Source organism: Seriola dumerili, unplaced genomic scaffold (genome assembly GCF_002260705.1).
Source record: "Seriola dumerili isolate Sdu_G_001 unplaced genomic scaffold, Sdu_1.0 BDQW01001051.1, whole genome shotgun sequence".
Lineage (NCBI taxonomy): Eukaryota > Metazoa > Chordata > Actinopteri > Carangiformes > Carangidae > Seriola > Seriola dumerili.
In genome coordinates, this window is record NW_019175306.1 from 163,280 (window position 1) to 451,637 (window position 288,358).

The 288,358-nt window shown below is 40.0% G+C and overlaps 14 protein-coding genes across 19 annotated transcripts in view; 6 read left to right on the forward strand and 8 right to left on the reverse strand.

Annotated features, from left to right (window-relative positions):
* Positions 1-12,230: 12,230 nt before the first annotated feature.
* mrgbp (MRG domain binding protein) lies at positions 12,231-17,936 on the reverse strand. Its single transcript, XM_022766814.1, has 5 exons — positions 17,717-17,936; positions 16,341-16,462; positions 16,116-16,197; positions 15,186-15,260; positions 12,231-14,058 (listed from the first exon to the last, which is right to left on the reverse strand). Exons 1-5 carry the CDS (start codon positions 17,856-17,858, stop codon positions 13,850-13,852), a joined length of 630 nt encoding a protein of 209 aa, XP_022622535.1. The 5' UTR covers positions 17,859-17,936; the 3' UTR covers positions 12,231-13,849.
* An 891-nt stretch (positions 17,937-18,827) lies between these two features.
* Positions 18,828-34,933, reverse strand: hm13 (histocompatibility minor 13). 2 transcript variants are annotated; one of them, XM_022766805.1, is made up of 12 exons: positions 34,533-34,933; positions 32,204-32,239; positions 28,412-28,510; positions 28,199-28,281; positions 28,002-28,090; positions 27,606-27,691; positions 27,369-27,494; positions 27,178-27,235; positions 26,817-26,937; positions 26,527-26,629; positions 26,099-26,184; positions 18,828-23,112 (listed from the first exon to the last, which is right to left on the reverse strand). In XM_022766805.1, exons 1-12 carry the CDS (start codon positions 34,758-34,760, stop codon positions 23,040-23,042), a joined length of 1,188 nt encoding a protein of 395 aa, XP_022622526.1. In that variant the 5' UTR covers positions 34,761-34,933; the 3' UTR covers positions 18,828-23,039. The 2 variants fall into 2 exon arrangements, with proteins under 2 accessions (XP_022622526.1, XP_022622527.1); XM_022766806.1 differs by lacking the exon at positions 32,204-32,239.
* Positions 34,934-36,847: 1,914 nt separating this feature from the next.
* Positions 36,848-53,606, reverse strand: LOC111237655 (deoxyribonuclease gamma-like). 3 transcript variants are annotated; one of them, XM_022766829.1, is made up of 11 exons: positions 53,519-53,561; positions 50,361-50,407; positions 46,975-47,134; positions 46,094-46,182; positions 44,675-44,686; positions 41,736-41,825; positions 40,892-40,989; positions 40,577-40,689; positions 39,397-39,554; positions 39,123-39,219; positions 36,848-38,361 (listed from the first exon to the last, which is right to left on the reverse strand). In XM_022766829.1, exons 3-11 carry the CDS (start codon positions 47,125-47,127, stop codon positions 38,245-38,247), a joined length of 927 nt encoding a protein of 308 aa, XP_022622550.1. In that variant the 5' UTR covers positions 47,128-47,134; positions 50,361-50,407; positions 53,519-53,561; the 3' UTR covers positions 36,848-38,244. The 3 variants fall into 3 exon arrangements, with proteins under 3 accessions (XP_022622550.1, XP_022622549.1, XP_022622551.1); XM_022766828.1 differs by lacking the exon at positions 50,361-50,407 and having other exon boundaries at positions 53,519-53,606; XM_022766830.1 differs by lacking the exons at positions 44,675-44,686; positions 50,361-50,407 and having other exon boundaries at positions 53,519-53,606.
* A 1,518-nt stretch (positions 53,607-55,124) lies between these two features.
* On the forward strand, positions 55,125-63,156 carry snx21 (sorting nexin family member 21). The gene is made up of 6 exons (XM_022766790.1): positions 55,125-55,263; positions 57,854-58,181; positions 59,432-59,628; positions 59,939-60,080; positions 60,195-60,360; positions 62,298-63,156. Exons 2-6 carry the CDS (start codon positions 57,887-57,889, stop codon positions 62,815-62,817), a joined length of 1,320 nt encoding a protein of 439 aa, XP_022622511.1. The 5' UTR covers positions 55,125-55,263; positions 57,854-57,886; the 3' UTR covers positions 62,818-63,156.
* A 38,795-nt stretch (positions 63,157-101,951) lies between these two features.
* On the reverse strand, positions 101,952-120,672 carry LOC111237632 (peptidase inhibitor 16-like). Its single transcript, XM_022766791.1, has 6 exons — positions 120,255-120,672; positions 107,744-107,894; positions 106,760-106,827; positions 106,524-106,633; positions 105,211-105,302; positions 101,952-103,035 (listed from the first exon to the last, which is right to left on the reverse strand). The coding sequence occupies exons 1-6, from the start codon at positions 120,549-120,551 to the stop codon at positions 102,566-102,568; spliced, it is 1,188 nt and encodes a 395-aa protein (XP_022622512.1). The 5' UTR covers positions 120,552-120,672; the 3' UTR covers positions 101,952-102,565.
* A 14,073-nt stretch (positions 120,673-134,745) lies between these two features.
* edem2 (ER degradation enhancing alpha-mannosidase like protein 2) lies at positions 134,746-142,266 on the reverse strand. The gene is made up of 11 exons (XM_022766813.1): positions 142,046-142,266; positions 140,970-141,080; positions 140,736-140,775; positions 140,431-140,536; positions 140,130-140,255; positions 139,017-139,228; positions 137,952-138,093; positions 137,719-137,843; positions 137,459-137,603; positions 136,283-136,404; positions 134,746-135,773 (listed from the first exon to the last, which is right to left on the reverse strand). Exons 1-11 carry the CDS (start codon positions 142,135-142,137, stop codon positions 135,291-135,293), a joined length of 1,704 nt encoding a protein of 567 aa, XP_022622534.1. The 5' UTR covers positions 142,138-142,266; the 3' UTR covers positions 134,746-135,290.
* Positions 142,267-142,983: 717 nt separating this feature from the next.
* On the forward strand, positions 142,984-149,345 carry LOC111237651 (macrophage mannose receptor 1-like). Its single transcript, XM_022766824.1, has 6 exons — positions 142,984-143,020; positions 143,352-143,536; positions 144,645-144,852; positions 146,513-146,851; positions 147,525-147,625; positions 149,144-149,345. Exons 1-6 carry the CDS (start codon positions 142,984-142,986, stop codon positions 149,276-149,278), a joined length of 1,005 nt encoding a protein of 334 aa, XP_022622545.1. The 3' UTR covers positions 149,279-149,345.
* Positions 149,346-152,152: 2,807 nt separating this feature from the next.
* On the forward strand, positions 152,153-162,317 carry drc7 (dynein regulatory complex subunit 7). Its single transcript, XM_022766825.1, has 17 exons — positions 152,153-152,289; positions 152,729-152,888; positions 153,006-153,131; positions 153,951-154,145; positions 154,804-154,947; positions 155,408-155,626; positions 155,791-155,889; positions 156,874-156,943; positions 157,171-157,299; positions 157,540-157,668; positions 158,083-158,303; positions 158,907-159,119; positions 159,248-159,358; positions 159,858-159,968; positions 161,189-161,383; positions 161,790-161,929; positions 162,125-162,317. Exons 1-17 carry the CDS (start codon positions 152,153-152,155, stop codon positions 162,210-162,212), a joined length of 2,487 nt encoding a protein of 828 aa, XP_022622546.1. The 3' UTR covers positions 162,213-162,317.
* A 1,484-nt stretch (positions 162,318-163,801) lies between these two features.
* Positions 163,802-176,614, forward strand: LOC111237653 (PHD finger protein 20-like). The gene is made up of 19 exons (XM_022766826.1): positions 163,802-163,810; positions 165,810-165,889; positions 166,091-166,262; positions 166,400-166,484; positions 166,876-166,949; positions 167,054-167,131; positions 167,162-167,279; positions 167,570-167,653; positions 167,765-167,824; positions 168,676-168,862; positions 168,938-169,047; positions 169,364-169,486; positions 169,618-169,704; positions 169,835-169,977; positions 170,123-170,222; positions 171,534-171,729; positions 171,817-172,033; positions 173,673-173,949; positions 174,411-176,614. Exons 2-19 carry the CDS (start codon positions 165,810-165,812, stop codon positions 174,545-174,547), a joined length of 2,328 nt encoding a protein of 775 aa, XP_022622547.1. The 5' UTR covers positions 163,802-163,810; the 3' UTR covers positions 174,548-176,614.
* A 4,176-nt stretch (positions 176,615-180,790) lies between these two features.
* LOC111237637 (protein NDRG3-like) lies at positions 180,791-198,696 on the forward strand. Of its 2 annotated transcripts, XM_022766798.1 has the most exons (17): positions 180,791-180,966; positions 184,252-184,348; positions 184,776-184,808; positions 187,730-187,835; positions 188,057-188,177; positions 188,713-188,775; positions 188,881-188,941; positions 189,166-189,252; positions 189,864-189,920; positions 190,013-190,116; positions 190,728-190,793; positions 190,893-190,944; positions 191,029-191,076; positions 191,360-191,395; positions 192,933-192,984; positions 194,157-194,195; positions 195,909-198,696. In XM_022766798.1, the coding sequence occupies exons 2-17, from the start codon at positions 184,289-184,291 to the stop codon at positions 196,076-196,078; spliced, it is 1,155 nt and encodes a 384-aa protein (XP_022622519.1). In that variant the 5' UTR covers positions 180,791-180,966; positions 184,252-184,288; the 3' UTR covers positions 196,079-198,696. The 2 variants fall into 2 exon arrangements, with proteins under 2 accessions (XP_022622519.1, XP_022622520.1); XM_022766799.1 differs by lacking the exon at positions 194,157-194,195 and having other exon boundaries at positions 195,909-198,694.
* Positions 198,697-199,604: 908 nt separating this feature from the next.
* Positions 199,605-203,503, reverse strand: rfc2 (replication factor C subunit 2). The gene is made up of 6 exons (XM_022766800.1): positions 203,229-203,503; positions 202,152-202,257; positions 201,865-201,966; positions 200,479-200,737; positions 200,137-200,397; positions 199,605-200,016 (listed from the first exon to the last, which is right to left on the reverse strand). The coding sequence occupies exons 1-6, from the start codon at positions 203,461-203,463 to the stop codon at positions 199,906-199,908; spliced, it is 1,074 nt and encodes a 357-aa protein (XP_022622521.1). The 5' UTR covers positions 203,464-203,503; the 3' UTR covers positions 199,605-199,905.
* An 840-nt stretch (positions 203,504-204,343) lies between these two features.
* LOC111237640 (ubiquitin carboxyl-terminal hydrolase 11-like) lies at positions 204,344-234,066 on the forward strand. Its single transcript, XM_022766801.1, has 21 exons — positions 204,344-204,553; positions 208,009-208,118; positions 208,502-208,632; positions 208,753-208,870; positions 209,147-209,292; positions 209,531-209,592; positions 210,488-210,587; positions 211,442-211,615; positions 212,606-212,764; positions 212,957-213,181; positions 213,363-213,446; positions 213,864-213,958; positions 214,150-214,353; positions 214,480-214,586; positions 215,336-215,842; positions 217,543-217,613; positions 217,848-217,960; positions 218,054-218,203; positions 218,432-218,547; positions 218,891-218,979; positions 231,910-234,066. Exons 1-21 carry the CDS (start codon positions 204,444-204,446, stop codon positions 232,084-232,086), a joined length of 3,048 nt encoding a protein of 1,015 aa, XP_022622522.1. The 5' UTR covers positions 204,344-204,443; the 3' UTR covers positions 232,087-234,066.
* Positions 234,067-235,139: 1,073 nt separating this feature from the next.
* Positions 235,140-242,759, reverse strand: LOC111237641 (ER membrane protein complex subunit 3-like). Of its 2 annotated transcripts, none has more exons than XM_022766802.1 (9): positions 242,686-242,759; positions 240,705-240,903; positions 240,413-240,470; positions 238,990-239,083; positions 238,796-238,900; positions 237,889-237,970; positions 237,110-237,189; positions 236,214-236,296; positions 235,140-235,838 (listed from the first exon to the last, which is right to left on the reverse strand). In XM_022766802.1, exons 2-9 carry the CDS (start codon positions 240,857-240,859, stop codon positions 235,710-235,712), a joined length of 786 nt encoding a protein of 261 aa, XP_022622523.1. In that variant the 5' UTR covers positions 240,860-240,903; positions 242,686-242,759; the 3' UTR covers positions 235,140-235,709. The 2 variants fall into 2 exon arrangements, with proteins under 2 accessions (XP_022622523.1, XP_022622524.1); XM_022766803.1 differs by lacking the exon at positions 242,686-242,759 and adding an exon at positions 242,348-242,368.
* Positions 242,760-248,593: 5,834 nt separating this feature from the next.
* Positions 248,594-288,358, reverse strand: part of LOC111237630 (IQ motif and SEC7 domain-containing protein 2-like) — a 138,768-nt gene continuing 99,003 nt past the window's right edge. Inside the window, exons 2-17 of the mRNA XM_022766788.1 lie at positions 273,165-273,333; positions 270,909-271,076; positions 269,507-269,680; positions 269,244-269,339; positions 267,937-268,568; positions 266,236-267,183; positions 265,880-266,038; positions 265,301-265,423; positions 265,032-265,198; positions 264,413-264,552; positions 263,509-263,634; positions 260,380-260,479; positions 253,939-254,100; positions 253,064-253,291; positions 251,529-251,578; positions 248,594-249,866 (exon numbers count right to left, since the gene is read on the reverse strand). Of these exons, the coding sequence (XP_022622509.1) occupies positions 248,628-249,866; positions 251,529-251,578; positions 253,064-253,291; positions 253,939-254,100; positions 260,380-260,479; positions 263,509-263,634; positions 264,413-264,552; positions 265,032-265,198; positions 265,301-265,423; positions 265,880-266,038; positions 266,236-267,183; positions 267,937-268,568; positions 269,244-269,339; positions 269,507-269,680; positions 270,909-271,076; positions 273,165-273,333 (4,681 nt within the window). The 3' untranslated portion in view covers positions 248,594-248,627. The remainder of the gene's footprint in view (positions 249,867-251,528; positions 251,579-253,063; positions 253,292-253,938; positions 254,101-260,379; positions 260,480-263,508; positions 263,635-264,412; positions 264,553-265,031; positions 265,199-265,300; positions 265,424-265,879; positions 266,039-266,235; positions 267,184-267,936; positions 268,569-269,243; positions 269,340-269,506; positions 269,681-270,908; positions 271,077-273,164; positions 273,334-288,358) is intronic.

The following is a 288,358-nucleotide window of genomic DNA, read 5'->3' on the forward strand; positions in this document are numbered from 1 at the left end:
GTTTGCCTAACATCACACCAAACATCATGATTTACAAATTGAGATTGGGTAGTTAAATGCAGATAGATATTTAAAACATAGGTGTTGTGTACTTGATCCCCTGAAGATGAGAGCAGAGAAGAAATGATGTAAAGAGAGGATGAAGAGGATGGAAGCAAAATGAGAAGACGATGAAGGCAGATTAAATGAGGCGAGAAGAGGAGAATAAGATTTCTTTCTGTGTCTTTATGTGAGCTCCACATGTGGTGTGAGAGTTTGGGAGCTGTCTTCACACTTCTTGCTCACACACACACACACACACACACACACACACACACACACACAGATACTCATTATCATTATTAATCAAATGCATTCATTAGTTTTCCACCTGCACCTCAACAAACACTCCTATGACCGAGCTCATACATAAAAAGCTGCACCAGAGAACAGACATCAGTTTGACGTCCTCCCGCTTCTCTTTGGAAGAAACATTCATGTCGATGTGATCAGTCTTTGATTACCTCTGAACACACTACAGGCTCCTCTCAGATATTCACATCTGATCTTTAACCTTCACAGGCTGAGATCTCAGACTTTGCTTTCACACTGGAAAAGATGCAAACTCAGCCTGGGCAGCAGCTTCAGTACAGGAGTTACAGTACAATTATTACTCACTGATAATACTTTTTATAAAAAAATATTTGAATTTATGTTCAAGCAAAAGTTTCAGTCTGGGGAAAACACAGTCAGTTACTCAGACAGTGAACGCATCACTGCCCACTTACTGTAACACTGTGGGAAATATGATATTGGTAATTAGGAAAAGAAAGAGGAGGAATGGCACTTCCTTGTCTAAGAAACAATTTCTTTGCTTCACATTTAATTTCTTTACTGTACTGGTGTAATTGGGAACACAAGGCCAAATGGAGGGAATTAGAATTTGGAATGACTCCTAATTTTCCCCTACAAGCCACAACTGCTGATAGAGGACTTGCAGCCAAATTGGAAGATTAAAAAAAAAAAACCTGGATAAATCTCACTTTGAAAATATGGCAGAAGGAGGTTAAGTCATGTGAAATCCAAAATATGTTAAAACTTTTTAGGCGGTGTGCCTATGACACAGAATTTATTCCCAATAAAGGGGAGATAAAACATTTGAATCCTGGATAGGGAAAGGACTTACAACCTACCTGTCATTTACACACAAAGGTGCACTACAAAGCTTCCAGTCTTTGCAGGACAAACATGGCCTAGAGCAAAAGGATTTTTTTCAGAGGAATTAGGCTCCCTGAGGAGGCATGGGGGGAAATTTGCAGTTTTCAATGGTCTTCAACTAACTCCATAGACTGGAGAGAACACTGTTGGAAAAATGTTATAAGATATTTTAAGACTCCACATCAGAGAAAATATCAGAATACAAACTCGGAAAGTTGCAGACAATGCGGTGCAACGGAGGCAAATCACTTACATATATTCTGGGGCTGCCCCGAAGTAAATCTATATTGGAGTGTCATTCACAACACATTGAGTACAGTGTTCAAGACTCAAATACCCCTACACTTGGAGAATCTGTAGCTGGGCCACGTTTCATGCATGGATATAAAGCTGCTGCAGGCCCTTATGGCCACAAGTAAAAAATCTATTGCTAGAAAGTGGCTAAACTCAATACTACCTACATTGGAAAACTGGCATGGAATACTTTTGGAAATATTCAAAATGGAAAAGTTGACATATTCTCTGAGAATTCAAAAAGACAAATTCTATCAAATTTGGAATAAATGGATTGAATTTATAACCCCAAGTAGACTTTGTATGACCCCAAAGTTTCATGTCCTCTTCCTCTTCTTGATGGAAATAATATAAATGTAAGCTCTCTTGGTTCGAATTTATATAGTTACTTCCTTTAGAATGCAAGGCAGGTGGAAGTAGAAATTTGCACAGGTACGTAAGGTGTATACATGTGGCTGGTGAGAAAATAAAGATCTGTTTGTGGGTAAATGTGTTAAACCTGATTATGCAGAGGAGTATACAAGGACGAATTCTCCTGAAAGTGTGGATGAAGGTTCGGAAAGTTCCCGGAGGACTAAGGACTAGGATTCTTAAAAATTGTGCCCAACAGTTGGAAGATATATTCTGTTTTATTTTAAACTTGTCTCTCCACCTCCACTGGGCTCCTCATCTGTGGAAGGATTCCAACATTGTACCTTTGCTAAAAAAAAAAAATCAACGCTCCACATCTCTCAAAGGCTGCAGGTCTGTGAAGGATGTGCTTCTGAAAACAGTACAGGAAAACCTGGACCTGCTCCAGTTTCTTACAGGGCAGACAGGGGGGTTGACGATGCAACAGGCAGCCTATTAAACATTTTCTGGCACACACAGTGGGTGCAAAGACCTTTGAGTCTTTATTGATTGATCTTTATTGATTTCTCCTCAGTTCTTAATTGTATCCAGCCTCATATTGTAGCAGGAAGGCTACAACACTGACCCTCGTCTGATTTGTTGGCTGATGGATTTATTAACTGGAAGGTGTGAAAGTTAACAGTGTCTTATCTCATGTTTTTCCCAGTGGCGCATCCTCTCGACTCTTTTATTTGTGCTGTACACAAACGAGTGCCAAAGCCAGTTTGTGAGGCTTCATATCATCACAGAGATGGTGTCTCTTCTCAGCAGAGATGACCCTGATCATGGTCCCTGTAGGAATGATGCAAGCAGACGCGTCTACAGCTAAAGGGAAGACAGTAGAGTTAGGAAACATCCCACGGTAATCTCTCCTGTGCTGATCAATGATCAGGCTGTTGAGTTTGTGCAGCTGTATAAATGTCTGTATTGATGACAAGCTGACCGTGGAGCTTCAGGTGGATGCTGTGTGTAAAAAAGCCCATCAGACACGACCTTGAATGACTTCACCCATCAGTACAAGGTTAGGACTTCAAAGAGTACCCAGTGAGTCCTGGTTGACCCTCGTCCCCCGTTCAGGGATTTTAAGTTGCCTCCATCTGACCTCAAGTACAGTCTGTCTGCATGAGGACAAATAGAATGAAAAACTAATTTGTCCTGTTTTATTTTGCATTTATTGTCATTTATTACTGTTTGTCTGGTGGTTGTGTGGTTACTGCAGACTGTAGAACATAATGCCCCTAAAATGGGGAATTAGGGCTCTATTTTAACAATCCAAAGCACAAGATCTAAAGCGGATGGCGCAAGTGCATTAAGGGCGTGTCCATGTATTTTTTGCTATTTTTACGACAGAAAAAACTGTCGCTGCACCTTGGCGTATTGCTATTATAATGGCGTAGCGTTTCACACAGAGTTAGATTGTGTTTGTGGTCAGTTGATTACATTTTCTGCCTGACAAGTGAGTCCAGTCCTGACGAAGAAAACTTGAGATGTTATTTCAAGGAAAACACTGAGTATGTGTATAATGAAAGTTTGGTTTGTTTCGTGATGATCACTTATAGGTCACAGATCATAGATCACGCTGTCACTCATCCTCCTCCACGGGGCTGGAAACAGGAGGTGAGGGCAGAGGGTTCATGGAGCTGTTAATGCTGTGATGTCCTGACTGGAATATGAAGTCCTGGGTCTGTTAATGTCCCTTAGGAGACGTACGAGGAGAATAATTTATGACTTCACACGTTATATCACACTCAGGTTCTCTCTGCAGCTCGTCAGAGGACGGGGAGTTTCTTCTCCTCGTCCCTGCTGCTCTTTTCATCTCCCCTCGCTTTCTTCTCCACTCTTGGTTTTTTTCTCCATTTCAGTTCAATTCCCATCTGTCCCTGTTTTCTCTCTAATGTCTCTTGTCTCTGATTGGTCGGGAAAGATGCACGTCCACTTCAAAGACTAAAAACAGCATTGCTATTCTGCAGGAGAGGAGGATGAGCTACACACAGAGAGAAAAGATTGAAGTAGACGGTGAAAGAGGAAAAAGGTAAAATAGAAAGAAGATGAGGATGCTGGTGTTCGAGATGAGATCCGGTGTGTTTCAGTGAGCGTTGTATAGTGGGTGAAAACATCACAAGCTCGTCCTACAGAAAAAGGTTCGACTTTCAACTGAGCTGCAGGTCGACATCACCCACACAAGTTTGCACAAACTCCTCTGAGGGTTTGTGCAAACTTCAACATACTGAACTAAATATTTAAATATGTACATTGCACATGAAAGTATAAGTAGTTAAGAAAATTATTATCATTAATATTCTTTTTTGCAAAATAACAATTTCCAAGTGAATATGGTTTACCTTTGTGCTGCTGTATAATCTTAATCATCTAGATAAGTCACGTTCATGTTTAAGAATCAAGCATGTGAACCGCATTACTACTTGCGCATTTTACCTCCCAGTAATGCGGCTTGTGGATTGGACGAGAGAGGATTAGAAGTGCAGGTGACGGTTCACTGTAAGGGGACACTGGTGCAAACAGTTTTTAAAAGGTTCCATATTTGACACTTTTCCTGTGTATTATTTGAAGTGTTGATCCATAAGAGAATATTTGTGGTTTTAAAAAGCAAAAACATCTGACTGCAGTTTGACATCTCCTCTCTCAGGCTTCTTTCTGGGTGGTGGGAGGGGCTTTGGGCGTGGCTGAGGGCGGTGACTGCTTTGTTGTGGCATCACAAAGTTACATAAGTCCTGACGGCTCGTTTTAAGGCTCAGTTTCTAAATACAGCCTCCACACAACCTTCACTTTACTCTCATATGAGACAAAGATAATCATCAAAACCTCACGTAATCGATTCATCATTTCAGCTCTGAGATATAAATTTTAAATATGAATCAGCTGATTTGATGAGGTCAAAGAATGTGACCATGACACCATTTAACACTGGTTTATGCTTCTGAGCAAGGCATGCTGGGATTTATCATAAAGATGACATCTGGCAGAGAATCCAAGCTGCAGCTAATCAATCGTCTTGTCCATTATGTGACGACCACACTGCACCTTTGTGTGTGTGTGTGTGTGTGTGTGTGTGTGTGTGTGTGTGTGTGTGTGTGTGTGTCCAAACTCTCAGTATAGAGTAAAGCACTGAGTGTTTGTCGTGTAGGGAGTCATAAGTCTGTTCATCAGTCTGATGATTTTATTGCTTCTTTCATTCATTCATTCAGTCATTCATTCATTCACCTCTAGCCCTGACTTAAACCTGAAACTAACTTTACATCTAAATTTAAATCAAACCTTAACCCACTTATACCACTTTAAATTGTAGAGGTGAGTCCCACAGTGTCAGAGGCGTCAGGTCTGGACCCGACAAACCAAGGTAACACACACACACACGCACAAGCACACGGACACACACACACACACACACGCGTGCACACACACACACACACGCACACACACACGCACACACTTAAAGCTGGACCTTCGCGAGTGCATGTGTGTACCCGTGTGTGTGAATACGCCTACTTACTTTTTACATAATCCAGTATGAATAAACATGAGATGATTTATGAATAAACATGGCCGGGGCAGCACTGTGAACACACACACACACAGACAGACACAGACACAGACACACACAGACACACACACACACACACACTGCTGGGAACTCTCAGGAGTTGATGAATATTCATGCAGCAGCATTTGTCGTTCGTTCTCACACTCGTCCGTTGTGTTTCCTCTCAGTCAGACTGACAGCTCTCTCAGTCTGGATTGACACTCGTCCTGCTAAGCTTCTCTCTCTCTCTCCCCTCCTTCATGTCTTTCTCTCCTTTTCTCTCTCTTCTTTTCCTCTTTTCTTTTTTACCCTCCAGGAAACCAGTCCTCCTGTCCTCCTCCCTCATCATGTCACTCTTCCTTCTTTCCTGCCAGAGCTACATCCTCCTTTCCCCCTTCCCTATCTCCTTTCCTTGTTCCTCATCAGGTCATTTGTCCTTCTTTCTTTAGGTTACGCCTCATCTCCTTTCCTTGTTCCTCAAGGCATTCTTCCTTCTTTCCTTTCCGACATCCTCCTCTCCTCATTCCCTGTCTCCTTTCCTCATTCCTGAGGTAACTTCGGGTCATTCTTCCTTTGTTCTTCACTTACTTCCTTGTGTCTTCTTTCCCCATCTCTAATTCCTTTCCTTTTTCCCAAGGAAACTTCCAGCTTCCCATCCTTACTTCCTTCTATCCCTCTTTCCTATGTCATTTCCTCTCTCCTCTGTGATTCTTCCTTTTTTCCTTAACTTCTTCCTCATTTCCCCATTCCCTGCCACCTTTCCTTCTTCCTTATCAGGCCATTTCTCCTTGTTTCCTTATTTACTTCCTCCCCTTCTTCTATATGCTCTGTCCTTCATTATAGAGTCATTCTTCCTTCCTTACTTTCTTCTCTCTTCCTTCCCTGTCTCCTTTTTCTGCTCCTCAGGTCATTCTTCCTATTATTCTTATCTACCCCCTCCTTCGTCTTCTGTCCTTTCCTTCCCAATCAAGGCATTTTTCTTTCTTTCTTTCTTTCTTTCTTTCTTTCCTTATTTTTTTTGTCTTCTTTCCTCGTCCCCTCTGTGTTCCTTCTATTTCCCCTTCTCCTCTACTTCTTCCTTATATCCTTTCCTGGCTCCTTCCTTCTGTTCTCCTTTCCTATCTTCCTTACTTGTTCCTCCAGTCATTCTTTCTTCTCTCCTCATTTACTTCCCTCTCGCCTTCTTTCCTCATCATGATATTATTTCTCCTTTCCTTGTACTCACCTTGTACTCACCTTCTCTAAATTTCAGATTTGCTGTTTTATTGTTTTATCTGATTGTAAACTGAAAGCTTTGAGCTTGTCAGACCAAAAAAAAATGTTACCTGTGGCTATGGAAGCTTGTGATGAGTTTTTTCATTATTTCTGACATTTGACAGATGAAAAGATGAATCAAAATGTTGAAAAATATCTACTTATTAATCCAGAGAGATCATTATTATCAGCTGCAGCTCAAGAAAACAGGTTTTAATGGAAGAAATGTAAATTCATGACTTCATTTCTTATCTACAGACAACATTAATCATTTCACAGGAGCCTGCAAAACAAAACCATGATGAAAAATGGTTTAAAAGCAACGACCTTCTGACACGCAGGTCACCTGACAACTAATAACACATGCAGAACAAAGGGAAGTTCTGAATCTGTGTCTGTGTAGTGTGTGGTAACACCACAATGACAACGAAAGCAGTGAGACAACACAACCTCCATAACACCAACAACTGCACAGAGGCAGCCACAGTGGGAAAACCACGATGAGACAAAGACTTCAGAGAGACACAGAAAGGGACAGTACGTATATTTGACCTGTACACGCTGAATCCCATTTTCCTTTCCTGAGCAGAGTCGAGGTTTTCAGTATCAAAGTCCCACTCTATCTGTCACTGTGTAAATTTGTGTTATGATTTTTCACCAGAGCAGGTGGTGGAACAGACCACTTAAACCAGAGGCCAGACTGGGACCAGGTTATCAGTGGTGCAGTGTGGAGGGAAAAAAAAAGCTGCAGGGAAGAAGGGAAACCAGTCATCTAAAAATGAGGCTTAAAGTCAGAATATATGATGTTTCCCAAAATGAAACAGCTACTGTTCCTCAACCCTTCTGATCACATTCTGGTCTCCTCTGAGGAAACTCTTTACATTTTACAACCAGGAAGTCTCAGTGAGGAGACGAGACACTGAACCAAAGTTACAGGGACACAAACATGGTAGAAATGTAATTTTCTTCAGCTCGACTACTTGAACACTAGAATAAACACCTCGTGGTTGATTCCTCCACCAACCAGCCACATCACAGTAAATATGATCAGTCTCTTCTTCCTGATTTAAAGAACATTATGACGTCACAGTGAAGTTGACCTTTGACCTTTAAAATGTCCTCACAACACATCCAGTTTTTATTTCCTTACAACAACTTACAGCTTCCTACTGCACTGTAATTGTCTGTTCTGGATTTTATTTCATTTGATCATTTTCTTAATCTCATTTTATTCTATTTTAATTGATTTAAAACTGTTTTTTATTGCTTTTTGTTTGAGTGTTAGTCTAATGCTTCTCTTTGGATTGCCTGGGTATAAATAAAGCTGCCATATAAAAAGTGTCTGACAGGACCTGCAGTCTTCTGCTTATTAAAGCTAATGAGTCATTTTACAGCACACAAAGGCAGAGTGAAGAAAGTGTTGAAGAGCAGCTGGAGGCTCCTGCACACACGTTCACAATCAAACACATTCACTATGAGACACGCTCTGTCCCAGCAGCTACAACACTGCAGCTTCAGTCACCACACAAACACAACACAACCTCCATCACAGCAACATCTAACACAGCTTCACAGTGAGCAGGTGAACGCACAGAGAACCAGGGCGGGACATTAACATCCAGACAGAAGCAGCAGACAGAGAGAGTCGGACTCACGTTATCTGGCAATGAAGGTGAACCGGTCTGTGTCCAGGTGTGAAAACGTCCCTCTGTCAGAACTCCTCCCCCTCCTGATGTCACTCACTCTCGTGGTTCATCTACATCACGTTTTCAATGGTTTAACTTAATTCATGTCCACCCACGTCCCACAGGAGCTTCACAGCCACCACACCTGATTCCAACACCTGTAATCAGATGATCAACTTCACCTGGCGTCAAGCATGAACATATAAATATACAGTATATATATATATATATATATATATTTGGGGTCTAAGAACAAAAACGGACTGACCAGGATTACAAACACAGCCAGAAAAATTATTGGGAAAGAGCAGAAACAACTGGAGTGCACATACAGACTGCAGGTGAAACGGAAAGCTCGACAAATTGTGTCTGATCCTGTTCATCCCCTTTTTAAAGAATTCACAAAACTGCCCCTGAGAGGACGCTGTAGAGCCGAAACAGCAACCACGAACATTTACAGAAAGTCCTAATGCTAAAGCAATAACTGTTGAACCCATAAGCATCATTCACACTGGAATGATGTTGGTTATTGCTGTTTGTACTGTGCACGTTGTGCTAATTTAATATTGTATTTATTGTTTGTGAGTCACAGTGCTGTGTTTTAACCAGCCTGTGAAGCCAGGGGCAAATTTCCACATTTGTGATTCAGCTGTTACTACACCAATGTCAAATAAATCGAGCAGACCAAAACATACCTTTTCATGGCAGTAGCATGTCTCTCTTAAATTCAGGGCCTCTTCTGTCTCATGATTTTGTGATGTCTGTCTTTCCTTTGCTGAAAGTCTCTCTCCTCCATCTTGATGCTCATCTTCACTTTCCTTCCTCCAAGCTGAAGAAGTTTTAGGATTATTTTTCTGAACTGCCAGTAAACATCAAATGTGCAGTATAGAGGAAATCTATCAGTTTTTTAACTGACAGACACATTCCAGTGACAAGGCAGAACCCTGTATTTACCTGTCTCAGCGTTGTTAGTCTTTCTTGGCTCAGTGTCTGGCCTATAGTTGAAGCACGGCGGAGACGCGGGAACTTCGGTCTTGAGGAGTTGTAGCTGTAGTTGCAGCACAAACAGCCCAAAGTGCACAGGAATCACATCAGGGCTGTACTGCTAACTGCTAACTAACTAGCTAACTCTCTGCTCCGGTCGTTTGCTTCACCCCTGTCTCTCGCCCGCTACGCACATAACCTCCGTACTGAGCTATTCCTGAAAGGAGCTGCGCTTCATGTGCAACAACATCCTGTCTCAAACTTATTGAGCTTGCACGGAGATGATAAATCAGTGTAATTTGCTTGTTTTGTTGCTACTGCTGCCTCTTAATGCTTAATACGCAAGTTTAGTTCCCACTCATGAACATGCATGTAGTGCTGCAATATCATAACTGATCTCAGACGGTAGAAGCTGCGTCAAGGATAATTTGACGAGCACACGTTGACTATAGCTATTCACCTGCAAGTCCAGGATTATCCTCATTGCGCATGCGCAAATATCGAAACACAAACGACTACTGTCCTTTCCGCTTGACAAGCTCCAGTTCTCATCAGTAGGACACGGTCACACCCACGAAAATGACAGAAACGATAGTTACAACAGCTGAAAGTTAAATTCGCTTTCAGAGATATAATACCCTGCTGCTGCCACAAGAGGGCAGTAAATTACATGATGTGTTCAAACAAGCATCAGATCTTATTGCATGTAGCATGGAGTAGCTTATTGTCCAGTCCTGTTTTGTAGAAAGACAATAAAGATGAACATTGAACCTGGAATCTTATAATAATTAATGATGATAATAAGAAATGATAATAATATTTTTGGGGGTTTCAGCCTTTTTATTGGAATATTTATAGTTTTCATCCTCCAGTATCATTGACTGAATATATAAAAAAATAACTTTTAGATTATTTGATAATATGAATTATCTGTGTATAGATTATTTTAAAATAGTAACTTCAGCCCCAACAGGAAAACATCATCCTTAATATTATCAACATTATCATGTGACAGCAAAGATGAAAAATGTATCATATATATAACTGTAAAAAAAAAAAAAGTAAATATAACTGAGCCACAGTGAATATAATTGGCTTTAATATTATATTAGACAATAGATTTTTTTTGTTTGAAGGTTTTGAGCCAAACAAACAGATAAAAGCTGAACTCCTGCAGTTCTCAGACCTTTAAAACTGTTTGTTCACTGACTGTGACCTTTGTCTGACCTTTACCTGTCTGACACACACAGATCAATTCACATCTGCCACTCTCTTCTACACGATTTAGCTCTGGATTCTGTGAGCGTGAATGTTGCTTCTGTTTGTTGGTGAAACATAATTATTTTTCAATTTTGGCAGAAACTGTCTCAAAGCAGAAATTTTAATTGAAGTCTGTCCTGGTGAAATGACAGTCAGTCTGTTTCTTTCTTCTTCCTGGTCAAACAGCTGCAGCTTGTTATCTGTGCCTCAGTCTGATTTAAATGATGTAATTATCATAATGAGTTTAAATGGTAATTTTTGTTGCTGTTGTAACCAGGCTGCATGAGGAGCACAGCAGGAGCAGGAAGTGGAAATGTGACTAATTTATAAATTTTTTGAAATAACCACTTGTTAATTTACAGCAGTATCGCGTCAATTTAGGCTGCAGATAAAAAGCAGCAAACGGATGTTGCTGCAAAGGATCTTTCAACTTTAAACTCTGTAGGGAACAGTGACAGTGAATGCAGCATAAAAGAAAGATGCTTGACAGTCTGCCTTAATCCATGAGGTCTGTGCTTCGATCAGCTGATGAATTAGAAACTTAATGGTTCAACTAAGTGAATGACTGATCTCAGAATGAGCAGCTGAGAACCAGCTGTGTTTCTCTCCCCCTGCAGGTGGACACCGCCCCCCTGTGGCTGCTCAGAGACACTGCAGCTTCACCGGGGAGACTGACCTGTGACTGCTGAACATCACTCCTCACCATCACATCTGAGAATAAAATCCAAAATAAATTCACTTATACCATCTTTAACACAGAATAAACAGAATCTTAAGTAACAAAATGGTGAAAAAAATCACTTCAGTTCTAACTTCCTGTTTCCTGCCCCTGCAGTCCTGTTTATGAATCCTCCTGTTTGACATTTTCTGGTCTAAAATAAATATTTTTTAAATAAATTTAAACATTTATTTCACCAGCTGTGAAGCCATATAGATGTGACAATTTCCGGTGATCTCTCCTGTTGTTAGTGCTGTCAGTAGCATTTAAATAATTTACTTATGTAGAAATAGAAACAGTGAAAGTGGCAGAATAAGAAGTAAAAGTTCTGTATTAAAAGTTTTACTCAAGTCGAACCAAAGAAGTCTTCAAAGAAAGATTTAATTAAAGAATCAAACATAACAGAAGAGTTATAATTCTACTTATTCAAGGCTGCAACTGATTGAATCAATGAATTAATCTGACTATTTCTTAATTAGATGATTAATTGTTCTGTTTATATTGTTTAGTGCTTGATGAGCCAAAGACAAATTTCCACCCTGGTGGACAATATTATATTCTATTGTCACAAAACACTGGAAATTCTCATAATTTCCAAGTCAAAAATGGTGAACTAATCGATTCATCATTGCAACTCTACTATTATTAATGAATTAATGCATGAACAGCAGTTTAATGTTGTAGCTGGTCAGAGATCATTTTAAGTAGTTTGCACAGCGCTGTGGGGATAATCTATATAAACTCATCATCTTTATTTTTAAATAACCTTATATTTAGTTTGTTCAAGAAGAAGCAGAAGAAAAAAGTAGAGTGGAATAAAAACTAGAATATTTCTCTCTGAAACGTAGAGAAGTAGAAAATGAAAAATACTCACTTTCTTCTGCTGAAGAATAAACAGAGACGTCACTGATCTGACTTCAGCTTTAATGACACAAACAGCCTCATGTATCAGCTCATCATCATCATCATCATCAATAAATTAACACGTCATTAAAAAATCAGAGTGAACATTTTATTTTCATGGCTTCCAGATGTTAATGATCAGCTGACAAACTGCTCAGCTGATCGTGTTTGATGAAACTGAAGCTTCATGTTACTGTGAAAAACAGAAAAACAGGAAAAAAAAATACAATTAATCTGAACATCACCATTGATGCTGCCGTCTCCTCTCAGACAAACAACTGTAACGTCTGTTTTAGAAAATAATAGAACAGCTGGGACTCATGTCATCACACTAAGCAGATGTTTACAACCTCAGAGCTTCATGCGTCAGATCCTCACTGAACTGCTGACAGTGACAGAACTGATATTAAATCAAATGCCTCTCTCCATCAGCTGATCAGACTTTAACATGAACCGAGTCTCACCTCTGGTCTGGATAACACCTGACTCCTGCTCTGGGTTAACACAACAGAGACGACTCCTGCACCAAACCTGTTAACAACGTTTCTGTGGCTGAGAAATCATGAAGAGTTTGAACGTTTTCCACAAACAGCATTGGGCTTCATCTTTTATTGACGTTTTCAAATAACAACAGATTTCATGATTTCCTGGCATACACAGAAGAAGGCAGGACTTTTTTCACCCTTTAGTCTTGTCTGCAGTTATGGCTACAACAACCTGCCTGACAGGCAAAACCCAGGGTAGAAAAAGAGTGGAATTACTCACTGCTGCTACAGCACTGCGGAGTGTTTCCAGTTGTTTCCAGGTGTTAGACAGGTCGACTGCATGAGTGACAACAGTAATATGAAGCCTTTTGTGTTCAGAGGGAGCTGAGTGAAGTCTGATGAACGTCCTCAGGTGATGATGTCACCTGAGTCAGCGTTGGTCGGGTCTGAAGAGTAAAGTCTGGGGTTGTGGACTTAGAGGGAAGTGAGTGCAGCCCCCCCCCCCTTCATCACTGATAAAAGGCTCCAAGATACATTAGCACCAACTAGCATAACACACCCTAATCTCTGTCAGTGGTCGAATTGCATTGTGGGTAATGTAGGCACCAAGTTTTGACAGGAGAAGAGTGTGTGGAATGAAACAGAGTGACTCTGGTGCTACATCTGTGGAGGTTGGTTTGAAGCTTATTGCTGCGAGTGCACAAAAATGAGTGAATCCAACTGACAGAAAAAGTGGGGGGAGGTGACAATTACAGCCTCCTCTAATACAACAATAAAATAAAAATACAGATTTAAAAAAACGAACATGTCACTTCCTCCCACTGTGATCACGATGAGACGAAGCGGCAGATGCTGACTGACAGCAGCCAATCACAGAAGCCGTGGAGTGAACGGAACAGAGAGATGAATGTTTTCTTCTCTACATGAACACCACGACGACGCTCTGTTTTCTGTTGGCGGCGTGGTGATCAGACAGCGGGCGGTCATGTGACACAAAGCTTGGCAGGTTTGACGGCACCTACTTCTTCTCTTCTTCTTCTTCACTCGTTTATTTTTCATTCAGCACAGTCCAAGCACCTCTTTCTCTCTCTCTCTCTTACTACCTCTCACACTCTGTCCATCTCTCTCCCTCCGTCTCTCAGGTGCGTCTCCTCTTGACTCCTCCTGGACTCGCGGGGTTGGAAGACGACAGCAGTTTCTCAGCCGCCCGACTCCTCTTCCTCTTCTCCGCCTCCTTCCCTCCTCCTCCTCCTCCTCCTTCACTCCCTCCCTTCTCCTTGTCCCGCTCCCTCTCCTTGTCTCGACTGCTGCTCGTTCGCTCAGACATCTTCACCGATGAGTTACTGCCTGTGGAGAGAGGAAACACTTGAGATCAACAAGCCAGTTGCACAAAACAGGTTTAATTAAAATTTTCCTTAAAATCTCTTAACTGCAACATGAACAAGTTTATGGGGATAAATGAAGAAAATTAAAACATCCCAAGAAGAGAGGGAGAACCCAATGGACACGCTTAATGATGAGGAATTAATTTTACATTACAGGTTTGATTGGCAGTCAGGTATCACAAGCTAATGCCAGCAAAACAATGGTCTCCATGGAAAAACAGTAGAACTTTACTGCTGTAAAATGTCTTTCCCTGCTGTAAATTTCTTTTAAGAGATTCTGTGCAACACCCTTAAGTAACTCCCTCAGCTAAGGAAAATTTAAACCTCAAGTGTTATACTTACTTAATGTGTTTTGTACAACTGGCCCCAGCTCTTTAACTGGTGTGAGGTTCCTGTTTCTGAGATTTGATCATAAGAGTAACTGATGCCACAAACTGCTCCATAAAGCCGCCTGCTCTACTCTGTCTGTGGACAAGTTTCATTCATAAAAATGTCCCCCAGGAAGAGGGAAGAGAAATTATTATTACAGCTGTGAATGTTGTGGCAGCACAGAGCAGAGCCCTGACAGAAATTAAGTGATTGAGTAATTAAACAAATAAATTCATGTTTCATCTGTACCACCAGTTGACTTTATAGCCTGGTTGGGTTTTTTTTTCCAAAATAAAAGCTTACTGTCTGTAGGTCAACAGAATTGAAACAGAATGGTTTGTTATAGTGTCAGATGGCAGAATTTCCTTTCTGTCTCAGCAGCAGGAAAGTTATCTGGTCACACCTGTTCTGGTCTAACTGCTCCACAGCCTTAAAGGATCCCTGTTGAGTTCCTGTTCTGTCAGCTCTGTGAGCACTCAGTGTTCTTATCTCGTACATGTGACAAAATGCAGCGTTGTGACAGTGGTTTCACAACATTACAATGATCATCAGGCAGCAGCAAAAGCAGGAAAGAAGAAGACTGCTCAGTAGTAAACATGGATGTGACATGGAGGAAAGGTCTGCAGTAAACAGGGATGTTGTACATAGTCGATGGATTCAGTTACCATGGTGTCATCCTACTGAGATTAAAGAGAGAAGAGGGGACAGACAGGATGGTACCTTCTTCATGTGTAGCTGGAGGTTCTCTTTCCATCCTGAACTCCTCTTTGGTGTCTTCCTCTGAGCCCAGCTTCCCTACACACACACACACACACACACACACAATTAACCTTTAAATCCCCTGTGAGTAGGATTGAACTATTTCTTTTATGGTTTTTTTTAAGTATATTTTTTGGGCTTTTTTATGCCTTTATTTGATAGTACAGTAGAGAGACAGGAAATGGGGAGGCAGAGAGAGGGGGAATGACATGCAGCAAAGGGCCGTCCGATGCGGGACTCGAACCGGGGCCAACTACAGCGAGGACTGTAGCCTCTACACATGGGGCGGCTGCTTAGAGGACCAAAAGCTGCAGTTTTGCAGGTATTTGGTCATAAACCAACTTTGGACAAGTTAAAATGTGACCTGATGGCGGCTCTACATAAAAAGTCAGAGGAGCAGCAAAGTTATTGCAGTTCATCCTGGGGGGAACAGGAACGTCTGAACCACATTTAATCACAATCTGTCCAACAGTTGTTGAGATGCTTCAATGTGAACCACAGAGGTGGACTGACTAACAGACATTACCATCCACAAAGCAACTGTTACTGTGACTACAATGATACAGCCAGGAGAATATGTTTGTGGCACTTACAACATGCACATCTACACACAACAGCAAATAAATAATAGCAGCGATTGGTGTTTTGCAGACGAGACCAGAAGACCAGAGAAAACCTGCTGTATCCTTAGATCTCAGCAATTATTACTGTGGAGGAGGTTAAACTATCTGCCAAACACCAACGCCAAAACTACAGACAGGTTATAGCTGTGTCCCAATTCAGGGGCCGCATCCTTCAGAGGCTACATTTGAAGGGCCACACCTTCGTAGACCGTGTCCTCCAAAGGATGCGGGTCCTGAATTGGGACACAACTTATGATTCAAGTCTCACCTTCTTTCACTTCCTGGATGATGTCATCAGGCAGAGAGAAACTCTTCTCTGTGTTTGGAAACGGCAAGATCTCCGACTCGTGCTGCATCACACACACACACACACACGCACATGCACACACACAGTGTTTGTATACTGAGCTGTTCATCTATGAAACCTTTGGTATTTGACTGACTACTGACTGTGTGTGTGTGTGTGTGTGTGTGTGTGTGTGTGTGTCCTCACCAGAGCCTGCATGTCATACATGGTCCCCAGATGATCCCAGATGACGGAGGAAGAAACCTGCCGACCAATGTTCTGACTGAACTTGTCTCTGATACAGATCATGTGGAAGTGACGGTTCACTCCTTCACAGAGGGAGTGTGGGGGAAGGAGGGGGAAAGAGAGAGAGAGAGAGAGAGAGAGAGAGAGAGAGAGAGAGAGATATACTTTATAATTCCAAGCTGCTCACAAACTGTTCATAGTATGTACATCCAGTACTAATATTTGTAGTATACCATTTTTTCATTCACGTACTTCCTCATCGTCATCAGTGCTCATTAACCTTCAGACAGAAATATGTTTTTCTACTGATTTAATGGTTGAGATTTTCACTTCATCAGCTGATTTGTGGTGATCTGATTAAATACAAAAATGTATTCAGGAACATGCGCCAAGTCATTTCTTTATGTAAAAATTCTCTGGTAACAACTTCTCAAAAGTGAATATTTGCTGTTTCTCAGTTTTCTATCACAGTAAACTCAAAATACTGGGTGGGTTTTGATTTTTGTTCAGACACAAATGAAGCAGTGTAAACACTGATCAATCAATCAATTACTGAGAAAATGTCAGTCTGAACTTATCTGCAGAGTTCACAAGTTCATCAACACACAAAGCTTAAGTAACAAACCACATCTGGAGACACATTACTGAGTGAAAGCTTTAGGTACTGAAGATGTTTAGTTTCTAAACCATCAGGAACCATCAGGAGTCTGATCAGTCCAGCAGCAAATGGTCTGGACCCCACAGAGCCCTGGTCATAGCATCATGGACTCAGTATGGGATCACATGAAGAGATAGATGAACTGAGGTAGGTTCTCCAAGATGCTGGAACAACAAACCTCACACTTCACCTGGAGAACTGAAGCTGATTTAAAGGCAAAGAGGGGTCTCAGCAATTCTTGATCTGGTTTAGGTTTTTCCTGCTTACTGCACTTTAGATTGATGAAGTTCACTGATGAATAAAACCAGTCATGTGTGTGTGTTATAATCAAAGCATCCTGTCTTTACTTGTAGCGCCTACAACAGGACTTTACTTCTTATAAATAAAGTTTTGGCTCAGTGTTGACGGACTGATGATTGTGTTCGTCTCCTCAGTAGAAGGGGGGCTGGTTAACGTTAGTAATCAGTTGTAACTAGAACACTGACAGAAGACATGTAGGCTAACTAGTTCATCACCAGTGGTAGCAAACTAACGTTATTTTACACTATTTACAGGGACCGTGCATAGTCACGTCCATGTCCCCAGTCCTCAGTTAGTGAAACGCTGGGTTAAACCGGCAGAACTGGCCGCTGCTAACGGCTTCAGCAGCTAACATGCTAACGTTAGCCGCGTCTCTTACCGACGGGTTTGTGTCCGATCATCGCGTGAAACAGACAGACCTCCACCTCGTGGCTCCACACCACCGAGTCTTCCCCTGAAACCAGCCCCGAGTCCGGAGGCTTCTCGTCAGTCTGATTCAGCGTCACATCTGCCTCCCCCATATTTAACTGAAAGGTTAAAACAGCTCGAAGACGAGCTCCCACACGGAACCTGGGTCCGTTTTGTTCCGTCTGCACCGGCAGCCGGAACCCCTGAAAGTGTTTCCGGCTATTACTATTTCAGAATAAAGGTCTTGTGCACTGAAATATGTCAAAACACTTAATTTTGCCCCAAAAATACTCAATAAGTAACTAAATAATAATAGTAAATATTCAAATCCACAAAAAAGTAAGTAAACAAATAAATAATGGAATGTTCGATATCCCAGCCGAAATTATGGCAAGACTTCTGGTCGTTTTTCAGAATAAAAGCCTAATAAACTTAATTTTGCCTGCTAAGTAAACAAACAAATGGATGAATGAGCAAGCAATACATATTGTGACTGTAATATAATAATACCAGACAGATCCCACTGGATCAAATCACCAACTCCACCTTTAATAATCTGTAATTCCTGGTTTTGTGATCTTGAGTTTTTGAAACCTGGAAAAAAAAATATTTGCATTAAGAGGATCCTCAGCTAAACTGTTTCCTCTGGAAACTCAGTATCTATATATTCAGAGGCCTGTCACCTCATCAGAACAATAGTACAATACAACAATATAACATTAATCTATCTGTAATATATAATAAATAATATATACATATAAAATAATGTTTTTTAAACCATTTGACCGTTTAACTTTATGGAATTGTGAACCCAAATAAACAAAAATATGAATAAAATGTTTTTGGAATGACATTGTGGAAATTTCAATTCTAAGAATTCAGTGGTATTTTAATTTCAACATTGAATATTCAGTAGTGGTGTAATATCACAATTAGGTATGCATTGAACTTGGAAGTCTCAAATAGTGTATTTAAATGTGGCACTCCTCAGGGATCTATTCTAGCTCCTCTGTAGTTCTGTAGACTGTCTTTATTTAAGACATTATTGATTTGGCATCAAAGAAGCAGACCCAACTCAAGAGTTATGCTTCTCTATACGGTGATCAAAACACCAAAAAGTTTATTGCAAATAAAATAGATACAGTCGGAGCCGTGAAACGACCTCCTGCACAAATACAACCAGAGAGAGAAAGAGAAAGAAAAAAGAAAAACGTTTCAGGTACAATATATTTAAAATGAGGGGATACTGAACTTCACTGAGCTGAAAATGAGAATGATCCTTTTGTTTTTTTTCCATTTTTTACACCAAAATACAAAACTGTGCATCTCTTAATAAAGCATCAACATCCATTACATCAAGAATATTAATGTGAGGCTGAATACATCCAGTTAGAATGGCTTTTCTCAAGCAACAAAAAACCTGAATGTCTGTACTGAAAAGACAAAACAACAAAAAAAAACTTTAAATAGTCTTCGAAATTACAATACTCGTCTCCAAGACATCATGTTGTATTCAGCATGTATACAGTATGGTGTACTGAAGAAGAGGTGATGTATGATGTGTTTTAATTTTGCGAGACGTTAAATCATACAAAAATTACCTCAACTAATTAAAACAGTACGAATTCTGAGTTCTGTGATGAAGTCAGTATTATGAGGCAAATATCAGATTTTTTTAATACTCAAAAGTGGGACTTTTGTCCCACCAATTTCCCTAATGAACTCAATTTTGACTCAATTCTGACTTTTCTATAAAAACCGACGCTTCTCAAATCCTCTTACAGAAACTGACTTTAAAGGGCAGCTACGCCATTTTACACATAAAGATTAGTTTACTTGTCATTGTTACTTCAACTCAACTTGTGAAAACAGTGGTATTACATCCTGTATCAAGTTGCTCTCTGGGAAATGTATTTTCCAGTGTTTTTTGGAACTTGGCCTGAACTAGAGACACACTCTGCAAACCACGATATTTCAACTTCTACTGCTTCAATTTTGACAATCAATGTATTAATCAGTCTCTTGTAAGTCAACCAGCTTTATGGAAGTGTAATACTAAATTACTGGAGTGGCCCTTTAATATCAAAATTCAGACTTTTAGCTATAAATTCTGACATTTTTCCACAAATTCAAACTTTTTCATCAATGTCTGGCTTCCACCTTAGAACTCAGTCATATAGGAGAAGTGATCTTTGCATCCCTGTAATAGCACAGGTGTGAAGAGAGTAAGCCCAAGTGACAAAAATCCCTACCCACCGTCAACACCAAAAGTACATTTACTGAACAGCTACAGTGTGTTTCAGTTTGTATTAACCTGACGAGGTTTTCAAATAAGTGTAGATCATGTGCAGGAGCTGATATTTGTTTTGTACACTTTAAAACTCAACTGTTTTATGCAAACCTAGATCCTCTCCTGAATTAAGGGATAAACATAAAAAACAAAAACAAAAAATGCATGTAAACTTTCTAGGTTTCATTACTTGTGTTGCTGTTTGCCTTTGTGGTTCAGAGCTGAAGATGAACTCCATGTGTTTGTTTGTGATGTCTCCAATTTCATAGCTTTCCAAGAAAAAGAAGATAGTTTCTTCTTTGTCTGGAAAACTAAGGTTCTCCTTAATTTTAAGGCAGCAACTGACAAATATTTTTATAGTTGTTGCCTAATCTGAAGACTAACTGTTTGAGCTATATAATGTCTTGTTTTGTCCGATCAACAGTCCAAAACCCAATAAAAACTTTCAAGGCTTAATTTCTTTCCATTGCTGCAGAAAAGCTTTAATTTAACCAATTACTTCATCCCTGAAAAATGATGTTTTATATGAAATTAGCATGAACTTTCAGTTTTTGGTGACGTAAACCTTTTTTCTATTAACTTTGGGACATTACCTTAGTACCATTTTTAAGAAAGGGGGGCATTCTAAGACTTTCGATGTTGATCCTTAACCATGAAAACATCAGATCTGAGAAACACAAGTCTGTTCTAACACAGATCACATCCATCAGTGGCAGGACACTTTTGAGAGAATCCCTGAACCTCCTGTCTCCTTAGCTCATTCTCTTAGCCTATTGGTTGAGGAGGCCACTGGGTCCCTCCCCTTGCAGCCTCTCCATTAATAAGGTCTGAGAATGAGGCATGGGACCACTGGAAATGTTCAGCAGAGGAGGTTCAGCCTGCCTCCTCCCTTTACTCTTCCTGTCACACTCCTCTACTAGGCCAGAACTTTAAGACTGAAAAACTGTCATACGTGTGCTTTATTGAACCAGGCAGGTAAATGCTCACCTGTCTGGTTAAATAACTGGTTAAACTTCTCAGACTCTGACGAACCAGAACTAACAGAAAGGAGCTGAGCTTGAGGAAACATTTGGTCCCTTTGATTTCTGGGTAAAGGTGTTGTCTGTTTTAACGTATTCATCCATGAAGAACTCAGTGTCTAAAACATTCACACCTGTAACGTCTTTCAGGTGTAACTCAGCAGAGTCCAACATATCCTCTGAACAAGTGTTTTTTTAAAATGTCTGACAAAACAACCATTTTCAAATGAACAATGTGTTTCCTCTCACAGTCTGCACTGTATTATCACACAAAGATAAAATGAAAGCAGATACAATGATCCATGTGATGGATAATCTCTCTGCAGCACCAAGTTTCAAATCTCTGCAAGTTGATTTTAATAGAAATTAACTTAAACCACTGAAGGAAAAATACACAAAATAAAATGTGAAACAGTCTGATAACAGTCAGCAAGTAAAGTATTGACGACAAATGGGTTAAATCAGAATGGTGATATTATACGTGTTTCTTAATGTCTTCAAATCCCATTCCAAATGTGGATTAATCTGCCACAGAAAATAGTCCGACAAATGTCTCCTCCTGTTTGCTTGATAGAAACTACGGTGAGCAGCCACTGTTGGAAATTACTGAGCCTGTTCTGAAAATGAAAGTTTTACATCTTCAGTAGGAACCAACAGGAGGCACAGACAAAGTGTGGAGAGACGGACTAACACAGTGTTGGTTTGGGTCTAAATTTGGGTTTTGCAAACAATAGAAACAAAATAACAACAATATCAACTTTTAAGGGAGGCAGAGGCAGAATTTTCTGAGCAAGTTACTAACACAGACTGAAAAGTTTTATGTTGAGGTTTTCATGTCAGAGTTGGACCTCCAGTTACACACCACAGAAAACTCAACACTGACAGACAGCTCTATTAACCTCCATCACTAAATGTGACAATAGCTGCTGCAGCAAACAACATGGCAGGTTTTAATTTGAAGCCATATTAGCACCACAGGTCTTATCAGTGAAATTTACTTCTGTAAGCAGCTGGGATAAACAACTGATTCATATGTACAGTCAGTATTCAGACAGGTGGTGTAAACAGTACAGCTCTGACAAATGAACAAACAATTAAAATTTTTAACTGGATTTTTTTGTTTTAAAATTCTGGCCTTTAACAATGAAAAAATAAAATTAAGTAAAACAGAACTGAACCGACAGAAAACACTGATGTGAGAAAGCAGAAGGCAGAGCAAATAGCGATCCGGCAACAAATACACCAGGAAACAAAGAAACCCAGAGACAAAGAACCACACCAGGATGATTAGTTTCCATCATATCTGAGAGTGTAGGCAGGAGCAGTGCGTCAATTTGAGACTTGATTGTGTTGTGGCGTCTTTTCAATGAGACTCGTGGTTCTTTGTTTGAAGGTTTTAAAGAAAAAGGAAGTTAAGAAAGAAAACGGCAGAAGCGCTTGTTGTACCGCGTGATTTTTTTTCTCCACTTTTGAGGCTGTTAAGAGGTTAAACCAAGCGCTTCTTCAAACAGGTTCAAAAAGGTTTCCTGGTCTATCTGAGCCGCCAAGCAGCAAACACACAAGAGGATCTGATGACGCTGTGGTGCTTCCACAGATATATTGCTAGACAAAGTGTTACCCAATGAACTGACAATAAATCCGACATGACACTCACTTCATGGATGTTTACGATCTGGCGCCGCCAAGGTTTTGACTTCCTGTGTGAGTGCAGCTGAGAGAAATCATGGTAGGCACCGAGTCTCTACTGTTGTAATAAAACAACCTTTAATCATAAATACCACCACTGGTAGAACGACAGCAGCCGTTACCACGGAGACCAGCGGCTGCTTCCATGGTTTTTCAAAGACAAACACGTTGGCAACATGAGCTCCGTTTCCCCCGGCGACGAACAGCAAGCTGGAGAGGTGGGAGGGGGATGGGCTTCTGTGAAATGTGGTGGCAGCAGGCTGGATGAAGGTGTTTGAGGGAAGATGGGGGCAACAATGCTATTGGTCCTTCTTATCTGATTCTGACGAATCCTCTTTAGCCGCCGCTTCCTCAGGTGAGGACTCTTCATACCTGTAGGAGAAGGAGAAGAAGAATGAGGGAGGACAAAAACAAAGGAGGAGTGTTCAGTGTGATTTACCTCAATTAGCAAAAATAAATTAATTTCCACCTAATTACTTTATTATTATTATTATTATTATTATTATTATTGATAAAACTATCAATTATTCCTTTGATTAAATGAATATCTGTTTTTAGATGCAGGTCTGGAAACCAGAAAAGACCAACACGTCAACCAGGTCCCACAGTGTCAAGATGTAAAAACCATTAACCAAGTGTATCATGTGGTTACAAAGTCTTGAAACCTCCACCACCTGCAGTCAACACTGTCACATGATCTCATTCTCCTTTAAAATACAAGACTAAAAGTCTAAAGTGATCGAAGTGCCACGTGTCTTTATTACAACCATAATTTTCATGTTGAATTATGTCTCCAGTGGAGCTAAAAATCCTTGTCCACAGAATGTTGCTGGAATAAAATCATCATATTTTATGGGAAATATTTGTATTAGTCATTGTGTTATTTGTCGCCAGGTCCTTCTTAAAAAACCGTCTCTAAATCTAGTGACAAATGTGCTAAGTTGGCAACAATGCAGAATGTAAACTATTTGCCCCAATTAATTTTGAAGGAAATGGGGAAACATCAACTCACATGACATTTGGCTGATCAATGGTGTCAGTCAGTCAGTCACATTAACAACTATAGGGCTGAGCCCCGCTGTTACGGTCCAGCCAAAAAAAAACAAATAACAAAAAAAAACCCAGGTGATGATACAGTATATTGACCTATATTATATTTTAAAGATAAAGGAATAATAAAAAGGAATCTTTACATTAGTTTATTAAGGAACAGCGACCAAGATGTGAACTGCATACTGCAGCTCAGTATTCATCAGTGGATGAAGTCGACTCAGCTGTCATCAAATTACAAAGTACAGACTCTCTATGACGAACGAACCAAATCCTTCCCCTGATGTAGAGACACTGAGATGCAGCTGAACGCTCTGAATCATTCTGGATGTGCCAGCCAATACACAACATTTATGATAAGCAAATGTAGGCAGATATATCAGCTATGAAGATCCATCGGGCAGGATCTTATCTGATTATCTAAAAATTGTTGTTACAAATTAACCAAACTGATGGAAGGTACTTTTTTTGGGACTATGTAACTTCAGCTCTTGGTTTTACTGACTTCAGTGATTTCGAAGGAAACATGTTTGAACATGAGAACATGAGAGAAATGTTGCTTAAATTGAATTTCAATATTTAAAAAGGAAACACTGAGAAAATAATTATGTTTGTCTCATTAAGCTCAGACTGATGTAGTGATGGTTGTAGTGTTTGTTGGTGACAGAGCGACAGATGAACAGACGGAGGGATGGATGGATGATGATACTTGTCTTGTTAATGGGCTGTTTACCTGCCCAGGTGAGACAGGAAGGGGAGAGTAAAGAGAGGGGGACGGGGCCTCTACATGGAGGTGGGCTGTAACCGGCGGCGGCGGGGAGAGGAGCCTGCTGCCATAGAGAAGGCATCCATGGAGCTAGCCAGGCTGGCAGGCGAGCCACTGACAGTTGGGAAGGAAGTGAGCCTGGGAGAGCCAGGGAGAACTTCCTCTGACGACTCATAGCTAACCACGGGGGTGGGGGGGTGTACATGGAGAGACAGAGTTGGAGAGAGGACAGAATGTATGGGTAAGGAGAAAAAAGGAGAACATTAAGATAGAAAAGAAATGTGATAAAAATTTAAAGAAAACGGGAGAAGAGACAGAGAGAAGGAAAAGAGAGAGAAAGAATGTGTTAAGTATTTATCTTAAATTCTAAATTTAAAGCTACTACAGAGCTCTACTTCTAAAATATCAGAGAAATTAGAAGGAAAAGAGACATGGAGATGAGAGAGGATGAGAAAGAAGAAGAAGTGAGGTGGTGAAGGAGCAAAGGAGGAGGAAGAAAAAGGAGGAGGAGAGGGGGATGAGGAGGACAAGCGATGGAGGTGAAGGACAGACAGAGGAAATGAAATGAGGAGGCCTGGAGGGAGACGTGAGTGGCTGTCGCTCAAAGACATCGCAGCAGTGAGGAGGATGAGGCAATGAGACAGATGGACGAGAAGACAGACAGGTCTGAAGTCCACACAGCGAACATTACAGGCTCCTGATAATGTGATGCAAAGTTTTCAACCTCATTTACTGCACAAAAAAATTTTCTGGAATAATGGTGTGATTTGTATGAGAAGATCTCAGAACTAGAGGTGAAGCTGTGAAGCAGGTTTAACTGGTGAAGACCTTGTCAGCTAGAATGTTGCATCTGTACATTTTTGGGATCCCCTCCCCTTTACTTTGTGGGATTGAGTGTTATATTCTGACCCTGAACTGTTGGATGTTCAGCTGATGTTTCATGAACCTGAAGGATTTGACCTCACTGTCATTCTGTGTCTTTTAAAAACATTATTACAGTATTATTGAAGCTTTTCACTTGTTCAAATACTTTTCATGTAAAATGTGACAACACTTTGGGAAAAACTTATTTTCATAAACTTTAGCTGTTTTGTGTTTTAGACAGAAAACACAGCCTCAGCTGTTTCTGCTGCTGTTCAGGAAGCAGAAGGAAATATTTCAAAACCAGAAACAACAATCACATGATTTCAGTCCAGCAGCAGCTGGTTTCAATAAACCTAGGTCTCTACAGATCAGTAATTACAGAAACTTTACTGTATACACATACAGCAGATTATTTCACTCTTTTAGTGATAACCCCCCCCCCCCAAAAAAATAAAATGTTTAACTTTTCAGATATGAAATGTCTCAAGATTGACTGTAACTGTTGTTACACAATCATATTAATCTTCTCTTAGTTACACACGTCTATGTGAGATGACTATTTAGTGTCAGGAGTTGCTAACATCATATTTCAGACAAAGTGAATTAATGACACTAAAAGACAGTAAACTCCAGATAATCACATGACCACCAGGATGTGTGGCTGCCATGGTTACTCACCTGAACATCTCTGTGAGCTCTCCTTTGAACAGTGCTACGATGACAGGAAAGCCGACACAGGCTGGGACCAGGTAGAGCAGAGCGGGCTGCAGACAGACAGGTGAGCAGGTTAGCAACAGGTCAGACAGGCTGACTGACCATGTTAGTTTACAACTAACCAGTATTTCATATTTAGACCTGTTTAATGTAACCTGTACACAGCTTCATTCACCCAGTAAACAGGCTATGGTGCTAACAGACTCAACATTAAGACGAGGGCTGGACACTGACTAATTTCTATGTAGTTTAATTTCCCAACAAGCCTGAAGAACGAGATAAAGAGTGCAGGAGTGGGGGTTGAGAGATGTGGCTTGTGAATAAAGATAATAATTTAATTTGCTGTTGCCATTTAAACTAAAGCTGAGTGCAGGGATCTGCACAGATCGCACCTGTGCGTGTTTGAAGGTGTGCATGACAAAAATGGTGAGACCCAGTCCAAAGATGTAGGCCAGGAAACTGGAGTAGAAATACGTCCTGCTGTTCTTCTTCAGGCTGCAGACAGAAGGAGAGGTTTAACTCAACAACAAAGTGAAAAGTAAATCTCAAAATAATCTGTAGGAAAATTCAACCCAATATCTGCCGCAGCCAAGGAGAGGAGGGACAAGCAGAGACCTGACCTCTGACCTTTGTTTGACACATTACATTATCAGCTGAAGAAGAAGAGAGGGCGGGGTGTTACCTGACGTCGAAGCGCAGCAGCAGGGCGATGAAGATACCTGGGATGACGATGTCACCCAGACCCAGCATGGCAAAGTTACTGGCTCCAAGGCCTTTCTCCAGCAAGTCCTGAGGAAACACCACTGGAGGGAGAGAAAGTCACACCATCATCACCTGTTGTAAGGTATCAGACTGACATGAAACCAAAAACACACTGCGTCTGAACTGAGCTTTTTCATTTGCCTTATCAGCTCAGGCAGGTCGTACGGTGTCCAGCAGAGACCAAAAATAAACAAAATGTGAGAGAGAGGTCACACTGACATTTGGCTCCTGGAAGGTGAAAACATTACAACCTGCTCAGAATCTCAGTCTCACACGCTTACATTTGATTGGTGCTTCAAAGGACTTGGCGACTGTTACCATGACGTTGGTCCCAAAGACCTGGAGAGACAGACACAGAACAGGATCTTTAGTAACTCTGAGCCAACATGTCATCTGACTCTCCACCAGCTGAGTCTGAAGTTTATTTCTAATGGTAGTGGGTCTAACACTGTGACCCTGAAAACACTCTCACCCAGAAGACGTCGTAGACAAACAGCCCCCCCAGCAGGATGCAGCCGGTACTGACGTTGTTCAGGTGGAGCAGCTCCACGCCATTCAGGGCGAAGGCCAGGCCAAACAGGTTATTGGCTATCCAGTGCTGTGATGTCACAAAACACAGACAAGTTATTGGCTCTGCGATTGGATACTCAGTGTTGTGACAGCAAACACAAATATGACATTTAACCTTTAACCTTCCTGTTAACTTTACCTTTTTGAGCAGGTACCAGACTCCCACCACACTGCTGATGAGCAGACACACCAGGTTCTTTGTGTCAAACTCATAGTTGACTATTTCTGCAGAAAGATCCAGAGACACAGGTTTAAATCTTCCAGCTCAGATTTAAATCGAAAAAAAAAGTTTCATCTGGAGACAGGTTGAAAACGTGGTTCAACCAAATTACCAACATTTTCTCTGTCTGTGGAAAGGGATTTAGCTGTAATGATTATGACTAAAAAAATCTTTCCTTGCTGTTGTCGATAATCCACAGATTTTTAGGGGTCCCAAGCCAAAAAGGTTGGAAACCATTGCACTGTAGGTATGTGAGGAAGCACCATGTTTTGCACTTTAGGTGAACCACTCCCTAGGTTCTTAAGAAGGTCTTACCTTCTTTAGACTCTCCGGAGCCCTGAGTGAATAGCAGCTGGTACTGTTTATTTGGTATAGAAGCTGGAAAGATTCTGAACATCAGAGGACTGAGAGACAGAAACAAGAACAAAGTCAGCATCATGTTTTTGAAATATTTCACAGTGTGTGTGTGTGGGTGTGTGTGTGTGTGTGTGTGTGTGTGTGTGTTGTTTTACCTCATAGTGTGAGACAGAGCCAGGACGCCCAGGACGAAGAAGTAGACAGAGAGCAGCAGGTTGATGTACTCTTGAGAAAATACCTGCATCAAGACACATGTCCAACGTTAACGTGACTGTGGTGGATCCATTTATTCAAATTCTCCCAGTCATATATATTTTTATAGCTCTACTCGAAGCCCATGCAGGCGTGCTGGGGAAACCCCGAGTTACCTTGAAAAAGAGGTAGAGCCCGAACAGAGTACAGCTGGCGATGATGGGAAACCTTGCCGCATCTCGACTGGTGATGGTTTCTGGCATGTCTGCTGCATTCTGGGAAAGAGAAAGACAGGGGAGATAAACAGAGGTAAGGAACAGGCAAGATGCACTAATTCAAGTTTGTAACTGAGACCCACACTGAATACTGCCACCAAAAACTTCTGGATTAGGCTGAAACTACTATTCCTTAACAGGAACTAGTAATCTCCACCAGCAGCTTGAGCTTCATGTTAAATAAGTAAATGATTCTATTTAAAGATTTATATTATATAAATATTTAATGTAAAACTGTTAAAGGATCATTGTGTTTATCACCAGGTTTCTGCAGCTTTCACAAGTAAAATTTAAGACTTTTTGAAGAGCTTTTTAAAACCACATAGATTATTATTTGACACCAGTTTCATACTGGCTCAAGTATGAATTTATGATGTAAACCAGTGGGGACGATCTGGCCTGACTTTTTACACCTTCTATCCTGTAATTAAGGACTTGGGTCTAATTGTAGTTGGGAAAATCTTTTATATCAGTAATAATAACTGAAAATCTGGCAACACAGCGACTGATGAGTCTGACTGCTCATGTGTCTTTGACTTCTTAATTATTTTAACTTGGTGAGAAATATTAACTTGGTGAGTACAGTGTTATCATCACTGATGGAAATTATGGTCTGAATGATAAAAAAAAAAAAAAGGCCTAAGTAATAATTAACCAAAATCATCACTATAACACTGAACCTTCTATTCTGAGAACCGAAATTCTCCACATTCAGTTTTATTTGAACTGACAGAAAGTAACTTTTATCAGACTTTGTCATTTTGTCCTGACAAACAGGTCTGATGTTGTTCATATGACAGGCCACTCAGCTTTCATTATGTAACCCTGAATCCGGAACTTGTTGCTAAGATCTAACTGATCAGAGAGTGGTCAAACTGAAAATAGACCTGTGTTTCATAATAAATGTAAAGGGCTGCGTTGGTGAGGGCAGTCAGACATTGAAATATGATTCAGGACGTCCAGTTTGAGTTCAACATTCATGTGTTTAAAGGTTTATTATCAGAAAGCAACACAACACAACACAGACGTTTGTGATGCTATGACACAAGACTTAACAATTTTAGAAATTTCTCAGAGCAGCGACTATTTTATCTGCAGGTGAGATGATGGTGAAGTAAACAGTAAAAACAGTGTTCACATTAAAAAGCAACCTGTAGTAGTAGAAATGTCATCTTGCATGTATTTGATTGTTTTTTGGTTTGGTTTGTTAAAAGCTCTGAAAACTCAGTAATAACCATTGCTGCCCTAGTTATCTCAGTAAACTAAAGTAGTGAATCGAAATGGAGGAGGAAGCCGTGCTGACTGGACACTCAAAACACTGAAGCATCTGAGTAGCAGCGCGTGGAAGGATTTTGTGTCGCTGCAGCTGAAGGACAGTGAAGGCAACGTTAACTGTACAACCTCGTCTACCTAGTCGAGACACTCTGACAGACATCGCTGGCCACATGTTTATGTGACAGTCACCGCTCTCTCACTCACACCACTCTACACTTGGGCTGCGTTCAAATTTGTTTAAACTTTACTTTTTGAAAAAGTGACACCTCTAGTTTCCACTGACAGGAAACAGCTGAGTGTATCACAGTCTTTAACATTCAGCTTTCTCCTCTTCCTTTGTAATACCTCTACACTCAGCTCTGAACTGCTGCTGTTACCAAAGATACAGATGAAGTGATAACAGCAGATTGACAGAAATCCCTGAGAGAGAAGCCTGAGAGTCACCTCCATCTATATTCTCCTCCATCTACTCCCCCGAGAGAGAAACTGGGACAGGAGAGAGAGAGGAATTGGAAGAGAGGAGAGGAGGGGAGTAAAGGAAGGAAGAAAAAGACAGAGAGATAAGACAAGAGGAGACACCATGAAGAGATGAAGACAGAGGGAGGAAGAGAAGGTGATCCCTGTGTTAAAGGATCTGTTGTATTTGACTTAAAGTGGGTCAACTTGTAAAACTGTATTAGAAGAAACATATGAGGGAACAGTCCTGATGTTTCAAACAACACTACAAACGCTTCATAACTATCACATGGACATAAACCGAGGCTGAAGGACTTTTCTTTAAAATCAGATGAGCTAACTGGACACGAGGAAATGTGAGCAAACAATCAGAATCTCCACAGACTGAGAAGAAGTTTAGTTTACAACAAAACAATCTCATAAAGAAATGTACTCATCAACAGAGACTGGATTTCTCGCACGCACGCACATCATTCACTAACTGCAGAATAATCAGGCTGTGGAATCTGAGGTTTGAAGAAAGATCTACCTACAAGCTGTGTGATGAACTAACTGACTTACAACAATAATATAATCATTAGTTACAGCTCTGAGGCCGATTATAAACTTTGTAATGCAACTTGGTTCAATACCACTTGATTTTCTCTGAGAACCGTCCTCTGCAGATACTGTCACACTGCATGTTTACTACAGTTAACACACACTCTCCACTTTTTGAAAACTGGTTTGTGTGATAGTACATGAAAATGCTGATATCATATCATCATGTTACATGTCTACAGTAAATTAGCAAACTAACCGTAACCCAAACAAAAACACTGGACACAGCAAACAGTTTGTGACATGAAACCATTAACAATAAATCACCATCCATACCTTACATGTACATCACATCGTATCGTATATATATATATATATATATGTATATTTTTAGCTAACTGTAGGATATTATTAATTGTGTTGTCTGTTTCGTGTTGTTATTGACTGTTTGAATTACATTATGCATGTAAAAGCCCAACTAGGGACAGGAGTTAGCAATTAACTCTTTGTGCAACACATTAGTTTCATGCCTTGTTTTGAAACTATGTTAAATTGTATTGCCCCTATCAAATAAATAAATAAAATAAAGATTAACATTTTAGATATCTATTATTAGAGCTAGTTACCTGACCTCAATGTGTGGTACCAACAGAAATGTGCAGCATCAAAAACTGTCTTATATAAAAAGCTGGTATTGAATGTCTGGTCAGATTCATAATGTCTTTTTGTTCATATAATTCCTGAAAAAAATATAAATTTTGCCAACTTCTTGCACCGCTGCTTGTGTTTTAACAACATTCAATATTTGAGCAAACAACACAAAAAATCTGGCTTCTTTAGTTAACAAAAAATAGGTTTTGTAGGAAATCATCCTGTTTCTATTTCTCAAAGTAAGGTACTGAAAAAATATTTTAGCCTTGGGTACTTGGATATATAATCTGAGCTCCATTTATTTTTTTCAGGTAGTTTAAATAATTCCTGTACATAAAGTTGGTGATCGTCAATGTTTAAAGTACTTTAAACTTAACTGTTCTCTCTATCTATGGCATGATGTGAAAACAGATTTCTATCTGGTAATGAAAAAGAAAAAGTTACATTACACATCTATACATCTATAAAATCAGCTTTACTGTTGTCTTCAATTTAGTTAGGTGTTACTTGTGTGTTTTGTGTGGCTGAACATTTGCATGAACCTGATTCAAATAAAACTCGACAATGAAGCCAGGCTGCAGGTGTAGTTTCACATGAACAGAGCATATTTACATATGTCCTCAAGCAGAGCCCTGAACTCACTCCTCCTCACTCACTGTTAGTAAGTTGACTAACACCTCCAGTGTTAATGAATGTACTGCCTTGTTAGTGCTGTAACAAACGGTGTGCAGCATGTGTGTAGTTGGTGCTCTCTGCGGCTCTCATACTCACTCTGAACCCAGAATCGTAATCATTTTCTCCAAGCTCCTACAGACAGACAGACCGACAGACAGAATGGGTGGACAGACAGATGTGCACAGACAGACAGGGAGAGAGAGGGATCAGATTGGCAACAAAGACGAGGACTGGAAGCAAGGCCCCAAAATCAAAAACAATCCAACAAGAGTCAGATGCAGGAAACGAATTGTCAGTTGAATTCTGAGAGGGTAAACAGCTTTAATGATTCCAGATCTCTGTGGTATTTGACCTGATTATCAGACAGCTGACAGAGGAAAGAGGAGGGATGACATGCAACAATGTTCAGGAGCTGGATTCAAACCCACACCTGAGGTAGTACCTGTCTCTGTCTGTCTGTATTCTAGTCTTTCACTGTCTTTTAAACTTTGTCTCCACTGGCCACTGTGCACTCTCACTGCGAGACAATTATATCTGAACTCATGCCTCACTTTTGTGCACAAACTTATTTTAAAGACACTACCAACTCAGACGGAGGATTTTCTTGACAATCTAAAGTCTGCAGTACTCAGGTCTTAACTTAAAGTATCAAAACAACAATGTAGAAATTTTCCATTACAGGTTAAAGTCCTACATTTAAAATTAAAATCCTAGATAAATAAAAGTAAAAAAGTATTATCAGCTAAATGTACTTAGTAAGAGTACTCAATGCAGTAAAATCTTCCCCATGACTGATATATTCTATATATGGACATTATTAGATTGTTAATACTAATGATCAATGCTCAGTGTTTCCCCTATGTTGACTGTTTTTTTTTTGTTTTTTTGGGAGGGTGGGTCTGGGTGGTCATTTTCGCTGCTGTCGCCAGATTGCGTGATTTTAAAACTTTTTAGAACTTTTCTCCAATCTTTTTTTGTAAAATATTGGATACTTTGTTATTGAAATGAAACCAGGTTTAATGTGTACATGTCTCACTGGAGGAACAACTCAAACATCGGATCTAATAATAAACAATATGATATGTTTTATAATCTTATCACATTTTTATACATACAATACATGCAACAAGTATTTTCTTTAATATCAATTGTCCAGTGTAGAAAATTTTTCCCTCAAACCCACGTTTACAATCAGGTTGCTTTTCTTATCTGACCAAAAGCGGAAAACCCAAATATACTGAGTTTATCATCATAGAAAACCAAAGTAAAGCAAATACTGACATTATAGAAGCTTGTACCAGTGGGGAAAATACATTTAAATAAAAAAATGAAATTGTTGGGGGTCAATAGGGGTCCAAAAACACATTTGTGCCCTAGTGCCCCCCTATAGGAAAATATATCTGGCCATGGCAAAGGACATAAACTGGACAAGTTGATGTTGTGACACACGGAAGACTGAGCTCAGATCATTTCTTCCTACCACCACTCAATTTATCTGTATGTTCGGTCTCACAGTCATCATCATCACACTGAGCTGCAGCAGAGAGGATGTGGGAGTTTTTACCGTTACCTAAAGCCAACGAGTCACAGCTGCGCATGTCTGCAAAAAACCCCAAAAGAGAGCAAATAGATCCCTCTTGTACACGTCTCTCTCTCTCTCTCACACACACACACACACACACACACACACACACACACACACCCACCTGACACTCCTATACGTCAGCTCCTGCCATTTTCACCTCGTTCATCCATCTACTTATTATCTACTTATTTCTCACTCCAGGTTAGTAACTTCTATCCCTTGCCTCTCTGTCTATCTCCCTCTCTTTTTTTCTGTTTAACTTTTTTGGTTAAAAATCACATCTCCCTCTGTCGTGTGGGCTCTGCCAGGTAAAAGTCCGACAGCAGGTAAACAGCGGTGGGACAAATGTAAATAAACACCTGGGTACAGCTGCATCACATCTAAGGTGACCATCACAGGACAAACTGCGACGAAGTAAAAAACAAAGTAAAAAAGACTTGTGTTTTCAACCCATTAAAAACCTCACAGCCACAAACACATCATCAGATTAAACGAGTGCAACAGGTGAAGATATAGACTTTTTTTTTTAAAAAAAGATAATTTGCAAATGAAAATAACAGTTACATTTAAACAGCTGTGACGTCCGTTGATGCTCATTTCTGCCGAAAAACCGCTTATTGTTGTAAATGAATTTAACTCTTATAAGACTTCATTTAACTGTAGCCTGAGATTCTCTTAGTGTTTACATTGAGGAACGTTATTTAAGACATTTCAAACTCGTTCAAAAATCACCTGGCCAGCCGTTAGCTATCCGTTAGCTCAACTAGCTAGGCGGCGGAGGCCAACGGCAGCCGGGCTTAGATGAAACCACAACATCGAGGTCCTGGCGCTAGAAGTTACCTTAGATTTGGAGCAGGTGACGGAGCGCAAGGCTCCGAAGAAGATGGGCAGGAGTGCCATGAATACCAGGCTGCCGTATGCCAGCGCCGTTCCCTCCGGAGTAGCCACGAATTTAGCCGTAGCGTTGAGCGCCTCGGTCCCGTTGGAGTCCGTGGCGTTCAGGGCGTCCAGGACGGCGGCCGCCGCGGCCTCAGGGGCCGAGACCGAGACTTGTTCTGCCTCAGACATGGTTCTTCAAAGTTGGGCTTCAGGGGTCCACGGGCAGTGCTAGATCTGTGGCGGAGACTGAGAGACTGGAGGTGGAGGCTGAAGCTGCGTGTTTCTCATTCATCTACGCTGCTGCTTCTGGAGTCTGGTTAAGGCCACGTTTCCTAAAGCAGCGAGCAGAGAGGCGGCAGGAGAGAGGAGGTCTCACTCTGCCGCTGTTTCTGGGAACCGTAGACATCGCTGAAAACTGGCAGCTTCCATACATAAATTGTGAAATTATTCACTGGGCTTTTTATTAGGAACACTTGTACACCTGTTTTTATTACCCAACCAACCAATTATGTGGCAGCAGGGCAATGTATAAAATCCTATAGATACAAATGTGATCTCAGTTACTTTGACTGTGGCAAGATTGTCAGTGTCAGTCATGGTTTTGTTGTATTTTGTTGTATTTGAGTATTGTTGCTGACCATGAGTATCAGAAATAATAATTAAAGTGTAAGTTGTTTGAATATACTGTGCAAAAATCACATATATATTTGGTATAAAAATACGTATTTGACATATGTGCTTTTTACTCTGTATGTTTGTACCTAATAGTATTATGAAGATACAATATGATTTGCAACACATTTGCAACTATGTAGTCCACAGTATCACATGCAAAACTAAAATATCATATTCTACATGTTATCAGCATCAACAATATAGAGTAAGAAACGTGGTAATTAAAGATATAAAGGTACACACATCTTAAATAAATACTAACAAAGAAGGTGTAGAGCTGAAACATGAGCAATGAGATCAAGTTTCAATAAATTAACATAATTACACACACTTGAGCAATGAACTCAGGTGGTCGGTAAGTTTCCAGTGTCTACATGTAGCAGCAAAAATATTTTTTAATATGACTGTAGATTGTTTAATTTGCCCACTAGTGTTTAGATAGATTATATCACTTCTATATTTCATTTTCACTCAGAGAGGCAGGCAACCAAGACCATGGCCAAGTGTATTTATTTAGCTGAAATGTGACTCATCTTCACAAAAATAGACGATCTCTGCTATGAGGAACTAGCGCCTCTTCCTCGTTGGTGGAACAAGTTGTTCTGACAGGTATGTACCTGCAGAGCTTCAGCAGCGCCTGCAGGAGGACCAGCAGTTCGGACCACTGACTCAGGTCTACTGAAGTAAAAGTAACAACACCGCAATGTAGAAATACTCTGGTACAAGTAAAAGTCCTTCACTCAACATCACTTACTTAAGTAAAGTAGTAAAATAAAGTATCAGAATCAAAATACACTTCAAGTACCAAAAGTGAAAGTATACTCATTGTGCAAAATGGTCCATTTCAGAATAAAGTATATTTTATTATTGGTAATATTAATCTGAATCTACAAAGTAACTAATAACTAATGTTATTATATAAATGTTGTAAAAAGTAGAATATTTGAATTTTAATGGAATAGAGTTATAAAGTGTCATAAAATAAAAATACTGAAAGTAAATTAGTACCTCAAAATTTTACTTAAATACAGTACTTGAATAAATGTCCTGAGCTACTTTCGACCTTTGCACTTCGAACAATATAGACACATACTCTGGTGGTTAAGTCTTTGCACATCGTGACTGCATTTTGCATGATAATTGTTAATAAAATATTTTGATAATTTAAGGAATGTGTATTGAACAGTTCATGCAATGAATGTGTAAAACCTAAAAAGTAAAACCTAAAAGCAACCCAATGAAAAGCAATGACTAATAATTCTAATATAAATGAAAACACAGAATGAGACAGTATACAAATGAATACATATGTAATTTATTTACCTTTCACACATTTGGTCATATTTTGAAATGTTATCAAATATTTCCGGTATTTGTTATCATCATTATTATTATTATTGTTGTTGTTATTATTATTATTACTGTTATTATCATTGTGTCTGTTAAATCTGGAGTATCAGGAAACTACAGAGTTGGTTTTGCTCATACATATATGCACACTGGTACTGGTACTGGTACTGGTGCTGGTGCTAGTGCTGGTGCTGGTGCTGGTACTGGTACTGGTCTCTGCACTGCATTGACTAATAAAAAATAAAAAAAACTTTTTGAGCAATTTAATTTCAACATAAAATAACTTTACTGAATAATAATTAAAAAAACACATTATAATTGTCATACTCCAAATATTTACATCAGTTTCTGTACAGAGTCAAACAGACAGACGCATGAAGCTGATGGAAAAATAGAAAACCAGGAAACATCACATCTAAAAGTCAAAATGAGAAGAATCACCTGCTAGAAAGACAGTTGTACAATGTGTCATATAGATAGTATGTACATACATTCAATAAGTGACAGGATGTACAGTGTAAAACTCTTTAAGTCCTCCGCTGCAGGACTGCTGGCACCATCTATGCACGGGTTAGTGGTTCAATTCCCACTTGGCACTTATAACCTCCACAAAATAACCGCAAATAACCTCCACCTGAGAGACGGTGCTGGGGTCAATAGCAGATACATGAACCAGAATGACTGCTCGACTGTTCTCTCTAAATAATTCACATCATAAAAGTACCATCACTATTACTGTTAAACGATAATTTAGCTTTATTTAAACTTGGGTATTGACCAAGAAAGTTAATTCCTGACTTTGTAAACAGCAGCTGGACAAAAATATCTTTAAGGTCCACATACAAACTTTCTCCAGAGTTGTCCACCACATTTCACAGTTGATGTGGACGGGTGTGAGGATGCAGGTTTGTGTTTGTCTATTGTTGTTATTAGTGATACAACCAGTGGACTAAAATACATACATGAAACCCAAGTTTGTAATAAACCGGAATAATCGCAGCAACACTTTGTTTAAGTCCCCATTATTTGGCAGTTTTAGTTTTCAGCGGTGTATAAACATGTAATAAATGGTTTATAACACATTATAATGTAGCTGTAAGCAGATGTAAGTGTTCATTAATGTATTCACTGCCTCCTGTGGACGTCTGGAGGCTGCGGTATAAATAGATAATAATAGTAAAATACAGTTGTAACAATATGCATAAACACTTCAAATGACCTTAAAGCTGCTTCATCGTCTGTGATAAACCTTTTATTAAATGTTTGTTTGCTGCTTACAAATACTAAATAGGAAGATTTAAAGTTAACTGTTACAAAACGTGACATGTGAGTATAAATCTGAACATGTTTGATTTGACCTGCATCTGTAAGTCTCTGTGTGATGAAGAGATCAGACTGTGACACAACTCACCAAGTGTCCAGAATATTTGCAGCACTGACTCGTTTGTTCATTATTTCAGTTCAAGTGAAGTAATCTGTGAACCGAGGAAGCCATAAACATGTGGACCTTTTAAAATGATTCTGTGAGGCTGGTTTCCAGTAACTAGGTCACATGACTGTTAAAAGAAAACCTGTGTGACTCTGAACTGTGTGAGGAGAACCCCGATCCCTGTCAGTGGTAAGAGTGGACGAACAGGTGAACAGGCTCTCACAGAGCCGACAGGAAGGACTGGACGAGGAGGATCAGGAGGGGCGTGGCCTGAAGGAGAAGGGCGGAGCTCTTCAGTTTCACCTCCACAGGAAAGTGGTCGCTCACCTCCAGCACCTGGCAGACAGAAGCAACAGAGCTCAGAGTCAAATAGTGTGATTACATCAATACATAGAAACCTGAGAGGAAACAGAGATGATGGAAGTTTTATCTGTTGGTGTCAAATTAATGAACAGATATTTGTCCAATTGGCTCTTTGCTAATCCTGCTCCAATTGGTTACTCCACCTCTGACTGACTTTATAATGTTTACAGTTAATTTGTATGAGAATGACAAATTAAAAAATGTTCTTAAATATGCATTTGATCTGTACCGGGTTCAAATTAGACTGTTGGAGGGAGGGAGCTGTGGTGTGAGCTCACCAACAAAAAGCAACTTAGACCTGTTTCTATTTAATGACCAATTTGTTTTAAAATTAATTCTTCTTTGACAGATCACTGAGGGAGGGCGTTTCCTTCATTCATTCTATTCTAAAATCCTGTTTTTGTGTCTGATATGAAGGAGAAACCTGCTTTACAAAGGTGTGTGATCACCTGAGTCTGTCAGATAGACTCGGCTTTAACACAGAGGCTGCTGAACTGAGTGTGCTGCAGGAGGCGGCTCCAACAGTCGAGACTGTTACTGAAAAATCTCTGATCTGACACAGAATCCATATTCAACAGTTACAGGCAATAGATAGATAGATAGATAGATAGATAGATAGATAGATAGATAGATAGATAGATAGATAGATAGCACTAACATTATTGACACTGTAAATGTCCTTTAACAATAAGAGTAAAGCATCAGCTGTGTGATGGCGGCAGACACAAACATACCTTGGATCTTGTGAGTTTGAACTCTTTGGCAATGTTGTAGACTTTCGCAGACGATGGACTGATTGCCTTTAGGAAAGGTTCCCCGTATACAACAATCCTGTCAAACACACACACACACACACACACACACACACACACACACACACACACAGTACAGATAAAAGCTTTGATGAATATCAAATATTTCTTTTATCCCCTGAATGTTTCCTCCCTGGCTCGTCACTCCCGTCACTTTCCACTTTTTCACACCCCACCCACACACACACACACCTACCTGTCATAAGCACAGTTGGTGTCGTCGCTGACAGTGGTGTCCACTTTGTCTTTAATCAGCCAGGAGAAGCTTGTGTTGGTGAACAGTCTGATGTTTTTCCTGTTGGCTCGGGTCACGTAGGCGCAGGCAGCGTGGAAGTCTCCCAGGAACATCACATTCTACATACACACACACACACACACACACACACACACACACACACACACACACAATGAAGCTGTTTTAACACAAAATAGCAGCAGCAAGACGCCTGAAAATTCTAGTTCCTTTCCCCAGAGACCAGAGACCCAGATTTCTATTTGACAAAGTTTAACAATGTGCTTTGACGTGTTCATGTTGGTACACACAATTAGTTAGCTATTAACTAATCACGCTCTTTAATTATACTGTGAAGGAAGAGCTTCTCCTTAAAACTGTGCTTCTAGTGCAACACTTTATTGGGAGGAGGAAAAGTCATGTCACATTGGCCGCAATCTCACGCTGCAGCACAGACACACTAGTGAGTCTTGGTGTATAGCTCATCGCCTGTAGAGGGCCTGAAAGTGTCAGTGTGCTTGAATCAAACATGAACAGCATCAGCAAAGTTTTTATTGCTATTCAGGCAGGGCAAGAAACCCAGTGTCATTGAGAGGAGGGAAATGTGATGATAATGTTTCCCAGTGTGAATATAATGCAAACTTTCAGACTCTTTCCTCCCTTCATATTCATGGTGTTGCACTCTGTTGTTCACATGAAGAGTGGCAGAAGTACGAATGAAGATAAAATCCTGCTCACTGTCTCACCTCCACACACCTGTGGTCATAAAAAAATTATGCTGCACAGATTTTAAAGCCCTTCGAGGCACATTTGTGATATTGGGCTGTGTAAATAAAACTGACTTGGTTTGACGACGACAAATTTCAGCTTCAGCAATAAGCCACGTCAAAGCTACGTCATTCCCCTTCATAAATGTACTGTATATAGTCAAGAGAGATGAGGGAAAAATGAGGGTCAAACCTCAGAAGGTCCTGGTAAGTTTGGAAATCAAAGTGAGCTACTGTGAGGTATGAGGTCCTATCTACAGCTGACAGCTAACATCTGTAATGCCATTCATTTAGTAAATAAACATGTGGATTGCAGAAACTCCGGTGTCAAATCCACATTGATAAATTGAGATGATCTTTAAATCCTACGTTCTCACCGTGTTGTTCCATTTCTTGCTGACTTCCTTAAAGACATCGTAGAGCTGGTCGATCTCCTGGATGGCGTGAGTGGGATCAGTGTGGAGAGGAACCAAAATAAACTTCTTGATTGCTGCAGGACAGAAAGAGGGAAGAAAAGAAAGAGAGAACAAGAACAGGAAGGAGGTAAAGAACAAGAGGTGAAAGTCAGTCATTGTATATTAGACTGTGTGATACACAGGGTTTCTGTACTATTTAAAACTCCTCCCCTGGTTTAGCTGAAAGGATAAATTATTAAAGAAAAGCGGTGCATTTTGTGTTTTGTGTCCACTGACCAGTGCGCTTGCCCTGGAACTGGACAATGAATGGCGCTCTGAGGAAGGACTGTTTGCTCTTGTACTGATACTCAGCCACCACATTCACCGTCTGAGTCCTGTTTGGACGACAGGATGAAAAGAAAGACAGGTCAGGGGTCACATGGTGGATTCACCAGGCTGTATCTCACATGATGAGGGTCTATAACACCTGCGATTCACAGTGTAATTTCACTGTATCAGGTGCTAATAAAGTACAGACCGGTTTCCACTGGTATTCCAATGTAAGTACAGAAACAGGACACTGGGGATCAAGGTAGTAAGAGTTGGGCAGGGTACAGTACAGGGAAACAAAACTGAAGATGAAAAACAACCTTGTTCTTATTATGTAATTAAAGGTCCATTATAGTATAAAGGTGAATGTCCATGTGTTCTTTGATCATAAAGCAGGTCTAGGTTCTATATTAATACTGTGAAAATATCAAAGCGCTCAGTCCACAGAGAAATGTACACAGCCTGTATTCAGAAACTGAGCCGTAGAACACGCCATCAGGACTTTTGTAACAAAGCAGTCACCACTCTCAGCCATGCCCCAAGCCCTACCCACCTGCTGTGCACCGGACAAAGATAGGTTTGTTTTCTACTCTTTATTTAATTAAACTACAAGAAAAAGTTTGTTGACAACATTTTCCTCAAACTTCAGAACTGTTGGTGCTTTGTTTCTTTCACTGAACCTACGTTGAAGTATCAGTGCGAAGAAGTAACTTTTTCACTCAATAAAACGACTGTGAATTGTGAGCTGTGTCATAAAGTGTCTGTTCCTGGACAAGCAGGTACAGACATGGATCACAGCACTGTCTCTTACCTGTATAAGAAAACATACTGCTGCATGTCATCCGCAGACTTTCCCAGACCCTTACTGGACACTGACTTGTAGAGGTAGTTGTCATCATACCTCAACACAAAGACACAGAGAAAATGTCACTAAAACACAGCAGAGAGACAGCAGCACATCACACTGCTCAGAGTGTGGAGGGAAGGCAACATACACGTTCAAAGATTTGGGGAGTTTTTGTGAGTGATTTTTGAATTTGATATGACAGATTTTATTTCAAAAAACTTATTAAGAATCACTGTGGGCAAAGTTTTGTGATAAGACACATTCACCAGTCTAATGAAACTAGAGTCCAAGCTGTCGCCACTGAGCTGGGCGGTACCACTGGAGAGGTTTGGGTTACGTGCACCTCAGCAGAGGGAACCCCTGGACTAAACTACTGAATTGTATATAAAGTAGTTAAAAGTAGCTCCATCTCAACCAGCTACAACAGTAAAATGCTATTTACACACTGTTGCATCAGTATTCATAATCTAATAATGTCATATATAATAATTTATCAGCCACAGGAACCTTTTATTGCATAACAAGTCCTAAAATCATTTTTTGCTGATAATACTTATGTACTTTTACTTAAGTAGTATTTCATATGTATTTCAGTATTATTACATTGTTGTAATTTTACTTAAGTAAATGATCTCTACTTCTTCCACCACTGTAACACTCCTCAGTTAGCTCCCATATTAGTCTTTGCCCATGTCGATTCAAGGTTAATACCCTCAGAATGGTCCCGGTGAAAACAACAGACATGCATTTGTTAAGTAAGAAGAGCACTTTGCAAATTCCACAGTGCCTAACATCTAACAGGTCTAACTAACTATGAGCAGACTGGACACCAACCACCACAGATTGTACAGACGGGTGACGAATCAAAGGAAAAACCAACATAAAGTGTCTTAGGTGAAGTGTTGAGTGAGCGTCTAACACTCAGTCCAAAATCTCCCACAGGTGTTAGACTGGGTTGAGCTCTGGTGACTGTGAAGGTCAGAGCATATGAATCACATCATGTTGATACTCATCAATCTATCAGTGACCCCTCATGACCTGTGGATAGGGACACTGCGATCCTGTTTCTCCACTCATTTTTCAAGTTTGTTCTTTAATTTGTCACCTGTCTGTATGTTCCCTGTTAGACATCACCAGAAAGGAAGCAGCTGCAAAAAATTGGGGTTAAATTGGGCCATTTATAGGGTTAAGCCCAAAAAATGTCATATATACTGTACCACTATCAATAACTATAGTGATTCAGATTTCAATGGAAAAATTATTTATCTGATTATTAGCAATAGTGGAATGAGTACTAGACGGACAAAGAGAATACACTGGATTTAATATTACTTCACTAGGAGATTACTTGCATTGAAAACTCTACTCAAGTAAAAGTACATAAGAATAGTCCAGGAAGAGTAACAGTCACTTATCACTCTATTCAAACTGTATTCATCAGAGAATTTAATGTTAATTGCTGTTGATTCTGATCTAATTTTCAAAATTTTATCTGAATGGAGAACTGCATCAGACTAACACTTTCCTGGTTGGCTCATAAATGTCTGACTGACCACAGCAACTTGAATGTGGTGTCCCACAGGGCTCAATACTTGGTCCCCTTCACTTCTGTGAGCACATGCTGCATTTCAATCACAGTTTCAAGAAATACGACACTCCATTCATTCATTCATTGCTACACTGACGACACACAAATCTCTTTTATAGAGAATAAGAAAATGTCATGAAGTTCAGTGTTTCATGCGGAACGACTTAGTCAAACAGGAGTTTAAAACGCTGAATTAAATTCATTTTAATGGGATCACTGCAAAAAATTATTTTGCTCTCTGGGATAAAGCAATCAAGCATACATTTTTCACTTTGAATTCAACTTAATTAATTATCTGAAATGTATGATAGTGAATTGTGGTGCTTATCAGGTCTTTATAATGCTAAATTAAGTGGCAGTTATCATCAGGACTGTTCTTCTGTCACAAAAATCCCAATTTAACCCTTGGATATAATAAGATGTAACACTTTATTTTAGTAAGTCTACTTAGTTGACTCTCAACAAGGACAGTTTCAACAGACAACAGGAAATTCTCCAGCTTCAGCCTCTTGATGGCCAACAGCATTCTGTTTATGTAAATTAGCCTGTACATTCTGATCACCCCCCGGATGTGATTTACAAACAGTTTGGCTAAAAAACTTTTTTACAAACTAAAGTATGGAGATAATGTACTCTCGGTCTACAGCGTGTTTAGCCTAGCTTAGCACAAAGAAAGGAAGTGGGGGGAAACTGCTAGCCTGGCTCCATCAATGGTACAAACAAAACAAAAACACCCTGGAACAACTCCAGAGCTAGCTTAATAACATGTTGTATCTTGTTAGCTGTCAAACTAATTCCAGGGTCCAGGGTTTAGCTGGCAGTAGGGTAGACACCCATTACACCTGTTCAATAAATGAGATTCAACATGTAAATCAGATACTTGTGGAGTTATTGAAATGTGTGTGTTTTAACAGTTTCTCTTATTTTTTTGTGCTGAGCTAGGCTAGTCATATTCTTTATCTTTATAATGAACAAACAGAGCTGTTCCTTTAATCTTAAGGTAAAAGACACATAAAAATAAATAGATAAAATCAGGGTTATTCATTGTGTCAGAACATGTTTCTATCTGTTGGAAATTTAACAAACACTCGTCTGATGAACCTGTTGATACTGAGACTTTTCCTCTAGTCTGATCTGTTGAGACATATCTGGTTGACAGTCAGCTGATATGTTGCCCTGTAACGAGTGATTATCCAAAATAAAGTGTTACCTGTTATTACAGGCGTTAGGATTAGTAAAGAAGGCAAATTAAGACTGATTGGGATGATTTGTTATGATTATATGATGTCACACATGCTCATAAAATCCACTGTACCTGTCAGTTTCCCTGTTGGAGGTAGACAGCAGACACACAATGACCATATTGTATTAATACACACATGTTGTGGGTACAGCAGTGTTGGTACAAACTGTGTGTGTGTACATTCATTTTTGAATCCTTGCTGTATCTAAAAATCCTGTTTAACAGCTTCTGTTTAATGATATAAAACATAAATATTTTGTACTTTCACCTGTTCTTTTAAAACACCATCTTAGCGCTTATGAATTATAAAGTGAATATGAATTATCTAATATATAAAAACTCACCTAAATTTCTTACCATTGATATAATGGAGCCGAGAGTTTGAGTGGAGTCTGAACCCTGTTCTGAACCCTGTCCTACCATCCATTTAAAAACGAATAAAACTAAACTAACTTTTTGTCTTATTAAAAATGGTCAGATTCAAATGTACAAATATCAGCTACAACCAGCAAAGATACTGAGCGAAAAATGCAAGTTTGACCAGAAATATGTAAAAGTAGTGCTTCTTTTGTACAGATTCACTGATATAAACATTTATTATCATTCAAAAATGGCCTTAATGGAAGTTTTGTCATTTTTGAAAGTCTGCTAACAACCTGGATTGTTGTTGGTACCACTTTCATTTACAATGATTCATATATTACGGATTGAAAAATGACTCATTAACTATTAACCAAGAACACTTGATGTAAAGGCCTTTATTTTGACATGACATGTATTGTTTTACAATAAAAAAGTCAACTAAAAAGTTGTTCACTAATCTAATAAAACACCCTTTTAAGAGATTTATGAATTGCAACTGTTTTCCTCTATGAATGCTTAACAAATTATTTACTGCTACTTTATAGGTCAGTTACAAACAATAAGTCGCCAGGTTGTGAAAAATCCCTGTGAATGGTGTTTATCTTTCTATTTGGTAATAATGTGGTTATTAATGTTTCATCACCATCAAAGCTCAAGTATCTCTCATTGTCTAAAAAGTCATAAAGTACTAGTAAATTATCTAATAACAATTAACAAACTCATTTTTTTAAATAAAACCTTTACAAAGAGTGCATCATTAGAAAGATGAAAGTGAAAACCAGCTAATAGGATTTCTGAGTGGTAACCTGGCGACCAAAAACTTGTTCTTATTAATGGTTCATAAAGCATTAAAAAAAAGTGTTTACTAACCATCATGACCACCATTTGGAAATTTACCTTTTACAAAAAGGTGCCTTATTAGAAGGTGTGACAGCTTTTTAATTGACTTGTTCATTACACAAAATGAGTCATGGCCTTTAATAAAGCTGAGGATTTTTGGTTGCTATAGTTAAAGCACTACCCAACATTTCCTAGTGTAAAAGCTACATACTACTACCTACATACTGGCCACCAGAAGCTGTAGTTAGAGTCACCAAATGTGAACTGCTTCACAGGTTTTCACTTTACCTGTTGAGGGACGACAACAGAGACCGAATGACTTCACCCTCTGAATCTATCACGTTCTGCAGGAGACAGATATCACAGCCAGCGATCACCTGCATGCAAACAGAGAGAGAAAGAGAGAGAGAGACAGAGAGAGAGAGAGAGAGAGACAGACAGACAGACAGACAGACAGACAGACAGACAGACACAGACAGACAGACAGACAGACAGACATTATTAAGTTTCCAAAACAGGCTCCATGATACTGTAGATCATCCCTCACAGTCGGCATTTAATGCCCTTAAATTGTCTGTGTGTGAAAACCACTTCATTTAGTTAATAACGGCAGCTCAGGTTGACAGTAAAACAGTGGTTAACATTCATGGACATGCTGGATTTGAATACAAATTATTTTAAAAATGAGGTTCAAAGTTTCTTTGTTGTTGGAAACAGCAGGTGAGAAAATCTCCCCACAGGACGAGAGACCCTTAGAGAAGGTTGTTTCAGGCATTGTATCACAGGACAGGAGGAGAAACCCGCTTATATAGAGAAAATAAAGTTAATGAAATATGACACTATCAACCCACTTCTGAAAAACAATCGACCTCACAAACATCAAAAATGATAAACCCGCATCTTTTTTGCCCTCAGACACTTTTTAACCAGCCACTCTCCCATAATGAGGCAGTCAGTCTGTCCTTAAAGGTATGAAAAATAAAAACTATGGAAATAAAATGGATGCTGATACAAGTTCCTACAACATCTGACATCATCAGAAAACAATTACACTACCTGAAAAAAAAAAAAACAATGACTGTGTGTGTGTGTGTGTGTGCGTGCGTGCGTGCGTGCGTGCGTGCGTGCGTGCGTGCGTGCGTGTGTGTGTGTGTGTGTGTGTGTCCTACCCGTGTCAGAGTGTGCATCACTCTGTAGTTTGAAGCTTTCTGGAGGTTGAATTTCTGCACATTGTAGGAGCAGATCCTGAATCCTGACACTGTTGCTGAGAGGGTGAGCAACAAGAGAAGGAGGACAGGAAGACCAGAAGAGCGCCACCTCATGGCTGGACTGTGAACAAAAGACGTGCAATTTTCATTGATGTGAAGCCCATGGTGTCATGTGGAGAGTCCAAAATAAAACAGGACCACAACAATGTCACGGGTCTAAAGTTTTAGAGCGCCTTGATTTTTCCAGCTGTTATTTAAATTTACATAATTCAGTGTCTCATTGTTTCTGAAACTAAAACAACATATAAACAACTGGGAATTTTAAAAACAAGGGATCATTGAATCCTTTTGTTGAACTAGATTGAATCTAAATTTCTGACTCATCCAGCAGCTGAAAACACTCGTGACATTTTTTCTACAACCAATTCACCTACCTATAGATATCAGAGAAGCAGCTCACCAAGTATTACTAAAAGAAAGCTTAAAACCTATCTCTTCACTTCAGTCTTTAACCAGATCTTTGCTCAGCACTTCTTTTAAATGCTGTTATTGTTTGGTGTCTTATAAGTATGTAAGTAAGTATATAATATAAGTATTTATGCTTATATTATGCTTAACGTATTCTATTTATTTATATATTATTCATATGTGAATATTTTATTATTATTTCATCTAATTTTACATTAATGTTTTTAATGTTTTACATTTTACATCAATGTTTTTAACATTTATATGTTCGTTTTATGTCTTTTCATGCGAAGCACTTGGTTCACGGCATTTCTTTGTTGTAAAGCACTTTGCTGTATTTTTTGTATGCAAGGTGCTATACAAATAAAGTTCATTATTCAATCAATCAAACTTTATTTGTACAGCACTTTTCATACAGGTTAGTGCAGTTCAAAGTGCTTCACATGACTGATGAGCTAAAAAGAAAAGGACAAAACAAGTAAGCAAGCTGACAACGAGATTCAATAAAGTAGATTTCATCTCCTGATTATTTTGTCAATTATTGATATTGAGAATATTGATATTAATCACATAAGGATGCATTTCAATTTTCTACAAGAGGGCTGTTAGAGTTAATGTTTCTTGATGGAAAGTCAATGTAATGACTACAAAGAGACACAGAACAACTACACAGAGACTCAAAACGACCTTAGCCTCTTTCAGTCTGGGTGATTTGCTCCTGTCTGTGTCCAGGTTTCTGTTGCTTCATAATCTGTCCATGGCTGTAGGATATTTGGAGCTACACATAGCAAATATTAATTTATATTATTACATATGAGAATGTTTCAAATTGTTTATGTTAATTCATTCATTTTTTAAACTGAATAAATGTCATAAATATTAATCATGTATACAGTTGTCAAGAACCAGAGCTTCAAATTCATTTTAGAAATGTTAATTGTCAGATAAATGTAATGCAGTACAAAGTACAACATTTCTCTCTGAAATGTATAAACTGTCAGGGAAAATAAAATACTCAAATAAAGTGTACAAGTTCCTCTAATTTGTACTAGAGTACGGTACTGGAGTAAATGTATTTAGTTGCATTCCAACACTGTGAGAATGGGACTTTGTAGACCTCCAACAGTAATACTCTAACACATTAGACTATATATATATTCACTCAGCCATGAACATCAGATGGATCAAGCACATGGGAAATAAAACCATGAGTCAACAAAATGACACCATGAACTGTTGTTCTCATGTGTTACAACCCCGAACACAAACAGGAAGAATCAAGTGGGTGGAAAAGTACCGAGACAGAGGGGACTGATTAAATCTGGTCTCCGGTTCAGAGGCAGAGCCTGTAGGTGACAGGTGAGTTTAGTACAAGAGAAAAACTCCACAGTAACAACAACATGACTGCTGCCAAGGAGGGGAATGTTTAACACCGCCTGCAGGGGAGGAGACACACACCTGTGGGTTTTTACATTTGAGCACGAAATCTGATGGGTGTGATTTTAAATATTAACTAACTCTTGTTCTGTAACTGCTGGTGCAGTTTAAAGGCTTTGGCTGCGAACTTTAAAAGAAGAAACAGACACTGACGAGTCGTCGTAGAGGAGATGTATGACAGGTTGAGTGGTTTGACTGGTTTGATGGAGGAGGGTGTGCGTGTTCAGACCTGAGGCACTGCAGGCAAATGACAGAGGGAGAGAGCCTGTTTACCATGACCCTGCTTTACTATGACTGAAAAACTGCAAACACGGTAATGCCTGAAATTTAAATTCAACCTGGCTGAATGATGACTAAACAAAAGACAAGCACAGACATCATTGATAGGTTTGCACTGTATAGAAAAATGAAAGGTCACTGGAGGCAGGACATTTAAAATTTGTGTGACAGGTTAGTGCTGAGTAATCCCTGTCTGCCTGATCCCATCTGCAGAGCCAAACCAGCACTGAATGTCTCTACAAACAAATATTGTCTTTTTATCAAAGCCTGATGCATTTGATTTGCCTGTGCCACAGAGCTCTATTGTTGCAGTCGGTGCACTTGTAGGTGTGTCAGGTCTGTGCAGTAATAAACCGACAGCAGATGATGACATTTAAGTCACACAGACTCTGTCCTCCACGCAGGTGTGGAAAGTTCAATTTTAGCTGAAGTCAGTAGCTACGGAAGCGTAATGCATACGCCTAGAGGAAAAGAAATTTACCAATTAACAAGATAATTATCAGAAATCTTTCATTCAGAAAACAGAGCAGATTTTTTTTTCTCAAGTGAATACATTACGCTTCCACAAGTAGAAAAGGTTGGAATTGTAAAACTTAAATGGAATGCAGCCGTTACTCATGACAACTCCTACATCTGAAGACATCAGGTAATGAAACTTTGAAAAGCTACTCTGAGGAGAGATAACCATAGGACCTGATAGGTGAAGAGCAACCGCAGCACCTGACTAATGTCATGTGACATGGTGATGCTCTGCTGGGGAAGGTAGGACAAATTTCTCACCACCATGTATTGTGTTCTGACCTGAATCTTGGATTTGGTGAATCGTTACACTCCTAATGTTTTGTATGTGTGTTTGTTCTTTGTGTTTCTCTTTTAAATGTCTGTATCTATTAAATAAATACTGTTTGAATATCATTTGAAAAACTATTCTCAAAAGATGTTGATCATGCTTTGTTTTTGTTTTTTTTTTACTTGTGATCCACAGTATAAGTCACATCACTGACACATCACAGACACAAACCTGACGAAGGCAACAAAGTCAGAAAACATTTGAACACAGCACGACGCACTGGAGAAGAGTAGATGTGTTTTCATTTTTACAGACTTCAATTAAAGCTCACACTGCAGCTCGCTGTGTGTCTATTAATTACAGATTGTTGTACCTTTTAAACTACAGCCATGCAGATGGTGTGACATGCAGACTGTGGAACTGTGGAGTGAAATGTAGAAGAATAAGTTTCTATAGCGGCTGATAAATAAGGAACTTGGAAATCACCGTTTTGACATTGCACTATATACAGTGGTCAGGTCAGTTACCACACACACAGACAGTCAGTCAGTCAGTCAGTCAGTCAGTCGGTCAGTCAGTCAGTCCAGCAATGAATCAGCTGTGTCTGAGGCCGCCTTTCTCGGCCCCTCCCAGATCTGGAGGTGGAGGGACTGGTAGCGTGACTTCTGTTCACACCTCACCCCCAACACTTCCTCAACACAACAGTGTGACAGCTACCATCCAACTCACTTCATTATTTAAACCACAAGAAGATAAAACTTCATCCTAGTATGACAGCCGTTTACAAGAGCTGTGCTGCACATGAACAACACACAACACAATGTGATCCCTGTAATGGGATTGCATTTGATTCTGAAACTCTGTGTTGTGGTAAATATCATTTTTGCTCCAACCGGCAGAGCCACCTGTCACTACAGCACAGTGAACTCGCACTCACACTCCTGATGACAGAAACAGTCTCACTCCTGTTGACAGTCTTGATAATCGATCAGTTGTTTGAGTCAGTCTCTGGTCCAAGCTTCTCCAACGCTCTCTGTTGTTTATCAGAGTAAACTGAATATCTTTGGGTTTTGCTGGGCAGAGGAAAGACAGTGACGTCTCTATGGGCTCGAGAAACCTGTGACAGCCAGGTCTTAACTGTTTTGTCATGTTTTTATGCTAAATGCTTAATCAGTTCTGAGTGGAGTTTACATGTTCTAGTTAACTGGTGACTCTAAACTGCCCGTAGGTGTGAATGTGAGTGTGACTGGTTTTTTGTCTCTACATGTCAAACCTGTGTACCACACCTTCACCCGGTGTCAGCTGGGATTGGCTCCAGCCCCCCTGTGACCCTGTAAGGATAGGCCAACAACTTATCCAATCTGAACAACCATACAGGTCGTTTTTTTCCAACCCTCTAATACAACCCATAGGAATGTCTCCTGAAATAGTTCCCATACAGCGGCAGGTGTACCGGACCTGGGTTGTCATGGTTGTCAATAATTAAAATAACAGTTAGATGTAAGAGTTAATAAGTTAATAATAGATGCAGCTGCAGTTGTGAGCAAAGAGTTGATGGTGCAAACACTCATACATCCTCATGAGAAGCTCTGGAGTTAAACATGTCACCTGGAGCCCAGAGGAGCCTCACAGTAACTAAACAGATGTTATTGATTTAAGCTTTATTTAACCAGGAATAAAAGAAAAAAAGAGACAGAGGTTGAGTTCTGCTTTGGCAAGTGTCTGATCTGCCACACTGAAGAAAACACATCCTCATACAGTTTCCTATTAGAGCTAACCCTATTAGGATTAGACTTAAAATCTGTGAATGTCTCCTTTACTCTGTGGTTCAACAACAGCACCTTGTTGGAACAGTTGGATCAGCGCTGACAGGCACCAAAACCATGAGAACATTTTACAAAACCTTGATTTAATCAGCGATCTAATAACACAAGAGTATTTTCCACAGCATGTCCACTATTTCTAATAATCCCACAATGCAACAGCCTGCTGCAGTTGCAAAAATTAGAGTTGGAGATGTGTCTGAAATCTTAAAAGTAAATTTCTGAATGTCTGTCACATAAGGAATAACGAATGAGTGATTTCAATTATACTTTTCTCTATTTTTTGCTCACTCATCCTTCCAGCAAGAGACACAATGTGATGTGATGAATACACCTGATCCATAAATCCTCTCTGAGGGAGGGCAATGCTCCTGAACTGCAACAACAACAGGAACATCGGTCAGTGGAAACGGTGTCTAAGATCATGAAGTGAGCTTGTGGTCAAGATGATTTACTGTGGTGTCACTCCACCTGTGGACCTAGGATCTAGCTGTTTCTGCTGACTTTGTGATTTTAGAAAAATAATACAGTACTAAATGTCCTGATACTTGCTTTGAAGTCTACTGTATATTCTTTGTTCCTTTGAAGCCCTGCTTTAGTGTGTCCTCGGAAATGATTGCTGCTCGCACCACAACATCCTAGTTTTAAGCAAGTCCCATTCAGAGGCAGTGTCCTCATAAAGTGCAGTTTAATTGTTTACATTTAAGAACTCATCTGGCTTCACAAAAGATGTTCATGTTGTGACTCAAACCTGTTTCTACATTGACTGGTGACTTTGCCCTGAATGTGTCAGTTGTTCAGGTCAAAGTAACCAATTAAAACAAGTTAATCTTTAACAGTGTTTAACTTCAACCATCACAGATATGTTTAGTCTGTGGTGGACGATTGGCACCGTGGCTGTGACCAAGTCTCCAGCCCTGAAATTTTCCTTAAATTAACCTTAAACTATTTTTCCAAACTCTACAGAGAAATATTCTTTAAAGCAGCACCACTACGAGAAACATAAGACATATAAGTTCTAGATGTCATTTGCATCAGCTTGAGCTCCCAGAGTTTAGTACCTTTGGGAAACGTAGGGATCTTTGTCAGAATATAAACCTTTTGAGGGGACTTTAACCAAAGCTTCTTAAACTCTGCTGGATTCTCATATAATTTTAGTTCAAGTTCAAACCCAACAAACTAATTATCTTTAATATTTTAGTGATAGTAGATCCTGAAGTTCTGTATGTTTGGCTCAATTTCAGGGAAACATCTTTAATGTTTCCATTTAACAGAATGGCACAGTCATAAAAACATGGCTGTTGGGTTTGAATATTTCACTGATGGTAAACATACAAAAATTTCAACAAGGATTTGAAACAAGATGATAAAATTTACAACTGTGATACTGTCATAGTGTTGAAATGTCTAAATGTTACGAGATACAAGTGGAATGTAAAGAGAGTAAAGAGTTTAGAAGGAGAATGAAGCTGTAAAAAACTGCACACATATTTTAAAAAATTACACACACAAGAACACAACAGTATCACAGTATACACACCTTGATATTGTCACACAATGACTCACACCCCAGTCTCAGTCTTCAAAACCACTTCTTCAAACTTTTAAACACTCAAACACAGACACACACACACACACACTGAGCAGACCCAGCAACTGTTACTGGTCCTGTCCCAGTCCAGAGTGCTGGTGCTGCTGGTTTTCTTACCTTTTCAGGTGAGCAGAAGGTTTACCGTGTGTCTTTACTGTTCAGATTCTGCCGAGTGTGGACAGTTGCTGCTGCTGGTGCAGGGTGGAGGCTCTCGACCTGCTGGGTGTCGATTTACACCACGCCCACTCTGTCACCTTCCTGTCAGGTTAGCCACACCCTCCACAACTGCTGCATTCAAGGACTGTGGGAAAGGCATCATGGTTGTACTTCATAATGCAGGAGCAAAGGAGGTTAATCCAGCCCTGGCAGATGGAAGGCTCCTGGTTTGTAGCAATAAATACACGAAACTATAAGTCATTTCTTCGTGACCTCCCTTTCCTGCAGATCACTTCAGGTTCTGAAATATTTCAGTCTGTCCTGCTCACAAAGCGGGTTTAGGATCTGATCACAGATTTTCAGTGATGTTCGGGGGGGGCTGTGGGGGTCGTTCGAAAAGCCTCAGCTTGTGTTTGATGAAGTAGTTCATAGTGGATTTTTAGGGTCCACTTTGGATCATTGTCATGTTGTAGGAGCCAGCCTATTTCACTCTCTTGACTGACCGCAGGACATTTGTATCCTGACATGTAGTGGAATCCATTTTTCCCTTTGTGCAATGTTTCCTGTGCCACACAAACACAAAGCAGAATATTTCCATCCACAGTAGGTAGCCCAGTTACTGTTGGTATATTAAATCCATAAACTAAAAAGTGACAGTGCATTAATATTTGAAGAAAGGCTTGTTTTAAATGTTGGTTTGCTGCAGGGGTTGGTACGAGTATTAGGGCCTCATTGAGGAAAAAAACGAAATCTGAAATTTGGAGAATAACGTCGTAATTTTGAGAATAAAATCATACTGCAAGAAAAAGTCATAAATATATTGAGAAAAAAATTTAATATTACCACAATTAGAAATGTAAAATTAATGACGAGTCATTAATTTTAATTAATTAATAAAAAAGAGGTGAAAGGACAGTCACTGGCAGCCTGAGCTGCTTCTGGCAGCTGCTGTTTGTCTGTCTAACAATAGAATAGACACAGTCTCTTGCACAATGTTTTCAATGTCTTCGTGCTTATGATGATGTGATGCTGATGTGCCAAAAGATGAAGTATCTCCTTGTTAATGAAACATGTGCTAAAGTATAACTTCACAGGCTTCACATGCTCCTCATTTTAAAGTAGGTTAACGCTGCTGCTCTTCTGATATTTTCCCTCTAAAACAACACTAACCTAAAATTACAACTTTATTCTTGTAATATTGTGACTTTTCTTCTTTTCTATATATTGTGATTATATTCTCAAAATTACGACGTTATTCTTGTAACATTATGACTTTTTTCTTGTAAAATAACAACTTATTAACAAAATATTATCATTATCATTATTTTCCTTCTAAAATTACAGTTTTTTTGAACACAACACAATGTGTGTTTTTCCCTGGGGTGCAGACAGCTGTCCCTCCAGTTGCATGCTGGGATCAGAATCAGATACTTGCCGCCCTCTTCTGTGCTGTGTGGAGAAACGCACCGCCGTATATGGAGCGGCGTGTCCGACATCTGAGCCGCCTCCTCCTGCAGGCTGCAGCGGGGGAGAGTTTCAGGAATCAGGATACAGTTAGTCAGCTGTGTGTATGTATGTGTGTGTGGACTTCGGAAACACCAACAGGACCGGCTCCAGCCCTCAGGTCCTGCCCGGAGCTTCAAAGTCTACATGTACCTGCTGAGATGGATTAAGAGGAGCGGGGACGGTCAGCTTCCAGTCTAGGGGTGAGTTACCTAAACCTCCGAGCGAATGAACCAGTACACACCGTCACCTCACTGAGTGTAAACAAAGTTGTTAGCTTGTTCGCTAACTTTTGCGGTGATGTGAGCTAACGGGTTTAGCTTTTAGCACCACAGCCCCTTCATTCAGTCAGCGGCGTGTGGACACCGACGGAAACGGGAGTGTCTGACAAAACTCTGAGCTGGAGGTTTAAACTTTACATTTGCAATGTCAAGATGGATTAACGAGAGTTAGCTTGAAGCTCCAAATCCCGCTGTGCTAGTTAGCTAACTGAACATTGTCGGTAACGTTTAATATCACCGACTAACTTAAAAAACTTTAACATATTAACCTCAGCCTGTTTACTGACTCTACTGTGCTATGTAACAGTGTTAGCAGATAGCTCTACACCATCTTCAGTCAAAGAGTATCTGTAGCGGATTTATATCTGTGTGGTTAAAATTATTTATTCTGGTGTTAAAGCTAAAGTTTAACTGGTCAGTGTGCTGCGTTCACGGACGCGTCATAAACTCCCACTTCTCCTCCCTCATTGTTAGAATCAAACAGGTTTTAAAAGGAAAGTAAATGAGCCCAGGCTTTAATAAATACCACTATTATATTCTCATGTGGTTGTAGCACCTATATCTTCAATAATGAAGTATGATTCAGTTCCATCAGTTTGTCAGTTGACCATTCTCATGCTGACAGGAGGACAGCATAGACAACAGCACATTTGGTTTTATTGGACAGCAGTTTTACACAAGATGCAAATGGTTGATTAAACAAATAATCAGCCAATGGCCAATGCATAACAGATCTAACAACTATTTACTAGTTTAGGTCAATAATTAAACATAGATTAATGTTAAACATTTGCTGTTTGCAGCTTTCTAAACGTGAAGATGTGCTGCTTTTTTCTGTTTTATATAATTCACGTTGAGTTCTTGTTACATTATTTGCAGTTTATTGTCCACACAAAAGAAGTAGGCAATGCTACACGTCTGCCCTCCCTACATAATGGACCATAGGACGTATAATGTTTTAAATAAAAAAAGAACGAAATGACACATTCACACAAAACTTTACATACGACTCATTCAAAGGACTTTAAAATTCTTGAACAAATTTAAATGTGTTTAAGTGTATTTTCTTACATCTTGTGTATAAAAGGTGCTGATGAGCTAAAAACACTGAACCTCTGACTGAAGGATCCTGATGAAGCTCTGCAGGCCTGAGCATCACCGTGTGCTTTGTTTTCCTGGCTTCAGGCTGACTTAGCGAGCGGCTGTGTATTATTAATGTGTGACATGATTTCCATTCAGAGAGGCCGCCAGCTCTGTAACTGGAGCCAGCTCAGCCTGCTGCACAGTAGATCAGTGTGTTTGTGGAGCTCAAATGTGACCAACTAGTTCTTCAGTGACCTGGATTCTGGAAGTAAAGGTGTTGGATCTTTACTATGAAGCTCTACTAACACTTTGGCCTCTAGTTTCATGGCAGTAAACGGGCGGTAACTGTTGTGGAGGTACAGATGTGTGTTGTGATTGTGATCTTCTTCTCTCGTCTCCTCCCCTGTTCTCTGCAGAGACTTTGCCAAGGACACACAGACTATTACAGTCCCTATATTATCACTTAGTCTGCAGATTATTTTCTCAATCATTTAGTCTATAAAAAGACAGAACAAAATTGCTTGTTTTGTCCGACCAAGAGTTCAAATCATAGGAATATTATCAAAAAGGACAAAAAAGGGTCATAAATAGTCACATTTGAGAAACTGGAACTTGAAAAATTACTTAATTTTCACTTAATTACTTATTCATTTTATTAATTAATTTAGTTAGATCCCCATTAGCCACTGTATTGTAACAGTGGCTAGTCTTCCTGAGGTCCCCATAAATTTATAGACAATTCTTCAGTGATATTACACATCCATATCATTCATTCTCTCAATGAGAATCTGTGATTATTTTCATAATTGATTTGTTTAACGATTATTTTCTTGAATAACTGATAAATTGTTTTGTCTATAAAATATTTTCTATCACAGAAGACTAAGAAAACCAGAAAACATAGTTTTACATCTCTCTCAGGCCTCTCTCTGGAGCTCTAGCATGGCTGTGGGCGGTGACTGCTTTGTTGTGACATCACAAAGTTACAGAAGTCCTGACAGCTTGTTTTAAGGCTCAGTTTCTGAATACAGGTTGTGTGCATTTCTCTGTGGACTGAGCAATTTGATACTTTCACAGTATTAATATAGAACCTAGACCTGCTTTATAATCAAAAAACACATGGACATCTACCTTTATACTATATGGGACCTTTAATGAAACTGGAACCAGCAAACACATCATCTCAAATCATAAATAAATCTTTATGATTGTTGTGGGTTAATTTTCTGTGGATTATTGGTCGAGTGTGTCACCTTTCTGACAGCAGCTGGAGGAAAATATGAGTTTGTCTGGAGGATGATGGATCGTAGCACATATGTTTCTGGTCTTTCTGCCAGCAACACTACTGTGAAACTAGAGTTTTAAACCAAATCAATCAGCTGCAAGATGATTAATGTTGATTTATGTTGTTCCCCTGTTCTTCTCTCAGCCACCCCTCCCCCTGCAGTGGCCAGGCAGCATCATGGCGTCCCGGCTGCTGGACCGTCTGAAGCGCTCGCTGTTTAAAGATGGTCAGGGGGCGGGAACTGAGCAGGAAGCAGGAGGCGGACAGGAGGAGGAGGAGTTCAATGAGGACCGCTGGGAGGCGGAGCTGGAGGAGGAGGAGGAGTGTGTGACCGATAGGCTCGGAGGGACGCTTTGCTTCGACAGCGGAGGAGGAGGAGGACAAGAGGACGGACCCGAGGGCGAGGGGTCGGGGCTGGACAGTGACTCTGATTTCCTGGGAGAGTCAATGGAGGAGGGGCTCAGCAGCGCAGGTGAGGTGGTGGTCTGATGATTTAACATAATGTACGTGATTATTACTAGAATCATCTTATAATTGACAATAAAAATTGACTTGATTCCAATTCAGCTTGTTGTTGAATCTCACTCTGGCTTTTAAGGAAAATTACGTTATTTAGGTATTCGTCCTGCAATTTTATTCTATCATATTGTTCAAATAGTAATTTAGCTTTATTCAACTTCATTGAACACCTGGTCTGTGTCATATTATGAACAACACAGTCTGTCAAGTAGTAGTTTAGCATGTACATACAAGTGTCCCTGGTATGAGACTTGTCCTGCTTTTAATGGTAGTAAGGTATGTGATGGTGTGTGCAGGAGTGTCCATGACTCATCACCATGTCAGACAGTGTCTGTCACTTCTGTACAGAGGTGTAGCTTTTGTCAGGATCAGACTTTTACTTACAGACGACCTGACCATGTTTTATGACGCAATATTTATTTTAATTCTGTCTCTGATCATTTTTCTCTCCAGTATTTAAATTGTAAATCACATAAACAGGCGACATGTCTGGATTAAAAGTAGTGTAGCAGTTTGGATATGTAGACCAAGTGGAGAGAATGGAGTAAAGCTAATATCTGTCCACCAAAAACCCAGATCTGTATTGTCCACATTTTAATTCAACCAGTCCTCCGACCAGAACAACCATACAGGTTGTTTTTTCAACCCTCTGATAAAAACCATAGGCGTGTCTCCTGAAATAGCGCCCCTACGTTTGCAGACGTACTGGACCTAGGTACCTAGAGCGGCGCACCTACCTATGTCGCCATGGTTTCTATATTAATGGTCATGGCATGGGTAGATTCAGGAAAAGATTGTGATTTTGGTTAAAATAAGTACTTCCTCAACATTAGATTTTTTTTGTTGTTATGGTTACAATATAAGCTGCTACTTTCACATGGGAATCGAACAATGGGGGAGGGGTTTACAGTAGGACAGTCTCTTTTAATTCTGTGGATCAGTGTTTGGTATCCTTACTTTCATTTTTACAACAGGGTTTAGATCATTTTTTGTTTACATTCAGTGCAAATAAATACGCTCATTATTCATCATATCCCTGTAAACATTATTTGTATGCAGCCTGATGGATGATGATCCAAGTGATGGTATGACAGAAAGTGTCAGGCCTGTATAGATTTCTAATCTAAAAACAACCCTAATGTTAAAAAATACACATAGTAGATTAGAGAAACGCACTAAATTAACTTCACCTGTCTCGTGTAGATACCAGTCCCGTTGGCGTGTCTCCAGTAGGCCCCTCCCCCTCCTCCCTGCTGACCCGGCAACTTCAGGAGAGCTGGAGGAGTCTGCGTGGACTTGGAGGAGGAAGTCCCATTCCCTCTGGGAGGCGGCTGACGGACAGCTTGTTGTTTGAGGTTACTGACGCCAGCGTGGTGCAGGACGGCTCCTCAAAATATGTGGTGAGTTCAAATGAAAAAAATCTGATCTGTATTTGCTGTGGCCCACTTGCCTCAGTTCTTCTGTAGATTTAGTCTGTCTCAGTGTCTGGAAAAAAACAAAAAAATCTGAACATGTAAAGCGCCTAAACCTTTTGTCTCTGTACTTCGTGTTTGTCACCCAGGTCAAATTCTAGAACAAGTAGTTACAACTTCAAAACAGCATTGCTGTGAACTGTGAAGGAGGTCATTTTTACAGTTGAACCCGAATGCACCTTGAACCTGAGATTCAGCTGGTTGTTGGAATGGTTGGTCTTTTTCTGTCTCTCTCAAGCTGTACACCATCCACGTGATCCAGTCCGGCGGCAGCGATAAGACTCCGGCCATAATCACCCGCCGATACTCCGATTTCCAGCGTCTTCATGCCACACTGCGGCGTAACCACGGAGATCAGATGGAACGTGTCTGTTTTCCACGTGAGTAGAAGTTATGTCATCATCATCAGAGAGGAAGACTGGTGATAGGGAGGTAGTTGGTGCCTGTTTCCTGTTTCACTGCTGATCCACGACCACCTGTTGTGATCACTGTAGGAAAGAAGCTGCGCAGGAACTTCACGGCGGAGACGATCGCCAAGCGGAGCCGGGCTTTTGAGCAGTACCTGTCTCACCTGTGTTCACTGTCCACCTTGCGGGGGGCGCTGTGTGTCCGGCAGTTCTTCTACCTGACTGACCTGCAGACCGGACAGCTGCTCATCAGGTAACTAATACACTGACATAAACTTATCTTAAACCTATAAACTCATCCAAACATCACACTGTTTAATGAGAAGATGAATCCGAATGTCTGTATTACTTGTGACACATTCCTACATGTGTGGAGTTTGTACTTTGTTTTATATAATAATAAATTATATATGTTCAGCTTTTTATGATCTCCAGTAGACATCAGAAGATCTCAAAATGTATTTTTCTCTGATGTTGCTGCAGCAGTTTGCTGTTTTCATCCCAGCTCTGTTAAATGACAGGACAGGGTTTTGAGAATCCTGAATGACATGCTTGAGGTCAGCTGAGCGTCATTAGATGGACTGCTGTTCAGTGTCTCTTACCGATGCTTAAGTAGGAGGTGGATGCACCTCAGAGCTTGGTTCTGATAGGGCAGGTTTTAAATAAATAAAAACCCAGAGTATTTATGAGGTTGTTTCCTCTTAAGGTTCTGTGGAAACCAGTGCGACTTTAACAGACAAGACAGTGCCGTCTTGTCTCTTCTCGCCTTTCATTGTCTGTGTCAGTTGCCAACAATGTTGTCACGATACCAAAGTTGTGACTTTGATATGATCAATACAGAAATATCTTGATACTAATACTGAATGCCTCTGAAATACAGCACTTATTAACACACTGTCATTCTTAGTGTAGATACATATAAAATAGGATATCATATCTTTTAACGGGAGGGTACAGCAGTACCTTTCTAGTATTGGTACACCACGAAACACAACTTAACCCATCAGTAAGCGAGGTAATGTATTGATTTGCATGTATTTGATTTGTATGATATTCCTCTGAGCGCTAGTGGGTGATGTAAGGCCGAGGCAGTAATCACAGGTGTTGTTCACTGTAAAGAAACAAACACTTGTTGACTGTTCTCGGACAACTTCTTGGCTGTTTTATGTTTAATTTTGTATACAACTTTTATTGGACATTATGGACATCACACATTGCGGACACAAGAAAATAAACGCATCATGATACAAAGCATTGGTAAGGACTGGATATCATTATTCTGAGGACACGTCTAAATAATCAAAGTTGCAGTGAGCAGACAGGTAGCAACTAAAGTATAGGACTTAGTCACTATGATAATAATATAAATATACAGAAAAGTGTTGTCTTCAACTGTTGTTCCTGCATCCAGCTCTGGTCCTCATCCACAGCCAGTATGTTCTGAATTCTTATGAATAAGCTAAGTGAAAGATAAGATAATAAGATAAGTGAAACTGTGCAGCATGTCGCAGTTTGGTGTAATTAGCCACATATCTTAAGGAAAGGTCAAATTCATGTAGAATTTGAGGATGGCACCAACTAAACCCTCCTCCCTTTATCTGTGGTTCCTGTCCAGTTGTAAATCCCTTGAAAGTCTGCTCTTAATTTTTGAATTCTCTTGTACAGTACTGTAAGGGAACCAATAGGCAGAATCAGTAATCAACTAGACAAATAGGCAGTTTTGGAATGATTAGTATTACCAATAAAATCCTACACACACCCCTCCATGTTCCAGGATGAGGTAAAGATGAAATCACACGGGTGGAACTAGTGGCCCTGGACTGGGCCAAGTGCCTCCTGCTCCAGTGAGCGAGGACAGCTGAAACATTTGATGCAAAACAGCTGGTTATAATGAAGTAGAGGACTTTCATTTGAAATTAAAATGAAAGCCAGTGATATGAAAACTAAATATAATTTATATAAATAGTTGATTCTTTGCCGCAAATTTCCTGAAGAATAATTTCTTAAAATGATGGTCAGGCTGCTGATTGGGTTTGTTTTTTCTTTCTCTTCATGTGTCCTTTCTTCTCTTCTGTTTTTCATCTCTGTGAAGGTTTGAGATAAATAAATGAGCCTGCAGAGGTTTTAGTTCAGAATAAGCAGCGTTGTAGCTCCAGTGTTTCAGAGTTGAGTTTGTCTTGTTTCGTTGAGGGTGGGACGTTACCAGGAGGCCTTGGGTCCACTGCTCAACGCCAAGAGACTGCAGCATAAACTGGGCTGGGCAAGTTACTACGACAACCAGGATCAGGCCCCGCCCCCGGCCTCCTCCCATTGGTTCTTCACTCTAGTGGGGCTGTCGTGCTGCTTCCAGGAAGTGGACCAGCTGGAGGAGGCCCGGGATCATTGTGACCTGGCCCTCCGTGTCCTGACCCCCGCTGAGACTAACACAGAGGACAAGCCCCTCCCTCTTGAAGATAAGCCCCACCCACAGAGTGAGAACCCCCTTCCACAGACTGATGTGTCACGCCCACTTACCAACAGGCCCCACCCCCTCCTGTTGCCGTTATTGCGGGCAGTGGTTCGATTGTCGTGGCAGACAGGAAGAGACAAACGGCAATGGGAGGAGCTTTTGCAACACCTGGAGGAGCAGTGGGCGGGGCTAGACAATCAGCCAACCATCAAAGAGTTTCTGGTAAAACACAACCTACAGGAGAGCGAGGGGGAGGGCTAGAACAACACACACTTACTGCAGAGTACAATCACCATGCTACAATAAGAGTGTTGACCTGATATCATGAAGTGAGACAAGTCACAATAACAATAAAAAGCCAACATTTCAGGAGTAAAGACTTTAGAATATTTAGAGACTATATTAAAATATTTCAAGAAGTGATATTATGATGAAAAAATATCAATTTAGAGAAAAATGTCAGAAAAATCCTAATAATACAGGCAAAAGAAAAAAAAGAATATGAAAATTACATTGTAATGTTTGAAGGAAAAGTCATATTACAAAAAAGTAAAATCATAATATTACAATATTACAAGAAAAAGTCATAATATTTAAAGAATCAAGTCATAATATTACTAATATATTGCAATACTGTAAATATTGTAGTATACAATATCCCAATATTGTAATATACATATTTTATTATATATAAAAACTTATTAGTATTGCAGGAAAAAAACAAAATTTCTTGTATTTCAAGAATTAATGATAAAAGTTTTTGCTTGGGGTTAGAATTACATACATGTTTTAGCATTTCCAGACAAATTCTATTGTACGTTACACAACTATTTTCTTTGCACAACTGTTGGACTGCAGTGTCACAACTCTGTCTGAAAATATTCCGACTGTTTTTAGTAATATTTAAGAGTTTCTTATCAAAATTACAACTTTTTTTTCCAAAAATATTTTTATTTTCTCAAATATGATTATTTATTTATTTTCCTAACAGTGGTTGTAATACTCCTACTACTTGTTCTATGCATCATTCATCTATTCAGTCAAACTTTAAAAGCCTTAAAGCAGGTCAGTGATCATTGTGATTCTTCAGATCAGGAAGTTTCCTTTGCATCTCTGACTTCACGATAATCCTAAAAAAATAATCCTGGACCTGTATTCACTTATCGTAATATTAGCTGGTCTCAGCTGTGGTGAGCTACAAAAATTCATAAAGGGAAAACATTTTTTCAAAAATAAAGAAAGGTATTCACAAGCTTTTTTAGAAATGTGAGGACAGAGGACAAATAGATGATTATAAGAAGCAGAGGAAGGAGCAAATTCACATGTTCACATTATTCTCTATGTTAATTTAGGTCTTTATACCATTTATGATACATTACATTTAAGCACAGACGTGAAACAGCCTTAACATGCAGACTGCAAACCGCTTCTTCAGAGACGTGCATGTTTGGGTGTCTCATCTTTGACAAACACATGTATATAGGTTTCTCATTACAGGCAAGGTGTCCAACTAATTGCCAAAATCTGAAATCATTTTCTCTGTGACTATGATGATGGCATAAATATTAAGTAAAACAATAAAAATCCTTTTTGCCTACTAAAGGTTGACTGATATTTTACAGCATCAACCAATGACAACATCTAAAAGAAAACATCTGAGATACTGTGAGTTCCTACCAGTCCTCAGTCTTGAGCGCTAACAGGCTACGCCCTCTCCATCGTCACAACAAACATTCAGCACAGGTGTATCTACTGCAAACAGTCTGCACCATTCGATCTCAACGCTCACAGTGGATTAAAGGACAAATTCGCAATTTTTCAAGTCTGTCTTTTCAGGCCTTTTCAAGGTTGATATGGCAGGAAAAACAAGCACAGTTGTCAACATTCTCAGTTCAGTTCAACTCCTTGTAACATTTATTGATTTTTATTTTTAAATGTTGATGAACAATAGGGTGAAGGCAATGATTTGCAATAAAAGCCAAAGGTTTAAGGCTAGCGGTGATACTGGCTCTTACTCGCTGATCCTCCTCCACAATATCTCACCCTGAGCCTTGACTTACTGTTTAGCAGGTTAGATTGTTGGAGGTCAGTGTCTTAATCTTCTAAGTCGCTGTCTTTGTTGTTGTCATCCAGGTAACTGCTGTAATCTGCTTCAGTATCTCTCCCCTCGCCCAAGTCGTCAGCCATTGTCCAAACCGCGTCTTTAAAAACTTTCCGTGCTGAAAAAACGAATGAAATATATTTCCCATGATGGATTTCGCCTCCCTGAGCAGATTTCAGTGAATCACACTGCATTTCATGTCACATGTCTAAAAGAAAACAACAAAATCATGAACTACGCATGTACATCTCATCAGGTCTTAATTGGTTAAGTCAAACTTGAAAAATTGTGAACTCACCCTTTAAAGATGCCCTGTGGAGTTTTTTTGTAATCAAATGAAAGTTGTATTTGCATTGAATGTTAGTCATTGTGTGTATCCTTCAGGTCAAACAAATGCATTCAATACAGCTCCTTCCTCCTAAAGCTGATTTAAAATGTTTGAGTTACTGGCCATTTGCTTCTTCACTGCCTTTATTGACACATGGCTGCATATCCTGGTGCATTACCGCCACCTGCAGATCAGTGGAGAACTGTGAAACCATTGGCAGAAATGTGTAGGAGGTCACTCCTGTGTTCACATGCATGAGACAAACAAAACAGGTATTAGTACAGGTCAAGAACATAGAGACGATTACCTCAGCTTTAGTTCACAAAGCAATCATCACTTCAGTAGTGAGACAATCATCAGTCTAAGTCAGAGAGTAACTGACAGAATGATTCTGAACCATTAATCATCATCTTCACCATGATGATTGTCACGCTTCAGCTGGAACAGTTTGCTGTGAATTTTCTAAAACTATAGTGTTTCTGAATACGTCCAGGATTATTTACTTTGTCATTAAGATTTCAATTTAGATTTGAGGAGCAAATCATTTTATTGCACTTTTTTAATAAGCATCTGAATGAATCAAACCAGTTTGTAATATTCAACAGTTACAGAGGCATTGAATCATCTAATAACCTTCATCAGCGTATCCTCCTCCACAGCTGACTCCACACACAGCTGCACACACTTTTACCTGATGCAGCGTTTCCTCTCTGCTCCAGCACTCAGTCATTAGGGTCATGTTTTCAGGGTAAATTCTGCTGCTTTTTCACTGATGAATATGTGTGTTTTTTTATGTGGATTTGGTTACTATGGAGACCAGTGGTTTTAGTGGTTATGGTGACCTGGAGTGGATGACTGGATAAGGGACAAAAATAGATGTGAAGAACTGATTTACATCAGCAGGAAGAATGTGGAACGGTTCTGATTGGTGGAGAGTTTTTGAGAACCACAAACAGGTTTTCATTCGTGGTGTAAAACAAGTGATTAATAAGGGACGAGACAAAGTTATTGGCTCATTCATGAGTTAACACACAGGGGAAATGATGGAGGCAATGAATCAATAAATATTGTATAAACAGACTATGCACATGTACAGAGTTATATCAAGATGATAGCCTGATACAAGCTGCTGACTGGAGGAAAATGTTCCCATCGTTCCTCCAGTCTTAATAACATTTAGGATGTGAGGAGCTCAGATATCCTCCGTCAGTGACGTGGAGATGCTGCACGGGAACACTGAGGACTAAAACCATGATACAGTTACAGCTAATAGAAACATTATATTCAGCTTCGGATGCCTTTTTTCAGAGCAGCTTTGTCATTTCTTGCTGCTTCTTCACCTTCTGTTACACAACACACAGCGTGGAAAACCTTTATCTGTGCGTTATTTGGTTCAGGTTGGGGTTAGGGATTCAGTGAGAGGCTGTCAGGGAGGGATTATTTTGGGGAAACTAAAGTTGAGGTTCTGCTCCTAATTGAGGATAATTTATCAAATGTGTAACTCTCAGTACTCCTATTGTCTATTTATCTATTTTTTTTTGCTGTAATGACACTACTTAGGTCTGACAGTGAAATGAAAACACACTTTTTTCCTACTTAATCAGCCACTGAGCTCTTTGCTCAACTCTTTATTTAACCAGCATCAGCTTTTCAGATCTTTTTGTAGCAGAATCATGTTACAAAAAACATCACAGAAACTTACAGAAGCAGCCACATCATTTAAATGAGTTCATGTTTTAATTTGTAGGATATGTAGATTCTACAGGTCCTGGACTCAATCCAGCTTTCTGTTTATAGGCTCAGGTCGATATTGGATAATACCGAATATCGCAGGATTTCTCACTACATGCATTTTTTATATTGAAAAATAAGACTTGTTTTATTTTTTGTAGTTTTTGTGGATTTGCAGCATCTGCTTTGAACTGCTGTTTAGTAGCACATCACTTATACCTGAAACATAAAATACAATAACACCCCTCCTCCGCGATAATATTGTATATCGCAATATTTGGGCTGAACTGTATCAAGATAATAATCATATAATCATTTCATATTAGTTCATTCAAGGTTCTGATGAAGCTGCTTGTAGTCATGTCTGTCAGTCTGCTTCCTTCACATGAACGTGCTCATAACCGGAGAGATAAACACAGAGTTAACTGAGCCGACTTTGTGATACCAGTTATCCCGAAGAGAGCTGGACTAAACTGAACTCACTTCGTGTTCCTTTGCAGAGATGATCTGTGTCCGTAGCATCTATTGAAGACACAGAGGTCATGACTTTTGTTTTCTAGATATTTGAGTGTTTTACCAACATTTTACATTTGAGTTACATTTGACAGTTTACAATATGTAGAACATGTAGAGGTTTCGGTGTCTGCGGAGGGGGGGGGGGGGGGGTGTCAAGTGGTCTAAATAACGTCCCTGGTTCGATTGTATCTGGGGATCTTTATTACATTTGATTCTCTCTGTCTGTCTCAACAAAACATTCAACATTTTCCCACCACACAGCTGAAATCAGAAAGAATATTTGAGCTGTGAAATGAATAAATGAACTGTGATTAATTGAACAGATTTTACGGAGACTAAACTGAGGCCTTGTTTGTATGTGTGCTTTTATTTTAATGCTGCATGTTTATGAAACCCTTAGTGACCCTGATTTGAGGTGTTTTGTTTTTTTTTACTTGGACTAAAGGTTTACACGGTCACTTCAGAGGTTTTCATCATTTCTTTTAAACTGTTTGGAAAGCTGTTTATTTCAAAATGGATCAAAGTAACAAACACAAGGTCATTTTCTTCACCTGTTGAGATGAAAGATGTGATTTCAGATCAGATATTGCAGCCTGCCTGTCCTGTGTGGAATATTTTTAAACTTGGATTGAACTGTAGCAACACTGCTTCATAGAGCTACATGCAAGTATATTTTATGGAATAAATTTGTTACAAGTTCCAGATCTCTCTTTTCTTCTTTCTTCGTGACTTTACCATGACAGGACAGAAACAGGACGACGAGCATCATGCAGATGATGGATGTTGTATGTTTTTCCCTCTGTTGAGAAGGGATGACACTAAGGATGATAACACTGCCGGTGACTTTTTCAAAGTTTGCATTTAATGATCACAACAGAGAAACACATACAAGTCTCCTGTCTTCATGTTTTAGTTTTGGTTTTTTAGTTTTAGTTTTGGACTTTTGACTTTTTATTAAAGTCTGATATAGTATAAAGGTCCATGTCTTCTTTGATTATACAGCAGGTCTAGGTGCTATATTAATACTGTGAAAGTATCAAATCGCTCAGTCCACAGAGAAATGCTCACAGCCTGTATTCAGAAACTGAGCCTTAAAACAAGCTGTCAGGACTAATGTAACTTTGTGATGTCACAACAAAGTAGTCACCACCCTCAGCCATACCCCAAGCCCCGCCCACCTGGACCCACCATCCAACCTTGCAGGATTTGGTTTTTCTGAGTGTTTTCCTGAAATCTGCTATATTTTTATTGGATCACTCATAAAACAGTCAGCCAATCAGTGGCTCACCGACCTGTTGTTACTAGAGCTCCAAAGAGAAACCTGAGAGGGGATGTAAAACTACATTGAGATGGTTTTGGTTCTTAAAACCACAAACGTATCTTCCTATGGATCAACACTTCAAATAAAACACTGTAAAATATGGACCTTTAATGATATTTTCTGACCCAGTTGTTCATGTTTTATTTTTTATTTAACCAGGAGAGTTTTATGTCCAACAAATTTCCTCCTGTTCCAAAAAAAATATTTTTCTTACTTTTCAGTAATGTTCATATCAACAACAAGTCATAACTACAAATAGATACAGTGTATCTGACAAACAAATGAATGCCTTATATCAGCTAAGGTCTGTTGTTCATGGTCATTACACCCAGATTTAATAGATTCAGTGTTCAGATGATGGAGTCTAACATGTAACACCCAGTCATTTTATTTTTCTCTCGCAGCTGCAGTATTACCTGTTTGTTTTATTACTTTTCTTAGTTTTCGTCCAGCAGTTGTGAAGCCACTCGGTCACCAGCAGAGGTCGCCCTGCTTCAGCTCATGTTGCAGTTATGACGCAGTTTCAGATTCAGAAGAATGACAGGAGGCTCTGTGGAGTTCAGTATTTTATTACAGCATGAAAATATATTTCAAAATAAATCACATATATTGCTTTCTACTGGTTAGACGGACTGTGGTGGCTGTGTGGTGGTGAAGTCAGGTTCAGGATCCACAGGACGGTGGTGAACATGCTGGAACCAGATCTGCACCCAGAGTCAGTCCAGGTGGTTTTAATGTTACTGCTGCTGCTGCTGCTCTTCTCTGCACAGCTGACGAGTGTTAGCTGTAAATAAGCCCCATCGTCCTCCACAAAACATCACCATGGTGACAAGGCCAAGAGCTGAGACATCAGCTGCCGTAGAAACACCGGTTGCTGTAGCAACGGTCACAGAGCAGGACTGAAGCGCCAACATGGCTGTCAGACTGGAAAGTGTTACCTCCAAACCCATAGTGCTGTCAGTCAACGTTTATGGTGATTTTATAATAAAATGCAGCACAAAAAAAATAAATAAATAAAATAAAATTACTGAACAGGTGCAGGTTCAGAATTTAAAACATCATCATGGTTACATTTATTACACATTAAAAAAAAAAACATTAAAGCCTAAAAACTTAAGGAACTGACCCTTTAACTTCTTATCTGTTCATCTGCGCCTCATATAAGGAGCCATGTCATTTGAAGTATCATTTACGGACTGAAAATGTCATAACAGCTCCATAAGGTACATCAGCCCTCAGCATCCTAGAATTCTTTGCAGGACCATCTATTAGTCAAACAGGTATTCAGGTGACTCATTATTCAGCCATATGTCATAATAATCCTTTTCACAGGTGAAGTTTAGATTTGTCATAGTAAGAAAGGTGTTGATAACACCCGGTGAGCCATTGTTGGTAACATAGATGAATAAAATAACATTAAAACCAGCAGAAGTAATAATCAAAAAAAAGAACTTCAGCTGTGAGAGAAATTAAAATAAGGAAAATGGTTATTATGCACCCTGACACTCCACAAGTTATTAAAAGGGACAACATGGTTTCATGTTCCTATCCAAACTCTCCAAACTTTCAACTGAATTTAGAGAAAATAGACTTCTCCACTCAGTGCCGTACCATTTACTATTGTTGCTACTGTTTGAGTGAATGATCGCACACCAGGAAACACTGCTGCATGAAAACAATGGAAGTTGAACATAAACTTTGGTCTTGTCACCAGCCTGGACATGTTCATATATTTTGTATTAATCTGCTGCTATTGTTCAGTTGTTCATCTTCACACTAAATACTCGTAACTCTGAACTGATTATCAAACCTGTCCCAGTCACTTTACCACTGTGTTTGAAGGCCACCTACTGGTACTGTACAACCTCAGTTTCTGATTTCACTAGTGCACAAGAACCTGCATGCTCCACCGACTTTGCTCTATATGACGTTAGACTATTTAATTTCGGGCAAAGTAGCAATGAGCAGCGCCACCGACACACATCCAGACCCCTGAACTGGGAGGCAGCATGTGCGTCTGTGTTCCCATCATGCTCTGTTTCCCCAAAGCTGCATTAGGCGAGACTTTAAGCCCCAGCTGTCCTCTGTAAACTGAACTTCTGAACTTGGTGCAGCAGAGTCTCATCCACACTAACTGTTGATTCTCACTGTTCTTCCAAATATCAGTGTCAGGGCTGTGATGATGATGATGATAAGAAATGTAGACTTTTTAAATCCATTTTATCATGTATATATAAGCAGTATGTCTTTTCAGCAGCTCATTAATCAAAGGGACATGACTTCACTTTCTGTTTTGTCACTGTAAATAAAAACAAAAATTTGAGAAATCTCCAGTGATGTTTCCTGGAAAGAACCGTGTAATTCATAATAACATGTAATAACAAAAACTCCTGTTTCCCTATAATTAGTACCAAATTTCATAGGAAACTTATTTGGAAATTACAGCTCATTAATAAATATAATGTTTTATTTTATCGGTTTGAAAACTCCAATTTAGTTTCTCTATTCTCCTAAGAAGTAGTAGTAGTAATTTGGTGTAATTACAGGTAGAAAGGAGAGTGACGGTTATTCCTAAACCTTGAGACTATTCAGAGGACAATTCATCAAAATAAATGAATGAGTAATAAATGTTCACTGGGGTTTAAATGGAGATTTTTCTTTCATGGAAATTCATTTGAAAAGTGATAAATCCCAATATCACAAATTCAACTAATTAAAATAACTTCATGTCTATTTTTTCCTTTAATTAGAACCAAACTACATGTTTTTTCAAGGAAATTTAAAATAAATTATTAGGAAAAAGTGGATCTGTAAAATGTTTAAAAAATAAAGAAATTCCTTTTCAATTAATCACATTTTAAAACGGTTTTAATTCAGCATCATGGTCGGAAAGAGGAGTCAGTTACTGGTGTGTTAACGTCAAAAGAAATTATTTGATTTAAGTCTGAAAGTAAAGATGGTTAAAGTGTAAAACTAAATGACTGGAGTAAACTTTAAACTCCATTTCACAGAGAGCTAAACTCACAGCAGTGAAACCCTAAAATCCGCACAGTTCACTGACATTGTTATGCCTCTGTACCAGCGACAGCCAGAGGCATATTGTTTTCGGGTTGTCCGTCCGTCCCATTCTCGTGGACACGATGTCTCAGTAACACCTTGTTGGAACTTCTTCAAATGTGGTACAAACATTCACTAGAACTCAAGGACAAACTGATTAGATTTTGATGGTCAAGGCTCACAGTGACCACAAAACATGATTTTGGCCTTGTGAATGCAATATTTCGAGAACGCCTCAAGGAAATCCTTTCAAATTTGGCACAAACGTTCACCTGGACTCAAGAACGAACTGACTAAACTTTGGTGGTTAAAGGTCAAAGGTCAGTGTGACCTTACAAAACAGCAATTTAGCCATTACTCAAGACTTCACACAGCAATTATGACAAAATTACACACAAATGGTTAATATTTTATATGACTCTGGATTAACAGGGATGTAACCTGAAAATATGTGGCGGAGGCATTCAGCCGCAAGGACACACACACAGAAATACAAATATCTATACTGTCATGTCAGACCAGTTGTACAACCCTTCCTGTATCATCATGAGCTCATCACACACATAAACTCCCTCCCAGACATCTCACACACACACACAAACCTGAGCACAAGACTTTACAGTGCAGTTGTACAAAGTCCCTCACAGCTGACCACTGCGGGCCAGCAGTGTGACAATGAGACCTCTGGTTATTGCACACAGCCCATAAAGAAACAACATTCAAAATTAAAAAGTGAGGACCAGATACACAAAACATAATCTCAAGTTCTCCACTGTTTTTATAACATTAATAAATAAAAAGAAATTAATTTCATTTTTACTTTGCAATATTTACCCTGAAGTCATAAAAGCAAAGTTCTCAGATTTGATTTAAAACTTTTAAACTGTCAGACAGCAATATAACCTCTCATCTCCTCGTGTAAAACAAAACTAAATATTAAGTTGTGAGGAGTCAGTTATGGAGGACTATGCTGGTTTTATGCTATATTTTTCATGTTGTCAACAAATCTCATGAAAAGAACCAACGCTGTGTCCAAAGTCACTCCCTGGTTCTGTCATTCACCACTCCCAACACACGAGACACAGAGAGGTTTATTCTGTATTGAGCACTAAACTGTAGTAAACTTGTAGGATTTTTAGCAGAAGGTACTGAACATGCCACAGAGATTTAATTTGCTCAGAAATTGGCCACTTATATAATAGTGAACAGTAGGGCTGAACAATTAAAAGAAATTGTATCGATAAAGGGCGTCACAACAGACCATAAATTAAGCGTTGTTGTGCTACAGAGATGCCCCGGCCTACAAATCATATTTTCCAGATGTAAGGGAACGTTCTTGTTTGGTACAAGCCCCAACAGAAACCACATCATCATCATTTTATATTTTTTCATTGAAAATAAAACGCAAAAATGACCATTTCAACTGACATAGTCACTCATATTCCTGCCAAAGACATAAATCCTTAAAAACATCTCACAAATATATAGTTGAAATATTTCAAAAGGTCTCAGTAATTTCCTAAAACAGCTGCACACTGTAGTTTTAAACAAACAAACAAACAAACAGAGGAAATAGTGCATTTGTTGGGGACTATTTTCAGTTCTTAATCCATATTTTAGCTCTAATATTGGGGACAGCAGGATGGTGCGTGTGGGACTGAATCAAAATAAACTACAGTGTGTTGTTCATGGTGATGAAGGAACATGTCACCCAGTGACAGTGTGACTCACTAATGTTTTTTAATAGTTTTTTGAAACAGTGGGTAACAGTAAGATAAATCAGACTTTAGATACACACACAGCGCCTGTTAGTTAGGTCAATTAATTATTAGTTATGCACATTGAGATTGTTGACAAGAAGAAAAACATAGAATATCAACAGAGTCATCCTATTAAAAAATCATCAAATTCTGAAGAAGTTGTTTATGAAGAACAACCTAGCTAGCTAATACTTTCTTACATTGCAATATTATTAATGCTTTTTGATTAAATTACTCTTTTGTGTCGTTCTAATTCAGTTACTAAACTTGAATTCAAACAAATTGTTAAAAGTCCAGTCTGTGGAAAAAGTACACTGACACTAACTTTAACACTCATAATTCTTTGGGCAAACCTGGACATTTTTCTGTGCTAATCACGAGTTAGCATGCTAGGTTTATACTGTAATAACAAATCTTGTTTTTGCTAACAGTTGATTGTACACAAACATCTACGTGTGGACACTAACAGAGCAAGATGCTGAAAAGCCAAAGTCATTTTCTACTCAAGGCAAAATAATTAATAAAGTATATAAAAACTAATATGATAACTAATATTATAAAATAGACTTTTACATCATACAGTGATAATAATTCCAGATTGTCCACAAACCAAAGTTATACAATATCTTTGGCTAAACACTACTAACAAGTTAGTATCAAACTTTATATTCTCTTTCTTTCATGGCCATTCAACACACACACACACACACACACACACACACACACACACACACACACATGGTTTAGAAAAAGAAATCCTCAAATATATTAATTTGATGAGTCCAGCTTTGTGATCCTGTCTTCAGGATTTCACCTCTTCCAGACCCAACATAATATGAAAATAAATTGACATTTTTTATAATTAACAAAATTGCATTGAACAGTTTCAATATGACACGTTATTACATCATAACATTTAACCCTGATTAACAATTCTCAGATTCTTCCAAAGGTGCCTGTAATCATATTGGCTCATAGCAGCCTTTGTGATAGCATAAACAGATATCATATTTGACAGGAGTGAAATCTACGATGGCCCTGAGAGCTCAACGCACTACAACTTCAGAAAACACATGAAAACACAAACAAATTCAGAAAACATCTTCATCAATTTGACAACACATGAGCTGCAAATACTCACAACACAACAGAAGTGTTTCCAGGAGACACTAAAAAGTGATGAACCTGGCTGAGACACACTTGTTGTTCAATGCTTTTAACTTCAAACGTCACAAAGTATTGAACAGTGCACCCAGCCGGGCTGAACTTTTTTTTATTTTGCCTTTATTCTAATAGTGACAGTGAGAGAGAGACGGGGGATGATATGCAGCAAAGGGCCACTCGAGCCCGTGCCGCTGCGGTTAGGACTGCACCTTCATGGTAAGCACTCTACCAGGTGAGCCACGGGACGCCCCCTCATCTCTTTTTTGTGTTTGCTGGAAACACGTCTGTTATGTTGTGAGTATTTGCAGCACACATGTTGGGAAATTGATGATGATGTTTTCTGAATTTGTTTGTGTTTTGTCCATTTGCATGTGTTTTCTTAAATTGCAGTGCGCTGAGCCCTCAGGGGCCACCATAGTAATCCCACTAAAGCCAAAGTTATACTTTCAGCATCCGTGAGTACTCAAGCGTCCACTAGGGTCAACGTGAGTTAAATTTCGTTTTCGGCGTGCACAAGGCTGGTGTAGACGTCTGCGTAACCTCCAATTTGTTATGTCTGTGTGGCCACCATGCTACAAGGATATAAACTGCTCAGGTGCTTCACTGGGTACCGTAGTGTGCATGCACGGAATACGTGGACAATAATCTACTGCAGTATGGATCACATCCTCCAAGCGGAGTGTAAATGAAAACAACTACACGTCCATCCATCCGCATGTGAGCATAACTTAGGCTAAAGAGTAAATGGACCAGTGTACTCCTGCTGTTGTGATCCAGTACTCCTCCACTCCTCACAGACAGAACCAGATGAAAGACTACGTTTAAAATCTGATCTGATATTCTGGGGTAAAAAAAAAAACTACCTGAATTTCATCACTGATAATCTGACAGGCTGGATAAAAGTCTCATTTAGTCTTTTGAAGATGAAAAAGTACCATTGTCTGGTAGCTTATTTCATAACTAAGCACTCAATGTTGAGATATGTAATGAATTGTTCATGTTATGTGTATTCTCTTGTGTTACCACTTCAGATGGTAATATTCTTACATATGTCAGGAGCTGAAACATATTAAAGGAATAGTTTGACATTTTGGAAAAACATGTTATTTTCTTCCATGCTGACAGTTGGATAAGAATGTCAATGCCCCACTCACATCCGTTAAATATGAATCTGCACATCCTGGTTAGCTTAGCTTAGCATAAAGCCTAGAGAGCGGGGGAAATAGCTAGCCTGGCTCTCTCCAAAGGTAAATAAAATCTAGCTACCAGATTCAAACTCACTAATTAACATGTTTGTTTTATCTACACAGGAACCAAAGTGTAAAAACAACAAGTTGTGGTTTTATGGTGGGGTTATGAGCTGAACTAGCCAGGTTTACCCCTTCTTCCAGTCCAGCTAAGTTAAGCTAACTGTCTCTTGGGTGTGGCTTCATATTGAAAGCACAAACACAAGAATGCTATCAATCTTCTCATCTGACTCTCAGTAAAAAAAGTGGATAAGCGTAGTTCCCCAAAATGTCAAATTATTCCTTTAAAGATAATATGATTTCTGATTTATGGCATATTACACAACAGGCCAACCTTCATTTGCTAAATAGATATACTGCATAAATCATCATCAGACAGCTGAAATCACTGAATGCAGCAGAAGACAAGAAACTGAATAGAGGTCTATTAAAATAGAAACCCAGTTGCACACAGTGCTGCATGGAGACTTGTGAGACCTCTCCATAGAGTCTGATTTATTTACACTCCAAGTCTGTGTGAGTGCATGGAGATTAAAACAGTAGACTGCCCAGGAGAAACCAGTGAAAGTTGTTACTTAAAAAATAACAGTGTGATGAAACACAAACTTGGAGGATTTAGAGGCTGATTGATCATACAGGTGTAGAATTCCTCTAACAAGCTTAACCCGGGCAGAGCCTCCCAACGGTTTTGTAATTTCAGAGACTCAACCTTGACATTTTATGGCACAGAGACAGAAACAAAGGCAGTAAATCAGAAAAGGAGATGAAGACACTTTTCCACAAGGCAACACAGCCAGTGGTGTGATATTTCATACCAGTCACAGGCGGTCTGGTGTGTGAAGAATCTGATCAGTCCATCCAGTGAGTCTGTTAATACTACAGAGTTTGGAGCCCATGCAGCTCTTTAGTGTCCTTTTACCTGCAAAAACTTATTTCTATAGCAAGCATTTGATGAGAGATTCTTGTCAGATGCTAGAATTGCTTTAAATTAGATTGAATCAGTTTCTCCAAGATTGTCATACTTGATTTATTTTCATTTCAACCTTTTCTGGGGATAGACTGTTACCAATTTTCCTCCTGAGTCCCAGTTTTATTATCTTTGGCCATGTTTTTCAATTCTCCCATCGCTTTTATTTTGGACCCCTTTGAAGGGACACTTCCAAGGTCTGACGCATCAGCAATTAAGTTAGCACTTCCTATGATAACTCAACTCAGATCCAGATTCACTAAGATTGCAGTGGAAATCCAATTTAATCATAGTTTTGCAATTTAAGTTCCATGACAGCTCAAATTTTACTTCATAAGTACATGCAGCTGCTTCTTATGTGAAATATGAATTTCATCATGTGATTTAGTCTGTGAGGATCCCCCCACCCAAACTTTATGACTGCATGGATTGTATGGAGTGCGGTGTGAAAGGGAAACTAGTATTGCTAAATCCACTGGGTGTCAACAGTCTGGTTCCTCAGTTGCATATATACTGTGCGGTTGAGTCCCTCAGGTTCTCACCAACCTGTCCACTTGAAACTGTGGACAAGTTTTTTGAACACAAGCTCTTTTTGTCTCTAGATTGTCTGATCTCAAACACGTAGTCTTGTCTTTGCTGGTTGTGCTGTTGTCTGACTTTAACTGTTCTTGTTCTTTAGCTTGTCTTGAAAATACGTGGCTCTCTCTGAAACTGATTAAATGAAATCCTTAAGCTAGTTAATGGGCTAACTATCTAGTAAGTTAGTTAGCAAACAGCTAACTCACTAGCAAGTAAGCTAATGAGTGTGGGAAAATTATTCCAATTTGGGTGTTCACACATAATTCCAGGTGGTTAGCTCTGGTGCTAAATTAGCTACTTTTGTTGGGCTATGTGTTAATTAGCTGTGTGTTTCTTACCAGGTAAAACCAGATGCAAACAAACAGGGTATAGCTATAAAATGAGCTGTTCAGGGGTCTGAGCTACTTGTGTGTATTAATGTTGGATTTATTTTGATGTAACCTGCAGCAGTGGTGCATTTAGAACCATTGTGCAAACAATTTGTTGACATGCCTGTAGTTCTTTTCAACTGGTAGGTAACGTTGCTGTCTGAAATTCCTGATATATCTCCCACAAGTCAGAAAGTGACGTGAATGGTTTTTCCCACTTGGCTGCTTACAGTTATGGTCCAAATGATATGAAATGAACGCAACATTACCTGCTTTCACAAGCTAATGTAGCAAGAAACTTACTGTATCAGTGAGCTTGAAAGCTAATTAGCAAGCGGGTTTCAGCTACTCTGTGTGATACTCTTTTTATCACTTTGTATGTTTGTTTCATGACGTATGTGACGTAGTGTGATGTAAAGTTTGTCCATAGGGCTTGGATGACTGTATGTAAATAAGATGATGTCAAAAGTTTATACAAGACTGTGAGATTAACTGCTTTAGGAATAAAACCACCGTGCCTGGCAAACTTGGGCACACCCTCTGTGTCGCCTATATGTTTTTCTTTTGTTGTAACAGCCACTGTTTTGCATGGTTAAACCCTATTCCATCTGTTTGTCCCCTAGCGTCTCTCCGAAAAATCCCTTATTTATGACTTCCGTATTCGATGAGCGTTGTACTGCTAAATGTTGCAACCAGGGTCTGTTCTTGATATACATAGTGTGTGTTCAAAATAATGTAATTTATACAGTGTAACTGATAGATTCATTGGATCGGCACAATTTCAGCAGTTACTCTGCATAGTTAATAACTTTTCTGATTTGGTCATTTTAGTAGAAGTTTACACTTTTCACCACACAAACCTTTAATGAATCTGGGCCTGAGTGATAGATTTCAATCAGTCAGCGCTAACTGATGGTAAAATTGTGTTTGAGAGGTTTTCCAATCAGACAGTAGTAACCGATAACAGAGGGCTGGGACAGAGCTGACTGTCGCTCTCCACGCGTGTCCCATGAGTCAGCAGCTCCTCCACTGTTGTCCAATCATCGAGCAGCTTGCTGTTCCTCAGTCGGTTCTGCTTCATGTGGCTCAGCTCCAGCACCGTCTGAGACGACAGTGACCCCTGAAGTCCCCCAGCCTGCTCCTCCCCTCCTCCTCTCCTCTCTCTATGTTGCCGTGACAGCGCCAGGTGACGTCTTCTTTCCGTCCGGCTCCAGTATCGCCCTGCCAATCGGCCATCCTCTCCTTCTTCCTCCCCTTCTCTCTCCCCCTCTCCTCGCATCTCCTCATCTGTCGTGACCTCACTGCGCTCCCTAGCCAATCGGTGAGCTCGGGCTCTGAGCAGCTGATTCCTGACTGACTTCTGATTGGACAGTCTGGAGCGGGGAGAGGGTGGAGAGCGAGGGCTCCGTTGTGGGGCGCCCAGCGTGCTGTAAAAAGGAACAGAGGACCCCTTAATATTGCCAGAGCGATTCCCGAGAGTCTGAAAACCCCGAAAGTCTGATGCTCCACTGGAGCCGGATCCAGGACTCTTAGAGAGGGAGTCCTCCTCTCTGCTCCGATTGGTGCCTTGGCTGTTTCTTAATGCGTTCTGATGATTGGTCAGACTGGTTCTGTCTATGCTGAGGTGACTGGTGGGGTGACAGTTACTGGGATAACTGGCCCTGCTCCTCGGCCCCAGCGTGTTGCTGGCTGTATCTGGCTGGGTGGTCGGGAGTTTGTTTCTCAGAGTGTTTGGATCCGTCATGTTGGGGTGACTGGCCCTGCGGCGGCGCTGTCCTTCACTCAGATCTGTTATTGTCCGACTGCGCCCTGGAGCTTCTATCGTCCCGCCTCCTACCTGCTGCTGCTCCAACCATAGTGCCCTCCGCTGGCAGGGCTCAGTACGACAACCTGTGGATAGGAGGAAGTAGTAGTAGAGAGTTACATCTGCAAATCTATGAATCTGCCTGTAGCCATTAGAGCTACCATGTTGCTAACCCTTTCCTCACACTGTCTCAACAAGGCACCTGTAGCTTCTTGGTTTTGAATGTGGGATTTATTGGAATGTTCCTGTACTCATTAGGTTTTATGTGTCAAATAGGTTTGATGTTATGGGATCATGGCGGACATCTCACCTGAATTTTTCTCAAACCACTCCTTGACAGTTGTTGCACTAAAATAGTGAATGTGATCTTGATCAAAGTACCTATCATCATGCTCTCCATACATATACTTGCCAAATACCAGTTGATAATGCTAGGATGAAATTCTGGATTATACAAAGCCTTAACCGTAGATGCTCACATGCATACGGTGCCGTTAAGTATACGCCCTAACATGATCCCTTAAAGGTCCCTAAAATTCTAACCACTAATGTCCAGTTACATTTTCAGGACTTGTATCTGTTTTAGATAAATAATCTGATGGATTGTAGTCCCTAATTTTCTTGTCTTCAGAATCTGTAGACTGTGGCACCAGATGGCTAGTTTAAGGAAATATTTATAGAGCTTTATTTACCAATGGAGGGCGACGGCGGTGAGCGGTGGCGAGGTAAGGTGGGACTCCTCTCAGCTCTGTGGAAGTGAACTGTCGTGGTTGTGCTGTTACCCACAGTGCAGCGGGATGCCTGTGGTGCTCCTGCGTGATTCATTGGAGTCGTCTCGGGGATGGACTCCAAATCCCAGCGTCCTCTCTGCTCTCGAGGGGAGTGGCCTGAGCGGAGATGATGAGCCTGCCGGTGGCCGTGGCTTCCGTGAATCTTGTGCAACCGCCTGTGCTCCCCGGTGCTGACGCTGTGGAAGCCCGAGTCGCTGGGTTCAGAGGAGATCAGGGATTCAGAGGAAGAGGAGGAGCCTTGGGAGGAAGGGGTGTGGCCTGGAAGCGATGACATAGCATCTGTCTCAGCCTCGGAGAATGTCACCCGGTGGTGTGGGCTGTCGGGGCCGCACCCCAGCCCGCTGTCAAGCTCACTGAGGGGAAGGTATCCTAGAGGACGATCAGGCCGCCAAGGAGGACGATAATCGGACTAAAGAGACATTAAGAGAGAATTTTGATTGAATTTAAGTACAGTAAATCAGGGTTGATAAACAGTGCTAACTTTACCAGGTTAAAAAAATTAAAAAAAAATACATATGTTAATAGCAAAACTGTTAGTTACTGAAAAATAAAACAATTTTTCTAGCTACCTGTCGAGGGAAATTCTTGGGCTCCATCTCTTCAGTGCTGTAACACCCAATCAGACAGCTCTCTGAGTTAGGCTGGTAGGGCAACATGTCTGGACCCTGGAAACAAAAGATGAAATTACTTTTGGAGCATATCATAATAATCAGAAAACATAAGTTCAGAATAGAAAAGAAAGCTAAACAACACAATTCATCACCTGGTAGTCCAATCTGTCCAGGTGATCTAAGCTGTAGGACACACTGGGCAGGTAGTTGTTACCCAGGTGCTGGTCATTTGATCTGGGCAGATAACCATTGGGAGGATAGACATCAGGCGACATCATTATGCGACCATTGGCAGGGTATAGGTCAGGTGACACAGTCATGTGACCATAGTAGGGCCTGTGTAGAGGAAGCAATCAGGTTATATCATGTTTTATGAGAAGGTGATGTCACAGAAAATTTTAGTTGAGCTTGCACAGAGAATCTTAGCCTTCACATCACGTAGGTCTGTTGTTGAGATGTGCTTGAATGGAAATGATATGATCTGTGATATGTACATTTTGCTATGAATATTTATAATCTTCATCTACATGCATAATAATACCATGTTTTGCACTGACAGCAGTCTCAGCAGAACAACCTTCCACTCATGAATATTTATGAGAGCCCCAATGCAACATCATGCTGACCTTGCAAACTAAAGTTGCCTGGAAACCCCAAAGTAAAAAAATATTGTCCCTCCATTTGAGTTATAGACAGAACCTTTCGCACCAAACTTGAACTGCATCACAAAATTCTTACCCCAAATTTCTACCCTGTTTTTAGACTTTTATCCTGTTCCCAAATGCTTTCCAAAACCTTTACTTTCAAATCAGCATCCCATTTCCAAAATTTATAACCTGTCCCAACTTTTAACCCCATTTCTAACCATTAACCCCAAATACAATTCTTTATGAGACTGTCCCAGGTCTACTGTCCACTCTCCAATCCTTTTTAAAGCGTCATCGAATCTTAACCTTTTATAATTATTATTAGTAGCAGTATTGCCCCCCATCATGCAGAACCCCAATAGTACCTACCCTGCACTGTAGCTGTCTCCCTGGCCTTCTTCACCCTCCATCAGTCCCATGGCTCTCAGGGCTTCCCAGTGTCTTTCTGTTGGAGCACTGCACTCAATTGCGCAGCGGGACCTCCGCCTCCTATGACCACGTCCCCTTCTCCCTTCTGCCTGCATAGTGATTGGCTGGCCATACTCATCCACAAAGTGCAGCTCCTCTCTGTGTCGGTGACGAGAAGGTTCCTGAGTCTTGGCCTAATGAGACATATCAGAGTTTGGGCTGTAGTCGCGTAGCACAAGGAATAAAACCTAAGTTAAAGGAATGCCTCATGCAGCACTGGTATAGGTGTATCTACTCAAAGCTTTATTTCTTTTTAAAGTTGGAAGCAGGTTGATTTAAAGATGTGAGAGACTCTATATTATACTATTTATACTGTGTAACATTCAAGTATTGTGGTATTGTGATATTGATGAAGAATAGAGGCAGCATAAATGCACTGTGCCAAAGTGGGAGTTTGGCCTCCAATACAAGGTCAGTCAGTTCTTTTGATCTAACTTTTTGGCATGCCTGACTACAATTGTGTTGCATAACATGGCATATGATTCACACTGTCTGTCTATATAAAAAGATAAAAGACTGAGCCATTTAGTGGAGACCAGGAGAGAAGAGTCTGTAGGTTTGTGTTCCAGCTACACAGCAGCTGATTTCAGTGATTATATCCTCTCATTCTGGCTGAAGGTGTGTTAACTAGTGGAAACAGCTGCTGTAGCGTTCTGGGCCGACCCTTGACCCCCTCTGACATGTAGTGTGAGACTCCTTATTTCACTCATTATCAACACATATAGCTCAGACAGATGGTTCTAACCAAATGAGATTCTAAAAATGTGCTATACTCTGGTATTCCTGAGACGCTGTAAAGCTCTTCACAAACCAGAAAAAAACTCTGGATGGATGAAAAAAATTGAGACAGTTTTTGAGACAGTCTTGAGGCTGGTTCCTAAATGAAAGGCCAAGCTGTTACCTAAACTAAAAGGATTCATCCTCTGTACAGTGGCTGTTTTAGGACATTTCAGAGTTAGATTGCCAGATTAAATTTTTAGACTCAACATTCGTTAATCAAAAAGCTGGACGTCTTGGTGTCCTGTGGAGTTTTCTTGTAAACAAAGGTTTCTGTTTACGTTCAGTATAATTCACAAAAGCACTGTTAAAGGTCCATATTTGACTCTTCTCCTGTGTTTTGTTTGAAGTGTTGATCCATAAGATGTATTTGTGGTTTTAAGCTGAACCAAAAACCATCTAAATGTAATTCTACATCTCCTCTCTCAGGCTTCTCTGGAGCTCTAGTAACAACAGGTTGGTAAGCCAATCAGAAGAGAGGAGGATCTGAGCCTCTCTTCTGATTGGCTTACTGTTTTTGAGTGATCCCATAAAACTATGGCAGATTTCAAGTAAACACTCATAGAAGCCAAATCCTGCAAGGTTGGATGGTGGGTCCAGGTGGTTGCTGGTTGTGACATCACAAAGTTACAGAAATCCTGACAGCTTGTTTTAAGGCTCAGTTTCTGAATATAGGCTGTGTGCATTTCTCTGTGGGCTGAGCACTTTGATGCTTTCACAGTATTCATTTAGAACCTAGACCTCCTTTATAATCAAAGATGACATGAAAATCTATCTTTATACTATATCAGACCTTTAAATACCTATTTCCTGTTGTGATTTGGCATTACATGAATAAAAATCGACTAGACTGCCATCATGTTAAAACGTCTTTTTTTCTCATCGTGCATTATCTCTCGAAAAAACAAAAAACCTTAAATGTAAAATGTAAGTGTGTCACCATTCTGTCAGCTCGGGACATAAAAGGACAGCTCCAGCCCTAAAGGACATTCTGTCATTATGTCCGCTGAGTCCAAGTGATGACAAACTGTAAAAGTGGTGGAATGTGTGACAACGTCACATGTGAAAGTGAAGATGCAGAAAAGTTAAAGAGACTCAGATCTTAACAGCAGCACGATGTAGGTCAGGATTCAGCAGCCCTCTGTAACCTCTGGGCTAGCACTGGAGTCTTTACACTCTTAGTGCAAGGCTTGAGGCACACACACACATACACACACATACACAAACATACACACACACACACACATACACACACACACACACCCTTAACACAGAAATACACATGCATACAGAAAGATGTGCACATATACATAAACATACAAGTTCATATATGTGGAAACCTGCTTCACACAGTCATACGAGCAGAAACATGCACACAAATACACACACACCAGCACACACGCAGCAGTCAGAGTGAGAGTGATGTGCTGTACCCTGGAGAAGTGTGTTGCGCTCCACTGCACTTTGACAGTAACACAGGCTGATCTCTCTCTCTTTCCCTCTTCATCTATCTGTCTCTCTCTCTCGCAGTATTTTTCATGAAGCTTTGACTCAGTTTTCAGCGAGTCTCAAAGTGCCAAACGCTGCAAAACGCGACACTCCTCGTTCTCAGCACAAAATCACGGCTAGCATGCAAAATGAAATAAAAGTGTCAAATGCAGCAAGCTTTATAAAACTGGAGTCCTGGAGTTGATACTGTAAATTTCAGTCACTGCATTTAAAACTCAAATAAATTCAAATTATATTGTCAAATAAAAATAATTCCCATCACATTGAACCAGACTTTCAGCCTAAATTAAGTATTAAATATTTAAAAATAATATACAGAAAACACTCAAACATTACAATATTATAAAACCAAACCTTAAAGGTCCCATATAGTATAAAGGTAGATGTCCATGTCTTCTTTGATTATAAAGCAGGTCTAGGTTCTATATTAATATATTAATACTGTGAAAGTATCAAAGCGCTCAGTCCACAGAGAAATGCACACAGCCTGTATTCAGAAACTGAGCCTTATAACAAGCCGTGAAATAGCCTGCCTTAACCCCATGTTTATTACTGTAACCATGACAGCGGACGTCTTTTGACCTTAATTAAGTAGTTATTTGTACCCAAACCATGACCTTTCCCTAAACATAACCCAACCTTCACCATAGCACTGTCACAACATAAACATGAACAGTTTATCTTCTCTTCGCGTAGTGCTGCTAATTTTAGAAACACTATGGGTCGTATCAGAGGGTAGGGACAAATGTCTTTGCTTTTGCTACATAGCCAATGTCGACATCAACAGCTGTGTACTTACCAGGCAAGAACAAACGTGAGCTCACCAAGAGCTGTCTCCAGAGGTGGAAAGCAACCCTTTTGTTTTACTTCTATTTCTATCACTTCTTTTCTTCTACTAAAATTAGCATGTTAACGAGCTAGCCCTGGCCCGGCCGGCCTGTCTCGTCATTTTCCGATACCGAGTCACTGTAGTGTCCAGTCTGCCCTGAAGAAGTAGCTGCTCAGAGGATGTATTACAACCTCTTCCGTAAATGCAAAATTGGCTAAGGCTTTTAGCAAGACTGGTAAGTCAACTGCTCTTAACGCTAACATTAGCTATGCAACATATATAAGCAACAGCAAAACTTACAAATAGCTCCTTTAACCTAAAATGTATGGACTCTAGCCTGCACTATGAACATACCAACATGTCAACAAATTGTAATGAAATGTGTTGATATGTACAGTTCTGCAATTACTTAAAATTAACTAAAACCCTTGCAAGTACATCATCCTTGGTGACACTATACTATAGAGTCTACTCTTCACCTCAGAGTTTTCCAATGGTTGGAAAATATCTGGACATAAATGCTCATCAAACACAAGCATGACCCTGACTGCAACATAGAATTATTATTATTAGCCATAAGATCTTCAGTGTAACTGGTTCTCTTCCTAGTATTGTGGCTGACAGATTCACAGATATTCGTGAGGAGGAGAATAGCTTGTGTGAGCTGGGTGAAGTGGAATGTGAGTCATGTTTTCTTTTGTATGGTTCATACCAAGAGTGTCAATTTCTCTTGAAATGATTTGACAAAACCCTGAAATATCCTGGTTCACAGATGATTATTGATTGAAATATTTGCTTTATTTTGATGCATCTTAGTTTGCTATTGTCCTGAAAGCCTGAACAAGAAGGAACATCTGATTATTTAATTAGTCTTATTCTGATTTGTTTTGATTGTAATCACTACAGTCTGCTCTTTGTTAGTGATTGATGAGTTCTGACATGAAGGTCTTTGCCTTTCTTTAGGTTTAGAGTGTTGTATGTGCTGCATTTTGGATCTGGTTTATAATAATTTGTGGTGTCTTCAAAACTCATACAGGCTGAACATATTTGCATGCATGACGCAATATAAAGAAACTTCATTCATTCATCCCCTATAGTCTGCACAAAACCCCAAAATAATTCAAAGAAAAATATATTGCCTCTGTGTCTTCAATAGGTTTTCCAGCAGTTCTATAAGCGTATAAAGTGCACTGTGCACCCACAGGCAATATAGAGCTGCTAGCAGTGCATGCACCACCATCCATTTATGTCAAGCTGTCAATCTCTATACATTCAAATAACACTGCTGCCTTACATTCAGCCATCCTCATATCAGAAACAAATCAACCAAGTGTGGTCTTTCACTCTCTCCTTCCTGGCAACACTGTCGGTACAGACAGATCAAATATTTACATTCAGCTTCAGCAGCCATGGCAGAAGATCCCTGTTGATCCACTCTGAGACACAACTTCAGCTGCCACCTGGTTTTCTCTCAGTCTCACTGAGATTCACTTTAAACACTGGCGTGGAAATGATCATTTAATTATGTGACTGTGTAGTAACGCGCCTCATAATTCATTGATAGAAACCAATCAATTTATTTCATCTAATTTCTGTGTTAAGTGCAGAGCTGGAGTCAGGACATTGTTAGCCTAGCTTAGCATAAAGGCTGGAAGCAGAGGGAAACAGCTAGCCTGGCTCTGTCCAGTGTTCAAAAGTACAAAGCAATAAGAACATTTCCAAAACAGTTGAACTATTCCTTTAAAGTCAACTAATTAATTATCTTTTTAAGCTTCTGATTACATTGACATTAAAATATGTGGTGTCATTATCAGTACAACACCCTCAAAAGTTCACTTGAGACTGAAAATTAATCACTTGCAGCCTTTTTCTCTTCTCTTTAGTCAGAGCATAGTACGCTATGATTCATATTTTGCTTAATACGGTTTTCCCACACAAAACATTTTTAAAAAGGGGGCTGGAAGCTCATCTACTCTTACTTCCTTATTAAGAACCTGGATCAGGCCTTTTGCCCCTCCCACCACCACCTTGCTCCAGGTTGACAGGTGAGAGAGCAGAGAGTATCAAGATGGTGAGAGGAGGAAACAAGAGAGACTCAGCCACAGTGTTTAAGCTTCAGTCAGACCCAGACTCAGATGAGGAGTCTGTTGTGTAGTTATTTGTTTATGTTGATTGTTACTTTATAACTGACAGAGCTGACACAGTGTTAGTGGCTGTGCTAATGCAAACTCTTGCCTACTGTACTGACAAGGTTACGGTGACCAGTGAAAGAGCAGTGCATATGAAGATGGTTAGCATTAGAGGAAACATCGGAGAGACTCAGCCACGTTTGAGCCGCAGTTGTGCACAAAAATTGGCGACTAGCAGATGTATCGGAACAGTTAGAGTAGTTAGCATCTTTTATTTGTTTATGTTGTTTGTTAGCTTGTAACTGGCAGTAGCTGACACAGTGGCTGGTTGTGCTAATGCAAACTCTTCCTTTCTGTATTGACAACGTTTCAGGTTTATTTAGCCCCGCCCCCAATCCCTACAAGTTGACAGGATTGGTTCCTTAGGTTTGTGATGTATGAATCGCTGGCTTTCTGCATCGATTTTTGAGACTGTCATTGGTTCACTGCCGTTCAAAGTGGAAATACTCAGTCTTGGCCTTGAAACTTATTTCACTCATGATATGTTTTGTATTATATAAAAACATCATATGGATGTCAACAAGGTTAAACTCTTGATTTTCATTGGAGGAGATCCTGAAGTAGCTAATACAATCAGGTGGCAACTGAAGAATATTTTACAAATTAAAAAGTTATAAAATGTGTAACACTGAGCTCACGGACAGACTGTAATCTGGTTGTTTCTCTCAGCTGCTGTGTGTAATGTTACATGCAGACTGATATGTGCAGTGACTGTTCGTGAACACTCTGTATCTCATGTCTTTGTGCTGTGTGTTTATGTGACGCCTGTCCTCAGCCATCTCACACGTCGGGTCACCTCAGCAGCCCCTCAGATCGAGTTATGATCTTCCTCCTCTCTCTCTGCCTCTGTCTGTTTGCACTGTGCTGGTCTGTTAGAGGTCCGCTGCTCTCCTGAACTGTGTGCAGCGCTGCATGAAGTCATCTGATGAGGTGATTGTTTACGTGCACGGCATCAATGTATCGAGGATGAAACCTTCGCTGACACGCGTAGCAGGATAATCGCGTGTTCCAGCGTTGTGAGATGAACATGTGCCAGAAAACATTCGTCCTGCCGTCGTCGCTGCAGATTGTTCAGCTCTGCATGTCTAAAGAGCGCGTCCAACCGCAGCCAGTCGAGCCTTTTGATCACCGAGGCGTTCAGCCAGAAGACGTGGCGCGAAATGAAAACACGGCTAAGCTAGGAGCTCATTGCTGATCATCACGAAGGGAGGAAACCCCAGATACCCACAAACAGCAATTACGGAGATGTGGCTTCATGCTACAACAAGCAGAGAGGAATCAGGAGGAGTACTCAGTAACCAAGACAAACAGGCAACAAACAAACACTTTCCAAGAAAAACTCCCAGTGACAGACTCATTAAGCTGGAGCACTCTTCATAATGTGTCTGTGTGCTGCACAGGCCTTATTCAAACTTAATAATAGGGCATAAAAACATGTTTACTCTCTGTTTGTTTTTAACAGTGCTCTGCTCTCTTTCACCGTGGAATCATGTTTGTCAGGTTTTAGTTGTTTTGTTTTTTTAAACTGAAGTAAATTAATAACAGTTTCAGCTCAGACAGGTCCAACATGTTTATTAGAACCACTACAAGTGACAATCACATGGCTTATTTTCATTTTTTTTTATGAAAACAATACACTTAAAAAGAAAGTAGGTTGTTTAAGACAAAGCTATGTATATATATATATATATATATATATTTCCTTAAGATATCCTGCTGCAATAAACTCTATTGTCAAAGACATTAACAAAGAATATATATTTCATGTGTTTGGAAAACATTTTGTGCCACATTTGGATGAATGGAGTTTAGAGCAGACTGACAGTATCTCCAGACAAGAACATTAATATTGGAGGACTCCAAAACCCCCAGGTTATCAGGGAAAGATCTTTATTACTGTTTTAAAAAAAAATGAGGGACTGTGATTGCACACGAACTGTCTCCTACATGACAGTCAGATTAGTTTCACACTTAAATTCTGTTTATGTAATAAGACTTAAAGTCAAGTGTTGACTGTTTATCATGTTCAACATCTTAGCTTTGCGTTTTATCATGCTAACATTGGCTAATTATTATATATCATTATTATTACTATTATACAAGATTTAGTTCCGACCAAGTAATTTGATTGGAAGAGAGGCATTTCAAGAGTGCCCATATAGAGTACGACAGCACCGGGACTTTTAACTACATATCAGTCCGCTTTACAGTTGTTCTATTAACCGTTAATTAGCATTACATTAAAGGTCATTATCTATGTTAGATTGTAACAAACTAGTTCCAGGACTGGTTCACTGAGACACTTAATCGAACAGACCCGTCATTAATGTTAGTGGTTCCACATGTGCTTTTCCTGATAAAAGTCAAAGACTAAGTCAAGCTTTTTCTGTCCAATAGTTGTTAAGATAGTTCAGTCTGATTCAGACTGACCCACCACTGCAGTGCAGCTGACAACATGATTTCTGAGAAAGAAAAACAAATTGGCCAAAACACTACACAAATTTGTTATGGGACTTTGAGATCACAAAACACAAGTGAATAAATACATTAAATTATTAGAGGAAATTCAGCACAGTCTACCATCTAGCATTGTAAAAAGCTCATTTAATTTAACTTAGCTTATCTGAGGAGTATTTTTTAAAAGGCATACGTGCAGAGGTAGAGGGATCTTCTTTATGTAATAGGACATACATTGTTTGTTTCGGTCATGACCTATCCAGCCCTCAAGATGTTCCTTTTCTCTTCTAATGTATTCATTCTAATTAATTAACTCAGCCATTTTTCTGGAGTAAGACTCATGGGTGTCTGTGCAAGTTTATGTCAGTTCAAATACTTGTAGTAGACTATTTGTACATGGGACCAGAGTCTCATAGGAGAACTACAGATGGTGACAAATTCCATATAAATTAACACTTTGAGTGTAAAGTCTATCAAAAACAAAAACAAAGATTAAGAGAAAAATACACAAGGAACCAGCAGATCTTCACACTTCACAGTCAAATGTCACAGCTGGAATATAAACAGTCACAAAAATGACAGATTAGTCCTTTAACTCCACAAATGAATGTGATGTAGAGAATCTCATACTGTTCTCTTTCTGTGTCTCTCACTTCTTTACTGTCTCCTCATTCATTCTCTCTCTCTCTCTCTCTCTCTCTCTCTCTCTCTCTCTCTCTCTCTCTCTCTCTCTCTCTACACACACACACACACACACACACACACAGATAATAGCCTTTAGCCCTCAGTCATCTGAGCTTCTCCCATAGCCATTGTCTGGGTTCACTGGTACTATCTGGGTTAGGGATTTAAAGTGTGTGTGTGTGTGTGTGTGTGTGTGTGTGTGTGTGTGTGTGTGTGTGTGTGTGTGTGTCTGTGTCTGTGTCTGTGTCTGTGTGTGTGTGTGTGTGAGATGAGATGCATGAGCAGGGAGCAGGTCATCTCAGCAACCATCACATCTCGTTATCTGCCCACTCTTCTCCCCCTTTCTCTCTCTCTCTCCCTCTCTCTCTCTCACTCTCTCTCAGCCCAAAACACACCTGCAGAAGGTCACTCACCTTGATTCGAGTGAGACGACAACCCATTCTGACTTTTCCTCGGACGTGTTAGGAGTTAGGAGGAGGGAGAGGGGAGAAAAATGGTTGAATAAAGGGTTAAAAAAAGAGGGACAAATTGTGAGAGAGAGGAACAGAAAGAAAGAAAAAGAAGAGAGACAGAAAGATGGAGAGATTAGATGAAACTGCAGAGGAGAGGGAGGAAAAGGGAGAGCAAGGGGTTGAAAAGAATTAGGAAAAGAGAGCAAGAGAATAGAAAGATAGAGAGACGAGAGAGAGAGAGTTTGTTGAGCCTCGTCCGCCCACCAGCTCACATCTCTAAACTCTGATAACCCACAATCCCCGGCTAATCAGCTGTCCTTCTTCACTGCTGGGGAAACTACAGCTCCCATGATGCCGCGGCGTAAACAGCAGCAGCAGCAGTAGCAGCAGTCGGTGGGCAGCAGGTCCATCGCATTAAACCTCTCTCTCTCCTCAGGAAGCAGAAAGCAACACGATCGAACAGCAGCAGCGGCAACAGCTCTGAGAGGGGCGAGCGAGGCAGGGATGCCACTCAGGGACTGGAAGAGAGAGAGGGAGGCAAAGGTGTGAAGAACGGAGCTGTTCTCTTCTGACAGTTTCTTCTTCTTCTTCTTCTTCTTTCTTTATCCTGCTGTCACTCTCTCTCTCTCTTTCTCTGCATCTCTGCTCCTGCTGGCCAATCACAGAGCCTAGGTGCAAGGAGGAGGGGAGGCAGATGCTCCGATTGGCTGAGAACAGTGTCAGTTTGAGCATCCATTCAGGGTTCTTCACCTCTCTCTCTCTCTCTCTTTTGATGTATCCTTCTTTTTCCTCCGGTCTCTCTCTTTCCTTCACACTCTGCCCTTTTCTCTCTTCACCATCTGTCTCAAAATGCTTTCCTCCTCCTGCTGTGCTTTACTCTGTGTTTCTGCCCCCAGCTTTGACTGATGCTGATATTATTCTGTGTGTGTGTGTGTGTGTGTGTGTGTGTGTGTGTGTGTGTGTGTGTGTGTGTGTTCATCAGTAACACTGTGCACTGTAAGTAGGTGTTCACACACGCTACATGTTTGCCTAATAATATTACTGCTTCGAAGCTGCAAACTTGAATTCAATCAATTCACTTCAGTAACTTTATTTATTCCCAGTGGAGCAGTTAAAACGTTTACATTGCAGAGGATACACACGTTTAAAGGGCATAGTAACAGGTAAAAGTGCATTTCCTGGATGTGGGTCGGAGGTTTCCCAAGAGAGGAGCCAGAGTTCAGAGAACAAATGGCCTTTAGTTTGAAGGTCAAAGTTGTTAATACACTAAAGTCCTGTACTACAGAGCCCCCTGTGAAGTTGCGAAGTTGTGAAGTTGCGAAGTTGCGCTGTAACACGCACATAGACTGTAAATAAAGATGGATGTAGCCTCTGTGACGTCACCCACAGGTTTCTGAAGAGCGGTTTTGAAGCTCAGAGTGAGCTGCGCCACGGTCGCCGCCTTGGCAGTGTCTGACTCCACCCCTAACTCCCAGCTAATCCAAAAATAGGCAAAGAGGTGGGGTGTGTGAACATCGGTGCATACCAGTTTGTGGCAAGCATACGCTCGCCCACATGTGACTCAAAACGGCCGCGCCCTCAATTATGCAGAACTTTAAGCCTTAATGAAATGTAAACAGGTGAGTTAGGTGAACTGTTTTTTGTACCAGGCTGTAAAGTTGGACATTTTATCATGGGAGTCTATGGGGATAGACTCACTTTTAGACCCAGATTCTAGTGGTCATTAGAGGAACTGCAGTTTTTGGCTTCATTTTTTCAGCCCCGGAGGTTGATGCTTAAACAGTGTAAGATTTAGTGACATCTAGTGTTGAGGTTGCAGATTGCAACCAGCTGAATACCCCTCCCCTCACCCTTCCCTTTCCAAGCGTGTCGGAGAAGGTGCAGGTGCCTGCAGCTAATGTGAAAATATGAAAGGACCTCGCTAGAGCCGGAAGATATGAAGGGCTCATTCTAAGCTAAGGAAAACACGATTCTTAGTTTAAGAGTTTATTTAGTTTAGTTTAATTTATTTAGTTTAATTTGAAAACATCATTATGAATATTGTATTCCATTTCTGCAAATAGGTCCCCCTAAATTCTACACACTGGTCCTTTAACTCTAAATAAAAATGATAGAAATAATATTAATATGATTTTACCAGAGCCAAGATGTTGATTTATTTACTATTCTAGTTCAACTTCGTACATGCAAACCTAAAAATATGTGCTGCAATAATTAATAATAATCTATTTCAGATATTTTTATTTTGAACCTTTATCCAAAAAAAAAGAACTGATTCAAAAGAAACAGCAGACAGAAGACAGAGTGTGCGCAGACTCTGACTTGTTGGCTGTCGTAAGGAGGATAATTTTAAGATAAATTTACATATTTCAAGAGCAAAATCTTCCTCATTTCCCTAATATAATTAAAAGGAGATTCAAAAACCCATTCAAGGAAACTGAATAATATAAGACTCAAGAACTCTCAAAATTATAAAACTGCTCCATTGATTTGTCAGAATGAAGAAGTGAGAGGAAAATAGTTTTGGGTGATGAACTGTCCTCCTGAGAGAAGAATGAGGTTGATTACAGACGAGTGAGAGGAGAGGAAGATGGAGAGGCAGAGAGAGTTATATAAGTCAAATTAATGCAGATTAATGAAGCCCCACTGAGTCTAGGGAGACCTGAATACACACAAACACACACACACTAAGACAAGCTAACATATGGCGCACACACACATTAATATACAGACACACATGCCAGAAAATATGAACACAAAGTAGGTTAAACAACTCACTGACTCTGTTCCTTAAAGCTGCATCCATTTATATTGTCTTTGGTCACTGGGGGGCAGCATAACGAACACAATGTTCACATGTTATCACCTCAGTTTTCATAGTAAAAATGCAATTGCTTGATTGTACAGTATATCCAACAGACACAGCAACATGATGATTCATGTGGAGTGGTGTTTGTGTCCAGTATTCCCTCTCTTTTAGCTCTGTGTTTGGTCTCCACCAGCTCCTGAGGGAAATATCTGGCTTTTGTTGGCAATGGAAAAGGGTGGAAACCTGCATTCACACCTGGGTCAAATGACACATGACACCCGGGTGAACACCCACAATTTTCGCCTCTTTTCCTGCTGTGATGTCTTTCAGAGAACAGACACAGTAAACACACCTGTCACCTGCACAGCACGGTGCTGTTAGACCAGAAACACTGCAGCTGCACTGCACTCACTGATAAGTGTGAGCTGCAGCCTTGAAATAAGTTTCCAAAACACACAATCACCAGACAAACACCAACCCGGGGGTGAGACTCGACAGATCCGTTTTACCAGTTTGCACGGCGACTGGCAGCTCACTCTTTCTCCCCTCTATCAGCTTCTGTGTGTGTGCTCTGTAACTTCATGTGATGACATTACTCCCTGCAGTTGTGTGTGTCCTCTCCGACAAGCTCAGCTGGCAGTGTAGAAGGAGTCAATCTTTTTTAGCAGGATTACCCGCGTTCAAAAAACCCGCTTATACCAGCTAATTTTTGGAAATGTGCTGCAAAACCAAAACAAGGAGCTTGAAATCTCTATAGAGCTGAGGAGCTGCAGAGTTTGTGATAATTTCCTGTGGTTTCATCTCCATCCTTTCACATTACACATTCTCATTGTTAATATAATATTAACTAGTGCAGCTTTAAAGACCTCTCACACATACACGTAGGAAACTTCACTCATAATGTACGAGCAAACACAAACCTCGGACCAGTTTTCTGGACATCCAGGTGTCATTAAAACAGGCTGTGGTGCCTGGTTTCATTTAATTAACAGTTCATATTTTTTTCCATGTTAAAGGAGCTATTTGTAAGTTTTGCTAGCACTACAAGGCCAATCTTCTATGCTTGACCTTTTCTTAGGACTGGCGTGACTCAATTTGAGTCCAAGTCCAGTTTTAAAGGACAATCTGAACATGCCTGACTGGATTGGTGCAAAATCAATACCTGTGGGACCTGATTCTCCAAAGCTGCCTCATGTTCTTTCTTCAGGGCAGATACATGTGTCTGCTTTCTAAATGTTTGCTATCATGCTATGACATGTTCATGTGTATATGTCATGCTTCATTACATTAGGTTCATGTTGCACATGTCAGACAGCACTCGAGGAGGAAGGGATCAAACCACTTTAATCACTTTTGCCACTTCAGTTTTAAACAGCTCATAGTTGTCTGGATCAAGATGATGACCTGCCCCCATTTGTCCCAGCCTCTGCCCCTGATGGGGCAGGAAGAGTTGTTAGCCAGTCACTAGTTCAGTTGTATTATATTTAATACATATTTATATTTATATTTAATTGTGCACCACTCAGGAGAAGCTTACGGTTATGGTGGTGAAGATAACAACTCCCATGATCCCATGCTATTTCTTGTCACCCAATGCCATCTTTTGTTATTGTATTGACTGAGAGACCCCTAGAAGCAAGAAGTTACATACTGTGTGTTTCACAGGGCTTTTATCGCTGTACTGCAGTAAGTACATTTCATGTATTCATCTCATTTCCTGTTGCTGGTGTTTCTGTTGTTTACATGCTATTCAGATCTCCTAGTTTCTTTCTCCTCTCTCTCCCTCCCTCTCTCTTGCTCTCTCTGCTCAGTGGGTTTTATGTTTAGTTATTCCTCTGCCTCCTTTATTAATAATGATACATGTAATGAAAGTAGTTTATTTGCTGTAATGGAGGCGAGCCTGAGTGTTTTGGAAGTGGCCCTCCACTTCCCTGCCCTGCCCCTGCCCACAGCATCCATACACGGTCCAGTCATGTACCAGGTTTATACCCAGTGTGTTTGAAAAAAGTCTCTACGTGTAGAGACAAATGTGCTAATTCACTGATTCTGACATTAAAGTTGTAAATATGACTGGACCAAGGAGGGAGGCAGCTAACCAAAGGTAACAAAATCCTCCTGCCAGCACCTCTGAAGCTCAGTAATTAACACGTTATATTATGTTTGTTTAATCTTTACAAAAACTGAAGGTCAAAAATGACATGTTGGGGTTTTAGGGGGAGTTAGGTGCCAGACCATTTCTTGGCAGTGACTTCCTGGTTTTTCCGCTGGTTGCCTAGTAACAACAAGACTAAATCATAACTTACCCCACCTGTCAATGCTGGACACTGTGACCTTGTTGAACCTGGTAGGTAATCACAGTAAGACTCAATGTCCTTTGGAAATGAAGGTGTTGGTCTGCACAGTGTAAAACCTTCAGAGTGAAATCACCTGGTATTCAGAACAGATCATCATCTTAGAAAATGTGCAAATACTTATTATAATACGCTATTTTTCCCACAAATCCCCCTCCAGGATGCTGTATTTGTGTCATGTGCAACACAAGAGTCTAATTTCTCAATAATGTGAATACTGTCAAAGAGGAAGTGAAAGAAAAAGATACAGAGAGAGAGAGAGAGATGGATGGATGCAGGAATGAGAGGATAGGATGCCAAGAGGAGGATGAGGAGAGAGAGGAGATGAAGAGAAAGTTACAAAAAAGAACGAGGGATAATGGTGCATGGAAAGAAAAAGAGGTGACAGAGAGATGGAGGGGGAACCAAAGACACAGAGAGGGGGCAGCCAGAGGCCACGTCACAATTAATTGTCTCTGGCTTCAGTGACTTTTTTTCTGTTTCTGTTGTTCTCTCTCTAACTTTCTCTCCCTCTTTTTACTTTTCTAACACTCTTTCTGCTCCTCACTCATTCGTCTTCTCTGACCTCGTCCTCTCTCTCGTCCCCTTTCTCTTGTACTGCGCATCTTTTTCCTCTAACAGACACACTCTGCCTGAGGAAAGGTTGTTGGTGCTGTGGTCACCAGAGGCCTGTACAGTGGTGCAGTGGTTCACTGTTTATCCACTGCAGTGGGAGTCTCAATGTCTGGCTGGTGGACCCAGTCAGGGTCACAACAGGACACAAAATGATTCCCCCATTTCTAAACTGACTTTAACTTTGAATTTCCGGCAAAGACACATGTTGGGCATCAGGATACTTCTGCTGTTACCTTTGACCTGGGAGTTGCTCTGTAGTTTTTGTTCTGTAGATGCAAATTGCACCTAAATAGCTGATACAAATACAGAGGACACTTTAAGTCTGCACGGACAAAGATTAACTCCACATCTTAAACCAGGTGGAGTCTTACCCTGCATTCATGTTGTGTTGGGACTCAACTTGCCGAGTTGTTGACGTTATATATGCAGAAACATGGCAGATAAAAGTAACATTTAATTCGTAATATTGTAATAGGCTGTAATCCTTCCTGTCCAGTGACCTAGATTAGTTACAGAAGTTATTTATTGGGGGGTCACTAATAAATGAGCAATAAAATACAGCACATCTTTGTAGCATCCCAAGCACATGAATACACTGAAGTCAGAACAATGACCTCCCAACTCCTTTTCTGTTTGCCCAGATCAAAGGTGCCAAGCCAGTATGCAGATGGCAACTGTAATCTGAAAATGTCAGGACTACACATTGATCAACACATTAGAGAATATTTCAATCAAGGGCAGAAATCACACTGTGTCTTTTCATTAAAGATGATTTTCAAATCAGTCCTCATCAGCTAAGGAGTTATTAAGGATTGTTGCTAAGGAGTCAGTAGTTGTTACTGACTTCGTACATGAGGTTCAGTCAAAATCGTTTTCACCTGATACCATCTCATTATCTCGGGATAACGAGTTTTGTTATCTTGAGATACTGGGATAAAAAAATATTTGCGAGTACAGCCTTTATCGGCTTCGGGACCTGAGCGACGTATTTCCACGCATCTCTTTTCTGTAGAGAATTGTGAAGCAATTGATTGCGACAATGAGATTTCCCTTTCCGTTTGAAGCTCTTTCATTTGGTTGTGTAGAAAACACCTCTGTGCCTCAGCTTCAGGAGGGAATAACAGCGAGCATGATTGGTTGTTGTCATTGTGTAGCATCAACATTTGCATAGAGTTGTACTGTTCTCAGTTCTCTCAGGGGTCACATTGATGGGCGACTTTTGAGCGGTGGTTGGTGGCAACAGCAGGATGTTCAGTGTACAGGGAATGGCGTCTTTAGTGGGTGGGTCTCTATATGTGAAGCGTCTCCCACAGTAGAGAAAATAGTCCCTTTTGAAACTTGTTATGATGTGTTTTCTCATCTGTAATGAGCTTGACAAACACTACAGTGACTGTGGACATAATGGACAACTTCCCCTTCAAAAACCAAACCGTCTCCCTCCATCAGAAAACACACAACAACACAAACACAGAGAAATAAAGCAACAGAGAGTGATGGAGGGAAAGACAAGAGGGCGACGCACTAGAGAGAGATACAATCAGACAAGATCGTTTTAATACAAGAACGGAAATGCTGTTTAGCTGCAGGGAATGGCTGCAAACAGACACACACACACACACACACACACGCACACAGCCTCTCAGTGTGCAGTTTTGCAGTAAGTGTAGCACCAGAAATAGCCTGAGACTGGTAAGAGCAGTTAGCAATGAATATTTCAACTATTCTCTCTTCCTCTCTTTAAATCTCCCTCTCTCCTCCAGGTTTGCACTTTTCTATGTTCACCTCTCTTTAAACTTTTAATCTTCTTTCTTTTACCCAGTCTGAGCACCTCATAACACCCTCCTCCTCTCCTCTGCTGCATTCCCTCCATTTCCACAGCCGAGGAAACCTAAACACATTTAGATAAATGTGAAAACATATTATTGAAATGACCAGAACCTACAGGATTAATACACTTATATACAGGATATGAGATGAGCTCGAAGTGTAGTGAGTTGTGATGATGTTTGCTGCTGCTTGACACAGATTGTACGGAAGCTAAAAGTGGCTACATTAATCATTTTCATCCTGTCATCTTGAGATTTTGAGTGAATTTATCTTTATTATATTATTATATTATTTATGGTTAATTTTACCTTACCTAAGGATGACAGTGATTTTCCTTGTAATGATGGGTCAGTTGTGTTGAAAGAAAACATTGTTTTTGTTCCCCAATAACAAAATAAATGTCTTTGGTATCTCAGTATATCAAAATCATTGTATCAGGACTATAGAAAGAACTTCACAATTAAGTGTATATTTTTTGTTTGTTTGTTTGTTTTTTCATGAAAATTAGAGCCCATTATCTCTGGAAAAAAAACACCTGTTGCAATCAACATGTTATCAGAATAACAATTCGGTTATTGTGAGATAATTAATTATTGTACCTGTGGCTTCTTTTGGCTTTCATACAATTTCCGCAACTCTATTATCTCAAGACAACAAGATAATCGCAAAAAAACTATATTATTATGATATAAATAACTTTGTTTGATTGTGGCCATGGTCGCTTAGTTATCTCCAATGAGATAATAATTTTGTTATCTTGAAAATACTTACACAAGAGAATTAACTTGTTACCTTGTGAAAGCAACCTTTTCTTTATTTTATAAACCCTTTGTCCTGTTATCTCAAGAAGAGTAACAGGTATGTTTCTCAGAATAACAAGATAATTAACTCGTGATAACGAGATTTAATGCATAAAGTGACGCCTGCTGTCAGCTTCCATACGAGATAGACAGAAGAGTTATTTCAGTTAAATTTATCAAAATCTGGACAAAGATTCAAAGAATAAATGAAAACAAACTGGGGAGAAAAAAGAACCACATATACAGTATATTTTCAAAAAGGAGAAATAAGGTTTATTTCATTATTAATCTTATATACAGACATTTACAGCAATCTTTGCTAAAGTTACTGAAGATAGTTATGGTAATGTCCTGCTGACTAAGACAGTGTAACAGAGATATGTAAATTATTAGAGACTCTGTCCAGTTGTAGTTCCAGTCTGAGAGCGTATACAGAGTAGATATATATTTGTGAAAGACATCAAAGAAGAAGCAGGGTCGTCAGTTTGAAACACAAAAAGACTGTTCAGCAGTCATTTCTCCTGCATTTACTTAACACTAAAAACACTATAAAAACAGCTCCCACTCCTTTGGTTTGACTTGATCTTTACAGTGGTTTTTATACGTGAGATGAAACTGTATATTTAGATCTTTACGCTGCCTTCACCCTGTAGATACTAATGATCCACTGACAGATCTGAGAGGGCATCTCTTCACAGCACTTCAACCCGTTTTGGTTTTCAGCACAAAGGAAGCACAGCTCTGGGTCTCTGGTATCACAGATAGTTGAGTATATTCACGGAGCTCCGACCAAATTAAAGTCACAAACAAATAATACTGTTAATGCGTCCGCACTGGCGTCCGCCAGAGGCATATTGTTTTCAGGTTGTCCATCCGTCTCATTCTCGTGGACGCGATATTTCCAGAACTTCTTCAAATTTGGCACAAACATTCACTCGGACTCAAGGATGAGCTGATTAGATTTTGGGTCAAAGGTCAAAGGTCAATGTTGTGGTGACCTCACAAAACATGGTTTTGGCCTTGTGAACACAATATCTCCTTGAGGCAATTTCTTCAAATTTGCTAAAAACCTTCCCTTGGACTCAAGTACGAACTGATTAGACTTTGGGGTTCAAAGGTCAAAGGTCAAGTTCAAGATGACCAAAACACTTTTTAGCCATTACTCACTTCTCACAGCAATTATGACAAAATTTCACACAAGTGTTTAATATTTTAGGTAAACTTTAGGTAACATGGGCTCCTTACAGTCACGGGTGAACTTATCTAAATGTTGCTTCTGCTCCCACATGAAAGAAATATTATCTGTATGCGCTACAGTTCAGAGGAATGTGTATACCACACATTGTATATGACTAGCCTAGCTTAGCACAAAAACTGGAGGCAAAGGGAAACAGCTAGCCTGGTTTGAGATCTCTGGATCATTGAAGCTACAGCAAATTAGAAAATTTCCCAAAATATCAGAACATTCCTTCAGTTGTTATAAAAACATAAAGTAAATGCAGTGTATTATATTATGTAAGGTAAAAGCCCCCCACCCGAACTTGCAATTTAAAGAAATATTAAGGTATGAAACTTGTGAGTTAAAGTGGAGAGATTATTCAGGTATTTTGCAGCTGTTTTTAAGGGATGTTTGTGTTATTTAAATAATTAAGTTACACTATGAGGATCGTGATTTTGACAATAATCTTCACTAATATAGCACTTATCTAAAAGCAGTGTTTGTAAAGCTTCTAAGAACATGTATAAAAGCAAGTTATCATCATAAAACAGACAGAGCTAACAAAACTAAGGTTCAAGTGAAAGGAATAGTTCAACATTTTGGGAAAAAAATTTGACTTTCTTTATGAGAGCATGTGTTCAGGTGGACATCAGTCTCATGTCTGTGAGTTCAGTACAAAGCTGGAGTTAGGACGTGGTGTGAAGTGAAGTGTGAAGAGCAGCAAATAAAGGGTTAATCTGAACCTCAGGGGGAGGAGAGAGGAGGAGGAGGGGGAGGAGTCTGATCGACTGACACCTGATCAAATGATTAAACAAACAAGATACACAACAATCTGAACAACCATACAGGATGTTTTTTTCAACCCACTGATATGATCCGTGGGAGTGAAATAGCGCCCCTATGGGGGGAGGCGCACCGGACCTCAGTTGTCATGGTTACAATAATAAACACGCGGAATGTACAGAGAGCGGCGTTCCTACTTCCCTCGCCATGGTTACTATAATAACGGTCATGGCTTGGTTGGGTTTAGGAAAAGGTCATGGTTTGGGTTAAAATAAGTGCTTCCTCAACATTAGACGATCTTCGGTGTCATGGTTACAACATAAACTGTCGGTTTCACATGGGACTCAAACACCGCTCTCCTGTGTCATATTCCTGTGTTTTGTTAACTCATCCATTCACCACAACCTCCTCCTGATGCGGACTTTGTTTCTCTTTATATTACGTCACCGCACTTTTAGCTTTGCTCCTGTCATAATTACTACGACCACTAGATGTCGCCTAGCAATAAAACTTAACTATGGGTCATAATTACCTGCGGCACAGACGACCTATGGACTTTTAACAGGAGGACAGTCTCAAGATACAACATGTTAGTCAGTGAGCTTCAGAGGTGCTGGTAGGTGGACAGAACCAGGCTAGCTGTTTCCTCCTGTTTCCAGTATTTACGTTAAGCTAAGTTAAGATAAGATAAGATAAGATAAGCTAACCACGTCCTGACTCCATCTTAATAGATATGAGACTGATATTGACTTTCTCATCTCACAATCGTCTCATCAAAGTGAATAAGGTCAGAATCACATCGTGCTTCACCTCATAAACCCCATGTTCATCAATAAGTAGTTTTTCCCTCAAGTACAGTTGTGTTGTTTTTCAATTGTTTCTTAGATGTCAGTGTGTTTCTTCTACATGAAAACAACATACTTAGTAGTTGTGAGTGACTTTAACTTAGTGGCAATCAAGTGTTTTGTATTCCAGGCAGGTTGAAGCAGGTTATAAAACATTATGTGACCCAGATGTGAGTCCAGACTACGTGCAGATGTTGTGAAAATGGCAGCTGTTTGTTTCTGATGAGTGTGAATTATTAATTGACCCATTTTGCTCTGCAGGGGAAGGGGGGGGGGACTGTTTGTTACCACAGGGCGGATTAACAAGGTAATGTGCAGTCAATGCAAGAGTGGTGAGGTGAGGTGAACATATTGTCTCCTCTTTTCTCCTCTTTTCTCCTCTTCCTCCTCCTCCTCTTCACCCTCACAGCCTCAGAGTCAGGATCCCAGTCAGACAGGCTAAAAGGAGGGAAAGTGATGATACTAAACCAGCATTGTTATTAACTTCCACACTCTGGTGTCTTTTTCGTGCGATGTCTTTTTCCCTTTCTCCCTCCGGCTTATCCATAGTGTCCTTTCCCTCCTCCCCCTCCTCCTCTTTCTTCTCCTCCTCCTCCATCTTCTCTCCAACCTTTTTCTCCTCTCCCAGTGTTGCTGAGGGGAGTTCTGGAGGGGTTGTGCCCGGGGCAGGGGTGTCTGGTAAAATCATGTCCTCAGAGTCCAATGCAGAGGTGGAGGTGGTCGCGGGCTGGACATCAGTTGTTCTCGGAGGAGGAACGACCCTCTCCTCCTCATTTTCCTCCTGTCCAAGCTGAAGGGAGGGATCGGACGTTGCTGTAGGAAGAGGAGTTGGCCACCACTCTTCTTCATCTTCCTCCTCCACAGTGTCAGCAACTAGAAAACAGCAGAAGAAAATTACTTGTTAAAACCTACTCAGATTGTCTCAGGGGGACTAATAGACTTTAGGGCCACAGCTAAGGATTATTAGTATAATTATAATTATTATAATTAAGTTACAGTTTCCCAGAGCACAACTTGGCATGGCCACATGTCTTGTTTTATCCAAGAAACAATTGAAATCATAAAGATAATCAGGTGTCTGATATAAAACAGAGAAAAGCAGCAAATCCTCACAATTACCAACATAGAAGCAGTGATTGTTCAGCATTTTAGGTTCATAAAGGACTTAAACAATTAACATATTATCAATTATCAATATCAAACTGTCTAATGGAAATGTTACAAATCGGTCTCTACTTGTTTTTTGTTTTGTTTTTTATCTCTGTAAAAGTGGATTCAATCTTTATTAAAAATTACGATAATAAATTAAAGTTAAAACTTTCTGGAAAAAAACAAAAACTTTTCCTGTTACAGTTTCGCAGAGCCCAACATTATTGGTATTGACTGATAATGCATAAATGATATAAGTCTTAAATGTTCTATACATTTTTAACAATAATTAAGCAGCAAACAATTGTTTCTATGTAAAGATATAGTGGAGTAATGGCTTCCTGAGCAGGGAACAAAGATATACCCCCTCTGTATGTGTTGCAATCTGAGTTTCTCTGTTCCTTGTTTTTGGCAGCCGGTCTGGTAACATGTGCATGTTAGTGCATGAGAGTCTCTCCTGTTAAACCTCTGGCCCTCCCCACATTTATAAACACACAGGCTCCGCCCACACATGAGATGGCACAGTGCAGTTCAGGTGAAAGCGACCTTCCAGAAAATGTCCTCCACTGAAGAAGAAACCATGTTTTCGGCTAAAAAGGCATCAGACAAAGAAAGAGAAGAGACCAGATTTCATGCGGACTGGTCATGGGGATTTGTTTGGCAAATATTGCTATTGCTAGCTGGCTAACTGTTAGCATTGCGGTGGAGCATATCACGGCAATGCTAGCATGGGCTATTGTCGTGGTTAGACTTTTTTGTTGGCTCTTGTGTTTACTGGGTAACTTTATTCAGCTGTGCCTCTTGTTGGGTGTTTAGAGGACGATTTTACTAAGCTTCATAGCACCTTAATGACCGAAAACGTACGAACGGAGCTGTGGCCGACGAAGCGTTTGTTTTGGTCTGAGATGCTGGTGGTCGAGTGCGACATCTAGTGGCAGTGACGATCGTCTACAGAACCTGTAAGACTTTTCTCTCACTCCCTGGTTCCTGCTTGTTAAATGTGAGATTTTTCTGCTTTTTCTTTGTCTTTACATTGCAGTGAATTGAATTTAACAGAGTTTTGAACTGTTGGTTTGAGAAGAACATGTTTGATGATGTCTCCTTGGTCTATTGATAGTGAAAATAACTTTCACAAGCCTGAGAGCTCACAGTGACATCTTCAAATATTTTGTTCTGTCCAGACAAAACTAAAAGCTCACAGCATCTTATTACATTACGATTTACAGGATATCTGGTTAGAGATGAAGACGCTCTAGTCTCTGTAGAATCTCTCCCTGCCTTGTTTCCTGTCATCTCTCTACTATCATGATCTAATAAAGGCATTAAAAGCCAAAAATAAAAGTCATGCTTTAAAAATGCTGAAATTGAGAAAGATGTAAAACAGAAAAGCAGGAAATCCCCATATTTAAAAAGAAAATGTTTGATTAAACAATTTCAGTAATTAATCACTTAAGCTGTTTAATTTTCTGTCAAATGTGAATTACACAAATGGAATATGACTGTATATTATCATGCCATCAATTTATACGTGTAATATAGGTTTCATCTCTCATTTGGAAAAAAACAGGAGAGTTTTATTTTTTGTAGTTTAGATATGTGGCGATGCAGCCGCCTTGTGAAGTGTTTTTATTAATAAAAGTGGGCCAGGAAACCGTTGGTCTCAGAGCTCTGCTACTTCACTAAACTCATCTAATCAGGGTCTTATTTACAGGTGGGATGGCGAGTGAATGCAAATTACTGCAGTGAACAAGCAGCAATTCAGGATCCTCAGGACCAAGACCAGCACTGAACTCTGAACATCTGATTTAAGCTCCGAAGCTTGACACTGAATCGATGTATCTGAGCTGCTGAGTCACAGGAGAGAAAGAGGACGACAGAGAGGAGGCAGGTGAGTCGTACCACACAGGTTGTTTTCACATTTCTGCAGGTTTTCAGGACATCTTGAGCACCAGTCACCCTCTACATACGGCCTCTCATCTTCATAGTTCCCTCTGAGGACACACACACACACACACACACACACACACACACACACACACACACACACACAGATGAACACACAGGTTCATATATTCATAACGACCAATGATACAATGTCTAGTCTGATTCATTATTTTGTTTGAAGAAATTTGAAGTCTCCTCTTTCCAATTACACCTAGAAGAATTAAATCAACACACTGAACATATGCACAAACTATCCACACACACTGTGTGAAGTAAATCACTACTGTCCACAAGAGGGAGCTGTTGTTCCAGCAGTAGCATGAAACTGTCAGTAGAGAATTGGTAGCAGCAGCTATAACAGAAGTACAAGTGGTAGTACTGTAGTGGTAATAGTAGTAGTATTGGTAGTAAAAATAAAAGTACCAGTAAGCAGCAGAACTACTTGTACTAGTAGAAACACTCTTAATGGTAGTAGTAGTTATAGTAGCAGTAGTTGTTGTATTAATAATTGAATAGTAATAGTAGGAGTAGCATTAGAGGTAGTGGTAACATAGTGATAGTGACACAGCAGCAGTAGTATTGGAAAGAGTAGTGATACTTTAAGGGTAGAGGTCGGTCTCGTTTATTTATTAAGGCAGTGATGAAGTCTGGTCGTGGAAGACACAGCAAACATTTAAAAAGAAATGAATCTTTCTCTATTAATTAACTTCACACCTGGACTTCAGCTCAGACCACGGTCTCTGGTGAAGGATCTTCATCCTCATCTTTATCTAACGTAGCCATTGTTAGGACACTGCCAAGCTCAGACTGAACTGTTCAAATATGACTGACAGTGTAGGAGTTGGCTGTGATTGGTTTTTCTCCTGTGATGAACACAGTGTATGGTCTATCACATTTTCAAAATAAAATGAAATTAATTCCTCGGACTGAAAGCTCTGCTTCAAAGTAAGAGTACTTCATAGAAATGTAATGAAGTGAAAAGTACAATATTTGTCTAAGTGTAGTGGAGAAGAAGTTCCAAAATAAATACTATTCAAGTTAAGTACAGATACTGGAAAATATACTGAAGTACAGTAATAAAGTAAATGTACTTCGTTACTGTCCACCCCGGGTAGTAGTAGTGGCAGTACAAACAGTCATTAGATTAATAGTGGTGCCATAGTAAGTAGTATAAGTAGCAGCAGTAGTAGTAGAAGTAGTCGTGGTGGTAGTAGTTCTGTACTAGTAACAGTACTGTAGTAGTAAGTAGTAGAAGTAGTAGTACTGACGCTGGATAGTAGTTGCAGACGAGAAAGGAGGCTCTCTCCCAATCCAGTCCCTCCATACTGTTACAGAGATGGAAGGCACAGCCGACTCTGTGTGTGTCTGCCCACACCATCTGTAACACACACACACACACACACACACACACACACACATACAGTACAAATTCAGCTAATCCAGTCCAGAGATAGAAGTGTGTGTATAAATAAGTACAGTGTGTGTGTACGTGTGTGTATCTGACCTGTGTATAGTGTCCACACATCTTGTCTTCGTCACAGCTGTTGTTGTGGAAGTCATAGTCCAGGTGCTCTACAGGAATCAATCAGAATAATTAAATCAGCTCTACCACACTATAGAAATACTCAATTACCAGTAAAACCTAAGGAACAGCACAGACCTTTTTTTATTCATGGATGAATATTGCTGATGCATTAACTTGTATTGTATGCAGCATTTAGTACAGTGCAGTACTTGAGTTAATGTTCTTGGAGATGTACAGGATCAGAGTAGACATCATGTTAGACTGGACATTATGGAAAGACTGTATTTGCCTCATAATAATTACAGATGATGAGTTCTGCAGGTAGAAAGCTGTAGCATTTAGCACTGATACAGTTATCTTAAAGATGACTCACTTCTCTTACATTAAATAACTTGTTTTAGAACAATTATTTTACAGACTTCAAATTTTGACTATTCAAAAAAGCAAAAGGTGAAATAGGAAACTTTATAAATTTGTTGTGGCTAACACGTTACCAATCAGACAGCAGACATTTTGTCATGTACTCAGAAAATTACAGGTGTTATTAATAACATTAATGATAGTTTGCCTGTAAGCTGTGACAATGAGCCTGGGTGAAAAACAACAGGACCCTGCAACTGAAGCAGCTAAATGTAGTAAAACCATCAAAAATTGTAATATTTATTTTTGTGCTTTTCCTCCTGTGACATCAAAATGTCTTCTGGGAAAAACACCTGCTTCCACGTCCAGCAGTGTTCCCTCTCTTTTAGCTCTGTGTTTGGTCTCCACCAGCTTCCAAGGGAAATACCTGGCTTTTTAGCTGCTAAATGCTCCACTATGTTCACCAGCTGCTCTCTTACTGTGTCTGTCTGCTGATTGCTGCTTAAGTAGAAAGCCATGAAATATGGGCTTTTAAAATGGAGGACCAGCTACTGTAGAGTTTGGTTTTACAAACAGACCCTGCGCTCTGATCAACCAACTCACCCAGGAACCATTTCTCCAGAGCCTCTCTGAGGTCCAGAGGCCCGGTGCCGGCGAACAGATTCTCTCCGGTGTCCTCCAATTCTGGGTTGTGGTTCCACACACATTTAGTGGCGTAGCCCTCTGCGAGCAACTTCAGGCTCGGGTCCCATTTCTGTAGAGAACAAACTTTATCAATCAAACTCTGGTGTGGATTAAAGAACCAGACTTAGACCAACCATATCTCTAGCGCAGTTCATTTATGAAGGGAAAGTAAAGTTGAAGTGTTTTACTTTGAGAGCACAGACACAGCAACAGTGTGAGCTCAGAGTCTACAGCCATGCTAGCAGCTCTGTCGGGGTCTACAGTACTGCGTTAAGCTAAATGCTAACATCAACGTTCTCAGTGACTATGCTAACATCCTAATGTTTAGTAGGTATTCTGTTCATCATCTTAGTTAGTGTGTTAGCATGCTAACATTTGCCATGATTAACAGCAAACAAAAGAGGCTGATGGGATTGTCTTTAGTATTGCAGATGTTTGGTCTTTAAAAAAAACATATTTCCTCAGTCAGCTTCTTGTTAGTGATGGGATCCTATATTTTCTGCCAAAGTTAGAACATTTTTTGGATGTTTGACATGAAAGAGGTCTGTGTTCATGTTTTCTCTGTGCACTAGTAGGCAGGGCTCAGTTTGGAAAAGGTGATGTCACAGACTTGCATCAGTAAAGATCTGATGACATGAGCTGTTTGGTCACTGTCAAACAAATCTGATCAAACCACACCCACACAGTTTGTTTGTTTTTTACTTTGATCACTGCTTATGTAGCCATCTACGTATTATGAAGAAATACTGATGATAAACAAGTTTTGTTTTCATCTGCTGTAACCAAAGTACTGGACAAATAAAAATGTAGGTCAAATGATGGCGCTAAGGAAAAGTAGGATCAGCAAAGTTACTACAGTTCATCATGAAGGGAACATGAATGGCTGAATCAATCAGAAAAATGAAGCCGACACTAAAGTGCCACTTGAGGCTGCCTCCAACAGTGAGTCAACAACAGTTTTGGTTTCTGTAGCTAATTTCCTCCTTCATGGCAACTGTAGAGGCCGTGAATTTTTATTTAAGTCACCTGTATACATTTTATTAAGGTTTACATTTATGTATAATTGAGGGCGTGGCCACTTTGAGTGACAGGTGAGTGAGCGTACGCTTGCCACAAACTGGCATGCATTTTAAAATGTGCTCAGCCAATTAACTTGGAATTTCTAAATTCAAAGGAAGAGTTCGGATGCCAATTCAGGATTAAAAATTCCACCTTCCAAGTTACAATTGTATGCAGCATTTCCAGACTTAATCTGAATGAAAACCAGTCTTGGTCTCAAAGAAAGTTTTTTTCTTCATGTTAACTGCCAATAATCATCAACACACTGAAGACAAAAATCACACAATACACCAACAGATACATTACTGATCCTTTCAATGTAAACTTGTGTTGATTCAAATGGAAAAACAGACTCACACATGAAACCTACTGAAGCTTCAAGTAGTCAGTTCACACAGGAAGTTTACTCAAACCTTAATGCTCACAACCTTAAATATATGGTTTTGTAACAGTTTATATCCCTGCTGTATTTAACCCTCTTAAACCTGCTTTTATTTAGCATGATCATTTTATTGTGTGGCTGCTTTTAATTTATCATTGTTTTGTGGCCTTTAAAACTCTCTAAGGGGAAGTGCTATACAAATTCTGTAGAACTGTTTTATCATTAGTATATAAAATCCCCTATGTCTTTATATTATATAATTAATTGACAGACCTTTGGTGCTGACTTAAAGGTCCACATTTTACACTTTCCTGTGCTTTATTTGAAGTGTTGATCCATAAGAAGATATATTTGTGGTTTTAAGAACCAAAAACCATCTTAGTGTAATTTTACATCTCCTCTCTCAGGCTTCTCTCTGGAGCTCTAGTAACAGCAGGTTGGTGAGCCACGAAGAAGAGAGGAGGCTCTGAGCCTCTCTTCTGATTGGCTGACTGTTTTCTGAGTGATCCAATAAAAAATATAGAAGATTTCAGGTAAACACTAAGAGAAACCAGATGCTGCAAGGTTGCATGGTGGGTTGGTACAGGTGGGCGAGGCTTGAGGCATGGTTGAGAGGGGTGACTGCTTTGTTGTGACATCACAAAGTTCAGGAAGTCCTGACGGCTCGGTTTAAGGCTCAGTTTTTGTTAACAGGCTGTGTGCATTTCTCTGTGGACTGAGCGCTTTGATATTTTCACAGTATTAATATAGAACCTAGACCTGCTTTATAATCAAAGAAGACATGGACATCTACCTTTATACTATATGGAAGCTTTAAACTGGTTCAGTGAAAGGATGATGTTTGGTGTTTTTTGTGTCAACAGTCTAGGAAAGTAACAGCCGCTGGTTAGGAGAGAATGATATGACATTTAATATCACATCAAGGAAATGTGGAAAAAAAAACAGGAAAGGGCAAGAGACATTTAGATTAATAAACATCACATTGTGTTTGACCCTGACTCTGCATCAGCCTGAAGTCAGGAAATCATTGAGCTCACATTCATCCAAAGGTATTTCATATTGATCGTTTTTTCTCTCTGTCTTGTTTCCTTTACATGCAGATAAAACCAAAACCGTCACCCACTTATCCCTGACATGACATCTGACACTGACCACAGCCTGAACCTGCCTGTCTGAGGTACGTATTTCCTTTCTGTCGTGCAAGTGACTGTTTCCTCTTCAGAAACCAGTGAAAGGTGGACCACAAGTCAGCAGCAGGGATTCATTCACGAACAGAACAAGTCACCAGACATTTCCAGAACCCCAGTATCATGTTTCCCCTGTTTGTGTAGAAATATCTGGCCCCTCACACCGTCATTGTCCATCGCTGACTCATGAGGCATCGTCGGTTCCAGCCCAAATCCTGTCCTAGTTCAAAGTCCACATTTAGCCAACAACGGTCCAAATGCCTGACACTGTTCTTCCTCTGTCTTGAACTGAGTTTTGGGAACTTGAGGTTGGACAGTTACTGCATCTGTGTGCATTTAATATCAACCAGCAGCCAAACCTATGACTGTTATAATTTTCATACGTCAACCGTTTTTGTGTCACTAGATTTAGTTTTGAAATTATTTTATGTGAGAAATTAACCATTTAGATTTAGAATATATGGTCAGCTTTTCAAAACAATGTCTACTTGATGATTATTTTCTATGAGACGTGAGGAGCTGTGAAGGATATTATGATGTTTTTATTTGCTGATCCTGTGTCCTATTTGTGTCTGACAAGCTGCTGGCTCGCTGCAATTTCCGAGCACAGAACTGCTTGTACGAGAAAAATGTCCCTGCATCATTATCACAGCAAGGGACTGAACTCATTCATTTTAGTATCTGAAGCATTTCTGCATCAGCAGAGTTCAGAAAGTAGGGAAAAGGTTGGTTGTTGCAGCAGCAAATAACACAACGCAGAAAAGAAATATAGATGATATTACACAACAAACAGCAGCTGATTATGACAGGGATTTATATTTAATATTTAATTTTTCTTACTGTCAGCAAATCCTGTGTAGAGGCAAACCAGCTATGGAAGTACTAACATGTACCATGTGTGTATCAAAGCCTGATACAGTTCCATCACCATAAACACACACACTGATGTTTATTTTGACTCAAACCCACACACAATACTTAAATTAAAGACAAAGACTGAGCTTTGATTTCAGCTGTATTTACTGTAAAAAAAAAAAAAAAATAGGAGAGAGAAAGAGGATGACACACAGCAAAGGGCCAGAGGCCAGACTCGAACCCAGGCCGCAGCAGCAAGGACTAAGCCCAAATGGCACAGGCTCCACCAGGTGAGCCACCGGGCACCTTGAGACAGACTATCTTTCTTATTTAGTCTCTAACAAAGAGCACAGCCTCCAATAGGAACCAATGAGCTCAGAGCTGAGAGCCTCAGACAGAGGAGGGAAGAAACAGTAATAATAATGTACCGGATTTATTGTTTGAGTTGTTTTTACAGTAAATATTTGGTGAAGGTGACAAGTGACTGACGTCTTTAACTCTGTAGTCTCGATCTCGTGGCTTGAGTCACTGTTGCTAAGATACTGAAGGAATGAACCACAGGACCCTGAATGAGAGTTTAATATTCCGGTGTGTGTGTGTGTGTGTGTGTGTGTGTGTGTGTGTGTGTGTGTGTGTGTGTGTGTGTGTGTGTGTGTGTGTGTGTTTATTTGTCCGGTGATGACACACAACACAAACAATAGTCAGGGGTCTCCTTCACATTCCTCTCTCTCTCCAGGCTTTCTCAACATCTGGTCTGTGTTATGACTCTCAGGTCATGTACATGGTCATGTAGTAACACATACACACACACACACACACACACACGCACACACACACACGCACACACACTGTTGACCACAGTGGAGATCATTCCATCTGTGAACAGCTGATTGTGTTTCTGTTCATCTTAACAGAATTATACATGTGGATTATTTCTATCCCTTTTTAAGTCGTGAACTTTGATCACTGATCTTTTTGATAGATTTTTTGATTATATATTGATCAGGCTCAGTGAGACATCTGCAGCTGTGTTTGTTTGAAGTGGAGAAGTTGGTGTATCAATAAAAACCAAATGCAAAGTGCATGAATCATGAAACCCTGAAATGAATTAGCATGTTAGCACTTCCTGTTTCCTCGTCCTGAGGTCAACAGGTTTTTTGAAAGTGATTTTGCTGGATATCTGAAATATGAGATGTTTCTTCTCTGACTGATTTGAAGAGTCTCACAAACATAATTTCCCCATCTGTAAAATGTGACACTTTGCATTGTGGGTTCTTTGTCAGAAAACAGTGGATATGTCACAGAATCTACTTTTCTTGTGCTACTGCGGGAATAGATTCACTAACAGAACAGAAACTTCAGACTCCGCCACCGTCTCAGACTCACATTAACATCTCTCAGCCAAAGGACGTTGATGTTATCATGACTGGATTGTCTTTTTTAAAGGTTTGTTCCTGTTTCTGTGCAGATGTGTTGTCAGCACCACAATGTAAGATGGGTTACTCTGGTCACAGATTGTAGTGTGAGGTGTACACTGACGTACAGTCCTGCAACAACAGGCCAGAAAACACTGATCTGTTGCTGATCCCTTTAAGAATGGGAGGTATTTGTTTAAATGGATTATGCTCATGTTTTAGTTTAATACAGTTTAGTGTAATTATATTATTTGATATAATTTAAACTTTTGGTTTCAGTGGGTCTGTGCCTGGTTCTCTCAGCAGATACAGATGATGAAATAAACAGTGAGCTGCAGTGAACAAGCACGGAGCTGCAGAATCACAGAGTGTCCTGCTCAACCTGTTCTCCTAATACAGACCAGTTATATTTGAATTTGTGAAACAGGTTTCTCACTTTCTATTAGTTTTATTTGAACTGGTCAGACTAGTTTCTCTATACTAGCACATATTTGTTGTATCTGAAGTGGTCAGACTGGATTCTGTGTGATTTTATTTAGGCTGGTCAGACTGGTTTCTCTTCTGTTTTTAAGTGGCTAGAATAAGTCTTATCTCAATTGGTCAAACTGGTTTCACGACTGCTTTATGTCAAACCAGTCCGTCTGATTTTTCATTTTCTATCAGTTTTATTTAAGCTGGTCAGACTGGTTTTATCAGTTGTATCTGAGATAGACTGGTTTTATTACTTTTATCTGAGCTGGTCAGACTAGTTTCATTAGTTGTATGTGAGCTGGTCAGATTGGTTTTAATAGTTGTATCTAAGCTGGTCAGACTGGTCGGACTGATTTGCTAAACACCGTATCAGACCGAAGAGGTTGTGGTTCATTGTCCATATGTTTTTGTTGCCAACAGAAACTGGACTGTCGTCTGTAACTTCCTCCTGTTTCAACACACTGACCTCCCACCACATCTCAGTCTGTTCATATCATCTTACTCCTTCTCTCCCAGTTTCACAGATACTCCTTTTCTCTTCTTTTCCCTTCCTTCCCTCTCTCCTCTCCTCTGGCACTTTCCCTCTCTCCTTCCCTCTTTCTCTCCATCTCTCTTTATGTCCCTGTATGTCAATTTGCATCCTTATCTTCTTCTAGCATCCTATCTCATCCACCTCTCCTCCTTCCTTCCTTCTCCATCTCTGCTCCTCACTCACTCTCTTCCATTTGCTCCTTCCTTCTTTCCTTCCTCCTTTTATCCCTCTTTCTCTTTCTCTCCAGTCCAGTTTAAAGGCTGAAAGAAAAACATCAATATGTAAATGTCCCAGTGGGGCTTCCATACCAGCGGATACAGGCTGAGACCTCTCCTGGTCAACACACACACACACACACACACACACACACACACACACATGTATATGCACACACCAGTATGAAAACAAAGACACACACACAGATTCCTCTGGGTGCTCATTCATTCTCTACCTAATTTTCATTTCTCTCTGTCTAAACACTGCACTCCCGCTCTTCGTCTCTCAGCTCTTTCCCAACAGTCTTCCTCCTCTGTTGCTCAACCCTGAGAGCTGATTCCCTCCCTCCCTGTCTGTCTGTCTGTCTGTCCTGGAGGATGATTTCCCTGCTGCGTTCCTCCTCTAACACTCATGTTATTAACTGGATGGAGCCTGGAGGAGGAAACACCCATCTGTTCCTGGAACCCAGGCCTTGATTTACTCAGCGTTTTTAAAGAGGCAACCCTCATCTGCAAACCTGTGCATAAAAATATTTGGTGTTATGGTACTGAGGAAATTGATAAAGGTTCTGAATGATGCAGATCAGGACGACTGATTCTTAACTGACACCAAAATAACTTCCTTGAGATTTACTACTATTGCACAAAGTAAACCAATCCAGCAGGTTACTGTATTATTAAACGTTAAGGTGCCATCATGCATTCTTGTTGTGTTTTGTTCAGAGTCTACTGCTGAGCTTTCTTTACATCCTGGTATACTGGCTCCAATTTCCATGAATTTGATTTCATCTTACAGATGTGTACCTTATTAGGGTGTTCAAAAACGTGGCACTGCAGGTTTGCAGCTCACTTACCTGCATGAATGCATTGCACTTTATCAAACTTCAACTTAATTTGTCATGGGAAAAAATTAGGGATAGACTTTTCTCTTTTAGGTGTTGAGAGTAGTTTTATCTCTTCTTGATGAAATATGAAAAACAAACTGGTAGTTCAGATTAAGAGGAATCCTCTGTCTGCTCACTCATCTCCACACTCTTAAAAACAACTTGTTGGATATGTTTCACCTGGTACAGATGCCTGATACCTGAAGTTCAGTATCTGAAACTGAAACAAACATTCTTCATGATATGATGAAATTACTGTAAAAACAGATTTGGAAGCTGCTCTGGTTTTTATTGGAAAGGCACAAGCTTGATAAGATTATACTGGTCAAACTGGAACGAACACAGTCGGTCACAGTTGTGGACTTTTATCCTAAAATGGGAAAAGCGGTCAGAATCCTTTTCAGCCAGAAGGGCACATCAGTCACCGTCACATCTCCATAAAGAGTTAAACAACCTCCTTCTTCTCAATGGTCCATCAACCAAACCAAAACAAGTGGCCGGCCTTTGCCTGCCCGAACCACAAAACCAACACAGCAATTTCATCTGACCCTCAGTTCACCTGCACTTCCAGCTCAGAGTTACACACTGTTCTGTTGGAGGCAGCAGCGTGACGAGTGGAAAAATTTTAAATAAGTCTTTAATATCCTGTAAGAGAGGAAGTCGAGTGACAGCAGTGTCTCTGCCAGGTGATAATGTAATGTTTAGTGTTCATACTCACTGCTAAGAACGGTGGCGTCATTCTGTCAGTCAGAACAGTGTTGACTTCCTGTCATGATCCTTAGAGGATGAACCCTAATGACTCTGGTGATCCCCTGACTTTTCATTTACTGTAGCACCATCACTAGGTCGACGTGTTTGTTCCAGAGTGAAATATCTCAACAAATACTGGATCAGATGTGGTTCAGACGTTCCTCTTCCCCACAGAATGAATTCCAATACGTTAGTTGAGCCGTTGACAACACACACACACACAGCAGGTGGCTGGTGGAAATTAGAACTTAATCTGATTACTTAATCAATAATCGTCCACCTGTGTATCAGTTCAACAACAGTTTGTGACAGGATTCTGTTAAAACTAGTCAGCCTCCAATAAGTCTCAGCTGCACTGAGATTACTGTGTTATGTTAAATGTTGTATGTTAAATGTTATACTACCAAGCTAACACGCTAAACCAGTGGTTGGCAACTGGCGGCCAGTTATGTCCAAATAGAGAATCTCCACCTTAAGAAGTATCAAATATAGCCTAATATGTGAGTGTGGGCTACAGTGCCACATGTGAACAGTAACAAAGTAAATTCCAGTTGAATTTTATCAATCGTAATTTAGGTATTAACTGACATGTTGATATCCTTAGCATTAGCATTAGCATTCAGGTCAAACCAGAATTTAGCCTAAGCACAACTGAGACTGACAAATTACACTTTAACAGTTCGACATTTTGAGTAGTATGTTTATTCGCCCTCTTGGTAGATGAGTAACGTGTTTATAACATTTTTGTCAGTAAACGCCAACAGCTGCTTAGCTTAGCTCAGCTTAGCTTAGCTTAGGTTAGCATAAAGACTGGAAAAAGCCTAGCTCTGTAAAAAAGCAACAACATCCACCTACCACCAACTCTAAAGTTGACGGATCTGTTTGATCCTTATGGAAACCAGTGTGAAAATGATCCGTTTTTCAAAGATGCCGCTTGATTCACAACATGAGCAAAAAAACAAACTCAAATTCAAAGCTCTCAAAGACTTTAACTGTATATTTCCACACTCAGGACCTGAGTATCCAACAAAGGCAACTATCCAATAGCTGACTAGTGAGGGAGGAAAAATGGAAAAAGTGGTTTGATCATGAAAACAATTAAAGGACACAAAAAACAACTGCAAACAAGGATAATTAGAACAAGACAGAGCAAGAATAAGACAACGCCAGAGCTTTGTGTGTTTGTGTTCTGGGACCATTCGACAGAAAGAAACAAAGACAGAGGAGAAGGATGAATATACATGATGTTAGTAAATTTGGATCAGATCTGTCCTGGACTTAAGACGAGGATATGAACAGACACAACAGATCAGACTCTTTTCTTGTCTAGTCCCCTCTTCTCCTTTAATCACTCCTTCCTTCCTTCTTTTTTTTACCCACTTCGTCTTTTTTACCACATCATTTGATCTGACCCTCATCCTGCCTAAGTAAAATCAGATTAAATTCACTGCACTTCTGAGTGTCGGAGGACACTGTGACCCCACAATACAATGCAGGACAGAAATGAAGCAGCAACCCACAGCTGGAGATGATTAGAATAAATTGTGTAGAATCATCTCTTTTTATATTTGTTGAGTTTTGTCCTCTGTTATCCCGTCCTACATGATAGAAGTGTGCATCCATTTCTTGTTTACCACCAGTCACAGCTGTGAAGATGAGTATATATAGTATTACACACTGTGCAGTATTGGTATATAGTACTATACGAACTTGGACCTGATTTTGCTCTAGAGGATACTGTAGGTTGAGGAGGGCCACCATTGCCACACACTGCTAATAAAGCTAATTACTTTACAGACCGAAGCTGTTTTTGTACCAGGCTGTAAACATGTTTATTTCTGCTGCAAAGTTGGATATATTAACATGGGAGTCTATGGGGATTGACTCACTTTTGGAGCCAGACTTTAGTAGCCATTAGAGGAACTGCAGATTTCAGCACTTCAATGTTTGCTTCATTTTTTCAGCCCTGGAGGTTGCCGCTTGCTAATTACATACAAGAATACAGTTTATTTTGCTGAAGGAAATATATAAAGCATTTGTTATATTGTTCATGTTTTAAGTGGCAGATTAATCCATGTTCAGCGCTCTAGTATTGGGTGTGGGACTGAGTCTAAATAAACTACAGAGTGTGTGTTTATGGTGATCTAGTGTGACTCACTGATGTGTTTTAATCGCTCTTGGAAACAATGAAGCTCTATGGCTCCGAGGAGTCAGATACATCAGGCTGTGATGCACACGCAGGACTTATTAGTAGGAGACATTCAGTGGTTTGGATCTGCACATAGGATTTAACTACAGGAAGAAAAATATGGAATGAAGAACAGTAAACTTATAAATCTTGAACTTGTACCACTTTTAAGTCGTGATGTTGTGACATTGTTTTTTACTCTGTTAATTGAAAGATTAATCCTGATTTATCTGCACTGTTAACGACAGTTGTGTCTGTGTTCTTTGTCTTTATGAGACAGTTCGATGTAGAGAATGACAGGAGATATGAGACACGTTTCAAACATTATCTAGCTCACCAGCAACAGGCATTTGGTTATTGTAATTGTATTTTAAATGACAGCTATTGAATTGGGTATCTAACTCAATAAAAACTATATTTTTCCTGTTTCCCACACTCTGATCACTCCAGATACTTCCAGTGTGACTTGCTGAGGTTTTAGAGGAACCACATCATCCTCATACATTAATAAAACTCAATGAATGATTTGTGGTACTCCCTGCTGCCACTAAATTAGATTAGTGAAACTCAACAGCAGCGTCTCTTTTCCAAGTATAATGAAAAGTCTGTGACATACTGTGGTCTGTGGAGTCGTCATCGTCATTTGCTGTTGTTCCCTCTCACTCAAACCATCTAGCGTTAAACTGACAGTTGCGAAACTTGGTTTCCTTCGGGAAATTCACGTTGGAAACGCTTCCTCTTCTGATTGTTGATCATTGTCTAATCGATTGTTTTAGACCAGTCTTGTTTGTTGGTTGTTTGAGACTCCTCTTACATTGTCTTTACAGTGTCTGTTCATGTTGTTTCTAAGATGTGAGCTGTCTTCTTAAATTCTGATCTTGTGAGATGTTGCCTGTGAGTCTGACCAGGAGGCTCTAATGTCAAGAGTTTTAATGGTTTAATAAGGATTGAATCAAAATAACAATGGTTAAGAAATTTTTCGTGCAGGATGAGACAATCTCTGGTGCTTTCTCTCGTTTGGTTCGGTTCCTTTAGGCTCCTGTGAAGCCGTCAGTTGGACTTTGATTGTGGTGTGAAAGCAAAGCAGACCGACCACGGGCGTCTGTGATGGCAGATGTGCAATTATGGAATAAAATCAAATGATGGAGCACAATCAAACCCATCTGCTGATAGTGGGAACTGTCAAGGATGCAATAAAGTGTTTCATGACTCTGGTTTTCAGTCAGAGATAACGGACTCTTCCTGTGAGTCCGACTCTGAGTGAAGCTCTTTTAATTACATCCCCTTGTGTGCTCTTCCTCTGCTATGATTTAACGGCACCCAGCTCCTAATATTTACATTTTGTTTTGCCATTTGTCTTGTAATCCTGTTGACGAGCGCGAACATGAAACACTTGGATCAACTGAGCTGAAATGTAAAGTGAGTAAAGTGACCTGAAACACCAGGATTCAAAGACGGCACATTGGGTAACAGGAATAAGGAACTGTTGCTGTGGTGATTCATTGAAGCCCACTGTGTGTGTTTGTGTATGTTTTATAACCCAGTGTTGCACAACTAGAGCTGGTTGTGATTGTTATTTTAGTCATTACAGTTTACTACTTAATCGTGCTGTTAATGTTTTGAAATTGCGACATTGTTAAACAGCTGGTGGCGTAAAGGTAAACGAGTCATCATGATGACGTATGTATATGGGATGACAGTTCTTGTTTTAGTGACGTCAACTCCTCGCTCTGTGTGAATATAACTTCTACAGTTAAGCGGAAGTTTAATTTTGCTATCTGGGAAGTTAATGCCGTTGTACTGACTGACCACTATAGGTCTGCCCTTTGACCTCTTGAAGACCAAACTTTCTGAAGGTCAACACTAATATTTTTTGACTGGGATTTAGGATTTAGGATTAGGACAATTAATGTCCAAAAATATGACAGATATTTAGTTTTCCTCTAGTCTGAGCTGAAAAGCCTCTAGAACAACATTTGAACCATCACAGACAATGAAACTATCCACTGAATGAATTCAACATTAGCAGCAGGGTAACACCTATTCTAACAGTATGTCAGTTATAAGTTATGTGATGTTTAGAAGAAGGTGAATCAAGGGCAGCTCACTTCTCAAGATCAAGACTGACTATTGATTCACTAAATTAATTCCAGAGAAACTCAACAAACACTGGGGCTTTTTCATGAGGAACTATTTCACAAAAAAACACCACTTGAAGATGAAATTAATTATTAAAAATGTAAACAAAAAATGCCATTGCAGCTGAGTTCAGGCAGGAAACTGTCACAGATTGATGCTGACAGTTAACGGACAATATTAGCTCATTATATTGACGTCACTCTCACCTTATTTACTTTGTTGGTTAATGTGAGTCTGGAACGACGTTAACGTTTTAAAACAGGTCATGATGAAACATGAGCTGATGACACGAAGCTTCCCTGAAGTTCCCTGCATGGTGGTATTTTAAGCTCTGCAGGCTGCAGGTGTCTTACCAGAGGCAGCATGGCCGAGGCGCTGGGCGAAACCAGTCCTCTGTAGTGGTTGTGAAGCTCCACCAGCAGCTCCTCCTGCTCCTCGCTCAGAAAGCTCCAGGCTCCGGGAACCACCAGGGCACTCAGCAGCAGCCATGCCCAGAGAGGAGCTCCCCTTGGCGGGCAGAGGCAGCGGCGCATGGACCCCCTACTCAGCAGCCTGGAGCTCCTCGAGGCTCGATCCTGGGTAGTCCGTCGGGTCGAGGCCCCCCGCTGTGTAGAGACCCCCTGGAGCTCTGAGAGGCTCCGCTGGTGCATGATGGGAAACAGATTCCTGAGGGATGTATCCTCAAGTGGTCAGTCCAGAGTCCAGTGAAGAGTGTGTGTGTGTTCTTATGAAAGTGTGTGTGTGTCTGTAAGTGATCAACAACCGTGTTTGTGTGTGTGTGTCTGTGTGTGTGTGTGTGTACAATAGGCCGCTTGTCTTTGTCTGTGTGAGTGTGTGTGTGAGTCTCTGTGTGTGTGTTTAAGAGTCGGTAAAAGTGTGTGTGTTCCCTCCTCAGTGCCTCTCACTCTCAGCTCTGCCGGTCTCTCTCTTTCTGACCCGGTTTTAAGAGTTAGAGGATCCTCCCCTCGACACACACACACACACACACACACACACACACACACACACACACACACCATGTTTCACATTTCACACACTGCACCGACTGGTACGCGCAACAAACACAACCCCCCTCAATCTTCTCACTCCACATTCTCCATGTCGATCTCTCTCCTCCTCCTCCTCCTCCTCCTCTTACCCTCTTTCTTTCTCCCTCTCTTTTCTCCCCCCTCTCCTCCCTTGCTCTCCTCGCTTTCTCTATCTCCCTTCAGCTTTTTGTCCTCCTTTGTTTTTCCCTTCCTCAGCTTCAGTTTGATTTATTGACATTTAAAGGATACGTTAACATTTCTTCAAGTCTGTCTGAAAACAACACTCACATGTCCATATGTACATGGACACGGTTATTAATCACTTTTACTGTTCTTTCTGTCCATACTTGCCATAAAGAGATCGCTTCCTGACACATTTCAACCCTTGCTTTGTGTAGATATAATTTCTACAGTTCAGCAGAAGTTAATTTGAGGCCTCAGGAGTCTAAATCAAACCAGCATCTTCCAAAGTTACAGTGTTCTTCGTAGAAAATAGCCTCGTTCTGTGTCCCTGCACACTGTGTTTGTCATAATAAAAGACACAGTCATGCAAAGAGGCAATATTGTTCCAAACAGATACAGTCACTTTGAAACATAACCACTGATTTTGTCTGACTCAGACTGAACTTCAGACTGCATGTCGCAGGACCAGGATTGTGGATTTGGTCCCATGTTGTTGCTCATTGTTGGGAGGGGATCAGCCAGTATGAACAGGAGCAACAATGACAGCAACCAACAACATACAATTAATTTTGTACATTACACACAGTAATATAAATATGTCAGTCGATACAGTTTGATGTATGTTGGCAGGTTATTATTTGCCTTATTATTTATGATTATTTATCTCATTATTTGTCCGTCTGTGCTGTCTTGTGTCGGTAGGAACCGAACTGAGCTTCCAGTCTCATGGTTTTTCTGTCCTCCCCCAACAGAGAAGGAGGTTTCTCCAACCAGTCCTTTCAACCCTCTGATACGACCCATAGGAGTGTCTCCTGAAATAGCGCCCCTATGGCGGCAGGCATACTGAACCTTGGTTGGGACTGCACCGACAGCGGCAAACCTACCTTTGTTGCCATGGCTACTATAATAACGGTCATGGCTTGGTTAGGTTTAGGAAAAGATCATGATTTGGGTTAAAATAACATCAACATTCAACAACATTTGACGATCTTTGTTGTCATGGTAACAATAATAACAGCTAGCTTCAAATGGGAATTGAACACCGCTCTCCTGTGTCATATTCATCCATCCACCACAACCTCCTCCCGACCTGGACCCTGTCGCTCTTTGTGTATGGCGTGAAGGAGATTTTTCTTCCTCCAGTGTTCCCCGTGTTTTCCTAAACCTCTCTAACACTCCAAGAGTTCAGGCCATAACAACCTTCACATTGTAAGACATTGTTCAGCCTCTATTATGACTGTTTGTGTCTAGATGGAGCCACAGCTATCATCCGTGGCTAGAGTACCTAGTCTTATAAATAAGGGTGTACAAGAAAAGCACAGACTGAAAATATTGTTCAAATCTAGTTGTTGTCAAAGATGAGCTAAGTAGGGGAAGTACAAGACATATGTAATATTGATTTGACACCACTCTGATTCACATGCTGACGGTGTACTGCTCATCATTTTCTCCTTGGCACCAAGCTTATAATAAATACTTCTGCCTGAGACATCTGAACTCCTGGTCATCATGTTTTCACCAGCTCACAAGAATTTCAATCAAATATGGAAAAACAAAGAGTGACAAAGTGCGGTGGAAACAGACTTAGTGAATAAACAATGATGTACAGTGACTGAAACATCACTCAAGCTTCCAGTGAAGAGACAAAAACATCGGGTCTGTGTGGAGCGATGAGGAGGAGGCTGGAACCTTCCTCACATTACCACATGAAGCAAACCGAAATGTCAGATTTACATCATGTTTTCTACTTGTTCCCTTTCGTTTTTCAGGTTTTACTGGAGCTCTTTTGATGTCATCATTGCTGTCTTCTTCTTCTGCAGTGGTTTAATGGAAAAGTGGAAAATTAGTGCCACCAACTGTTCATATCAATGAATGTTCACATATCTGAAATGAATGGGAATGTGCATTAACTCAAATTTTCTTTTCACATTTTAGTTTATTTTTCTTTTCTTTTTTTATAGGTTGCCAGGAAAAAAAACCCAGAAGAAGAAACAGTGACGTCAGAAATCTGTGATCAATGAAGAGGGAGAACCACATCACAGAGTGGGTGGAGTCACAGCTGTCACATCTCGAGTAACAAGTTCCCAACAAACAGAACGAGGGTCCTGGGGACAGTAAACTTTGCTAAAATGTCCCAGCAACGCTTTGACACCGTGACATTAATTTCCCCTAGGGAATAAATAAAGTATCTATCTATCTATCTATCTATCTATCTATCTATCTATCTATCTATCTATCTATCTATCTATCTATCTATCTGTCTATATATCTATCACGTCAGGGAGGTGATAAATCTACAGCTGAAACAGTTGCAGGTAAACAAACATGTTAGCAGGTCAGTAAGAAACAGCTGACAAACACTGAACACAACCAAAACTACTTTAGCTTCTCTCGATTAATGCAGCCGTACCTTTGCAAGGAATAACTCCAGTGTTCCCATTGCTACAGCAGGCAGATGTCAGGGTATGGGTCCATGCAGATTCAGATACCCATAGTTCAACTTTCTTGAACCTGCCATTTCATGCCATTGAGAAATATGTGGATAAGATTTATAATTTTATTCGTTTTTGTTTCATTAAACCCAGAAAAAAAGATCTGACATGTGGTTAGTCTCTAAGCTAATCAAACAAAAAACAATCAGCCATCACATTAATCCCTCATTGATACTTGTGTAACTGTTAACTTCCTCATTTGCGACTGATATGGCTAAAAAGCAAGCTAGCCAAATAAGTCTTATCTTAATCAACCTTACTATGTCACTGGCGCTTTGCCTGGACTCTGAGGACTGTGCTGGATCTGACTCTGCTGTTTTGCTGTTGCCCTCGTCTCTGCTGTCTGTCTCATTCGGCTCCTCTTCACCCATGTGACCGCTGGTACAGGGCTCGGCCTCGCCTGGTGGTGGTACAACTAGCAGCAACACCACCAAACCTAAAGTCAGTCCTTTTGAGGCACTTTGCCGCACCAGCCTGGAGCGACGTCTTTTTCTTCTCTCTCAACTGTTCAGCGCTGTTCAGCTGACCTAAGCAGTTCTTGGTTTTAGACCAGTGAAGTGTCGGTGCGGCTCTCAAACCAGTTTACCTGGCAGAGATATTGTTCTGCAAGATCATTTATTTTAGTGGAAAAGAAACACGTTGTGAGTAATACAACACCTGAGTTGGTTTTATTATTTATCCGCCACTACACGACTGCAGTATTGTGCCGATGTGGTTTCAGCTGCATCATCCAGTCACAGATTTCCAATAAAGGGGTGTGTCGGTCAGATAAAAGAGTCCTCACTGAAGCTTCCCCTGGATCCCACCTCGATCCTCGATCCTCTGAACACAAATAAGATTAGTGGAACATCTGTCATGTTGGTGGAACAGATCTATTTCCAGACCACATGAGGATCTGGAAGTGAAGAAGGATCAGATAACTGTGCATAGTGCAGAGGCACCTCAGCATAAAGTGCATACGATGATTTCAAGAGTATAGAGTGTGCGTGCGTGCGTGCGTGCGTGTGTGTGTGTGAGAGATACGCAAGATACTGCCCGTGATTCAGATGCAATTAGAGCCTTTGACTCGCGTGAACACTCGCTAAAGCTGTGTTTTCATTCTTTCAGCCAAGTACATCACATCATAACACACACCCAGCTGTACCCACAGGCTCACATTTCACTGTAAAACACATTCCTGAGTGTGTCTGTGTCTGTGTCTGTGTGTGTGTAGTATGTGTGTGTGTGTGTGTGTGTGTGTGTGTTGAAGGAAACAGAGGGGGTAAATGTATGAAACTGATTCCTGTGGGGTCACTCTTTGCTTCTTAACACGACCTCATGTTGATGGTCTGCAGGGTGACACACCACATGTGTGTCCTGACCTCACTGTCACACACTTGTACAGTGTACTTGTACACACTTACAATATATTCATTAAATTTGGCTGCAATTAAATCAAACAACAGACGTGTGACTGTGAGGTGTCCATGTTTGCACGTCCATGTTGTTAAGTACACAAAAGTTAGAAATAACTCCAACAGACACAAATGCAAATACATAAAAGTGAAGAACATACGATGACAGTGAGTGTGTTTCCATCTGCCTGTGTTTTGCACATTTTCAAATTGTGCACAAAAAAAGTGAGTGAAAACACTGTAAAGGTTTATCTGCTTGGCTGAGGTGTAAAAGTTTTGGGTTTCTTGATAAAACCCCAGGCTTGATAACATTAGCTAACTTGCTTTTACCCATATTATGTTGTTATCGCTAGCTGCTAACTGCCAACTGCCATCATCGCTGTGGAGCATATCACAGCAATGTTGTTTACTGGTTTGTTTACTCGGTGTGTATGTCCTGCTGATGCTTGATGGTGTCTGTGTAAAGGTCCGTTTATAATGCAATTTGTTACCAAAATATATTTGTACGGTGGAATTTAGAGATATGAAATGACACAGAGACAAAAATGTGTTGGATTAGGCCTGACATTTTATTTGGTACTAAACTGTACATTTTGTTTTATGAGCATGAAAAAAAAGAGAGACCGAACATGCACAGGAGTCGAGAATACTAAATGATATAAAACGGACAATGTATAAGGTAAACAAAACTTGTATGACGTGAGTGAATATAGCTGTGGAGGATTGCGCAACAGCAAGCCGCATCTGCCTGTCTCAGGCTTCTTTCCCGTAGTTCAGGAAACCATAGCTGTTTAAGCATACTGCAGCTGGTACCCGTGTCAAAACCCAATGAGTGACAGAGACAATGAACAATCAAAGAAGAAATGACACCACAAGACGGACTGCAGAGGCTGAGTGAATCACATCCTCTAAGATCTTTTTTCCAGATTACAGGGTGGAGTCAGAGCGTGCAGTGTCAGTTTGTTCTTTTGTACTGCTGTCTGCTCCAGCTGGAAGGGGGAGACAAGCCAAAGACAAGTTTACTCATGTTCAATCTGATGTGAGGAGTCTCCTCCGAACACAGGTCCTTACAGAGCTGGTGTTATGAGACTCCATGTATGAAAGGTCACATGAGCCTCATACATTCAAATCTCATACAGGCCTGCAGGTGATACTGAAGTTGTGATGCTGACTGTGTGAATACTCAGTGTCTCCTCTCCAGGTGTGCAACAACCTCTTGTTTGAGCTCAGGTCAAAATGTCGTGCACAGGTTGAGTGTTAAGGTCAGTAAAGTTCATTTTAAAGGTGGCACAAATGGACATGGCCATTCAAGTTAAAATGTTTTAACTAAAAAACTGACACTCGTCCTGAAGCTTTTTGACTCCGCTTCACTCGTACAAAGAGCAGCAGTTCAGCGAGACAGACTTCATGCATACACAACGCAGGCAGAGTGTCAAAGGCGACAGTACTATCACCCTTATAAGTGTGATAAAGTTGTTTTGGACTCAAGCAACAACTTCTGGGGCTGAAGAATGAAGCCAACACTGAAGTGCTAGAAACTGCAACAACTGACAACTGTACTGGAGGTGAATTTTTCAAACTCACCTGATTGCATTTTATTAAGGCTTAAAGTTATGTAGCTATAATTGAGGGCATGGCCACTTTGGGGGGGGGGGGGGGGGGGGGGGGGGGGGGGGCGGGGGGGGGGGGGGTGGGGGGGGGTATGTGACCAAAGTCTCTGGGAGGAGACCAGTTTGGAGGGATTATATTTCCCACCTGGTCTGGGAGAGTATCTGGATCCAAATCAGTGATTCTCAGAGAGGGTGGATTTAAAGGATGTAAAGAAAGAGGGTTAGGGTTAGGATAATCATTTATGGTGAGGGAATATCAGGAGAGGCTAAATCAGCAAGTGAGAGTTAGACAAGGAAGTAAACCAGACAGGAGAGCAGTTTGTACAGCAACGAAAAAAGAAACAAGACAAGAATAAAGAAGTGAAAGGAGAGATGAGATAATAGAGCTGAGGAGAAGGAGGAGACTTGACTGGAATTTCCCTTCAGTCACACACTGGGACTCCATACCTCCCAGCTGCTCTGTGACAGGCTTGGCAATTGTGTGGACACACACTCACACTCGCACAGAGAGAAAGATCCATACATCATGTGAATAGTATGTGATGGTGTGTGAGTGCACTGAGCCCAGCCCATGTGATTCTGTTGTCATTGACTGGCTGCTAATGGCTAACAGATGAGCCTGTGTGTGCGTGTGTGTGTGTGAAGGGGTGTAGGGTGTGGACCCTCTTAGCCCTTCAGAGTATGATTAGTTCGTAGTGCAAGAGCCAAATCTCACACACACACACATGCAACACACATGCAATATTATGCAATAACTGAGCAGACCAGAGTAGAGTAGCATGGCCATAGTGTGTGTGTGTGTGTGTGTGTGTGTGTGTGTGTGTGAGTGTGAGTGTGAGTGTGAAACGAACGCCCCATTATCACCGCCATCATCATCACCATCATCTGTTCCTGGACCTGTCTGCACCGCACGTGCTCGGTGATGATGTCATGGGTACAGGAAGTCGACCGCTCCTTAGAGAAGATGTCAAACCTTCACGTCCGACTCGCTCACCAGTCTGACTGCTGCACCTCGCCCTGTAACCAGAGAGCCTGGGAACTGGTTTCACTGGGGTCTCACTCAGTTCATTTGGTTTGACTGGTCTCTCTGATGTCACTGGTCAAATTCATATTATGTAAATGTTTTTACTGGTTTTACTTTGTTTTTTTTCACTGGTTTATTTGTTTAAGTGGTTTTACTGGGTTCACTGGTCTTCCTGGTTTCAGTGGTATTACTGGTTTTACTTGTCTCAGCCATGCCAGTATTCTCATTGGATTGTCCAGATTCATGGTTTCACTGGTGTCACTGGTAGTGTTACTGTTTTCATCAGTTATACTGGTTTCACAGCTGGCTGGTTGCTTTAGATATATTGGTTTCTTTGGGTTCACTGGTTTCACTGGGTTTGTGTGTCTGCTGGTTTTGCTGGTTTTATTGGTTCTAACTGGTCTTTGGTTTTCATTGAACTGGACTCTCTGGATCCACTGGTCTCCCCGGTTTGACTGGTGTCTTTGATTTTTTACTGGTCTCCCTGGTTTGACTGGTGTCAGTGGTTTCATCCAGGTGTTCACACTTGTCTTATGGGTTTAAGTGGTTTTACTGGTTTTACTGGCTTCACTCTTCTCACTCGATTCACAAGTTTCAGTTGGTATCCTACAGTGGGTGGATCCACATTTTACAACTTAGAGACGCCACAAACCTTGATCAGTGTATGTTCATGATTATTATAAAGAGGTACAGATGTTAATGTTAAGCACTTTGACCAAATATCCCTCTGGTTTGTGATCTGGACCTGGATAACTTATCTGGATCAGGAAGAACGCATGTTAACGCAGGTGGAAAAACATGCAGAATGCATTGTCCTAGTTTTAGTGTTCTTGTCTATCAACTTCTTCAGAGGTGATCTGGATCGTTCTGGTTCACACTTTGATCAGATCTCAGTCAGGTGTAAATGCCATGATTGATTTGTGATGTTTCCTAAATGGTTTCATTATTGTGACATTTCTATGATATCCATTCATAAAAATATTATATAGATATATGCTGTGATAATATGGCATTGGCTAAATGTTAGCAATGTCCATCTTATGACGGACAGCTGTCAGCTGGTTGCATTTTATTTTGTTTGTTTTTTTTTTTTGTTTTAATTTTTCAGACAAGTTGGGCTTTATTTGGACAGCCACAGTAAGAGAGAGGGAAAGGAAAGTCAGGGCCGCTGCAGTTAGGACTATGCCTTAACGGTATGCATGCTCCAGGTGAGCCACCAGGTGAGCCCAGCTGGTTGCATTTTAAACGCCCACACCTTCTACTCTGATGAAGACAAACTGTATGTGTCATGTTTGCTGCTGCACCAGCTCACACTGCTCACTGCACACTGACAAAATCAAAATAAGTAGAATGTTAATTAAGAGCAAATGCAAAGGCCTCTGATCAGAGATCACCAACAAACCGCTGATACTCTGTGTCAGACACAGGCTGTTGACGTGGATGGAGTTAAGCCTGCTGCGTACATCACAGCAGGCTCCACAAACGGTAATTTTGTAACTGCGGCCGTCATACGAATCCTTCTTTAAGATTGGCTTGTTACTCTTTGTTACCAAAACACACCAAAAGCAGATAACCACCCACATGTTCTTCACTGTAACAGAGAACAGTCACACTTTGCCTGCTTTCCTCTCCTACAGTGGCCTTCCTGTGTTTTGCTCTAGATGTATCCAGAACACCTACTGCAGAGTCGGAGAGCAACGGCAACTCCCACAAGGACGAGAGCGTGACTAAAGTGAGTATGTATACACATTAACTGCTGTAGACAGCCCACTTTCCACCCCCAAAGGTGATGGCACGTGGGTCTCCACACAAATAACAGGATCCTGAAGATATATCTGTTGTAGGAACACATTAGTAATAAATAACGGCTCTTTGAATATGATAACCTAAGCTCCTCAGAGTGAACACTTTCTGGACTTCAGGCCCAGGTTTTTCCTTGTCATGTAAATCTCCTCCTCCAGCTAGGAGAAGAAAAAAAGCTAAATCACACTGGGACTCTGGGCTTAACCTCCCACATCACTGTTAATTAAAAGAGACACAGACAGAAAGAACATCAGCTCCTCCTGTCTGGGAAAAGTGTTGAATTAAATAATCTAACTCTAAAGACATCAGAGGATTTTAAAAGTCTTAGACACACCTGGTGGAAGCTCTTAATTCACCATATATGAACAGGTTTCTTAAAAGAATCCAGAGTTGAATATGCTGTAAAAGTCAAATAAGCATCATTAAGTGAGGTCTCCTCTAATGACACTCGGAGAACGTCTCATTTCACGTCCTTCCACACTTAAATTATTTGCATCTTAAAGGAACAGTTAAATATTTAAGGAAATGCTTTTTTTTGGTTATTAAGAATGAAATGTTCAGAGGGATATCAGTCTCATGTCTGCGTGTTCAGTACACAGCTGTAGCAGCTGTGGTTATCTTAGCTTAGCATAAAGATTGTAAGCAGGAGGAATCAACTAGCCTGCTTCTGTCCAAAAAAAAAAAAAAAAACTAAGCACCTGCAGCTGCAACATGGCTCGGATGGTGGGTGTACAGTTGGTGTCATGGAGCTGTTGCTGACACCAGGTGGACTTTTAAACTTACCTTTGAACTCATCTAAAGGAATCTAAAAGTGTTTCTCATGGGACCCTTAACCTCCAGGAGGAGATTAAAAAAAGTCTGAGACAGTTAAAACTGATGTGTTGGTGCTGAGCTGCAGTAAATCCCCTCTGACTGACTTCACTCCTACAGGAAACAGAGCAGCTGAGGCCGATTGCGTCACCACATGTTTCTCTTACTGTTATTATTGTCGAGAGTGTGGAGAGCAGAGAAACTCTTGAGCCAACACACAAGAGGCTTAGTTTGAATAAAACTTGTCAAATATAAATGTTTAGATAGAGATGTAGAGACAGAAAACTGAAAAATAGAAGAATGTTAAATAAACATTAATCCAAACACATGATAAAGATGAAAGGTGCTGTAGGACTAGAAAAGTGGATTTGCTTATGCTGGAAATAGCAGGTGTTAACACTGTAAAATGTCTTAAAATGTTATTTTTGTTTCTGTGAAGTGTTGTATGGAAGTTATGATTTATACTGAAGCACATAAAGGAGTTGTAGTGTTGAAGTGTGAGGTCTGAGGTTTCAGTACTGGAATACTTGTCAGTTTGGATGTAAGCACTAATGTCAGTGCTTACATCCAAAAGTGGCTGAAATCTTGTTCTATGTCTGAGCTATTATATTATGTCTGAAATGAGACAGTTGATATTTAAGTTGCATTTCAACTGAAAATGAAAAAAGCTGTTTCGAAACGGCTGAAGTGAAAGTAGTTGAAGTGCTGAGAACCGTTAAGAAGACACTTGCAAATTAAAAAAAGAAAGTTGAGATTTCAGGTGAAGTGGAAGAAGTGTATGCACTTGTAGTATTACTTGGTATAAAATCACTTAAATTTCAAGTAAGTAGTTCAAAGTAGAAGAGTTGGAGTCAGTCAAGCATGCACTGCAAGCACTTGAAGTGTCAGTTGATTTGTACTTTAAGTACTGACATCAATTAAAGTGTTAGCTGAAAGGTAAACACTGCCTTGAAAATGTTGAAATTAGTGCTGAAAGCATGTGAAATTAAAGTTTAAGTTCAGTTAGAAGGTGAGGTCTCAGGTGCCGAAGGTAGCTGAAGAGTAAGAGCTGAAAGCAGCTGAACTGTCGTTTGAAGACTAAGAGATAAAAGTTTAAAAAAATTAAAAAAAAAGTGTGTGCACTGTAAAGAGTTTAGTTAAATTATTTCAGTCAAAAGAAGTTGAACTGACAGTAAAGAAGAAGAAAAGCAATAAAAGCAGTTGTTAGTGAAAGTGAAAGTGTGGAGACTGAAAGCAGTTGAAGTGTGTGCACCATACTTGATGACAGGAGTTAAAATTTGTCATTAGTAAAAAAGTTTAACAAGTTTAAATGTTCTGATAATAAAACAGGTTAAAATGATTTTTTTTAAAAAAGAGGCTGCCTGATAAACGGTGATAATAGAGACAGAGAAGAATCAAGTTGAGTGGAGAGAGGATGATGAGGTATGAATTTTTCTAATCTGTTTTAAAGACTTGTTTGGAATAAACTCAAGTATAAACACTCACAGCAGTTAGTCATGATTCAGTCATCAATACAGACAGATCCAGAGACCCACCCTAAGAGGAGGGGGGAAGAGGAAGGAAGGAAGGAAGGAAAGGAAGAAGAAGAAAATGAGGGAAATAGCAGGAGGAACCAGAGAAGAAGCTATGAAGGAAGGAAAAGAGAAAGAAGTATGTTATTTTATAAGATTGATGAAGGAGTTTTGTGATGAAGGAAAGAAGGAAGATGGCAACAGTGAGAGTAAAAGAGAGCATGAGGAAAAGTATGGAAGAAAAGGAGTGAAGAAAAATAATAGCACAAGACAGGAACAGAGACAAAGACCAAAATGAATGATAGAAAAGAGAGACTGGTGTTTGTTTTACTGTAGGAGAGAGGAAAAAATGAAAGGGGGATAGAGAAGGACGTGATGGAAAAAGGTAAAAAAAAAAGATAGACAAAGAAGAAAGGAAAGAAAATGAAGAAGAGGAAGAAAGATGAAGAAAAGAGAATTGGAGAAGAGGGATAGAGGAGGGGTGGACAAAAGAAAAGCAGAGAATGAGGAAGAAGTTGAGGGTTTGGGGGTAAAATAGAAAGCCGAAAAATGAAATGAAAAACCAGGAATGAGAGGAAAAAGAGAGACTGAGGGAGAGATAGTGAGGAAAAAGAAACAATAAACATTTTAAAGAGACCAAAGAGAATTGATGGATGGAGGGAGGGAAGGGGATACAGAGGAAGGATGAGTGATGGAGAGGCAATGAAAAGGTCAAATAAAACAGAGGAACCCCACCCAAACAAAGAGGGGGGGGGGGGGGATGTCAAGGGAAGAAAAGATGGAACGAATAAGAGGAGAGGGGAATAAAATGGAAGGAGGACGAGGGGGGGTGAGATAGATGAAAAGGAAGGGAGGGAAGAAAGGAGGAGGAGAGAGGAGAGGAGAGGCAGTCCCACCCTGAATGACAGAGGAGGGGATTTCTGCTGAAGCTAAATGACAAACAGAACCAGAGTCAGAACTAATCCAGTCGAGTTTCCTCCACACTGAACTCCAGTGACAGAAACGGTCACTTTTACACCTCAGAGAGCAAGTTTTTGTTGTTAACATACGATCTAAGTAATTATACCTATTTAGTGATACAGCACTTTTCAAAACGGGTACACAAGCTGCAGATTAAAACATACAATTAATTGACGTCATAACAAATCTGACTTTAATGACATCATCATTCAACAATATTAAAGTCCATGTGTATATGTTTGACGTGCTTGTCCTTTACTTCAGTTATAGTATTATTATCAGTGTGTGGACTGTTGCTATAGTTACCTATTGCTGTTTTGTCTGTGAGTGAAAAGACACATCACCCTGTTAAATCCACTTCAGGTTGGAGCTGTTCTGCATCAGGAGCTCCAGGATTTGGATCAAGTAAATAGTTTGTGAAAAAATCAGGTGTAAACGTCAGTTTTTTCCAGCTGTTATTTCACTGTGTGACAACAATCACTAATCAATATTTCATATCTTTTTCAGGTTGGAGCTACAGGCTGTGAACATTAATTAGGCAAGCCTCGTTAGTGTCAGCACGAAAACTGTAGGATTTCTGGCTTGTCAACCAACAACAGCTGATCACAGATCTAAGCACACTGTCGTGACTTGCATCTATTAATGATTTTGTGGTCTTGACACCATGACTCGTACAAGTGTGTCCCCCCTCTAAGACATTCATGGTCTCTGCACTCGGTTGTGCAGTGACAGAAAAACAAGAAATCTAAACCTACTTTCTCACCTCCACACACTTCATCAATCACTGTATAAATGGACCTGAGCGTGGAAAGCTACAAACGAAAAGGTCAGACTCGATTCCACCAACAAAATTAGGGTTTCAGGAACTGTTAGACCATCTGATAAACACTTTGTTTGGAGCATAGTGAGGCATGAATTTCCCCTAGAGGATAAATAAAGTATCTATCTATCTATCTATCTATTAAACAGTATAAGACAATCACTGCCAGGTAGTGGAGCTCAGTGACACGAGGAGACATTAGGACACTATCTTTTCATGTCTCTGTTGTTTCTGTTTGTGAGCATTTATAGGGTGAATGACTTGACTCATTTATCTCCACAATGAAACTGCGTGGTTGTAAATCAGTCTGTAATTAAAACCAGTGGTTCTGAAGAAGAGCTGGAGAGATGGATGCACACCAATAGAAACCCCTCACTGAAATTAACACAGAAGTTAATACTGCTTTTCACCCTTTTATCCTCATCTTTATAGAAACAGAACAGATGCTGATGTCCTCATCTACACAGCTACTTGACTTTTCTGGCTCCTAAATGTGAGTTGATCACTTTTCTCATTGCGTCCTTTTGCAGAAGATGTAACTTTTACATCATCTTACAATAATTATTGTATTACTTGCATCAGTAGACAAAGGCTGCATATGTAGAATTATAAGGAAAGAAAATAAGGTATTATACTTGGAGACAAGCTTTGAACTATTTAGTCTTGCACGTTAAAAAGAAAAAGGGAAATTATTTAGTGCAATGAATGAATATGAAATGTTTTTGTTTTATATGCCATCTCACAATCCCCCTAAAATTATCTCTAGAGGTCCCTGCAGGACCCTGACCCCCGGTTGAGGACCAGATTCATGTGATGATGGATAGACTTATTGCTGCTCTTACACTGCCTCCTTGTGGCAGCTCCAAACAATCACACCTCCAGCCTACAGACAAACACAAACACAACATACTGACATAATGATGGTCTTGTATTAAACACGTTAGTGTGTGCATTATAAAATTATAATTTAAAATTCTGTTCTGTACAGAAGCCCTGAGAGAGAAGTGAAAAAAATATTTTGTGCAAGGATCAGTTTTTTTTCTGTCTTTCTTCCCAGAAAAAAAAAAAAAAAAACTTGCCTCCTGGGGGTTGTTTATACAGATGAAAAAAACAAAAATACATTTTTTTAAACCCTGCCTCTCAGGGCTTCCATCCTTCTGGGAGATGAACAAGTGATGGACATTAAAAATGCTCCAGAAACACAGGATAGCACTTCAGGGCTGGAGTTTGAAGTAGATTTTTCTACTTTAAACATTTTATTTTCACAGATTTTTCTTCAGTCTTCACTATGAAGAGTTACACAATAAGAATAGGACAAATGAAAACAGACGGCCACCACAACATTTGTAATAAATAAAAATATATTTCACCTTCAATTTAAATTAGAGCAATGCAGTCAACAGAGTCGAGTTCTCGGCTCACTGGTCCTGAATCCCTTCATCACAACAGAAACATCTTAAGGATGGTGGTGAATATATTTAGGAATGATTTTATTTCCCCTGAACTGGACTTGAACAGGTTTGGAAATCTTCAGCTGAGATTTCTAAATGTCCTGGTGGCTGACAGTAAAATATTCCTCTTCACTGAAAGCTGACATCTTTTTCACGTGACAGCAAAAAAGTGACAAGAAAAACAGTGAGAAAGGAAACGTGTCTGCCGCCATCACTCCGGTGCTCAAAAAGCAACCAATCAAATCAGTTGCTGAAGCCCAGATATCAAACGTTAGTATTTAACGTGGACCAGGACGGAGAGGATCAGGTGTTATCGCTGAAAACTTGTCCCAGGATGGAAAGTCGAGCGCTGAACGGCTGAACAGGACAGGACAGTAGGGGGGGTGTCTTCTTCTCACCCGGTTTCAGAGCGATGCTCTCTGATTGGCCAGGGGGAGGGCCTTCTGTCTCTTTGGTGGGCGGGGCTGAATGGTGGTCGGACTTTTGCGTGGGCTGTGACAGGCTGAGCAGGATGTCTCTGAGGTCCTGTCGGTCCTGAGCATGGCGGCTGCAGCAATAGAGCGCCGCCGGGTCGAGAGGGTGAGCCTCCGTGTTGAAGATGAACCCCCCCGCACCTAAAACACACTGACCACCCTCGCCGCCCTCCTCCCAAGACCCATCCCCCTCCGTCCCCCCGCCATGCAGGAAGTGGGTGGGGTCAAAGAGCAGGTAAAGGTACTTGATGGTTTCAGCGAGGAAGAAGGACTCCATCCTGTTGTCCAGCTGGTGGTCTCGCAGGTCTTTCACCTGCAGGAGGAGGAACAGCAGCAAGAACATGTGATTCAGTGAAGCAGCCAGCAATATAGAGGACATATATAGAGAAACTTATAGAAGGAGACTAGTTGTAATCAGGAAGTAATAGTATCAGGATAGTGTGGTGTAAGTGAATGGTAGTAGAGCTTGACTGATAAACTGACATTAGCTTAGCGCAGCTGTCAGCATTGGCCTGACATGTAATAAGTAACAAGAAGGTAATTTAGAAACAATGTCTCCGTTACATGGTTTGTCCAGCAGAGAGCGCTAACGATTGTAAAATTCAGCACATATTTTCGTCATTATTCTTTAGAAATTTTAATTTAAAAAATGTTAGAATAGTCTGATAAACAGAGCAGATCTAAATCAGACACATGGATCTACTCTTTCTTAGTGAGAGGTGCATTTTGTTTGTTTGTTCTTTGTGTGTGTGCGTGTGTGCGTGTGTGTGTGTTGTCCCTTTTGTCTAAGCCTGTGATCTGCAGACAGACTGCCAAACTTACACTGGCATATCCACAGGGCGTCTTGGCGATCTTCTCTATGGACTCCAGAGCGTCGAGGCCCAGCTGCAGGTAGATGTGGTCACCTGTCGCTCTGAACAGGTACATGGCGCTCTCTATTAACTCTGGAGAAATAAAAGTCAGTTCACAGCAGTTCACCAGACAGCCAGGGAGCTGGTAAATGATTAGTTAGCTGGTTAATTCATCTGCACATGGCAACCTTTTCCTTACTTTCAAAATAAAAGCTCCCATCACAAAGGTCTTAAGTAAATTCTGTTAAATTGAAACAATTTAATTTAACTTTTAGCATTATGTCTAAGTATGCTTATATTTTATATTCCCTTTTGTCTTATCAGTCATTAGGGTTTTGGTCAATCAGTTGTTGTGTTGTGTTTTCATGGGAAAGATGCATTAGTCATAGGTGGAAAATAACAACAGCATCTTAATTTTTATAGATACACAGACAGTTTAACGGGCACAAGATCACAAGACACACCTTGTTCTACGTGATTCACAATCATACAGGAGAAGTTAGCTGTGTCCCAAGTCAGGGGCCGCATCCTCCAGACGATGCAGTAGTTGTAGACTGCGAAGGCCGAACCGAAATGAGACATCTTGATCTACGGAGGATTTCCTCTTTGTGTTACCAGCTGAGCCCACCCTTACTGTTGCGTTGCGAAGCGCGTTTCCTGTCGCCTAGCAACCTTGACAACACGTAACTTTTTTCACAAAAACTTGAGATTTTAAGGCCCTTAGTTTTAACAGTTACACTGTTAGCTGTTCACCTGGGCTGAAACCCACTACTTACATTTAAATTTATTATAAATTCTCAGGCTCTCTGTTGGTGTTGTTGAGATATGTCGGGCCATGAAGGATCCACCCCTTGGAGCCTTTGTTGCCCAGGAAAAGAGGGATGCATTTCTTGTCCGCATTTGAAGAAGCCTTCAAAATGAGGCAGTCTAGTCGCACCACTGTGATACAATCAGTCTTCAAATGCAGCATCTGAAGGATCCAGCCCCTGAACTGGGACACGGCTACTATCTGAGGGATGTCTACATTCAATCAACTAATCTAGTCATTTAAAAAAAATCTATGACCCTACAGTATTTTGAAGACTATGTAACCGGCTACTTTGAAATGAAATAGTTAATAAGCTGGTGGGTCACTTGGTGGACTGACCTGGTCTCAGTGGGTATCCCTCTCTCTTGTCCACAGTGTAACCCTGAGGGATGCTGTAAAACTCAGGCAGACCTCCAAACTGTCTCCACACTGAGTAATAGTTCTGGAAAGTTCTCACGGCACTGTCCAGGTTCCCCAACAAAGACTGAAACACAATGGACGGTAGCACTTATGATTACAAAGTGTCATGAAACTAAGTGAAAGATCTGTGAGCAGCCTTAAGTTAGGAGAAGACTGTGTGTTCAGTATTATGTATGTACCTGCAGGCCGGGCCAGAAGGCCTCCAGAGACTGGAAGACCGGCATGGAGACGGTTCCTTTATGCATCTGCACCCACAAGTACCAATCATCAAACCGAGTGTAGTTCTGAATGGCTCGATCATACTCTGGGAAAAAGAAGAACATTTCTTCATCTGTCTGTTTTCAGGATGTAGGTGTAGGCTGCCTTGCTCAAAGGCACCAGAGGGAAAAGGTGGAAGAGTTGTGAGGATTACCCAGGAACATGTTGAGCAGCTCCTCATCCTGCAGCATGATGGCTCCTTTCACCAGATACTCAAAGTAAGAGTCGACTCCTGCTCCGATGCCGGCGTCCTGAGCCACCCACTTCTTGGACACGATGTCAATGTGGTTCCCCACCTGGACAGACAGACAGGTACATACACAGACAGGTGAGAGAGAGACCACATAGATTTGATCTTTATTGTTATGGTTTTTGACAGAGCAGCTGAAATGAACAATTATCACCTTTTGGCTTTAACATCAGTTCAGATCATCAGATTATGTTGAACAGTATCTATGAACAGTAGTTGTGCTTACAACAACATCAAGCATTACCTACTGTTTCATGAACTAATAGACCTTGAAGTCAATGTCAATCTTTAACTAACTAATCATCCTAGTGTCTCATTACAGGTTCAGACAGTAGACTGTAAATAAAGATGGATGTAGCCTCCGTGACGTCACCCACAGGTTTCTGAAGAGCGGTTTTGAAGCTCAGAGTGAGACTTAAGTGCATGTCGGTTTGTGGCAAGCATACGCTCACCCACCTGTCACTTAAAGAGGCCATGCCCTCAATTATACATAACTTTAAGCCTTAATGAAATGTAAACAGGCGAGTTATATAAAAGTTCACCCCCTGTACAGTTGTCATGAAGGAGGAAATTAGATATAGAGACTAAAACTGTTTTTTGTACCAGACTGTTTATTTCTGCTATAAAGTTGGACATTTTAACATGGGAGTCTATGGGGATTGACTCACTGTTGGAGCCAGACTCTAGTGGTCATTAGAGGAACTGCAGTTTTTGGTACTTCAGTGCTGACTTCACTTTTCAGCCTCAGAGTTTAGACACTTAGTCCTCTCAGCCAAAATGTATATTTTTAAACACACAGCACTGGTGTTTTTTATGTGATTGAATTAATTTAGCAATTAATAAATAAATAAAAAATCAGAACTTTTACTAACTCAAAGTATTTAAGGACCTTTAATGGTGTTTATAGGCTTTCCCCCACAGTTAAAACGGTTACTGGACTAAAAAGAGACAGACAGGTGGTCTAGTTACCAGTCCAATGTCAGATCGGGTCTTCCACAGCGCCCTCAGGGCTCGGCGGGCTACGTTCTCGAATATTGTGTCTCCAGTTAGTCGACTCAGCGTGGCAAACTCCAGGATGAAGGTTCCCACGCCGGCAGTGCAGGTGACGGGGGTCTCGGTGGGGCTGACGCCGTGCAGCAGGTTGACAGTACCGTATGGCATGCCGGTGGGAGTCTGAAACGCTGAAACCATTTATACGAGTTACATCTGAGCAGCTACAGTACACAAGACAGGATTTTAAGGTGATATTGTTGTATTTCAACAATTGATTGAGGCATCAATTATTTCTTCAGTTCATCCATTAATCATTGAAACTTGACAAATAGCCCATCAACAATCACTAAAGCCCAAAGTGTCATCTTCAAATTGATTTAAAAGTGATTTAATTTACAATGATACATCAAATGGTTAATATTTTATATGACTGGATAAACAGGGATGTAAACTGAAACTAGTCAGTGGCAGAGGCATGCAGCCATGAGGAGGTAATTCTACTTTTTACATGTATTTATATATGCATCTATGTTTTTTTCACCTACTTGCATGTGCACATTGAGAGTCACAAGAAACAAAATTCTTTGCATGTGAAAGTTGTTTCTGATATAAAACAGCGAAAAACAGCAAATTCTCACTTCTGGAAAGTTTTCACTTGCACTTGAAAACTCTCAGAATGAACCGATTATCAGAAGAGCTGGAAGTTAATTTTGTTTCCTGTTTCTATGTGTATACTTGTACCTTTAGAGGCTGTTTGACTGACACTGACAGGTAGTAGAAATGAGGATGTTTCTTTGCTCTATAAAAGTGAGAGCACTACACCTACTTTCTGTCTGTCCTACCTCTTATGAGGTCAGCACACAGAGACGCGTGCCTGTGATTTCTCCTGCTGGGGTCAAGTGTCAAACCAGTAGCAGTAATGGATATACAGACATTCGTTTACACCAGCAGTTTGAATTAGCTAAAAAGGAGTTTGAAATTTGACTTCACATTAAACTGTCAAACTGAATCCTAAATGTGGCCTTTAGTGACATTTACTGTACACACTGTAACCTCTGTGTGTGTGTGTGTGTGTGTGTGTTTTAATACCAGGCAGCAGCTTCCTGGCGGCATCCTCAGCCATCCTCAGCAGCGGTCCTGAACAGGGCCAACCAGGTTCCAGCTCCATCCCCGCTCTCCCTGCCAACAGGTGGGCTGACAGCAGACCACCCACCACTACACACACACACACACACACACACACACACACACACACACACACACACACACACACACACACACACACCACACACAACACACACACAACACACACACAACACACAACAGTTTCACTATTCAGTGTAGATATAATATTCTAGTCAGAGTCAGAAATTTCATTCCCCCTCTGTACCTCTGATGTTGGTTTCAAACACTGACGCGTTGACGTCAATGTCGAAGTCCACGGTGTCTTGGAGGAGCGACGCCACTCGCTTAAACTCTGTATGGTTTCCCAAAACCTTCAGAGATACATTTAAATTTCAAATTAATCTCATGATAATGGCTTCTGTCACTCTGCTGAAAGCTTCATCACACCTGAACACAGCATGACTCTTTTACTGACCCGCTGTTTAGAGAGAATTTGCTTGAAGGTGTTTGCAGTGTAAAATAACTCTGTATTCACGCAGGAAATTTTCAAATATCGTTTTCAGATCTTACCAGTAGAGTGTCAAGAGCATCAATCAGAGTGAGTGAGAAACTGTGGACAAAGAGGGGGGGGGGGGTTAAAATATAAAGTTAAAATATAAGTATAAATATGGGTAGAAAGGAAAAAAAGCTCTTAGGTTGCTGATTACAAAAGATTCAAGCATGTCCATCAATTTCACAATAAAATAATTTGAAGGATGCCTTATTTAGAAATCTACTACTTTGGCCTCTTGGATGTCACCTTACCTGCCCCAGGTGTCTTGTCCGTCACAGGTGAGTGGGCGGAGCTCGTCGTAGGGGAAGGCGTTGTCGAGGTAACTGTTGTAAGCGTGGTAGAACATGGACTTGATGCGCTGTCTGAAACGTGGAGCAGGTTACAGCGTGGTTCAGTCATCACCTTTGACCTTTAAGGGCATTTGTTCACTCAGTCAAATGAAAGATGACGACAGATAAAAACTGCATGCTTCCCCCTCCTTCTAAATCTGGACCATCCATGTTTTTCACTTGTTTGTGTGTTGTGTTATCAGTGTGCTGGCCTGTTCAGATGGTCGTTGCTCACTACTAACTTTGGTTATTCTGTCACTTTCAGTAACAAATTGAATTGTAGTTCATTTTTAAAGGGACAAACTCACAAACTAGCAAGTAATGACTCTTTACATTATCTTTCGATTATTTCATTAATCAGTCAGTTATTGTCTTGAATAATCATATTGTCTAATAAATGTCAAAAAACAGTAATTAAACGCCTGTAACAATGTCCCAGAGCCGGAGGTGACCAACGGTCCAGACCCAGAACTTATTCAGTTAATCCTCACATTTAAAGAGCTGGACCCAGAGAGTGTTCAGCAGTTTTGTCTAAATAATGACTGAAACATATGTTTCTATCAGTCACCAATTGATTTTCTGTCCATTGACCAATCAATCGATGCTTCTTACTTTCAGGAGAAGGTTTGATTTCTTTCACTCTACATTTAAAAAACCTTTTGAATATCACATAGAAAGAAATGTTAAACGTTGAAACCAGTAGGGCAGTAGCCAGTAAGTACATGAATTTACTGACGTTTATATATCACATTCTTTTTGAGTACTTCCCTGAATTATATAGATATATCAATGAATTAATTATATTTGTTGCTAAACATCTTGATGTGTCCATTGTGACTTTTCAGTACCTGCAGGTCCCGCGTCTTCTTCCAACACTGAAATTTGAAAATTTATCAGTGGAGGTCTGGGATTAGCAACCCTCAATTTGACTCATCATAGGGTGTGTGTGTGTGTGTGTGTGTGTGTGTGTGTGTGTGTGTGTGTGTGTGTGTGTGTACCTGATACCAGCCATCTCCTCCTCAGTGAACTGACGAGCCGCCGCATCGTTAAGCAGCCAGACCAACAGCGCCACACACCCGGGAGCGCGCATGAAGAGACCCGGAGACAGACCCGGAGAGAGACCCGGAGACAGACAGAATATTTGACAAAAATCAAAGGAATGAAGCAAATACAGGAAATCTGTTTAGTTTCTCATGTTGTTGTGCAGCTGTCAGGAAACAGGAAGTGAACGTTGAGCGCATGCGTCGACCGGTGCGCTGACGAGTATTATTTTTTTCTTGTGCTTTATTGATAAAGGAAGAAAGGAGCAAAACAACATACACAACATACAAGAAACTTGATAGATAGATAGATAGATAGATAGATAGATAGATAGATAGATAGATAGATAGATAGATAGATATTCTCAGGTTCATTGATGTTGGTGATGCTTGTAACACTCATCATTTCATCCTGTAGTACTGATGAGTTGGGTGGCTCTCTCTCTGTCTCTCTCTCTCTCTCTCTCTCTTTCTCTCTCTCTCTCTCTTTCTTTCTTTCTTCCTGAGAATTCCTGAGAAACCTGATTTGCATCATATTTGTTAATGTGCGGCCCTTACTGGAGAGAGCTGCCTTCATATAACTTCAATGTTAGTTTGGTCCACTGGACAACATTACACCAGGACTAACTGGCTTATGTTCCATGTCCCTCCAGTTCATCATTTCTTTTGACAACTTTGCACCATCGACCTGGATATCTCTACAAAGCAAAATTACTTCTTGGTCATTTTAAATCCATAATCTCGAAACATTTTAAACTCTGTACCAGCTTTAATTGATTTTGTTAATTGTATTTATATTTTTTTTTTTTAATTGAGGGAGAGGATTAGCTTCATCATTAGTATTTGCCTACAGTCACAGTCACAGACTAAAAGAGAGGAACCTGGAAGATACAGCGATGGAAAAAGCTCTTCTGAGCATCATAGCTGCGTCAGGCAAGTGTTTCTTATTTAGTTATTGATTTTCCCTGTTTTAATATCATGTATTCTTTGTGATTAGAATGTATACAGCATTGTGACAACTTTAAACATTATTACTTTGGCAATATAAACATTTTCCTTTAATTGATGTGAAGTCTAACAGAATATGAAATAATAATTGGCATTAGTAAGTTATTTTATTTTCATGACAGCCATATTGGAAGAGCTTTTACTGCCTAAACAATGCCACCCCCGAATACACTGAAATGTAATTTTACAAAGTCAAACCATTGTATATTATATAAGTTATTTTTAAGCCAAATCTAATGTATGTCTGTCACTACAGCACTGTGTGCGGTGTCATCACATGCTGCTCGTCAGTACCATTTTGTTTATGAGGAAAAGAACATGAAAGAAGCTCGGAGCTACTGCAGAGAGAAATACACAGACCTGGCCACTATAGACAACATGGAGGAGATGAACATCTTGAATGCTGCAGTGGATTTAAACCAAATGGTCAACTCAAGCTATGTGAGTTCACTTTTGTTTCTTTATTTCAGAGCCATATTTTTCTATTATGTCACTTACAGGTGGCAATAATATTTTGTGGTGTATTATTTACTTTACTATTAATTATTTATTGCCACTTCTACTCTGTGACATTTCATTGGGAAATATTGTACTGCACTACATGTATCTCACAGTTATAATTTCTATAGTTACTTATCAAGATTTGACATAAAAAATATACAATAAGCTTATATTGTCATGGTTAAACTTCTTACAAAAATAAGTGTCAGCATAGTGAGAACTATAAACATTATTACTTTAGTGATACAAAGATTTTCTTTTCATTGATGACAAGCCTTGTAGTAGTTTAATCTTTAATTTAATTAAATTTTATTTGTTAGTTGTCTCTATTTTAATTTGAACCTGCAAAGAAACTAACAACTAAAGCTGTCAGATAAATTCAGCAGAGTAAAAAGAACAATATTTCTCTGAAATGTACTGAAATAGAAAAATAACTTAGCATAAAATTTGATACGCAAATGAAATACGAGTACCTCATAGCTGTAGTGTGCTTGAGTAACTCTTTTGATTTACATTAAATGTTAGAATTACAAATGAAAACATGACAGCCACACAAGCCAATTTATCAAAAGATGGTCATCTTTAATAGGAAAATGTGAATGACCATTTCTTTGAATATGTAACTGTTCTTCCATTTCATCCATTTTATATTCAACTAGTTCCAGGTCATTTATTATCAGTTAATAAATGATTATAAATGATATTATTACAGTTTTTATTATCTTTATCCACAGTTGGGTTCTCAGTTTTAATTTTTCAGTAAATTAAACTGTATCTACTAAAATTGAAATGTGATGATGCTTAAAATTTAGTGAAGTTTCACAAAGCGCACAAAACAAAAACATCACACACACAACCTGGAGGCCACAATTGAAATTGTTGTGAAAATGAAACCAAAGCAATTTTACATTTCTGTAATAAAGTGGCAGCATCAAGAATGTAAATATAAATTATATGGTTAAAATTTAAGCCTCGAGCAACTTTAAAGTTGATCAAGGACATATACTTTATATCATATTTGAGGCTAATGACAAGATGTTGATTTCAGCTAGCATGGATAGGGCTGTATGAGGATGTGAACAGCTGGAGGTGGTCGCTGTCAGACAGAAGTCTGGGGCAGGCTGAGTACAGAAATTGGGCCCCTAAAGAACCAAACAATGAAAACGGAGAAAACTGTGGACAGATGTATGATTATGGAAAGTGGAATGATGACAACTGTGAAGGCCATTTAATGGCAGTCTGCATTGATGTCAGAGGTGAGAATTTTACCTGGTAAAATTACATCATACAACAAAGCAGTTTAGTTTATTTACCTCTCTTCCTTTCTGCTTGTTTTTGCCTCCATGTTTCCCTTACATTTCAATCAATCAAACTTTATTTGTACAGCATCTTTTCATGGGTTGGTGCAATTCAAACTGCTTTACAGATGACCAGAAATCTGACAGCAGAAATGATAAAGGTCCCATATTTTACATTTGTCCAGTTTTGTAATCAAAAAGCTGTACGGCGGACACAAGACATCCGGGAAGGGTGGGGAGCTGAGGTTGCTCTAACCTTTGTTTTGATTGTTTCTCTGATAACTTATGAACCAGACATTCAGGAGGTTTTTATTGGAAGCCAAATTATCCACAGAGGTGTCCTCCTCTCTATAACAAACAGAGGGGGATTAAAACCGGTAGAAACATCCATAAAACAGTTTCACTTTAAAAATGCGTAAATTGGGGCAACCCTGCGGCTCAGTGGCTCAGCTGTTAGAGAGTGTATCCTGCAAGGTTGGATGTTGGGTCCAGGGCTGGGGCATGGCTGAGGGCGGTGACTGCTTCGTTGTGACATCACAAAGTTGAAGAAGTCGACGGGCTGTGTGCATTTCTCTGTGGACTGAGCGCCTTGATGCTTTCACAATATTAATATAGAACCTAGACCTGCTTTATAATCAAAACAGACATTGAAATCTCACTTCATACAATAAGGGACCTTTAGGCTGCCTATTGTTCGGCTGATGTGACCAAATCAGACCCGAACCAAATCATCATTCCTACATTTTTGACTTCAACTGTCAGGTTGGATATCCACCCTCTAATAGGCACACAGCTCCAAGGGGAGCTCAGCTTCATGCTGAGATTTATTATGAAGAAAGAAAAAAGGTGAAATCTGAGAAAAATATTCATGTTTAGAAAAAGCTGTAAATATGCATTTATTTGGTGTATGATTCATTTACTTGGTGTATATTTAAGGACATTTTGAAACCTGTGTTGAGACTGTTAGGAAACACTCGACATTTACTAAGATGACAATGCCTTTAATTATTATTTTTACAAATGAATTTGTTCACTGAATTTAGAATGGCATGAATGCTGCCATTCACTTTTACATCCGCACTTTTTAAAAGTAATATTAGTTCCATCCATCTATTATCTATGCTGCTTATGCTCATAGGGTTGCGGGGGGGCTGGAGCCAATCCCAGCTGATATTGGGCGAGGGCGGGGTACACCCTGGACAGGTCGCCAGTCCATCACAGGGCTGACATATAGAGACAAACAACCAGTTATGCACACATAATTAACCTATTATGCTTGTTTTTGGACCGTGGGAGGAAGCCGGAGTACCCAGAGAGAACCCACGCAGACACAGGGAGAATATGCAAACTCCACACAACTGTTTTCGAACCCAGGACCTTCTAACTAATATTAGTTGTTTTGTCAAATTGATTTTGTCATGTTTGTTGCTGTTATGCCTATTTCTGTTTTGTGTACTCTTTTATGTTTTTTTATGCTGTTAATGTGAAGCACTTTGTAGCTTTTGTTTGTGCTGTACAGATAAAGCTGTAATTACTTTACTTACACAGATGTGACATTGATAGCAAACTGTATGTTATGTTAATCGCTGCACAGCACTTTTCTATGGTCTGTTTTCAGGGTCGAGTGAGACACATGTCCTCATCAACAAATCCATGACATGGACTGAAGCCCAGAGCTACTGCAGAGCAAACCACACAGACCTGACCAGTGTGAGAAACCTTCAGGAAAACCAGAAAGTAATGAATCTGGTACCTTCCAAACAACAAGTCTGGATCGGCCTTTTCAGAGACTCTTGGAAGTGGTTGGATGGAAGTAACTCCTCGTTTAGGCACTGGAGTGAAAATGAACCTAATAACAAACGTCACGAAGAGAAATGTGTGGCAGCAAATTTTGAGAACTCTGGAAAATGGGAGGACTGGAACTGTGATCACAGGAGAGCATTTATTTGCTACAGTGGTAAGCCATGATTCAGCCTTTAAATGTAAATTTAGATTTACTTTACCTGCAGATGCAGTTGAACATGCCAATGCTTCACTGGTAAATGTTTACCACGTTCACCTCCTTAAATGTTAAAATTTATTTGCTCAAAACTCAAAGTCCAGCTGAGGCTGTTGGGAATGTCATTAGCTTTCAGGTATTTGATCATAAACCAGAGTATTGAGCATCAAAGTCATCAAAGCTATTGCAATTCATCCTGAGGCAAACACGAACATCTGAAACAAATTTCATCACAATCCATCCAACAGTTGTTGAGATATTTTAGTCTGGAAAGTGGCGGGCTGACTGACACACCAACATTACCATCTCTGGAGCCAAGCTGCTAGAGGGCTAAAAACTGCCCTAAAAGAATAAATGAGGAGAAAAATAACATCCATCAATATCAAGTTATGGATTTAATAAGTTTTAACATCCATACTGATGATGATGATGTTCATTAACTTGTTTGAAAAGTTGATATGTAGTCGGGCTCAACAGCAGATGATGGGTTTGTGTTGTTGGAGTGCTGATTTCAATGATGCAAGAATGCCAAGGCCAATGAAATAAGATCTTCCTCCACCATAAAACACCCACCTACAAAGTGCACCAACTAGAAACTGTGTAACTGATGAAGCTTGTTTGTTTTTCAAAGTCGTGTCTGTTTCAAAGAAAGTGGTGAGAGTGAAGCTGGTGAAAAGAAGCTCCTCTCTGGATCTGAATCACCCTGCTGTGATGGAAGACATCTTGAAGCAGGTAAATGTTTGACCTTTGCATTTTTTCAATGGAAACACTTTAGCTTTGTATTGGGTTTTTATACATAACACAATATTCAACAACAAATACAAATACTGTAGCTGTCAACAGGTTATTTAGACGTCTATATACTGTACATTTTCTTTTCATATTTAAACAGTTCAATTTCGTTTCGCCATCATGCTTCATATAATGATTGATTTTTCCCAAGTCATGGCTTAAATATTTCCTGTAACTCCCAGCAGGTATGAAATTCTTTCCATTGATTACATTTCCAAAAACACTTGCCTCCTCCATGTTCCATAAGTTCATCAGAGCACAGCTGTTTGGAATGGCATGTCCCACTATGTCTTTTATGGTTGCATTTACATTGTCCCAGAAAAGCTTCAGTTAAGTGCACCTCCAGACATCATGAACATAGTTGGCTTCCAGCTCACCACAGAGCCACCAACATGGTTACTGGGTCTGGACATGAAATGTTATGATGAACCTGGTTAGCTTCTTCAGGCGGAGCTCTCTCCATACTCCTGACTTAGTGGAGGTACACTATGTTGTACACATTTTGTACCATTCTTCATCTAATATTTTGTTTGTTTTATTGTTATTATTTAGCTGTGATTCCCATTTGCTGTTTATGTATAGCGTTGAGAGTCCGCTGCTTTCTCCACTGCTGACCGAGTACACATCCATAAGTGGATATAACAGAGGCCTAATGCTGACACGACCCAAGGTGTGCCCTGGTGATATGCACCCACAATAATTGTAATTGTTGTACTGATCTGAATGTTAGATGATAATTTTTTCTGGATATCATGTTTGGAAAAATGGGGGTCATCTTATATACTAGACAAAGACTAGACAGTTACATATTCACAACATTAGCTATTGTTATGCCTCCACTCCAGCGACAGCCAGAACCATTGGCATATTGTTGTTTGTCCGTCCGTCCGTCCTTTTCTTGTGGATGCGGTATCTCAGTAACGCTTTGACAGAGCTTCTTCAGCTTTGACACAGATGTCCACTTGGACTCAAGGATGAACTGATATGATTTTGGTGGTCAGGGGTCAAAGGTCAAGGTCACAGTGATCGCACACTCTTGTGAGATCAGGAACACCCAGCGGGAATTTCATCACTTCTGGCACACTGTGACATCACAAAACACATTTTTGGCCATAACTTACATACCCTACATACGCCATACCCTAATTATGACACAATTTAAGTCAAATGTCTGTAAGGATAAAATGAAGTGATGACATTTTATATCCAAATGGTAGAAGGTCAACTTTACTGTGACATCATAATGTTCTGCAAAAACACTTAAGGCCATTGTTCAATGCTGTAGCTCAGGAAGGAGAGATTGTGACCATATTTCCTGCAACTTGATTCCATGTTTGAGCAGTGATGTATTTCTCTATCCTTTACTTGAGTTTTGGGTCATACTCAGAGTGCATATGCAGCCCAGCTTAGCCCCCCTCTTTTCTTCTAAAGTTTATATTTTTCCAACTTTATCAAAAGCTCAAACAGAGGCTGAAGAACAAGGGAGTGAATGAAGACATCAAACTGAGCTGGACGAAGCAGTCGGACGGAAAGAGCTTCCACAGCGAAAAGGAGACAAAGAAGAACACCATTTCAGCAAGAGATGATCTTTAATGTCTGAATTTTGTGATAAATTTTCTTTTTCTTTGTCAAAATAAATAACTAGTGTGCATGAGATAAAAAATATGACATTTTGGGACTTTAGGGGCTCCATAGATTACATTAGTGAGGCTGTACAAAGGCGCAGCAGTGCTTTGAGCAAATGGTAATATCAACATGGTAACATGCTTGCAATGGAAATGCTAAAATGCAACTTACATGTTAATCTGTCACAATTAATAGTATGTATAATATTGTTAGACTGCAACAAAGGGGTTTGTTCAATGAGTCAGTTTTTAAAACTTTTCTAATAAAACTAACGTGATTTTTACTTAAGTAGAATTCAGAATGTAGAACATTTACATTTAATGGGGTATTTTTATGTTGTGATATTTCTACTTTTACGTAATAAAAGATCTGAATACTTTTCCCACCCTGGCTCTTAATCTGTCTCCAGGTCAAACTGAGATCCTGTGACTGTTTAGACCTGAAGCCCCAGCATGATTCACATCATTTACATTAATTTTCCCCTTTATTTTCTCATTTATTTATTTTTCTTCAGTCTATTTTTACTTCCTCCAATTTTTTGTTTTTTGCTATATTTTTTGTTTTTTATATGGTTTTAAAAAAAAATAGAATAAAATAGACTAAGCACTTAATACTCCGATATAAAGAGGGGATAAATAAAATCTATCTATCTATCTATCTATCTATCTATCTATCTATCTATCTATCTATCTATCTATCTATCTATCTATCTATCTATCTATCTATCTATCTAATGTGTGGTCTTAGTAGTAATTATTTCTGGTTTTAATGTGTAGACAGTGTCTCAATACACATTTATGAGAAAAATATTACACAATATTATCTCAGTAACAAATACAAATATTATACTGTAATATTGTACTATTCACTTCTTATTTCTACAGTGGAAATATATTGTAATGTTTGAAATATTTAAAGTAAGACACTAACCGCTAACAACTCTCAACTTTCAAATTTACGCCCCAATTTGAGAGTACATGAAGGCAACATAGTGTCACGTCATCGCGTCTCGCTGTTACCATGGACACGGAAGTACAACGCTCAAAGTTTCTCACGATTCAGTAGGAATTTACGTGAATTAATGTTAATTTAGTCAAACAAAAAAAACTGATTCTTCCTACCAAACCCGTTAAACTCAGAGAGACTGGGTGAGTAAAACTTTGTGACGTTCAGCGGCCCTGTCAGACCAGACCCTTATTTACAACTTATAACTTGGAATTTAACCGTTTCTTAAGATAATGTTTAGATTTCCACTGTCCTGACTCGGTATACATAATGCGTATAATAATGCCCCTGTTTTATTTATTTTAACAGCAGGTAAAATACACTGGAATGAATTTATACACACAGGACATAGCTAGGAAATAGTTAGCTAGCTAGATACTGGCTACAAGGGCGAATGTATAGAAAATGAATGTATCTAGGGGCGACTTAAGTTAGAAATAAATAAATAAAATAAATAAATCCTATTTAGCCTACTTAAAAAATGAAAACAATGGGGTATGGTAATACAACTAGCTAATAATAATAATAATAATAATAATAATTAATTTTATTTAGTTTGCAAGTGTGAGGTTCCTTCCACAACAGTAAACTGAAAATGTGAGGACTAGCATTGATCAAGGTATCAGACAAAATTTCAATTACGGGCAGAAATCACACTGTGTTTCCATACAAGATCATTTTAAGATCAGTCCTCCTCAGCTAAGGAGTTACTCCTTATAATATTTCTTTAATTCGGATAACAAAACATCGTTTTCTCCTTATAATATCTCCTTATCTCGGGATAACAAGCTTTGTTATCTTGAGATAACGAAAAAAAGAGGCTTTTCTCAGCTTCCTTATGCAGTGCTTTAAATGTAACGAGTAACATCATAGAATCAATTTTAAAACCAACTGGCAGCCATTGCAAGAATCTTTAGAAAGGAGTCATATGCTCTCTGTTCCTGCTCTTTTATAGACTTCTGGCAGCTGCATTTTGTACAATTTTCTTATCTATGCCAAATAAGAGGCCATCACAGGAGTCTAATCGGGAGGAAATGAAAGCAATATCTTTAAACTGAACAAATTCTGGCAATGTTCCCGAGATGGAAGAAATAAGACTGGATTAATTTGGTGATGTGTGTCTCGAAGTTGAGTCTAGGACTGAACATCAGACTGAGATTGCTAACAAAATCTTTAAGATATTTACAGAGTGGAGCAAGTGATGATTGGATTTTTGGACAGGTTCAGGTTACTTAGTTGATTCCGTAGGTAGATTTGTTTTGCAGCAAGATGAGAACATCCAGTTTGGCATATAAAACAACCGTAACATGACACAACACTATAAGAATCAGATAAATAAATTAGATAAATAAATAAAATAACCTCTAGAACCAAGTTAAAGGCAAGTATAAAACCAAAATGGATAGTGCTAATAAATAATGCTTCAGCAGTCAATGTGCAAATGTCGCTACATCTTGTTCAGCTCAGTGATAGCATCAGGAACAAAGCTGTTTTTGTACCACTTTGTTCTGCACCTCACACAGATGATTTGGGAATTTAGCTGAGAAAATTTTGCAGCTGTCTGATCGTTTATATATCTGCTAAACAGTTTCTTAAGGTGGAAATGCTAACAGGATATAACCGGTATATACAGGACAGGTAGGTGATCTTCTATAGTTGTCTAGTCTTGTCAGCTCATGTATTTGGTGTATCTAGTCCAGACTGAAAACATGAAAATGTCTTCCTGGTTGCTGTGTGTGTGTGTGTGTGTGTGTGTGTGTGTGTGTGTGTGTGTGTGTGTGTGTGTAAGTGAGAGAACTTAGATGCTTATAAACACATTTACTACTTTTCTCAAAGATGGAGACTGTGCTGGAGTCAGACAGAGAGGAGCAACTTAAAAGTGGAGAGACACAAGAGGAGGAAGAGAAGCAGGATGACCAAGAGTTGGAGGGGGCTCTCAGTAACATACCTGTCTCAGCGTCTATGCAGCCTCTGTGAGCACACACACACACACACATATACAAACTCACACACTGAAGGAGACTAGAAGCTGACGGGGGTGAAAACACATTTGAGAAGCTGGAACCAAAATTTTTGCTTTTTTGGTTGAAAAATTACTTAAGCAATTCATCAATTATCCACTTTACTGTACATTATTTTTCTGTTGATCTTGTATTAATTGACCTGTTGTTCCAACTCTAATATTGAAGGAACTATCTGCTATTTAGATTTTTTCCAAATTTCACCATCTGACTTGATCTGATCCCCTTCAGGTACAGATATTTTAACAGCTGGTGTAAAAGTCACAAAAACCTTACTGACAATAAATATTTAAGATTTTTTTGCATCTAATTTTACATCAGGGTGTGTGATGATGGAATGAGAGCACATGAACATGATAATTCACTGTCTTCACGTGCTGTGCCTCACCAGCCTGAGCTTGGATGAGGCATATCCCAAGGTCTACAGGATTAACTCTCCTGATGAGATTCGACTGTTGGCCATTGCCGACAACTTCCAGCGTCAATATTCACACTTGTATCCCGACCGCAAGCCGCTGCTGCTCAGCCCTCTCAATGAATGTGGTGTTAAGGTAATGCTACACTAAACTAACCTTTGTTCTCTTTTCTTTTGTCTACCACTTAGCCTCTACACTGTATACACGTCCCTGTCTCTGTCTAATACCAGCGTATATTTTTCTGATATTTAGAAGTTTGTGTCTACGACTCTTCGGCCCACTCCGACAATCTTCCCTGAACTTTTCACCTGGGAGGGCAGTGCTTCCTTTGTGGCTAACTTCCTGTCTCTGGAACCTTTGGAGCCGCCTGTCAACCCGGTCAGAAAGTAGCGCACACTAGTGCACATAAAATCCATCCATTATTTTTCAGTATCTATTAAAAAGGAAAGGTAGCCACATTTTTACCATTTTACAGGCCAAACTGTAAGATGGTGTAAACTGGAATAAAACACAACCTCTGCTAAATAGTTTCTTTCATCATAACACATTCATGTCATGTTGGAGTTACTGTAACTACCAGTTTCTCATTTGTAAACACTGTTCACATCAGCACTGGCAAGATATAGATGACTTACTGCTTAACAATAGCCTATACTTGGGCCACATGCTTGTTTTCTTCTGGCCCCCGTATACGTCCGGTTCCGCTCGACGAATCTGGCCCAAATACAGCATGATTGTCAGACGCTACCTCCACATCTGGAACAATACTAGTGATTCTGCAGTCATGAGTCTACAACATACTGACTTTTCTACAACATACTGACTTTGTCAGAGATAGAATGATAAAGTCCAGGGGCCAGTTGTATGAATAGAGCGTACACATAAGAATCATGCGTGCGCCATTTCGTTTAATATCCTAATTATTTATCATGAGTCATTCTGTAAACCGTTTCATATTTTGTGTGTACACGTAGTTTTAGTCATGAATCTATACAGAGTTTTATGCATCTGGCCCCAGAACTTATGGTGGTGCGATATGAACATCTAACAGGAGCTAAAGCTGTAGGATTCTGGTACTACAGACATTAAGCCTATAGTTCTGATGTATGTGTTCACAAAAACATCCATAAATACACACACGGACCTTCTCTGCAGTGTGTATGATTGATAGTAACAGTGTGTGTTTTGCTGTCCCAGCCGAGCTACCTGTTCTCCTCCACCTCCGTGCTGCAGAGTCAGAGAGCCACATGTTTTGAATTTGCCACTCTGCTGTGCAGCCTGCTGCTCGGCGCTGACTATGATGCCTATTGTGTCAGCGGCTACGCAGTCAAAGATATGTGTCTGCTCGACCAGAGTCTGCAGGACTGCCCTCTGCTGGACACTAAGGTCAAGGTAAGTGCTGCTCTGCAGGTCACTACATACCAGTTGTGGAAAGTATCTAAATACAATTACTCAAGTGCTGTTCCTAAGTACAATACTGACATGCTTGTACCAACTTGAGTATCTCCATTTTATGCAACTTTACACTTCTGCTCCTCTACATTTGTTTACCAGCTATAAATAGTAGTTACTTTGCATATCACTTTTCATACAAAGCATAATAATCTTCCAAAATATGATGCATTCTTCAGTGGGAAAAATCCCCCAATCCCCAATGCTGAAACCTGCGTTAATGTTTCTTGTGTCACTTATTGCTAAATGTGAAACATGTTCATTTAAATTAACACAGGTTAGTTACTGTTTGTAGGTATCGGAAACACTGCTTAAATATTAATGCATCTGTGACAATAATCCTATTAAAATATCACACCATTAAATGGTTCTTTTGGCATGATGAGTATTTACATTTGTTTCTTTAAGTACACTTTGCTATTAATACTTATGTACTTTCACTAAAGTATAATATTAAATATAGGAATTACTTATAACAGAGTAGTTTTAAATCATTGTATTATTATTGTTAAGTAAAGGACCTGAGTATGTGTTCCACCACTGCTGCAGATATGAATGTGTCTGTTTGGTTGTGTGTGCTGTGTGTTTGTATGTGCAGAGTGTGAGCTCAGAGCAGGAGTCACAGCACAACAAGTACACAGTGAAACCTGTGAGGGAGCTGAAGAGTCACTTTCTGACACAGCAAGAGAAGAAGAAACAGGAAGCAGAAGCTGCACTTCTTCAAAAGCAAAAACTACAGGAGGTAACATGACACCAACACAATTTGGTAGTGAAAAGTGTTATATAAATAAATTATAAATAAATTTTATTATTATTATTATTATTATTGTTAAATATCTTAATCTTGTTTTATTCCATATATGATAAAGGAAATCATCCCATCTTTACACTGGAAAATCTGGAACCAGCAAATATTTGTTTGAAAATTGTCTAAATTGATCATTCAGTTTTCAAAAAAGTTGCTGATAGATATATTGATTGACAGCTCTAAATACTGTCATGAAAGCCCTGTCAGTCCGTTTGAGAGCTACAGCAGGTTCCCATCCAGTGACACAGCAATAAACTGAAAATTATTATTATCATGTATTGATTTACTGAGTGAAACTTGTCCATCCAGTAAAGCTTTAAATGAGATGTTAAACCCTCCTCTTCTCTCTGTCCCCTCCCTTCACCTTCTACCTCTTCTCCCCCCTCATTAACAGGAGAGTGAGCAGCGAACGGCTGACCCCCTGCGAGGACTGCGGGTGCACTGCTGGGTGCTGGTGCTGTCAGGAAGTCGGAGCGTCCAGAAGGACTTCTTCATTGACCCTCTGACCGGGATCAGCTACAGCACTGACCACGAAAACTTCCTGGGCATCGAGAGCGTGTGGAACAATCTCAACTACTATGTCAACATGCAGGACTGCAGGAATGGCTGCACTGTGAGTCCACGACAACTGCTGATGTAATATACTGTTAGAGTCAAAGTCAATAGAGACAATAGATGCTTTCTGTGTGTGTGTGTGTGTGTGTGTGTGTGTGTGTGTGTGTGTGTGTGTGTGTGTAGGATATGATGTATGACCTGGAAGATTTAAACATGTGGGAGCCAGTCTTGTTCGGTGCAACCAGCAAAAAGCAGCTTATTCTCGATGTCTTGAAGGAAAAGGAGACAAAGATGCTGAGCAAAATTAACAAAGATGAGGAGGTATGTATGTGTGTTTCTCTGTGTGTATGTTCATGCCTCGCCCTATCTAGCAGCTCTGGTGTAAAACCAAGACTCAGATGCAGATCAGGTAGGACTAAAGAGAGGATGGCAGCAGGTAGGATAAAGCTGGTGATATTTTTCTTATTGTCAACAAACGGAGCAACACGTGGTTGTTTAGATCTTTTCATGGGATTTGTTGATAGTAAGAAATAAACAGACAACGACAGTTAAAACTTTACCCATTTCCTAGATTTCTTACTTGGTCCTCTCTAAACGTCCATTTCCCTTCAGTACTTTTCACCTGTTTTGATGCCCATTGAAATTTTACACATAAAGAACCTAAAACAGTTTTTTAAAATAATGATGTTACACCTTTAACTGGGATGTCATAATGCTAATTATTCTACTGGTGATACAGCATCTGCACATTGCTGTCCACTCCACCCACTGTAGCCAAGAGGTGGTAGCTGATGAAAGGTCCGTGTACTTTCTGGCTGTTCGTTTTTCCTTTTAAACCAAAAATTAAAAAACAATGAAGAAAGGTAGTAAAGGTAGCATGGAAGTAAAGGTCAGTATTTCAAAATGAAAGCCAAGAGGATAGAATAGCCATTTTACAAAGTGTAACATTATGCAAGCACCTAACTACCATTCTTCATTCTTCAATTCAACACAGAAAAATTTGAGAAAAAGGAATTTGCAAATAGCAGAATTGGACCGTTCTTTCCAATTCGATGTTCTTGTTTTTTGGTTTTTAATTCTGACAACAAAAACAAAAAAAACTGGTCTGATTTTCCATTTTCTGAATTTTGGTTTAAAATGAAAAAACAAACTGCCTCAATGTACCCCAATTTTGAAAACACCTATTTATTAACTAAAAAAAAAAACATAACAGAAAGACTTGCATTGTCACTGAAACATGATTTTGCCATGAACATGAATGTTGTGAAGTGTAAGACCAACATTGTGTTGTTATTGGTTTTGAAGGTGGAGGAGGAGCCCCGGGTTTTTGAGATGCCGAGATCCTGGGTCAATTACATCACAATCTCAAAAGAAGGTACAGAAACTCCACATGATGGTAAACCTGACAAACCTGACATTAAAGCTTTAATGTTTTGTTAGTTTTTCTGAGTGTTATTCAAATAAAGTGCAGGTAGCAGAGTGGAAATATAAACATAGATCAGTCTCAGTATTCTGCTGTAGTCGTACACTAATGCCTTCTCAAACCCAAACACATGATGCTGTGAAACCTCTTGAAACTGCCGCCTGTCCTTTCTCACTCAGACCTGGAGACCCGCTGGCCGGGAGGACAGAAGGTGACCCGCTACAGAAAAGCAAAGGTGGAGAAGTTCACTGCATACCTGAGGCCAGACGGCCTGGTCACACGACTGATGACCTACAAAGACCTGGACTGTGAGTGTTGAAAAGAAGCTGTGACTTCCTAAAAATTAAGTTTTTCTGCAAGTGGGTTATAGGGTATTTTTACCACAGTCCCTTCAGACCTGAAGAAAAAAGTCTTTAGTAACAGTGAGATACAGCAGAGCACTGAACATCTGTTAATGTAAGTCTATGTAATTGAAGTAGGTTTGTGTATGATGTAACGTGTGTGTGTGTGTGTGTGTGTGTGCGCACGTGTGCGTGCGTGCATTGAAGGCACCGAGGTTGCCATGGTGAAGGAGTGGTATCAACACAGGAACGACCACTTGGAGGAGAGGGAGGTCAACAAGGTCGACAGCTTCACCACAGAACGCTTCAAACGGGGAAGACCCTTCTACCTTCTATGTAAATCTGATTTCTGCTGCTGTTCAGTTAAAACCTCACATCACCACTGACACACTTTAACTCATCCAACTATGTTCAGAAACATTTATTTAAAACAAAATCTGAACTGATCACCCAGACTCACAACTAAGTGTGAATGTTTTCAGTTCTCCTTCAGTAATGGTTGTTTCATGTAGAATAAAATCTCTTTAGATTCTTTGCTGCCATTGTTATTTCTTCATCATCCTTGTGAGCACATGGTGAAAAGCAGTTACTGTTCTGTTTTGTAGTTGTAGCACAGTCAAGACGAAGTACAGTTTTTAAGGAAAAATGTGCAGGAACACAGTGAACAGGAATCAATGGGCTTTAAAGGTCCATGTTTTACACTTTAGAAGATTGTAGTCCCTCAATGTTAAGTCTCTTTCATTTGTTCAGTTTACAGGTTCAAGTCCCTGAGTGCAGACGCTGTGTATGAAATGGGGTTCAGCAATACTCGCATCGACAACGTGGTGCGGAGGGTGGTGTCACCAGGCGAAATGACGGAGATCTTCGAGGACAGAGCCGACTTCCTCCACTACAGACACGTTGTCTTCGACCGACACATTCAGATTTCAGAACCACATATGTGCATTGACCCGGACGGCCAACTGCTACGGGTAAAAATATGTGAACAAGAAGTGAAGAAATTAACAAATCTAATTAACGTTAGTGTTTCAGATTTTATTGAGTCAAATCTGTCACAAACGTTCACTCGAACTCAAGTTTGATGATCAGAGGTCAAAGGTCAAGGTCACTGTTACCTCATAAAACACATGTTTGCCTTTTATGAAATTCCTTCACAGTTTTCACTACATTATATTATATGAGTCTGGACAGTCACGGATGTAAACTGCAACTTGACTGGTTTGTGGAAGGATACAACCAGCAGGCGGATTAGTTTTGTTCAGGACAGTTAGGTTGGTAACCTATACAGTTTTTCATAGTGGTCTCCAATGCATGTTATTCACCTACTATAATATAATAATAAGATGGGTTTTTTTTTTTAGATATTACATATTTTTTGTTGTCTGTCTAACTTGGGGGATCAACTTTGTTTTGTATTCAAGTGTAGTGTGGGTTAAATTGTTTCATCTCAACAAACGAGGCAGGATGCCTATGTGCCTGTGTGTGTGTGTGTGTGTGTGTGTGTGTGTGTGTGTGTGTGTGTGTGTGTTTGTGTCTGTGTCTGTGTCTGTTTCTGTGTGTATGTGGTGTGTTAGGTGGTGGAGCGTTTCCACAGGGACAGAGCCAAACCAGCCAATGAAGACGTGGCCGAGCGAGTGTTCCTACCCTCTCAAAGACGGATTGAGGTGACCTATCACTTAGAGGATCACAGATTCATCCCTTCAAAGAGGAGCTTCATCAAACCTCGAGAGTCAACAGAGCAAAAGAAGGCCGAGGAGTTCACATCTGAACTGGTCTCCAGCTTCCAGGTACAGACAACAAACACACAGCATGATACAGAGTGTAGATTTCACAGTGTCTGAGCTGCATATGTGATCATAAACTTCAATAATAAAGCATCTGTGTCTGTCTGCATCCCTTGTGTGTGTGTGTTAAGGTGGATCCATCTGAGAAGCCTCTTAAGATCCATACTCTGTATGAGATGCTGGTGGCCCTGATGAAGGATGAGAAGATGGTGGCTGCCCAGATCGAACAGTCTCTGGACGAGGTGACGATTGATGTTTAGAGTAGGACTCAGACACAAAGATTTACCCAACATCTGCGATGTTTCTCATTCTTTTAAGAAAATCCTGTGATGGTTTCAAATATTCAAAATGCAAACAGGAGACTAAAACCTTCCTGTTTGAAATTATACATGTTCCCTCAGCCAACATATCATTCATAATGGCCAATGGTATTTCGTACCAAACCTCCAGAATATGACTCAGAGGAAATGTGTTCTGCTCTGTCAATCATCTTGTATCTATTCTGAACTAATTTAAGATTAACTTGAGCTCTGGAGGACCTGGGGGCCAGGCTGAACCTGTGCCTTGTCCCCAGACATGTAGCTTCACACAGACCAAAACTAACAGTGCATTTAGGCAGCTGACACAGTGATAGACCAGGGAAAGTTTCATGATATGTGAGTTTAGTTTGTAAGTTAATGTTTGTTACTTTGACCTCAGTTGAGGATGTGAAAACTTCTTCTAAATCTTATGTGTGAGCAGGTACAAAACATCGTGGCCCGCAGAGAGGAGGAGGAGAACAACATTCAGCTTTTCTTCTCCCCATGGAGCACAGCAGGAGCAGCTAGGGCTCGCAGCAGCAGAAAGGAAATGGTTAGACAAACACACACACACACACACACACACACACACACACACACACACACATACACACACACACACACACACACACACAGACTATATATGAAAAATGGTTGTGTTGGTTGATTCCAAATTTGACAGCTATTTTGTCAAGAACAGTTAACATACCTACCGACCTTATATTACCTATTTATCTTATCTATTTACCTTCCCACTGAATTATTCCTGTATATAAAATTCATTTAAAAATGCAACTAAATTCACACATACTCAAGCATTTACTAAAATGAGGGTTTTCCTTCTTCTTTCTTATAAAAATCCCTGTCAATATGAAAACGCTGTCAAGAGCTGTCGAGAGTACGCCAAACCAACCGGTGGTTTATTATTGAGCCCGACCGATATTTTTGGGGCTGATGCTGATACCGAGATTAGGGAGTAAAAAATTCAGATATTGACATATCTGATATATATAAAAACACTTGTGATAAAGATTTGTAATGACAGCAGGATATTTAACAATAAACTTTATTGTCCAAAATGGAATCAGTTCACTGTAACGGTAAAGTTCAGTGGGAATTGAATAAAATAACTATAAAAAGAATATATATATACAATATATATATATATATATGTATATATATATACAATATACATACAGTATATGTATTAGTTCTTGTGTTCTTCATAAAAGTATTCATATCAGTGCATATAGGAGAATATATGCGCCGATACCGATATATCTGTGATAGGCCAATATCGGACGATTGATAAATCTGTCGGGCTGTAGTTTATTATCAGACCCCATTCACACACACACACACACACACACACACACACACACGCACGCACACACACACACACACACACACACACACACACACACAAGTACACTGACAATGGACCCGTCTGCCACTAAAAACAACAACGCATACCTGTTTATATGTGGTAGCGGGGAAGTGAGATCTGATCACCAGTAGTCTCAAGTGACCACCACATCACTGAAGACGCATGTTGATGTAGGTCTGAACTGGGCCTGTAACCCTAACCATAAGACCAAGGATCCACGGTTCCAGTGGTTAACAACACTGACGACACAAGCCAAAAACTCAGTCTTCCCTGTCTACAAATCAACACAGAAAACTGAGTTTGTGAACATCTTCACCCTGAAAGGAAATGTGTATGTGTGGACAAGGCCTTGGTTTAAACAGACAAAATACTTTTTGCTGTTGCAGGAGCGTCAGGCTCAGGAGGAGCAGAGGTGGCTGCAGGAGAGGGAAAATGACATCCTGGCTGTCATCCTGATCCGGCTGGACAAAGCAGGAACTCTGAGCGCTGAGGACGCCAAGCAGCTCCACCAGGACTGTTTGACAATGTTTAAACAGAAACTGCTAGAGCATGCCGACCTCATTCAGGAACGCTACGAAAAGGTACAGCACAAGCTTACTCATGATGTAGATCACAGCCCTTTTCCTCTGCAGGAACTTCACGAGATGTGATGTAACGTATCGCCAATGTCACATTTCACTACTGTTCCCACTGTTCTTCTGGAAGTAAATCTACTACTATCTAACTTTAAACAGATGATACAAATCACATGGTTTTATAAACAATTCTTAGTCAGTTTTATCTAGTGCATTATGTGTATCTGACGGTTGAGTATACTGGAGTGTATCAACATTTTTCTAAGGAGACACATGCGCCTTAAAGAGTTAGTTTTGTTTATGATGTGCACAAATTTTCAGACCAGAGTTTGGGATAAACAAGAAGATTTAGAGACACTGCAAGTCTGCTGTAATCAAACTCTGTGATAAGGAAACACAGCTTTGTGTTTAGGTGACGCAGGAGCTGCAGAAGAAACAGCAGTGGTACCAAGAGAACCAGCTCAGCATGACACAAACGCAGGAGGCAGATTACCACAGCTTCTGCTCTGAGAAAACACTGCAGATACACGTCACCAAGAAACGGCTCAGCATGTACACACACACACACACACACACACACACACACACACACACACACACACACACATATAAACAGTCCAAAGTCATAATGATGCATAATGCATAATCGTTGCTTGGCTAGCTGTTACTGTAAAAAAAAGAACAGAAAGTATTTTGATCATGGTGTGTGTACGATTATTTATGTGTGTCGGTGTGTGTTTGTTCCAGGCATAAGGAGGCAGCTCCTCAGAAATACCTTGCTTTTGATCAGAAGCTGAGACGAGACCCTCGACTGGCCCCTCACCTGTCCAACTGACAAAGTGTTTCAAAGTATTTATGTTTTTCTATTTGTGAACTGGTTTTGCTATGCTGTCATCTCTACCCTCCTGTCCAGAGCAGCTATTTTCAAATAATAAAGTTCAAAAACAGAGAGAATAACTGCAGCAACACTAATCACTAAATACATGAATGTATTTGTGACACATCACTGGTGTAATATAATGAAATATTTTTACTTTAGTGCAATTTTGAAGAACTTCTGCTTCACTGCATTTCAGAGGCAAATATTGTATTTTTTACTCCACTACAGTTTGTTGACAGCTATAATAATAGAATAATCTAATGATATGATATACAATAGTTGAACAGCCACTCCGCTACAATGACCACTTTTATTTTTAAACTTGAGGTACATTTACCTGATACTTACATACTTTTACTTACCTGATACTTACATACTTTTACTTACATAACATTTTCAATGCAGAACTTTTACTTGTAATGGAGCATTTCTAAAGTTCTTGTATTGGTGCTTTTACTTAAGTAAAGGATCTTCAGAAGCAACAGCTGGATTAACATGAAATTTGACTTGGATACCTTTAGTCCTAATGTGTCTCAGTGTTTCAGGTGACTCCCAGAGCAAGTTTATTTGTAGTACGTTTCATACATAAAAATGCAAATAAAAGAGATAGAGCCTGTTTAGTAAATATAGCACAGGGACATAATGAATGCTTAGGATCTGAGCTGGATTTAAAAGCTGTCAAAGTCTGGGCGGGTTTTCTGGAAATGTGTTTGAGCTCTGAGGTGCAGAGTCACTAAATGCTGCTTCTCCATGTTTAGACTGGATCCTGGGAACAGTTAGCAGACCACCAGATGACAGTCAGAGATGTGTTTTTGACAAGCATGGACATGTCTCTATAAGTACTCCCTGAACATGAATCCTCTTGCTATGTTTTTAAGAGGATTGTATGCAGGGTGTGTTTTTTATTTGATGTGGCAGTTGAAGTTTTGCTCTATGACCAGAATGAGGCTTTGTTTTTGGTTTTCAAAGACACAGGGTTATAACCCAGTACCAAAGCATAAAGCTTTTCTTTCAATGACCCCTTTGGCCTCAGACCACCACCCTCAGGACAAATTTTACTTTGTAGTCCTTTTACTGAGGGCCAGGGGGTGTAATGAACATTGCTACCTCTAGGTGTCATCATTTGTGTTTTTGTGTCACTTGATTGTGGAACATTGAGTTTACATGGTTTATTTATTAGGTCAAGAGAACAAACATATGTGGTGACACAAGAAATTAAGTTGTTGCATTTATTAATGGGTTACCAATATTTGTGACTTCAGTATTTCCAAATAATAATGAGAACACCTGCCAGTGGGATTTTTCATATTGCTCTTATTCACTTATAGCTCATCTATAAAGCATTTGCAAATGATGTATTAACCATTAATAAAGCAAGTATTTACAAATTATAAGAATTGTATAAATGGTATCTAACTATAATCATTGCTTTAGAAGAATATAACAAAACATACTTGAGACAAATAAACACTAAGCAGCTGAACGTCTGCATCCGCGCATGCGCTTTGCGGCCATCACAGTATGAGGAGTGCAGTGTACAAGTACCGCCAGAGGTAAACAAGCTTTGATGTTACTCATTTACACATTTAACGCTCGTAATCACCTTTAAACAGCGGAGACGCTATTATAAAGGTTTACGCTTATATGACAACTCATTGGCCGACACGAAACCTTAATCCGCTTGCAGCTGTCACTGACTTTTCAGACTAAGCACAGGCTAACAGTTAGCTGTGTTAGCTTATCTATTCACAGTCAATGGAGAGAAGACACAACTCCGTTTAACTGGACGAGCATTATGTACAACTTCAAAACTTTGCTTGTCCCCTTTGCTGTGCAGGTGTAGTTTACAAACGTGTTATTTTGAAGCATATTTGCGCTTAGTCTTAATGCCATTGTTTGCTACTCTTTGAAGCTAACACAGTTAGCATTAGCATGTTAGCTACTGTCAAATATCTGAGCAGCTACAGAGGGGCGTGACTCTTTTTTTCGACTGACAGCAGAGACGTCCAGTGAGAAGTCTGAACAGGCGTCGACGGCTGCCTGTGGACCAATCAGCGTCTTTCACAGAGGACACTGACAGAACGGACACAAATATGTCTCTAAAGATATTCTTTCATTGTTTGCCCATTGCTTGAGTTTTAACGTTTTACACTCAAATCTCTCATAATTCAGACAAAGATTTGTGAAAAATGTATTTATTTATGAATAAACTAAACTGAAGTTTGTCTGTCTACAGCCGTTATCTCTGAGACGTTAGTGACGTCCAATATGTATAGTGTCATCACTGACTGTCGTTGTTACGTACGTACATTAGACGTATCCTGAAACAAGGCCGTTTTAGTTTTGTTATGGACTCAGTTTTTTATTTTTAATTCTGATTAAGGCTGCCTATACTAAAAAGAATTTAATCAAATTTGCCTGTGCATGATGACAACATTGAAACTTTAAATCCGTAATTACCAGTGTACCGCTAGAGAGTAAACCAAAACAACCAGTCACAAGAACAGTTTATTTCCACCTGGCATCACATTTGTGAACAATTAGAATAACCGAGCTCTATAAACAGATATTATTGAAGTTGCTGCAGTTAGAGCTGCAACAATTAGTTGATTAATCACTTAGTCAGTTGATAGAAAATTAGTCCGCAGCTATTTTTTTTGTAATTTTTTTAGTAAAACTGGTGAATGTTGTCAGGTTCCATGGTGTCAAATGGGAGGATTTGGTGAGCTTTTTTTTGTTGTTGTCTAATATGGTAATAAACTGAATATCTTTTGGTTTTGACTGTTAATAGGACAATACATTTCAAGATGTCACCTCGGGCTCTGAGTAGCTGTTAATGGACATTTGTCACTATTTTCTGACATTTTATAATTAATGGAGAAAAAGTTGGCAGGTTAATTCATAAGGATAATGATATTTAGTTGCAGCCCTGGCTTCAATACCAAATCATCAAGCACATTAATACACGTCTTTATACTGTTTATTTCAGCGGTCTTTTCACTGCCTGCGCAATGAGTTCATAGAGAGATCATATTTGTGTAGCTCAATATCATGGTTAAGCTGTATGTCATTATCTTTATCCTTTGTCCTCTGCATTGTATGTAAGTATACAGACAGCTTCTTAGAGCAAATTTCCTGTACGTGTAAATGTGCTTGCCTTGGTCAGTGAAGCTGATTCTGAATGTGAAAAGTAAACATTGTGCTTTATTTTGCTGCCACAGCAAGTTGGACAGACACACATTGGGAACAAAGGTTTTACTTAAACCCACAAGAATGAACAGATTTTGGAGTCAAACCCAACACACGAGGATTTGAACAATCCACCTCTGGTTCAGGACATAGCAAACATACAGAGTAAAAATCACCTCTCAGTTCCCTCAAAACAAAAGAAAAGCAAGCAGGTGATAATTTAAAAAATGTTTCAGTATGAACTTTACAAAGAGAAATCTGGAGATTTTACTGCAAAAGACAGGACATGTAAAAAAAATATATATATATATCATAAATATTAAACTGACTGGAGTTTTTTTTTTTTTCTCTCTGTTACTGCAGATGAAGACACCACCTGAAAGGTCAGGAATCACTTTCAAGGTTGGAGCACAGCTGGAAGCTCGAGATCGACAAAAGAACTGGTCTGGAATATACACTAACACACATATCTGTAGTGGCATACAAACCCCCAATAGTTGATTCATGATGATATTTAGAATTGTAGCTTTGTCCTAAAATTTAAAGATGAAATTTTAATTTTTGTGTTCTGTTGACCTTTAAAATTTGATGACATGATTGATAACTTTCAAATCTCATCCTACACTGCGGTGTGTTCCTATCAGGTACACAGCCACAATTGAAAAAATCGACTACAACAAAGAGCGGGTCCTGATCCACTACCGTCAGTGGAGCCGTCGACATGATGAATGGTTTCAGTGGAACTCGCCGTACCTTCGGCCAATGGAGCGAGTCAATCTGAGGAGGCAGGGCCGGAGTCCACCACACTCACAACCGGTACGACACACTGACTACATACGTGTAGTTTCATACGTCTGAATGTTTTGAAAGGTTTTGCGCATGTTAAGATGTCAGTCTGTGCTCCTCTGGTTTCTTTCTTGGACTTTATTTTTCTTTCTCTCTCGCTGTCTCAGATGTTTGTCTCAGGTACGAAGGTTCTGGCCTGTTGGACAGACTGTCGTTTCTACCCGGCCAAAATCCTCAGAGTCAACAAGGACGGTGAGGCTCAGTATGAATTTATGTTGCTGTACATTAGTGCTGAAACAATTTGTTGACTTGTCCATCAGTCCTTTGGCAGAAAAACAAACAGTTTTAATAATTGTTTTATTTTTTTAAAGTGTCAAGATCCTTCTTTTTCTTCTGATTTCTATTATTGAAATTTAATATTTTTGTGGTGTCTCGGAAATTTTGATGGATATTTTAACAGTTTTCTAACATTTTGTCGACAAAATGTTTAATCTGTTAGTTGAAAAACTAATCAACAAATAACAAAAAATTAAGTAATAATCCTTGCACTTGTGATGCTGGTGAGACTTGAAAAATGACTCAAAATTGTATGAACTGGATCACATGTTTAAGAAAACTCTGTGTGTGTGTGTGTGTGTGTCAGACTCTTACACAGTGCGTTTCTATGACGGCGTGGTTCGGACTGTGAAGCCCACCAAGGTCAAACCCTTCCAGGAAGTAAGAACTATTCACCTCCCATTGGTTCTTATGCGATTGGCTTCACCAATCACAGCTCCTTTCATTCTAAGAGCGTTTTCTTTTTTGTGTGTGTGTGGAAACAGAAGTCCAGATCTGAGAAGAGTGCAGTGGGAAGCGAGGGATGGGAGGAAGGGGAGAGCGAGGAGGAGGATGGTGGAGAAAGAGAGGAGGATGAGAAGAAGGAAGAGGAGGTAGAGGAGAAGGTGACATCAGAGGAGAATGAAGGAGCTGTGGAGGAGGAGGGGGAGAGGAAGAGGAAGGCAGAAGCTTCATCCTCCCATCCACCAGCGAAGAAGAAAACAGATGACAGTAAGTCAGATGATCTGTGACACCCAGCATTTGAAGAAGCTCATTTTAATAATTCTTCAAAAATCGACAAAATGTGTAATTTGCCTAAACTTTAAAAAAAGAAAACGGTGACCATCACATGTTAATTGATGTTTCAGAAGTGTTGAAATGCATCATGGGTGAGGCAAATGCCCTAAAGCTTATCTGTGCATGTGACTTTGTATGCTTAGTCAGCTTTTCAAACAGATAACTGGAACACGTTCATTGTCTACAGTCATGTTGCTGATGTTAATTAACTGCTCCTCCTACAGGTAGAAGCAGTGGAGCTCAGAATCAGCCAATCACAGCTGACTCCACCCAGCCAGCTGTTCCTAACCCCACCCACATTGACAGAGGTAAACATCAGAGAATTTCAGATACTGTTTTTCAGAAAAGACTCATCTTTCATTTATAACTGCTCTAACTGAAGTACCAACAACCTCAGCTTTTTTCCCCCTCTCTCTCAGACGTCCTGTTGGAGCGTCAGGCCCACCTGCCCACCACACACAAATTCAGCAGAGAACCATGTAAGTGAAGTCACACACCATACAAACAAAATGCAATAAAAAAAGTGAGACCTGGTGTCTAACCAAGACTTAGAGAAACTCATTCATGCCTTTATATCTTCCAGAGTTAATAATGCAGTGCTGTCCTCACTGGTACCAAATAAGACCACTAGACAGCAACAGCTTTTTCAGATGCTGCTGTTAGGGTTCTGACTGAAACTAAGAAAAGAGAGCATATTACTGCAGTTCTCAGGTGTTTTCACTGGCTTCCAGTCAGATAGAGAGTTTAATTCAAAGTTTTACTTATTGTCTATAAGTCACTAAATGGTCTGTGCCCTAAATAAATTTCAGAAATGTTCCATGTATATGAGATCTGCAGGAGCTGGTCAGTTAGTGGTTCCCAGAGTAAAAACTAAACAGGGTGAAATGTTTCTCAGCCATTATGCTGCCCACTGCTGGAACCAGCTCCCATTGGATATCAATATCTGCCCAAACCATAACTAGCTTTAAGATGCTAAAGCTGCTCTGTTCTCCTCTGCCTTCATTTAATCTTTTAATCTTGCACTTTAATGAGATATTATCTTTTTTTTATAATCTGTGTTTTTATACTGTTTTATATTGTTTTCTTATTATGCTTTTTACTTTTAATTTAAGCTTATAGTATTTCTCTTAAGCACATTGAATGACCTTTGTGTATGATGTGCTGTACAAATAAATTTGCCTTGCCTTGCCTTTCATTACCTGACTGTTTTTTATACATGCTGCTACAGAGACATTATGGTTGGCACCAAAAAGTGTTTTGAGGTTTGATGTCCAGACCTGCTCCTAACCCAGACTCACTGAACTCACTGTCTTCCTTCTCCCTGTCCCAGTGTACAGAGTGATAAAGAACCAGCCTCCCCCCATCCTCTCCATCGAGTTGGACCACAACCCCTTCAAGTGTCCCGCAGCGGGCTGCACCAAGTCGTTCAGGAAGGCAAGTCTTCTCCACTACCACATCAAGTACTACCACTCTGACCAGCAGCTGGACGAGCGGGGCAGCGAGCAGGAGGCGCCACGGTAGGTTGATGGTTCGAATCCCAGAATGGGAGCTATTAAGAAAGTTGTGTGTAGCACTGACTGTGGTTGTTGTAGGAGGAAGCGGTCATCTTCTGAGGGAGGCGACTTCATATCAGACAGAAAGAATGAGAACCAAAATATAAGCTGTCACCGTGACGACAGGGAGCACAGCACCATGGGATCAGGTAGGACAGGTACACATGCACATATAAAAACTCAAACAACTAGGGCACACGTGCGCACACACACACACACACACACACACACACACACACACACACACACACATACAGTATGTAAGACTGATAACTAATGATATCTGATATATCTTTGATGTTTAAAGAAAGAAAACATATCTTTGTTCAAATACAAGGCCCTGCTTAAAGTTTAAATGTGTTGGGTTAATTATAAGGTATTTTAAAGTTTAGCATGAGTTCAACTTCACTGTTCAGACAGCAACATTACTCTTTCTGACCCTTCTAACCTGTTGTCTGTTAGCAGAAGTGAGGACGGACGGAGGGAGGGAGAAAACCGAAGGGCAGAACAGAAAGGACAGGAAGAACTTCCTGAGGGTCAAACTAAAGAAGAAGAAAAAGAAGAAGAAGAAGAAGAAAAGTCAGTCAGGTGAGAGGCCCGGACAAACTACAGAAACTTCCTGTTGTTTTCAGAACAACAACATACATGTGTCTCTTTCACCTCACACAGTACCTTTACCACACATCAGTGTCACTGGATTGTGTTTTTCTTCTCATCAGGACTCGGCAGCAGTGACGATGAGAACTCAGACAGACCTCCGATCACTCTGAAGCTGTCCACCGGACACCACGACACACACACACAAGGTGGGAATACACACACACATCACAGAAACTCTGCATAGTATTTCTTCTTTATGTGAAAATGCATAAGTTTGGTGTGTCCATACTGAATATAAAAGTGTCTCGTCTCTAACCTCCGTCCTTCGGCTTTCAGTTGATGACGGCAGCGACTGGTCGACGCTAACAGCAGAGAGTGGAGAGGACACACCCTCTTGGCCTGTTGCTATGGAGACAGAGGAATGTGAGGTGGTGAGGTGTGTGTGTGAGGTGGACGAAGAGAACGACTTCATGATCCAGGTAACACAGAAGAAATACAGAAAGACATTTTTTCAGTTATGAAGATCTGTAACACAGATCCCAGCGATGGATTAATTACAGCCGTGTGTGTGTGTGTGTGTGTGTGTGCGTGCGTGCGTGCGTGCGTGCGTGTGTCTCTCTGTAGTGCGAGTCGTGTCTATGTTGGCAGCACGGCACCTGTATGGGTTTATATGAAGACAACGTCCCACATAACTACATCTGCTACTACTGCAGACACACTGCAGGTATGACTCTGTGTGTATGTGTGTCAGGACACTTAAATATTTAAATATATTCAAATATTGGGATTTAATATTATAATATGATAATATTCCGCAAGCCTGTGTTAGTGTTCATAGTCTTCATAGTTTATAACAGTTTTAAACAGTTATATATCTGATGTATCTTTTGTTTGGGAAACGCATCTGTTGGGCATCAGTCAGACCAAGACATTTGACTTTAGCCTTAGACAGAATATTTTTGGCCTTTGAATCACCACATTAATGCTTCCCCTGGGTTCTGACAATAATACATTTACTTATTACTTATTCCTTCACCAGATATTTCTGTTGAATTCCTGCTTGTCAGTGTTAAAACCTAGTGCCTTCGCTACCCACAATGCAACTCAACAAGAAAAGGTTACACCAAGCATCCGCACAGGTGTTTTCACTTCACTGATCAGACCTCTGCTCAGGCTGAAACCTGTACAGATCTACTACAGCTGCATTTAATCCAGAGTTTATTTTTTTTATTTTTTTTATTTATGTTGTGGATAAAAGCATGGCAAGCAATCATTTTGCTCATCCTCTTATTTTTCATCTAGGGCCATCATCAGTTACTAAAGTTTCTGACCAAATATCTACAAATCTGCCAGTCCATTTGTACAAGCCAGTGTTAGCATGCTAAAATGCTAAATTAAGATGTGAGCATGTTCACATGCTGTTGTTAGCATTTAGCTCAAAGTAGCCTCCCAGAGTTGCTAGCATGACTGTAGATTCTGCTAATCCCAAAATCAATACTTTCTTCAGGCAGAGACAAACACTGAGTGTTGATGCAGTTATGAATATGATGGGAGCACGTTGAACAGGTTCTGTCCAGTTATAAAACAAGAATATAAACAAAAACATTTCCTGAGTGAGAGGTCAGTCTCGCCCATTCTGTCAAACTGGCTGGAAACTAGACGAAGTTCAGTCAGACTGAAGTCTGAGTGAATCAAAGGAGGCCGGTTCAGCTCATGAAGTTAATGTGTCTCCACATAGAAATAAATGGGAAGGAAAATCTGGTCTGACTGTGCCATTAGAGGACGTGTAGCTACGCAAACCAAGTGAAAACACCTGTGTTGGTGTAACAAGAGTATGAACATTCTCAGTATAAAACAGTGCAGTTGTTTTGAATTCAAACCAGTCAGAGAAGTCAAGTCAGTTTAGCTTAAACTGATTAAGATGTTGTATTAGTGATACTGTGGTCCCAGATTTATAGTTGGTCAGTGATGTTGATAATGATGAACTCGTGTGTGAAGTATATTTTGTTTTATGATTTCTAACACTCATGTTCAGGTTGGAGGCGGGCCCAGCGTTTCCTTTCAGAGCCGGATTTGCTGATCTCTGGTCACATGTTTGGCCTCTCGTGCGTAAAGGAGAACTACTCTGAGATCAACGCCTCCAAGATCACACACACCAGCCGCCTGCTGGCACACATACATGGCCTCAATCAGGTCCTCAGTGGGCTGCAGCTCAAAATCAGCCTGTTGCAGTGAGTTCAGTTACAGCAGTGACTTTGTTTATGTGTTATTGTCCACAGAGACGTATTCTCAGTCAGTCTATGTGTCTGTCCGCACAGCTCCCCCTCACACCCTGATCTGCAGCTGTGGAGGTTGCCATGGAGACGGGAAGATGGGCCAAGATTGACATCCAGCCCAAGAGGAGACCCTGCCGTCTGTTACGTCAGCAGCGAGCACTGCTACCAGAAGCCCGGAGCATCGTGGGAAAAAGCAGAGGAGAGAGAGAAGGAAAGGCAAACAGCTGCAGTGAAGCAGGAACACGACATTGAGCAGAAGGTAAAAGCTCCATGTCTGAGTCAGATTTGATAAAATTACAAAGTTTCTGTCATCGTGAACCCTCATATTTTAATTCTGATAATGTGTTATCTTCAGACAGTGTCAGTGTCTAGACAGATATAGCCTACACAATGTTTAGTATCACATCAAGCCCGAAATTACTGATCAAAATCTGCCTCAGGAGACTTTACAAACTGTACAGCATACAGCCCCTCAGACCCTCAACTGGGATCAGGAAAAAAAGAATGGAAAGAACCTCGGGAAGAACAACAGAAGGGATCCCTCTTCCAGGACAGACAGACAGGAAACAGATGTTGTGCGTACAGAATAGAGCAACATAGATTTACAATGTGGACAATCAGGATGACAACATATACACACACATATATCCTCAAATGTCACCAACAGACCCGAGCCACATGACCTCCTCTCCACCACGATGACAGACTACACAAACACGCAAGCTGCAAAACCAAACACAGCATTCACACTTCTAGAAGGAAACAGAGGGAGGGAGAGATGAGGAGGAAGAAGTTCCAGATCCAAAACATCTTGAAATGAACCGTTCTGCTGCCTCTCTCCCTCATTGAATTTCCATTTACCACCATAAAAAGCAGCCAGAAATTTAACTAAATGACATGTTCTGTCTGTCTGTCGATCTCCTCTGCTCTGAAATCAGTGCAGCTCCTACACACAACAAGCAGCTTCATTACAATCAGCAGTGTGTGTGTGCTCGCGTGTTGCAACCACTGGTTATATGCGATTATATATGTGAAACTGGCAGGCATATTAAATTTAGTATTAATTTAATAGTACAAATAATAACTTACTACATTAATGGGAAAACAAGTGAAATATCGTCTTGAAATTTGCAAAAGCATGAGCAATCAGTGATCGCTCTGATCATCGTCGATCACGGATATCATCGTTCATCGGCACAACCCTATCATCCTAGAACACGTGGCCGGTGGTGTCATCGGTGGATTTGTGGGTCCGTCTCAGTAGTTACTGAGCAGTGATTCGGTGTGTTGTCTAGTGTGTTTACTCAGTCGTAAGGTTCATGCTTCTTCCTAAAACCTTTGGCGAGGCTTTTAGCTTGTATGCCGATGGAACAGTCTCCCCGAGGACCTGAGAACAGCCGGTAGTGTTGAAATCCCTAAACATAAACCTGAAAACGTACCGTTTCAACCTGGCTTTTAATTAAATATGGTTTTCACCTACTCCTCTGAATAAAAACTGTGTCTAGTTTATGTGAAGCACAGGTGACTGATGGAGGGATGTATGAAGTCAAAGGGTGTGGTGTAAAACAAAAAAAAACAGCTGATCTCAGAGAGGCAGAGGAACGTTTAGGAGATGCTGAACTTCATATTTGCAGCACTAAACAGGCTCCTGCTGTTGCTATGAGACCACTGAAAACCAGTTTGAGGCTCTGGACTCATTGTGGTAAATGTGAAACTATTTTTACCTCCTAGTGCTCTATGAGTGTGAACACAATGAAGCCAGCTTCACAGATCAATGCCGGACAGAGGGAACTGTGCCCCCCCCAACACACACACACACACACACACACACACACACACACACACACACACACTTGTCTCCTTGTCTTCACTAAAACATAGAATCTGTGTTTCTGTAGGAAATAAAACCTGAAGACGTCAGCAAGCCAGTGACTGACACTACGACAGATGATGACAGAAACACTGTGACACACATGGACACACACAGTGACACCAGCATAAAAACAGAGAAGCACACACACACGGACTGCGAGGAACACACCCACATTCAGATGCACACAACCGAGCCTCGTCCGGCGTCTGCTGCTGAGTGTCAGCTGAACCTGCTGGAGCACGTCGAGTCTCTGCACCACCAGATCAGTGCCAGGATGGACCTGATAGAACGAGAGCTTGATGGTAACACACACACACGCACACATACACTGCCATGTTTATTTAGTAACACTGGAAAACATGGGAGGAGTCCATATTAAGTCTTTTTGGCTGGACTGCACCAGGAGGGCCAGCCCTATAATCACAGATGTCTGTGACTGACTGATCTGACTGATCATAGTTGAGTGATCATATTTCCACCATTGTTCAACCAAATACCACATGAACCACATTGAATTGGAGTTTCCCTATTGGCTGTTCCTCTTTCAAAATGAATTGATGCAAAGTTTCGATCAGGGGGCATTTACAGTTGCAGTGATTCCAACTTAGAGTATTTGTCAGTAGATGTAGTTTTTCTTCTGCCTCCTTTAGTGGTAAGGGTTCATATCATATTACTCACCCTCTCTCTCTCTCTGACACTCTCTCTCTCTCTCTCTCTCTCTCTCTCTCTCTCTCTCTCTCTATCCCTCCCTCCCTCTCTCCAGTGTTAGAGTCCTGGTTGGACCACTCGGGCGAGCTCGAGCCTCCCGACCCTTTATCCCGACTGCCACAGCTCAAACAGCGAATCAAGCGGCTGCTGCGCGACCTCTGCACTGTGAGACGCCTTTCGATCCACCGCTGACAGTTCTACTCCCTCATCCCTGATCCCTGACCTTTGATCCTGCGAGTGACTGCTAGCCAATAGGAGCAAACGGACAGACGGACAGACAGACTGACTGACTGACGAGGCCAGCTCAGGACCTGGCAGACTTGTCGAGAGTGAGTCGCGGAGCGGTTCTCTCTGAGTCCAGAGGGAAAACTGTGATGTCACAGGACAGCATCCCCTCTGGTGGAGAAGAGGTGCACTGCAACAAGACAGCGAAAAAGGGGCGACATTTTTATAAAGTGAACAGGTGATTTTTGTACCGCCTCCAGCAGGACTCCATACAGTGTCCAACCACACAGTCTGTGGTGATGACAGGTTTGATTAACAATTGATTCATTAGGATTTGGTTTCTGATTAACTACTGTCCATGTAATCAGGAACATGTGTAACATCAGACAAAAGTTACAGCTGAGTTCAGACTGAACATGATATGGTGTCATACATCATCTTCCAGCAGCTGTCCGGACTAACGAACCTCCTGCTGAGTGAAAAGTAACAGCTGACAAACACACAGAAAGGATTTGGGTAGAACACAAGTCTAAAGATTTCTACAGTGATGCTTTTAACAGTTCAGTGTTTTGTAAATTGTACTAAAGTTGGTTATGCTGAGAATATTTTTTCTTTGTTACTTAAAAAGTTATTATATTTTTTAAGTAAAAAAGAGAAAAAAAACTCTGGTCACAGCAAAGAGTGCTGCAGTAAAATTCATTTGTACATTATTGTGAAATATTAAGCTGTAAAAGCTTTGAGACTGCTAACACACCAGCTGTGTTAGCACTGGTCAGTCATAACAGCTGTTTGAGCTTCTTCCTGTTTTCTCTGGACCAGTCTGTTTACTCCCTGTTTTTCATTTCAGTCAGTTACCAGTTAATAAAGAGGGGAATTTAGCTTTAACTAGCTTGCTAACTGTTTACTAGCATAAACTGTTGCATAACAAGCTAGTTAGCTCAGTCGCTGATGTGAAAATAACTTCACACGGTGGACTTAAAAGACATATTTGTAGCATGGACGTTCCTCTGCCGTGGAGTAGTTCAGGTTCATTAAGAGCTAATGAGCACCAATAGCTCTTTTCGCTCAGAGGACAGTTTGTGTGATGAATTTGTGAGTCAGTGTTCAGTGTTGATGTACAAACTTCAGGAGGATTTAATCCTCTCCTTCAGTAATTGTGTTCATTGCACAGAAGTTAATTGACTTTGCTGAAAATTTTCAGCTTATTAAGCGCTGGTGCGAGCGGGTGAGGCAGGAGTGAGAATCTTAAAGCTGAGATCCATAACTTGGCACATGTCATTGTCCTTTCCAGAGGTGATAGGTCATTCAAATTAAGTTCTGAAGAAAGGAGAGGACAGTTGTTAGTGGGTACAATCTGCGATGTCAGATTTTGAACACAGATATGTCACACAGACTTAAAGCAGAATGTCTACAGCTTTCCTTAATAAGCTAAATCTACATAAGACTTATCAACTGAAAGATTTGTGGGATATCAACTTTAAACCTGTCTTTGTCTCAAGCACAGTTCAGTGCCGTTCTCTCACCTTCTTTGTTCATATTTGTTTTTCTGGTTGAAGCAGATTCATATCCAAGCTTTTGATTTTTTTTATGTCTTTCTGAGACAAAGGAGTCATTGAAGACAGAGCATGAAAGTTCATTCTTGTCTTTTGGGAACAATAACAAAATATTCTAAGCGCACAAGGTTCACTTATTGTAGCAGTGTTTCTGAGCTTTCAGCAGCATATCATGGCCTTCAGTAAAAACAGCTGGCTTGTAATACGTTTTCGCATAGTTTTCAATAAAATTAACAAAACCATAATCCATTGTGACACAAAAACAATTTAAAATGTAAATATGTCAAATTGAATGTTTTATACTCTTATACAAGAAGTCAACTGTATAATGCTGCAGATTTATTTTGATAGAGAGATTAGTAATGAATCTACAGTGGAGTTTGAGGGGAAACTGGAGATTTCTGGAAAAAATATTTGAGGAAAAAGGTTGAAATTTTTAGAAAAAAAGTTAAAATAGTACAAGAAAAAGTGATTAAAGGTCCCATATTTTACACTTTCCCTGCATTTTATTTGAAGTGTTGATCCATAGGATGATATATTTGTGGTTTTAAGAACCAAAAACCATCTCAATGTAGTTTACCATCTCCTCTCTCAGTCTCTCTCTGGAGCTCTAGTAACAACAGGTCAGTGAGCCAATCACACGAGAGGCTGCTTTATAATCAAAAGACATGGACATCTACCGTTATACTGTTTGGGACCTTTAACCGTTGTTGTGAAATCACAACTTTTCTGGATGTTACTTATGTCTCATAATATTCCAAAAAAAATGTCTTGCTACGTGACTATTTCCTAAAAACAACAAATTTATTCTCAAAATCTCCAGTGGCCCTTACACTCTAGTACAAGTTCTCCTGATGTGTGTTAAGCTCATCACAGTGTTTGCTGCTGGTGCAACTGGTTGATCACCAGTTCACCCCAGTTTCAGATTTGTTGTGATCAACTGGGACGAGTCTGAGTTCAGACTATCGGAAACCTACAGCAGCATCTTGTTAATCTGGTACACCTGAAGACAAACACATGATTGGTCATGTGATCATTTTGTTCGAGTTGGTGAGAACCAGCAACACAAGTTCACACACATGGAGCTTCAGAGTCAGAAGTGAAAGTTTTCTTGTTTATTTTCATACTCTTGATTAAAGCATGAAGAAGATTTTTCTGAGGAGTTCAAAGTTTGATTAAAGTGATTAAATTCCAGTCACTGTGTGGATGTGTCACATTTAAGACATTTTGTGTCAAATTTTACCAAACAACTGAATCATCCAGCGCTCTAACCGGGGGCTGGCTCCATAAAGCACCTTAAGTTTTCTGCTTAAGAATGACACTTTAATTTCTCCTCAGCTAAGGGAGTTACTTAAAGCTGTTTCACAGAATCTCTTAAAAGGTTGCCTTTGTTCAGGAAAAAAGTTAAGGCATTTGCAGCAGTGAAAGAGATTTTACAGCGGTAAAATTCTACTGTGTCGTCTCCCGGTCGTGGAACATCATCATCATCTTACTGGGATGTGTTCATTTTCTTCATTTATCACCATAAACCTGGTCATATTGCAGTTAAATTTAGTTTTTGCCTTACTTTGGTTGCTGAGGTCTTATGTGCAACGGTTTAACAGACTTTAAGTGACACATTTTAGGGAAACCTTAAAGGTGAAAATAAGGGTGTTTTGTGCAACTGTTTTCATTTTAAGGAAACCGTAAATCAGGCTTTAAAGGACATTTTATTATTATTAATAACATTATTTTGTTCATATTTCATATAAATTTTGTATAATTAGACCAAAAACAAAAAAAAAAAGGACACAAAGCAGGAGCAGAGCCAGACATTGTAAACATTCAGGGCCCTCTGCTGTTTGTCAATGTCTTTCTTTCCCTGAATAGATTAAGGAAAAGGATTCTGAACATAAACTCAGACACATAATGAGAAATGTATCAGGACCGATCAGGTCAGATGGATGAAGAGTTGGTCATGTAGTCAATGTCTGGGTCTGGGTGGTGCAGTGTGTTTGTGTGTCACTGATTGTGCACACATCTCTGTTTTTCAACATGAGGCTGTTGTATGTTTCTATACTGTGAAGTATTGTATTTGGTTGTTGTACCATAGGCAGGTCCAGTCAGCCCCAGATGGTCTCGCTGTGTGTTCACAGACCACCAGGACACTCCCTTATGGTGTGTGTGTGTGTGTGTGTGTGTGTGTGTGTGTGTGTGTGTGTGTGTGTGTGTGTGTGTGTGTGTGTGTGTGTGGTGCTTTGTGTGTGTGTGTTGGCAACAGTGGTCCCTCCCCCCACACTGTACAGTCCATTGAGCAAAAGCCTAAATATGGATTTTCCAATTCTTTTAGCCACGTAAGCTCTGTAGCTGTAGGGATGACTGCACTGGTCGATCCATCAGTCTAACTTTAGCAACAGCCATTACTTCATGTTTTATTATGAACATTGATAATCTTACTCCCCAGAGGTTGAACCCCCCTGGTCTTATTTCCAGGTTTAGTTTTAATCACAGCAGCAGTCTCTGAGCTGTTTGAAAGTTTCTGACAGCAGCATGAAGCAGGCCTAAAAATAGTGACAGTCTAATCCAGTTTAAACAGAAGTTCCGATGAGGGTGTCCATGTCAGCCATGGACAGAAAAGACTGACTTTTAGCAAAGTCTACAAGAGTCTACAGCTACACTAGAGGCTCTCTGATACTGTGCTCAAGACACAAAACTGTTGGATAGTTCAAAACTTTTTTCACACCAAGAACCCTAAAGAGACATAAATCAGACCACAGACCACCGTATGATAAGATTTTAGCTTTTAGATGTTTTATTATAAAGTGTTTAAATCCATGACCAAAACAGTCATACATTCTGCAATTTTGTTACTTATGGAAGGAATTAAATGATTCCTCTTTTTGCTGGGGACCCCCAAGAACCCCCTCTAGGACCCCTGGGAGTCCCTGGACCCCAGGATCAGAGTGTTCAGAGATGTGTGTGGCAGAGACATTAAGTAATTTGAGAGACTTTGTATTATTTGTAGTGTTAATGGAGCAATACAATCTACTTCTGAACATAGGCATGTGTTTTCAGAGTGTTTTCATCATCAAGTATAGTAGCGCTGAGCACAAAGTGCAGTTGAGTCTGCACCTGCTGGTAGATGAAAGGTCAGGAGGATTCGTCCTCTGGGCACCATGAATGTCCATCAAACTAGGGCTGAACGACATGCAAAAATGTTTTTATTGTGATTATTTTGGCAGATGTTCCAATATGATTCACGATTTTGGTAAGAATTTAATTTTTGAATTTTATTTTCATTGAAAAAAATATAAAAATGATGATCATGTGATTTTTGTTCCACCATGTCACAAAAAAGCATATTCTCAGGGGTCTCTCTGTAACACCACAATGCTTAATTTATGGTCTGTTGTGACACATTTTACCTTTATCAAAAATAATTGCAGCTCTTGCGATTTAGATATTGCACTTGGCCATTTTGTGATTTCAATATTATTTTTTATTAATTTTACAGCCCAACATCAAACATTCGTTGAGATATTTCAATCTGGACCAACTGAGAAAGTATTACCAAAAAATATCTCATAATTATCTAGATTTTCTCTTTATTATGATACACAGCATCCTGGATTTTGAGGAAGAGTTTCAGAGCAGGTGTTAGTCCAGCCTTTCTCTTATCTCTATTTGGGCACATCAAAAATACTGATCCCACTCTTCCTACAGGAATAGTACAGTTTATAACACAGTTTAGTTCCACAAACTACCAGCTACTTCAAACTGGAAAAGAAACAGTGTAAAAAAGTGTAAGTTAACTAGAATTCACAGTTTGTTCACATGGTCACAAAAGATGTCACTGATTTGTTTTTAATTAGAAACTCTGCAGGGATTGTCGACTGTTTCTTCCCTCTTCCTGCCAGAAAACTAGAATCCCGCCCAGAAAATCCCATCTGGCCTCCTCACAAGTTAACTCTCCATCACTCCTCCACTGAAGTGGAAGCTACAAATGAACAGTGATGAAGTACATTTACTTGAGTCCTGTATCTAAGTGTATTTTTTTCCAGTATCTGTACTACTACTGTTATGTTTTTGGTTTTTTTTAAACTTACAACTTTTACTCCACTACAAAAGACCAATATTGTACTTTTGACTCCACTGTATTTCTATGAAGTAGTCTTACTTTAAAGCAGCTTTTTGTCTGTCAAATGTATTTTATTTTCTAAAATGTGATAGACCATACACCAGTTTTCTATGTTATTTTCTGTGTATTTTAAATTGTGCAAACTAAATAAAACAAAAACAAATACTCCTACTTTAACTCAAGTAAAAACCTTCACTTGCATTGAAGTAATATTTGACCAGGAGGATCTACACTGTGACTCAAGTACCTAATGGAGCTGTGGACTTTGTCCACCTCTGCTATAATTTAGAAATAATCAAGAAAAGAAGAAATCCCTCAAAATTATACTTTGTACCCTACAGTACTTGAGTAAATGTACTTATTGCTTTACATACATTTTAACAGACTTTTCCTAAGTATTCTGCTGTTTTTGCGCCCTGGTATAAAATCGGTGTCAGTCTCCCCTCCTTGCAGGTAATCTTTGACACCTGTTGTGATTTCGGTGTCGGGTCACGTGACCGCGGAATAAATGACCTGTTGTTTACGTTGACGTAGCTCCGCCTGTCACGGTCCGCGTGTCGCCGACAGTGAGCTCAGTCTTCAAGAGGACCCTCACGACTAGCCCAGCTCTGCTCCAACGATAACCAGTTAACTGGTTAACTGGCTAACAGTTAACTGACCAGCCGTTGGGTTAATCGGACAATTCGAGTAGCCTCTGGAGCTAACGGCTGCTGACGGTGAGTAGCTAACAGCGAGTGACGTTCTGTTGTGTTCAGTAGCTGCTGTAATGGCTTAACCTAGTAAAGGCTAGTTAGCTAATTAGCCTGCTAACGGTCAAGTGGGGAGGTTAACTTTGTGCGTGTGTTAACGGTTAACTAGAAAGTGTTGGCTTTCTAGTTAGCTCGGATAAAAAGGTTGGTGTCCGCTCCTTGTGAGGCTATCCTCTATGGCGGTAGTGTATTTGGTTACAGGTGCGTGGCTGTGTGTGTGCGTATGTGTGTGTTTAACTAACGAGCTGCCCCGTAGCAACGGTTGCTAAGCCTAAACTGTCTGTCTGGGGCTTATATTAGCACCCAGGCTCATTAATTAGGCAGCATTTAACGTTCGCTCATCTTCACAGATTACTAGATCTGGGCTCTGTCTGTGTGTGTGCGTGTGCGCGCGCGCGCGCGTGCGTGTGTTTGTGTGTGTGTGTGTGTGTGTGGGCGGACAGCAGAGCCAAGAGCATCGTTACACTCAGTTCAGCATGGAAACACAACCTGATCTGAGCAGGGCTCCAACTAATGATTATTGTTACAGTCGATTTGTTTTTGTCAATTAATTAATTAATTGACTGAATCTGACAATTGAATAACGTAATAACAAGTTACTAAGCAACAAAATCTATTCAATCGGCCTGTTTTATCGTTTGATTCCATCCAAATTTTAGTGTTCAGTTTTACAAGCGGCGTGTTTATATGTGTCATGGGTCAGACTCTGCCTTGTGTTGTGTAGAAGGTTAGGACCACGCTTCCCAGGACTGTCTATGAGCAATTTATTGCCAAATAGCAGCAACAGTAACTGTAGTTCTGAAGAGAAAAAACACTAACATGGTTGCTCTTCCATAAACTTTCACTAAGCCTAAATCTTTTAGTCTATAAAACATTAACCAACAGTGAAAAATATCATTCACTATTTCTCAGACACTAGGTTATGTCTTCAGTTTGCTCCTTTTGTCAAACCACCTGTCCAATCCTAAAGACATTAAGTTAACTGTCATATAACTGGCAAAGAAAGGCAGCAGATTCTCTCATTTAAGAATCTGAAACCTACGGATGTTCTACATCTTGGCTTGATAAGTTTCAGCACATTAAATTCACACAAAACAACAAATAATAAGCTCACACACTGCAGGGCTCCAATTTTCACTTATTTATTGCACAAAATGTTTGTTGTTTTTTGTTTATTAATTTTTTGGCCCAGCACCTGCCCTATTTTTGGCTTGGGTGTGGGGGTACACCACCAGTTTGTAAATGTTTGCAACCCTAACATCACATATACAGCAACAACGCCTAAAGTAAAGTGAGCTATTGATCGCCTGCATACAAATGGGTTGTGTTGTTTAGTATGTTTACATACACACTTGCACCCCAGATATGAGGTTTTTTTAGGAATCTGCAGGTCTTGAAAAGCTATGAATTCAGTTTTTCCAAAGAATGCTTTGTAAGGTATTAAAAGTATTAAATTTGACGTACTAAAGTCATAAATCCTGTCTTTTGGCTGCTGTTATACATATTGTGAAACAGGTATTAAATCAAACTATATATGGTATAAAAATGTATTGAATGTAATTTAATGAACCTTGCAGAAACCTAAGAATGTAAACAGCAGCAAGAGAAACCTTGATCTGCTAGCTGGAGTACTCAAAAACGAGGATACTGTGGCATGTAAACACTTGATTCTGGTGTCCTATCATTCTCTATTGTGTTAGCAGGTGTTTCCTCAGCTTGAGTTATGTATGCTTGTCAGCAAAACAAAAAAATCTGATGATAAATGATGTACCAATGGGTTTCATGCTGAAATAAATGTTTGACATTGGTATTGCAGAGCAGTTTAATTGTTGTCTTTCACTACTGAAGCCTAGAAGAAGAAGCCAAATCTAGAAGAGTAGTGAAGGCAGTGAGAAACTAGGTCATCCTCAACTGTTGAGACTTTTCTTTGTTTTAACTGGCAGATTTTAGGGATACAGAGAAGTCAAAGAGTGATCTCTACCAATGCAGACAAACAGAGCTCTGGATAATACTAGAAGAATGTAAACAGGGATGTGAACAACAATGGTTTTCTGTGTTCCATGTTTATGTCATATCTCCATATATGTTAAAAACACTCATAAGTGTCTGGGTTTTACGTTGTGTCCTGATTTTGATTATATTCTGAATATGGTGTTCAGCTCCCTGAATTCATGATTATAACAGTACCCATGTTTCTGATCGTCTGTGTGTAGGCATCAGTATCTGTACTGAATGAGTTACCTCAAGATAAAACAGTTTGGTTTCTGGCTGTTTGAATCCTGCTGCATTTAACACTCTGCTCAATTTAGCCTCTGCATTTCATTTCCAGTAAATTTTTTGTACAATTGATGTTGAACCTTGTGGTCTGTGCAGTGTGTGTGTATGTGTTGTGGTCTGTGTGCTGTAGCTTCAGTCAGCCTGTTATCTGATTGGGTCAAAGCCAGATAGCCCGCAGGAAGCTCAACATCCATCCAAAGCACTCTGCTAAAACACTGTTACCCAACCTGACTGCCCACACACACACACACACACACACACACACACACACACACACACACACACACACACACACACACACACACACACACACACGTAACCAGATGGCTTACTGCCAATGAGAGATCACTGACTGTTTCCATTAGATTCACACAGTTGGATAACACAGTCTGACAGACCACACAGGTAGACACTCAGAGAAGAGACAGACAGGTGGCAGAGCTAGGTGATAAAAGCAAATAATCTATTGTGACCAGGGGGTTGTCAGCTGATTAAATATCATCCTTAAATTTATCAGTATAGCTGAATTATTAGGTCTTAATTTACAAATGAAGCTTTTTTAGATTTAATTTATGTCTTTTTCAGTCGGGACACCCTGGTTACTGCACCTTGACTAATTTCTCGGTCTGTATAATGTGAACGATGCATGTTGCATCTTGTCAAATGATGCAACGCTCTGTAACTGTGTGTTTCAGTTTTCAATACCATAATTACCTTGGCATTTGTCCTAAAGGGAGCCACTGTCAGTAATATCAGCAATATTTAATTGATCAATTGACCAATCATTTTGATCTACATCTTCAATAGTCATCAGCTGCCATAAAGCCTTAAAAACTATGAACAGAAAACATGTGACTGTAAAATCTCAGACAGAGACACTCGCATGAGACATTTTAACAGCTGTTACTCACTAACACTGTCTGTCTCCTTGTTTGTGTCTTTTTTAATCTGTCTGTCTGTCTGTCTGTCTGGAAGGTGAGTTTATAAAGTTGATTGGCAGTAAAGCAGCCCTATGATGGAAGAGCTTCACGACGTCCAGCTGACTGAGATCAAACCACTCCTGACAGGACAGGTGAGGGGGTGGGGCGAGGCGGGGGTTAGCCTGGGTCATGGCTGGTGTTCATGTGCTGCAGAGAAAGATTGTACTGAAAAATCCAAACATGCTGTCAGTCTGAAAGAGTGTAAACTTGTGATAATTTGCATATAGGGACAAAAAGTGTTCTTCCATTCTGATATTTTTAAAGGTTATTGTTTCATAACTGGATATTGTTCTACATCCTTCTGACTGACCTTCATCATCTTCCCTTGAGTTATTCCATGTTAAATCCCCATGTTAACTTGTTTTCCAAATTATCTTATGATCTGAATATAGAAATATTGAATAAAAATGTCCTTTCAGTGAAACACTTAGTCAGCCTCACATCTTGGATACTCTAATTTCTTGTAAATCTAAATTCCTTAACAATTTATGGTTAAAGAATTTCTCTCTGTCTCTTCAGAATGGGAGAAATCTCCAGGACTTTGATTGCCAGGTAAGTTTAGCACCAACACAAAATACCTTCACGCTTTACTTTGGCATTTCAACTCAAAATAAATTACAGAGTAAGATTTCATCACAATTTAAAAGGAGATAATTTCATATTTCAAATAATATTTTTAAAATGCAAACATGTATCATGTAACTAAGTAATTTAAGAGAGTTATTGTTTCCCAAAGGTTGAGAATTAATCTGCCATTATGATGGTCATCTGATGGTGGAAACTGTGGGGTGGTTTCATATCAAAATGATTGTTATAATAGTGGCATTAATGTTGTGATATTAATGATAAATAGATATATAATATATGATGATAAATAAACAATGTGTCGATGTATTTACTGAAAGTAACAAGGATGAGGTTTTACAACCTTCAGATAAAAAGAACAGAAGCTCTGCATCACACAAAAGAGCCACAGATGTCATCTGGTAACTACACCGACCAGGATCTGTCTGACTGAGCAGAGGTGATGATGGATCAATCACATTGTACATGTATCTTTGGTAATTAATCAGAGCAGCAACAGTGGGGAAAGAAGAAAATCTTCTAAATCCTTACAAGTTAGAAAAAGCAGAGTGAGACAACTCAGTCATATTCCATAGAAGCAGAGGAGCATTTAAACACTAGGCTGAAGTCAGTTGGACACACAGATATTGATCAGCAGGACTAACGTCACCACAGCAGATCAGTTTATATCAATGACTGATCAGAGTTATTTTAATAGAGCACAGAGCTCTGCCTCTGTCTGTACCTAGAAAACATCCTGTCAATCATTAAAACAGCTGTTCATTCAGGAGCTGAGTCACATCAGGGAAGTAATAATTAATCAATATGTATAATTAATACAACATTTCAGTAGGCTGCCCAAATAAGTTCTGTATGCAAAACACTGTTTACATTGTATGTTTCTTTTGTCACCAAAAGTAGGTTCTTAATTCAAAACAATTCAACTTTTTTAAATTTTTGTATTTTAAATTTTTAAAAAACTCCACTTTGAAATGTCACAACATAAAAGAGAAAATGCATGAAGATTGACTTGGTCTGAAGGCTGTAGGTGCCTGTGTGATTGCCAGTTGTCACTCTGTTGTGTGTGTCCGCTCTGGGAGAGTGGAATAATTTCAGGACTGTGAAATATCACCATACTTGTAATATTTTTTAAATCAATCTGAACATTTAGGGAGAAAACTTTAATTAAAAGTACTCTTCATGTCTCAGGGGTACTCAGATATAATTTCCTAATCATGTTCTATGATTTCTGTTGTAACTGGTTGTGAAATTTGATTTCCCTGTGGAATGAGACACATGGAGGAGGAGGGAAGATAAGGAGGGGCAGGATGAAAACAGAGGAGAGGAAGGAGTGGAGGGAGTTGAAGAAAGGTATGATGAAACCGGTGAAAGATGAAAGCAGGGCGACAAGTGGTTGGCTGTTTAGACTTTAAGACCTTCCAGCTCTCAGCCAATGACTACAGAGATTATTCCTCTTGATCCAATCACACAACCCCCACTTTCTCCTGACCTCTATCTCTTCCTTCTGTTTTTACTGACCACTGTTTCTTTCCTTCTGAAACATTTTTTCACTTTCCTGCTGACTGTATGTGACACCTTCTGACTTTAATACTCTCTTAAACTCCATTGTCATCCTGCTCCTCTCCTCTGTCAGGATGTCTGACATTCTGGATTTGCACCAGATCTCCTGTTCTTTAGGAGTTGGGGTGGTGAGTTAGCCAGTTAGCCGCTCATTAGCCTGCTCTCTGAGTATATCTGAGTCATGCTTTGCCAGCTGCTAACATACAGGATTCAGCTTTTAGCTGGTTAGCTACTTAGCCTGTTACCTGCATGCACAGTGTTAGCAAGCACGGAGTTAGCTGTTTTAACTGCTTACTTGTATGTGCTCTGTTTCAGTGGTATGTTAGAGAGACAACATTAAGTCAAGTTTTCAACATTTTCCATATATGTGTATATACAGTATACATTATTTTACAAAATGGGCAGAATGAGAGAATCATAGCTTTAAACAGGAAAAGTTAAAGTTGAACTTCAAAAAATAAGAATAAATAAATGTATTTGGTTAACATCAGTGAAAATGTTTTGAGATTGCAGTTAGCGTTTTGAACAACCTCACTACACAGTAAGTCCTGGTTTTGGGGATAGTGAGCATGACCACAGGTGCTCTGATGGCTCTGACAGGTTCTTAACTTAAAATTTTAAAATAGAATAAAAAAACACAAAATTCATGAAAAACCAATACAAATATTTACAAGTATGTGCATTCAGCAATGTAGTGACAAACTGTGTGTGCACATGAATGTGAAGACGCCTAAGAACCATTAATAGGATCTGTCAGGTGTTTCCATGGTCAGTTCATTAATGAGATTACTTGACAACACCTCAGCCTATAAACACATGAAACCATTCATCTGTCTGTCCATGTTTTAATCCTTAACTATACAGCAAACCTGAGACCATCTAGCAATGGGATCACACCAACTGTGACAGCTGTCAACATTTTGACGTTCCACACCCATAATCGAACTTGGAATTCATTTTGATCTCTATTAAACACCTGGGAAGTTTCATGACTGTATCTTGCAGGTTGTGATGTTGTCACGCTGACAAAATCTATCCACAGACACATAAACACCTGCCAAATGACTCAAAACCACCTCTGTGGTAGTTCCCACTACAGCAGGTGTCTCTAGGACCACATTTTGCCATGATGACACACACATACTCACAGGGTGAAAACAGTACCAGCCACATTGTCGCAGCTGGTAACCAGGAGCTGATGCTGCGTGTTATTTACTCTACAGCATGAAATAAGGTTAATAAGCTCAGTCTCAAGTATCCTGTTGGAGTGTTTGTTGTTGGTGCTGATAGGATCATGTTTATTTGTTGTGTTCTGTGTTGTTGTTCAGGAGCATGATGTGGAGACAGCCCACGGTGTCCTACACGTTACTATGAGGGGAGTTGCTAAAGGCAACCGACCCACAATCCTCACCTACCATGACATAGGACTTAACCGTGAGTAAACAAGTACATACACATTTACAGTCATCACACAGCAGATGTACCACAGAGTTACAGTACTGACAAAAGCAGAAAAATATGGACTTCACACATTATTTACTAAATAAGAAGTGTGTGTGTGTGTGTGTGTGTGTGTGTGTGTGTGTTGTGTGTGTGTGTGTGTGTGTGTGTGTGTGTGTGTGTGTGTGTGTGTGTGTGTGTGTGTGTGTGTGTAGATAAGTCTTGTTTCAACAGCCTGTTTAACTATGAGGACATGCAGGAGGTGACACAGCATTTTTCAGTTGTGCATGTTGATGCTCCAGGACAGCAGGAGAACGCTCCCATATTCCCCACTGGGTAACACACACACACACACACACACACACACACACACACACACACACACACACACACACACATATTGATTAAAGCAACACAACACCCTCACCGGTCTCTGTTGGGTATAAACACACATGTACCCAAGTCGTCTACTATTTTTCATTTATTTTTTTTTCCCAGGCTTTGACATGATTTGATTTTGTTCCTCGAGACAGAGCAGTCACCCTCAAATGCCAGTTGTGTTGTATTTATTAAAAATAAAAATCTTTGATTAAGTCACATTTGGCCAACAAGACTTATGGCACAGTCACCTGACTCTGCGCTATAAAATTAATGTCTTAAAAGCAGTTATTATTGCATCAAACAGGAGACAGACACAGTCGGAGAGCAACTGGTGAACATAGTGGAGCATTTAGCAGCTAAAGAGGAGCTGTGAAACACAGTGCTAAAAGAGAGGGAATACTGGACAGAGTCATCAGGTGGACTCAAACACCACTTTCTGTGTGTGTGTGTGTGTGTGTGTGTGTGTGTGTGTGTGTGTACGTGAGAGCAGGTACCAGTACCCCACCATGGATGAGCTGGCTGAGATGCTGCCTTCTGTCTTGACACAGCTACAGTAAGTCCAATGTCTTCCTTGCAATGAAATGCATGATGGGTATTTTAGTAGGAACTTTCAGACAGACGCTTGGTTAATTCACCCTGGTGTGTGTGTTGTCATCAGGGTGAAGAGTGTGATTGGTATCGGGGTTGGAGCTGGAGCCTACATCCTCACCAAACTGGCTGTAAGTGAACACACATTAACCGACTAACAAGTTAAACTGTAGAGAAGCTCACTGAGCTCAGGCTGAGGTTGTGACAGGACACACTGTGGCTGGAGGGTTGCAGGTTTGATTCCTGGAGCAGCTAGGAAACACTTCTCCACCATTTAAGAGCTCACTAGAGTTCACTTCTGCTACATCATTTCCTCAAAGAACATTTGATAATGATGATTTCCGTCGTGTTTCAGCTGAATGAGCCCAGTCTGGTGGAGGGTTTAGTTCTGATCAACGTTGACCCCTGTGCCAAAGGCTGGATGGACTGGGCTGCCTCTAAGGTAACACGCACACACGCACACGCACACACACACACACACACACACACACACACACACACACACACACACACACACACACACACAAACACACAGACATAGTGAAGTGATTTAAACCAAATTCCAGTTTATTTGATATTAGAGCCTGAAGGTTTATTCTTGACCTTCAGAACAGTAGTTTGACAAAATAATCTTAACTCAAGGTCCACTTACCAGTTTTTTCCAGAGCTTTAATTTGTAATGGCTGTGATCAGAGAATGGATTTTGCACAAATGTCAGAGTTGGTTCAGTTGTCGTCATTTGGCCTCAATTGAAGTTATGAGAGAGACTGAAGTGTTAATTGATTTGTAACTGCTGAAAGCAGTTAAATGGTCAGTTGAAGCGTATGAAAAGAAAAGAATTTAACTGTCATTTTCAAAAGTAAAAATGAAATAACAGCTACAGTGTAAAGATGTCGATGTGTAGACTGAAAGCATTTGAACTGTCAGCTGAAGAGTAAGAGGTGAAAGCAACTAAAATGTCCGTCAATGTCTGAGCAGTGAAAAAAAGTTTAAACTGTCTGTTGGTGAGTTTGTAATTTTTTCAGTTAATTAACACTTTTTTTTTTCCTACAGCTGAGTGGCTGGACGAGCAACCTGGTTGACATCATCATGGGACACCACTTCAGCACTGTGAGGACAAACAGACACTGCATTGTTTTATAAGGATCAACTCTGACAGCTGATAAATCTCTACTGAACTGTGAACTGTGGACTGTTTGTAGGATGAGTTAACAGAGAATCAGGAGATCGTCCAGACCTACAGACTGCACATATCTCAGGATATACCACAGGATAACCTGGCTATGTTCTACAACAGCTATGACAGGTAGGACTCTACAGACCCTTGCTTTCCTCAAGGGGATCAAAAATTACTTGCATACTTAAAGCAACCATAATGGACATTTTACAAGAACAGCATCAAATGACAATGTGAAAACAATGTGACAGTGTGAAGGGAGTCTCTGGTAGTGATGAACCTGCAGAGAATGACCATCTGAATCTCTATGCTCTCATACTGCCGTTTTGGCCACAGCAGCAGCTGTTTTCAGAGAAACAGCTGTAAAATGCCACTGTCCACCACCTGCTTAGCGGCAAACAGCAGAAAGGCAAAGTCAGAGTGCAGCTGGTGAACACAGTGGAGCATTTAGCAGCTAAAGAGATAGATATTGCCCTCAGGAGTTGGTGGAGACCAAACACAGAGCTAAAAGAGAGGGGATACTAGAATTGCTTTTGTCAGAAACACAACTCCAACTGAACCACAACTCCTTGGGACCTCGGTGATAAACCAAAATAATGTCCCTTATTGCCTGAACTGCAACCTTCACTTTTCACTGTAGCTGATAAGGAAACTAAACTTTTACATGTATTTATGTTTCCTGTGTGTGTGTGTGTGTGTGCGTGCGTGCGTGCGTGCGTGTGCGCGCGTGCATTTGTTAGTCGTACTGAGCTGCAGATGGAGCGGCCAGTCCTTGGTGTGAATGAAAACACAGTCACCACTCTCAGGTATCACCTGTTCTTTGTTTATTTAGTTTTTCTAATACATATGATTTCTGCTGACACATCCTGTTACTCTGTCTTACTGTGCGTGTGTGTGTCTCTCAGCTGTCCTGCTCTGCTGGTGGTTGGAGACACATCACCAGCTGTTGACGTCGTGGTGAGTGTCTGCACTGTTTCTTCTAACAGCCAGTATGTGATGTCACATTGTTGTAACTACAGTGTATGTTGCTCTGGCCTACAGGTGGAGTGTAACGCCAGACTTAACCCCACCAAGACCACTCTGCTCAAGGTACCAGTCTATGTCTGTCAGTCTTTCTCTCTGTCCATTTGTGTGGAAGATGGACGGGAAAAAAACAGAAGGAAATTGCATCTCAACTCCTCTTCCTTCCTGACATAGATACAAGTCCTTTTATGCACAGAGCTTTCAGTTTGTGAGGGATGTTGTGTTAATCATGTGTAACGTGTTTGGTTTTGAATTTTGGCAACAGGTCAACCTTAAACTGAAAATAAGTTTGAGTCGTAATCATCTTGGTTTGTATTCTCACCAGATGTGTCTTATTTGTCTCTGCTAGATGGCAGACTGTGGAGGACTTCCACAGGTGGTGCAGGTGGGTCTGATCCACTTTTAATGTTTAATAATGTCCTTATTAGTGACGGGTATGGCCACTGATTTTTCAATTCAATGTAAATTCAGTTACAATACCAATTTCGCTTGGTTAGCTCCCTCAGACAGATAATGCTGTACATTGTTCCTCTAACCTGGTGCATTATTAAAAATATTAATGTTTCCATTAAGAATGGACCTCAAAGCAACCACACATCTGTCTACAGACTTGCCAATGCCTTCATCGGAGCTGCCATGTTTTTGTCTCTCACGTGGTCAGATCTTGTCGCTTGAGAAGGCTGATCTTCTGAGACTAAGGGGATTACAGCTTCACATGTCCACGGCAAACTGTAAAATGCTCATATTAACAGATCGATCTCAGGATATTATGAATCAATATCAGATTATTAAAATAAATGAGTATTGATTTTTTTCAACCCAGCCCTAGTCCAAATGGACTTTGAAAGAGATGGTTGTTGATGTAATTGTTCCTCCTGTCCAGATCCATTGCTAAGGTGATTTTGGTGTAAAATCTACTTTTAGTCTTTGGCCTAATGAAGGATCTGAATCAGAATTCTGTTGTTTTTCCAAAAGAATTCCTTCCACAGTCTGGAGCTGGTGCTTTGTTTGTTTTACCTTACATACAGTATGTTGTACCAGTCATTTTTAGATACTTGTATTATCAGTTCTGCCACATTTATCTCTAATATACTGTGTAGAGTTTCCTCTATTCAACACCAAACCTTGAAATCACTCTTCTCATGTATGTGTTACAGTGTCACAAGCTGGCTCAGAGGAATCTCTTTCTCAGAATAATCTCTGACTTCCAAGTACTTAAATTATCTTGGTTCATCAGATCATATCTGCCTTTAATTTATAAAAACCTCTGGTTTTCCCCTGTCAATTATCATGTTAATTGCTCTAATGCTCCTGCGTGCTTATTGTTTACACCTGTGCTTGAGTTTCTGTGGTTTGAATTTGGGATCATAAGACATCCAGCTGAGGATTTTACCTCCCTATCCGAATTATATTTCTTTACCTGTACACCAGATGTCCCAAGTGAATTTAGTGAGTGAGTGAGCGTTTTCTCATTTTCCTATTTGCAATCAAACTCTGGAGGTGGCATCACTCTACATTTAATTCAGCATGCTATTCTTTTAAGATTTGGTAGGGCTGCACTTCCCTACTGTTTGGGAAATTGACCAATATCTTTTTCAGTGCACATATACTGTATCTCCACGTGACTGTTGTTTTAAAACAGACCTAAAAATATGTGAACTCATCCTTTTAAGGTCGCAGATGATCTAGTTTGTCTGAAGTCATTAGTCACTCTGACAACAGACATGGTTAGATGACACATCTGAGGTCAAAGTGTTTTAACCTGTTCTGAATGTCCACACTGGAGAGGTGGGGTGAAAAGCAAAGGAATCTTAAATTGTCAATCATGAGTTATATTTATCCCACTCCTTTTTATAAGTACAGAATTATCAATTGTATACATGATCAGCCATTCTAACCAAAGTGTGGTTTTCTTTCCTCAGCCTGGGAAACTAGCAGAGGCCTTCAAGTATTTTGTCCAGGGGATGGGCTATAGTGAGTATCTGTAATGATTCTTTACATGTAACTGCAGGAATGCGTTTGTGTTATTTTGATCCAACATGTGTTTACAACTTGAAACCTGTTGGTATTTGTCTTTCCCATGTTTCTGCTGTATGTCACTGATGGAACATGTGTATTAGTTCTAGTAATAGTCATATGTTAGTCATCTAACTATAGTTACTTTAGTCTTAGTCAGTGAAAAGTGTTTAGTTTTACTGACATTTTCTAAGCGTCATTTTATTCAGACATTTCTTACTTGTTGAGTTGTAGTGTTTTATAAAATCAATGTCGAGCTTTCATCATGCAAATAGAATCTAGTTTGTGTGATTTGCAAAAAAGAGCATGAGGCCACATGTTTGTTGTTGAAGGTCCATGATGTTTCATAGATTTGGTCTCTACTATAACATGTTCATGTTCCTCATAAACCTTTAGTTTAGTTTGACTGTTGACAAACTGAACAGCAAACAAACTAACAATCATTTATAACCTCAGCTATATAGTAGAAAGTATTTAGACTGTTCTTAGAAACTCCTGATTCTATAAAAACATTTGTAAAAACATCTGTAGCCATGTTTAGTTTAAACTCAGCAGTTTGGTTTTTTATGCCTCATTCACTAATTATGACACAATTTAACAGAAATGTCTAAAAAGATAAAATGATGAAGTGATGGCATTTTATATCCAAACAGTCCAATGCTGTAACTCAGGAACAGAAAGGATATTTGCAGCAACTTGCTTGGTTGGCGGAGGTGGGAATTAGGGCCTGAGCACTGAGTAATTCTAGCTGTTTTCTTTTTCTTCTTTTTTTTATGACAGATAAAATTTAAGTACATTCAAACATGGGACTGGACCTTCAAAGCAGCTTCTTTGTTCAAAACTCAAAAGCTGTGCGTGTGTGTGTGCGTGCGTGCATGTGTGCGTGCGTGCGTCTACAGCCATGTCTCACTGACTGTAAGTAGCAGTTTGCAGTGTTGTACTCTACACAGCAGCGTATGAAGCAGTTGGATTTCCTGAACAACCACGAAGACTTGCTTAGTTTGTGTGTGTGTGTGTGTGTGTGTGTGTGTGTGTGTGTGTGTGTGTTAAAACTACTGTTATTTCTCACCCTGTCCTCCTTTCTTTCTGCTCTCCTTCTTTCTCTCTTTTTCTTTCTTTGTTTCCTCCAGTCCCTCATGTTGTATTAAACAACCTGAGCAGCCAATCAGGTATCGGGATTTCAACCAGAATCTTAACCCACTTCTTCCTCCTCACCTCCGTCAATTTCCATCTTTGTTTCTTTACTCTTATTTCTTGTCAGTTCTTCCCCTCTGTCTGTCTCTGTGTCTGTCTGCATGCTGTTGATCAGCTGATTTTTTTTCCTCTGCAGTGAAAGTACCCAGCAGGCTGTGCTGCATGCCAACACCTCAGCTCCGTTCACACTGTAGACTTTCAGGCTCCATTCTCAGCCGCTCACGTCTACTGTAAGATGAAACTCACATCCCACAGAAACGTGACCTGACAGGGATGAGAGGACAAACAAAATGTCATCAGTTTTTGTTGGAACAAAAAGACCTTTCCCACTTCATGAATGTCACAACCTCTATCAATCTCAATCTGGAGCCTCCTGTGGAATAAGAACCTGTCAGGCTTTGGTTTTAAGTTCTTTCTTAAAAAAAAACAACATTTTTTTTGTAACCTTGTTTAGTAGTCGAGTACAGTTGTGGGACAGACAACAGTGGAGTAAGTGTAGGGCCGTCTGCAACTATTGATTATTTTCAATATGAATTAATCTTTATTTTAACTTTAATTAACCAGTTATTCTCTTAATTAGTTAGTTTAATTTATTATTAAGGATTTAGTTTGGAAAATGTTTAAAAACAGTGAAAATGCCATTCACAATAGGTTACCCTCATGGTGACCTCTTTAGGTTGATAATCGATAATCGATATTTTTCTCTGGTTTCAGTTTTGCTCCTGTTCTCTGGGTTCTGCTCTGTTTGTCGATTGCTCTAAATAAGTGACAAATATATATATATATATATATATATTATTTTATATCTACATGTAATGCCTTTTTGATACCTGAATAACTTGTAATAGTGTAAGTAACATTGAATTAATAGAAGGACCCCACCCCTAGTAGTTGCTGGACAGAATGCATCAGAAACTGACTCCAGACCAGACTAGCAGTGTCTCCTCAACACTGTACACAGCCTACAGTTAACAGGGATGACTGCAGAACATGGCAGCAAAACACATCAGAAAATCACCTGTACTTTAAAACAAACTTCCTTTTTAGTTCTTGGCTAACTGTGTCATTAATGTCCAACAGTACCAAGAACCTGTATTTAGTATCACCTCTTTAGGAGCGCTGAAATGTAGTTCCAGGAAGTCCAGGTCCCTAAAGCGGAGGGAGTATAGTGGAAACAAAAGCAAAACCTGTGACAGTGGCGACACATTAAGTTACAGGTTGTGAAGTTCCTGTAGTGGGAAAGGCTTAAACGTGTGTTTCTTTCTCATCATTGTGCCTCACAGTGTTTTTAATGCTGACGCTGCTCACACAGCCTGACAACATGATATTAACTGGCTCAGGTCAGTGATGGAAGTTGGATTTGCTGGGATGCAAATGCAAATTAATTCTGATTTGAAGTTCATATTCCACAGTTTGTTCTTTTGGTTCTTGTAAAACAATAAAAATGTGGGTCAGTGCTGTTCACTCTGAGCAGAAAATCTGACACATTTTTACCTTCAGTGTGAACGGAGCCTCAGACACCTTCATCAGATTTGAATCCAGCTGCTCAGCCACAGTGTGGACGATTCAAATCAGCACATGATCTGCTGTCATACAACCAGGTTACCCACACACACCTGAACCGGCTCCACGCTGATTTAATCTGTTTTCAACATCAACATTCCTGTCTCTGTTTGCCCCCCCCCCAGTGCCCACAGCTGGTATGACTCGGCTTGTTCGCGCCAGGACTCACTCAGCCTCCAGTGTTGGTTCCACAGATGGCGTCCGGAGCCGTAGTACCACCAACACGCTGGCGGAGGGTGATATCTCCACCAGCCCTGAACATAAAGCACCACACACCATTGAAATGACGGCATAAGACTGTCCCCGCTCTGCTTTCTCCATCTTTACTCCTTGATTCTACTTCTTTTCCTCCTCAAATGCTGTGGTAACTGTTTCCAGGACACAGCCTCACAGTCCTGCTGTGTTAGTTGTAAACGTCCTTCCCAGCTGAAAAAGGTCACATCTAACATTTAAGTAGAGATGACTGTTGTCAGAAATCCCTCGCCAAATATCTTCCCAGTTAGGGAGTTTAGATTTGACCTGTGTTATTAGCAGCAGCTATGTTAGCTCTACTCTGCTCTTTAGGAGGCTGATGTTGGTTTGTGTTTTCACTCCCATCTCTCCGGAGCCATATGGTTGCTGTGGTGATGCTGTAGATGTAACTGTACATGGAGTTCAGCCGTTTCATATTTATATCCAGTTGTGTTGTATTTCTACAGTAGGTGGTTCTTAAGGTGGTTTTCTCAGGTCAGACCAGATCCTCGCATTACTCTTCTCTTCCTTTAGTTTGGTCCTGACCCCTTCTCTTTATTATTACTATGATTATAATCATCATTATTTTGTTTTGGTTGTTGTTCATGGTGATGCTGTGGGTTGATATAGAGCCTGTTTTGGAAATAATGAACCTGTAAAGTTACTTTAACTTTGAGGGAATATTTCACCAAAAATGTAGGGGTATTTGACCCAATTTATATCAATTACTCGCCCCTACCACCCTGGAGTGTCTGACTAAAGATCTGCTCTGTACGAGTAACCAGGGTAGACGAGTTCTAACAACAGCGAAACAATATCAAATATTACATTACACATTCAGAACAATCTGACTTTAATCCACCTCTGTGTTTTCCTTTTTGTCAATTATTATTTAGTAACATTGGATACTGAGACATTATTGTTGAATTTACTTTATCTCAGCAGGATAATCCACTCAGTGTCAAACCAGCTTTCTGGGAAGTCCTTAATACATATTTAAAGCAAACAATAAAACAAACAAGACAAAACGCATCAAACCCCCAATAGAACAGCTATCCCAGGATATGAGTCTTTGTTTATGCAGCAGATGTTTAGATGTTATGCTGATGTTAAAACAGGACTGAAAAGTTATTGTGATTCCTGTAAAACATGTTTGTCTGGTATTCCAGGCTGTGGAGGGCGAGTATTTTTTAGGTGAATTACGTCTTTATCCTCTGACCTCTTCCACTGATGGAGACCTTGAAGTCAGCCCCGACCTGTTACCTCGTCTGTATTACTGTATATGATTTTTTTTCTTTTGATACTGAAGCTCCTGCTCTCTGTTTATGAGGCCTGTTGGCAGCATGCTCTTTGTGGAGTTTTGGCATGCAAACTGTACAGTGGTCTAGTGATGTTGTTCAGCTGTAAACCTTCCTCTCTCAACTCAGAGACAAGAGAAAAAAACACACAAATGATACAGAACCTAAATTTTACTTTGTGTTACAGTTGTAGATTTCGTTTCTCTGGACTGAAAGCTGCCAGCTGAGTTCATGTTCTGGGCTGAGGTCCACTGAGCAAGGCACTGTCCCCTCAAACATTTTTCATCATTGCTGTAAAAATGAAGTATCTCCAAAACATAACTGTTTCATAAGCCCAAACAACAGCAGCGTTTTCAGTTTTGTGACGGCGCATTTTTCAGACCAATAATTTATCTGAAAAATTTACTAAATTCAGGGATAAGTTGTTGTTTGTTGCCATCAGTCGGATTCCTATGAGCCAGGCCCTATTCGTCCAGTACGCAACTTGCATAGGGCCCAGCTGCGTCTATGGTTTTCCCAACCTAGCTCGGGAAGACATTCCGCACGACAGAAGCGTCAATGAGAGATACCTTCAGCTGCGGGTTTTCCTCCATGTCCTGTTGTCCTGAGCACACAACCATCAAGTCTGAAATAAAAGCAAAAAACAGCGCAACATTTACAGCAACATCCCAATACAGCAGCACATCGTTGATCCATTTAACTATGAAAAATAGCGTAATTACGTAAAGCTAACTGAACTGTTGATCATTGATTATCACACAGACACTTGACGCTCTGACTGTGCAGCGCATGTTTGGCTTCAGTTTATTTGATGAATTGCACTTTAAACGTCGCTGTGTACTGATGAAAGGAGTCAGAGTCGTTACGCTCGTCCTGCTCATATTGACGTGGTTTCTATAGTTACTTAACTTTTTTTGGTCTGATAGCGCTGCTCTCTGTTGTGTTGCTGCCTGGTCCAAGTGATGCTGCTCCCTGCTGGACGACCCGAGAACAGCTTCCAGAGCAGGAAATAGGTCCTGGTGTTTGTTTGCAGCCTTCATGTCGGCTCGTTAAGGTTTAGTGTCCTGAGTAAAAACCAGACCAGTCTGTACCTGAAACTAACTAATGAGGAGTTCCCTGGATCAGCAGGGTTCAAACAAAGTCACCTGTAGACAAGAGGCAAATATTTCTTTTATTCAATATATACTCACTGTAGTTCTACAGTCTGTTATTGTTCTTAATATTTATTAAAACTATTACTTTGGAGGTTTGTACTGAAGCATCAGTAGTTGTTCTGTTACACTGAGGTTTGTACCCATTAGATGTTGTTCCATGACTTATAAACAAGGTTTGTAATGAAATAAAGTTCATTATTCAAAAAGATGGTTTGACCTGAATGTTCTGGGAAAATATTGATATGTTACTTATGTAAAAGAAGCAACACTACTATGTAAGTATACTAAGTAAAAGAACATCAGTATTACAGCAAAATGTAGTGAGCAGAAGTACTTATTATGTAAGAGAAGGCCCGTGTTGGTGTTATTATATTATTGGATCACTGTGTGAGCAGAATTTTACTGTTGTAGTTTAGTAGTTAACCGTGTATCATTTAATTTTAGTAAACTGAGTACAACAATTATATTTTAATCTCTAAACTAACCAGTAATTACAACCATTAATTATGTTTAACATAAAATGGAAAAAAACCCAAGTATGGTTAAGTTATGCTGCGGTTTAGTACTTAAATAAGTTGACTCGGTCACTTTCCACCACTGATAGTGTGAGTGATGATGAAACATCACTTACAATGTTACAATGTAAATACAAGGCTCCTGCAAATCCCAGTAACCATGACCATGTAACATCTGATTATAATCAATGACCTGCAGCTCAACACAAATAGGCAGTGACATTACTTTAATAATGAATGTTTAACATAAGCTGCTGTAACTCTGTCAAAGAAAAATAACATCTGTCCTTAAATACAATATTATAAAACAACCAGTTTTATAAATGTGTTTCACTTTTAAAAGTAAATTCCTGTAAGGAAAAAACAAATTTAGCCTATGACTGTGTCTGCACTGCACCTGTATAACTTTTTAGTCTATAGTCTACTGTATGCATTTCTAGATAACCTCTCTTGGCTGCTGATTAAATCGCTGGTGTTAATCAGCATCAAAACCTGCAGATGGATTAATGTTCCTTTACTAATAGAGATGTGTGTTAAAGACACATTTTCTCTTTAACTTCAAAATGAGACACTTCTGGATGATCAGTAAACCAACAAAAAGCAAAACACATTGGCACTAATCTATGAAAAGAGGATTTATTTCAGACAATATAGGTTTTTTTTTTTTTACATTATTTTGCTTCCACAATGACAAAATGTCAGCTGTGATGTCAGACTGAAACAAGTGCAACAGATAAACTGATGGTCTGATCAAAGATATCATCATCCGGTGTGACGAGCTGTGTTAACTTTAACATACAGCACCGGCAGAATTAAAAAACAACACTTGATTCTTCAGACAACAGAAAACCCAGAATAAAGTCCAACACAGAGTCAGCAGCAGGTTTAAGATGGTGGTGGGGAGTGAGGGGGTGGTTAGTGGGTTCAGCTGGCAGCAGGGGGGGTTGTCTTGCTGCAGAGTCGACCCAGCAGACCGGCCATCTGCAGCAGGGAGTTCACGCCTTCAGCCACCCGCATGTGAGTGTAACCGATCTCCTGGAGGAAAGAACCAGAAGAAAATGAAGTAAGAAGTTCTTCTTCAGTTCTCTGTTAATTATCTAATGGTTTCCACTTAGTTTGAGCAGCGTCCTGTCAGGGGGTGGAGCCACGCCTCACCTTGATGAACTCCAGTTTGAGGTACTCGGCCATCTGGTAGGTCTTGCAGACCCTGAAGATGTTTCCGATAATGTCCTCTGGAGAGTAGCCCAGCGCCCACAGCTGCTCCACCACCTTGTAGGCCTGGTCGATGTTCCCGTCCACACAGTGTCCCAGCATGCTTTTCACCATCAGAGGGTGAGGCTCGTCGCACACCTTGAAGACATTCTCGCTGTTGATGTAGCCGAAGCCAGAGTTGGTCGACTGCAGGTTGTTCAACGCCTGTAAACACAAAAACATCAGGTCAGAGAAATGACCATACGTCTCAGGGCTGAGCATCACAATCTTAACTCCACCTCTCACCTGTCTCATGTCTCCTTGTGCGGTGAAGATGACTGCCTCCAGCCCATCGTCAGACACAGACAGACGCTCCTTCTCCACCACCTCCTGCAGCCGGGCGAGGATCTGTCCGTCCGTCAATTTGGAGTAACGCAGCACAGCGCAGCGGGACTGGATTGGCTCGATGATCTTATCTGAGGCGTTACAGGCGAGAGCGAAGCGTGTCGTCTTCGAGTAGATCTCCATGATCCTCCTCAAAGCCTGCTGAGCTCCATCCGTCATGCTGCAGGAGGGAGATGGAGACATTACTGTCTTACATAAACAAAATGAATGATATTCACTGACAGGGTGATTCATAAAGAGGAGGGATGAACAATTCATTGAAATATTATTGAAATCGCAATTTGTTCAAGTGCAAGATCCAAATCGCAGGAGCTGCAGGTCCCGACAGACCATAAATGAAGTGTTGTGGTGCTACAGAGACGCTCCAGCCTACAAATCATCTCGAGATGTAAGGGAACATGATTGTTTGGCACGAGCCCAAACAAATTCAAATGATCATCATCATTTTGTTTTTTCTTTTTAACTTTTTTTTTTTTTTTTATAGCACCAGTAGATATAAACAGGAAAGTGTGGGGAGAGAGAGAGAGAGAGGTAATGACATGCAGCAAAGGGCCCGGGCCTCTGCAGTAAGGACTCAGCCGCATTAGCACATGGAACGCGCTCTACCAAGTGAGCTTCCAGGCCACCCATGATCTTCATTTTGAGTGAAATTAAATGTAAAAATCCCCATTCCAAATGAAACTGTGACACATATCGCAATATCTTCCAAAATAATGATGATAATTCAGTTCAGCCCTAATAAAGAAGTTAAAAATAGTAACTGATAAAGTTGAAATTTAAAGTGCATTTTCCTTGCATCCCTCCTCGTGTTTTCAGTGGGAGGGAACCCTGGATGCAATCAAACATTGTCTCTCAAGGGGTTTCCTGGTTAAATAAAGGGTTAAATAGGTTTCATAATGAAACCGCTACCGTGAAAATGGAGAAGCTCAATAAAACTCAGAGCTCAGACCTTAAAAGGTAAAAAATTATCCCTTTTCAACAGGAGAGTTTCCTGTGGTGAACTGTTCCTGTAAACACCCAGAACAATGTTTGCTAAACTTTCTGCCATGTGACCCCTTCAAATGTATCTAAGTCGACTTGTAACCCCTCAGATCATCTGAAGGGTTTTTAAAAGGTCTGAAAAGAGTGAAAGTATCCAGTGTTTCACAAGAAAAACAACAGGACAAAATCAAACTTAATTTTTTGTAAGAGAAAGTTTTCTGTCTCTCATCCCTTTAGTGGTCTGGCGACGCTTTTAATTTATCTTGCAGGTGAAGTCGGGAAGTGATGACTCTGCTGCCGTCTCACCTGTCGGCTTCATCCAAGATGATGATCTTGTGTCGTCCTTTGGGCAGTGTGACTTTCTGCTGCGCAAACATCTTGATCTTGTTCCTCACCACGTCAATTCCTCTGCAGACACAACAGCAACAGTCACCATCGACTCACTAAACCAAACATTCATTAATTTCAGTGTGTGTTGGGTTTTTAGTGTTTAACAAAATAATCTTTTCAAGATAGTAAGTGGGTCTTGAGCTAAGATTATTGTGTCAAATATTGTTTTTTGTTTTCTAGATTATATCCAGTGAGCATCTCACCTGTCATTTGAAGCGTTGAGCTCCAGCACGGCGTCCTTCATGGAGGCTCCCAGCAGCGCTCGGGCCAAACACAAGATGCTGGTGGTCTTTCCTGTGCCGGGAGGACCTGGATCACAACAGTCAGATAGCCTCACTGATATACATGCTTTGCAATCTGAGAGATTTTTGCTGCTGTTGCTTCTGTTAGCAATGTATTTGTTTTAGGGTTGTGATGATCTTTCATAATGACCACCCCACTATTTTCCAGCTTGGTGTACAGGCAAGGAGAGTAGATTTGAAATGAATTTGCTAATTAAATGATTATAAACAGAAATTGTTTTAGTTGTACTGTAATTTTCCAAGGAAAACTGCCAAAGTTTGCCTGATTCCAGTAGTTTGAGTTTGTGGTGTTTGTATGACAAAAGGGAGAGCAGGGTGGGTAGTTTGAATCCCTGGCCATGAGGTCAGAACAGTGTCTTTCATGGTGGCTCGCTGTCTGTGGCTTCTGAGCTTGTTTGAATGAGATACAAACTGTAAAGCACTGTGGATAAAAACACTCTATAGATGCAGTCCATGCAGGAGTCTGATGGACACACGGTTGGCTGCAGAGGACAACTGACTTTGTAATTGAGTTACTACACTCACCAAGCTGACAGAAAGGCAGCGGTAACTCAGATAACCAACAAGTCTGGATGTGAAAAAAATAGTGAAGTCTCCATTTTATAATTAGAATAAAGTATCACAAATTTGAAAGTGGGTTTCAAACAGCATTAAACCTTTCCTTACAATGTCTTTTTTGAGAGAAAATGTATTTTCACAATACCACTTTAAGTTATGTTTCCTTTAATGTAATTGTGGCTGTCAGGTATATCCATAAAATATAAGGGTAAAACTACTATTACGTTTTCAGAAGGCCAGAGGAAATATTTAAGGCTTTGAACTGAATTCAAAAGTTTTTTAGAGTTTTTCAGACATGTAGATTCCCTGAGCACCATGCAGTGGTTGAACCACTGTAAAGACGAACTTACTTTATTCTCCAGCCTGTCAGACTCTACATTTTCTCGTTCTGACCTTTTCCCTCCGTGTTTCTGAACTGACCTGCGATGATGATGTTGGGGACGTTTCCCTCTCTTGCGAACACCTCCAGCCGGCTCACTGTCTCCTCGTTCCCTACAATCTCGTTCAGCTTCAGTGGACGGTATTTCTCCACCCAGGGCAGCTCGTAGGCGCCGCCAGAGCTTTTGGACGAACTCTCCCCAGCCTCCGTGCCCGTCTTTGGCCCGCTTTCTGTCGGTTTCTGCACACGCTCAGGCTCCGCCATCTCCACGTCCATGTTGACGGCTGTCTCTACTTTGTCAACCCGCGAACAGCAGCGGAACTTTTCCCTCCCTGGTAACCGCACGTCAGCAAACTGACGTCTCATTGGCCGTGAGTTTATTGGTGAGGGAACTGATTGGCCGAGAACAACGCGCTAAAACCTCGCGATACGTCCATAATACATCCACAACAATTGAAATGAAAGATGCCAAAAACAAACAAATGAACACAAAATGATCTTATGTTTGAAATTACAGTTACAGAATTTAAATATTTCATGTGGATAATACATTTTCAATGACAAAATGTTAAGTAATAGAGTATTTAATACAAATATTATTTCATATAAATGCGGCTTTATTTCTACATTATATATAATATATATACTATAAAATTTTAAATTTTTGTAAATCTTAATAAGCAGCTTATAAATGGATTTTGGTCCAGATGACTAACTGATCTGATAACTAATCTATAAAACATTAGTAAATGATGTATTACCTATCATCAAACCCGTTAGTTGCATCTCATAACAGATGTTATACAGATGTTCTCCTATTCCTGCGTATTCTGGTGAACTGTTGTTCTATTTCAGGTTTTTTTTTTGAGTGTATGGAGGTGAAGAATGTGGCGTGACAGCTCATGTTACTAGAACCTTTTTGCATCCACTGGGATTTACTGTTTTCTTATATGTCTGTTTCGTTCTTGACATATATTTTACAGAACAATGGAAAACCTATGTCCAAGGGCACAGGGAAAACTAAATACAGCCTGGACTTACTGAATATGCATTTATGTAGGTAAATAAATGAAAGAGACTGCCTCAGGAAGTCGTCATCCACTGCGTCTGAACCACTTCCTATTTCCGCAAACACAGCTCCGTGCAGCTTCCCGTTTATCGGTTGATCAATGCGGCGGTTGACTTCTGCCTTTCGTTTCCTGGCTCTGTTTAATATCCTCAGCTGTTCCGACATTTATGTGTAATTGATTAGCATCATGACGGCCAACAGCCGCTGTTCCGCCGCGGAGCCTCCGGGCCTGGAGACTCAGCGGCGGGAGATCGAGTCTCTGCTACGGGAGTGTGAGCTCCGGGCTGGGGACAGTTGGTGAGAGTCCGCCCGCCACACACACACTCACACATACAGACGGGGCTAACTGTTAGCATCACAGGGTTACCTAACGGTTATTAACGGGTTTAATGACAGGGGCATGTCGTTGGTGTGTCGGTGAGAGTTTGCTGAGGTAGTTTAACGGCTCGGTGTCGGGTGTTTGCCGCTGCTACCGTGTTAGTTCCTGCTAACCAGGCAGACGGTGAACGGACAGTTAGCCGACAGTGCTAACGTTAGCCTGTCAACCAGCTGTAGAGAGACGTTCAGGGTCCGCTCGTTAAGCTTCACTTTTGGTTTCAACAGAGCTGGGTAGGAATATGTGTACAGCACTTTTCAGGTCGCGTTTAATCCCAGTTTATTAGTCTCACGGGATCACAGTTTCAACCTCCAGACTTCCTAATGAGTCCTAATTTTCCTTTTCAGTTGATTTAATACTTATTTTGTTTGTTGACTAGTGTTTACAGAGTATCTGCATGTCCTGAAAAATCAAAGGTATTTGATTGCTTTAAATCAAATTAGTAAATCTTCAATCTTATCTCTTGGCTACTTGTAGGTGATGAAATGAATTAGTATGTGACTGCCAACTGTCAGGAGATGTTTTATATCTGTAAACTAAACGTGGGATAGTTGTGGCAGCGGATTGTGCTGCAGGAGACTGTTCAGTCAGTTATTTTCATTGTCATATGCCTGAGGTAATGTATTATAATATCTGGTTTTGTCTGGCAAGCTGTTAAAAGCTGTTACACAGATGTTTAATCAACTCTCATTGAATACCAGGAAAATTGTCAAACATTCACATTTCAGAGGCTGAAACAAGTGATTTTTGTGGCCTTTTTCCTTTGATAAAGCCTTAAATGATCAAACTGGGTGCCAGTTAATTTCTGCTCTACAGTGCTGGTTGTTTTCTAGGTGCCTGGGGAAATGATGAAACTGTATAATGGGAGTCAGCAAGGGCCTAACAACTCATTGTTGCCTTGGGCCCCTTAAGCAATATTTGTGGTGACAATTAAACACCAGAAAAGATGAAAACCCAGCATGTCATATCAATTACATGTGTTTAAAACACAGTTGTTTACAATTCCAATCAAAAATGGGGAATAGTCTGTGGCCCCGGCTTCTCAATTTTGAGCATTTACTTTTTTTATTTATCTTAATCAGTCAAAAGCTGAATAATTTTAGATTTTGGGTTGTTAACTGGTTTGATGACGTCAACTAGGCATTTTCTAATGTTTTTTAGACCGAGCAATTAATTGTGAAACTATTCTGCAGATTATTTATAATGAATATAATCATTAGTTGCAGCCCTAATGAAGTCTTTAAACTTGACATTTTTTTGTCAGAGTAAGATTAGATTAGATTAGATTAGATTAGATTAGATTAGATTAGATTATAAAATAACTTGCTGCTGTGTAGTGGAAACATGTTCTGTCAGATTCTGCAGCACCATGATTGGGCAGGTTTCTACTGTTGTTGGTACCAAACAGTGTTTTGCCTTCACTTGGTTTCAGTATCTCTTCACTGTCAGCACTGTAATAAATGAAAGTGTTGTCAGGAACACTACATGTCATTAAATGCACCTTACAGTTGTACAGTGTGATAATAAAAACTGTGTTTGGACATGGTATGATCTTGGATTTTAGACAAATGTTCTGATCAACACACGCAGTCACAGGAAACCAGACACTGATAAAAAACAACACTGAATGATAGACAGGTTCTTAGTCGCAACAAAAAGGCTGTTAGCTTTTTATTTTTTATAAGGTGGAAGGAAGCAAAGTGGTTCTCTGCCAAACTGTAATAAAAGAATAATGAGACCCAGAACTGACTGAATGGGGCTAAAAAGCAGAACAGAGGTTTTTAAAGGATCAAAAACACAGAGGGAAGAAATCTGATTCAGTCTCTCTGAAGTAAAGCAAAATGAAATGAAAACCAGAGCTGTGTGACGGCTGTCTGGTGACTTCAAGTGTTGGACTGGTTCAGATGGAGATATGACCAGTGTCACCAACTGTTGTGCTGGCCAGAGGAACAAGAAGATGGGCGAGTCCTGCACAAAATTCTGTGGAAAAATGATTGACCTTTGCAGGTTGTTTTGGCATTTAAAGGGGTTGGACTGTACCAGATTCACTTCTTGTGGTCACTGTTGCTCTTTTTTACTTTTGACATTGCATCTGAATCACAACAGATGGAGCTTTCAGTTGTAACCAGAACTAAATGTGTTGTTTGTTGTGTCCTGAACTGAATTTTCATCATCTAACTGTTTGTAAATTAAAACACTGACGAGTTGTTTGGAGCTTTCGATGTGTCGACTGTCAACCAGGGGGAGAAGAGCCTTTCATAAAACAGTGTGAACATACTTCTGTGGTGACTCGCACAAGAGGTGGAGGTGGTGGATGTGATACATGTCTGGACTCAGGGGGCAGTATGGATGAAATCCTCTACTGTGACGTGTGTCACTTTATATCACAATCACAGCTGAAATTAACCAACAGTTTTAATAATTTACTGACATTTTTCAAACAAAATGCAAGAATATTTCTGGAACCAGCTTCTCATGATTGCAGATGTGTTGCTTTACTTTAGGACTACTAGTGATTATTTTCATTATTAATGAATCTGTTGATTATTTTCTCGATTTAAGATTAGTTTTTTGTTGATAAAATGTCTTGTTTTGTTTGACCAACACTCAGAGACTAAGAAAACCAGAGAGTACTCAAATCTGTGAAACCAGAACAAGAAGATTTTGACATTCTTACTTAGAAAATAACTCAACAGTTAATCAATTATCAAAATATTTGAGAATCAATTTTCTGTCAGTTGACAACTCTACTTTACTACATCTTATATAATGGTAACCTCACTTAGTTTGGGTTTTTGCTGATTGGGGAAAACGATCAGTTTGGATACTTGTTCTTTGGACCTCCTGGTGTTTGTCATTTTGGCAAAATGTGTCATGGAGTCACCGACTGTAACATAGAGGTGGTTTTGATTACTTTGGCAAGACTCTGTTTGTGGTGTGATCCCATTGAAAGATGAACTCTAGCTATTTTTTTTCAGTTGATTGTTTGTTTATAAAATGTCAGAGAAAAAGGAAAATGTCCATCAGTTTCCTGAAGCCAGAGGTGATGAAACTGCTTCTTCTGTGGAATCAGAAGTCAAAAAAGAGAGAGAGAGAGAAATTATTTCAAATGAGGCGCAGAGACAGGTGGCGTCTTGTTTGGTCCAGCAGCTCACAGCACACAGAGCGTCTGTTGATATAAAACAGAAAAAAGAGGAAAAAGCTCAAATTTGAGAGGCTGCAGAAAAATAGTTGAAACCATTAATGGATAGTGATATTTTCAGATGATTTTTCTGTCAGTTGACTAATTGATTCGTCACCTACAGTCCTACAAAGGAGTGTCGTACTAACTCTGTGTGTGTGTGTGTGCGTGTGTGTGTGTGTGCGCGCGCTGCAGGTACGTGGTGGAGCATCGCTGGTTCGAGCAGTGGAAGGAGTTTGTGGAGAGTGGAGACCAGAACTCATCGTCCTTCCCCGGTCAGATTGACAACACTGAGCTGTTTGAGGGTCAGTTGACACTTTGCTCCGCCTCATCATGACATCACTTAAAAACTCCTCTCACAAACAACACACCCCTCCTCTGCTTCCCTGATTTCCCTATGCTGATTTCTGATCTCGAACATCCCCCACACCGCATACAAATTTATCCTCCCTGATCCTGAATGGAGGTTGATGTAACAGGGTGTAGTAAAAGTCACAGCCATGTTCACTCTGTTTTGGTGTTGCTGGTATTAGCTTAAGCTACTAAGACAAATATGAAAACAAACAAACCTTTATCTGGATCTAAGATAGTGACAACACAGAATCGGATTTCTGCAGCATCAGGTTTGAAGTGGTGACACTGTTCTGTCTTTTATAAACATCAGTGATCAGTCGTCTCCTGTTTTCAGATCTGGACTCATACCACCTGAAGGAGCGTCTGGTGGAGAACGAAGACTTTGTGTTGGTGCCAGCTGAGGCCTGGCACAAGCTGCTGGCCTGGTACGGCATGGTGGAAAGTCACCCGCCGCTGGAGCGCAAGGTAACGCCACCACCACACGCCACATACACTCAGTCTGTGGAGTATGAGACACTTTAACAGCAGCTCTGTGTGTGTTTGTGTGTGTGTGTGTGTATGTGTGTGTGTGTGTGTGTGTGTCAGGTGGTGGACCTGCCCAGCACTCTGAAGGTAGAGGTTTACCCCGTTGAGGTCTTCCTCTGTCTCCATAGCAACATGGAGAATGTCATCACCACACAGTTCAGCCGTACCGACAACATACGTGAGTTTGTCTGTGTGTGTTTAAGTTTGTGTGTGTATGTGTCGTCCTTTACTCCTGAACTGTTCATTTTAGTGTTGTTGTTGAAATGTGGTGACTGTCAGAAACTGACAGAAAGACTCAGTCTTTCTGAGGATGTGAATCTCTTTTAAACATTGTGTCATATGTGTGTTTTTGTGTTTGTGTTTGTGTTTGTGTGTGTGTGTGTGTGTGTGTGTGTGTGTGTGTGTGTGTGTGTGTGTGTGTGTGTGTGTGTGTGTGTGTGTGTGTGTGTAACAGAGTCCATCCAGAGAGCGATGTGTCAGGCCTTCTCAGTGCCTGCGGGCTCAGAGTGTCGTCTGTGGATGAAGAGTTCTGACAGTAACTGCGAGCGTCTCAGGAACATCCACATGAGTGTGCTGGACGCCTGTTTGAGCTCTGGGATGGTGAGGACAGACTCTGACACTGTTTAACACACAGACATGACCTCATCGGATCTGTAGATTCAGTCTGTGACAGAGGCAGATGTTCCTGTTGTTTCTTTACAACTTCCTCATAGCAGCAGCTCTTCATTAAAAAACAACCTGTCCACCTTAGAGATAAGCTGGAACGTGTGTGTGTGTGTGTGTGTGTGTGTGTGTGTGTGTGTGTGTGTGTGTGTGTGTGTGTGTGTGTGTGTGTCAGACGGTGATTATGGAGACGAGGAATGCTGATGGCACCTGGCCGAGCTCCAGACCTCAGATCATGTAAGAAAACTCTCTGTCTCTACTTCTCTGTTCATCTGTTTTGAAATTTTTAATATCTCACACTCTACCTTTCTTTCTGTCTTTCTTTCTTCCCTTTCTCTCTGTCATCCGTCCTCTGGTTTGTCCCTCCTCTGTTCCTTCCCGTCTGTGGAGTTCTCTTGTTCTACCTGACTCATTGTCTTCACATCACTTTCAGTTTTGTTTCCCCTGAAAACCTCTCCTCTCCCTTTCTCTTTCCCTCTCACTCTGTCTCTCCCTCTGTCTCACCCTCTCCTGCTCTGCTTGTTTTTCTTTCTCTTCACTGTTTGCTCTTTTTTTTATTTTGACTTCATCTGCTCCTGTTTTGCAGAGTCACCAAAAGTTCAATTATTTTATACACATCTTATATACACATGTCCTCTTTACAACAATCAACTGACAAGTTTATTAATAAACCATATCAGGTCCCACTCACTGCAGTCAGGTGTTTAATGTTAATTCATCCACATAATGTATTTCAACGATGGCAGAAGAAATAAGAGAAACACTCTTTGTTTGCAGCCTCCACAGAGAGCATCCAGAGAATCATCATGTTTTTATCAAAGCCATCCAGTGACACTTGTCTGTAGTGTAATTGTAGTTTATTAAAATACTGCAATAGTAATAATTGTACTTTTATTAGTGTCAATAATATGAGCAAATATAGCAGCTCAAAAGAGATTAGCTGAAGTTACAACACCACATTTGATGAACCTTTCCAGGGTCTTGCTCTCCTGATCCTCACGGCTGAATTACAACAGAATTATAAATCATATTCAGCGCTGCTCGCCTGCCTTCACTTCCTCCTCCTGTTTCCATGTGAACGCAATGTTAACCCTCAACAGTCCTGGTCTGAATCTGCTGCTGCTGTTTTCAGGAGGAACTCTGTGGAAGAGCAGGACTCGTACCGAGGACAGCCAGGAGTCTGTGGCCTCACCAACCTGGGCAACACCTGCTTCATGAACTCTGCTCTACAGGTCTGTACAGGCCGAACACAGACACACCACACACACACACACACACACACACACACACCCCCACACACACACACCCACACACACACACACACACACACACACACACACACACACACACACACACACACACACACAGATCAAAATCTGAAGAGAAGGGTTGGGCTGATTCTGTTGATCCCAGAAACGAGACCAGTCAGGCATCGTTGTGATTAACAAAGTATATTTCGATTGTTTTTGTTGAAATGGTTGTCTGGACGACCTGCAGTTAGTTCTGGTTAATTACCGACAAACGTGGACATCAAAACGCTACATTCTTCTACTGGCTGCACAAAATACAGTCTGATCCGATTCTGATTCTTCCTCCACAGTGACGACATTTCACTGTGTCACTAGTATCACTGTGTTTCGGAGCATCGCTGCGGTTTACCATGTTATAAACACAGAAACTCAGCAGGTTCTTTACTGTTGAAGAAACATTTAGACCTTGAACCTGCTCCAGTTCAGAACTAGCTTTCTGTGCTGAACCCTGTTTAGAAGGAGCAGAGTTTTTTTTCCTGGTTCACATTCATGCATCTCTGAAGTTCTCTGATTGGATGAACCTGCTCAGTACATAATTAACACCTGGAGGGTGTCTGTGTCTGTCCTGCTCCTAAGATTCTGGTTCTCCCACAGAACCATTTTATAAATATTCATTTATAACTTCACCAGGTTTAAACAGTAGCTCCTCTCCCTGTGTTAACTTTGAGCTCGCTCTGCTTTGTCTCCCTCTGTCCGTCCTGACACCTTCTCTCTCTCTCTCTCTCTCTCTCTCTCTCTCTCTCTCTCTCTCTCTGTCTCTGTCTCTGTCTCTGCAGTGTTTGAGTAACACCCCTCCCCTGACTGAGTACTTCCTGCAGAGCTCCTACCTGGAGGAGCTGAACTTCACCAACCCTCTGGGGATGAAGGGGGAGATCGCCGAGGCCTACGCTGACGTCATCAAACAGATGTGGTCGGGGAGGCATTACTCCGTGGTGCCGCGCGTCTTCAAGGTACCAAAGTGTTAAACTGATGACTGAGTGATTAAACACATATGTCTTAGTTTCATCTATGGATTAATACCACAGCAAGTAAGAGCCCTGAAGCAGCGGTTTGGTAAACATCATACAAAAGAGCTCAAATTAGTTTTAGGTGCTGCGTTTGTTGCTTTTTGTTGTTGCAGTACTTTTTAATTCATTCTCATGTGATTTATTGTTCTGATATAAAATCATCAGCGCTTCTCTCTGAGCTCTGTATCTCTGAGTCAGTGAAGCCTGAAGTCTCCATGTTAACCTTCACTGTGAAATGCAATGTGACAAATTAAATGGTCTGTTGGGGCTGTTTGAAGATGCAGAACCAAAACCACTTAACTCTGCTGACGAAGCTTTGTCCTGCTTTTATACTTAATGAGGAAATGCACACCAAATGTGGATTCATCTGCTGCTGAAAATAGTCCCCCACAAATGCACCATTTCCTCTGTTTGTTAAAAACTACCGTGAGCAGCTATTTTAAGAAATGACTGAGACTTTTTTTTGTAAATGACACTTTATGTTTGGAAGTGGACATCGCATCTATCCCCTCCAGTTCTATGTTTGGTTGTGAAAAATAATGACTTGGTGAAAACAGAGAGAAAAAGATGTTTTCACATTCAGTTGTTTCAGACTGAAATTCAGATGTTACTGTCATCTGTTCTGAATGACACAGACTAAGCCACTGTTCAGACCTGGTATTAACATCCATCCCGGGTGATCTGATCACAAGTGGACAGCTCTTGAGATGCATTGAGGATGCATTTGAGATCCAATCACTGAGATCCAATCACTGAGACCACATTCAGAGGAGGTTTGGACCACATGTGGCCACAGGCGTGAACTGATGTACGTAGAGCCGACCACTTGTGATTGGATCACTGAAGACGCATGTTAATATAGTTTTGAACAGGGCCTGACTTACTATAAAACTGTGACTACAAACAACGTTGTGTGTGTGTGTGTTCATGCAGACAAAGGTGGGTCACTTTGCGTCTCAGTTCCTCGGTTACCAGCAGCACGACAGTCAGGAGCTGCTGTCCTTCCTGCTGGACGGACTGCACGAAGACCTGAACCGAGTCAAAAACAAAGAGTACATCGAACTGCGGGACGCTGACGGACGACCAGACCAGGTGAGCTGCTACAGCTGAACACCACCTGAACAACACCCGACACTCAGCTCAGTCCATACTGTGGTCTTTTCTGTCACCTAAATATATTCCTAATGTTTACAATAACTTATTTTAAGCTCCAAACAAATGAAGTAACGTTGTTCTAAATTGATGTTGTTGTGATTCTTCACTGTTCTTCTTCCTGTCCAACAGGAAGTGGCGGAGGAGGCGTGGCGTAACCACCGCCGGCGGAACGACTCTGTGATCGTCGACACGTTTCACGGCCTCTTCAAGTCCACACTCGTCTGTCCTGAGTGCCGCAAGGTTTCTGTGACCTTCGACCCCTTCTGCTACCTGAGCATCCCACTCCCTGTCAGCAAGGAGCGCGTCATGGAGGTCTTCTTCGTCTCTCTGGACCCGTACGCTAAACCTGTTCAGGTAACTGTTTCTGTCTTTTATTAGTTCACTGTTTCTGCTGTTTGACTTTCTCCACCTCCAACATGATGGTGAAGTGTCAGGAAAATGAAGAATATTAAACTGTTTGTGCACAATATGGATAAAATATAAAATATTTCCTTGTGTGTGTCAGTAAATACTGTTTGTGTGTTTGTGTTTGCAGCATCGTGTTGTGGTTCCTAAAGCAGGGAAGGTTTCTGACCTTTGCTCTGCTCTGTCAGATATGACCAGCGTACCTCCCACACAGGTCAGTGTGTGTGTGTTTGTTTATCAGCAAGATTACACAAAAAGTAGTGAACTGATTTGCAGCTAAACTTCCTGGAGGGATGGGGGATAGGCCAGGGAAGAACCCAGTGTGTTTCTCTGCAAATTCTTGTTTGAACTGATGAGACGGAGACTGACAGGATCAGAGACGGAAGGTTAACGAAGGTTGTGGCTCAGGATGTAGAACAGGTTCGCTCCCCGACTCCTTCAGTCCACATGTTAAAGTGTCCTGAGGCAAGATACTGAGCTCTAAATTGCTCCTAGTGGCTGTTCCATCAGTGTTTTTATGTATGTGTGAATGGGTGAATGTGGCAAGTAGTGTAAAGCGTTTTGAGTAAAGTGCTGTATAAGTGCAGTCCATAACTTTGTGTGTGTGTGTGTGTGTGTGTGTGTGTTTCAGATGGTGGTAGCTGATGTTTTCAACCATCGTTTCTATAAGATCTACAACGCTGATGAGTCTCTGAGCTGCATCCTGGACCGAGATGACATCTTTGTGTAAGAACAACTTTTTGGTCTGTTTGAGGTCGATGAGGAGAGAATGTGTCAGATTCCTACAACAAACGGCACTGATTCACCTCAGGGTCCTCTCCAGCCTGAAGCCAACCTGCTGTCTAACGTGTGTGTGTGTGTGTGTGTGTGTGTGTGTGTGTGTGTGTGTGTGTGTGTGTGTGTGTGTGTGTGTGTAGATATGAGCTGAGCGTGCAGGAGGAGCAACAGGAGGAGCAGGTGCTGCTGGCTCTCTACCTGAGGGAGCGCTCTCACTACAGAGACTATGGCTCGGGCAGCAGCTCGTACGGCACGTCGCTGTTCGGACACCCGCTGCTGCTCGGCGTGCCGCGCAGCAGCTGCAGCCAGGAGGCGCTCTACAACCTGTTCCTGCAGAGGCTGGCGTGAGCACAACACACACATTATTAGTGCACTTCTTATGCTTTCATATTTTTAAGCATTTTAACTATTATTACCACAAAGTCTCATTGCAATGAATATTACTTACGTGTGTGTGTGTGTGTGAGCAGGCGCTACGTGCGGCCTCCTGACCCTTCTGAGGAGTTGGAGGAAGAGGAGGAAGATGATGATGATGAAGAGGAGTTGTACAAGACTCAGACCAACGGCATCAGTGATGGTATTGTCCCCTTCTGCAGCTACAAGCTTGACAGACAGAATAAAAACAGCTCAAATGTACAAACATCAGTTACACTCACTGTTTACAAATCTGACAAAACACACTCTTTTATTAGTCAGCAGTAAAGTTTCCAGCTCCTCACGTGTCAAGAATTTCTGCTTTTCTCTGTTTTGTGGTTATTTTGTTAATTATATTATTTATTATTCTGTGCAAATACAAACTCCTGGCCTACGTGGACCTGTAAGACACCAAATATACTGTGACAGTGGTGAAACATCAGTCAGACAAGAACACAACCTCATATACACACACAAAACACAGTTTGCTCAAATCTGTAAAAAGCAAAGAAATCATCATAAACATAAAATAACTTTGTCGTAACAAACTGGGCCATCAAACACACCATCAGAGCAGCTTCATATTGTATTAAATAAACACCTCCATCAAATTCTGAGCAGGTTTAACAGCAAGTCACCAAAACACATGATTCATGCAACACTGGTCGTTCAACAGAGGACACTCAGACAGATGGGAATCTTTGTAGATTAAATAAATCAAATCCTAAAAAGACATTTTAAGACGCCACTTTAATCTTTGTGATATAGCTTTGACGGTTTTCTGACATTTAATAAACCAGGCAGTGATTAATCAAAAAATGCTTGAAAGATTCATTAAATGAATGAAACCTATTGTTGCAAACAGGCTGAGCTGTCAGCTGTCCTCTGATTGATTCTGTGTGGTTTTCTCAGATGAGCAGCAGGACACTGCAGACAAAGCCGGACCCTCTGAGACAGAACCCTCCTGCAGTGATGCTTCCGCAAACAGCCAATCAGAGGACACCGCTACCGCCGAGCCCCTCCCTGATCTCAACCACAAGCAGCCCTCACTGGACCATGGTGACACGGAGACCAATAACGGGTCCCAGGACCAGACTGATCCCCCCTGCAACGCCGAAGCCATCAACAGCACTGAAAACACCAGTCCCTGCGGAGACACTAGCAAGACCACCGACACTGACACCAGCTCAGAACCGCCAGCAGAGCAACCACCGCAGGCCTGTGAGACTACAGAGGAAGAAAAAGAGGAAGACAAGCAGGAGGAGGCGTGTTCTCCCAGCCCGCCGCCCAATGAGCAGCCGGCTAAGAGGAGGGCGTGTCGTAAGAGGAGGAAGAGTTTGTTCACCATCCAGGCGGTCAACTCCAATGGGACGACTGAGAGAGGGATGGGAGAGGGAGGGAGCGCCGTGTCCTTCAGCTGTAAGTTTGGACACGCACACAGTTACATGATGAAAGACAACACTCCCACCAAGACTTAATTTATATTTCTGCCCTTTTGTCTCTTGAATCTTGTTGGTTTTTTTGTTTTCTTTTTAAGACATTTAGATAAGAGTAAAAAAAACAGTAACAGCTACAAGAGAGAGAGAGAGAGATGAGGACAAAATTATCAATTTAAACAATCAACATTCTGACAATTATTCCATTAGAAAGAAACTAAACGCTGATTTCCCCACAGTGATCTGACTTAATTGTTCCTGAGAGAAGCTCAGACGATGAGACAATGGTTATGAAATAAAAGTTCCCCATTAGCTGGAGGTTAAATATTCAGCAAATATTGTCAGAATGAAGCTGCACATTCAAACAGTTTCACCCTCACATCCCGGATCATGCTGTGTTTGAAAAACCACATTGATCTATTATCAAATGGCATTTTCAGCATGAAACATCTGTGCATGGCTCCTCAGGAAAGAAGCAGGTGTCCCAGCCTTAAGTACTCAATAAAGGGGTTTCTATACAGGGTGAAACAGCTGCTGATAATTTCCTCATCTCATTGTCTCAGAGAGAAATTGTCAGTACTTTGAAGTCAGAAGAAGAAATTTGAACAGACGCAGCAGCTGTAGAAGATTACTCATATTGACCTCAGTTTGTTCTGCACCAGTCGTGCTGCAGTTCCTCACAGAAATGTCATAAAAAGCTCTTGTTAGTGTCCCTTATAACTTGACTCCTCAGTCATTTTATAACAGCAATTATATTTCCTGTGTGATCTTCTTCCCACTTCTTTATTGTCCCTGAGGGGAAATTAGTCTTGCAGCCACTTGAGACACAGACTTAAACATAAAATATATAAAACACATTGATGAGGCAGACACGATGGTGTGAGCTCAGCTCTGACGACGCGTCTCACATCAGCTGTAAATTGAAGAGTTCGCTCAGTCACTGAGTTTGTAAGTAAAGTAAGTAAAAATTTATTTATAAAGTTCGATAAATTTCGATGTTCGATAAATAGTTCGATAAGTTCGATAAATATGACAATAAAAGCAGTAAAGTAAATAAAGATCAATAAAATAAATTGAAATATGACAATAAAAGCAATAAAATAAGTAAAGAGTTACACAATAATGGGGAGGTATTCAAATAGACTAACCAAACGCCTATCTGAATAAAAATGTTTTCAGCTGCTTGCTGAACAGGAGCCTATGGATCACAGGGATAGAGAATGTTCCATTATTTAGGAGCCACAGCTTGAAAGGCACGGTCGCCTCGAGTCCTATAGCAGGTTCGAGGGACGGCCGGTAATTTTTGCTCAGAAGATATGAGAGCCCGATTTGTTGTATAAGGGAGGGGGAGGTCAGCAATATATTGAGGTGTTTGATCATGCAAGGCTCTAAAGGTGAGCAACAGTATTTTAAAATGGATACGGATTTGATTTATACTCTCCTTGTTTTAAAATCATTTCCAAGCTGTTTTAATAGGTAAAATTCTCTCAAACTCATGTTCTGCTGAAAGAGGACAATATCAATATTTGAAACAAGTGAAAAGCTGCTTCTGCTGCCTGCAGATTACATGCTTCAAGAAGGAATAATGAGAAGCTGCAAGCCACATTACATCTGTATTAAAATTATTTGGAAACATTTTCCATTTCATGTAAATTAACTAACTAACTTTCTGTCTCTCTGCAGCTCAGCCTTATGTGGCCATCGACTGGGACCCTGAAATGAAGAAGAGGTTCTACAATGAAAATGAAGCTGAGGTCAGTGTGAACATATGTGTGTGTGTTTGTTTGGATTACAGACTGTGTATGTATTGAAGATGCTAAATCTAGATTTTGTCACAGATATTACCAACAATCATCATTTTCACCTGTGTCCTTACAGCTTCTTCCTCCTCTCACGCCTCTACACTCTTCACACTATGATGTATTGGTTGTAATGAAACATAAACATATATTAAAATTTTCTTTTTCTTTCTTTCTCCTCCTGTGTAGAAGTACATCAAACATGCCAGTATGGAGGTTCCTCAGCAGCAGACCACAGTTCAGCTGCAGGAGTGTATCGAGCTGTTCACCACTGTGGAAACACTGGAGGAAGAGAACCCATGGTAACACTTCACACACACTCTACCTCTCCTGATGATGAGCAGGTGAGGAAGATGTATGATGATGATGATGTGTGTGTATGTATGTGTTTTCAGGTACTGTCCAGTGTGTAAGAAGCACCAGCTGGCCACTAAGAAGCTGGACCTCTGGTCTCTGCCAGAGGTTCTCATCATCCACCTCAAGAGGTTCTCTTACACCAAGTTCACCAGAGAGAAACTCGACAGCATCGTGGACTTTCCCCTCAGGTACACACACACACACACACACACACACATACACACACACACACACACACACACACACTCTCACTCGCTCCTTGGAGGTCTCTGAGCTATTGTTTTTAATGCAGTTACTAAATTAGTGCAGACACATTCTGTTAATCTAAGATTTTAAGATTGCAAAAACTACTGCTGAAACTAAATTCAATATCAATGTTGCATCAAACTCTACTGTACGTTGTGTTGTTGTTACAGAGACCTGGACTTCTCCGGCTGCCTCCTGAGGAAAAGTCTGTCCAATGGGGAGCCTCCAAGCCGCTATGACCTCATCGCTGTGTCCAATCACTACGGAGGACTCAGAGATGGACATTGTAAGGCCCTTTGGTTTAAATTGTACACACCATATATCACTCTGCAATTAGATTAATAACTGGCAACCCTTATTGAACAAACTATTGTACTTGCACATCTTTTTATGTAAGAAGAGAGCATCATTTGCTTCTATTTATTTGTAAAGGTTGCCTTAAAAGATTACTCATTTACTTATACTTTACTTATATACTGTATGTGTATGTTAATATTCAATCTTTTTAATAGCTTTCTCAGCTACTGTAATGTTGAATCACACAGATCATGTTGAAGGTTTTATTAGTGATAAGACTCCTTTTGTATCTTAACTACCTTGTACACTCATAATTGTCTGTGTTCCTCAAGACACCAGCTATGCGAAGAATAAGGATAATGGTCAGTGGTATTACTTTGACGACAGCAAGGTGACCTACGCCAGAGAGGACCAGATTGTGGTCAGTATCATGCACACAACTGATACAGAACTGTTAGGACAGTGTCCAGTCGGTCTATTAAAATCCAGATACTTGTCAATTAATCTGTGAACTCAGATTCAAAGGTAAACATGTACATGAGGAATCTGCTAGATTAGTGTACATACTGGGAAAAATAACCACAACACCAATGCATTAAACTAGAAGGGGGTCCCAGGTCAAAATTGTTGATATAGTTACTGTTTAAAACCCTATTTATCCTGCAGCTGTCTTCAACTACAGTGAGCACAATGGCATAACAAGTCATAGTATCATGAAAAATGTCATAAAAATGTCATAGTATGGGGCATCGTGTGGCGTAGTGGTCTAAGCAGGCGCCCCATGTGTAGAGGCTACAGTCATCGCTGCAGTCGGCCCCGGTTCGAGTCCCGCATAGGACGGCCTTTACTGCATGTCATTCCCCCTCTTTGCCTCCCCATTTCCTGTCTGTCTACTGTCAAATAAAAGGCATAAAAAGCCCAAAATAACATACTTTCAACAAAAAAAAAATGTCATAGTATACTAAGGCAGAAAATGTCATCAAAATTTCATGTTAAGTCATAAAAATCTCAAAAAGTCAAATGACACAAAACATGTCATAGTATTGTAAGGCATGAAATGTTATCGTATACTATGACATTTTTATGACTTTATTTGCTTAAGTACTAAGGCATAAAATTGTCAGAATAAGGCATGAAAACTAACAACAAAGTCATAAAAATACATTACATGACATTTTTATGCCTTACTATACTATGACATTTTTATGCCTTAGTATACTAAAAAAAGCCTATGCAATATTATTATAATTAATTTATTATTATTATTTATTATAATTATATTATAATTAAGGCATGAAATATATGATTTATGATATTTTTGTGCCTTAGTATTCTATGACATTTTTAATCACATTGTTATGCCTTAGTAGACTAGAGCAAAAAATGATAAAAATGTAATTGTATCCTGTGACATTTTCATGCCTTACCATACAATGATTTTTATTTGTTTTTTTGTGCCATACTATACTGTGATGTTTTTTTGCCATCTTTCAGCCTTGGTATACTATGATGTTTTAAGAGAATTTTATACCTGACTATACAATGACATTTTTTGATATTTTTAGGCCTGACTATACTATGATATTTTTGGACATTTTATGACATTTTAATGCCATATTATACTATGACGTGTTTGACATTTTTTTGTGCCGTACTAATCCTATGACATTTTTCATCTAAATTATATTATGAAGTCTTTGACATTTTTAGGCCTTAGTATACTATGATGTTTTTTGACAGTTTTATGCCTTACTATACTATGACATTTTTCATCATATGCTATGACGTTTTTGACATTTTAATGCCATATTATACCATAAAGTTTTTTGACATTTTTTATAGCATACTATAATATCACATTTTTAGACATTTTTATACCTTACTTTACTATGACATTTTTCAGCCATTTTATACCATAACGTTATTTGACATTTTTAGCCCAACTATAATATGACCTTTTTTGACATTTTATGCCATACTATTCTATGACCTTTTTTGACGTTTTATGCCATACTATTCTATGACATTTTTATGCCATACTATATTATGATATTTTTAGGCCATACTATACTATGACATTCTTTGACATTTTTATGCCATACTATATTATGATATTTTTAGGTCATATTATACTATGATGTTTTTTGGCGTTTTTATGCCATATTATACAATGACATTTTTATACCATAATATACTATGACGTTTTTTGTCGTTTTTATGCAATACTATATGATAACATTTTTATGCCATACTATACTATGAAGTATTTTGACATTTTTATGCCTTACTATAAGATGATGTTTTTGGACAATTTTTTACCTTACTATACTGAGACATTTTTAGGTCTTAGTATAATTTGACATTTTTATACCATATTATACTATAACGTTATTTGAAATTTTTGTGCTGTACTATATTATGACGTTCTTTGACATTTTTATGCCATACTATACTATGACGTTCTGTGACATTTTTATGCCATACTATACTACGACGTTTTTTGACATTTTCATGCCGCACTATACTATGACACTTTTTATCAATATTATATTATGACATTTTTTACATTTTTATGCCTTACTATACGTTGATGATTTTTCACATTTTTATGCCCAACAATGAAATAACCTTTTTTGACATTTTTGTCATACTATACTATGACGTTTTTTTTCTATACTATACTATTTGTAGGCCATACTATACTATGACATTTTTTGACATCCTGTACTATGATGTTATTTGAAATTCTTATGCCATGCTATACTATGATGTTTTTTGACATTTTTATGCCTTACTATACTATGACATTTTTAGACGTTTTTATGCCATACTATACTATGACATTTTTAGACGTTTTTATGCCATACTATACTATGACATTTTTAGACGTTTTTATGCCATACTATACTATGACATTTTTAGACGTTTTTATGCCATACTATACTATGACATTTTTAGACGTTTTTATGCCATACTATACTATGACATTTTTAGACGTTTTTATGCCATACTATACTATGACATTTTTAGACGTTTTTATGCCATACTATACTATGACATTTTTAGACGTTTTTATGCCATACTATACTATGACATTTTTAGACGTTTTTATGCCATACTATACTATGACATTTTTAGACGTTTTTATGCCATACTATACTATGACATTTTTAGACGTTTTTATGCCATACTATACTATGACATTTTTAGACGTTTTTATGCCATACTATACTATGACATTTTTAGACGTTTTTATGCCATACTATACTATGACATTTTTAGACGTTTTTATGCCATACTATACTATGACATTTTTAGACGTTTTTATGCCATACTATACTATGACATTTTTAGACGTTTTTATGCCATACTATACTATGACATTTTTAGACGTTTTTATGCCATACTATACTATGACATTTTTAGACGTTTTTATGCCATACTATACTATGACATTTTTAGACGTTTTTATGCCATACTATACTATGACATTTTTATGCCATACTGTACAATGACGTTATTTGAAATTCTTAGTCCATGCTATACTATGACGTTTTTAGATGTTTTTATGCTATACTATACTATGACATTTTTATGCCTTTCTATACTGTGACTTTTTTGACGTTTTAATGCTATACTATACTATGACATTTTTAGACGTTTTTATGCCATACTATACTATGACATTTTTATGCCACCCTATACTATAACATTATTTAAAATTCTCATGCCATGCTATACTATGATGTTTTTATGCCTTACTATACTATGATATTTTTAGGCCATACTGTACTATGACATTTTTTGACGTTTTTATGTCATACTATACTATGACGTTTTTTGACATTTTTATACCATACTATACTATGATGTTTTTTCACGTTATTATGCAATACTATATGATAACATTTTTATGCCATACTATACTATGAAATATTTTGACATTTTTATGCCTTACTATAAAATGACATTTTTAGACAATTTTTTTTACCATACTATACTATGACGTTTTTATGCCATACTACCATAATACTATGACATTTTTATGCCATATTATACTATGACGTTATTTTGAATTCTTATGCCATGCTATACTATGATATTTTTAGGCCATACTATACTATGACGTTTATATGCCATACTATACTATGACGTTGTTTGACGTTTAATTACATAGTATACTATGACATTCTTATGCCATGCTATGGTATGATGTTTTTTGACATTTTATGCCATACTATACTATGACATTTTTATGCCATCCTGTACTATAACGTTATTTGAAATTCTTATGCCATGCTATACTATGATGTTTTTATGCCTTAGATGTTTTTTGACATTTTATGCCATACTATACTATGACATTTTTATGCCATCCTGTACTATAACGTTATTTGAAATTCTTATGCCATGCTATACTATGATGTTTTTATGCCTTACTATACTATGATATTTTTAGGCCATACTATACTGTGACATTTTTTGACGTTTTTATGCCTTACTATACTATGACATTTTTTGACGTTTAATGACATAGTATACTATGACAATTTTATGCCATGCTCTGGTATGATGTATTTGACATTTTATGCCATACTATACTATGGCATTTTTAGACATTTTTATGCCATACTATACTATGACATTTTTATGCCATCCTGTACTATAACATTATTTAAAATTCTTATGCCATGCTATACTATGACGTTTTTAGACATTTAATGCCATACTATACTATGACATTTTTTGACATTTTTATGCCATTCTGTACTATGATGTTATTTGACATTCTTATGCCATGCTATACTATGACGTTTTTAGACATTTAATGCCATACTATACTATGACATTTTTATGCCTTACTATAGTTTGACGTTTTTATGTTATACTATACTATGACTTTTTTGACATTTATGCCATAATGTACTATGATGTTATTTGTCATTTTTATGCCATACTATACTATGACGTTTTTATGCTACTCTATACTATTTTTAGGCCATACTATACTATGACATTTTTTTTACATTNTATGCCATACTCTACTATGATATTTTTAGGCCATACTATACTATGACATTTTTTGACGTTTTTATGCCATACTATACTATGACAATTTTATGCCATCCTGTACTATGACGTTATTTGAAATTCTTATGCCCTGCTATACTAAGACATTATTTGACATTTTATACCATACTATACTATGACGTTTTTATGCCATACTATACTATGATGTTTTTATGCCTTACTTTACGTTATTTTAAATTCTTCTGCCATGGTATACTATGATGTTTTTATGCCATACTATACTGTGATATTTTTAGGCCATACTATACTATGGCATTTTAATGACTTACTATTCTATGACATTTTTATGACATACTCCACTAAGAGGTTATTTCACATTTATATACCATACTATACTATGACGTTTTTATGCCATACTATACTATGATCTTTTGATGCCTTACTTTACGTTATTTTAAATTCTTATGCCATGGTATACTATGATGTTTTTATGCCATACTATACTACGACATTTCTAAGCCATACTATAATATGACGTTTTTAGACATTTTTAGACATTTTTATGCCATACTATACTGTGATATTTTTAGGCCATACTATACTTTGACATTTTTATGCCATACTGTACTATGACGTTATTTTAAATTCTTATGCCATGGTATACTATGATGTTTTTATGCCATACTATACTATGACATTTATGCCATACTATACTATGACGTTTTTTTGACTTTTTAATGCTATACTATACTATATTTTTATGCTATACTATACTATGACATTTTTAGACGTTTTTATGCCATACTATACTATGACATTTTTATGCCATTCTGTAGTATGACGTTATTTGAAATTCTCATGCCATGCTATACTATGACGTTTTTTGACGTTTTTATGCCTTACTATACTATGACATTTTTTTATATTTTTATGCCATATTATACTATGGCGTTTTTTGACATTAAATTACATAGAATACAATGACATTTTTATGCCATGCTATAGTATGATGTTTTTTGACATTTTATGCCATACTATACTAGGATATTTTTATGCCATACTATACTATGACATTTTTATTCCATCCTGTACTATAACGTTATTTGAAATTCTTATGCCATGCTATACTATGATGTTTTTATGCCATACTATACAAGATGACGTTTTTAGACAATTTTTTTTTACCATACTATACTATAAAGTTTTTAGACAATTTTTTACCATACTATACTATGACGTTTTTATGCCATACTATACTATGACATTTTTATGCCATACTGTACTATGACGTTATTTTAAATTCTTATGCCATGCTATACTATGATGTTTTTATTCCATACTATACTATGATATTTTTAGGCCATACTATACTATGAGGTTTTTCAGCCATTTTATACTATTAAGGTTATTTGACCTTTTTATGCCATACTATACTGTGACGTTTTTAGACGTTTTTATGCCATACTATACTATGACGTTTTTATGCCATACTATACTATGACGTTTTTATGCCATACTATACTATGACGTTTTTATGCCATACTATACTATGACGTTTTTATGCCATACTATACTATGACGTTTTTATGCCATACTATACTATGACGTTTTTATGCCATACTATACTATGACGTTTTTATGCCATACTATACTATGACGTTTTTATGCCATACTATACTATGAGGTTTTTCTGCCATTTTATACTATAAGGTTATTTGACATTTTTATGCCATACTATACTATGTAGTTTTTAGACGTTTTTATGCCATACTATACTGTGATATTTTTAGGCCATACTATACTTTGACATTTTTATGCCATACTGTATTATGACGTTATTTGAAATTCTTAGTCCATGCTATACTATGACGTTTTTAGATGTTTTTATGCCATACTATTCTATGACATTTTTATGCCTTTCTATACTGTGACTTTTTTGACGTTTTAATGCTATACTATACTATGACATTTTTAGACGTTTTTATGCCATACTATACTATGACATTTTTATGCCACCCTATACTATAACATTATTTAAAATTCTCATGCCATGCTATACTATGATGTTTTTATGCCTTACTATACTATGATATTTTTAGGCCATACTATACTATGACATTTTTTGACGTTTTTATGTCATACTATACTATNTAGGCCATACTATACTTTGACATTTTTTGACGTTTTTATGCCATACTATACTATGACATTTTTTTATATTTTTATGCCATATTATACTATGGCGTTTTTTGACATTGAATGACATAGAATACAATGACATTTTTATGCCATGCTATACTATGACGTTTTTAGATGTTTTTATGCCATATTATACTATGGTGTTTTTTGACATTTTATGCCATACTATACTGTGACATTTTTTGATGTTTTTATGCTATACTATACTACTATACTGTACAATGACGTTTCTATGCCATACTGTAGTATGACGTTTTTTGACATTTTTTGCCATGACGTTATTTGAAATTCTTATCTCACGCTATACTGACGTTTTTATGCTTTACTATACTATGATCTTTTTTTATGCCTTACTATGATATATTTAGGCCATACTATGACGCTTTTTGACATTTTATGCCATATTATAGTATAACCTTTCTTCGACATTTTCATACCTTAGTGTACATGGCATCTTTTGACGTCATATGCTTTAATATACTATGACGTTTTTATGGCATACTATAAAAATGTCAACAAACATAAAATGTCACAGTCTGGCTCAATGGCTATACAAGCAGAACAGGAGACGACACGAGTTGACATGTAAAGGCCAAAGAATTTATTTACAACAAAGGCAAAATGAGATTAAGGCTGATCAATAACCTAAAAACAGTAAACAAAAGAATGGCCACAGCTGACATCAGGTCTGCCGGGAGCGCAGGATCACTGTCGACACTGACAGCCACAGCATGAACAGAGAGGGCAGCCAGAGAGAACAAGACTGAATGGGGGCGCCTTTATTGTGCACACTGGGCCTAGGTATAGAACATCAGGCTGATGAGATCCCTGCATTCAGCATCTGAAAAGGGAAAAAAAACAGGAACATCTCCCTGTTGTAGTTATCGTCACAATAGTATGGCATAAAATGTCAAAAAAGTTAATATTATATTAAGGCATAAAAATGTCATAAAACATCGTAGTATTATATGGCATAAAAAGTTAATGTATATTCAGACATAAAATGTCAAAAAAGGTCATATCATTTTAAGGCATAAAAACGTCATAAAACATCATAGTATTATATGGCATAAAAAGTTAATGGATATTAATGCATAAAATGGTCAAAAAAGGTCATAGTATAGTATGGCATAAAATGTCAAAAAAGGTCATATCATTTTAAGGCATAAAAATGTCATAAAACATCGTAGTATTATATGGCATAAAAAGTCAATGTATATTAAGGCATAAAATGGTCAAAAAAGGCCATATTATATTAAGGCATAAAAACGTCTAAAAAGGTCATATCATTTTAAGGCATAAAAATGTCATAAAACATCGTAGTATTATATGGCATAAAAAGTCAATGTATATTAAGGCATAAAATGGTCAAAAAAGGCCATATTATATTAAGGCATAAAAACGTCTAAAAACGTCATAGTATAGTATGGCATAAAATGTCAAAAAAGGTCATATCATTTTAAGGCATAAAAACGTCATAAAACATTGTAGTATTATATGGCATAAAAAGTTAATGTATATTAATGCATAAAATGGTCAAAAAAGGCCATATTATATTAAGGCATAAAAACGTCATAGTATAGTATGGCATAAAATGTTAAAAAGGTCATATCATTTTAAGGCATAAAAACGTCATAAAACATCGTAGTATTATATGGCATAAAAAGTTAATGTATATTCAGACATAAAATGGTCAAAAAAGGCCATATTATATTAAGGCATAAAAACGTCATAGTATAGTATGGCATAAAATGTCAAAAAAGGTCATATCATTTTAAGGCATAAAAATGTCATAAAACATCGTAGTATTATATGGCATAAAAAGTTAATGTATATTCAGACATAAAATGGTCAAAAAAGGCCATATTATATTAAGGCATAAAAACGTCATAGTATAGTATGGCATAAAATGTCAAAAAAGGTCATATCATTTTAAGGCATAAAAATGTCATAAAACATCGTAGTATTATATGGCATAAAAAGTTAATGTATATTAAGGCATAAAATGGTCAAAAAAGGCCATATTATATTAAGGCATAAAAACGTCTAAAAACGTCATAGTATAGTATGGCATAAAATGTCAAAAAAGGTCATATCATTTTAAGGCATAAAAATGTCATAAAACATCGTAGTATTATATGGCATAAAAAGTCAATGTATATTAAGGCATAAAATGGTCAAAAAAGGCCATATTATATTAAGGCATAAAAACGTCTAAAAACGTCATAGTATAGTATGGCATAAAATGTCAAAAAAGGTCATATCATTTTAAGGCATAAAAATGTCATAAAACATCGTAGTATTATATGGCATAAAAAGTCAATGTATATTAAGGCATAAAATGGTCAAAAAAGGCCATATTATATTAAGGCATAAAAACGTCTAAAAACGTCATAGTATAGTATGGCATAAAATGTCAAAAAAGGTCATATCATTTTAAGGCATAAAAATGTCATAAAACATCGTAGTATTATATGGCATAAAAAGTCAATGTATATTAAGGCATAAAATGGTCAAAAAAGGCCATATTATATTAAGGCATAAAAACGTCTAAAAACGTCATAGTATAGTATGGCATAAAATGTCAAAAAAGGTCATATCATTTTAAGGCATAAAAATGTCATAAAACATCGTAGTATTATATGGCATAAAAAGTCAATGTATATTAAGGCATAAAATGGTCAAAAAAGGCCATATTATATTAAGGCATAAAAACGTCTAAAAACGTCATAGTATAGTATGGCATAAAATGTCAAAAAAGGTCATATCATTTTAAGGCATAAAAATGTCATAAAACATCGTAGTATTATATGGCATAAAAAGTCAATGTATATTAAGGCATAAAATGGTCAAAAAAGGCCATATTATATTAAGGCATAAAAACGTCTAAAAACGTCATAGTATAGTATGGCATAAAATGTCAAAAAAGGTCATATCATTTTAAGGCATAAAAATGTCATAAAACATCGTAGTATTATATGGCATAAAAAGTCAATGTATATTAAGGCATAAAATGGTCAAAAAAGGCCATATTATATTAAGGCATAAAAACGTCTAAAAACGTCATAGTATAGTATGGCATAAAATGTCAAAAAAGGTCATATCATTTTAAGGCATAAAAATGTCATAAAACATCGTAGTATTATATGGCATAAAAAGTCAATGTATATTAAGGCATAAAATGGTCAAAAAAGGCCATATTATATTAAGGCATAAAAACGTCTAAAAACGTCATAGTATAGTATGGCATAAAATGTCAAAAAAGGTCATATCATTTTAAGGCATAAAAATGTCATAAAACATCGTAGTATTATATGGCATAAAAAGTCAATGTATATTAAGGCATAAAATGGTCAAAAAAGGCCATATTATATTAAGGCATAAAAACGTCTAAAAACGTCATAGTATAGTATGGCATAAAATGTCAAAAAAGGTCATATCATTTTAAGGCATAAAAATGTCATAAAACATCGTAGTATTATATGGCATAAAAAGTCAATGTATATTAAGGCATAAAATGGTCAAAAAAGGCCATATTATATTAAGGCATAAAAACGTCTAAAAACGTCATAGTATAGTATGGCATAAAATGTCAAAAAAGGTCATATCATTTTAAGGCATAAAAATGTCATAAAACATCGTAGTATTATATGGCATAAAAAGTCAATGTATATTAAGGCATAAAATGGTCAAAAAAGGCCATATTATATTAAGGCATAAAAACGTCTAAAAACGTCATAGTATAGTATGGCATAAAATGTCAAAAAAGGTCATATCATTTTAAGGCATAAAAATGTCATAAAACATCGTAGTATTATATGGCATAAAAAGTCAATGTATATTAAGGCATAAAATGGTCAAAAAAGGCCATATTATATTAAGGCATAAAAACGTCTAAAAACGTCATAGTATAGTATGGCATAAAATGTCAAAAAAGGTCATATCATTTTAAGGCATAAAAATGTCATAAAACATCGTAGTATTATATGGCATAAAAAGTCAATGTATATTAAGGCATAAAATGGTCAAAAAAGGCCATATTATATTAAGGCATAAAAACGTCTAAAAACGTCATAGTATAGTATGGCATAAAATGTCAAAAAAGGTCATATCATTTTAAGGCATAAAAATGTCATAAAACATCGTAGTATTATATGGCATAAAAAGTCAATGTATATTAATGCATAAAATGGTCAAAAAAGGCCATATTATATTAAGGCATAAAAACGTCTAAAAAGGTCATATCATTTTAAGGCATAAAAATGTCATAAAACATCGTAGTATTATATGGCATAAAAAGTCAATGTATATTAAGGCATAAAATGGTCAAAAAAGGCCATATTATATTAAGGCATAAAAACGTCTAAAAACGTCATAGTATAGTATGGCATAAAATGTCAAAAAAGGTCATATCATTTTAAGGCATAAAAATGTCATAAAACATCGTAGTATTATATGGCATAAAAAGTTAATGTATATTAATGCATATAATGGTCAAAAAAGGCCATATTATATTAAGGCATAAAAACGTCTAAAAATGTCATAGTATAGTATGGCATAAAAACGTCAAAAAAGGTCATATCATTTTAAGGCATAAAAATGTCATAAAATATCGTAGTATTATATGGCATAAGAAGTCAATGTATATTAAGGCATAAAAACGTCATAAAACATCGTAGTATTATATGGGATAAAAAGTCAATGTATATTAAGGCATAAAAACGTCATAGTATAGTATGGCATAAAATTGTCAAAAAAGGTCATAAAACATCGTAGTATAATATGGCATAAAAAGTCAATGTATATTAAGGCATAAAAACGTCATAGTATAGTATGGCATAAAATTGTCAAAAAAGGTCATAAAACATCGTAGTATAATATGGCATAAAAAGTCAATGTATATTAAGGCATAAAAACGTCATAGTATAGTATGGCATAAAATTGTCAAAAAAGGTCATAAAACATCGTAGTATAATATGGCATAAAAAGTCAATGTATATTAAGGCATAAAAACGTCATAGTATAGTATGGCATAAAATTGTCAAAAAAGGTCATAAAACATCGTAGTATAATATGGCATAAAAAGTCAATGTATATTAAGGCATAAAAACGTCATAGTATAGTATGGCATAAAATTGTCAAAAAAGGTCATAAAACATCGTAGTATAATATGGCATAAAAAGTCAATGTATATTAAGGCATAAAAACGTCATAGTATAGTATGGCATAAAATTGTCAAAAAAGGTCATAAAACATCGTAGTATAATATGGCATAAAAAGTCAATGTATATTAAGGCATAAAAACGTCATAGTATAGTATGGCATAAAATTGTCAAAAAAGGTCATAAAACATCGTAGTATAATATGGCATAAAAAGTCAATGTATATTAAAGCATAAAATGGTCAAAAAAGGCCATATTATATTAAGGCATAAAAAAGTCAAAAGAGGTCACATCATTTTAAGGCATAAAAATGTCAAAAAAGGTCATAAAACATCGTAGTATAATATGGCATAAAAAGTCAATGTATATTAAGGCATAAAATGGTCAAAAAAGGCCATATTATATTAATGCATAAAAACGTCAAAACATCATAGTATAGCATGGCATAAAAAGTAAAAAAAGAAAAAAGAAAAAAAAGGTCATAGTATAAAATGGTCAAAAAAGGCCATATTATATTAAGGCATAAAAATGCCAGTATAGTATGGCATAAAAATGTCATAAAACATCGTAGTATAATGTGGCATAAAAACATCTGAAAAGGCCATATTATATTCAGGCATACAATGTCCAAAGATGCCATAAACACTAAGGTATGAAAATGTAAAAAAAATGTCTGTCAAAAAAGGTCACAGTATAATAAGATATAAAAACATCATAAAAGGTCACATTATTGTTGGGCATAAAAATGTCACAAAAAGTCACAGTATGTTAAGGCCTAAAATGTCAAAGTGCATAGTATGGCATAAAAAATGTTGTATTATAGTACGTTTTAGTGTAGTAGTATGAACAGAGATTGATAACAACAATAATAATGCTTCACTCTACATATGAGCATGTGACTCTGAACTGAAGCTTTTAAAGGTCTATATCAGTAAGATGTTTTTTCTTCTCCCCCTTAGACCAATGCTGCCTACGTCTTGTTTTACCACCGACAAGACAAAATCAGAAAACCCACTCTGCCCACCCCCAGCACAAGCCCTGCCTCCTCCACCCAGCTCACCAACGACATCACTTCCTGCAAAGATGACGATGCAGAGCTGGGTGCCACCTCCTATGTCACCATGGAAACGGACTAAATGAACGCTAAAGACTGAACTTAATTCTGGCCTTTTGTCATATTTTTTACCTCTCCAGAACGTCTTTTTTTATTTCGTATTTTTACAAATTTTCAACAACACGTGAACTTTCTTTGATTACTACTCTCCCCCGTTAGTCACGACAACAAAAGCACCTTTGCAGGTTGTATTTCAGATCTCCTCATTCTTTTTTTTTGCTCTAAATGCTGGTTTTTGCTGGGCAACATCTTGTCTGGTGAGTTTTCTCTGCTTGGTAGCTCATGGCTCCATGAATCTCAGGTAGTTTGATGGGGAGGGAGGGGATCAGTTTTAGACTGTTGATTTGAGCCAAACCTAGACCTTGAATATAGAAATCGGGGTTGGACTGACGGCTGCAGGGAGGTAATAGAACAGTACTTGATGTTAATCCTCTTGAATGAATAAATTGATCTGCTCTTTATTGGTGAATCAAATCATACTGAACTCACTTTACAAAGTGAGTAATTGGCATTCAGATATTAAAAAAGATTTTTTTTTTTTTTTGCTGTCTTTTAATGACCCATGAATAATTGAATTTTAAAATGGTATTACAAAATTCATTTAAAAGGCTTTTTTCAACCTATATAGACCAGCTCTGTTAATATCATGAAAAAGTTATACACATTTATTAAATTAGGCATCAATATATGCCATTAACTATATTGATTGTGTCTGTTTTTTTGGTCATTATCTACTTAATAAATTGATCACAAATCAGACTCTACCCCCCTCTGTTGAACAAGCAGATTGCATTTAGTTTTAGACAAGTCTTCAATTTAAGTAATCACAAAATGACTGGCAACTCCTAAATTCCTAAATGGAACATGAGTCCAATTTAAAAGACTTCAACTTTAAATCAATAAATTTTGTGATTCCATTTTAAAATTGATTAATTCATCGTCTAAAAGACAGAAGAGGGAAGTCAAATAATCAATTGTCAAATAGACAAATTTCAAAAAGTTTTTTTTCATTGACTTTGACAGCACATCTTTTAAATACTAACTTAATTAATCAAGTTATGGTAGGTGTTTCTTTAATGCATCCATTTGTTCAGCCCTAAATTTTAAACATGAACAAATCCTGTAATTATTCAGGTGACATCACCAGGTTAAAGACTGCAGTTAGAGCTGGTGAATTTCTGTTTATTTCTTCTTGTTCATTACCATTTGATTCTGCAATTAAAAATCCAGCTTTTGAAACACTGACACCAAATTTTACAACTAATAACTATTACATATTAAATTATAGTTATATAGTTCGTGTTATAAATTAACTTGAATTCTCTGCATACAAAATAAGTAGCTGATAAAACTTTTTCTCTTTCCATGTTTTCAAATGAAAGCAGATAAGTTACTGTGGTGGTTTAATGTGCAACAGACTTCAGTACAAAACCATTAAAGAGGATGATGGGTAATCAGAGGAGTGTGTTTATATCAGATAAATAGATAATTTAATACTGAACAAAGCTGCCAGGGATGATAAATTAATCTGTCTTTGTATATTTTGATTGTTTCCTCTTGTATTTATTTTTTTAATTTCAGCTGTCACATTACTAGTTTTATTTTAGTTTTTTTTTTTCTTGAACGATTTTATTGATCAATTGGTGCAGGACATTGAGATGCTTATTTTTTGTATTTATGGATAGAATTTGGATTCAGGCGTAATTATCTGACAGAATGACAGTAAGTTTAATTTTCTTCCAGTCTGTGCAGAGAGACGGACGCAGGCAAAGTTTTGTCTCTGTGGTTAGAGTGAGCGCTCGCTGATTTTTAAACCGGCTCTGTGTACAGTATTTTTGTATTGTAAGAAATGTATTATTATTATTCTCATTCCTGGGTGGAGCGGGAGGGAAGCTTTGGGCAATTTCTTTCTTTGGTCTTCCCTGTCAAATATCAGATGAAAATATTTTATTGTACTTTCAATTTTTTTGATATGAATAAAAGGATGATTATTGTCACGAGACATGAGAGTTTTTACACTTTTGGCTTGTTAAATTTTTTGTCACCCTGTCTACACCACAACCATTTTACGGGAGCTGTTAGTCATTCATCTTACATCTTTACATTACTTCCAAAACACACAGCTGAAATTTCAGTAACAATTCGTAATTGAACAGGGAAACTGGACACATGTACGTCAGGTTAAAGTGGAATCAGGAAATAAGTTTGTAAACTGATGGATGTTTACTACTGACAGCTGAGGTCATTATTTCACTGTTTAACCTGTGGGTTTGTTTACATCCTGTTTTTCAGTTCAGGTATCTCAGCACTTAAGGTACTCTGTACTGTAATTACCAACAGAACCAATGGCCTAAAGCTACAAAACTAAAGATAAAATGAAAGTGTTTTTTTACCTTGTCTACGAGTGAACAGCTCGACTGTGGTTCATTTCAATTACAATCAATTTTCTTCCACCTTGTGCACACAAATATATGTTTGTGCAAATACAGCCCATCACCACTAAAACAGAATCACCTGATCCTGAAGCATCGATCTGCTCACCGGGTTTGATGGAAAAGCATTTGCTTATGGAGGAACGTCAAACCTGAGTCATGAAGCTGTACAACACAAACGAGAGAAATCCAGTTAGTTGTGATGGCACCTTTATTTAACTATTGCACTCACTTCTAGTCGCCGTGGATACCAACAGCAGCTGGACGACCACAGTGTAGAAAAGTACATGCAAAATGTTCTGCAGGATGAAAACATGAAAACACCGTCCTCTCCAAACGTCCCGGTCTCTTTAAACGTCGCTTCTGTTTCCTGCATTGTGATCAACAGAAACATCTTCCTGAGAGGATTCGTCTGACACAAAGACCTGGTCCAGGATCTGCTGGTTTACTGAAACAAACTGGTCTTTGGGATCTTTTGGGATCCATTCTAAAAACTTGTCTGCTCCATGCTGGAGAGTGAGGAGGATTTAAAAAGCCTGCTTAGAAAATCTTTATGTTCTGGAACACTGAGCACACAAACACTGCGTGTAAATTTTGAATGTGAAACTTCGTTTGACAAAAAAAATCTACTTAAGGTACACTCAGTGTTTTTTTTTTTTTAGATGTATACCAACACCTCTTGATGACAACTGAGGCAACAACCTAATATTTGATGAAGACTGTGATTGTTTGGAAAGCTCTGGAAAATGTTTGTAAGTGGATGTATTCAAGACCCATTTAAGTTAATTTTTGACAAAATGTTTAATAAAAACATCGGCCATGTCATGATTTATCATTGTGAGTTATTAAACTGAATTTCAGACACTGAATCGTCGTTTTGCATCTGCATGTCTCAGGAGCGAAGTTCAAGTTCTGCATTGATTCGTAACAAGAGCTGCAGTCGTGTCCATGTCATTATGTGTAATATACTTTTGTTCCTTTGTGTAAATTTGTGAAGGCACTATGTAGCACATGACCTTTACACACTTAGTCTAGAGGTTCACCAAAAGGCTAATAGCCTGAGGTAGTGAAGACTGATTTCAGACACATCTTCATTTCTTTAATTCTAGGATTTGTGTGTACTGTGTTCCAGAACCTTCAGAACCTTCACACACCCTGCAGGCCCTGTGTTCTCGTATCTGGGTTCTAGCAGAGCTCACAGGTCCTGGCTGATCTAGAACATTGTGGACTTGATGTCCTGGCTGAAGAAAGTTCCAAAGTTCAGGTCTCTGGACATCAGCTCCTCCTCTACGTTCTCCAGTGCCCACTTGTGTTCCACGATCTCCAGCGCCTCCCACTCGCTCTGAAAACAAACATCAGCATTTAACATGTCAGTGCGTCTGTAAAGATGGGTTCAATCCCAGAACAACTGAGGTCTGATGAAACACACTGGAGTCAGAGTTTCTGTTCCATTTATCATTAACTTGAGATTTAACTTGAAGGTTTTGCTGCGAGATGAAGGCTGAGGTTTTATTTAATGAGGCAACGGAGCTGACGAGTCAAAAGTTATATAGTCAAATATAAATGAGTAAAATGTTCTTTTATTAACAAAAAGAAACCCTCTCAACACACCTCTCTCAACTTTCTGGAAACAATCACCGTCTGTTCCAAACTAGTGAAAGAACTTTCACCATTTGTTTAATCTGACTAACTGTCATTCTCTTTGTTAGTATCTCACCTTAAAAGCCTTGTTGGGGTCAGGGGGCATCGCCATGGCAGCACCTGTCATCTGGTCCTGCATGATCCGTGACTGGTCAGCAGCTACGAGTTAACACATCAAACAGACAAACTTCCATCAGTCTTCACGTCTGAAGTGTGAAGTAAAACAAACTTTTCAGGAAGCAACAGCGAACTGAAACATTTTACTGAGATGTTCAGGAAATGATTTAAAGAGCAGCTGCATTTCAACTGGTCTGTTGTATTTCTTTCACACACGCAAAAAAACATTATCTATGTTCAGTTACAATGAGTCTTAACAAATGAGAGAGATGTTTTCAATCTCTTTCACAAAACTTCTCTGTACAAACACTGTCATTGTCTCTAAAATGTGTTTGAAAGCAGGAGAAATCTTTGCACATCTTTTTTGTGAGGCAGATATGTCGGAGCAGGACGAGTGGATCTGAAGCAGTAGTACCAAAAAGGTTGCATTAAATAGTTTGTTGCAAGTCAGACAGTGTTCAAGAGACTCTGGTAAAGAAAGGGAGAGTGGAGCAAGAAACAGCTGCAGTAGGTGAATTACCTGTGTATGTGAATTAGGAAAACTAAGGGCATATTTAACACACATTTTAGAAAATCAATGTATTAAAACAGTTTCATGGCTGGACCTGACCACAAACCATAAGAGGAATCTGTGTATAAGTTTAACAGGGGTGAGATAACTCATACATTTTGTTCTTATTCACACAAATTAAGATTAAATTGATGCGTTCAGGCACTTCACGACTGAGGTCCAGTGTTTCCACTGTATTGGTCTTGTGTGCAACGTCACCTATAGTGCATTTTCTGCATAGACACAGACAACAACACGGTCACAGGTCAAAGGTCAGAAACTGGCAGTGGGATACAGAAGCTCACCGTTGTCCTGTCCCAGTATGAGGCTGTACATGCTCCTCAGTCCAAACACGTTGAGGAAGTACCAGGACGCTGAGCTCACCCTGCACATCGGGGAGAAACAAAGTGTCCAGTAATTCAATAAACAGGACTTTATAAAAACAGGAGTAAACACAGACAGAAATATATTAACATGAGAGTGTATAATCTTTTTTTAAACTCAGACCAGCGGTTATGAAGTACTGAGTCATTTTTATTTAATTCCAGCAGGCTTTATGTAAAAATGTTTTTTTTTAAACGTAGTTTCACAAAAAACATTTTTCTAAATGACTGTAATCAACTGTTCTTGTTTGAGTGTTTTTTTAAGATGAAGTGCCAAATACTTTCTGGTTCCAGCTTCTTAAATGTCAAGATCTGATGCTTCTGATGAGTTCTCCACTCATTGTGACTGAGGCCATATCATATTATATATATATGACACAATAATATATTATTACACAATATTCTGTAAAAAAAAAAAAAAAAAAAAAAATTGTTTCTGATTGTTTAATTTATTTTACATTTGAACTCTCCATAGAATATTAACAAACTGTGCTTGTGGGTGTTAAAGAAATATTTTGGTCCTAGCAGACAAATTCAGATTTCCACTGCTTTGTTATATACAGAGAAAAATTGTTATAAGTAAATGATGCACTTTACCATCATCTAAACACAATTTTAGGATATTGTTGGTAAATGTGTGTATTGTAACAGACTGTATGTGCTGCTGAGGCTCTGTGCTGCTTTCAGTATTAATTTTTTACCAGGAAGCATCCAGTGACAGCAGGTCGATCCCTCGCTGTAACATCGGCTTGAACCTCAGAGTCAGAGGGAACGGCACCTTGGCTGGATCACAACAACAACAAACAATTATTCATCAACAACAGAGGATGAGACAAACATAATGGCTTAAGATCATGAATATGAATCTGATTTATCACAGAACAGTCTCTGGATGAAATAATAAAACCTGCGGTGAATGTTATTTATTCATAATCCTATAATTTAGAGAGTGGAAGATAAAGAGGATCATAACTCTGTTATTTAAGTTGTGGGACTCTGAGGACACAGGTTACAAAAATCAAAGTAACAGACATGAGACATGCTGACGTTTAGTCACTAGTATGGGTTAAACTACAAAACACTGGACCTACATTTCCCACAATGCATCTTTTCATTTGATGTCTTTTCATGTCTTCGGCTCCAGTGATTCATTCAGGATGTGTCTCACCTTTCTGGAGTGCCCTGATTTCTTAAATGTCATGTTTACTGGTTTCCTCCTTTCTTGGCTGTGTGTAAACGTAATTGGCTTTTCACATACGAGCGAGTGCAGGACAAAGACTTCAGACAGGAAACTGTCCATTTAACGAGCGGAACAACAGCACAATTAATTAAATAAAAACTTCTGACAAATCTGACAGCTAATTTATTAATCAGAGCTTTTTTCAGAGGGTCAAGAATTTTAGACTCTTTGTATAGCACCAAATCATAACATACATTATCTCAAGGCACTTTACAGGGTAAGACCATACAGTATTATAGAGAGAAACCCAACAGTTAATGAGCAAAGACAAACAAAGATGCACATTTTCAATAGTAAAGATTGGATTAATATCTGATGTCAAAATAAACAGTATGATGGTGCTAATGACCGACAGAAGGAGAACTCACTTATGACGAATCCAGAGAAAGCCCAGTTTATCCATCCACCAATCACAATCATGGGCAGGACGTTGGTCAGGTTTCCCTTCATCATGTCCGTCAACATGCTGGTGTCTGAAGCACAACGGCAAAAATACATTTGGTAAGATCTGGAGACGTCAAAGTAAACATTGTAAACACCCACACACACCACGGCCACACACCTGTCATGGGATTCTTGGGGACGACCTTCCTCTTGACCTTCTTGAAGAAGCCAGTTTCTGCGTTGTTGAAATAATGTTTCCTCATGGCAAAAGACTGAAAAAGTGAAAACGTGTTGTGGTTCAACATGTTTAGACACACGTCCACTGTGAGACCGTTTAATATAAAGGCCTACGACACATAATCAGCTACTCTTCCCTTATTCTGTCAAATTATTTGCGCCAAATACTTAAAGATTTTGAAGTTTCATTTGTTCTTATATCATGTGTTACTTGGTGTTTATCAAATCAATCAAACTGAGGCTTAATTTTAAAATATATGCTTCACTCACACAGCATCTCTACAGACCTTGGCAACATAAAGGTAATAAATCTATCCCTTTATTACAACAGCAGGATATATCAAAATAACAGTTCAGTAAAGTTACAGTGTGCCAACAGAAGTTACAAATGTGACAACAGAAACCACCTTATTACACAGTTACATCCTGTGTCCAAATTAGCAGAACTTCTGGAGGATATTTACATTATTTTGAAGATATTGGGGAGACTGCAAGGAGCTCAGTATCAACTCTTACTTTACAGACTTCATTCAATTAATTTCCAACCTGAAAGGCTAAAATATCTCAAATTCTGTATATGGTATAAACTACACTACAAGCAACAGTATAGGCAGCACTCCTGGGGGTGTGGGTCAGGGGGTGGGGAGTGGGTTACTCTGCTCTTATTCTGTTGTTCATTCTGTACTCTGTGTAGCGAAGACTATTTTCTCTCTTGATAAATGATCCACTTCACAGATATTGTTTACTATGATATTTATCTGTTTGAGGTGTGTTTGTTTGTTTTAAAAGGAAAGGGACGTGTGTATATCTGGATGCTGTGTATGATGAAGATCCTACTCTTCAAAATAAAACATACCTGAAAAAAAAAAAACTACCTGTTCCTGATTGTGGAATTAACATGAAACTTTGTCAAATGTTTAGCCTTAGTGCTTGTTAATTTAGACAACAATAAGTGTTTATCACAATTCAAAAGAGAAAAAATGCCCCAATATGACTGCAGTTACAGTCAGTAACACTGTGTTCAGACCAACATTATCACTGTGTGAAAAAAGGCAGCCCCTCATTCATTTTAATAAAACCACTTTGTTCAAAAAGTACAAGTCCAGAAACAGCTAAAGTTGAATGTGACTCAACTGTCAAAGCCCATGTGGCCAATCAAACACGTGCAACTCAAATATTTGAATCATTATGTAGAAGCTGTAAACCCTGTCACAGAGTTTTATAAACCTCTGTGCTGTGTCTGATTAACCTTCAGACAATATATTTCATTTCATTTCACTTGAAGCAACAGAGCTGCGTTTGCTCCAAACTATTAAGTAATAAATTCCAAAACTCTGAATCCCAGTAGGTGTGAGTGAATTTACCTGTCGGGGAATATACTTTCCATTCTCTCGGAGGATGCGGCTGCGCAGGAGCACCTGACTGAAAAGAAACACCGACATGACTTCAGATTAGTGCCAGTCCCGTGGATCAGTCGATCAGAGACACATGCTGCGTTCAGACAGGCAGCTCAACAAATAAGAGGAGAGCTCACAAGAGAAACAGCAACTACAACCTGCACCACAACTACGAGATGTTTCCATGAAAACGAATTGTCAAATTTCCGTCACTGGCTTGTTTAGCATTTCTTTAGTCTCAGGTCAAACTCTGTCTCACCTGTCAGAGACCTGCTCCAGGTCGACCTTTTTGTCGCTGTGGAGCAGCTGGGTGACGTAGTGACGGATGATCCCGACAAAGAAGGTGATGAAAACAATGGGCAGGACCACCCACAGACGAATACTGGAGTCCAACAAGAGCTCTGGACCGGCCATCGCTCTCTGTTCAACCAGCCAATCGAAACAGACGAGGAGACGCTCTGATGGAAGTAAAAAAATATATACATTTTATTATTTTCATGACATATTTACATGCCACCAGCACATACTTGTCAAGTTGTGGTAAAGCATTTGGACCATCAAGAAATACTAAAACTACACTTACAAATTTATTAGGAACACTTAGCTGAAACTAATACGACAGTATGAAGGTTTCTGTGTTCAGTTTCTAGTGGTGCTGTACTGTCCTGCATTAAACAGAGGTGGTTGACAAATGGGGTTGACAAAACAATAGAAACACCTTAGTCAATAATATATATATATATATATATATATATACTAGTTATTCCACACAAATGGGGCGTGATATCTGAAGGCTGTCCTACCAAGATTAGTATTTACTGCTGGAACATATGGTCAGCCAGTCCTGACAACGTGTATTAAAAGTGGAATGTCTTGGGCATAGGAGCGATGATACATGCAATGGTAATTTCTGGTGTTTACAGTATACAGTTCAACAACATTACAAATGACAGCACCCAAAATGACTAAAGTTGAATCAGCACATCTCTAAAACAATTTCAACACAAACTGAACATTAAAACCTTCATGGAGGAGGATTTAGATTTTTGAATTGTTCACTGTTCAAAGGAGCTTTATAAATGAGGCCACTTTGCCTAATAGTCAGGTTACAGTTGATAACTATATAATGTTACATATTAACACAGAACGACTTACTGTTCACTCCGTCTGTGACATATTAACTTGTAATTAGTGGTGGAAAGTAACTAGTAGTTAACTACTAATCTAAGGCACTTAAAACATTTCAGAGGGAAAAAAATACTTTACAAATCAAGAGTAAAACATATAAAACAAAGATTCTTTGTTTTAATTAAACTATCCAACATCTTGTACAAGTACAGTTAAAACGGTTAGTCAATTGACAGAAAATTAACCTTGAACTACTCTGATAATTGTTAAGGTAATTCTTCATGAAAAAATTCAAAGATTTCATGGTTCCAACTTCTCAAATGTGGTAAATGCCTGCTTTTCCTTACAATGATTGATGAATGAGTTTGGACAAAACAAACATGGTTTCACTTTGGGCTCTGGGTTATTGTGAAAGCATTTCTCACTATTTTCTGAATTTTAACAAGCAAAACAATGCATTAATTAATGGTGAAAACATTAGCTACAGCCTCACATAAAGTGAAACGCTGTTAAAACATTGATGATCTGATGACCATTTAATTATATAATATGCAGCGACTATTTTTCTGCACTAAGTACTTTTACGTTTCCTGATTATACTTGCATACTGACATACTGACTAAAAATGTCAACGCATGACTTTTACCTGTAATTTCTAGTTAGGTATTAGCACTTTTACTTCCTCCACCACTGATAAGAAGCTAGCTTCATATAAATCTACATACTGTTGACTCCGTCCGGCTTTCACTCAGTGACACATTAAAATGAACTGACCTGCTAAAAACAGCAGCAGGCCTGAGGAGCAGCCAACAGCAAACAAAAACGCAAGAACCGAACACAATTACAGCTCCTGTCTTTACCTTCAAACGAGCTAATCGTAGATAAACTGAACTTCTCGTGACACCTGACCGGTCTTCATTCAACAACCAGCTAAAGTTAGCATTAGCAAACTGGCTAACTTAGCTAGTTAACCCAGTTACTCTTCGACCTTTGAATTTGTGTTTCTACAAACTGTTTGTTTCACTGACAGTTCAGGTTCTTTTACAGGTGGTTGTGTACTACCTGTTAGTGAGATTACTCAAAATGCCATGTTTGAAATTAACGTAACTTACCACATTTATGAACTTTGAGAATCAGCAACGCGACAAACACGTTCCGCAGTTTAAAAAAAGACGAAGAAGAAGCACTTCCGGTTCGAGCGGAAACACTTACTTATACTTATAACAGATAAAACTAAACTAAAACTTCAAGGTATTCTTCTTTTAGCATTTCGAGGAATATAAGAAATTACTACATAACAGAGGGCTTTTGAAAAATTGTAAGTGACATCTGCTTTAGGGGGTGTCATGTAAGAATAATTACACCAACCTATTTCAGCCTATTTTCTCAACATACTGTACCTATCTACACCGAAAAAGGATTACTCAAATATTGTATTTCATAATAAAAGACAACCAAAGGAGATTCATATGTTACATACCAATATTAAACCATTCTGCTAGCAAGTAATATTATTAAATTATTTATTTGCTTAACTGCGGCTTTCTCCCTTCTTCTAACACTGGTTTAGATACAAGGATTACTCTGTCAAACTAGTAATGCAGCCAACAGTAATAGTTTACTTCTAATATGTGTTAATTAATTTGCTTTAGTGGTGCTGGTAGGTGTATTTTTTAATATTGGACAAAGACAGGCTAACTGTTTCCCCCCTGCTTCCAGTCTTTATGCTAAGCTATCAACATCCTGACTCCAGTTCAGTACTTGACAAGCACATATAAGATCTATATCTAGCAAACAACTCATGCTCGGAAGTAAATGAATGTATTTCTTTAAGCGTTGACATGCTCCTATAAGCTTGTGATTATTGGTAAGCTGCTTTATTTCAAAATGTTTCTGAACATCTAAACAGATCATTTGAAGATATCAGTCCACTCTTATGCTAAGGTGGTGTATTGTGTGTCTGTGTGTCTGTGTTTGTGTGTGTGTGTGTGTGTGTGTGTGTGTGTGTGTGTGTGTGTGTGTGTAGTCACCCAAACAAAACAGGACACATTTTTCCATCAACATGAACAGATTTTTATATCTTTAGAGCAATAAATATTTCCACTTTGTCCATATCTCTGCAATTTCAAAAACAAAGTACAAGTAATATATATTTATATACACAGCTAAAATTTTCCATACATAATTTTTAAAATAATGTCGTCTCTGTTGACACATATTTGACACTGTACTCGTACAATTTTACAAGGACTATTCCAGTCTCTCTTTGCTCTACATTATAAACAAGAAAGATTTTTTACTCCATAAAGCGGTCCATTGTGTTGTTACGTACAACTAAGACCTCCGGTCCATGCCCTTGTATAGATACACACAACACAGACTGCCTTTACACAGGAACAGAAGACTCCCAACTTTATTTGAACCCGGTCTGATGTGTTTTAATTTTTTTTTTTTTTTTTTTTAATGTTCCCTGTTTTGCCTGCAGCTGTCAGACCAGATCTGTTTCAATTAGCATTAAAAATCTTCTGTTCCTGGTGTAACCCCAGCCAGAGACAAACTGCCTGCTGCCGAGCAAAGTGAGTACTTGCATTGTTATCTTTTATATAACGATGGTTATGTACATTCATGTTTATAATACAATTTCATTCAGTGCAGATACTGTAATAAATACCACATGCAAACTGATAGTGGAGAGCAGACCCGGGCAGAAAAAAAACATATTTAAATTGAGTATTTAAAGAACCATACCTCGGTTTTTGCATGTTCTTAAACTGCATATACTTAACATTACTTCCACAACCATAGGTTTTAGATTCCAGGCATTGATTTTAGTTTATTTCAATGACAATTTACTTGCACATAGCCAATCCATGATTTTGCATGCAACCATTACATTTGAGATTTGAGGAAATCTGCCCCAGAATTGACAAAATAAAAAAACACGGACATGGTAAAAAGAAAAAGGAGAGAGTTTGGTCATTTTTGATTAAAAAGTTACTTATTCTGCAACTTTGTCAAATCTCAAATGTCAGAGTTTTCCAAAGATTTTTTGTTAAAAACACTGACTAAAATAAAGGTATACTAGACCTGCAAGTGGATATATTGGGGTTCAAGTACACAGTGGAACTTAGAACCAAAGGTGCAACAACTCACTAGGCTGACATCCTACAGTGAAAACTGAGATGATATGCTCCAGCCTTGAACCACAGGGGAATAATTTAAAAAAACAAAACAGAAAACACAATACAGTTCCAACACTGTGGCTGCTTAAACCCCCAATAAAAGCGCGTGAGTGATGGATGGAAACACTTCCATTGTGTTGGGAGTATTTGCAGCTCATGTGTTGTCAAATTGATGAAGATGTTTTCTGAATTTGTTTGTGTTTTGTCTATTTGCATGTGTTTTCTGAAGTTGCAGTGCATTGTGCTCTCAGGGCCACCATAGGTTGACACTGAAAGCAGGAAGTCTGGCCAAAGGAAGGAAGCAAAAAATCTGAAGGTGTGATTTGGAAAACGGTTGGCAGTTGTGTAAAGTAGATACAATTTGTAGTGCAACATGCAAAAACATGGGTATGATGCTTTAAAATGGGAACTTCAGTAAGAATGTGCTTGCTTTAGCTTGGGCATGCAGTGGAACGGGTAAAATGTTGTGTAATCCCTTACGAGGTAGGTTTGATCCAGTGCTCCTCGAGAACTTTGTTTTGTTATTTCAAGTGTTTAGTTAATTGTTTTAGTCTGGATTAGACACGGTGTTGCTGTGACTACTGAGTGACTATAGAATTCCTAGCAGCTCAACAGGTATTGTTTATTTGAACGTTTATTATTTGGTGGCAGAAGTGTTGCTTGTTTCCATGAAAAGGTTGGTGAGAGGCTTCGCTGAGGCTTCGCAATGATTCAGAGGTGTCCAGGCATTTGTGTTTACATGAGCAAAAAGGGGTGTGTGGGGGGGTATGTATTAAAAATGTTAGAACAAGTTGTATGTTAGTCACAGAAAATTCTTGGTTTTGTTGTAAACATATTCAAAATTAAAAAGATTTTAGTACCTCTATAAGATGCCCAAATCAGAAAAGAAAAAAATCATCTCACACTCGTAAGCACATAACAAAATGAAAAATGCTAAAAATACAAAACAGCCCAAGGAGTACGTTATGTTAGTAGAAGCTTGTCACACAACAATATTGATAATAATATCAGCAGCACACTCTAAAAAGTCAAAGGGGTTCTTCAGATTGAAAACAACAGGGGACCCAAGATGGTTCCCTGAGGAACTATGCCAACTGATTATAATCTGTGACGGCATTTCCACAAATCTTGAACACAAAGGGCTATTACAAAAAACATTTTAGGGATTTTTATAGTTTTGTTTTTCTAGATAGGAACCCTAAGATGCTCAAATAGCCTGAAGAACCCTGATGAACTTGTGGTTTTTAGAGCATACGTTTTGTTAATTCAAGCAATTCTGAACCTCAGTTACAGATTGATGCTGTTGGCCCCATTGAAAATAGAACACACTGTACAGTTAATATCTACAGTCGGCGCATTCACGTAATCACAGGGAAACTAGAAATGTGTCATTAATATTTGCATTCAGAGCATCAGAGGACTTTCCCACCATCCACCAGTTAAACACTGGTCATTACTGATATGAGGCTGACAAAATCAGCCACTTTGACGGAAAGCAACCAGCAATGAGAGGTTTATTTCTAGTCGAAAAAGTACAAACGGCTGGTAAAATAGTTCAAGTGGTTGAGGAACATTCTACCAGCCATCATGGGCTTCCCGCCCTGACATCGGGTGATCTTGATTCAATGGGAGAAAAAAGAGAAAATACACTTCAATACTGGCATGGTAGGTTTAACTTAAAGTGCAAAAATAAAGTGTAAAAATGAGTTTGTTCAAGAAAATCTCACTTAGTGCTGCATGACAACAAAACTCTGCACTCCAGTCCTGCTCAATGTTAACAAGTCCTTCAAGATGGAGTTAAGTCCGGTTTTCAGGTTCCTCTGTGTCTTTGTTGGATGATGAGGGAGACACTGGCTCAGTACTTCAGCCTGATTAAAACAATGGCTTGATATTTGCTATTGTGAAAGGATACAATCAATATATAATTGATTTAGATGCTGAATTATCTCGAGGTGGTCTTCATTTGAACATTATTTTTTAGGATCATTTTATATTTGACCATCCTTCCATCTGAAGGCACCTTATTCTCCATTTTGCTGAATGTGGGATTAAACTTTGTTCACCAGAAAGGTTTTAAAGCTTTCACCTCCTGTTGAGAGAAACTAACACATCTCAGACTGGGTGAGAAATTAACCATTATTTTTTGGCTGGACCGAAACAGCAGGGCCAGCCCTATAATCTTAAATGTCTGTTCAGACAGGTCCAGACCTCTGTGAGCTAACCACCCTTACAAAGTGAATATGGAATTAATGTTTGGACGATGCACAACTTGGATTTTCTAAACTGAATAAAACCTTTGTCATTTTAATTTCCCACCCAGTTTAGTTAATGTTTCTGGTGTTAAACCTCCTGAGAACGCATAGGTGGTGTTACATTATAAGAAGATCTTGTTTAACGTACCCTGAAATAACATTTGCATGACTTTATGACTGGAACTCTGTCTTTATTTAGGAACTGTATCTCCCGGCTTCATCATAGACAGACAAGCCAGTGAAACAAAAGACTCTGTTTCCCAGACTGTACCCTGTTTGGCACCTTTCAGCATAATCTCCTTGCCTGGCAACATTGAGGGTCACATAGAATATGGAGCATGAGATACAGTTGACATATATTATTATTTCTGACAAATTCAAACTTTCATAGTTTCATAGTTAATAATGAGGGGGGGGCATTCACTGGTTTAGTACAAATTGTCAAATAAATCTCCCTTTTCTAGAATAAATTATTGGGAAAATTACAATGTCAAATGTCAACCATCCCCATTTTAAAGTCCCAATCCAAAACAACAGTATAGCGCCCCCTGCTGAAACCCTGTAATCCACAAACACTAAAGGCTTTTTAGTCATTTTTGCAGAACAAAAGGTAAAAAGACATCTGTAGTTTTTGTTATGATGGCTTATGTAAAGTTTTAAAAAAGTTTATTGTCCATGTAGAAAGTGAAGTTGTCTGTAACCTTCACTAATGCACTTTTTATGGCCAAATAAACGCTGGATTGGGGCTTTAAATTACAACAAATCCCTCCCCCTGCATATAGGATTTTAACCATAGACGCACTGACACTCATTAGCTATTGCACAGGTCATGCATGCCTGTCTAAGACACAGAAACTGCACCATATTAATGCTAAGCACTTCTGCTTCTCAGCAACACCTCATGGCTTGTTAACATGTCAACATCCAAAACAATGGTACAAGTGCTTTTTGTGCGAAAAAACAAAGTGGTGCGAGACAAGTGGGATTTTTGGAATATAAGAAAAGGACTCATCCCATTGTCAGGCTTCCTAAAAGCCCGAACTGTCCCTTCAACTAGCACTGTACATGGTGTTAGCATCGAATGCTAACCCTTGTGTTAAATTCTCAGGCACTGTTCCCTTCACGTCTGGTCCCTGAACCATATGTCCACTACAGCGACTCACAAACTCACAACATGACACGAACACGTCCTCTGTCAATGAAGAACTACAAACATGTCCTCTTGAGTCCAGGCCACCTCAGCAGGGCACTACAAAGGGAAGATGAGGAGATTTTCACCAAGACCGCAGGACTAGGTTAGTGATTTACGTTCTTGGTGCTAGTTGCTCCATGGGCAGGATTTGCCCCTGCAGGGAACAAGTTACCCCACAGACATCTCACAGTACGTGTGCAAGTCTTTTTACCTGCGGGGGAAGTGGATGTGAAAATAACACAGGCTGAGTAACTTCCTCTTCCCCGCTCTCAGTGCTCTCCTTCTCACCAGGCGGCCATTCTGATACACCTGCATTTGCCCTCCTCCCCCTCCTCCGCCTCTCCTCCTCCCTCTCCTGCTCCCTCTCATTACCGCCCCCCGGTGGCTCACGGCGGGGTGGCGGACCACCGTCCTCGCCTTCTGCCTTCTCACACGACCGTGCTGATCCGGCTGACTGGTTTTGATTTGGGACCGCCCCCTTGCCCTCCACCCACCCCTGGGTGCGGGGAGAGCGGGACGGTCGAAGGGGGAGGTAAGGGGGAGTGCGGAGGGGGAGGTGGGATGGAGGAGAGGGGCGGATACTGAGGAGCGTAGGGCTGCGGAGGTGTCTGGGTGACAAGGCGCGCCGAGGGCGTCTGGGGCGGTGGGGTGGAGAAGATGAAGTGGGTGGAGGGGGAGGCGGAAGGGGAGGGGCTGAGCGGGGAGTGTGTGTGCACGGCGTGGTTGTGAGAGTGTGTGTGAGCGTGGGGGTGGGGCTGAGAGTGCGAGATGGTTAGTGGGAGCTTGGTGCCTCCACCCGGCCGGCCCACCACGGGGTGCGAGTGGTAGAGTCCGTGTGGGGTAGTAGGGGTGACGGGGGAGTGTGGGGACAGCGGTGGGGGTGTGGTGAAGCCCGAGCCCATGTTGTACCGTGGGTGCTGGGCGGTGCCATGTTGCATCCTCTGAAGCTGCTGGGTATGAGAGGGAGCGCAGCCGGGCGGGCCCTGCCGTCGGGGGGCAGAGAACCTGTGGGAGAGGGCGTGGTGCTGCGGGACGCTCTGCATGTGGTAGCGGTGATGATGGTGGTAGGGTGGGGGTGGCGTCTGCTGCTGCTGGTGCCCAGTAACACTGACTCCGCCTCCTCCACTGTTGCCGTGGCAATACTGGGCGTGCAAAGCCTGAAGCTTGGACGGTCCCCCTCCCGTACCTCCTCCCCCTCCAACTCCTCCCGAGTCCGACTGGCCGAGGTTGGCCGATGGGGAGGGGCATGGGGAAGGGGAGGATGGGTGGGGGATGGGAGGTGCGGGGGCGGGGTAGTGGGGGGGTGATGATATCATCAGGGGACTCGGAGGACCCTGAGGAGTTGGCGACGTCATCGTCAGGGGACCAGGAACCTTGCCTCTGCGACTGCCGAAGAAATTCCCCAGCAGGCCGCCAGTCGGGCCTCCCCCACCCGCCATCCCTCCTCCGCCCCCAGCCCCTCCCCCGCTCACGAGTGGGGAGGTGGTGACCCCTCCCTGGTTGTGACAGAGCCCCGGCCCACCCCCCACCCCTGTACCGGGGCTCTGAGTAGGGCGGTGTGGCCGGTAGGCTGCTGGAGACGAAGGAACCATTATGGGGCTGTAGGAAAGGCCTCCAGCAGGCAAGGGGCGCTGCTGGTGAGGCCGAGGGCTGCTAATAATGGAACCCTGAGAGGAGGAGGAGGGAGGAGGAGAAGAGGAGTTTGATAAGAGAGGGAGGAAAGGAAAGAGAATGAAATACAGAACCACATGACTAATTCGTTTACAATACAGAAAAAAATAACCTAATTCACATTATTACCTTCCATAATATGGAATGTATGCTTATTGTTTACTTTATACTTTTATCATCTTTGAATTAAATGGGAGAATACATGTAACAAGCTTTCAAAATAAATAGTTTCTGCTCGCAGCTGATGACCAAGTTTCAGTTCTTCACAAGCTGATTTTCACATGACATGAACAGAAATCAGCGACAGGTCCAGCATGCTTTTTAGGTAGAAAACTCTTCTAAAAATGTCCAGTTTTCCATGAAAGATGAAGGACAACAGTGTTAAAGAGTTAAACAGGCACATTTCAGGACAAACACACAGGTGAACAAGAATATATGAAGAGACAAATGACAAATGACAATTTATATCCTTTTCCCCACAAAATTAGCGGGTATAAGCAGGTTTTTTTAAAGGCAGGTAAACCCGCAAATAAAAGCAGATTGATCCCTTTTCCACTGCCAGTTGAGTTTGCCTGAGAGGACACAGAAAACTGAAAGGAGCGATGTCATCACATGCACTTATAGAGCACACACACACACACACACACACACACACACACACACACACACACACACACACACACACACACACACAGAGGCAGTGGACAGAGAGTGAGCTGCTAGCCGCCGTGCACTGGTAAAACTGATCTGTCACGTCTCATTTCGGGTTGGTGCTTCTGTAAAAGTGCTGAAGCCTCCGTGTGAAACACTTCAATCGGTGATTGTATGTTTTTAAAACTTATTTTTCGGAGCTGCAGCTCACTTTTTCATCTCCAACTGCAGTGTAGCTGCAGTGTTTCTGGTTTAACAGCACCTTGGCGGACAGGTGGCAGGTGTGTCTACAGTGTCTGTGCACTCAGCGGGAAAATTAGTGGCTTCACCCGGGTGTTGTATTTAAATCGATGCCAACTGGAGCCAGAGCCTAAAAATACCTGTGACTACAGCAGAGTCATTTGACCCAGGTGTGAATGCCAATTGTACCCCCTTTCCATTGCAGACAAAAGTGGCCAGTAGAAAAAGGGCTTTAGAGAAATATTCTGCAGACGCCCTGGTAGTCCAGAAGTTAAGATGCTGGAACATCTGGAACATGCAGTTAGATTCAGGAGGTGGACCTTTGCTTTATGTTGTACTTCTCTCTCTCTCTCTCTTCACATCTTTTATGTCTGTATCTAAACCATCAAACTATCCAATAAAGGTGAAAATGCTAAAGAATGATATGTAAAAATATCCAGGATGGTTTTGAACATCTTAAGGAGGAATGATGGTTCTCTAAAGTTCCACATAAAGAACGCAACACTGGTTGGTTCGACTGCTGACACAAGACAAGTTCAGAACGGAAATGAAAAAACACGTAAACAAACTCAAAATATGGACAAGAATAAAAGAAACAGACAAACTAGCATCTTCACGTTTCTGACTGATGAAACGTCTCAGTACATTCAGATTTTCACAAACACATCGGGCTGTTATGAATCAGACAGACAAACATGCAGTCAGCGGGGTGTGTGACATGCTGCCGTAGCATGCCGCATGCTTTTAACCACACCCGCCAAACTTACTTCAATGGTACTGTCCAATGACCCCACACTGTTCCTACGACCTCGCTTCCCTGTTACCCAATCAGAATGAGGCAGGGTTAAAACTTGTTCTCAAGAAATGGTTCCAACACGTGACCCACACGTGAATTATTTGCAGACTAAGATTGATAAAAAAAAAAAGAGGCATATGATGAATTGATAGGACGTGGTTCTATGGTACAGACTAAGTGTTGGAGGAAGTATTCAGATTCTTAAGTAACAGTGGTAATACTTCACTGTAACAGTACTCCAGTACGAGTATGCATTTAAAATGTTATTTACGCTAAAGTATGTAAGTACTCAATGCGGGAAAACAATCCCTGAAACTTTTAATATCACTTCCTGACCCAACTGCTGCTATACATATACTACTCCATATATACATATATATATATATATATATATATATACATATACATATATATGTATATACATAGTGCCTTCATATATACATATTTTTAAATATACATTTGGCTCCTTGTCTTTTATTTTGCTGTGTATTTTGTCTTGCTTATTTATCTTATTGTGTCTTCTAGTACATTTTATTTTTTTTATTTTATCGCTGTTGGATTCTGCGAGGCACCAAACATCATTTCATTGTGCGTCTACAATGACAAATAAAGTGTTGTATGTTTTATTCGTTCAGATGCATTAATATTAAAGCAGGATTTTACTGTTGTAGCTGGTTGTAACTGTTTTCTAAAGGAGTGGGACTAATGATTACATTTATCATGGATTCATTTTCAGATTGTAAAAATATGAAAACTGCGAAAAGTGCTGTCAAAATAACCAGCGCCCAAAGTGAAACCTTCTCAATGCTTCTTTAGTCCGACCAGTCCAAACTTCTTAATCATCAAAAATTAATTAAAATGATTAACAGCAACAAATCCTCTAATTTGAGAAGCTGGAACAATAAAATGTTTTTTTTTTGTATGTTTGTTTACTGCACAGATTAAACTGCCCAAATGTACATAAATATAATAGTATATATAACATATAAAAAAATATAAAAGTGTAATTCTTCTGCTGCGTAATGAATATGTTTACTTTTGATACTTAAAATGAATTTTACTAATAATACTTCATGTAGGATTTTGGAATTAGGATTTTTACTTGTGATTTAACTTTAACTTGGCTAAAGTTGTGTAATTGGCTGATTTGATCAGATATTAGTGCATCACAATCTTTTTAGTTACATCTGCTCAACATCTAAAATAAAAAGCTCTATCCATCAGCTGCAGGTACAACAGTGAAATCACATTTTAATTTTATGATGTAGTTTCTGCAGCTGACCACTAGGTGGAGACAGAGCACCACATCAGACCTCCATCCTACTGTATTCTATTACCATTTTGGATTTCATCACTGTTTCATCAGTTGCATAAGAGCACAGATGTGGGTTTGCTCTCAGTCAGTGAGTCATAATAAAAAATTGCAGCAGTAAACACAAATATGAGCGCTGTTATTTCACAGGTGATAAAAACTAACTGAAACAACTTCCTGTCTAACATCCTGACCTGTTTCTGAGAGGTCTCTCAACGAGGAGCTGAGTGCCGTGCGTTTGAGTCCGTCCACCGAAGCGTATGTGTCGTCGAGGCTCGGCCTACCCAGGGTGCCGTTCACCACCTCGCTCTTCATGGGCCCACCGCCGGTGTTGGGCCCACCCCCCGGCGTCCCTCCGCCTCCGGGTCCTCCCCCTGTCATTACGCCAGGACGCATCACACCTTTCTGCTTCTCGAGCTCAGCTGGAGGGAAAGATAATGAACCAGACTCTTTGATACCTTTATTCTACCAATGTATACATTCAGTTATCTTCTGGACTCCATTGACAAACTATACTGTATATTGTGTAAAAGTAAACATATTATTGATTGAGTGTAAAAATGATGATGATAAATGTGACACTGAATTCACTGTAAAGTAGTTGATCCTATACGGTAAATTTCACATACATACGTAAATAATAACAAAAGTCACCTCCAATTTTGCTGGATTTTTGGGTGAACTCATACTGTATATAAATACTAAAAAAAGTAATAAACTGTCAAACTGTGTGGTGAACTCTTTAAATCCCATAACTTATGTTTTTTCTCATAATTTTTCTGTACTGTAGTTGATTATCTCAGTTTTGTCTTTTATGTTTCCTCTTCTTGTTTCCTTTTATTTTCTTTTAAGTCATTTTTATGTATTTTATTTTTCTATTATTTATTTTGCAAATCACTATTCTTGAATCTATGTTCTCAACTATATTGAGCATGTTCGTATTGTTTGTATACATCAATGCTTTCAATAAAGATTGAAAAAAAAAAAAAAAGAGATGGCGAGATGGAGAATACAACCACTGCCGTTGTTACAACCACATTACTGCTACTACAGTGAGGAGCACACTTACACTCCACCCTGTACTTCTCCATGTCCTGCACCTCTGCGATGCTCTCCCGGAGGTCGGAGGTGAAGCGAGCTCGGTCCTGCTGGCTTGGAGCCGTGAAGACGATCAGCACCTTCCTCTCTCCTCCAGGGTTCGCTGATGTCAGTCTGATACCGTGAGGGTAGTCTGGGTGACACACACACACACACACACACACACACACACACACACACACACACACACACACACACACACACACACACACACACACACACACACACACACACACACACACTATATTATACACACTCTGGTNGATACCGTGAGGGTAGTCTGGGTGACACACACACACACACACACACACACACACACACACACACACACACACACACACACACACACCATATGTTATACACTGTGGTTTCTGCTCCAAAAGCCTCTGACCTCCCTGTGAGGAGCTGAAGTCACTCACTTCTTATTGTGGGCTAATGACATCACATGATGTCATGTTCAGATGTTTCCAGAAGCTACAGCAGTCTAAAAAAAATCAGTGATCTAAAACATCAGGTTTTATTACCTGTTTTCAAAAATAATATGATGGTTAAACCAAAAACCTTTTACAGCTGGATGTAATTATGTTGTGCACTTCTGTACTCTGTAAACTACAGCTGAGAGGTAATCACTACATGTGCACAAACATCCCACTGGTTGACTTTTATATATAAATCCGGTTTCTGCATGTGTCTTTACACAGATAAGCAGGAACCAACACCAACATAACCTGTGATCTTGTGATGTTTTAAAATATTCTGCACATTTCTCCTGAATAATGAACAGAATCCTGTGAAGAATCTCTGTATTTGGACGTGGGGGTTTTGCGTGGGTTTAATAAACCCTGCAAGGAAGACAATCCTCACAACTGGGTGGCATTACACAGTGTTAACTTGAACTGCTCATTTTTGTTCTCTTCGATCCAGCTTCAATAAAACATGGTTTTAAGACATCTGGATCTCCTGGCACTTCTTCCACTTAACCAATGCTCTATGTAATATTTATTAGTCTCTCCCATTTTGTTTATTTTATATAAAGTATATCAGGTATATCCCTTCTTACTGTCACTACCCACTGGTTTATTTTCCATTTGATATATCTGTTTATATACAGTATCTAATCAGACAATACAGTTGTGCCTAATCTTTTTCTGACATTTTATTGAATTTTAGACAAACATGGGAATTGAAATATTATGGAAATCGCAATACGGCCAAGTAAAATATCCAAATTGCAGAAGTTGCAATTTTTTTTGACCAAGGTAAAATGTGTCACAACATTATTGTGCATTGTTAGCACCATACGTGTTGTGGTGCTACAAAGACACCCTGGCCGGCAAATCATATTCTCCAGACATAAAGAACATGTTTGTTTGGTACAAGACCAAACCAAAATCATATCATCATCATTTTACATTTTTTTTCAGTGAAAATGAAATTCAAAAATGACCATTCAAACTGAAATCACAATATCAGCCAAAAATAATCACGATATGATTTTTTTTTCAACTCTAATAGGAATATAAACAAAGATACAGATACAACCTAAAAGAGAAGACTGAGACATTGACTAGTAAACAAGAAAACTTTAAATAAGAACAGAAAAGAGGCTGTGTTGTAGTTAAGACCAGGTGAGCACATGTGGATGTATGTCTTCGTAATGTAGAGAAATCTCCTCCATCTCAAATAACACCACTCTCTCCTGCCCAGCAGAGAGAAGGACAGTCAGTGACTGATGGTGCATGGGCTGATTTCCATTGTTGGACGAGCAGTCTCCAACCCAGCGTGACAACAGTCTGGACCCATATAGTGCAGATAGGAGGAACTGTGCCTTTCAGGATGGACGGGTCCCCCAGGAGGAATATATATACATGCAAAACAGGACTTCCTGACCGACAGTTCTCTGGATACTGTCATGAACTGATATCCAGAACGTCGACTCAGGTCATGTGCTGTTGCCTCAAAGTACAGGGCAATACCACAGGACCTGAGTTAACGTGCTGTTGTCAGTGGACCTTTAGTTTAGCCCTATACAATCCAGAGGGCATCCAATACAATCTGTTTAAGTTCCTCTCCAGACATGTTTTAAACTCTGTAAAATCCTCTTCTATGATTGATATTTTGTTTAACATGTTTTTCCCACAAACATAGTGAAAATGATTGGTTCACTGCAGTTCAAGGTGGAAATACTCAGTCATGGTGTTGATGGATTAGTTCACTCATTTGGATGTTAACAAGGTTAAACACTTGATTTTCATTGGAGGACATCTTTAATAATCTTAAATTGAATTAACCCAGTGTGAATACCATGTGACATGCACTTTGAAATATGTAGGATGTCGACAGATTCTTTTTCTGTCAGTGTAAATCCTAAATCTGTCTCCCATCCAGTCTAATCTAATGTAATTAGTCTTAACCGCTCACGACTCAACAACCTGTGATGGCTGGTAGACACACACACACACACACACACACACACACACACACACACACACACACACACACACACACACACACACACACACACACACATCCTACTTTCCTCCCATGTGATACACAAATACATTTATGCTCATGCTCACATACACACACACACAGATACATAAAGGTGCATCCACCTACGGACAATACACACACTGTATTCACCCACACCACCCACCCACACACACACACACACACACACACACACACACACACACACACACCAGCAGTCGATGTATGATTATGCTGATGAATCATATGGGACAATCTGTCCTGGTCACAGTCATCACCACAGTCTGCCAAGCCCCATTTAGCTCCAACTGGAGAACCAGAATTGTCAACAACAACAACGAAACAACAACAAGCAAGTAAGTAACCAACAAAACAACCACCACTGCAGCTTCAGCACAAGCCGACCACACTGTCAGGTCACTGTGGATCCCACAAACTGAATCATGTTGACCTGTAATGTGATGCAATGCAATAGATCAGAGTAGAGCCGAAACTGAAACAGCAAACAGCACATAAATCTGTTTGCACACATTTTAAAATGTGATCGATCCATTAATGTTAATTAAATTAAAAATGTTAAATTCATCTTATTTAAAATTATGAATTTGATTCTGTTTTTATCAGCTCACTCCAGCCCTTTTGTGTCTGTTAATATGTTCACAGGTGAAATATTCAAATAAAAAGACTTTTTTGGCTGCACTGATCCATCAGATGGAAATATTCTGGACGTCTCCTCCATCAGCTGTGGCTCAGGATGTAGAGCGGGTCGTCCACTAATTAGAAGGTCGGTGGTTCAATAAAGTTTAAGTGCAATCAAGTTCATAGTGTTCGGACAATGTTTGTTTGCACAGCATGAACTTGTTAAAGAGCAACTTAAACAGTCCTCATGTTAGCCAAATCCTGTTTGGGAGGAGGCGCTATTTTGTTTTGCCCTAAACAATCAGTAGTGTGTGATGTATCTGCTCTTCTGACGTAATTTTGACACAGACGCTGTGGTCACGGACTGCTGCAGAACGTCTTGGTTTTCATTTTGTCGCAGATGTTAACAGAGTAGAGCAGACACACTGCCTGCGCGTCTCACGGCTGCGTCGCGTGATCTAGAGATTCAGCGTCTCGCCTATTTTTCAAACGTGACGCATCTCCCAGCAGAAATAGACCTGTTGATGTCATATTCACATCACAGCAGCAACATTACATAAAACTGAATCCTTCCACTGTAGTCGTCTATGTCTAGGCTGAATCTGAATATGTCATAGACTTGAAAAAATGTAAATATATTTTTTAACCATTTTAGTAGCTGCATGTGGAGACATTCATAACGTTGCAACCAGTTGAAACCCAATGTTCTCTCTCAGTTAACCAGCGACAGTGTGAAGTGGGGTTAACTGTCATTAACCACTGGTTTTGGAAAGTGGTCGGACACAGTTCCCTCTCATCCGACACTGGAAGGTGTGGGAGGAGGGGGATTCTGAATCCAGCCCCAGAGGCCCTGATGTGTGTGGTTGAGTGTGGTGAGATTTGTGATGTCGAAGTGTACTGACACCTGTTGCTCTTTAAGGGGTTAAAAACAAGAGCTTAGTTTCACGTCGTCACCACCCCTGTGGGTGGTTCGGATGCATTATCCAGCCTTTTTGAAATCGGAGGAGATGTGATTTTGGAGCTGAACTCTTCAGAGTGAGGCATCCTGTTAACAGGTGCTGAGGCAGATTTGAAACGCCACCAACTCCAATCTGCTGCAGAGAACTGAGAGCCAATTCATCTCTGCTGAAATAGACACTTGGAAAACACACAGACACCCACACACCCACAAACACACAAACACACACAAACACACACAAACACACACAAACACACACAAACACAACTCTGCACACGATTGTGTTAACATTATTATTGAAAAATGTGTTGGTTGAATGAGTCATGTTTTCAGGAATGCAGCTAAGCAGCCTTGTTTTCGGATTGACAGACATATATTTAGGAAATCCTGTGATGTGCTTCCACTGTGTTTCTTTGAAACAGGCTGTTGGTGTTTTCAGTGGTGTACCAACTACACTTCTGTAGACTGATGATGCCTTACATTTAAAGACAAGGCTGGCAGACAAAGTGTAATTTCTGTAATTGGAGAGGAAAGTGATGTTGTGTTTTGCCAAGTGATTATTAACAGATTGTTGAGAACATTTCCAACTGGGACAGAGTCTCAGATTTTTGTCCCACATGCATTTATGGTGCATATTTCAAGCAAAATCTAGTGTCATGGTGATCTGGACTCAAAGCTAACCTGCTGCAACCTTGAGATGCATTTTACCCTTACTGCAAATTCTTGATGCATAAATATGTAACTGCAATCTTGGAATTCATATGAACAACAACAACTTCTTGATCCATTAGTGACCCACATGCACCTGTGGAAAATCTTTCAGCAACCTGTATTTACTACAGTAACCTCTTGACACAAATGTACCCTCCAACAACCGTTTGATCCTTGTCAACCCCGGTATCCCGTGGAATTGTGTTCAGGGTAGAGGAGTCTGCAACATGAGATTTTCATCTACTGCAGGAAGTAGTGCCTTCTGTTGCGAGACTCGGCAACTGAGCAACTTCTTGACACATATGTACGCCACCTGCAACCTCTCGGACTAGGTGCACGATACTGCAAGCTCTTAAACTGTATGTACACTACTGCAGCCTCTTGAGCTTGTGTACTTTACTGTAATCTCTTGCAATGTATGTACCCTACTGCAATCTCTTCAGCTAAATGTATCCTACTGCAACCTCTTAAACTGTATATATCTTACTTACCTTACCAATGTCTTGACGCATATGTGCACCACCTGCTATCTCTGGACCTAAATGTATCCTACTGCAACCTCTTGCATCGTATATATCCTAGTGCAACCTGTCGAACTGTATGTACCTTACTGCAACCTCTTGCACCGCATTTACCCTCCCGCAAACTCTTCAGCTGTACATATCCTACCTATACAACCTATGAATGAATGAAATGGCACAAAAGATGGTACAGATACTAATGGTTATGAGACTATGTATCTGAATGATTTTGGTGATCCCCTCATGTTTTCTATGGCACTACCAGCAGTTTGAAAATTGTTTCCAGACTGAAATATCTCAACAACTATTAGATTATTTGCCTGAGTCTTGGTCCAGAGATTCATGTTCCTCACAGAATGAAATGTAATGACTTCAGTGATTCCCTGACTTTTCATATAGCTCCTTCTTAACTGATCGTCAGATCAAAACTCCAAGCTTTTTTTAACCCACTGCAACTCTACTGCAACTTTTTCGCAAATACTGCAATCTTTGGGGCCCACACTTATCTTACTACATCTTACCCAGTCTTCTAGCTCATTCGTAACACTTTGCAGTCTGTCATTCCCTTTCCTTTGTACTCTTTAAGCATCCCTTGAGCTTTTCTGCACTGGTGTTGATCAACATTTAACCATTATAAACCTTTTTGCATTGAACTCCAGTGCAGTTATAATAAAATCAGTGGTAAGTATGGCAGACAACCCACTCTCAAACCTTAAACCACAGTCGATTTGAACACGCTGATATGGTTATCACAGTGGATCTCCAGAGAGGAAAGTGTAAAGAGCAAAATACCAGACATACATGGTCCCAGGCAGAGATGAGTGTATATACATTAGCACCAACACAGTGTGTGTCTGAATGTATTTTCCTCAGTGCATGTGTGTGTGGTGAGCGTATATCTTTGAGTGTGTCTTTTCAGTGGATCTGCTGACTGTGGGGGTAAAATTAGAGAGTTGAGCAAGAAAAAGAAACAGAGATATAAAAAATAAAAAGAGGAGAGGCTGGGACAGATGGAGAGAGCAGATGGACTAGAGGGGAGGAGTGTGGCAGAAGAGAGAGAGAGAGAGAGGAAGAGAGGGAGAGAAGTACTTACAGGTGTTTTGGAAGGTGTGGACCTGCATGTCCACCAGAGGAAACGATTGTCTGAAACTGTAGGTAACCGAAGTCTTCTTCTTTTGGAAGATCTTCGTCACCTGAGGAGGAGGAGGAGGAGAAGAGAGATGAGGAGAAAAGAAAAAGGGGTAAAGGATTGAGCAGAGAGAAGAAGAAGTCATGGAAGATGAGAGATGAGGAAGACAGAAAACGGAAGATTGAGGGGAGGAAACAGCAAAAGAGACAAAGGAGGAGGAGTGTTTGATTATGATAATCTTTCTCATCATTTGTTTCTTTTGTTCATTTCAAGGTGAGAGTTGTTTTTTTTAAAATCCCTCAGCAGTTATTTTAATCTCTTCTCCATAAGCTGCACACGTTTCCCTTTGCTTGTTTTTGTCACATTATAAATAAATTAAATGACTGAATTAGAGCTGAATCACAGTTAAAGCAACTTCTAACAAACATAAGACACTTTTCATGCCATCGACTGTCTGTAAAGACTTACTCACTACATGTTTTAAACCTTTTATTTAGACTAAAGAGCTTTTGTCAGAAACCTCCTGGTTCAAAATTCATTAAGTCACACAGATTCATATTTGAAGTTGGTCAATGCCTGTTTCCCACTGTTTGTTTCGACCATAATATGACCTTTGTATGAATATGAAAACACAAAGATCTTTCCCTATTTTTAAAGGGGCTATTTGTAAGTTTTCTATGCCTCTGAACATGGTTTCTTTCCAGGGGCAGGTGGTGGTGATTGTGACTTGACAACAGCTTCAGCCATCATTGCCTTTATAATACAATTTATACTACAATACTCCTTCTGAGCAGTGCTACGCCAGCTCTGATTGGAGGCTACAGTGAGTCGCTATGGTAAAGTGATGAGACGGGCTGATACGGGCCTTGGCTAGCTGGTTAGCGTGCTAACTTCAGTAGAAGAAAAGGTGTGATAGAGACAAGAGTTAACATTGGTGTCCCTTTTCACCACTGGAGGCAGCTGTTGGTGAGTAAAGAATGAAATTTTGATGCTGAACTTGCAACTTTTCCTCTAGACTGTTAAGTAAACAGCTGTTAGATGTTAGCTATGTAGCGATAGCAAAACTTACTAATACCTCCTTTAAATTTAGTTTGAAAGGTAATATAAAAAAGTCAAATTTTTACTACAGTGTTTAAATAGAGTTGTAGGATTAAGATGAAATCATAAATATTTCTCCTTCTTTGTGTTTGTTTTTTTAGCTTTATTTCTCCATATTGTTTGTATTACTGTTTGTTTTAACTGCATTTTATTTGTAGAGCATGTTCTGACTTTTTGCTTCAGAGATGCTACAGTAAAGATTCATATCATAAATCCATTAAATAACTGTACACAGACAAAGAATGCAAATATGTCTCAAATCAACATGTAATGAAACATTGCATTTGTCATGTGGAAATAACAGCTCCATAAAGACCCTGTGATTTTGATGTGAACTTATTTTCTCTTCTTTCTCTGTGTCTTGAAGTTAAATTGTTTTAGTCTGCTTTGTTTAAAGCTACATTAATTGATTTTTAGCCATTAGGAGGAGAACTTTAAAACAAGTACTTTACTTGAGTGTTTCCATTATGCTTCTACTCCACTATCATTCAGGGGGAAATACTTTTTACTTCATTACATTTATTTGACAACTTTACTTACAAGTAGGAGATTCACATTAATAATACAAAATATAATCAAAAAATAAAGTATGATGTATTATTATAGGTTATTATAAGATTTTATTGGTCCCTGGGAGAAATTCAGCCACTACCCAGCAGTATAAGAGTAATTAATGTAGCTCCACCCCAACCAGCTGCAACATTAAAGAGATGTAGACATTAATGCATCAATAAAAGTTTGAGTAATGGGCACATGAAAGCCTGCTGGAGTTTTCCAAACGGCATTTTAAGGAGGAAAAGAGGAAAATATTCTCTGGTCTGATGAGAGAAAAACTGAACTCTCTGGGCAGAACTTCAAACACTATGGAACACAGGTACTGCTCATCACCTGGATAACACCATTCCTACAGTGAAGCATGGTGGGGGCTTCTCATCAGCAGGGACAAGGAGGCTGGTCAGAACTGAGGGAGGGATGAATGAAGGCAAATACAGAGAAGTCCTTTAAGAAACTCTGCTCCAGAGTACAGGAGACTTGAGACTGAGGCGACGGTTCACCTTTCAGATCCACAATGACCTGAAGCAAAGTGCCAACACAACACTGGAGGGGCTTCAGGACAAGTCTCTGACTGTCCCTGAGTGTCCCAGTCAAAGCCCAGATTTAAACCCCATAGAACACCTGTGTAGAGACCTGAAGATGGACGTCCACAGATGCTTCATATCCAGTCTGAAGGAGGAAGAGTGAGTGATCGATGGGAAAAATGATATTGATTGATTGATTAATTTTACAATTAAATCTCCAACACAGTAGTGTGCAAGATGTGAAGGGGTGTGAGTACTTTCTGAAGGCACTGTAAGTCCAGTATTTAATTTCTTTTAGCTCTGATTTCAGTCTCCACCAGCTCCTGAGAAAAACATCTGGCTATTTACACCAGATGTTCCACTTTCAGGGACTGTTTGCTGAAATCGGAGGGGAACATTGAGACTGTGACAAACAGTAAAGTGCGAAACATTAAAACTCGATTCTCACAGGAACAACCTGAGAATCGAGAGCTGCTGACAAATCCTGCTCAGGTTTCCATTTATTTTCTAATAGGACATAAGACTTCCATATGTTCTAACACTGCAGGAGTTTACCATTAAACAGTAGCGAGGCATCACGGGAGAATGTAGTGCTCTAGTGATGCACAGTCATTTTATCTCCCAATGCGACACACTCCTACGGCTCTGTAAGGACTTGTATATATACATGTCCCAAAATAGTTCAATAACAATAACACACACGAATAAAAGAGACAGTAAAGTGAGACAGATGATGATTCTAAAACCACCTATTTCTCTCCTTTCAATAAAACCCATAACTGAAGGCAAAGAGATTCACCTGCAGTATACACACACACACACACACACACACACACACACACACACACACACACACACACACACACACACACACACACACACACACACACACACACACACACAGTGTGTTGATTACCATCAGCAGGTCGTTGAACAGGAAGACTTCTCTCTGGTGGACGCCGCTCCTCTGAGCTCTGTTCGGATCTGGAACCTCGAACAGCTGACAGCAGCAAACCAGCCTGCGATGAGGCAGGGACAGCACCTGCAACCCACACACGCACACACACACACACACACACAAAACATAAAATATTATATAATATTATAGTGTTTGTATTCTTTTTTGGATATCTTTATTGCGAGAGTCTGTTGTGTAAGTTGTCAATATTACTCCTTCGTACAACCCTCAGATTGTAGTAAAATGCACAAAAACTGGTAAAGTCGAACTGGATTACAGGGAATTTTAAATTTAAGAGACAGACACATATTTTCATATATTTGGAGTTACCACCTCGCAGTTGTATGCCTCTGCCAAACAGCCAAGTTGCAGAAAATATGGTCACAATCTCTCCTTCCTGAGTTACAGCATTGAATAATGGCCAGGAGTGTTTTTGCAGAATATAATGATGTCACTGTAAAGTTGACCTTTCATCATTTGGATATAAAATGTCATCACTTAATTTTATCCAGAAAGACATTTGAGTTAAATTGTGTCATAATTAGTGTATGAATTGTTAAGTTACGGCCAAAAATGTGTTTTGTGACGTCACAGTGTGCCAGAAATTCCCCGTAGGTGTTCCTGATATAATGCATTCACAAGAATGTGATGACCTTGAACTTTGACCACCAAAATCTAATATGTTTGTGCCAAGTTCCATCAAGGTGTTACTGAGATATCGTGACGGACAACCCGAAAACGATATGCCTTCAGCTCTGGCTGTCGCCCGTGTGGAGGAATAATAAAATTCTAATAATTAGAATTACTAACACATTAATTTTAGAACTATGAGACGTCTGTTCAAGATGCAAAAGGGTCTTACAGGCTTCTTGCCGACTACCATCCTCTCCACCGCCTGGACCTGGGACACGTGGTCATCGTTGGTCCTCAGCTCCCATTTCTGGATCCTTCCATAGATCGCCACCAGCAGGTCCCTGGGGATGTCCTGCCCATTATCAACACCTGATGGAAAAACACTGGTCAGCCTCAAGTTTAAAATATAAAGTTATTATTGTACAGGAAAATTCCAGATACACAGATTTAAATCACGTCCCTTTGTCTTTCAGTTATAATCTGCCAATCAAACAATAATCGTCTAAATTGCAAAAATGAAATGGAAAGACCCTGCTGAGTCGGCCCAAGTACAGATAAAGTTTTACTGTTAGCTTCACCACAATGCTAATTACTTTGAACAGAGACCTAAATTAACCGAAGTTATTGTGAAATTATGTTTTAATATGTTTCTTGGTGAGTTCTTATGGCTGCAGATCAGCCCCTCCCTGGACTGCTCTGAGCACCGTCTGACTGTTATGAGTAACGACAACCGCCTGCAGTATTTCTGCTCTTTTCCAGCCAACTACTGTTTTTAAAATCTCCCAGACCTGCATTACGTAACACAGACTGCACTGATTACGAGACGTGGAGATGATCCACCGCCTGACCTCGCAGGTTCTTGATGAAGTCCTCCAGCTTCATCTTCCTCTCCGGCTTGACGTTGGGGCTGTACATGTCCGTGTTCAGGAGGATGATGGCAAACGCCAAGATGAAGATGGTGTCTGGGTTCTGGAACTGCCGGATCAGCACCGGGTTACAAACACAGTACCGCTGACTGCAGGTTGAGAGAGAGAGAGAGGAAATTAGGGAGACATCACTGACTCCACTGACAGGCTGTATCTCCTCCGTGATTCAAACCTGTGGTGCAGTTTATTACCTGAACGCCTCCACCAGTCGCTCCACCCGCTGCGCTTCACCCTGAACTTTAATCTGAGCCTGGAACTTCCTCAGAGCATCGTCAAGATCCATCCCAGAGAAATCCATTTCATCCAGGACACAGCTGCAGACGGAGACAGGAAGCACTGATCATCATCCCCCATATCTTTCAGGTGTCAGAATGGGGGTCCGGGTGTCTTTAGATGAATCTTTAGACATACTCAGATGACACAAGCTAGTTTCAAGCATACTGAACCACTAAGCATCAAACTGTAATAGAAATTTTATTTCATTTAATAATAGAAAACCTGTGTAACAACACAACGCAAAAGACTACATTCCCCACAAACCCCCTTGATTCCAGTCACAGAGAAGATGCTGCCACTCATTCCATGTAAGGAAAACTGTCACACTGTTGTACCATATCAGAAACCATTAACCCTGGAGAAGGTCCTCACTTTGCAGGGTTTTTCTCTCCTTATGAGGACGTGTGATTCTTGTAAGGACTTAAATACAACACAAACACATTAACCTGGTTTTTCTCTCGTGTTGTCGTCATGTGAATGTTTATTTTACTCACTCCAGGACGTCCTTGTTGAACTGCTGGCGGCTGCCCAGGAACTCTCCGATCATCTGCCTGCTCAGTCCTTTCCTCTCCAGGATGAACCTGGCGATGCCCACCGGCGTGTCCGACACAAACCCCCTCTCAATCAGGTACTGGATCCCCTTCTCTGGCTTCCTGTAGCCCAGAGAAGTTTTTTAGTTGGTCTTTTCTTTTCTAATTGATTTTGTTTGCTTACTTTTTTAATTGTTTAAAATTGTTTTCCACAATGTTTCATGATGTTGTTTCACTTGTCATTTCTATGTCGCCTCATACTTATCATCATCTGTCTTCTTGATTATTTTGCTAACGTTTACAGATACAAACACACATACTTGTTAAACAGGTTGAGTCCGATGCGGTACTGCCGCCGCTGCACCACGTCGTTGTTGAAGGCGGGTGAGTCCCAGCTGTGGCGGCTCTCTCTCTGATAGGTCTGTTTCCCTAGTGTGGCCCCTCCGATTGGCTCCCGTAGGCTGTCACGCGACGACGAGCCGGAGCTGCAGTTGTTGACGGTGGTGTCGTCGTTGGAGTTGGTGGTGGTGGAGTTGACGCTCTCGTTGTCTCCGTCCGAGCAGAGCAGGTGGTGGTGGTGGAGGTGGGGGTGGTGGGCGAGGTGCTGCTGCTGCTGGGCCTCCATGTTTTGGAGGGCCGAGGAGGATGAGGAAGACAGTGGTGAGGGTGTGAGTGGCGGCGGCAGGGGTGAGAGAGGTGTAAGCGGTGGTACAGGGGAGGGCAGAGGAGAAGAGGGGGGCTCTGGGTAAACATGGGGGAGGTGGTGGTGTTGATGGTGCAGGTGATGGTAGTGGTGCTGGGCGAAGTGGTGTGCGTGCTGGATGTAAGGGCTGCCGCCGTGCCCGTGGTGCATGTGCAGGATATGTGGCTGGCTGTACTGCGGGTGATGGTGGAGGATGGTGGGCAGGTGAGGGATGGGCGACGGGTGAGGGTGTGGGTGTGGATGTGGGTGTGGGTGGGGGTGTGAATGTGGGTGTTGGAGTGGGTGAGGGAGTGGGTGTGTAGGCAGGGTGCGGGCTGAAGGCATCGGCAGGGGGACGTTGGCGGGGCTGCGGGTTTGTCCCTGCGCCGTGGCGACCGAGCGACCGTTCGGTTTGTGTTTGATGGTCCCCTGTGGCGAGTCAGCTTCGCTGCTTCCTCCCCCTCCTCGCTCATCTTCTCCAGTCTCTCCCTCCACTCCTCCTCCCCTCCTCTCCCTCTCTCCTCCTCGCTCGACTCCTGACGGCTCCTGTTCGTACACCAGGCGTCCGATGGAGCCTCGCTCCGACCTTAAGATTTGAACAATAAAGTTAATGTTAAAGAATATTTCCAGGACAAATAAGGTGTAAAGCCAGAAGCAATTTCACAGGAGTTGGATCAAAAAGATTGCACTAAAGGCGAGAGTAAGAAAAAAGACCCACACACTGTGCTAATAGCTCCCAGAAATTTTAATAAAACAGCAACATTTCGATCTGCAAAGATCCGCGTTAGGCACTGTGCCTGACGAAGATCCTCTTCTTCTACTTTTGAGCTGCTGTAACTAGTGAATTTCCCTGTAATTTGATCTCACCTTAAAGAACTGGAGCTATGTCATTGTGTAACCACCAACAATGAAAAAACATCAATTTATTCTCAAATATGTTTTACATTTGGAGCATCTGGGAGGAGGAAAGAGGAATATGCAGAATAATGTTGGCTGCGTCAAAGCTGCAGCTCTCAAGGACGACTGGAGGAGGAAGGAGAGAAGAAACAGAAAATAAAGAGATGAGATGATGCAGGTAAAAGTGAGAGAGGGAAAAAGAGAGTGAGAGAGAGGGGGGGGGGTGTTGATGGTACAATCCCCCTTCATAAAGCAGTGTGAGGAAAGCGCTTTCTAATATAGTGGTTACCGGGTTATTCATTCATTCATTCATTCACTATTATTGGAGGGTGAGTAAGTCTTCAGTGTAATAAAAAATATCTGTGTTTTCTGTGTTCACGTCACATAAATAATTTTACAATAACAAGTTTTTATCTCTTGCTCTCTGATTGGCTGTGCTAACCTGTCACTCATGTCCACTGAGCTGTCACTTGGCGGTTCAATGGTCAGGACAGGGAGGTGTCCTCCTCCTCCTCCTCCTCCTCCTGTCCTCCCCCTGTACTCCCCCCGACACTCTGTACAGGGGGTGCTGCTCCTCCGGCTCGCGTTGCTGCCCCCCTCGGTGTCCCTGCTGTCCTCTCTTCCACCTGCACCTCCTCCCCCTCCTCCCCCCCAGTAGTCTGTGTCAGAACTGGAGGCGGGGCGGGAGAGTGGCGAGGAAGGTGGGCGGGACAGAGGCGAGGAGGGGAGGCAGCCCTCGTCCATGTAGAGGGTGACATCGCTGAAGGAGGTGGCGGTGCTGTCCTCGTGCATGGCGGCACCTCCGCCCACGCCTCCTCTCCCCACTCCTCCCACCCGGCCAGCGGGGCGTCGGGAGGATGCGCTGGTGTTGCGCCATGCACACTGTCTGTAATCTTCATCCTCATCTTCCTCCTCGTCCTCCTCCCCTTCCTCCTCCTCCTCTTCCTCCTCTTCATCTCCCTCCTCCTCATCCTCGTCGTCGTCTTCCTCCCCCTCTCCCCCCGCTTCTTGTGAGTCTTCACGGCCGGACTGGCAGGTGAGGGAGTCGTCCATGGAGTCGGCCAGGGACTTCACCTGTGGGCGACACACATGACGTAAACAAACACAGAGACACACAGGGAGTCAGACACAGGCGTTTCCCTTCAGTTCTGTATCAGTGGTTCTGTCTCCCTGTTCACTCATCTGGCTACAAGTCATCCCACCCCTGAGGGTGAGTTTCACCTGACCTCTGCTTGTCCATAGTGGCCGCCAACTTTAATTTGAGACACGGTATTTCAAGAAAAAAGTCAGAATATTATGAGAATAAAGCGGTAATATTAGGTTTTGTGTTGTTTTAGAGGGGAAATTTCAGATGCTTTGGAGCGTCCTGTGAAGTTACACTTTAGCACAAGTTTCACCTTTGGGTACATCAGCATCATCATAACTAGCTACATAAGAAGCAGCTCATGCTGCCAGTGAGTGTCCTTTCACCTGTTTGATTGGTTGCTTGTAATATTCCTTAAAATTATGTTTTTTTTTCTCTCAAAATTTTACATTTTTAATTCTTGAAATATTATGACTTCTTTCACAATCAGAAGAGAGCCTCTCTTCTGATTGGCTGATTCGACAGGTCGGTGTTGGTGATTGGCTCACCGCTCAAGTGTAAAATATGGGATCTTTAATTTACATTTCCACAGCTCTAATTCCATCAGTACATCAACAGATTTTAGTTGATGGCAGCTTTGTTAAAAGCTGAGAAGGTATGTCTACCTGCTTAGAGAAGGAGTCGTCCATGTCTCCTGCGTCCTCTGACCCCTGCTGACCTGCTGACCCCTGACCCTGCGGCTGACGCTCATCAAACGAGTACTGGACCCACCAGAAAAAACACACAAACAGGATCAGAGTGGGCACAAACTGGACCTGAACAGGATGTTTTTATACTGTAAATATATATATATTATTTGTGTGTGTGTGTGTGTGTGTGTGTGTGTGTGTGTGTGTGTATTTCTGTTTCTGTCTGCGTCAGTGTGTACCTGCATCCTCATGTTGGACAGGATGATGCGCCGGGTCATCCTGCTCTCGGATGCTGAGCTGCGAAGCCTCTCGAAGTTCTTGTTCATGCGGTACTGCCTGAACGCCGTCTGGATCGTCCTCGCTGCCCGTCGGGACACAAACTGGCCCCCGTACTTCCTCTCCAGCATCTCCACCTATCAGAGAGCACGATCATACACAGGCGAGAAATCAGGGAACGAAGGACAGACGTTTTTAACTTACAAATCACAGAACAGAAAACATGTTATGTACCAGAATAAATGATAATATCATCAATAATAAATCCTATGGAAAGCTCTCTTTGGAGACAATAATGACCAAAGTAGACTACCACACACTAGAAGCTGTGTCTCCATTCGGGGGCTGCATCCTTTGGAGGCTGCATTTGAAGATTGATTGCATCACAGCGGTACGACTAGGCTCTCCCATTTCGAAGGCTCCTTCAAATGCGTCCTGCTTTTCCAGGGCAACGAAGGCTCCAACGAGTGGAACCTTCGTGGGCCAACCTTTCCCAAGATTCATTGCGCTCCGATAATAAAAATAACATGGCAGCAAACAACATCGACAGAGAGCCTGAGGATTACATCAAAGTATTGAAGTATTGGGTTTCAGCTCAGATCAACAGCTAACAGAACAACTGCTATACCAAGGGCCTTAAAAAGTTATGTGTTGTCAAAATTGCTAGGTAACAGGAGCAACGCTTTGTGACACAATGGTAAAGGCGGGAACAGCTGGTCACGCAAAGCGAAAACCCTTCATAGGCCAGACTGTCTCATTTTCATTCGGCCTTCAGTCTACGGCGGCTATGACGAGCCACACCCTCATAGACTGCGTTATCTGAAGGATGTGGGCCCTGTGTTGGGACACAGCTATAGTGCGTAGTAATAATATAGAATCAGTAAGTCTGAGGAGAATATATTAGGTTTTTTCAAATGTGGACGATTATAACGTCCATGGATCCACTAGTTTCTGCAAACAGTCTGTAAATGAACTGATTTCCATAAAGGTTATTAACAGTTACTGTTAGCAAATCTTCAAAACAGAAACACAGAGCATCATCTTCATCACATCATTTGGTATCTGTAGAAAACACTAGACAACATACAGACAAAAACCGGGATGCACTGATGTGTGTATCAAATGTGATAAAATTACGTTGAAGCGCATCAACGCTTGTAAATAGGACAGGCGTATCGTGACACAGCGCTGAGCATCAACCCACAGTGAAGTGTGTGTACGTAAAACAATAGGTGTGGGCGTTTTGACGTGCTTTATACGCTGCTGGGGGGTGTTCTCTGTTTGAAAAGACTGTAACATAACAAGAGACGATTACACGAAAACCCCACTGGAACTGTCCATGAGTCCAATACTGTGGCGCTGTACCTTCTTGTCCTGGAGGTCTGTAGAGAGCTCATAGCTGTCAGAGAGAGCCTTGCAGCGTTTGCTCTCCTCCTCCTCTTGCTTGCGGAGCGCCAGGCTGGCCGGCTGGTGTCTGCTGCGCTGAGCCCAGGCGAGGCTCGCCGGGCTGGGGGGAGAGATGGGAGAGCTGCCCTGAAGGAGGAGAAGAAGAGAGGGAGACAGATTTTTAGTTTCAGACTCAAACTTTAAAGTCAGCTGAGAATAAAGAATGAAGTAAAAGTAGCAAAAACACAAGTTAAGAGCCGGTGCACCTCAATACACGGTTAGCCATGTTACAACATCATGAGTTTCTGACTGTATTTGCTGAGTGAGTAATTCTTGCCTCAGTGTTGACCTCTACAACGACCTCCAAAACAGACACATGGGCTGGCCCACTGCCTAGCTAACAGCTCACAAAGCAGCACTGTAAAGCAGCTAACGACAACAGAGGATGTTAAACAAGTTAAACCACTGTTTTTTCCTGCTTTGTAATTAGAATTCCTCATATTTTAGCAAAGTAATCATACGCTGACTGGTTAATTACACTGGTGGTAAATTCATAACAATTTTCAGTTTCAGTCATGTTGTTATTTCTACTCCTTCTATTGTTTTTTTTTACAGTGTGGGTTATTTTTGTAGCTTTGCTCATTACCAAGTAGCTGTCATTTTACTCACCATCATAATGAAGACGACAAACCCCTATACACAGGTGTAAGACATCGCAACAAGTAAAGAAACATTTACACAGTCATCAGTGCTGTCAGGTGTACAATAATTATTGTATTTGTATTACAATTTAGCTTTACTTTACTGTATGATGAGATCATTCTAAAATTTTGAAACCTTGTTTATTATCTTTAGTAGTCTGCTTTTCATTAACAGTGAACTGGTACAAGGCTGAACATATTATTTATTGTACAGTGGCTGTGCCACTGTCAGTGCTAACAGCCTCTTATAAACACTGACTGTGTTTAACGGTCTCATGTTAAATTTGGTTTCTAGTACAAAAATAATTTTAAACCTGCAGCTGTGTAATGACACTCCAGGATGGATGGTTTGTGTCCTATGAAAAATGCAGTGTCATTAGCTGGCATTCTTGCTAGCATTGCTTGCCAACATTAGCTAGCTAGCCTTTGGTTTCTTGTCAAGCATGCTAGGTTAGTTTAGTTACCTAGCTAAACTGTTGTTGTAACTACAGTCTAAATCTTTTTCTGGCATGTTTAGCCGTTACCAAACAGCACAGGTGCACCACCCTCTGGATGGGAGTGGACTCACATTACATGTAGGCCACAAAAAAAAGCGAAGGCAACAACATCCTATACTTAAAACTAAAAAATAAATGCATAAAAGAAAAGATAAAATAAAACTACTGATGGTGTTCAATTTGTCACCACTTTATACTTCAAGATAAATAAAATACTTGTATTAAAAAATTCTCTATGGAACTTCTTTTTCAGGAAGTACACAAATGGTCCCCTCATCTTTTATATCTTTTTCATGGATAGTGAACTTGAAAATCCTTTTAGCCACTGGCTAAAATATGGTTTTAATGGCTTTGGAACACAGTAATTACAACAGATAAATCTTATTCATTCCCACAGCTTAGATTACACACAGTAGGAAATATACCAACTTGGCACAGACTAGAGAAAAGTGAGGTCTGTAGGAACAAGATGTGAGGTTATGGGATAAGGGGGTAAGTGGGTACCTGTTACAGGTCATACATACCTTGTAATTAAAGAAAAGGTACTCAGTAGTTAAACAGTAACTATGGTATACGGTCTTTGTAAGATCCTGAATTGTAACCCCCTTATTTCATAACTTCACAACTTGTTCCCCACTTTCTACATAAGTATTGGTACATACTGTAGTCGTACACCGTTAGTACAAAAGATTACACTTTAACTCCAGAGTAATTATGTTACCAAGGTGTTTGTACCATTTATACTTTTAAGAGTTTAAATAATTACATAATTATTGAATAAATACTGTTTGAAACAGAAATAATTAACAACCTTGTGCATCCTTTTTCTTCAAATAAATTAAATAATTTTGCTTGTTAATGTCTCATTATTTGATACATTTTCATTGCGGCCTGAAAGTTTTTAAACATTTACACCTTTAAACGTCTGGTTCCTAACTCCTGGAATAATATAATAATATTCAACAAGGTGAAACTTCTTGTGATAAACAACCTAATGGCTGCACACCTGTTGTCTGAGTTTCTTGTGTTTGTGTTACCTGAGTGTGTGTGTGGGAGGCTCCCAGGGGCCCGCTGGTGGAGGCAGAGCTGTAGGGATCACAGGGGCTGGAGAGGGGGATGTTGCTATAGCGATGGAAAGGAGGCGGATGGCCGAAAGACGAATCAGGAAAAGTGAGCGCCTCCGGACACTGAGAGTCGCCCTCCACACTGAGAGAGAACAGAGACGGGGGAGGGGCTGTTAACCACCTGCTAATGTTGATCAAATCAGGTCAAAGTGACTGATTCAATAACACGTGTTTGTTTCCTGTCACACTGAAATAAACTGAAAGATGAAGAAACAGACGGAGAGAAACAACAGGATGAAATGAGAAGTGATGTAAACAAAAGAGAACAGAATCAGAACGAACAGAGGGATGAGGAGGAGGAAGAGGAAGTGTGTACAGAAAAATAGACAAAAATGAAGGAGAAGAAAATAATATGACAGGAGGAGAAGAGGGAATGATGATGATGATGAGGAGGAGGAGGATGAGGGGGAAGAGAAACACAACAAGACAGGGAGGGAAAGTCCAGGATAAGAAAGAAGAGCAGGAGGAGAACTAAGAGAGGCAGAGGAAAGAGACAAAGTCAGACGAGTCAGCTGTCAACTGACCAAACCAAACCAAACCAGACCAGACCAGACCAGATCAGACCAGACCAGGTCAAGCCAAGCCAAACCAGACCAGACCAGACCAAATCTAACCAGAAATAAATGCCAACTGGGCCAAAGTGGACTAAATGTATAAATTCGGGCAAAACAAACCAGAAAACCAAACTTTACTTAAACAAACCGGTTTAAAACTAAACTGGATCAAACCAGTGAACCTGGAACAGGTTAGACTATATCGGGGTAAATCAGACAAACTGGACCAATCAGTAAAAAACTGGACCAGACCAGTGAAGCTGGAACAAATCAGACTAAACTAAACCAGATTAAACTGATATAAACCTGGTTAATTTGGACCAATGTAGCAGAAACAGACTGAGTGGATCAAACTGGAGTAAACTGGACCAGACTAAATGGGAACAAATTAAATTCAACAAAACTAGACTAAACCTGAAAAATCCAGATTGAACCAGAACGATCAACCAGAACATGATCAGACAACAGGAGCTAAAACAGATTCAACTGGACTTGAGAAATCAAACCAGAATGAACCAGACAAACTGGGACAAACTAGATTAAACCGGTTCAGCGTCACTAATCAGGTGACAGTTTGACAACATGTGACCGGTCGGTCACCAACTCAGCAGAGAGACTGAGCGACACCGCAGTGTCAGCAACTGCAGACAGAGCAGAAAACATTATGACTGATAGATGATCAATCGATTCATTGATTAATCAAGGAGGAGATGAGAGGAGAAAAGCAGAAGAATCTGTGTCGGCCATCTTTAGTCTGTGTTTCATCATCAAAGGGGCTCTTCACTGTTAATCTAAGACACCGTGAAGCTGGCAGAGATGCTAATGTGGGCGCTGCCAAGCTCACACGCACACGCTCACACACACGTGCTCCCACACACTCATGCTGTGCCTCTCTCAAACACAACACACTGTACACCCACACTCACGTACACTGTACACACCCCCACAGTGACACACACTCACACACATACTGCTGTTAGCCATGAGTCACCCTCATGTGACTCAGTGTGTGTGTGTGTGTGTGTGTGTGTGTGTGTGTGTTTGTGTGTGTGAGAGGTGAAGACGTTATTCTGGGATGATGTGGCATTTATATCCCAAAACTTTGATATATTAAATCCTCTCTCTCACGCACGCACGCACGCACGCACACACACACGCACACACACATGCACACACAGCTGAGAAGTGACTGCACTCATATATCCCGGAGAGGCTCTGCAGTAAAAACTGAGAGGAAGGTACTCTAGATAATTGCTAACTGTTTCTGTTTCCAACTCTGTTTCTCTCCTCCTCCCCTTCATCATCATCTTTTCTTCTCTTTTCTCCCTCTTCCTTTGCTTTCCTTACTTTCCTCCCATCTCCTCTCTATCATTTCCCTCCTCCCTTTTCTCTCTTCACATCCATACCATCCATCCACCTCTCTCTTCTCTTCCTCTCCTCTTCCCATCTCCTGTTCATTTTCTTTTTCCTTTCCTCCTTTTCTCTCCTCACTCTTTCTATCTCCTTCCTTCTCATTTCCTTTCACAGTTGTAAGACAAACTACTGTAAATGAATGTCCTTTGGAATGATGTGCATTTATGTTCTTCCTATAATATGACCACATTTTCATATAAATTACAATAAAGACCAAACACTGTTTTAACTAATAACACACAGATCATTGTGTTCTTCTTCTTCTTCTCTCAGCTCCTCTCCTCTCTCCTTTCCCTTCTCCTCCTCACCTCTTATTTCCTTTCCTTTTCTTTCTTCTTTTCCTCTCCATCTCATCTATCACCTCTTTTCCTTTCCTTTAACTCCTCTGCCCTCATCTTCTCCTCTCCTTCCAACTCATCTCTTTCCTTTCCCTTTCTTGCCTCATCTCTTCTCCCCTTTTCTCTTATTTCCTTTCCTTTTCTTACTTCTCCTCACATTCCCTTTCATCTCCTCTGTCCATTCCTTTCCTTTCCCTGAGCCTGAGCCAGCTGCAGGGTTGAATTGAGGTGAGGTATGTTTGATTTATACCCCGGCCGTGCACTTAGCACCACGCTGGCAGCTTCCTCTGGCAGGCTGCAGCACACTGAGGTCACACAGGAAACTTCAGGTGACCCTGACATTAGAAGACCGTCACTTCTGTGCCAGATTTTACTTTTTAATCCTCTGTCTCCATCTTTGTTGCTCAGCACTCGTTGCAGCAGTGGGGCATTGCTAACCAGTAAAATCCGTATCAGGTACCATATGAATAAGATAATACAGATTCTTAATTTCCACTGGGGATCATGGTGGGACATGTGCCCCTAATGTTTGTAGATCTGTGTTGATATGTTCATCAGAGGTGCCTTCAGTTATTACTGGGCCCTCAAAGCAGTGAGTAGTACACGTTCGATTATCAGATTTTTCGTTGCCATGGGTTTCGTCTCTCAGGCTGTCCTGTCCTGTTAGTGAAGTGATGGGGCTGCATACAATGCTACTGAAACCTATATTTTTCTGGTTAAAATTCATATCTATATACAAACAATGATTTTAATTCTAGTGAATATTTTCCTAAAAAGATGCTAGAATTGAACTTCAATTGACCTTCTTGTGATCCATCAAAAATAAAATTATAACCCACAGGGCTCAAAATAGAGAGTATCAGAAACTAAAAATGATTTTACCTAAGGTTACAAACCAGGTTTACACAACTTTACCACAACAGAATTTGTTATGTGCTCAATTGATATGGTCACTTCGTCAGTTGGCCACAAACCATAAACATAAAACATATTGCTTTCTGTTGGCACTGATTAACATATTCTTTCAGTAACGATATCGTGTATATGCATGCAGTGCCGTAGTCACACTGCAAATGATGCGATACAATAAAGTAAATGAGGCGCACCATGCATTTTACTGCTTAATGATAAATGAAAATTAACACACCATTTTAATTATGGCTGGGAACTAATGCTGCCTTTAAATCACATGGGATTGATGGTAGAGGATGGTGAATTCATGGGGCTGGAGGGAATTCACCTGGACTCTACTAAGAGCTGGCCGCCCAGCCAAACTGAGGGGGAGGGGGAGAAGGTGACCAAGAACCTGATGGTCACCCTGGCTAAGCTCCAGAGATCCTGAGTGGAGATTTGAGAAACTTCCAGAAGGACAACCATCACTGCAGCGCTGCATTGATCTGGGCTTCATGGCAGTGACAGTTTGTTAACAAGATTCTCTGGTCTGATGAAACCGAGACTGAACTGTCTTGCCTCAATTCTAAGCGTCACGTCAGGAGGAAACCAGGCACCACTCATCAGCTGCCTGATACTATCCTCAATGGTAAAGTATGGTGGTGGCAGCAGCAGGGACAGGGAGACTGATCAGAATTGAAGGAAAGCTGAAAGGAGCAAAGTATTCTTAATAAAAACCTGATCCAGAGCTCAGGATCTCAGACTGGGCTGGAGATTCAACTTCCAACTAGACAATGACCTGAAGGTCACAGCCAAGACAACAACAACAAGAATGGCTTAGGGACAACTCCATGAGTGGACCAGCCAGAGCCCTGGGTTCAACTCAATCCAACATCTGGAGATCCGGAAAATGTCAGTCCACTGACGTCCCCATCTTACCTGACAGAGCCTGAGGGGATCTGCAGAGAAGAACGGCAGAACACTCCAAAGCTTGTGACATCATCTCCAAGGCGACCAGAGGTTGTAATTTCTGCCAAAAGTTGCTTCAACTGAGTCTTTAGTAAAGTGTCTGAATACTTATTTTAAATGTGATATTTCAGTTTCTCCTTTTTCATAAATTTGCAAAAATTTCTAAAATTCTGTTTTCACTTTGTCATCATGGGGAACTAAGAGTCGGTGAGGGAAAAATTTTCATTAAATGATTTTAGCATAAAACTGCAACAAAACAACATGTGAACAGAGTGAAGTGGTCTGAAGACTTTCTGAATGCACCGTACACATCGGTCTTTAACTGATGTGAGGCGTCCATGTTTGTTTGGTTTTCGGGGACTTCTGTATTAGTAAGTGCAAAGTTGGATACATTGGAGCTTTCAGAGAAATTTGAGTTTCTCAGACAAAATCACAACTTGGATCTTGATGTCAACACTATATATAAGTCAATAATGTAAATAAGTCCAGTATGGCATTAATGTGGCATTAATCCATCAGTGCTCTGTTCACCTGAAAGCCATGCTCTCACCTGCTGCTGCTACTGCTGCTGTTCATACAGCGTTATTATTGTGAGCTGTAATAATCTTAAAGGTCCCATATAGTATAAAGGTGGATCTCCATGTGTTCTTTGATTATAAAGCAGGTCTAGGTTCTATATTAATACTGTGAAAGTATGAAAGTGCTTGGTCCACAGAGAAATGCTCACAGCCTGTATTCAGAAACTGAGCCTCAAAACGAGCCGTCAGGACTTCCTACCACTATCCAACCTTGCAGGATTTGGTCTCTCTGAGTGTTTACTTGAAATCTTCTATATTTTAATTGAGTTTAAGTTTATTAAGTCAGCCAATCAGAAGAGAGGCTCAGACTGTCTCTTTCGATTGGCTCACCGACCTGTTGTCACTAGACCTCCAGAGAGAAGCCTGAGAGAGGAGATGTAAAACTACACTGTTTTTTGGTTCTTAAAACCACAAATATATCCTCTTATGGATCAACACTTCAACGCCAGAAAAGTGTAAAATAATAAATAAAATTAAATAATAAATAAATAACTAAATGAATAATAAATAATAATAAGAAACGGTTACCATTTATCTCCTGGATGTACAGTGAATAATCTGGTCTGTGTCACTGTAACATTCTCACTAAACTCGACTACACTCTGTAAAACCCAGTACAACAGACAGTAACATCTACTATACTTATAAACCCACTCCAGCGTGAAAAAAAGACAACACTCACATGTAAACCTTGGCTCTGCTCGGCAGCTTGTTTCTCCTGTGAAACCACATGAGTCCGGGGGAAGAGGACACACACGCTAATGAGGTTCAGTACAGTTTTTCATTTTTATGTTTGTTTCTGGTCTTCTGTTTTTCCTTTCAGACGTAAACCTGCATTTCCCTCACACACAGAAAAACACACACACTTCAACACACACTCTGTTTCTGTTTGTCATTCTGCATTCAACGCCAGGGGCGGTAACTAACAACACACTGGTAGCAACATGCATCCTACAAGACACACACAAGCACACACACGCAAACACACACATGCACACACACACACTGATTAGAAATCCATCTGATTTATGTGGGTTACAGTGTCAAAGCAATGATGCCAGTTGCTGCACAAACAATACAAACACACACTGATACACTGAAGCATGGATGTGCTCACATGTAGTGCCTCCACATAGACTGTTTCCCTCTCTCCCCCTGCAGCCAGCAACAGGCCAAACAACCCAGAACATAAAGACAATCAGTTGCTGCGTCAGTCAGCTGCCCACAAGACCAGGATGCCTGAAATATTCACATCATGGAGTGTCAGGTGGAACAGAGTCAATTCTGAGGTCCACCTCCGCATTTTCAAGGAATAAAGAATCAGGCTGTAATGTTCAGTTTATTCTGCAGTTCTCTCTTGTTTGTTTGTGCTTGGAGACAGCAGACAAGGGGATTTCCCAACCAACAACATCATGTGTTCTGCATGAATTCAGTAAAATACTGACAGAGACGTGTGACTGTCACTGGAAATGACCTTACATGTCTGGGAGACACACACTGTACTCCTGTAAAAAATGAGCCCATAGTTCATCTGTGCAGCAGGTTATTATGACCCAGAGTTACGTTTTGTTGCTAGGCGACACTAGGGCACAACTGAAAGAGGGGTGCACATTTGTAAAGATGTGACTGCACCAGCATAATTAGTTTTGCATCTCTACATCTCTTTGTGGTTGTTTTGTGGTCGTTTTTGCGTCTCAAGTTGTTTTTGGTTGACTTTCCAACAGGAAGTGATCACAGTCAGTGGATACAGAGGATAATAACATCAACTACTGACTCTGACAGATCAGTCAGTAGTGGGGTGAGGGGGTGCTGAGCCCAAAACACTTACAGTATCAAATCCTGAAATTTGAGAAACAGAAATGGAAATTCAGTTTGGGAAACACCTCCTGATGGGATGTGTGCTGCTGTGAAGCTGACAAGCAGTGACTCCACCAGCTGTACACAACAGCCATGACAAACAGGAAGTGAGGGTGCAGCGCTGTGACAGAACAGACAGCGGCTCCCAGTGAGACGAGGCTGGTCTCACAGCGACACCAGTAACAATGAAGGAGGTGGAGGAGGAGGAGGAGGAGGAGGAGGAGGAGGTTGAGGAGGAAGATGACCTGATGATTCACTGACCTGACTCACTTCTAACTCAATGACAAACCAACCAGGGAGGCATGAAATATGATAGAGAATCAAAAATGTATTTATTTAGAGACCAGGGTTTACTGAAGAGCTCAGATGATGTTTAGTCTGGTTTCAAACCTGCACTGTTTTTGAATCAGACAGTTTTATTTCCCTCCTGGTGTGATATTTGTTTCATTAGATCTGAACTCAGGTGTGGACCGAGACAACCACACAGAGACAGATACTTGTCTTTGTCTGTCCCCTGCTCTGACGCACTGAATCTGAATCAGTGTCATACTGATGTGATCAAACACTGCAACACTGCAGCCTCTAAGTGGTGCCGGTACGACTGTGGGGTTTACATTTAGACTAAACAGTAGTTTTCTACTTGAAGTAAATTAGCTGTTAAATAACGGTGTCTTTGCTTGAGAAGGACATTTTATTTGGCTGCTGTGTCCTCCGCTGCTATTGTCCCCTGTGGGCCTCCGTAGCCTCCGGCTGTCACACTGCAGAGTGCTACGGTATAATAATACAGACTGAGTAAGTCTGACACCACATGGGAGCGCGCGCACACACACACACACACACACACACACACACAGACACACACACACACACACACAGACACACACACACACACAGAGCTCTGTCCAAGTCACTCACGCAGGAGGTCAGTGTGTCATTCTGTTGTAATTAATAAGGTTCTGTGATTAACTGTTGAGGTCAGTAATTACATACACAGCTTAGGTGTGTGTGTGTGTGTGTGTGATTCTTTCTTGACCTTAGGAACAGATATCTGTGATACAATATTTCAAACTCAAGGTCACTTTATAGATTTCTCCAGAGCTTTCAACCAAAGTCCATGTCTTCCTTCATTATTCCTGAACTGTGTCATCATGTGATCTAAGTATAGAACTTGATGAGTGACTTAAAGACCATATTCTAAGAGACACACCGGTTATGATTTCAATGTCTTGTTGTCATGTGGCTGAAGAAGACCATGGGATGCAGTTGAAAACTTTGGATATAACCCCACTTTAACCTGCAATCATCAACAGTAAAAGCTTTATCCTCCCACAGCTACAGTTTGACTCTGGTACAGACAAAGCGGAGGGGGCACTAACTGAATATAAACCATAATCACTGTATCATATTACAGGTCAGACTTCGATGCAGATCAGAGGTTATACGAAAGAATTTCATTAAAAAACTGGAACTACCGCCTCGCGGTTGTATGCCTCCGCCACTCAGACTAGTTTCTGCCCTGTTTATCCAGAGTCATGCAAAATATTTACCATTTGTGTGAAATTTTGTGATAATTGCTGTGTCTTGAGTAACGGCCAAAACCACTTTTTGTGAGGTCAGCCTGACCCTGACCTTTGACCACCAAAGTCTGATCAATTCATCTTTGAGTCCCAGCAGACATTTGTGCCAAATCTGAAGGGATTCCCTTGAGGAGTTCTTGAGATTTGTGAGGTCACTCACCTTGACTTTTGACCACCAAAATCTAATATGTTCATCCTTGAGTCGTAGTGAATGTTTGAAGAAGTTCCATCAAGGCGTTACTGAGAAATTGCGTCCACGAGAATGGGACGGGCAGACAACCTGAAAACAACATGCCTCCGGTTCTGGCTGTCGCCGGCACGGAGGCATAAAAATAAAAGCTGCACATATGTGTCCTGTTCTGTCAATATGAAGCTTCAGCCAGCAGCCGGCTAGCTTAGCTTAGCATAAACACCAAGAACAGGTGGAAACAGCTAGCCTGGCTCTGTCCATACATATTAAAATCTCAAAAATTAACATGTTAAATCTCCTTTGTTTAATCTGAACAAATCAGGGTATCTCCATTCATGTTTCTTTGGCCAGATTGTCCCAGGGATTGGAACCAGCAACCACTCTGCTCCACTGCCCCGTAGGCTTGCAGCGCTCTACATTAGGACACAATGGGGACTCAGGGAAATGTGTGTTAGTGAGACACAGTTTATCCAGGCCTTGTTTTACCAGGGAGAGAGAGAAAGAGAGAGCGAGAGAAAGGGAGAGAGAGAGATTGTGTGTGTGTGTGAAAGGTTTGTGTTTCTGTATTGATGTGTTACTGTGTGAATTTCTGTGTGTGTGTGTGTGTGTGTGTGTGTGTGTGTGTGTGTGTGTGTGTGTGTGTGTGTGTGTGTGTGTGTCTGTGTGTGTGTGTGTGTGTGTGTGTGTGTGTGTGTGTGTGTGTGTGTGTGTGTGTGTGTGTGTGCATGTTTCTGTGTGTGTGTGTGTGTGTGTATGTGTGTATTTTGTATGGCTCGTTGTCCAAACAGGCACCAAATGGCACCAAACCCCGAGGCATCGAGCTGCTACTCACAACAACTACAGTACATGTGTGTCAGCCCCACCTCTCTCTCTCTCTCTCTCTATCTCTCTCTCTCGTTTTTTGCCTCATTCTCCCCTACAGATGGTCTCATGTTTTTTTTTTCATTCTTAACGTCCTCTCATGTTTTTCCTCTCTCTTTACATTTTTTCTGTATCTTCAATGCCAATGTGATTTAATCAATTGTCCCTACAGTTAGGTAATTACACTCACAACACACACTCATGGAAACTACAGAGTAGCTAAAGGGGTTATTTGTAAGTTTTCTCTGCTGCCAAACTTGCTTTCTTGCTGGGAGCGGGTGGTGGCAATAGTCACTTGAAAAGAGCTTCAGCCATTGTTGCATTTACAAGACAAGAGGTTATAATACGCCCTCTGAGCAGCGCTACGTCTTCAGGGCAGACTGGAGGTTACAGTGAATTGCTATCAGAAGGGAAGATGGGCCAAGGCTAGCTGGTTAGCATGCTAACTTCAGTAGAAGAAAAGACAATGGCGTTGCTTGCCACCTCTGGAGACAGCTCTTGGTGAGTAAAGCAATGAAGTGTGATGCTGAACTCACGTTCCTTGGTAAGTAAACAGCTGTTTATTCTAACGTTGGCTATGCAGCATTAGCAAAACTTACAAATAGCTCCTTTAAGTATGGTCAGGCAACTAAAACTATTTAATTAAATCATAAGTCAGGTGATACTACAAGGCTGAAACAGTTCCTAGTACTTTTCATTTTCAGTTAAAATTAGCCCAGTTTTAGCCCATTTCTTTTAACCTGAACATTACTAAATCACTTGGACATATGCATTACATACAATTCCCCACTTTGGCCTTCACACCCTTACATTTTGACATACTGTATAATAATACAATCCACTGGCCACCCATGGCGGCCTGACTCAAATTCAATCATTAATGCTGCTTTCAGAGTAAGTTCTGGGTCTGCACCATCCACTTGAACTCAATCATACAGCCTTATGCTCCTTCTCTGCCACTGCATTCCTCATAGGAATGTCGCCTGACATTACCATCCCTGCACACAGGACAGCCACAGTCCAGACTGTTCTGGTCTGTGTTTCCGCGATGGTGGAACAGAGCAGGGGCATCCCTATCTATCTTAAAGAATCGCTTGAAGATTTATCGCTTCAGAGAGCACCTCCTCTCCTCACACCTCTAACACCCTAACATGACTAACTAGCACTTACTATGCACTTTTGGTACACTCCTTTACAACCCTGCATTTGTTAAATTTATGTAGTACTTAGTACTTACACCAAGGTCTCTTACTGCACTGAGGTTTTAGTGTTGTCCCTCACTTGTAAAAATTAAATTAGTAAATGTAAATGTTATACTTCCTCCTTTGGCACTGGGTGTAAACCATCCTTCAGAATGATCTAATAAAGACATAAGTCCTAAGAGAATGGGCTGATTACACACATCCTTGTGTGGATTTTATTTTGACTATAGAGCATAATACATCAAATCCATGTTAATCTGTGTCATTACTGTCAAGCCCAAAATGTAGAAACACAAATGAGGCAAAAGCACAACAGTAGAGAACCAGTTTCATTATGTCAGTTTTAAGTAGCACAGAGGGGTTCTATCAGCTTCAACTCAAATTAATTCATCATTGTCTTGACCTGAAATCAAGTCTCAAGTAACAGAGTGTGGGACCTGGGTTTAACATTCCCTCCTCCGCAGAGGTTGATGGATCTCTACCAAACAGATAAAGAGAACACAGGTTAACCAAACATGTTCTCTCCTCTCCATCTGATCTAATTTAAGGTGTGCTTTATTCTCCTGTGGTTTCCCCACTCCTCTCTCACAGCCTGTTCCAATCTGCTCTCTCCATCAGTAAATTGTCAGAGCGCCAGAGGCACAGCACACTGTTTTGAAAGGAAAGTAAAGATGTGATTTGATTGGTCCTGACTGACTTTGGCCCAAAACACATCAACTGATCCTGAATTCAATCTGTTTCCCATCCTGCTCATGTTTCCACCTGAGCTGCAGCTGCACCAAACACCTCTGGACACCAGACTACCAACATGCGCTGCTGACGACTGATTCATAAATTCTGAATCTGCCTGAAACCGACAGCGCTCTTTTCCTTTCACATTTGTCTGACCTCCTAGTTCCAACCACAATCTCTCATCTCCTTCTCCTCGTCGGCTGTGATTGGTCAAATGAAGTTTGGCAGCATCTAATCCGAGCAAATCACGGAGCATAACGCCCACGTCTAAAAATGTATTTTACCATGATGAAACAAGTTGAGACAAAGAATTTGATTGGCCACACATCAGCTTTTATGTCTGTCTGCAGAGTCAGGAGTTAATGAGGCTGGGCAGATGAGATGTGGCAGAGATGTGATTGCATAGCTGCAAACTCAAGTGGGTAGAAGAATGTTTCTGAGCCGATTTCAGGGAACAGTATTCCAGATGTGCTGATCCAAGGAGCTAGTCTGGACGACTTTACATTAAGTGTTTGTTTTGCACGTTGGAAGCTGTCGACTACACCGTCTTAAAAAAATGCAGCCTCTCATAGAAAATTAATATCACTACGAGCTAGGCTTCACCACTCAATGCTTTTAATCCTTCGCAACTGTCACTGGGGTAAACAGAGTTGAACTACCTTGTATTTTTGGTTGTGTAAAGATCCTGCATATTGAACAATTCAAAGCTTTTTAAAAAGTAGTTTAGCTAATGTTTTTCAGGTTTTCTGAAGGTTTATCAACTGATACGAGTGATAGGAGTGTCTCCTGAAATAGCGCCCCTATGGCGGCAGGCGTACAGGACCATGGTTGTCATGGTTATAATTATAAACACGCAGACTGTACCGGAAGTACCGTACCTACTTTTGTTACCATGGTTACAAGAATAATGGCCATGGCTTAGTTAGGTTTCGGAAAACGTGATTCGGGTTAAAATAAGTATTTCCTTAAAATCAGACGATCTTTGTTACAACAATAACTCTCGTGTCATTTTCCTGTGTTTTGTTGACATCTACAATGTCGCCCTTTCATCGGTACCCAGGAGGGTCAACAACATAACCTCAGACGACTCTCAACGATCGTCATCCACCAGGGGCTCACCTGACCCTAACGACTGTCGTTCACAGGGGACAACAACAGGGTCACCTGACCCCTAACGACGGTCGTCCACATGAGACCACAACAATGGTCAGGTGAAACCAGTACTTTCACAGGTACTTTGGTGGACCCACCCACAAGAGGTTAAATACCTGGGTCCTTCTCCATTTTCTTGGTCAGACTAGTGCGGACTAGAGAGACCAATACATGATGAACTGATGAAGCCGCTTGGATAAGAGGCGAAACGTCTTCCACAGACAAATACAAGTCCAGTTGCCTTCGATTTAATTTAAGAGAGAGATTACTATGACCTGGACGAATGAGAACATTCACAAACATCCATCCACCACAACCTCCTCCTGATGAGGACTTTCTCTTTTTTTACTACGTCACCGCACTTTTCCCTTTGCTTGTGTCATAATTACTATGGCCACGAGATGTCGCCTTACATATATATATATATATATATATATACGTATATATCAATGTTGCTCCCTGATCGACATCGGTTGACAAAAAGGCCACATTTATATCTCAAAGTATTCACATATAAGTTGTGTTTTTTCAGTGGTGAAAACTTTTACTCAGTCGCTCCTCAGAAAATTGGTATTTTACATCCACCCTGTATTTCTCCTGCAGTGCTGTTATAATCCTCTGGATCACAGCTCCTTCCTCCAGAACTGTAAATCACAGAGCTGAGAGAACCTGCTCTGCTGCTCCCCTGGTGTGAGCTGATACAGGCAGAATCAAAGTCAGAGAGCTTAGGTTAACTCAGCAGAAAGATCAACTATCCTTTTTTTTAATGAAAGTGGTTTTAGACTATAAAAATAAAGGAATACCTTTCAGTGTATTGCCGCTCTGACAGGCTCAGGTACAGACTTATTTTTACAACCATCAGAGTTAACTGCAGACAGTGAGAGGACGCCTGAGGCTGATGGAGAGTTTATGCACTGTCATCAATTCTCCCTGAATTCAGACTGGGCCACTTGAACACAATAAAAAAATCATTAAAAAAAAAAAAAAAAATCACCTCGCAGAATTAAAGCATTTACATCAACTTAGGAAACAGGTTTACAACTGAGAGAGAAAATACAGTTTGGGACAGGACAACTACTCTGTATCAACCATAACACACAGTTTCAGAACAATCTCTCCACAAAGTTCATTTAGCAGCTGTTGTAGAGCATGATCTTCATGTTGTGATGGAAATGGAGATGTTAATTTCGGACCTCATGATGAGCTTATTTTGCCAACTGCCGTTTCTATGGTCTGTCTATCTCAAGAATTACACATTACATAAAGCCTGGCGCAAACAAACTCAACACACTCACATTTTAATTCCCATGTAATAATCTGTTATCTTTCCCTCCGCAGTTTTACTATCGGCAAACAAGGCATTAACATTTCATTGTCGCAGAGCTGCTCCGAAAACAAACACACCAAATAAACCATTACCGCCTGTTGGTTTAATGGAGAACGAAGCCCTCCAAGATCTGTGGCTCTGTTTACAGTGCAGATAAAACCAAACTCTTAATAAAAGATTCTCTGCTTCTCGTTGAGTCGACTTTCATCAGCGTGCAGGGAAAGGGCTTCCACTACGGCCTGAAAATATGTCAACAGAACCTCTTTGCAGACGTGATTAACAGGAGAAACATGACGATGATGAGGACATGATGATGGATCTTTACTGTAAGGCTGACAAAGGGTGAAGCTTCCTGCTGTATGTGCAGGAATAAATGAAGGATTTCAGTGATGTTGCATACAGTGACCTTTGAAACCATAAAATTCAGTTGACCACAATAACTTAACTTTGAGTAACTTAAGGCTATGGTAACATCCAGATTTACAAAGGCTTTTGAGCCTGTTTTTTTGGTGCAGGTGTGACACATTCTGCATTGAACAGTGTAGTTTTTTTAACAAGTTGCGTCTCTCTCCTTAATGCATATGCATTTAAGAAACAGTTACATGAATAATATGTAGATAGATAGATGCTGAATAGATGTTGAATTATGTATTCTGCAGGATTTACTAAATTCATGCAATTTGTGACTCTTAGCTTTGCAAAGATAATTACAGTGCAAACACAGGAGCCACAAGGTAGACTGTGGTGGGAGCAGAAATGTTACTTTACCTTTAATCCACAAACACTCTGTAAAATCAGGTATAGAGCAATAGTCACATGACAACAATATGCACTGTATTAGTTTTCTAGCAAGAATAAAGGCCTGGTGACTACAGCATTTAAAATGGCAAAATTTAATGGCAAATTCAGTTCAATCCAATGGAATCGCCTCTAGCAGTGGGAGATAAGTAAATCTGCTTGTATTTTTTGCATCAAGTTTAAACTTTAAGTTCAATTTGGGTGAACTCTGACCTACAGGCCAACCCTGAACTTAGCATCACCCTGGTTCCCCTGGTTTTTCCATTGTCTTTTGGATTATTACAGAAAACAAACTCTGTGACGAAACAACAGTTTATGATACTGACAGGTTTTGTTCAGGAGGATCATCTTCACTAATGAACACCACTTAATGGTGTTTGAGTAAGTAAAAAGCTAATGTTAGGCTATAAACCAACTACACCACGGTCACATGACTTCAACGTTACCACCACTAACTTGTAGCTTGATTTAGCTCTTACCTCTTCTACAAAAGCCTTTCCTCTTACAAAATTAGCAACAGTTTGTAAGAGCGCAAGTATAAACACGAGGCTATAAAGGTGGATTGATGAGTATCGGTTTTCATGTTCACTGTGATGACGTTTAACGTCCCTGACAACCTCTGCAGTCTCATTTACACACTTGTTTGCAACCAGCCTTTTTAAGAGATG

What these genes read in the sequence shown, in the direction of transcription:
- drc7 (XM_022766825.1), top strand. Translation starts at nt 152,153, where the DNA reads ATGGAGACTGTGCTGGAGTCAGACAGAGAGGAGCAACTTAAAAGTGGA. An exon ending in AAGACCCTTCTACCTTCTAT is followed by an intron (nt 157,669 to 158,082) that starts GTAAATCTGATT and finishes TCATTTGTTCAG; the next exon opens with TTTACAGGTTCAAGTCCCTG. An exon ending in TTCAGGAACGCTACGAAAAG is followed by an intron (nt 161,384 to 161,789) that starts GTACAGCACAAG and finishes CTTTGTGTTTAG; the next exon opens with GTGACGCAGGAGCTGCAGAA.
- hm13 (XM_022766805.1), bottom strand. Translation starts at nt 34,760, where the DNA reads ATGTCTGAGGCAGAACAAGTCTCGGTCTCGGCCCCTGAGGCCGCGGCG. An exon ending in ATTACGATTCTGGGTTCAGA is followed by an intron (nt 28,511 to 32,203) that starts GTGAGTATGAGA and finishes TCTCTTTCCCAG; the next exon opens with AATGCAGCAGACATGCCAGA. An exon ending in GCTCTGTCTCACACTATGAG is followed by an intron (nt 28,091 to 28,198) that starts GTAAAACAACAC and finishes TCTGTCTCTCAG; the next exon opens with TCCTCTGATGTTCAGAATCT.
- mrgbp (XM_022766814.1), bottom strand. Translation starts at nt 17,858, where the DNA reads ATGGGGGAGGCAGATGTGACGCTGAATCAGACTGACGAGAAGCCTCCG. An exon ending in CATCCAGGAAGTGAAAGAAG is followed by an intron (nt 15,261 to 16,115) that starts GTGAGACTTGAA and finishes GTGTGTGTGTAG; the next exon opens with GGAAGCTGGGCTCAGAGGAA. An exon ending in TCCAGCTACACATGAAGAAG is followed by an intron (nt 14,059 to 15,185) that starts GTACCATCCTGT and finishes CTCTCTCCACAG; the next exon opens with GCAGTAACTCATCGGTGAAG.
- LOC111237632 (XM_022766791.1), bottom strand. Translation starts at nt 120,551, where the DNA reads ATGCACCAGCGGAGCCTCTCAGAGCTCCAGGGGGTCTCTACACAGCGG. An exon ending in TGTGTGGACACTATACACAG is followed by an intron (nt 106,634 to 106,759) that starts GTCAGATACACA and finishes TGTGTGTTACAG; the next exon opens with ATGGTGTGGGCAGACACACA. An exon ending in ATGTGAAAACAACCTGTGTG is followed by an intron (nt 103,036 to 105,210) that starts GTACGACTCACC and finishes GCTGTTTTCTAG; the next exon opens with TTGCTGACACTGTGGAGGAG.
- snx21 (XM_022766790.1), top strand. Translation starts at nt 57,887, where the DNA reads ATGGCGTCCCGGCTGCTGGACCGTCTGAAGCGCTCGCTGTTTAAAGAT. An exon ending in GGAGGGGCTCAGCAGCGCAG is followed by an intron (nt 58,182 to 59,431) that starts GTGAGGTGGTGG and finishes TGTCTCGTGTAG; the next exon opens with ATACCAGTCCCGTTGGCGTG. An exon ending in ACCGGACAGCTGCTCATCAG is followed by an intron (nt 60,361 to 62,297) that starts GTAACTAATACA and finishes TGTTTCGTTGAG; the next exon opens with GGTGGGACGTTACCAGGAGG.
- LOC111237637 (XM_022766798.1), top strand. Translation starts at nt 184,289, where the DNA reads ATGATGGAAGAGCTTCACGACGTCCAGCTGACTGAGATCAAACCACTC. An exon ending in TCCAGGACTTTGATTGCCAG is followed by an intron (nt 184,809 to 187,729) that starts GTAAGTTTAGCA and finishes GTTGTTGTTCAG; the next exon opens with GAGCATGATGTGGAGACAGC. An exon ending in ACATCCTCACCAAACTGGCT is followed by an intron (nt 188,942 to 189,165) that starts GTAAGTGAACAC and finishes GTCGTGTTTCAG; the next exon opens with CTGAATGAGCCCAGTCTGGT.
- edem2 (XM_022766813.1), bottom strand. Translation starts at nt 142,137, where the DNA reads ATGCGCGCTCCCGGGTGTGTGGCGCTGTTGGTCTGGCTGCTTAACGAT. An exon ending in GAGGAGATGGCTGGTATCAG is followed by an intron (nt 141,081 to 142,045) that starts GTACACACACAC and finishes TCCACGTTTCAG; the next exon opens with ACAGCGCATCAAGTCCATGT. An exon ending in GTTTGAAACCAACATCAGAG is followed by an intron (nt 140,256 to 140,430) that starts GTACAGAGGGGG and finishes GTGTGTGTGTAG; the next exon opens with TGGTGGGTGGTCTGCTGTCA.
- LOC111237653 (XM_022766826.1), top strand. Translation starts at nt 165,810, where the DNA reads ATGAAGACACCACCTGAAAGGTCAGGAATCACTTTCAAGGTTGGAGCA. An exon ending in GAAGAAGAAAACAGATGACA is followed by an intron (nt 167,280 to 167,569) that starts GTAAGTCAGATG and finishes CTCCTCCTACAG; the next exon opens with GTAGAAGCAGTGGAGCTCAG. An exon ending in AGCGAGCAGGAGGCGCCACG is followed by an intron (nt 168,863 to 168,937) that starts GTAGGTTGATGG and finishes TGGTTGTTGTAG; the next exon opens with GAGGAAGCGGTCATCTTCTG.
- LOC111237655 (XM_022766828.1), bottom strand. Translation starts at nt 47,127, where the DNA reads ATGAGGTGGCGCTCTTCTGGTCTTCCTGTCCTCCTTCTCTTGTTGCTC. An exon ending in TGATGCACACTCTGACACGG is followed by an intron (nt 46,183 to 46,974) that starts GTAGGACACACA and finishes GTTTGCATGCAG; the next exon opens with GTGATCGCTGGCTGTGATAT. An exon ending in CAGTATGTTTTCTTATACAG is followed by an intron (nt 40,990 to 41,735) that starts GTAAGAGACAGT and finishes TCGTCCAAACAG; the next exon opens with GACTCAGACGGTGAATGTGG.
- LOC111237641 (XM_022766802.1), bottom strand. Translation starts at nt 240,859, where the DNA reads ATGGCCGGTCCAGAGCTCTTGTTGGACTCCAGTATTCGTCTGTGGGTG. An exon ending in CTGGAGCAGGTCTCTGACAG is followed by an intron (nt 240,471 to 240,704) that starts GTGAGACAGAGT and finishes GTTTCTTTTCAG; the next exon opens with TCAGGTGCTCCTGCGCAGCC. An exon ending in CATACTGGGACAGGACAACG is followed by an intron (nt 236,297 to 237,109) that starts GTGAGCTTCTGT and finishes GTTAACTCGTAG; the next exon opens with CTGCTGACCAGTCACGGATC.
- LOC111237651 (XM_022766824.1), top strand. Translation starts at nt 142,984, where the DNA reads ATGGAAAAAGCTCTTCTGAGCATCATAGCTGCGTCAG. An exon ending in AAATGGTCAACTCAAGCTAT is followed by an intron (nt 143,537 to 144,644) that starts GTGAGTTCACTT and finishes TGTTGATTTCAG; the next exon opens with CTAGCATGGATAGGGCTGTA. An exon ending in AGCATTTATTTGCTACAGTG is followed by an intron (nt 146,852 to 147,524) that starts GTAAGCCATGAT and finishes TGTTTTTCAAAG; the next exon opens with TCGTGTCTGTTTCAAAGAAA.
- rfc2 (XM_022766800.1), bottom strand. Translation starts at nt 203,463, where the DNA reads ATGGACGTGGAGATGGCGGAGCCTGAGCGTGTGCAGAAACCGACAGAA. An exon ending in CCCCAACATCATCATCGCAG is followed by an intron (nt 202,258 to 203,228) that starts GTCAGTTCAGAA and finishes GTTGTGATCCAG; the next exon opens with GTCCTCCCGGCACAGGAAAG. An exon ending in CACAAGGAGACATGAGACAG is followed by an intron (nt 200,398 to 200,478) that starts GTGAGAGGTGGA and finishes TTGTGTTTACAG; the next exon opens with GCGTTGAACAACCTGCAGTC.
- LOC111237640 (XM_022766801.1), top strand. Translation starts at nt 204,444, where the DNA reads ATGACGGCCAACAGCCGCTGTTCCGCCGCGGAGCCTCCGGGCCTGGAG. An exon ending in ACCCGCCGCTGGAGCGCAAG is followed by an intron (nt 208,633 to 208,752) that starts GTAACGCCACCA and finishes TGTGTGTGTCAG; the next exon opens with GTGGTGGACCTGCCCAGCAC. An exon ending in GAGCGCCGTGTCCTTCAGCT is followed by an intron (nt 215,843 to 217,542) that starts GTAAGTTTGGAC and finishes GTCTCTCTGCAG; the next exon opens with CTCAGCCTTATGTGGCCATC.